Raw genomic sequence first — 287512 nt, forward strand, 5'->3', positions numbered from 1 at the left:
TCTTTATTTATTCTGGATTTCACGTTCGAACAACGGGTAGATTATATTGCTCAGCAATTGGCGACAACCAAGAAGCTGATTTTTGGCGCTTATAATGAAAAAGGGTAATAAACAAATTAATATTACGTTTCCCCCTACAATTGCATTTTCATACCTAATATATGTACTTGTTATTAATAATGATGATGTCTCTTGATGTAGGACTCATTGGGTGCTAGCAGCCATCATGCCGACAAGGAATAAAGTTTTCTGGTTGGACTCTTTACATCATCAACCAAGCGAGACTTTTAAGCACTTGATTAATATGTAAGTTTATAATACTGATTTATTTATAATAACATTTTCATTTTTTATTTATAGAAAAAAGCTCTTTCATATTTTTGCCCCTAAAAATATTAGTTTCTGCCTCCTTTTTTATTTTTTAAAAAAAGGGCCTTTAAGAAGAAAAGAGCAAACGAGCAGGATCAACCCACGGAAGATTCGATGTTGGCCCCTGAATTTATTACGATAACGAGGGTACGTGCTCAAATACAATAACATTAAGTGCAAAATCTGTGTTTAATACTAATTAATACAATACCTAAAGTTCAAGATTCTGATGTGAGCCTTCTCTCGTCTGTTTTTTTATGTAATAATAGGCCCCTCGCCAGCCAGATAGCATACAATGTGGATACTACGCTTGTCGGTTCATGTTGGAGATTATTAGGCGAAGATATCTCGTTATTCCAGAAAAGGTTAGTAATAATTTAAACATGTGTTTATTACTTTTTTTAAATTAGAGCTAATGTTGTCTTGCTTCTTTGCTATATATATATACCATGATGTTGCTAATGTTGTCTTGCTTGCTTCTATATATACCATAATGTCTTCTCTTTGTTTTTGCCGCAGATGCAATGCAATCAAATCCATCAACAGATTGAGCAAAGTACTCAAGTGTAGATATAGACGAGGTAAGAGACATGTGGGGCAACTACGTCTTAGAATATATTAGCTAGAAATGCATATACTCAGAGTTTAGATCAACTTATTAGTAAATTTTTTGTTGAAGTTAGGGAATGATTAGTTCATATGTAAATTCAACTCCTTGTAAGTATATATATATATATATGATGCAGCTGCTGTTGTGGTTGAATTCACAATCTATTGAGTTCTGATGAACCCAGCTGTGATTTATGCTGGTGCTGTTGACATATATGTGCAGGTTTTTGAATGATATGGCATGAAACAAATTTATTTTTTCAAAACATTAGGAGTTTGTAATAAAAACGGTTACTAAAAAAAAAACCGTTGTGAATACCTTTCACAACGGTTAATAAAAATAACACCGTTGTGAATGACATTCACAAATACCCGCGCATAATATTCAACAACAGGTTTTAATCGAAGAACCGTTGTTAAAAGTCTTCACAATTTTGGAGGTAAAATTACAACAACGGGTATTAAACAAAGAACCGTTGTTACTAAAAATTTCAACAACGGGTATGTACCATAAACCCGTTGTCAAAAGTCTTCACAATTTTGGAGGAAAAGTTACAACAACGGTTATACATACGACAACCGTAGTTATATGATTCCCTCCAAAATTTTGAAACACTTTCCACAACGGAGAACACCCAACAACAACGGCTTTTAACCGTGGTGAATACTTTAGACAACGGTTTCACTAAATAAGCAAACCGTTGTAAATACCTTCTACAACGGCCGCTTTAACAACGTCCGCTTTTTTATTTTACAACGGTTTTTACCCGTTGTTATAGGCTGTACTGTTTTTCTTAAGATCGTCTTGAGCAAGACCTACTGTTTGTTCAGATTAAGGCCAACACAAACAAACCTCACAACTGTATGCATGTTGATGTAGGAAGCATAAGGCTCAACGGACGCATTGCAGCCAAGAATCTGGGATGTTAAACTAGATGACACAGTGTATTTCTCACACCATTACGTGCTACCATTTCCCTAAGACCGTCCCAGTCCCATCTGTTCGAGGGAAGGACTCCCCACATATCTGGTTCAAGAATGCCCTGAAAAGCGTACGTAGAATCTAGGTGAACCCATTTCACAATTTGCATCAAATATGGCAGAGGGTAAATTCTAGAATTACGTACTTACCTTGCTTAAAGCGCTCCCCTCGTAGGTTTCATAAGGGTCATCTCTTTCAGCCAACTCACAAGACATCTTCAAAGCGTGATAGTAAATAGTCTCGAATATGTCTTTGTTCAGCTGATGAGCCTATAATAATTCAACCAAGAAAAATGATTTGACAAACACCACCTGTTTCCTTTAAATATATAAACAACTGGTTTAATTAATTACCTCTGGTGAATCAAAGGGCATTCCGAGTAAAATGAAAGTATCTGCCAGACCATGGACACCGATACCAATAGGGCGATGTCTCAAGTTTGAACATGCAACTTCAACAGGGTAGTTGTAGTTGTTGACATCAATTTTTTTGTTGAGGTTGTTGGCTACCACTCTAGTAACCTGTTCCAACACCGACAAGGCGCCAATATCATACCAAAACAATAATGCTGAGTTACTGTATGAAAAAGCAAATAGCAAATTAAAGGCACCTCACCTGAGCTAATTTGTCAAAGTCAAAGTACCGATTCTCTGAACCATAACTTCCTACAAGTTTACAAGGCTGCAACTCTGAGGGAACTCTCTGCGATGAAGCAGAAACGTTTTAGGTTAACAGCCCAATCCAAGATATTCACTTCCGACTTTTAATGTTTCATTTTAAGCATGGCACTTGGATATGCACCAGTCTCGGATACTTTACAAGGCGTTTAAGTAACATAGCTGCTACCTTCTTCTTAACGAATTTGGGAAGAGCTATAGAGGCCAAGTTGCCAGCAACAGTCTGAGTTGGACAAACACATTCAACGATCTCTGTACAAGGTTTTGGAAGTTTTAAAATATCAAACATCTGCTTGTAATTGTCCTGAAATTGAAACACAGTCGTACATGTAAAGGAATTTGTCAAGGGGACACAAAGCGAAAAGGCTGAGAATACATACAGCAGAGCAGATGATGAAGAGGAATTAATTGCCTTAAATAGGATGCAAAGAGCTCCTCCACTTTTAACTGCAGATTCGAGTATTTGAGACATCAACCTTTGTGCTAGCACAACTTTGGTTTTCCTCCCCTGATTTAAGGAAATTAAACCTCTTTCCGACAAATTCAGGAAAATAAAAGCTCGTAGAATTAATTACCTCTCTCTCGTATTCAGTATATAAGTTGTCAAATTCTTCTCCCCGACAATTAGCCAGACCTGGAGCATCATCAGGACGAAATAAGGACCATTGACTGTTGCTTTTGACTCTTTCCATGAACAAATCAGGTACCCAGAGAGCATAGAACCGATCCTGTGGCAATACCACCTTAATTATATCATATCTCGCGTCATGCATCTTCAATATCTACAAAACAACTAAGTTCATCCAAAAAAGTACATACCTGGCCATAATGTTTATTAGCCAAATCTAGGAAGTCATATACATCAGCATGCCAGGGTTCAAGGTACACAGCAGATGTGCCGCCTGTGTACAAAACGACACAATATTAGAATGTGCTCATTTGAATTGAACAAATTATGTAGCAGACCTGACCTTTGCTCTCTTCTCTTCGGTCATCAACAACGTGCTCATTTGAATTGAACAACTTCAATATAGGGGGAACAATTCCTGTTGATGATATCAATACTGATGGTTCTTTGGAAGTACTGCTTACAGCACGACGACAGTTATAAATAGATAGTCCAATGCCTCCGGCTGGCTTGATGGTGTCAAAGACTGCTTCACCAGCATTGTCGTCCTTGACACCAACCGGTAAGCAACTACTGTTCACTTGAGTAGTAGCAGCAGCAACATTGACTCGAAATACAGAAGCATGGGTAAAGAAGCCTTGGGACATAAGATGGTAAGTATGGACGACTGAGTCGATATCATACTTGTGGATGCCAACAGCCATCCTCATCAACATAAGTTGCGGCCTTTCCAAATATTTCTTTCCAACTCTTAAGAGACTCGTTAATTTAAAGATTTGGAAAACATTGTAGTCAACATAGTCGAAATCCCGATCATGCCTTATCTCGCTGTCCAGTCGATCAACATTCTAAACCAAAAACAATGATACCCATATTATGTATGTCAATTCACGAACAGTAAAAGATATCACCAGACACATCTAATGCGCTCAACTTAAATCTTATACTCCGAGACGTAGAGATGGAGTATAAGATTTAAGTTGAGCATTAAGGCATTAAATGTGTCGGGTGATATCTTTTGATGTCCTACGTCTCAATCATTTGTTACAAGGGTTTAAGTGTGTAGGCACGAAAAATTTATTAAGTGCCGAATAAATAAAATAAATAAATTATTTTTGAGTTAATACCAAATTTTAACTTAATTTAATTAATTTGTCCCGATTAAATGAAATGTGGGTCGATTCGGATTACAAAAGGAGTTATTCGGATTACTAAACCCAGAAAGAATCAAACTTGGGCCAAGGTTGCTAATAAACCCACAAATGGGCCTGTGACCACCAAAGTCCAACAAGGAGATTTGAAACTCTATAAATAGAGCTCTCCTCATTCATTCAAATGGTTGGAAATTCATAATTGCAAAGGAGCTAGAGAGAACAAGGTACAAATTCCTACAAATCCTCTCTGTCAAAATCATTGCAAGCAGTCAACAAGCACATCAAATCGTGCCACCTGCGTTGAAGATTCAATCACAAGTTCAAACCTTCAAGAGAGATTCAAGTCATCGCGACCCTCTCAAGAAATCAAATTTACATCGCGCGTAGAGCAATTAAATTTGTCTACACGCGCACCCCTCACGTGTACCCCGTACACGTACCCCTTACGGCATATTAGAATCAGAGGATACATTAGAGATTGTACACGTACTTTTGATATTTATTAATAAAAATATAATTGTTTCCTTGTTTTGTATTTCAGTTATCGCAATACAAAATTTGCTGTTACAAATTTTGGTGAACCCGACGTGAGAATCTCTACCTCTCATCTCTACTGCTGTTTTATTCAAGTCTACCAAAACAAGAAGATGTCTACTAAGCAAAGCATCTCCCCCAGTCCATCCAAGAAGACCTACGCAGATATCCTGCAGGGTACCCCCATTGCTGCTACCTCCCCTGCTACGCAGTCAGTTGGCATTTCCACAAGAGCAATGGCGAAGAAGGCTGCTGTCAATGCTGCTGCTGCCAGTCTACGCTCTGCACACGTCCCAACTAGGCCGCGCAAGTTCTCTGTCGCCTCCATAGCTGCTGCCGCTACAGCACTCTTGGCTGCCTCATCTTCTTCACGCGAGGAGGGTAGAAGTGTTAAGGCTGACAAAAAGGCTTCCCCCTGCAAATCCAAGGCGTCGCCAAAGAAGAAAGAAACATCAACTCCTAGCGTCGCTTCAGTCATGGTGATAAGTGGTGATACTCTTGAGGATCGAATGCAGAAAATGAATGAACTCCTTGAGAAGATGATGAAGGAGAATGAAGAAAAGAACAAAAAAATTGATGAGCTCCAAAAAGAGGTGGTGGCACTCCGTGACAGGAAGGCCGAGAGCGAGCATGGTGACACCGATAGGGATGATGATAGCGATAGAGAAGTTGGCGAGGATAGGGAAAAGCCAAAGAATGAGATCAGCAACTTCACTGAAGAGAAGCTGCAGGAGTTAATAGCCAAGACGATCAAGTGTCAGTTGGATGATAGCTCGACAAGTAGTGGACGCTACATCAAGCCTTACACTAAGAGGATTGACAGTCTGCGCATGCCATCTGTCTATCAGCCTCCAAAATTTCAATAGTTCGACGGGAAGGGGAACCCAAAGCAACACATCGCCCACTTCGTCGAGACATGCAACAATCTTTGGAACAGAAGGTGATCGTTTGGTGAAGCGATTCGTTCGTTCGCTCAAAGGGATCGCGTTCGACCGGTACACAGATCGGACTCGAGTCAATTGACAGTGGGGTCACATGGAAGATGAATTCCTCAACAGATTCTCAAAGACACCGGACGTGTCGTCGGCATGAGCGAATTGACAAAGACATCTCAATGGCAAGACGAGCCTGTCGTCGATTACATCAACAGGTGGCGTGCGCCTGAGTCCGGAATGCAAGGATCGCTTAAGTGAAGCGTCGGCGATTGAAATGTGCGTCAACGGGATGAAATGGGACATTCTTTACATCCCGAAAGGGATCATGCCAAAGAGCTTCCAAGACCGGCTACCCGCGCCCATGACATGGAGATCACAATCAAAGAACATGGTAGTGCTCGACCAAGTTCTTCTAAGGTGCCAAGTGAAAAGAAAGAGTTCAAGAAAAGCGATAAGAACTCCAAATCGTCGACAAAGGAAACAATGGTCGTCGAAACCAAAGAGTGCACTGTCAAAATCTCGTCAAAGCCTAAGTATGAAAAGAAGAAAGAGTCATTCTCTTACAACTACCAACGAGACAAGCCTACATTGAAAGAGTTGCAGGCTAAGAAATATCCATTCCCAGATTCTGACTTGTCCGGAATGCTTGATGACCTCTTGGAAAAAAAGATTATACAATTGCCAGAGTCCAAGCGCCCTGAGCAAGCAAACAAGACAAACGATCCCAATTACTGTCGTTATCATAGGCTGGTGAGTCATCCTATTGAAAAGTGTATAACACTCAAGGAGAAGATCATGCAGCTCTCCAAGGAAGGGAATATCATTCTTGACTTGGAGGACACAGTAACCACAAATCAAACTACTGTAGTCCTGGAGCAACTTGACGAGCCAATTATACGGCAAGGACAATGTGTGTATATGTTGCAGTTCGGAAGTTTTGAGCCTGTGGCATTACAGATCCAAGGGTCATTGCCGTCGCTACCTCCAATGTCATTGGAAGAAAAACTACCTCCTCAGAATAAGAATGAGGAAAAGAAGCATGAAGATGACGAGGAAGGCTGGACTTTGGTTACGCGCAAGAAGTCAAAGAAACAAACAAGACAGATAGCGCAACCTGTTCACCGTCGAAGAAAACAATCAAAGAAGACTAAACCTCGCAAGACGAAGGGAAAGAAAAAGCCCAAAACAGTGATCAAACCACATGTCTTGCCAATTGATTTCTTTGGAACAAGAACCACCAAGTCCCGTCACCTTAGAAGAATTCTTCCCGCGAGATTTCATGAACAAGGTTACTGCGTGCACCATCTCGGCTCTCGAAGGTGGCGACGATGAAAAGAAGAATGAGGAAAGGGGCCTAGATGATGCGGTATCACCACAACGGTCTCATTACGAAAAAAAGAGAACGAAATAGTGGCTGCTCTCGATGCCCTTCCTACAAACATGGGGTGGAAACAAATCTTTCATCTACCTAAAGATAAGCGTAAGGCGATAATTCAGGACTTGAGAAGCGAATTGTACGCAGGCAAGATGAAGGAAAAATGCGAGCCTCCCGAGCAATCAAGCTGGATGTGTCTCTGCAATGCGCTTTGAGTTTCTCGGATGAGGATTTACTTCTTGGATCCAAGCCTCACAAAGGCCACTTTATGTGTCGGGGTACATCCGGGGCAAAAGGTCAAGCGCATCTTAATAGATGGAGGCTCGGGAGTCAATCTTATGCCAAAATCCACCATGAATGAATTAGGGATCACAATGGATGAACTCTCGAGTAGTCGAACAATGATTCATGGTTTCAACTGGAATGGGGAGCGTGCGGTTGGCATGATCCGTGTGAACCTTACCATGGGTGATCTTTCTTCCGACACATTGTTCCATGTCATGGATGGCAAGACATCGTTCAAACTATTCTTTGGGACGACCTTGGAAGCACGAAAACGGAGTTGTCGCCTCAACCCTCTATCAATGCTTGAAATATTATCGTGGTGGCGAAAGGAAAATAGACGGAGACGCCAAACCTTTCTCTAAGGTCGACTCTTTCTTCGCTGATGCAAAATTCTTTGAAGAGAATGGTACTTCCAGTGAGTTCATGCCAACCACCATCTCTTCAACAGGAAAAGGAGGTAAGCGGGAAAAGAACATCATCAAAGAGGATGAAGCTGCAAGTCCTACTAAAGAAAATGATGTTAAGAAAGATGTAGACAAGGCCAGCAAAACAGATACTCCTGTTGCATCACCCAAGAAACAAGAGACGCCGCAGAAAACTACACCACCAGTATTACGATACATCCCAAAATCTCGCCGCAAAGATGGAGAGAGTCCTTTTGCAGAGTGTCTAACACCAAAGATAGAGCCTAAGGATAAAAAATCAAGTCTGGTGTTCAAGCAGGAATGGGTGGCCAAAGTCGTTACACCTCTACCAAGTTCATCTCAAATGAAGATTGTGAGACCTCCTCCGAATGGTTTCGTCTGTTCATCCAGTCAATCATCAAGTGAGGAAAATAAGGGGATATTTGATTCCAATGCTTACAAGCTACTTGCAAAGGCGGGATATGACTTTACAAATCCGACTCCTCTCGGCAAAGTTATAGAAGTTGAACCGTACGGTCTTAACAAAGCGCAACATGAAGTGTTCAAGCAAGATGGGAGCTTCATGGTGACCAGGGTCGGGCTCGGATATGAGTCTCCTGCGCCTGTGAAGATTGGTGCTCGTAGAAAAGGGTCTACTGCATCTTCTCAGCACATCACAGTAGAAGAGGTCGAAGAAAATGAAGAAGGAGAGGAAAAGATGCATCCATCTTCAGTCTTCGATCGAATAAGTCCACCTGCAGAGAAGTGTCGTCCTTCTATATTTACAAGGTTATGGAAACCAAATGCTTCAACCAAACACATTTCTGTCTTTGTTAGGCTTGGCAATCAAGGAGAAAGTAAGGTCAAAGTGTCAACACCTTCGTTGCGGATAAACAAGAAGGGCACAATACATGAACGCTTGGGTGGTCCATCAAAAACAGTCTTCAGTCGACTAGGGGCTCTCAAGAGGAATAGTGGTGAGGGTCGTCCTCTCTTAACTTTTGCAACACAAAATGAAGAAGAAGTAAGAGTAAGCGATGATTTGAGAAGCGCAATACCATCTCGCATGAAGCGTATGCAAGTAGTGGATATCATCCAGCATGAGCCACTCAAAGCAAGGAGGCGCGTACTAGTTCTCACAGGCCAGTCAAAAAATGTTGAGCCTATTCCTTCCTCTTCACGTCCCTCTGATGTAAAGAAGCCAAGAGATTTAGAAGTTACAACGTCGTCATATCATATCACAGTAGAAGAGATACCTGACGAGAATGAAGAAGTTGAGGCCGATGAGGCCCCTAAAACACTTGAAGACGGGGGCAATCGATCGTGGATGAACTCAAGGAACTCAATTTGGGAACTACGAAGATCCTCGCCCCATTTATGTCGGTGCTTTTTTCGACTAAGGAAGAAGAAGAGGAGTACTACAAGTTGTTGGTCGAGTACAAAGATGTCTTCGCTTGGAGCTATAAAGAGATGCCTGGACTAAGCCCAAAAATTGCAGTTCATCGTCTAGCAATCAAGAAAGGCACCAGTCCCAAAAAGCAACCTCAACGTCGTTTCAGGCCGGAGCTTGTACCTGAAATTGAAAGGGAAGTCAATAAACTCATTGAAGCGGGTTTCATTCGAGAAGTCAAATATTCTACCTGGATAGCAAACATAGTCCCAGTCAGAAAGAAGAATGGACAACTGCGCATATGTGTCGACTTCAGAGACCTTAATGATGCATGCCCGAAGGATGACTTCCCTTTGCCGATTCTGAGTTGATGATTGACGCAACCACCTTTGGTCATGAAGCCCTCTCATTCATGAATTGTACTGCTGGTTACAATCAAATACATATGGCACCCGAAGACCAAGAAGCAACAGGTTTTCGAACCCCAAAAGGAATCTTCTGCTACACAGTCATGCCGTTTGGATTAAAGAATGCCGGCGCTACGTATCAACGCGCAATGCAAAAGATTTTCGATGACATGCTGCATAAAACAATAGAGTGTTATGTTGATGACGTGGTGGTCAAATCAAAGAAAAGAGAAGACCATATCAAGGACCTTCGAACCGTCTTTGAAAGACTTAGAAAGTGTCAACTCAAGATGAATCCACTCAAGTGTGCATTTGGCGTCACATCTGGGAAGTTCTTGGGGTTTGTGGTCAGGCACAGAGGCATTGAAATTGACCAAACAAAAATCAAAGCTATCAACGAAATGCCGGAACCAAAGACATTGAAAGAGTTGCGTGGATTGCAAGGACGTTTGGCATACATCCGAAGGTTCATCTCTAACTTAGCCGGGCGTTGCCAGCCGTTCAGCCATCTCATGAAAAAGGATGCTCCATTTCAATGGGATGAAAAATGCAAAAATGCTTTTGATAGCATCAAGAAGTACTTGGCCAGCGCGCCAGTGCTGGGGGCACCAATTCCAGGAAGGCCACTTGTCCTCTACATTGCAGCACAAGAACGCTCACTGGGGGCAATGTGCGCTCAAGAAATTGAAGATCGCAAGGAGAGAGCACTCTACTACTTGAGTCGTACCTTGGTTGGAGCTGAGTTGAATTACGCGCCCATAGAGAAGATATGTCTTGCTTTGGTGTTCGCCATCCAGAAGTTGAGGCACTACATGCAGGCGCATACCATACATGTGGTCTCAAAAGCTGATCCAATCAAGTACATACTCTCAAGACCAGTCTTGTCTGGAAGACTTGCGAAATGGGCAATGTTGCTTAAGCAGTTTGACTTGGTGTTCGTGCCTCAAAAGGCTGTCAAAGGCCAAGCTATCGCCGACTTCTTTGCTGATCATCCAGTGCCAGCAGAGTGGGAAATTTCAGATGAACTCCCAGGAGAAGAAATTTTCTATGTGGACATCCTACCTCCATGGCAAATGTACTTTGACGGTCTTTTGCAAGGAAGGACGGAGTGGAGCCGGAGTTGTATTCGTAACTCCACAAAATCATCTCATGCCATACTCCTTTACGCTCACTCAGTTGTGCTCAAATAATATGGCAGAATACCAAGCTCTCATACTCGGCCTCCAAATGGCGATCGAAATAGGTGTTAGAGATATGGACATCTACGGCGACTCGAAGCTGGTGGTCAACCAAGTCCTTGGTGAATATGAAGTAAAAAAGGAAGACTTGATTCCCTACCATCAACGGGCATTACAATTTGTTGAATCAACTTGAGGACATCCATGTTGGTCATGTGCCAAGGAGTGCCAATAAGTTGGCTGACGCGCTTGCTAATCTTGCGGCCACTTTGGCACTGGGGCGAGAAGAGTCTATGCAAGTCCCGATCTGCAATCGTTGGGTAGTATCATTGCTTGAAGGAGAGGAAAATGTAGATACAACCAACATGATATGCGTCTACACAGTTGATGAAGATGATTGGCGTCAACCTATCATTGATTTTTTGGACCACCAAAAACTACCCGATGATCCCAGACACAAGGTAGCAATACGTCGACGTGCTCCAAAGTTCATTCACTATAAAGGGACACTCTCGGACGTTCTTTCTCGGGCCAATGGTTGAGGTGTCTAAGCAAGGACGAAGCTATCAAGCAATGCATGAAGCTCATTTCGGCATTCGTGGTGCTCATCAACGGGTCTAAACTTCATGATCGTGTAAAGAGAATGGGGTATTGCGGCCAACCATGGTGCAAGATTGTATGGACTTTGCAAAAAAATGTGAACCCCTGTCGTTCTACGCAAACTTCATACACCAACCGCCGGAGCCGTTGCATCCTACTGTTTCTTCATGGCCCTTTGAAGCTTGGGGACTTGATGTTGTGGGACCTCTTACTCCGAAGGCCTCAAATGGACACGAGTATATCCTCGCTGCCACTGACTACTTCTCAAAATGGGCAGAAGCCATCACACTACGGGAAGTGAAGAAAGAAAATATTGTGGACTTCATTAGAACCCAAATCATCTACAGATATGGTGTACCTCAACGTATCACAATCGACAATGGGAAACAATTTTTCAACCATCGATGACAAGTCCGGGAGAAAAATTCAAGTTCAAACAATACAAGTCATCCATGTACAATGCCTCTGCAAATGGTTTGGCTGAAGCCTTTAATAAAACTCTTTGCAATTTGTTGAGAAAAGTAGTAGCAAAGTCAAAGCGATATTGGCATGAAAGAATTGGTGAGGCGTTGTGGGCATATCGTACCACATACAAAACACCTACTCAGGCAACCCCGTACGCGTTGGTGTATGGAGTGGAGGCCGTGTTGCCTTTGGAGTTGCAGATCCCTTCCTTACGCATTGCTATTCAGGAGGGACTCACAGATGATGAGAATGACAAATTGCGATTAGCAGAGTTGGAAGCTCTCGATGAAAAGAGATTAGAGGCTCAACAAAAGCTCCAGTGCTATCAAGCAAGTTTGTCACGCGCATTCAACAAAAAGGTGCGCCCTCGTTCTTTCCAAGTAGGAGACCTCGTCCTGGGAGTACGAAGACCAATCATCACCTCTCACAAGCCAGTTGGCAAGTTCACCTCTAAGTGGGATGGTCCATACGTGGTACAGGAGGTCTATACAAATGGTGCTTACAAAATCGTGGATGAAGACGGCGTTCGAGTAGGCCCAATCAATGGGAAGTTTTTGAAGCGCTACTATTCTTAAATCCCAACAGTGAAGGCTCCTAAGCAAGAGCGTAAACTGCAAGTCCAAGCTCCTAAGCAAGAGGTTAAACTGTATACAAAAAAAAAAAAAACAAACAAACAAAAAAATATATATATATATACTCCTTTCTTCCTTTATGAACTACGTCGGCTTGATCTTGTGAAATACACTTTGTGCTTCACAAGTACGTAGGCAACTTGGGTGGACATGTAGCTCAAGTGCAGCCACACCTCCAAAAAAAAAAAAAAAAAAAAAAAAAAAAAAAAAAAATTAAATCCCTCTCTTGAACTACGTTGGCTTGATATTGCAAGTTGTCATCTTGGTAGCTTTGCAAGTACGTAGGCAGTTTGAGCAAACACTTTGTTCAAGTGCAGCCACACCAAAAAAAAATTTTACATCAAAATAATTACTCCTGGCCCGCAAGAGTTTAAACTGTGTACGGCTAAAATTACAGTCAAGCATCAAGCAAGGTTGTAAAAGTAAGGCCATGTTAATCGATGATGAGTTCCGCTTGAGCTGGGTCTTTACACTATTTGCTTCACGGTTAGCCTTGGATAGATCTTTAAAAAAGGAGGGTCACATCGCATACAGGTGATGAAATGATGTAGCAATCTGGCACATAAAGGCTTGGAACTTCCTTACAATCGACGAGCGAGTTCATTACATGGTAACTTCAAAGGGAACCCGAGATGACCCATCCAGGAGTGACTCGTACTCTCTCTTGGAGTCGACGAGTCAGGTCCATTGCGAGTTGCATCCCTGCGAAAAAAAAAAAAAAAAAAAAAAAAAAAAAAAAAGGAAAAATACAAGTAAGCATAGAGAATATGAGGAAGTCTTTTACAAGTAGGGCGGACATCAAATCAAGAATTGTATTCATCCGGCAGGTCTCCTAGGGAGAGGGTAAGTTGGAGGTGTGATGAAATAATAGTCTGATCTTCATAAAGAGGTTCATTGCATCAGTCTTCAAAACTGTGTCGCGATGACCCGAATGGGTTCACCCTAACACAACCTGTCGCGATGACCCAAAAATGGGTTCACCCTAACAGGCAATAAGTCTTCAAAACTGTGTCGCGATGACCCGAATGGGTTCACCCTGACACAACTTGTCGCGATGACCCAAATATGAGTTCACCCTGACAAGCAATAAGTCTTCACGTCGCGATGACCCAATACGGGTTCACCCTGACAAATAATAAATCTTCACTGATGAACAAATACGGTGGCCTTCCATGAAGTACGGACAATTTGAAGATGGCCGAAAAGACGGGAACATAAGCCCTGCAAAAAAAAAAAAAAAAAAAAAAAAAACGCAGCATACACAATTGGAAAAGGCATGTAATCTTGTGTGTCCCATCAAGAAGTAAACATCCCATAATATATTATGTGTGATACAAAGAGGAGATGGGCAATGAATTTGGAAAGATGTATATTACCTTAAAAGAAACCAAGATTTTGGGGTCAAATACGGATAAAGCCAAGCTGCATTCAAGCATACAAAAAAAAAAAAAAAAAAAAAAAAAAAAGATTAGAGTGCATACAAAAAGAAAGGAAAGAAAAAGATAACAGAGGCCCAAAAATGGAAAGGACAAACAAAAGCATAGGGTGCCATATTCACAAGTGCCCAGATTTGGAGCATAAAAGGAAGAACTTCAGAGCTGGAATTCAATGACTTTGTACTGATTAGAGTGCTGTTCATTTATAAGAAAAAGGGTACCAGTCCAGCAATACACCAAAAAAAAAAAAGGGTGATTGTTTCAGACGGTCTTTGCTGAGGTCGTTGGGAGATCAAACGATAACGAAAATCCGAGCTATTCGATGTTTCGGAATTGTGGGACTGCAAATTTTGTGAATATGGGAAGCTTTAGGATCAAAGATCATTCTCCATGATGTAAAATTGGTCGACAACAGGGGCTGTCCACGCACTCTGTTTTTTCATGAAAACAGGGGACGAAGTGTGAATCGCTCTTCTTCAAACTCGAACTTTACGGGTCAGTTATCTAAAGCAAGGTGTGTGTTTAATTGATCATTATGGTGATCTTCATCCCGTCAAAAAGTAACGTACAAGAATTCAACCACACAAAGTAGAACCAATTGAAAGGGGTAAGAGGAATTCAATATCAAGCCAAGACCAAACTACGACGTTGTTATATACACAAGGCGATCAACGGAAAGTCTAGGTACCGATCGATGCCGAGGTCAAGGCCGAAATCAATACTATGGTCGATCGGAACGTTCGACAAGGCATGAGTCCAGCCTCTCAAACATGGTAGAATTATGTCCGTGAATGACTAAGTTACAAATAAGCAAAATTCAAGTTTTCAATATTAATTCGAAGTGACAAGAACATGTTGCCGAATCGAAATATGAGAAGGATATACCTCAGTAATTCTACTTCGGATCGTCACAAAAGTCGAAAACTCAGAAGAAATAGCTACCTGCTTTAAGGAATCCGATTGAAAGTATCGTCAGTATGTTGCCAAATTAATTATGCACATACAAGAGGGTTAACTGAAGATACATGTTGCAAATAAAAAAAAAATAAAAAATAAAAGGTTACCTGTAAACAGCCTATGATGCAAGTAGAAAATATGGGTGAATTGTTTTTGGTTAACGCGCGGAATTATATATATAAGCATGGGTAATCTTGAACCCTACTTCTAAGAAAGACTTGGTGCCGAAGGAAAGTAGTGAGCAACAGAAATAAGGAAACTCACCTGACCGAATTGGTTTCCTAATAGACTAACACGGATAACATACACTTAATTGGTTTTCCAAAAGAAAGTGGGCCTATCACTGGACGAGTCAAGTTGAGACACGGGGTGTTATTAAAACATCGAGTTTCTTTTAGTTTCAATTAAGGATACTTTTGGACTTTCAAGTCAAACAAAAAATGCGTTATCCGCCAAGTCTAAAAAAAAATGACAGGGTGACGTCAAAAAAAAAAAATTCCGCAAGTTACTATCCTTACGACAAGTTCGGGTACGCTACTTGACTTCCAAGTCAAAGGAAAAAAAAAAGTCGCTCGCCAAATCAAATAATGATAGGGTGACATTACAAGAAAAATGGATTGTCTCAACGACAAGTTGAGGTGCCCTTGACTTCCAAGTCAATTTCACCCGCCAAGTTAGATAATGACAGGGTGACGGAAAAAAATGGATCATTTTTGTGACAAGTTAGGGTGCCATCATCGACTCCTAAGTCCAAGCAAAATGAATCGAGACCCCGCCACGTGAAGACACCAGGAGGTGCACGTGACAAGGTCCCGAGGGGGCAATTTGTAGGCACGGAAAATTTATTAAGTGCCGAATAAATAAAATAAATAAATTATTTTTGAGTTAATACCAAATTTTAACTTAATTTAATTAATTTGTCCCGATTAAATGAAATGTGGGTCGATTCGGATTACAAAAGGAGTTATTCGGATTACTAAACCCAGAAAGAATCAAACTTGGGCCAAGGTTGCTAATAAACCCACAAATGGGCCTGTGACCACCAAAGTCCAACAAGGAGATTTGAAACTCTATAAATAGAGCTCTCCTCATTCATTCAAATGGTTGGAAATTCATAATTGCAAAGGAGCTAGAGAGAACAAGGTACAAATTCCTACAAATCCTCTCTGTCAAAATCATTGCAAGCAGTCAACAAGCACATCAAATCAACAAGCACATCAAATCGTGCCACCTGCGTTGAAGATTCAATCACAAGTTCAAACCTTCAAGAGAGATTCAAGTCATCGCGACCCTCTCAAGAAATCAAATTTACATCGCGCGTAGAGCAATTAAATTTGTCTACACGCGCACCCCTCACGTGTACCCCGTACACGTACCCCTTACGGCATATTAGAATCAGAGGATACATTAGAGATTGTACACGTACTTTTGATATTTATTAATAAAAATATAATTGTTTCCTTGTTTTGTATTTCAGTTATCGCAATACAAAATTTGCTGTTACAAAGTGCAAGTACATGGATGATGATTTTATATACATAAGGAGGCATAAGTGCACAAAACACTTGAGCTCTGCATCAATACAAACGAAACCGTCTGTTATGTATTGCGAGTGAGTATTCTAAATATAATATAGCCGATAAACAATTGCAAACAAGAATATCCAAGGATGACTAACAACTCGGAAATCGATTCAGATTACTAACATTCCAGTGCCACATAATGATATTCCAGATACCCTTATTTGGGGATTGTCCGTAGATGGAAATTTCTCTACCAAAACAGCAACTTGGTTAGCGCAAGGTTTGTTCGATCAAGCTCTTGTCAAATGTGAATTTCAGTGGATTTGGAAATTGAATATTCCTCCAAAATTAAAATTTTTTCTTTGGAAAGCATGTGTTGACGGCCTTCCAACGAAAAGTAGACTTCTCAAGAGTCATATTGATGTCCCACCTCATTGTGTTCTGTGCAACAATCCTATTGAAAACAAAGATCATTTCTTTTACGAATATCCCTTGATTGGGTCTGTCATCCAAGACCTGAACATTATTAGTTTCAACGAGTTTTTATCAAATTATGATACTATTACAAGTCAAAGTTTTCTAACGAAACTTAATTATCTCAAGGATTTAATTCCAAAAGATGACTTTATAAAGATTATTTTTATTTGGTGGAATGGATGGTTCCATAGAAATGATATTATCTTTAATAATGTCAATTTAAGTATCAGTAAACTTATTACTTTATGTAATAATAGCATTAAGACATGGAATGTGACTAGATTTAAGGATCTCAACAATCCCGAGGTAGAAGAGTCAGCTAGAAACAATTCTAGTAAGGAAGAGATTTGGTGGGAAAAACCTACAAACGGTTTCCTAAAGCTAAATTTTGACGGATCGAGAATAGAAGGTAATAAAGCTGCTTTAGGATATTCTATAAGAGATCACAATGGTAAAGTCGTTTTGTTGGGAGCAAAAAAGTGCGGATCCAATAGTATCCTTGTTGCGGAAGCACTTGCTTTAAAAGAAGGTATTTTAGCAGCTAAATACTTAGGAATCTCAAAGTTAATTGTGGAGGGTGATAACTTATGTGTTATTAACTCGATTCGAGGTACTTGGCAAATTCCGTGGGAAATTTCTAGTATTATCAAGGATGTGAAATTAGACCTTCATTTTTTCGAGAAAGTGATATTTAAACATTGCTTTCGTGAAGCCAACAAGGTTGCTGACTTCATGGCTTCAATTGGACATTCATGTCCAACTCTTTCGAGGTGGTTTGATAGCCGGTGGCTTCAACTTACCTCCCTCATTCGAAAGGATGAGATAGGTTGGTCCTACCCTAGAGGATCAACCTAGTTTTCTTACCTAATCAAAAAAAAAAAAAAAAAAAAAAAAAAAAAAACTCGGAAATCGATTTGATGGTGGTCTTGTGAAGATTCGAAATAGCAACCTTTGTAGCCAACTAGTTAAACACAAATACAAAAGTTTGTGACGAGTCAAATATCACCCAATGGATAGATAAGACAAAAATCAGAATACCTAAGAGCGAGCATCCGCAAAGGTAAGGCTCCCCATATTTTCTCTTTCCTTTTCTTATTCGTCCACCTCATTTTCCACTAACTTTTCCATTTACCCTCCCCATTTCATAATTACATCTATGCAACAATGAGGTTCCCCAATTCACACACAAAAATTTGGGAACCTCTCCAAAAGTAACACAAATTGCCTTACTTTTCTTTTGGGGACCTTCCCTAATAACAGTGGAGCCCCAAATGTTGGGGAGGTTGGTGCAACAATGAGGAGCCCCATATGAGGAAAGAGAGTGTATATGGGGAACTTGATTTCCACCTTTGCGGATGCTCTAAGGAGTCACAAATGACTTATCTTTATCTATTTATGTGAGTTTTATTTGAGCTCTGACAAGCTTGTAACGGATATTATTCGTCACAAACAGAAATTTGTGAGCACCAAAAAGACCGAATTGGATCTGAAGATTGGAAAATTGGCGTAGGGTCCATAAACAAACCTTACCTGTTTTCAAATATCACGAGTCTTAGCCTCAATTCCCAACCCGAATAACAGAAATAACCCATTCGCATCTGGAGCATATCCAACTCTTGCACTGTTGCACACTACTTATATGTTTCAGTAACACGATATTATTGATCTCAAATTCTTATTTAAGACGTGTCAAATAGTACGGATAAGACAAAAGTAAAAATAGCTAGAGAAAAATAAAAGATTTGTCTTATATACTCAAATGGAATATACTAAACCCGTTTTAAATTTTTATAATATTAAGACGGATACCTACGTCTCAAACAGTCAAACAACACCGACTGATTGTTGATATGATAGTAGACTGAACTTATTATTGACAAAGCGTCTTGCTTGTGACGGGCTAATCCCGTCACAAGCTGAAGACCTCTCACAAAAAGGGAGAGGGGGACAAGGTGGGGCATCCCCCATGTGCTTCCCCACTTGCCTCTTATGGGTATTTTGTGAGAGGAAATGGTATCCGTCTTCAGCTTGTGACGGATATCGCCGTCTTCAATGAGATTTTGTGTATTATTGACCGTAGAAATAAAGTGGGTCCAAAAAAATCCAACGTTCAAAACCAAATCCTCCACCAAATCATTACTTTTGCAATCAAACAATGTCTCTCTCATTATGCATCACCTCCACAAAACATCCCTCACATACAAATCATCATCATTATCATCATCATCACCATGGTACCCAAAAACTCACATTTTCTAAACCAAAATTGCAATTTCATTCACAATTATCAAACCCAATTAAATGTAGCAATAATAATCTTCAAAATGTTAATAATAATGAAGAAACAAATGTACCAAGATGGCATAACATGTTGTCTACAGCAGCTAGTTTGTATCCATTATATGTTACAGTTGGAGGAGTTGTTGCATGTTATAATCCTTCTGCATTTGCATGGTTTGTGAATAGAGGTCCTTTTTCATATAGTTTGTCACTTGGCTTGATTATGTTGTCCATGGGTGTCACTCTTGAGTTCAAGGATTTGGTTAATTTGTTCAAGCAACGCCCCCTCTCTGTGAGTTCTCCTATTAGACATATTCGTCGACATTGAATTTGGTCTTTAGCTTAGTTGGTAAAGTCACGAGGTCAGTATTCATGAGCCATGAACTCATATTAATTTGGCTTGTGACTCTCTTTACACCCAAAAACAAAAAACTGTCCATTTTTGTCGGTCTTTAGCTTAGCTGGTAAAGTCACGAAGGTGGTATTCATGAGCAGTGATCTGGCTTCAAATTTCGTCAGCATTAAATTTGGCTTGTGACTCTCTTTACACCCAAAAACAAAAACTATCCATTTTTGTCGGTCTTTAGCTTAGCTGGTAAAGTTACGAAGGTGGTATTCACGAGCCATGATCTGGCTTCAAATTTCGTCAGCATTAAATTTGGCTTGTGACTCTCTTTACACTTAAAAACAAAAACTATCCATTTTTGTCGGTCTTTAGCTTAGCTGGTAAAGTCACGAAGGTGGTATTCATGAGCCATGATCTGACTTCAAATTTCGTCAGCATTAAATTTGCCTAGAGGACTCTCTTTACACCCAAAAAAAAACTTCTTAAATGTAAAGGGGACTATATGTAAGAAAAATTCATTTGAGACCGTCTTAGCCTTTAAGACGATATGTTACCATGCTAGATAGTTTACTTAATGATATACTTTGATGATGACTATGTTATAAGCTTAAGACGGTCAAGTAAGACTAGCTCTATAATTTGGTTTCATTTGGTTTTAGATACTGTTTGGGTGTGTGGCACAATACACCATTATGCCATTGCTGGGAACGCTGATTGCGAAACTGATGGGGCTTTCACCAGCACTATCAGTGGGGATGGTATTGTTAGCATGTTGTCCTGGAGGTACCGCCTCCAATGTGGTAAGACTCTTACTGCAAGTGTACTTTTCCCTTCATTTACACTGATTATGTCTGGCTGTTTTTCATCTGCTTCCGTCAAAGTCGAAAATCTCAGTAGGGATAGTGTCTTATATTGGTAAGCCTTATGGGTCGCCCGGCAAAGCTTGACCCTCAAACCAAGCTGAGCCATATCTCAGTAATTTATCTAGTGTATTTATTTTGTCAAAGAATTTACTCACTGCCATCATGTTCAAATAGTGTTACAGGTGACCTTGATCGCTCGTGGAGACGTGGCTTTATCGATAGTCATGACTATGTGCACCACACTTGCTTCAGTAATCGTTACTCCTATGCTGACCAAATATTTAGCAGGAACTCTAGTCCCTGTCGATGCTGTTCAGCTTTCTATAAGCACAATGCAGGTGAACTTGAATCTACTCTCCTCGTCTTAAATCTCAAAACCTCTTTGTGTCGCTTTTTTTTGCCTCGGCATTTCAAGTAATTGGAACGAGATATATTTCCAAGGCTCTTTCGACATTATTTTTAGTTTTCAGTTTTTGCAAACACAAAGTTACTTCAATTCGCTACTGAACGAAGGATAAAAAGAAATCGAAACATCAAACAGATTCAAACCGAGAATGACACTAAACAGTCATGATATCATTTACCAGGTAGTGGTTGCTCCTATTTTGCTTGGGCTATGCTTTCAGAATACAGTCCCAGCCGCTGTCAAAGCGGTCACTCCCTTTGCTCCGCTTTTTGCTGTATTAACTTCATCCTTACTAGCTTGCAGGTTTGTTTAACTTTGTTACTTTAAACTAGTGCGCGTTCTTTTGCTTGTGTTTTCTCACGTCAGCTCGTGTTATTGTTTGGCCAGTGTATTTTCTGAAAATGTTGTTCGGCTGAGAACTTCAGGGCTGAGTCTACAATTGACGTCTAATGTAGCTCTATGTGACCACCTCCAAGCAATTTTATCCTCTGAACTTGGAGTTACGATATTATCAGTACTGCTACTGCACTTCGCCGGTTTCTTTCTCGGGTAATATTTCCCAACTTTTTACAGTATCATTCTATGATCAAGTAGTAAAACGTGTGTTTAAATTAGACCTGTCAAAATTGACCTAACCCTCCGGAAACACATTTTGAGCCCGTAAAATTCAACCGAAGTGAACATAAACCATACCATTGCTACTACCTGTTCAAAATAAAACTCTACAAAAACGAATAAAATATCTCTTTGCCATATTTAATTAATATATAGTAACTCATTAATTTGACAACAGCTAGTCTTGCTATAGACGGATATATCCGTCTATAATTAGGAATGTGGTATTGTATTTGGCCCGTTTTTAGTTATAGACGAATATGTGCCGTCTATATTGAGATTTTGTGATTTGACAAATTCTAGTTCAAAGACATTTTCGACGACTCATTTGTTTGAGTATGAATATAACTGACGTGCCGACACTTATTATAGGTATGTAGCTTCAGCTATTTGTGGCTATGGCGAAACTCAGAGACGAGCTGTATCCATTGAGGTTTGCATTCCTTTGCTTGTTATTCTAAAAACACTAATACTCGTTCAAGGCGGTTTTACACAAGTATTAGTATAAAACCACAAGTTAATTTACTTAAATTTATCCCTAATGTAACTACTTATAAAACGGTTTTACGTGAGACTCTCTCCCTGGCCTTGACTAAAACTTTAAAGCATCAAAGAAGGGAAAGAAAATCACTGGACATTATTTTAGGCTTTTAGTTATGGTGCAAGAATTCTTCTGAATTCAACCTGATTTGACAAGGCCTTGGTTACAGGTCGGAATGCAGAATTCATCGTTAGGAGTGGTGTTAGCAGCTTCTCACTTCAGTTCACCACTGGTTGCGCTACCCCCGGCTCTTTCTGCTGTCTTAATGAACATCATGGGTAGCAGCCTCGGGTTCATATGGCGCAACATTGACCCCAAGGACGAACTCAAAGAGTAAAGTTGAGTACTTAGGCTAGCTGTGTAGGTCAAGCATTGTTAATAGGTGCTATCTTTTCGGCTATTCTTGTATTATGAGCTGGGAATCTGGGATATCCTTGAAAGAGAACAAAAAAGAGGAGCCAGTCGAGTTTGATTCTTGAATAATTCACACAAGTTCTGCTTCTATTGTAATAGAAGGTTCCCTTTTTATATGGAAACGGCCCGCATAAAAAATTATGATTTTACGTATAGACAACTCCTCGATATCTTGTTCATTCGTGACAAAATATTTGTATCGTGTGTCGGTAACAAACATGCTTTTTTTGGACAGCAATGCTACTATTTAACCAATCGAGTCATAGGGTATCCTATATTTAACTTATACGAGACGGTTTCAGATGGGAACTTGTTTAGTGTTAACCCTTCACATAATCTCCTCTTGCACCTATTACATTTGGTCTCACTTGTCCAACACTGTCAAGCTAAACAGTGTAGTAGAAACGACTGTAGAAGTTATCGCCCTATAGCCTTACAGGTATCTATTTGCGAGGAATTTCGTAGTGCAACACACCTGAAGTGATCACTAAATATACTAAAGTTTAAGTGAGCTACAGTAGATATTTTAAATAATTTGCCAAACACAATTTACTCATAATTAAGTACTTAATGAACATTACTCGGGCGGAAGAAATACACACATCATAACCAGTTTACTCGCAATCTGCTTACCAAGGTCAGAAATCTAATTAAAACCAAAAACATGTGCTGCATACAGTTATGTACATTGTGTTGCACTTAAGTTAAAGCCAATTTCATCAAATATACCCAGAATTACACACGCAACGAAAATGTCAATAAACATAACTACATCTATTCTCAGGGAACTGGTAAAATTGCCCAAAAGATCACTTACGGTGTATATATTACAACGTACATGAATTTAATCACGCACGGAGTATATATTACGTAAAAAGAATAAAAATGAAAATAAAAACAAAGTTTCATGTACCAGGGTTAGGAATTGATAGGCTGTTTTCAAGCATGAAGGATAGGTCATGCATCTCTGAGATTAAATTTTCGACAACAGGCGACTTCTGATCAGATCCCTCCTTGAAGGCAGTTCCACTTTGACCACTTATGCTATTAAGGTCACCAGCTTCAATATCCTGGAGCTCCGTCCTACAGCACATAAGAACAGATTTATTAGCTTTACATCTTTCACATTTCCAGTATATCATATTAGATTAACGTATAATAACATTGAATACGAACAACCATATAACCCTCTGAAGTTTCACTATGTTGGAATGCCTTAGACGACCAACAGTCTTAGACAATCAATAACACGTAAGAATAACTTCACATTTCCAATTTATCATAAAGTATTAGATTAACGTATGCACTCACCTGATCAAATTAGGCAATTCGGTTTGAGAACTTGCTATTTCTGGAGAACCATTTTGGTCAGTTAACATTCCCAGGAATGGATCTTGGTGCATGAAGCTGTTAGATCCTACATGTGAATCCACAGTCGTGCTGAACATGTTTATTGGAGATATATTGTCCACAGCAGTGACCCTACTAGATTCGTTATCAGAGGCGCTGTTAATTACATTCCATTCACCAAATGGATCATGGATAGTGGGTTCCTGGATAACATTGGTTTGTACATTGGTGCTATGCGAATTGCTTGGTAGCCCGTTACTTGAGCTTGTAAAATCGGTCCATGCATCAACCTCTTCATTATTTACGCTAGTAGACTTGTCATTTAATCCAGGAAACAAATCACTGTCTTCATAAGTCGATTTACTTTCAGATGGTTCTATTTCAACAGCATGTGACGGTTGTTCTAACACGGATGTTGACCAACCAATATTACTCCAAGAATTGTGCGAGCTCTTGTCCTCGACCAGCAATAGGTTGTCAACATCTTTACCGTTAGTAGATTCATCTTGCCTTGACCCTGTGAGATTTAATTCTGGAAAACTACTATCTGGTTGTTTCCACGAGCTCCCGAAATCACTCCAGGAACCAAAATCATCATTGTTCTCCCTATGATTTTCAGCAGATTTAGTTTCACCATTTTGGGGGAGATCTGCGTGAGTGATCATTATGCTTGGAAAATCACTCATTGCCGCAGTTGAAGAGTCATTATTAATTGGCTTGCTATTGACAGCGCCAGTTGACAGTGTAAAATCACTCCATACATCAAGTGAGTTATCCCCAATACCAGAGCTTTTGAAACCGTTCAATAAATCGAAAGAATCGCCAACTTCTTTAGTACCCGAAAGCCCAAGTGATTCACCTTGATCGCTGGTCTTACTCAGCGAGCTTTCCACATGGACATCTAGCTGTTCCATACCTCCATGACCTAATAAAGCAAATTCATCACCAACACCATATACTGGTTTATGCATATCCAAGTTGTTTTCAAGTTGGTCGTGTCCTGGTCCCACTGATCCGGTAAAATCATTCCATGAATCATCTATGTTAAATCCTCCACCACTCTCACTTCCAGTCAAAGTGGCACTTACTTGTTCTCCTCGATTATTTTCTGCACCTGAGAACATCCCAAATTCATCCCAGTTGGTAGAATCATCACCATCCAACTTGTCATTGTGAGGTGGATCTCCCTTGTCACTTATCCTCTGTATATCGGCTGCAGGAAACCAATCAATTGAGGCATCATTTGTTTCCAAAGTCTTCTGACCGTCATTCACTGGCATGTTCCTTTCAGATTGCTTAAAATCAAAAGGTTGCTCAGACTTTGATTCAGTACCACTACTGGAAAAAGCTTCAAACACGGCAATGTTTGCCGAGTCCTCTTGTTTAAGAGGCCAATCTGTTGAGTCTATTCGAAATCCAGTATCAACTTTGACATCTGCATTTGCAGATTGAAAATCAACTGCCCAATCAGACTCGTTATTTTCACCCTCCAGGGACCGTGTCTGTGTATTTTCAAACAAACTAAGACTGCTCTGTCCTGCAAACGTAGTACCCTCTTTAATTTCAACTTTTTTGCTTGCCGCTTCCTTCTCATTCAAACTATTAGCAACACTCTCACTATTTCCTTCCCTTTGAAAAAGCTCATCAAAACTCACACCAACCAAATTCGTAGATGGTTTACCATCTTCATTTTCTACGCCCAATCTGTTTGACTCATCGGGCCACTTAAGCTGCAGGTCAAGCAAAGCAGAAAGCGGGATTTCATTTGTCGCCGAATTTCGTCCTCTACCCGAATCACTTTCTCCTTCAATTGGCCGCTCTACACTCTCCTACAAATCCCATCCATCACACAAGGTTGTTTAGTCACGTCATGATGCAAATTAACAAGATAATAAAGAACAAGATAACAGGCATTATCAGAAATACCATAAAATAAACAAAAGCTGACAGCTTCTCATAACAACCTAGCAAACCAAAAAACTTTCCAAGACAAATGTTCATTTTTATAAACTACACAATGCATAAATACATATGTAAACTCACTAATCCCAGAAAACACTAGTGGAGCGCACTTTCTCCCCGTTCATTCAAATTTACAAAATAACTGGACTTGAACAGAAGTGAATGGAGGAGTATACTACCAATACCAGAATCTCGTGATCTACTCTGAATAACCTAATAACTAATAACTAATCATGCAATAGTATATCTATAGAAGAAACTATTGGATGATTCTTATTACATCAAGTGACGTCTTTTACCCTCCCCACTAGTCAATTCTCTTTCTCATTCATTTCCCACCATTTTTCTACACAATGGAGGCCGTAATTGCGAAAACCTAATAACTACACCACAAATGTAGAATCCCACAGTACTAATTGCATTATCAACTGAATTCAAAAGACTAGTCGAACATGCAGGAATGAGGAGAGCTACCCATGTTGCTGCCTACTTTCCTCTTGGGCAATGTAAAAGAAGAACTCTTAAGTTGAATACACATTTTATTTCGCAAGTGTTAGATTTCATTCTTCGCGGTATGGACTCTATTGCATTACTAATTTGGCTTTTCATTCTTCCTCAGAGGGGTATGAACCCTATATTGCATAATTTGCATTACTAATTCGGATTTTCATTCTTCTTCACAGAGGTATTGACTCGCTTCGTCCCAATCATCTGTTTACCTTTTATCAAAATACGTCTCACAAAGAATATAAAAGGTAAACAAATGATTGTGACCTAGAAAGTATTTTTTAATTGACTTTACTGCATCACTAATACGGACTTTCGATCCACGTTTTGTCCCCGAATTTCAAATCTTAGCTCCGCCACTACGACTACACTAACAATTACTACAAATCAATCAAATCAAAATCAACAAAATATAAAAACCAGCAACAACATTACTAAATCACACTCACTGATCCATCAAGCGAAAGAGAGCGTAAAAACCACTGATATCCGAAAGCCGAAGCGAAAGAAATCGGCTTTGGAGAAGCTCCACCATGAAAATTGCTTGGAAAACGACCACAAAACACGCAAATGGTAGAATCAAGCCCTAGGAGAAGCTCGCCATTACAGCCATCACAACGCGGAGCATCTTGCGCATTTGATCCGACGGCGACGATGGCGTCTTGAAGAATCGACGGTGACGATGATGGTGGGAGTTGATCGGAGGGATTGAATGAAGAAATGCCGGATTCTTTGCGAAGTGCGATCTGGAGTTTGTTAATGAGGTCGGGTGATACCTCGTACTTCGCCATTGATGAATGTTGATTGAAGATGATTGTAATTGATTTGGGGATTTAGGGTTGATGTTGGTGGAAATGGTGGTTGTTTTAATGGTGGCTAATTTTACTTAACGGCTTATACCGGTCTGTCGAGATGTGAACAATAATGAAAGGTTTTTCTTTTCTTTGTTTTTCAAAAAAGAAAAAGAAAATATTTTGTAAGAGGTGATAATCGGGTCACTCGAGTTATCGAGTGTAATGGGTCATGCCTCAGGGAGTCAGGGTGAGATCAATGAATTGTTTGAATCGGGTCAATAACGTATTCAAGTCGTTATAATTCGTGACGGATTGAGGGATTCTCGTGAGTCGGGTGAGAAGTTCTATATGGATCATTATCGTGTTACGTTCTCAAAATATATTTTACGTAAATCATCATGATTGGAGTAATAATTTTATGATAATGTTATTCATATAATCATATGTGCATTTTTTTTTCAAAGAAAATATGTGCATATATTTTAATTCTTTGGTAAAACAATTAGAAAAAATATCAATATCAATTTGATCTTGTTCAGATTATTATTTAGTTTATGAACTATACAATCAGTTATGATAAAGTTGGTTGTGTAGAATCCGAACTTTAGGTAACAAACTGGACAATGAACATGAACGAAAGCCAAGTTTTGACGTAAAATCCGAGCTTTATGTAACAAATTGGATGTAACATCATTGAATCATTCTCATGATCTCATCCACATCCATTCTTCTTCATCATCACCAAATAAGTGCCCACAATTAGAGTTGGCAATTCAGCTAGGGGAAGGCACGACATGGCACGAGTTTTTCGAGGCAGCACGGACCCGACACGGTCGTGCTTGAGGAGGGCTCCGACGCAATATGGTGATGATGAAGAAGAATGAATGTGGACGAGTGGGCCAGGCACGGCACGACACGACACGGCCAGCTCAATATCCGTGCTTTGACCGGGCTAATTTTAGAGGAAAATACGATGGGCAGGCACGCGGGCCGGCCCAACACGGCCCATTGCCAACCCTACCCACAATGCACGCAGCCACGCACGTTTCCTGTGTCCGTAACACGATGCATGCCTTTTTTTCTTACTTTTTTTTTTTTAAATAAATTTCTCGTATTTGCATTTATTTAGTTTACGTTTTTAGTACGTAGAAGTTGGTAATCTTCTCACAGAGTACAAGTTATATTCTTCACTTTATGTGTTTCTTAGAACATAACCACGTTTTCCTTGGTCTTTGTTTAAAAGCAAACGTAAAGAAATGATCAAGCTGAGGCGTATGACAAGCTTTCCACGCATAAAAACCAATGTTGAGAATATTTCAAATTTGGACCGGGAACTAATGAACTATCGTGGGCACTGATTTGAAATACCAGTAATGCAGATCATGTCATATTAGATCAGAACAAATAACAGTCAACTCCAGCATTCTAATACTTTCTAAATCAAGATGTCCGTCACAAGGAAGACTTGTTGAGTTACTAATATGAATTGCTAAGCGTATAAGGGGAAGTCGAATACCTTAAATTCTAAGCTTAGACCGATCAAAAATAGTGCCTAGCTTTTAAATTATCTCCTTATTCAGATTTGGTCCGGCCTGATCCTAGACGAACTACTGCTACCTTTAAGCCATAAGGGTATCTGTTACTAATCCCTCAAATCGGCTCCATAAAATCAATGCACAAGGCTATCTGTTCCTAATCCCTCAAATCGGCTCCATAAAAACAAACTTGAGCACACCAACAAGCAATGAAGTAACCTCACCTGAGAAAAGCTCATAGAGATTAGTTGATGTTATTTACTGGGAAATATTAAATTGGCTAAAACCAAAGTGAGTTCTTTTTAAGAAAGCACAGGGATGTTTACAGATGACTTCAATAAAAACCGACATCAAATGACTGTGCAAGTGCTTTCAAACTGGTACATAATTTGGAACAGACTGATTTCTCAACGGACGACTACTAACCTGATGATACAGAAAAGAGCGTGAGCGTGCTTTTACTATCAAGCAACGATTTCTCAAATGACTGTGCAAGTGCTTTCAAAGTGGTACATAATTTGGAACAGACTCGAGAACATGAAGTTAATCTATTGTCCTTATGGGTGAACTAGCCTGTTCAAAATCAGAAAATAAAACGATAACTGGAGCTGCTTAAGAGTTACTGAAATCATGTGATGATGGAAACGGTCAAAATCTTTTGCCTCTAATTTTATCAAATGTATTTATCAGCATACGAATTTCCTTTTCCAGTCACGGTCAAGGGACCTCACTAAAGCGATACTGGAAAATCAATGAAACGTTGACAGGAGAGCATCCACATTCACAGTCCTTAATTAGCTTGGCTACCTCCAAGTCACTAAGACGGCCAGACCCACCCACGTAGCATCCCCACAACTGCCACTACCCACGGCACCCTAAATCATTTAATAGACGGTTCTATAGTGTCCTAACTCCCAAGAAAGAAGCCTACATCAGATTTTTGATAAGGATTCAAAAGGAACATGAACTAAAACAATGCTAAATCTTGTAAGAAAGGTGAAGTAAAAAAGCCAATCTCAATCAAAATTTAAGTCATGTATGAAGATACAGCGGAACTACTCGTTTATACAACGGAACAGTCATGTAAAATGATGGAGGATGGATGGGAAATACCTGACAACCAGCAGCTCTGAATGAAGTGAAATTATGGTGTCCGGCAAGAATCGTGCACGCGTCCTAGATGAATGCACATATATAAGGAAACCTACCAACTCAGCAGAACTACAACCCAAACCTCTGAAAACCAACTTGCATTCAATTCTTCAGGAACATGCCATGCTCGGGATCTCTCAAATGTCGATAAGGAATCTGTGCCTGATAACAACCGATAATAATACCTACGTGAAGTGTATAGCTTTCCTATATTTTAGAGCCAACTGCATGGGTAATGTACGAAAAAGCCAGACAAGCGCTGTTGTTGCATGTTGCAGACGAAGAAAGGGGAAAAATAGAAGCAACACGAATGAAGCACAAAAAGAATGAGAATAGCTCATTAATAGGAAAAAGGGGCAAAATGAAATGTAGCATACAATCAGTAACCAATAAAAGTTGTTTTCTGGATAGCGAGGATACAGTACATAAATTGATCTTCAATATTTCTATCCCCGGCCTCAAGCCTAAACCTGAACTACATAACTCGTCTGTTTCATAGCCTCAATCTCTCAATGGTAACAAGACACCCGGTATTCAATCATTCTCGAGCTGCTGCGATACTTGGAGCTTGTGAATTGGTAACTAATCTAGAGGAGCAGCAGTTTAATCAACAGCAATGCCGAAATAAGAAAGAGGCCACCAGATGGATAGCTTTCCTGTCATCAAACCCGCATCCAAATATTAAATACTGAATAATAAAAGAACACAAATGTAATTTTACCCTGCAGACTATATTAAATATCTATAGCAGAAAAAGTCGGAACATACAAAAGAAACAGAATTAGACACTAACCCTAGCAAAGGAAATGGAGAGGTAACCAGTAGACGAAGGAGAAGTAGTAGAAGTAGGAGTAGGAGCGTCAGTGTCAGGAGTAGTATCGCCATCAGAAGAAGTATTGGCGACAGCTTGAATGGCAGGAAAACCGAGGGAATAAGCTGGAGAGCCATCAGGCTTGAACAAACCATAATTTCTCTCAGAAGTAGGGCCAGGTTTCATGTTCTCGTTAAAAAGCGCAAATATGAAAATGTTAAGATCACAATAAGGCCTCATTGGACTACCTTTTCCCTGTCTCTGCTTAATGAGTTTAATTATGTTAGCATTATACTTCTTGGCATTCTCAGGGGTTGCCCCAACCTCGTCGGGGTCCCCTTTCGAGGGCCACCCAGTCTCAGACACCTGAACTGATACCCTCTTGCTGAAACTAGCCCCCATGGCAGCATACACCGCGTCCACCTGGGCCAAAAGCATGTTATCATAGCGGAGGCCTGAACCTGGGTCAACCACTCCCCCCTGCCCCTGCCCCTGCCCCTGCCCGCCCTGACCGAGAACATAATCTAACGACACCTGTCCGGGACTGGCCTTATACGCAAAATACGGATAAGCATTGATAAGAAAAGGGGATCCCGTTTTGGCATTAAAGTTAAGGATCTGGGCCAGACAGCCACCCAGATCGGGCCGAAAAGCCCCAGCAGATGGAGGATATGATGTCTGGAGGATTGCCAAGTTATGTGCAGTAGTAACCCACACTCTACTGTCCAGCTGCAACGCAACCAGAGCAGCATGAATGTTCTGCATTGCAGGAATAACACTCGAGGTGAGGGTGGAATCATTCAAGGTCAGCACCTCGTTACCGATCAAGATACAAGTGATATTAGTATCAGGCAAATGACACTCCACATTCTTTTTAACCCAATCCAAAGCCGCCTTCCCGTCTTTCATCTGCGACATGTACTCGTTCCCGAGACTCACTGTGAATTGGATCCCTGTCTTTGCAAAAGCCTTTAGCACTTTAGGGTCGGCGTCGTACAACTTCACCTTACTTGCTCCTATACCCTTTACCAGCCCCACTACCTTGTCTGGTGTTGGCAGATTGTTCGCTATTTGTCCGTAGTTTATTCCTAGTGAATCCACTCCTACACCGCCTGTTTCCGTTCAATTCAATTCAGTTCAGCTCAGTTCAATTCAGTAATACTTAAAATAACAGTAAGAGCAAGTATTGGTAGTAATGTATTTATTTATTTATTTACCTGATATAAGTAGGACTAGGATTACTAGTTTCGGTAAGGCGAATGCCGGAAGAGTATGAGCATCAATCAATCTGAATGCCAAATTCATGGCTGCCGTGATGCTAATGCCTGATTTGAGCTGCGAATCTGCTATTTTTGAGCACAGTGGTGAGCTCTGAGGGTGCTTTTACTTTTTGCTTTATTCCCTCACTCACTTTACTCCACTCCACCCGCAACTAATACCTTATTAACTTTTGTTATTTGGATTTTCTGCCATGTGCTAATAACATAAATTCTTGTCTAAGACGGATCATATTCGTCTTTTCAAAAAGACGGGATTTTGTGACCAATTTTATTGTCAAATGTAATCAAAATGGTTCAGTTAGTTTTACAGCTTTATTTTCCAAAATTGGTTACATTTGGCTGTAAAATGATCTTAAAATCTTGTCTTTTTTAAAAAAAAAAAAATATGACCCGTCTTAAAGGAGAACTATACTAAGAGATGTGTATCTTCAAACTAACTGCCCGTGAGATTAGATTAATACTCCGTAGTAGCTAGACCTGACAAATGACTCATTCGAGCGGATTTGGCACTGATTACTTCGTATCGGGTCATTTTACTATTTTAGGTCGAGTTATTTGGGTAATTTTGGGTCATGATTTTGCCTTAATTAAGTCATTTTGGGTCACTCAAGTCGGGTCATTTTGGGTAGGGTCTATCGGGTCACTTTCGTGTCATATATTTCAGGTCATTTCCAGGTCTCGGGTCTGGTCATTCGGATTAGGTCAATTTTGTCAGATCTAGACTAATAGAGGTGATAATAATATTTTTTTTTTTTTTTGATTAGGTAAGAAAACTAGGTTGATCCTCTAGGGTAGGATCAACCTACTCATTCTTTCGAATAAGGGAGATAAGTTGAACCCAGCGGCTATCAAGTCAGCAACCTTCTTGACAAGGTGATAATAATAATTGACCCACTCAAAAATGTGACACCAACATAACACCAAGTACGGAAATTGAGTTTAGGACGATGTTAGTCTATATATGATATGCAATAGGTCTTGGTATAGACGGGTGGGGCGAACAGGCGGGTAAAGACCTCTAATAAAATGGGTGGGGGGACAAGGTGGGGCACCCCCCATGTGCTTCCCACTTTATGGCAAATGGGTATTTTGTGAGGGGAAGTGCTATCCGTCTATACGTATAGACGGATAGTGTCCGTCTATAATGAGAATTTGTGATATGGCAAAGGGTCTGGCCACTTTCATCCCTAGTTGAGCATGACATTATCTAATAAAATGAAAAAACATTAGTCTCATTTCACAATCTTTTTTTTTTAATATAAAAAGTACAAATGAAACATATTACTCTATATCGTCGAATTTTTTTTCATTTTTATTCAAAATGAAAAGAAAAAAGAAAAAAGACATTAGTTATAGTTCACTCGACTGATGTCACATAATTTACATTCTATGTCGAATTGTTTCACAAGGTCATCTGTCACACTTTCATAATACTAAACATTACGATCTTATTCTAGGAGTCTAAGACCTTTGTTCTTGTACAAAAACAGACCAAATTCGAAACCAAACCAAAACCGAGATTTGATACCATGACCAGCGTGACATCGAACTTTGATACTATTAAATTGACAGTCTTTTAAGAGGGCAAGCAGAAAGGGGAATAACAGGAATATTGTCACAATTGCATATCTCAACCATGTAACCATCAGGGTCATGGAAAAAAAGTTGATCAACCTTAATGCCATCTTCTTCGACTATTGCGGTCTCATATTCGATTCCCATGTCCTCTAATTTTTCAATCACAACGTTCATGTCCGAGCATTGGAATGATATATGATTGTCCTTTGGATTTATGATCTTCCTTGTAATTTGTTGGAGTTTATTGTCTGAGGCTAACAGATGGATGCCTATCCCATGGTTGAACAACCTGAAAAATAAATACTCCGTACATTAAAATTACTATTATTCGTAAAATATAGTTTGAAAAATTAGCGAGCGAATTAGCGACAAGGTAAAATAATCTAGAAAAAATATTGAAATATTATGTAGAAAAAATTCAAGTTTTTCATGCCAAAATTAGTTGTATTATTACTGTTATTATTTTGTAGAATCGTTGCATGTCGTACAACAACTTTATGTCTTTATGACATCAATACCTCATTCATTCAATGATAAAATTAAAAGTAAATAAGGTGAACAAGCATTACAAGTTACAACGTACACGGTCGTTGTACATCTGTACAACGGCCTTACAGAATAACTCGCAACCTGTAAACAAGTTTTATACGGAGTACAAATTTTCCTATCCAACATGAATACTCAATGCTAAGACAAATGAATGTAATCTTGTATTTTTTGTGACTCAATTATTTGCTGAAAGATACATAAATAATTAAGACGGAGGAAATAAAAGGGTAAAATGGGACATACCAAGCTCCGCCAAAGTCTAAAGAGGAAGGACGTTTGATAAGAACAAAACCCAAGACATCAACATAAAATCTGACAGAATCAGGCACAGATTTACACACATATGAAATGTGATTCAAACAAAGTAGAGGCAATGCTCTTGTTGATCTTGTTATAGGAATTTCATATACTAAACTTCCCATTTCGCTACAATTTCTTATACAGTATGTAGGCACGGGAAATTTATTAATGTGCCGAATACCTGCCAAATTTATGTGTTTTTTTTTTGTTTGGCCTGGTTTTTAGATCAATTCTTCCGATTCTTATATAGAACTCTCGACCTTATAAAATAAAATAAAATAAAATAAAACGGAGGTGACAGGTCAAAATAATAAGTGTGTATCTTGTCTGAAGGCAGATAGGAGGGCTCGTATGTATGTCCGTTGAGGAAAGGGTAAGGGTGTCAAATGATTTTAGCTAGGAATCGTCTTCGTCAAAGTTGGGAATCGAGTTCAGTCAAAATGATCTCAAGTCCGAGCTTGAGTTGAGCTTGAACAAATCCAATTCAAGCCCGAGCTCAACAAGGCAGATAGAAGTTATGATCATAGAGTAATATCTAAGATTTTACTATAACCTTTTCCGCGCAAAGTTAAAGTTTTAATTGTTATAGGCGTAATAAATTGCAAAATAAGCCCGGATTCCAATTTGAATTTCAAACCAATCTTTAGCATATCCAAGTTCGAGCTTGGAGCGACTCAATTACACAAGCGGTAAGGAGAAATCATAACAACTACGTAGAACATGCTGAATGGAGTTATAAAGTAAGAATCATCACCATATGAATCTGCTTCCTCTTCATTACCCAATTCATTTTGGTTAACAAGCCCTCCATTTTTTCCAAATAAATAAAGAGGATCTTCCAACGACGATTCTAATCTAATACGGAGTACTCCATATACCCGAGAGTCAAGTCATGACTCATTTCGAGCCTAAGAATATATTCTCCTCTCGATATATCATGAGTTGTCACAATAGTTAGCACAGACGTACAAATTAAAAACATGCACATTGCCATACAAATCAATATACGTGCTTCCACATCACAAAGAGACCGGTAAACCAACAATTATCCCATAGATTTGTTGAACCAGCCTTTCACCCCAAACACAGCCTGTCTACAATTCTAATGTACATCTATTGGGAATCATAGACGTGCCGACAGCCAATGGGGAAGCAAATCGACAAACGTCGGTTGAAATATTGATCTCAAAATCGGACAACAGAATGGTAATCTTTAGATCATAAATACGACCAATACCCACTTTGAAGAAGATTAGTATTGGGTTTGATTTAGAACATCCTCGTATTGAAATACCATCAGAACAAATAAACAGTCAACTCCAGCATTCTAATACTTTCTAAATTTTACTAATCTGATAGCTAATCGTATAATGGGTTCACCTTAAAATTCTAATCTTGAACCAATCAAAAACTAATGCCTGGCTTTAAATTTATCTCATTCAAATACTAGATTGACGGACTACAGCTACTTTTAAGGGGTTAAGGGTATCTGTTCCTAATCCCTCAAATCGGCTACATTTAATCAATGAATTTCCGTTTAGTCTACGAATTTTTATCTTAATCGTAGAAATTTCAAGAGAACAGCAGCATGACAATACCAACATCGAACATGTGAGCTTTAATAATGACCTTGTTTTAATGCCCGAAAACGGAGGTGACTGTGTCCATCAAAGATCATACTTGACGTGGCCCAAGTATAAGCCACAGGCAGGGGCCATGGGTCTTGCGGCCGCAACATCCTTTGCATTCAGGATTCTTTCAACTGCGAACCCAATCCATAAAAAAACTATAAAAAGAGGAAATAAAAATTGCAAGTAAGCTACAAGGTTAAGAAAAAAGGACTATAGGGAAAACGTACCATCGGCGACCGTTAAGTGTCCTGTGCCAACACACTTGAGCACACCAACAAGCAACCTCACCTGAGAAAAGCTCATAGAGATTACTTGATGTAAATGAATCGCAATATTTGTAAAAAGGAAAAAAAAAAGATTGTCCATAAGATTAGTTTGTATGCTATTTGCTCGGAAATATTAAATCGGCTAAACCAAAGTGAGTTCTTTTTAAGAAAGCACAGGCCTGTTTACAATGACTTAAATAAAAATTGATATTAAATGACTGTGTACGTGATTTCAAACTGGAACAAATTTGGAAGAGACCTATTTCTCAAAGGACAACTACTAACCTGATGATACAGAAAAGAACGTGCGCGTGCTTTTACTATCAAGCAACGATGTCCTCTTTTAACACCAAACTCTTGATCAGAACCGATGGAAAATTTTCCGTTGTCCTTGGAATCAATATTTTTTGCATCAGTCTCGGGATGATGATCTAAACACGTGGAAGAATCTTGTGCACCATCATCGCTTGCTTCTGGCACTGGGTTGGATGGAAAATATGGAAAGGATGTAGACTCGAGAACGTGAAATTCATCCAGTGTCCTTATGGATGAACTTGCCTGTTAAACATCAGAACAATAAAACAATAACTGGAGCTGCTTAAGGGTTACTGATTACTGAAATCGTGTGATGATGGGAAGGTCACACAACGTACAAAGCTTTTGCCTCTGATTTTATCACATGTATTTTATTAGCATACAAATTTCCTTTTCCAGTTAAGGTCAAGGGACCTCACTAAAGTGATACTGGAAGATCAATGAAACATTGACAGGAGAGCAGAAACTTTCGTTCATTGCGCCAATAGTCATGCCACCTCTTCAACCACAAAGTAACGATTACCCAATACCTCACTCACCAGCCTGCTCCCAAATTCCAGCACTAGCAACACTCACCAAGCCTACCCAAGTCCTCGATTAACTTGGCTCCAAGTCACTACCAGACCCACACACCTAGCATCCCCACAACTGCCACTACCCCACCCCCAAATCATTTAATAGACGGCTCTATAGCGTCCCAAGAAAGAAGCCTACATCAACAGATTTTTCATTTTTGGTAAGGATTCACAAGGATCATGAAATAAAACAAAGCTAAATCTTGTAAGAAAGGTAAAGTAAAAAAGGCAATCTAAATCAAAATTTAAGTCATGTATGGAGATACAACGGAACTACTAGTTTATACAACGGAACAGTCATGTAAAATGTATCCTCATGCTACTCATAGTAGGTCGCCTATACTGCACTTAACCCTAATGAATATGAGATTCCATTATTATTAGAACTTTATAATAAGAAATAAGTATAATCCATAGAAGACTACCATAATGAGGGGATCAAGTCAAAATTGTGTCACTACAGTGACTCCGACCGCACTAGAGACCCTCATTGTTTATGTAATTAAGCATACATTCAGTCGCAGCAACACAACGTTGTTCTCCAATTGGAATCACGTAAAGACAATTAACGTTTAGAAGATACGTGGGCATTGGAAGTTTAATTTAATACCAAAGCTGGATTTGCTTGAATGACCTAAAGTCTATTTTGTAGCATGTACTTGTTAATGATGGAGGATGGATGGGAAGTACCTGACAACCAGCAGCTCTGAATGAACTGAAATCATGGTGTCCAGCAAGAATCTTGCACGCGTCCTGAATGCACACACATAAGGAAACCTACCAACTCAGCATAACTTGCAACACAAACCTCTGAAAATCTACCTGCATTGCTCGAAGATCCAATTCCTCAGGAACATGCCATCCTCGGTCTTTCTCAAAGGTCGATAAGGGATCTGGGCCTGATAACAGACGATAGTAATACCTACATGGAGAGTATAATTGTCCTATATTTTAGAGCGCAATGCATGGCTAATGTCAGAAAAGCCAAAAAAACACTGTTCTTCAAACAAACTGATAATTTGAAAAAAATATTCATGTAAAGATGGGCAAAAGGACGAGCTTTGTAAATGAAAAAAAAAAAAAAAACATAATAGTTACAGTACATAATTGTGTGTCTCACAAGTTGCACTCAGTGTACAAGGCGCACCTAATGCCCCACAAGCGATTTGGTGAATGTCTCAGCGATGGTATAAGGCCTTCCTTTTCATACTAAGATGGGATAGTAAAAGTAATCAAGAAATATTTTTAAAAGATAAAGAAAGAGCCACCGGAGTACAAATATGACTGAATACATAGAAAATAAGGTATCTATGTTGTTTATATTTGAGACTCATTAATAGAGTACTATTAAGATGAAAGAAGTAGCAGTTCACTTATTGTAGAACACAACATTCGAAAAGATAAAAACAAATACCTACGTGCGCTCTTGGGCCCTATATCTAGCATGAAAATCAGATGGAACCTTACGAACATCAATGACTTTAACATCATCACCTTCTTTCTGCCACACAGAGAAATAAAAGACTATATTATTACAATTAAAAGATGTTATAGCTGAAGTGTTAAACAAAAGGTGCACGAAAAAATTCGCTAAAAAGCCAAATGTCTTGTTCGTGTGAAAAGGTATGATTCAAATTCTCCACCTGCTTTCAGGTCTTACTTTTAGGGGGGGGAAAAAACCTTTGGTGCACCTATCCATCTAGGTGCAATAAGGAATTAACCAAAATGCCAAAAGGCGCCTACAGCACCCCTTACATTATCTCATGTACCGTGTTCGACACTCGGACATGGACACTGCACTTCGAAACTTTATTACATACACAGGTCCTTTCAACTAAGTCCAAGTAACAAAGATGTTAACCCTCAACAACAACAAAAAAAGACATGGTTGCACAACAAATTATTAAGTTCATGATTGTTTACATAAGAAGCGTGCTCTTGCTAAAGCCCTTGTCGTCTTGGCCTGCCTCACATCTTTCAAAACTTACCAAAGAATAGCATTAACAGTGTCATCGTCCTCACTCTTAGATTAGTTCCTTAGATGATCTACTAGATTGCCACGAATCCTCAACCAACAACACACGCATGAACAATTTTAATGGTGTTAAACGAGCACCAAGCATACTCATATCTACTATGTTGGTTGGGTATTAACTTCCGAAATGTTTACAAATGAATTCATTTGTTTATTTGTTAACTGCTGGATTTGCTCGATGTCAAAAAATTTCCCTGAGAGAGAATTCTCTAATTTTCTAAGGAACCAGAGAGGCAGAGACTAAATATTTGATGGCTTTGAAATTGAATAAAGCAAACAAACTTTATGCCCTTCTTATATTGTAAAGTAGCAGCATACCGTCCTCAAAATGTGTCTCCTGAAATAGTATGTCTATGTTACCACAAGGACAATGTTGCATCCAAACTCCACCTTTGAGGCACTAAGGTTAAGTTGTTGTAAATTGAACAAATAGCCCTTGCAATGCAAGGAAATTCCTCACAAGTGCAAACCTGGGCTGCCACAAGCAGAGCACGGCCGAAAGATAGACCAAAGGTGAAACCTTTGTAAACAATTGATCACCAAAATCAAAGACACATATTTGTTTGACAAAAGTTTCTCATGGGCGGTAGATGCTTTTATCTAAACCTGTCCCGCAGTAAATATGGAGCCAAATTACTTTACCACATGAGCAACGCCAAGCACATAGCCTAGTTCAAAAACTGACCAGCTTTACCAAAAACAAATCGATACTACAATGGTCAAACCAGCAGAGTAATGCAGAAAAAATAGAACAAAGGTGAATCCTTTGTGAACATTTGATCACAAACATCAAAGATGTCACATAATTTGTCAAAAGTTTTGCATGGGCAGTAGATGCTTTTGTTTAAACCTGTCCCACAGCAAATCCATAGCCAGATTGCTTTACCACATGACAAAACAAACTACATAACCTACTTCAAAAGCTGGCCAGCTTTACCAAAAACAACTCGATGCTACAATTTTTAAACAAAGAAACACCTAGGAGATGGGTAGGGGGAAAGGCAAAATAAAAACAAATAAAGGTAAAATAAACGGGTCTTGTTCACAATTAAACTATCGACCCTATTCTCTAGAAACTGAACTGAACTACCTGAAGATAATGGTTCACGGCCTTTTGGACAGTTGCAGGTTCATGAGGTTCCAACTGCAAGACGAAACATAAAGATAAAAAAGGCATGATTACTCGAGGGCTTAACTATTGAAGTTTGTTCAAGTTGCATGAACTCTAGAGGAATCAAAAGCTACTCATTTTCTAATTTTCACTTTCAATGAAACTTAGATATTAGTGCCAAACTAAAGATTGTTGCCTTTTATTTATAGTGGCAGAACACTTTCACTCTCAAGGCTTAAACTACCCCACACTCCTTACTCAATCCCATGCCTACGGGTATAACACAATAAGTAATGTCGTTGTAATTGTTGTTTGTATAAATGAGAACAAATTTGAAAGGAACTATGAAAGGTATATACAAAAGTAAATAATGGTTGTTAGTCTAAAGAATTGGAAAAGTTAGCATAAAGAATGACACTGCTTGCTGGTGATTTTTCATATATATTTTCCCTGTCCACGTGACAAATTTGAGAATGGGTTGCATAGCAATAAAATAATGAATGTCTCTATGTACAAAGAGTATGAACCCAAAAAGTTCAAAAGATTTCAAGCAAGTGGAAATTAAAATTTCTAACAGATAACATACCACTTCACCTGGTCTCCTCTTACTAATCCGCTCTACATCTACATGACAAACATTTGACAAAGCATGAACTCCTGCATCCTGTATAATGAGGGAAAAAATTAATTATCTCCCCTTCTGATTAGCTTTCACCAACCTGTAACTGTGGAACAAGCAATAAACACAAACACTGAACAGTACATGGAAAGTGCTGCAAATTTACAATACAGGCGTCTACCATAAGAATCTGCATGAAACTATGCACCTGCAACATATCTAAATACATGGGGGGAAGTGTGTTATCACTTGCATCATAAAGATTATAGATGGTGTCGCTTGATGATTCTTTGTAGGAGTGAATACTCCAAAGAGTTGGCCTAACTAGACTAATTTACCCGCTGTCAAAAGGCAGAGAATCTCTCTCAAGCCATAGCTTACCATTTGCGGCTTTGCGCTACTTTCCCATAGCAAATAGAAAAAAAAACAGCAAGACGTCGTCGAAATATTATTCCCTTTACACATTCTTAAACAACCACCATAAAAGATATAGTAACTGTTGAAAAGTTCAGCCCAAAAAGATCATTCTTTCCACCACCTCAAATGACCTCAACTTACCAAATCACTTGCAAAAAAAATGTCATCAGAGATTAACATTTTGAACTCATAAACAAGTCAAAGATTATGATTGCACAAAACCTATTATCTGTACACAATTTCACTCCTCAGGTTAGGGATAAAGATTTACAGTCTCTGACATATTTCATAGCAGCCTGAAACAAATTTCTTACAGCCTCAAACCAACACTACCATAATTCCTCTACTAAGCTGTTTCATCACCCTACATGAGAAATGCCACGATAATTTGCGATTTCTAGAATTATAAGGAACGAATCAATAAAAAGACACATTTTCAGAGCTACGGCGAATGAGAAAAGGGTAGGGACATAAACATACCGTTCTACTAGAGCAGAATATAGAAACAGGTTGCCCAACAAATTTCTTGAAAGCCTCCTGCCAGATAAAAATTAACGCATACCAACACACCAATTATTGTCCATCAGCAACCAGTCATGCATAAATTACACAAACTTCAAAAAATTAATCTTCGCATTAAAGACGTGAATCAAACTTAAGACATGATGTTCCTACTACCTCATCTCTTTAGCTAAGTGCCTAAGGCTACATTCCCATAGCAACAACATCAGCATTGCAATAAGAACTTCATCAATGCAGTGTTACGAATCTCACCAATGCACATTTATGCAAACAAAGTATCCGTTTCTGAGTAAGACCCAAGTGCTCGATTGAACGTAGGACAAGGACACAATGTACTTCAGACCTCATTTCTTTAGCTAACTCCAATTTGGTAAAACAAGAAGTCAATAACAACATCCACAACTAGACCTTGCAAATGGGTCATTTCGGTATTGGGTCTTATCTTCGATCAATAGGATCATTTTGGGATGATTAGTCGTCAATCCAATTTGGATGTATTCCGGGTTGTTTAGTTCTACCAAAGCACGCGTCTTAGAAGGTCTAAATGTAGGCAACCTTACCCATCCTCTAGTTTCTAGTAAACAGAATCACAACTTCTGAGTAGCACTTAACAACACCAGTATATCTCCGACATCCCTCCGTCCTAATCATTTATTTACTGTTTTAACTAAAATAACCCAGTTATTTACCTAAAGTCCGGAACTTTCCACATTTCCACAATACGAACTAACCTTGTAACACTAACAAAAATGGGCAAAAGGGTACACAACCTTACCCTCCTCTAGTTTCTAGTAAACATAATCACAACTTCTGAGTATCACTCAACAACACCAGTATATCTACGACATTCCTCCATCCTAATCATTTGTTTACGTTTAATTAAAATAACCCACTTCCACATTTCAGCAATACCAACTAACCTTCAAACAATAACCAAAAATGGGCAAAAGGGTAACTCAAAAATCGCCGAAAATCAAACAAAACATCGCTCAAAAACCAGAAAACAGGTACCTGAAGAACGCCGACAACGGTACGATGAACAAGTTGTTGTTGGGAACCAGAAAAACGAGTACCAATATACTCAATTGCTACCAAATATCTCTGCATATTTCCTCCCCCCTTCACCATTGTTTCCTTCTTTTCTTCTTCGTCTTCTTCGGTTAGTTTTGCGATTTTCGACGGCCGTTCTTGTGATTCCGACGCTTGATCAAGTCGGTGTTTGGCGTCGGAAAATGGTTGATTTGCGGTTTCTTCGGTAATTGATTTCATTGAATCGCTAGTGTGCTAATGTTTGGGGACTGAGGTTAATTAGTATACCGGGGATGTAGCAAATTACCCATAACTTATACTCCCTCCCAGTCACTATAATGTTCCCTCTTTCCCAAAACGGATTATTCAAGTAATGTTCCCCTTTCTATTTTTAGAAATTTTTACTCTTATTTTATTCATTTCTCTCTCCTATCACCAAACCCCACACAACTCTTTTACTCCTATTTTATTACTTTCCTTTATGTTTTGGCCCCACAATTCTTTATTTAACAACTAATAATTCATCCCTCTCTCCTACTACCAACCCCACACAACTCTTTTACTAATATTTTAATACTTTTCCTTAAGTATCGTGCCCATATCAAAGGGGAATATTATAACGATTGGGAGGAAGTATGTAGTATGTGCAATTCAACCCCTTACGTTTCACTTGCAGCAAATTAATCACATAAGTTTTCAAAAATGTGCAATTAAGCCCAAATCAATTTTTTTACCATTTTTTTTTAACAAAAACCTATTATTTTCTATTATAAAAATCATTTTAAATATATCTACTAAAAATTAAATATAATATTTACATATTCAACAAAAAATGTGAACCAAATTTAAGATAAAAGAAAAATTGGGCATGTTACTTTTCATTGTAACTTGACTAAAAAAAAAATTCTATTCTTCAAAAAAAAAAAAAAATTCTCATATTATGAATATTTTTTCACCAAAATACAAAAAAAAAAAAATTGAACATGCTTTCTAATAATTAGGAATTTTAGGATTAATATTTGATCAATAATTTTGACTTTTAATAATAGTAAATATATTTAATTTAGTAAATTTCATTATTTTTTTTTTTTATTTTTTTTTTTGATGACGAGGAGGTTGGATCCTCCCCGGATACAGGACCCCACCCTGCTAGGCGCCTGTACCATGTGAGTTCTTTCCCGCGGGGATTATTCCCTCTCCGGGCGTCAGGTCCCCAGGAATTCAGGAAAGTGTTCATGGTTACCCTGGAATTCCACTAGACTCACACATCTTGGGTACCAATTATCACCCAAAACAATCCATAAATTTCATTATTAAAAATAAGATATATGGTGAATTGCACATTAAGAGAAACTTATGGGGCCTATTTGCTACATTTATAAGTTAAGGGGTTTAATTGTACATAATATCAAACTTATGGGGGTGGTTTTTTATATTTCCCATTAGTATACTCTGTACAAGTTTTGAACTAGGCCTCAAAACATGATATTTGGGTCGATCTGTCTGAGTTGGGTTATTTTGGATTTATTTTATAATTTGTGTTGCGTCGGGAAAATTTTAAGATATCGAGTTTGTGATATATTTTTTTTTTTTTGTCAATCGGAGCGTGTACTTAGTCGCATTATAATAGAGGGGAGGGGGGATTCGAACCTGGGACATATTATCCACAATATCTTCATCTTAACCACTAGACTAAGACATATTTGGTCAAGTTTGTGATATATGTGCACTTATTTATTGGGAAATTTTGAGTACAAATGTACAATTTATTTTGAGATAGGTTAATGGTTACAGACTTGCAGTGTTGTTAAATTGACCTTGACTAGGATCGTTATATATCTATGACTATAATAGATATGGGTATTAATTTTGTAGTATGCATTTTAGAAACGCAATATACTTTTGATCATTTTATTCTTTTCATTTCCTTTTATATATCCATTAGTTGAGTGGCTAGTGGCGTGGATGGTGATTGTTGGCAACCGGCGTAAGGGTGGATTAGAACATAGAAGTAGTGTTGTAGTGGTGGTGGTGGGGAGTTTGCTAGGAGGGGGGAAGGGAAGGGAAGAATGGTGCATACATAGATGATGGGTGAATATATAGGGTGGAGGAGTGAGCATGGCCGTCGGGTTGGTTAGAGGAGATAGTGGTAGAGTAGGGATAAATGGTAGTTATATGTTGGTCGTGAAGGCTATGTTGATACGATTAGGGGAAGAGGCTGATGGCATGACCACCCGTAGAATGGTGAGCATAGGGGTTGGGATATATCATGATGATATACTCGAACATGATAGTATATAAGGTTTGTTTGAAAAAAAGATTACGTATCTGAGGTAGTACCTCAGACCTTGTAGTTTTTGAGCATATACACATTTTTTCTGAGCATATTACCGTTTATAAATATAGTTTTTGTTTTAGTAAATGTGCTTAAAAACTTTATACTAAAGCAGAACTCAAAAACTTTAAAATAAAACTCAAAAAATAAACAATAAGAGGTACTATCTTAGATGTATAGTCTATGAACTGGGTTTGTTTGGCTGCCAATTAAAATCATGGGATTTTAAATTTTCTAGAAAGTGTAGTAAAACTATGATGTTGTTTGGTTGTTAAAATCATGGGAAGTAGAATTCCCACATGATTTTACTTCCTCCGTCATGTGGGAAGTCACTTACCATGCCCCTTGGTCATTGGAAGTTCCCACGTGAATTAACTTCCCACTACAAATCAAACACTTTTTGCAAATTCACATAAATTGGAAATTCATAAAGTTCCTAGGAACTTTAATTCCCTTGTGGCAACCAACACAAGCCCATAGTTGTTGCAATACACATTTTTCCTTTTTTTTTTTTTAACTAATAGAGGGTATAATTATCACTGCTAACCTGTGAGTAGAGTTCGACAACCGTGCGAGTTGGCCCCGTCCCGCCCAACCGGGCCTTCTAATTCCCAGCCCGCTGACCCGCTCTCATGGCCCGCTCAACCCGCTACCCAAGCCGGGTCGGGCCTAGGCCCAATCACCCCCATCCCACACCGCCCAAGCCTGCCTAACATGCCTCCTTTTCTGCCCATTTTACCTAACATGCCTGGTTCAGGGCCATCACTCCCCCAGTCCAGCCCATACCCCAACAACCCGCAGTATTGGCTCGGACTCCCCATCTACCAACCCACCCGGTGTTCTGCCCGGCCCGGCCATGTTGAACCGGGCCGAAGTCCAACTCTACCTGTGAGCATATGGAGCATATTAGTAAAAGATATAATTCTCACGTTGCTCATAGTCATCCCGGGTTAACAGTTTTAATTTTTATAAGTGAAATCTAAAAAATACGGTTCAAAAAATAGATATACTCAACTTATTTATATCATATTTTTACAAACCGAAATTAATTTTAATTTTAAGGCGTATATTAGATATATAGTTTCCCATAAAACTTGGAATATAGACTAGAAGTGGAACAACACACATAATCAAACACACTTTCCAAAACCTTCCAAACACATACGAGTACACCACAGTCCACAACTCCCAAGTTAACACCACACAACACAAGTTCACAACACACATGAAACATCTAATCTAATCTGACGGGTCAAACTACATAAACAAAAACCTCAAAATTCCCAAAAACCGTTGGATTAAAACTCTGAAGGGTTTTAGACTCCACTTTTATCTTCTTTACACATAAACGGTCACTGCCATCTTAACCGCCTTCATAAAAACTGCTCTTTTTTTCAGCAGTGTTCCAAATACAGATCTTCTGATAATTATTTACTGATTTATCAGAATTTATCCAGGTTTGTTCACTTTATTTGTATGTATATCCCTGTTTTCTTACTATTTTTGTTGAATTTAGGTTGCATATTGGGTAAAGACTAACTATTATACTTGACCCGTTTTAAGTTTTAGACGGATATTGTCGTTTTAAAGAAGAATTTGTGAAAACTCAATAAGCCAAGGTTGTTTTGCCAATGTTTTTGATACCCTTTTCTAGAATTTGGATTTCTCAATCTGGGTTTCAATCTTTTTCTAATTTTATTGAGAAAGTTTTGATATTTATCAGTTACTATTATTGTTGTTCTTGGTGTTTTATTAATGTGTTAATTAATTTTGATAGAGATTCTTGGTAATTTTTTTTTTTTTGGGATTGTCATTTGTTACTGTTTTGTTGTGTACTCAAGATTTGTAATTATCATAGTTGACTCGTTTTAAATTCAAGGCGGATATTGACGTCTTAAACAAGAATTTGTGAAACTTAATAAACCAAGGTTGTTATGTCAAAGTTTTTGATACCCTTTTCCAGGATTTGAATTTCTCAATCTGGGTTTCAATCTTTTTCTAATTTAGTTGACAAAGTTTTGATTTTTAGCAGTTGCAATTGTTTTTTCTAATGTTTAGTTAATGTAGAAATTAATTTTGATATAGAGATTCTTGGTATTTTTTTGTTTTGTTTTGGGGTTTGTGATTTATTACTGTATAGTTGTGTTGTCGTGTTCAAATTCATTGATAGTAAAGATTTGTAATTTCTGGGATTTTTTTTTCTAATTTTGTCATATTGTTTAATCAATTGTTATTTAAATTAATCTTTTTCTAATTTGGTTGACAAAGTTTTGATTTTTATTAGACACCATTGTTGTTCTTAATCTTTAATTAACGTAGTTACTCTAGATAAAGAGATTTTGGGTGATTTTTTTCTTATGTGTGTGTGATTTGTTACTGTTTTTCTGTGTTGTTCAAATTCATTGGTATGAAAGATTTGTTATTGCTGTTTTTTCGAGTCACATATATTGTTTAAGACGGCAATATCCGTCTTGAATGGTGCTGTGTAATGTCACCTTGTATAGCAATTGGTTATTAATTGGTATTCTTAAATTCTACGTACTATGAGTCTATGACTGTCAAAAGAAAGAATCTTTTACTTTCTTTGGCCAGTGATAGAATTTATCCCTCCTATTGCCCTTCCACTGTCTTCCCTTTTTAGCTGTACTGTTTTGAATGAATTTGATTTCGTAAACACAAATTATCGTGTGAGACCGTTGCATGGCTTTATAGTGCCTGTGCACTTCATTTAATGTTAACAATTTTTGTGTTAATGTGTTGGAAAGAGAGATTGAGTTTGAGTTAGTTGTAGGTTGTATGATTATTCAATTGCTTATTTTCTCAATAATTTTGCAAACTTTTGTGGATTTTAGGTGTTATTTGGAGGAAGCATGGTTTCCAGAAACCCCGCTGAGAAATGTATCCTTTAGAATGACGCTTTTTCCTTTAATGCTGACGATTGTTTGCTTCACCGTTAAAATTTCGTTGTAATATCCTATAGCTTCTTTTGCGTGGCCTTTGGCAATGTTTGTTCAAGTACACAGCTTCTTTAGTGTATGACAGAGTCTTTTCAAGGTTATGATGGTCAACTGGTGAAGGAAGGACGCAAGCAGAGTTCGTGGTTGTGGTAATTTGTTTTAAAAAGATGGTAAAGGTGGAGTAAAGAATGCAGAGTAAAGTGTGATAAAATGTTACAGATATAAATCAATTTAACTTGTAACGGGGTTGTTACAATCCGTGATTTTCTTGCCGTTGCCTTTTATTATAGAGATCTCAAATTTTGCATTAGATAACAATAGCAATTCCCATGAAAGTTCAATAGTGTCCAATAGTGTCGTTGAAATTGCATGTAAGGCTTTTATTTTCTTAAGATCACGACGCATGTGAAACATTGGTAAGTTAATTACCACCACTTATGCTCTTTACGAACATCATTTCTTTGATCTTGTTCTTTCTTTACTCTGACAACTTCAGCGAATGGAGTGGATTCTGGTTTGATCCTTCCTAATTCCGCAGAGCAGGCTGTGGTATGTCATTATCTCTCTATATGTTACTTCAAAGTCCACAAAAAGTGCAGCTTGTGTTTTTTTTTTTCTTTTGCAACATTAGTAGAGTCTATGAGGTTGCTCGACTTTTGGTATACAGATTGCTGAAATTATATGTACGGAGTAACATTTATTTGCGAATTAAGAGAACTGTTCTTGGAGTATTGGTTTGTTTTACAGACTAAACTAGAGCATAGAAACACAATTGACGAGTGATTGGTAAATTGCTGTAAAGAAAGGTTGTGCTTGTCAACTGTTTAGTGTATCATTTGTCATTAGCCTCAAACGTAAGGTCACGTGCAAGGATTTTTTTTGACCAAGTAGCGCATCTTATACTCCATATACTGAGAAATGTTGGTATCTGTTTTATGTGGATTTTTTTACGCCAGGGAAATGAATTAAATGTTTGAGCTGCTGTAGGGCTCGATTGAATACCTTTTGGGTATGAGATGCTTGGGTGAGGAAAGAATTAAATGACGAACTAACATTTTTCAATTAAATTTCGATTGGTAAGAAGATGCCGTTAGGTGAAAATAGTGCATTATAATCTGCTGAAATTGTTTTATTTTATAGACTGTTCCCGGAAATGGGGTTCATTTGGATGCCACATCGTCCCCTCAGAATGCTGCCTCCGGCATCATAAGGCAGATTGACCAAGAGTCTGCTTCAGCACACGATGCTCATAATCCAGCTGCTAACTATTACAATTATTATTACCCAGGTATACTTGGGCACTTCTTGCAATCATTTCATCACAATTTCCTTTGTATTTTTAATTTTTTATAATTTCATCTTCCATGATTACTTGCAAAAATGCAATGGTTATGACATTTGTCTTTGTCGATAAATTATGTGCTTGACATTGCTACATCGATATTAACAAGTTCTCTTGAGATGATTGTCTGGGACGAGCAGCTGATACTGCTAATTAGAGTTAAGGAAGTGATAAACCATACAATGAGTCATTCATAAAATTAATTTTTACAAACAATTTTTATTTCTTAAATTTCTATTCTATCCAGGCTTGTCAGATATAATTTCTGCATTACTTTTTTCATTCATTGTTACGTCTTTACATCTAATTTTTTCCTGACGTGCTTATCTTGATGTTCTGCTCGTTTATGTTGTCGTGGCTCCGGAATTCTTTTGACTATTTTTACCTCTTTACAGGTTACAATGCTTCATTTAGCCAATCCAATGACGGCAGAGATCATCAAAATATGGTATGCATAGGAACTGTATATGTTTAATTTATTCCATTAATTGATGCTCCAAGTTAATTTCTCATGACAATCTATGGTTTTAAGTTTTTAATAAATCTTTCTCTTGTGGTTCAGGGAGCACAAGCAGATCAAAACTCAGTAGCTTATTACTATAATCCTTATGCTGGCGGGAGCTACGTGGGTGCTGATGGTTCTGTAAGCCAGCCGTATTATACGTCAACAGGATATGTCCAAAATACTGTCACTTACGGGGCAGAAGCTACTCCTTGTTATTCATGGGATCAAAATTCTGTTGCAAATTCTTCAAATGGGTCAAATACTACCCAAGGGACTGTCAGGTCTAATCCTCCTCCTGCTCAAACAAGCAGGTCGAATGGCATAAAGCCGTCGCAATTGTATGGCTCTTTAAATACTAAACCGTCAGTGGTAACCTCGAATTCAAAGTCACGCCCTTCAGTTGCTCCTTCAAATTATTCAAATTATTCGAATTATTCGAATTATTCTCAGTCCAGGGTGAACAAGGTTTGCCCTTGCCTCTTTTCTTAATCATTTTCACTTGTTGACATACAAGGTTGTGTTGTGCTCGTTACTTCTATTTGAAAGTAGAAATCTTGTAGTTGGCTCATAAATTCACACACAATTGTTCTTCTAGAAAAAGAAGTATTGAATCCTTTGGGAAAAGAATGCATACGAATCTAAGGGAAAACCGTTGTTGACATATAATGTGAATACTGAATAGGTGAACTTAAAAGTTAAGAGACTATCTTGGAACTTACCAAGGCGTCGTGTGTGAGTTGTCTATGCATTAGCTACCACACTTGTGTCTGCTCAAGTGATGGGACTCGATATTCTTTTCAACTCTGAAGTGTTTTTTTGCATTCTTCGTTGGCGAGGGACGTGGCTTTTACATTTTCGTCTTGCACATGTTTGTTTCAGTTTGGTCCTAATTTGAAGTGTGTTGTTAGTGACCATATGACATATGCTAACAGGATCTCTGTATAATTAAATAATCCGTAATACCATTCAACAACAACAACAACATTACCCCAGTGCCTCAATGGCTCCCGCAAATTGCGGGGTAAGGGGGGGTCGGATGTACGCAGCCTTACCCTTGTGTTAGCAACACAAAGAGGCTGTTTCCGAATGACCCAAGATGAACATTGCGTCGAGAACTGCATCGAAGGACCGCTACTTCACAAAAGAAAGAAGAGCAGCCACTTTAGTGAGCCATTTTGATTTATTCCATTATAATCCATAACCAAAGAGTAATAAGTCTTTGGCTCCATTGGAAATATGGAAAAACATTATAATCCATAACCAAAGAGTAATAATCCGTAATACCATCTCCATCACAAATTTTTTTCCCCATTCACGGATGGAGAAAGTTCAAAATCATGATACTGTGGAGCATATGTTTCGATCAACGCGGTTGACTTTCATGTGTGTCCGGATTCTAGAATATTGTTTCTGCTAGTATTATGTTTACCATGCTCCAACTGAGGGATCTCCTTGTGACATTACTCAGGCAGGCTCATATTATCCAGCAAATTGCTATACAAATGCTTTCCATCAGGCAGGGAACTGCCAGCAATTATCTTACCAGAGACACAGCTCGTATGGAAATCATGGTGCAATGGGCTACAGCCCTAATGTCAGGACTTGGAGTGGTAATGATAAGCTGAGGTCGAACCGAAAAAGCGAGTTTGAAACATCCACTGAACTTACATGTGGTCCTCGGGTCAACAGCCGAAGTCTCTCTGACTCATCTGAAAAAGAATCTCAAACTCCTGCTGTTAATAAGATGAAAAAATACAACTCGGCTGATTTCCAGATTGAATATGAGGCTGCAAAGTGTTACATCATCAAATCATATAGTGAAGATGATGTTCACAAGTCCATTAAGTATGATGTATGGTCAAGTACTGCCAGTGGAAATAAGAAGCTCGATGCAGCGTTCCATGATGCCGAAGTGAAAGCCAATGAAACGGGCAAACAATGTCCAGTGTTTCTCTTCTTCTCGGTAAGTGACAATGACTCTTCTATGTATAAAACAAGATAATCCGTGGTTGGATGATCAATAAATGTCTTAGATTATTGCTGCAATGCATTATCTCACACGCGTTGAACTTCTGTTAATCAACTGAAGTATGCGCTTACTTGACCCATACACTAATGCCTTATTTAAATGGCTTCATTATCGTGAAACAGAGAAAATGTAGCGTGCCATTGTCTTACTTCTTTATATTCTAAAGACAATTTCTGAAGTGGACTTGCTACATTATCCTTTTTAAACGGCTATTGAATATCAATCTGTTTGTGTGAATTCCTTCTTGCAACTGACTGAGCGAGCTTGTGGTTGTAATTCCAGGTTAATGGAAGTGGCCAGTTTGTTGGTGTGGCGGAGATGGTAGGTAAAGTGGATTTCAACAAGACAATGGATTTCTGGCAGATGGACAAATGGTGTGGATTTTTCCCAGTGAAATGGCATATAGTGAAAGATGTCCCTAATAATCAGCTGAGGCACATCATCCTTGAAAACAACGACAATAGGCCCGTTACTTACACTAGGGATACTCAGGAGGTGATTAAGTTCTACCTCTCTCCTTCTCGGCATTCTTTGTTGCATTTTCCGCTAAACTCCATGCCTTGACTGTGTCTGCATTAAATGATACTTACGTAATCATCTATTCTGCAACATTAGTACTGTTTGACTTGCTAGTTTCTGAAACTATCAACAACTTCTTTCTTGACGAGTCTCTCTGGAATAACCTTCAGTTGAAATATGGTCCTGGGCACTCGGACCGTCTGATTTGCAGAATTATTTTTTAATATGAAATCTAGATTTTTTTTGCTGAGATAATTTGTATAATCAACAAACTATCAACCCGTATGATTTATAGTGTTAACTGGACCAAAAATGTAACCATGGTGTGGGACTATTTCCGTCACAAAATTTCAAACTTGGGATGATTTTCATACAACTTACAAGATGCGGTCCTCCTCAGAAGACGGCAAAAATGTTGAATCAGTTATCTTACTTTTTTTTGCTGGTTTATAGCATGCCGGACTGACAAGCCAATCTGGCTGGCATGTAAAAATGTAAAATCGTTATAGCTTTTTTTTTTGTGCGCTTTTAGTATTAATGCTGTAATTATCTTTCTTACAATCGTTTAGGTTGGGCTGAAGCAAGCATCAGAAATGCTGAAGATCTTCAAGAGTTATAAATCAAAGACATGTCTTCTTGATGACTTCGACTTCTATGAGAATCGAGAGAAAGCACTTAAAATGGGAAGAATTAACAAATCAAGTTCCCATCCTACAGATAGATATGGAAATAAAGACCTTCCTGTAAGTCTACGTGCTATCTCATTTAATCGCCTGTTAAATGTTTTCAATTTTCTCGCTGTTTGCTGTTAGTAATTTGATACAATGATACTCCTCCCATTTCAGTAGTTAGTTCACTTGTTTAATCCTCTCGTACGGGTCGCGGTTGTGTGATTTCAGACATCATTCTAAATCGATGCCCATGGAAGACAACATAAAGAGTGTTTTCAAATGACCGTGATGTCAGATGGGGTCGATAGGCTACTTTTTTTTTTTTTTTTTTTTTTTTTTTTTTTAGAAAGGAGTGGAATTACTTTAGTGAGTCAGATATCGTGAATTCTTGATATTACGCCTTTCGTTTCTAAATGATATGAATTGGAAATGACTTCACTATATCGTTGTTTATGTAATATCGTTAATAATATATGCGCCAATGATTGATTGCAGAAGGGAAGAGGGGGTGAAGAAGTGAGCTCAGTCTCGGCTCTTGTCAAACTTGCCAACAACTTATCCCTCAACGGTGACGACTCCAAAGTTATTTTGTAGTCACATCCTTTGTGCCATCATTTTTTTTTTTGCAGTTTATTTGAGTTTTAGTTTCTCATTTTTATTGCATTTGATTTGATTATTCCTTCAATTTTCGGCTTGTATTAGTATGCTCTTGTAGGTATAGGTTTGCCTTTTCTTCTTGAGGAATACTTGGCTTATTCAGATTGTTTACATTACCTATAAAAGACAATTTGTGAGGTTATTTTTAAGAAATTGTAGCTTATGTCGATATTGAATTGTTGAAAACGGTGTAGATTATAAAACTCTCGTAACTTTTTTAAAAAAATTAATCAACTTGAAAAAATAATGGTGATAAAAACGAAATAAAGGGAGTATTATAAGTATTACAGGTGAAGTAGCGTCATTTCAGTAAACACAAATTCTCATTTGTGACGGAAGCTATCCGTCACAAGCTGAAGACGGGTCGGGTTGATACCACATTATGAGAATATGGATAAAGTTGACCCACTTTGCTAGAAAATAAAATAATAATTGAGAGGACTGATTTGACAATGCAAAATAAACAATAATAAAAAATTTCCTCCTTCCCTATGCAAACAGACGGTTACATTACAATTTGAGATTTTTCATACCCTCTCTCTTCATTCTCTCTAAGAACCCTAATATTCATCCTCAAGATCTGCAAAATCATCTCCATCTTCCCTATCAATCGTAATCATCATCATCATAATCTTATTGCAAACTGGGAAAAAAAAGCCCTTAATTTATGTCTCTCTTCATTCTCTCCAAAAACCCTAATATACTCATCATCAATTCATCACAATGTTATTACAAACTGGAAAAAAAAATCATCTCTCCACATGTTCATCCTCCTCCTCCGCCTTCAATCTTCATCTCCATATTACATCTCCTTTGTACAATCTTCATCCTACAAAAAGGATAACCCCGAAAAAAATATGGAAGGTATTGTGTTTAACATGTTGATTTTATGGTGATATTTTTTATTTAGTTATTTATTGTAAAATATTGTTGGGGTATTTTGTTTAACAAATAATTTGTAAAAAATGGTCACATTTGTTTCATTAAGATTCGTTTTTTTGTCTAATTATTTTTGGAAGATTATCAAAATGTTTGTTTTGTTAACATAAAATCCAAAGAATAAACATGGTAGGAATCTTTTGTGTTTTGATTTATTGGATTTTTTTTTATTTATATTTGATGTGCAGATCTGAGTTATTATGTCAAAAAAATGAGGATTCTATCCAAATCATAGAGGTTTAGAGTTCTAATTTAGATGATGAATTTGCTTTAATTTGTCACTATTGCCCAGGTTGTGTTTTTTTTATTTTTATTTTATTTTGCAACTGAGTTGGTTTAATTCTCTATGCAATGGTAATATTGTACGTACTCTGAGATGCTACCATTTTATTTATGTTTGTTTGGATTTACCTCAAAGTCTCTTATAATGATTACATATATGAATAAATATGGTGACATATGAGGTTGTGTTAAGAATGTTATCACCTTAGTTGATAGATGTAATTATTATACGATTTGTTTGATTTTACCTTAAAGCCTTTAAAATGAAAACATATACGAGTAAAAATGGTGACTTTGGGGATTTTTTGTAGCAGTGTTATCACCTTAGATTGAAATGTAACCATTAAACAATATGTCTGTTTGGATTTGAATGAATTTTATAATGATAACATCTAAGAATAAATATGGTGACATATGGCTTGTGTTAAAAATGTAACCACTTTAGTCTCGAAATGTAATCATGTTTTAAATGTAGCAATATTAGTTAGAATGTTATAATGATAACATCTATGAATAAACATGGTGACATCTGATTTGTGTTAAAAATGTTACCCCCTTACTGTTTTAATTGAAGGTTTTAGTTGATTATGAATATTAACATAAAATAGCGAGCACAAATACGTCTATAAACCGACTTCTACACTAATTTAACGTTGCATAAAATGCGTTTTGAAAAGTTTAAACAGTCAGTCATATATGTTACCATTTTAGTGTACAGTGTGACCACCTTTATGAGTACAGTGTTACCATTTTAACCAAAGTTTTAAATTTGATTGCTCTTGTCATAGGTACTAATCTTTCGGGGTGTTTAGACTAAGATGATATCATTTCTTAATAAAACACCCTTGTTCGATTGTCACCATCGATTATACAATTATCACCATATCAACTTAGTCTAAACATGGTGACATATAAGTGATTGTTGAAAATGTGACCACCATAGCTGAGGAATGTGTCAATGTTATGTTTTAAATTATTCTTAACATGTTAACATAATGGACTAAACATAGTGACATATATGTGATTGTTCAAAATGTGACCACCTTATCAAAGATATGTACCAATAATATTATGTTTTTGGTGTTACAAATTATCCTTAGGATGTTAACATAATATAATGAACATGGTGACTTATATGTGATTGTTGAAAATGTGAGCATGTTTTTGCAAATATGTGACCATGTTTGAGGAAAGTACCAATATTATTAACTTGTTAACATAATTGACTAAACATGGTGACAGATATGTGAATGTGACCACTACCTTATCGGAGATATGTACCTATCTTAGTCGATTATACAATTGTCACCATATTAACATATTTATTAAACATGGTGAATTATATGTGATTGTTGAAAATGTGACCACCTTATCAAAGATATGTACTTATATTTTAGGAACGTACAAATATTATTAACTTGTTAACATAATTGACTAAACATGGTGACATGTATGTGAATGTGACCACCTTATCAGAAATATGTACCTATCTTTGTCTACTATACAATTGTCACCATAATGACTATATATGTGAATGTGATCAACTTCGCACATCTTTTGATTGTGGTGAAAATGTTATTACCTGAATATGCATACAAAGGAGAATGTGTCACAATATTACCATGTTAGTGTGTAAGAACATAAGCTAACATGGTTACATTTGACATATTGTCTTATGTCACTACATTCCTGCATAAATAATGCCACTAATTTGTTGACATTTTTAATACCAATTAAGCATTGTTATTATGGTTACATTTCAGTCTAAGATGATATAATTTTACTAAGGTGGTAACATTTATGGCACACATTCTGTAATGTGGCAAAACATACTTACTAAGATGGTAACAGTTTTAACACAAACTCACATGTCACCATGTTCATTCATATATGTTACCATTATAAGATTCATTTAAATCAAAGAAACTTATTGTACATGGTTACATTTATTGACTTAGATTATAAAATTTTACACAAACTTTCATGTCACCATCTCAATGCATATATGTGTTCATTATAATAAGTCTTTATTCAAATTCAATCACATCTTCTTTGTACAGTTAGATTTTAATGGTATAACTAAGATGGTAACATTCTACCCATTAACGGGTTACATTAAATGTTAATGTGTAAACATCTAAAGTTTATATGCTGATAATGTGTTCATATTTACCAGCAACGAGACATCGGATATGTTAGTGGCACATATGTGTCCCTTAATATGGACGAAGATCAACCAACTATAGAGTTGCGGGCGCCTGCTATTATTGACCTTATACGTTGTACGACAACGGGCGTAATCAACGTAAAAAAAAAAACAAGAACTTGGGAAAGAAGAAGGCTAAGAAAGGGACTGAGATGCGGGCAGCTAACAGTTTCGCGTACAATGTTCTTCCGTGTCTGATATAAAAGGCGCAGAAGGGCATTAGGGTATATGATAACAATCCGACCACATTTTGGGGAAAACGTTTTAGGTAGTACATGTTGTATAGTGATGTAAGGTTGTTATAACATTGTCAGCGTACGTTTCGTAAGCACAAGTGCTCAAATTGTTACCATTTCATTATAGTATATCACTATGTTTAACTAAATATGTTACAATTTCACTCCAGTATGTCACTAGTTTAGCTATGTATGCTATCATTTCGGAAATCATTTCAGAATACCAATATAATTTAATTGGTAACACTATACTCTCTGTGGTAACATTAGAAATTAAAAGAACGAAGTATGTAGTATTTTACTACTGATGTGGTCACGTATTAGTATCTTATATTAACATTATGTTATGTTACTATTTAAAATAAATCTGTTACCAACTAATTACAATTTTATATACATTCTCAAATGGTAACAATGTACTTTCTTATAGTAACATTAGAAATTAAACGAACAATTTTTTGTAGTATTTTAGAACTGAAGGTAATACTACTATAGTCTCGTAAATGATAACATTGTATTCTCTTATGGTCACATACTACTCTTTGAAGTATTTTATAATTTTAGTGATCATATATTCGACAAAAATTAAAACTTTTTTAGATGTTTATGATAACATAGTTACAATTGTTAAGAAAAAATGCACACATTTAAATAGATAATGATGACATTTTATAATTATTAAGGTGGTCACAAAATAAACATTTTATTAGATGTCTGACATCAAGAGGGACTAAAATTCTATTCCAAAATAACATTTCCCCAAACAAACCACCAAGTAATAAACATAAGTTTTATTACAAACTGGCAGTTAAACAGATAATAGTCCATGAATGGCCTGTGCCTTCTTCATTTTTTTCTTGGTAACAACCTTTGGAGGATCTCCAATTTCTTTGTTGTTTGCACCTCCAACTGCTTCGAGATTTGTCTAACGTCGGACTTTGTTTTGTCCACTTTTAAGTCTTCATAGATTTGCATACGAATTTGCGAAATGAGTATGAAACTTTACCATTACTTTACATTAAAAGTGTCCTTCAAACAAAATATATCGTAACATATTTCGACTAATATATGGTAACATTTAAAATATGGTTATATTTCGAGACTTAGGTGATATCGTTTTCATTTGTCGCCATGTTTATTCATAGATGTTACCATCATAACATCCATTCACACATTGTAACTAATACAACAACATTTCATACAAGATTACATTTCGAGACAAAGATGGTAACATTTTCATATGTCACCATGTTTATTTATAAATGTTGTCATTATAATATTCATTCACACATTCTAACTAACATGACAACATTACAAACAGGGTTACATTTCGAGACAAAGATGGTAACATTTTCATCATGTTTATTCATAGATGTTGTCATTATAATATTCGTTCACATATTCTAACTAACATGACAACATTCCAAACAGGGTTACATTTCGATATTAAGGTGGTAACATTTTTAACACAAATCATATGTCACCATGTTTATTCGTAGATGTTGTCGTTATAACATTCATACATATTCTAACTAATGTGACAACAATTAAAAACATGGCTACATTTCGAGTCTAAGATGGTCACATTTTTAACACAATCCATATGTCACGATGTTTATTCTTAGATGTTATCACTATAATATTCATTCAAATCCAAACAAACATATAGTGTAATGGTTACATGTGTTATCACTAGGTACATTTTTTTCAACTAAGGTGGTCACATGTCCAACACTAACATACATGTCACTATGTTTACTCATTTATGTTATCATGTTAAGATTCATTTTAAACTGAAACAAACATTTCTATAATGAGTAAGACACTCAAACATAGATACATTTATCAACTAAGGCGGTCACATTTTTAAAACTAACACATCTGTCACCATCTTGAGTCATTTATGTTAACATGTTAAGATTCATTTTAAACCCAAATAAACATACACATAAATAACAACACACTAAAACATAGGTACATTTCTCACTAAGTTGGTCACATATTCAACACTAACACATATGTCACCATGTTTACTCATTTATGTTGTCTTGTTAAGATTCATTTTAAACCCTAATAAATATTTATATAATGAGCAACATACTTAAACATAGGTACATTTTTCAGTTAAGGTGGTCACATTTTCAACACAAACACATATGTCACCATATTTAGTCATTTATGTTAACATGTTAAGATTCATTTTAAACTCAAATAAACATAAACATAAATTACAACACACACAAACATAGGTACATTTCTCAACTAAGGTTGTCACATATTCAACATTAACACATATGTCACCATGTTTACTCGTTTATGTTATCATGTTAGGATTCATTTTAAACCCAAATAAACATTTATATAATGAGCAACATACTTAAACATAGGTACATTTTTCGCTAAGCTGTTCACATTTTCAACACACGCATATGTCACCATGTTTAGTCATTTATGTTAACGTGTTAAGATTCATTTTAAACTCAAACAAACATAAATATAAATAACAATACACTCAAACGTAGGTACATTTCTCACAAATGTTATCACATTATCATCACTAAGGTGGTTACATTTTTCTCAGGTTATGGCAAAAATATATTCCAAATTACAGTCATACCTCTTCCGCGCATATCGGTCTCTTGCTCTTCTTTTTTGTGCCAGTAGCTAATGACGGCGTTAAGCGCTACTACATGACAAGAAAAATGCATTAGTAGTACGCCACAAATAAATCTATTATTAACCAACAAAAATTGCTAAAGAAAATTTCAAATAAAACTCAGATCTTGAAACTAAGAACTTTTTACAAATAAAACAAAAAATTAGTACACCAAAAAAATTAATAATTAAACCAATGTGAATTTTTTACAAATGATACTGTGAACTAAAATTATAACTCCAAACCTAAATCCACATTTTTTTTTATCAATAACCCAGATCTACAAATCAAAACACAAAAGATTCAAGCTTTTTTAACATAAATCAAACAAAAAACCAATAAAATTATCAACTTTGAGTAAAAATGACATAGATATTTAAACTTTTTGCATAATTAAAAAAAACTCAACACAATAATCAACATTTTACCTTCGATTGGTTTTTTCCAAGCTTCTTTAGATGTGTTTTTTTAGCCATTTTTTATCCATTGTCTTGAGGAATGTATGAGATGAAGATTATGATGGAAATGTTACCACCTTATTTGATGAAGACTTGATGGAGATGAAAATGGTGTTTTTAGAGAGAAAAATTAAATTGGGTTTTAAAAATGGAGATTAAAGTCTAGAGAGTAGAGAGGATGAATATGCTGATCAATAAAAAAATTGAGAGACTCATGAGAGAGGGTAAGGTATAGTGTAGTACCCTGCCACAGACGAAATATTGGGAGCTCCCCATTTTTTTTTTTTTTTTGTTGCTTTTACCAAGACCCCTATGTATATAATAATACCTACACATGCCCCACTAGTATCCATATTAGCTAATATGGTATTGATTTGGCCCGTCTTCACCTTGTGACGGATAGCGTCCGTCACAAGGGAGACTAATTGGTAAACACAAAACCTTGACCCATATTTCACATTAACATGTTCATTACTAGGTTCAAGAGCATTTCCTTTACAATAATTCTTGTATATAATCGTTTTACCAAGCTGTTACTCCCTCCTATTCATTTTAACTCTCCTCATTTTCTTTTTCATCTATTCATATAACTCTTCCCCTTTTCTTATTTAGTAAAGTTTTATACTTATTTTAATCACCTTACCCCACAATAATACCCCACAATACTTATACTTTATTTTATTTTAATCACTTTACCCCACAACAATACTTATTTTAATCATCTTATTCCACAATAATATCTTCCCTCTCTCCAATTACCTTACACCACCATAATACTTTACAATAAAATAACTCTCCCCTTAATTTACGTGCCCTTTTGAAAGGGGAGAGTTAAAATGAATAGGAGGGAGTATTATAAAACCACACAAAATCTCATTTGTGACGGTACGTATCCGTCACTTTGGAGTGACGGATACCATTTCCCCTCACAAATGACCCAAATAGAGGAGAGAGGGAAGCACATGGGGGTGCCCCCACCTTGTCCCCCCTATTCGTTTTGTGAGTGACATTATCCGTCACTTGCTCCGACCCATCTTCAGCAAGACTAATTGATAAAACCAATTGATATTTTATCTAAATACTCCCCATAAAATAACATTTCCAAGAGTTTTTCATGACGAGTATCAAAATGAGTATAAGATTTTTCACCGTTTGATTGTAAAACCATTTTACAGAGAATTACTCATTTACATTTTTTTTTCCTTTTTCTTTTTTATTGTTTGTGATAAGACCATCCCCAAGCAAGGTCAATTGCTTGGTCATGACCTTGCTTGGTTATGGTTAGTGAGTTAATTAAGGTAGTTAATTGGTGACCAAATGAGATAATTTGTGACCAAAGGTCAATTTGTGACCATACTTGAATAAAATTGACCACCTTTGTGACCTCCTATGTGTCCAAATTTGATTGGTGGAACAATTAATAAATAATAAAAATACTACATTTTCAATGCACTGTGTATTTCTGCGTGAAAGTGCTTACTCGATATTTATTAATTGGTTACTCAGAATTAGATGAGTTACTCGGTTTTTATTAATTGGTTACTCGGTATTAGATGAGTTACTTGTATTAATTGGATACTCGACTTGTATTAATTGGTTACTCGGATTTATTTATTAAAATAAGAAACTCGGTTTTAATAATTAGATGAGTTACTCGGTTGTAATTATATTTCAAAATAATTATATTGTCGCATTTGGATTTAAAATTTCAAAATAAAACCGTCAATTAATTATAACCGTTAGATCAAAGTATAGCCGTTGGAATAAAGATAAGCATTTGGATTTTAATTATAACCGTTAGATCAAAATATAACCATTAGATCAAAATATAGCATTTGGATTTTAATTGTTAATGAAATCGTCTAATCACTTTTCAAAATTATAACGTTATTTAATATTTTTTTCCGTAAAGTGTTAGGATAAATAATGTGCAAAATGATATTTACGATAATATATAAATAATATATTTATAAATAATAGATAAATAATATATTTATAAAATGTTAGGATAAATAATTGCAAAAGTAAGAGAGAGAAAAGTGGGGTAGAGAATGTGAAAAATGATTGGTAATGTTGTAAAGTGGATAATGATTGAGTTGATTACCTACGTCGTGACTTTCTGCGTGGGAGGGTGAAAATGGGTCGAGGTTAGTAAGGTGGAATTAAGAGTAAATCGGGTCGTGACCTAATTAGCGTGACCTTTGCTTAGGAATGGTCTAAGATGATTGAGTCAAAGGGAGTATTATAATGAATTAATGACACCGTTCTCTATGATGATGAAGGATCAAAGATTCTTCTCTTTTCATGGTAATAAAGAGGATTAACATATAAACCGAAAGGACATGCACGCATTTTGATGTGAATTAGAAACAATATGTGTTTTTGTTTGTTTTTTTTTTTTTTTTTTTTTTTTTTTTTGGTGCACAAGAGGGGCAGAGCCCCGATACAAGAACGAGATTAACTAGTAACTAGACGAGGTATAGCTACTCCTAAAATGTCTTCACGAAGAACCGAACGGAGGCCGTCCGGAGGATGATCGTAGTAGTTAACATTGGTGCTAGCCGTTACTCCCTCGTTAGCGAGCCAATCAGCTGCCCTATTAGCTTCTCGGAATACATGATCCACTTTAACCACCCAACCTTCTAGCTTGATAAGATTGATGCATTGTTGAACAATGGGACGTAAGCTATTACTCAAGAGCTGTTCTTCATGAATGAAACTAACACAGGTCTTGTTGTCCATATGAACCGAAAGTTTGCGAATTCCCAAGGCGCGAGCTCTTTCCAAACCCACCACTAGGGCGCGCATTTCCGCCCTCATGGAGGTACAAAATCCACCTGAAAAGTTGTACGCACTTAGAAAATCACCCGTCTCATCGCGTAAAATACCCCCGCAGCCGGCAGGACCAGGGTTTCCCTTTGATGCACCATCTGTATTCAACAAAACCCATCCGTGAGGAGGCGTACTCCAGCGAATAAATCGTTCCTCGTGCACAGTACCCGGTAAAGGTATAAAAATGGAGAATGGGTCGAAAGCTTTTCGTGTAATCTCGAATTGTTGTCTTAAGAATCGAATTGGTTCCAATGGATTATCATTAGACCTTCCGAAAGCCACATTATTTCTCCACCGCCATATCCACCAACAATTTATCGCAAATTTCATAGACCAATCATGAGAGGCTAAGGGGATGCTGTTACTAGCATTTTTGGAAATCCAAGTTTTAAAAGGTAGGGTAAAGAAGGAAGGGGAAACGGCACACTCACCCAATTGGTCCCAAAGTTCTCTGGAATAAGGACAGTGGCGAAGGAGATGATCGGTCGACTCGTCTTCTTCGAAGCATCGCGGGCAAATGGGGTCATCATGAATTCCTCTACGAACCCGGTTATAATTGGTCATGAGACGACCGTGTGCAGCTAGCCAAATAAACATACGGAGTCTTTGTTGGACCGGTAGTTTCCATATGACATGCCACGCTATAGGCTCCGTCTCTGGACTCATGTCGGCAGTTTTGATGAGAGTTAAGGCAGATTTGATTGAAAATTTTCCGTTAGATGAGGCGTTCCAGTAGAGCGAGTCCTCCAAATACGGTTCCGGCGATAGGTAATACGCTGCAATCTTGAGAAGGTCAATACGGGATAAATAATTAGAGAAATTTTCCCAAATCCAACCATAATTGTCGCTCCACATATCTGCCACGGTTGCTCCAAGAATAGACTCGGGTATAGGAGCTATTACACGGTCAGACAAACATCCCGCATCAACCCAAGAATGGTCCCAGAATAATGTTTTCCTTCCATTCCCGACTGCTACCGTGCTCCCATTATTTATGATCTTTGCTTGTGATGTGATACCGGCCCACACATTAGACATATTTGGCTTGGGTTGAAACATATCGACATCGCACCTCCCATTACAATATTTTGCGCGAATGACCCTAGCCCATAAAGCTCGAGGTTCAGTAAGTACCCTCCAACCTAATTTAGTAAGAAAAGCCGCATTTGATTGTCGAGATGACCGAATACCAAGCCCGCCCAAAGACTTAGGCCTCTGTACTGTATCCCATGATAGTAGATGGATCTTTCTATGCTCTTCGTTCCCTCCCCATAGAAACCTTCTTGTTTTTCGATCAAGAGAATCACAAATCGACCGCGGAAGTTTAGCTGTTTGCATATTGTAGTTAGCAAGGGTAGACAAGGTTGATTGGACAAGAGTGTTGCGACCCGCCAACGATAGGTATTTCGTCTGCCACCCTGCGAGTCTTTTATTGAACTTCTCTTCCAGATTTGCGAAGGTGGCTTTGGTTACCCGGCCGTTTATGGTTGGCATCCCCAAATAAGTGCCTAGGTCGGTTGTGTCTTCGAATCCGAGGATGCTCTTAACCGCATCCATGTCTGACATGTCTGTATTTGAGGAGAAAAAAATTTTTGATTTTGCGACACTTACTCTTTCTCCCGATGCTTGACAAAAATTGTCCAACACATATTTAATAACTCTTGCTTGATCAGCTCTTGCTTCCGCAAAAAGCACCATATCGTCTGCGAAGAAAAGGTTAGAAATACGAGGCCCATTCTTGCATATTGGTAATGGTTTCCAATCATTGCCTCGCACTTGAACGTCGATAGCCTGTTGTAACTTCTCAAGGCACATGACAAATAAATATGTGTTTTTGTTTGTAATGTGTTCTTTATGCATGAATCTGTTTAAACTCTTCTTTTAAAGCATTCAACAAAAAATAGCGTAATACTACGTAAAGCATTGGACAAGAACAACGTAAATCGTAATATGTCGCTTTTGCTTTTTCAGCCCTCTCTTTAGGACTATCCCATCTCCGAAAGACCAGTCTTCCTCTAATACAATAGTAACAGATATATCCGTTTTAAATTTAAATTGCGTAAAAAGATAGAGAAAACGAAAACAAGTCTGGAATTAACTTATGAGGGAGAATTTTACCGCTTTAGTAGCCTTATTTGAGTGTTCAGCTCGACTTCAAACTAAATCGGATGATATTAAAAAAAGGGGTTTACATAAAACTTTGGGCAATGATAACGCCACCGACAATTTTGTTAATGCCACGAAATATGATCTAGTGGAAATTGGTTGACTTGACATATTGCCTTACATAATTCGTGGCATTTGCGTTTAAGCCCTTGGAAGTATGAGCCCCCAAAACTTTTCGGTGGCCCTATAGCTGAGAACGGAAAGAATGTTAAGTGGAATTTTAAAGCAGCTTTACTATGGCAACATAGGCTAAATTATAGGTACATCATTTATTTATTTTTTTATGATGACGAGGGGGTTGAGTCATCCCGGGCTCATGCATTTCTGCACCACCACATGGACCATGTAAGTCACTCCCTTCGGGGACTGTAGTGGCCAAGTGATCATTGCCTCCAGCTGGTAGTCGAATCCGGGACCTCTCAACTCCTACATTTCTGCAAGTTTTAAGGTTTAACCCGGCTACCACTAGATTAACAGTTTAACACCACTTGGTTTAATTTATAGCTACATCATTGTACAAATATTTATTGGTAATTTTATTTCAAACAACACAAGCTTAATCCATACTTTGGTTTGAAAGGAGTCAAGCATACAGAGCATAAGCAGTTAAGCACCAAGGGCGAAAGATTCAAACCTGCGACCTATCATTTATTGTTACCTTACAAATCTAGTATTACAAAGTTTAATCCAATTCGAAGGAAGTCACAATAAAGGAGTCTTAATTATTTGACGTCACGACCTGTGTTACCCAGACTCATTTAGAAGTATCTGACACAAGTGTGTGTTTAATTGTTCAAGTGCCAAACTGGGCTATTTTTATAAATTCATGTATTTTGACTTAAAATGAGGTATTCAACTGTCATACCTATGTCGTATGAGTAACGTATTGTCATACTATGTTCTTTATACTGATTACTTTCATTTAGCAAATGCTTCATCCCAATACTCCATAAACCCTTACACCTCAATACAAACTTTCCAACATTCTTCTCTCTAACCTCAAAATACTTCCTAATGTTCATCATATAATGCAAATAAATATTTACTCTTCATATAATCCAACTAAATATTTGTTTTAATTATTATACTCAAAAATGGTCATTTTCTTACATAATCATTTCACTCTAATAACATTCTTCTTGTTTATACTATCTACAACTCCTGTTCTTTCGACACCCGACTTTGAAGCATTACTAAAGCTTAAACAAGGCTTTACACTCCCTAACCCGTCATTACGCGACTGGGATGTGTCGAATTCAACCTCATTTTGCTTATGGACAGGAGTTAAGTGTCTTCATGGGAGAGTAACTTCACTAGACTTAACAAACTTAAACCTAGGTGGGTCCATTTCCCCTGTTCTTACCACCCTAGACAACCTCATGTACCTTTCCTTAGCAGGAAACAACTTCACGGGTCGCTTTGAAATCGACAGCTTGAGCAATCTCCGTTTTCTCAACGTGTCAAATAACCTTTTCCACGACGGGTTAGAGTTGAATTACTCAACATTTCCAAATTTGGAAGTAGTTGATGTCTATAACAACAACTTTACTTCACTACTACCAGTTGGAGTGAACATGTTAGCGAAAATCAGGCATTTGGATTTCGGAGGAAATTATTTTCATGGCGAAATTCCTAGGAATTATGGAAATCTTAATTCTTTGGAGTATTTATCTCTTTTAGGAAATGACCTACAAGGGATAATTCCTAGAGAATTAGGTAATCTTACAAATTTAAAGGAACTTTATTTGGGATACTACAACAATTATAAAGGTAACATTCCTAAGGAATTTGGTGCATTAGTGAACCTAGTTCACTTAGATATCTCAAATTGTGGCCTAGTCGGTCCGATACCGACAGAGCTAGGGAATTTGATGATATTAGACACACTATACTTGGATAGAAACCATCTTTCAGGTGAAATTCCTCGGGAATTAGGCAATCTCACACGGTTAATCAATATCGATCTATCAATCAATCAACTCGAAGGCGAAATACCATCTGAATTCATCAATTTGGAAAAACTACAATTATTCAACCTTTTTAGTAATAAGTTACATGGGTCCATTCCTGATTATGTTGCTGATTTTCCAAACTTGTATAAATTACAACTTTGGAAAAACAACTTCACGGGTGAAATACCGCGAAAATTGGGCCGAAATGGTAACCTTCAAGAGCTAGATTTATCATCTAATAAGCTCACTGGTACTATCCCTCAAAACTTGTGTGTTTCCAACAAACTTAGGATTTTAATTTTGTTGAATAATTTTTTATTTGGTCCTATCCCTCAAAATTTAGGGTCATGTCTTAGTCTAATTAGGGTTAGATTATCCCAAAATTTCCTTAATGGTAGTATCCCAAATGGGTTAATTTATTTACCTAATCTCAATTTATTAGAGCTTCAAAATAATTATATTTCTAGTAATTTACCAGAAAATATTAACCCACGAACTGCAAAAATCAGTACCCTTTATTTAAATCCGACCAAATTAATCCAACTTGATCTTTCCAATAATCTTTTAACTGGCCCTTTACCAATTTCTATATCAAGTTTTAGTTCAATCCAATCTATTTACCTTCAAAATAACCGGTTTTCGGGTCCGATTCCGTCATCTATAGGCCAACTTAAGCAAGTGATGAAGCTTGATTTTAGTAATAATTTTTTATTTGATTTTATTCCTAAAGAAATTTGGAGTTGTTCTCATCTTACATATCTTGATCTCAGTAAAAATAATTTTACTGGGGTAATTTCTCCTGAAATTTCTAGTGTTAAGTTCATAAGTTACTTGAATTTGTCACATAATCAGTTAAATGGTAACTTACCCATGTCTTTAGGGTCCATGAAGAGTCTAACAAATGCTGATTTTTCTTTTAATGATTTTTCGGGTGAAGTTCCCGGGTCCGGTCAGTTTTCGGTCTTCAATGTGTCATCGTTCGTGGGTAACCCGTTACTTTGTGGACCGTCCTTAAATAACCCGTGTAAGCTCAACCCACCCGAAGGTCGTCCAACCCGAAAAATCATCAATGGGAGGTTCAAGTTAATTTTCGCCGTAATTTTTCTATTTTGTTCCCTAGTGTTCGCGGGTTTTGCAATAATCAAGGCGAAATCATTTAAAACGAGTTCCGACTCGTGGAAAATGACCACATTTCAAAAAGTGGAATTTACCGTCTCAGACGTATTGGAATTCATGAAAGACGGTAATGTCATAGGCAGAGGAGGTGCCGGGGTAGTTTACCATGGTAAAATGCCTTGTGGGTCCGAAATAGCAGTAAAAAAGTTACTAGGTTTCGGACCCACCAAGCATGTACATGAACATGATCACGGGTTTAGAGCCGAAATCGAGACTCTAGGGAATATTAGGCATCGTTACATAGTCAAGTTATTGGCATTTTGCTCAAATAAGCATACTAATCTTTTGGTGTACGAGTACATGCGTAACGGAAGTTTGGGCGAGGCGCTACACGGTAAAAAATTCGGAGGTTTGTTACGGTGGAATTTAAGGTATAAAATTGCAATTGAAGCGTCTAAGGGACTTTGTTACCTTCACCATGATTGTTCTCCTTTGATTGTTCACCGGGATATTAAGTCGAATAATATATTGTTGGACACGAATTTCGAGGCTCATGTGGCGGATTTTGGGCTTGCCAAGTTTCTGATGGGCGGTGCCTCGTCGGAGTCCATGTCAGCTGTTGCTGGCTCTTATGGGTATATTGCTCCAGGTATTACTACTTTGCAATTGTTATCATACATGTTTAAATGTTTTATTCCAATAATTGTAACCTCCTTTTATTTTCACTTTTATTTAATCGAATGTTAAAGTCGTAAAAATTAAGATGGTCTTAAACAAGAATTAGTATTCTTCCTAAATCACATAAATAATGTTGCTGACTTGGTTTCGTTGGGTCAAATATTATAATGAGTTTGATTAGGCCATTAGGGTCATTTTGGGTTATCGGGTTATCATTGGGTGGTAATTTTGATCGGGTTTGATTGGGATTATTATCAGGTAGATTTTCAACGTACACTTTATCCTATGTATTTAAGTTTTGATTGATAAGTTCATGTTAAAAACATTTTTTAGGAATATTTACGTTAGTTTTAAATCTGATTATGATAAAAGCGATTCGACCTTATTTTGACTATTATTTAGCTAACTTGTTATCGAGTTGAGTTGTATTAGGTCACTAGTCATCTTAGAACGAGCCGGTTCAAGTCGAATTGGGACAAATAAACTTGTTATCGGTTATTAGTTTTTCAGTTTTGCTCATTTCAGCCAATTTCAAGGTCGGTCAGCTCAGATTATAACCAATTTAAATCGAATCAACTTTTAGAAGTTCCAAGTCAAAAATACATAAGTGACATTATACTCTGAAAAATCAAAATTAAATTAAAATCAAAATCAAAATTAAAATTAAAATCCAAATCAAAAGAAAGTAAGGAAAAAAAAACATGATGATTAAAGTGATGATTAGGTCTAGTACTATGGTCCAAGCCCACGTACCCGAATCCCAAAAAAGAAGGTGCAGCCCTTGTATTGTACAGTGTACACACAGTATCCTACTGTACGTCTTTAGATGCTGTTGTTGCATGCTTTCTGTCAGAATCCAATATTTGCCCCCATTTTTATAGGGAATAGCTAAAGTCATCATCAAATAAAGAAACTAAAGCAAAAGGAAAAACATGCACCAATGTTATAACACAAATTCTCATCGAAGACGGGTACTATCCATTATAAACTGAAGACGGATAGTACCCCTTACAAGCTTGTACAAGCAAGACGCTTTGATTGTCTATAGCTGGTAAATGGGTTAATCGGGTTTGGTAAGGGTCAGGTCAGTTTGAGTCGGATTATTTCGGATTTCGGGTGACCAGGTTTTGGGTCATTTTACCAGGTCATTATCGAGTATGAGTCATTTTGAATCATGGCCTAGTCAGCATGGCCTAGGCAGCATGTGTTTAGCTTAGCTTCGTCCCCGTATATCACCAACCCATTTTCATATGGGTAATGAAATATGGGGATGTCTAGTTGAGCAAAAATACATGTATATAAGGCGGTTTTATACAAATTTATCATAAAGCCAGATCTTCTAATAACCATCTTTTACTCATAAATAAGGTTGTATTTAGATCCGTTTTATAACTATATTAATGTAAAAACCGTTTTACTAGATTTACTGAGTGATGATGAATATGGGGCCAGAGGGACCGTCATATATGGGCTGTCCTCATTTTGTCATGATAGTGAAACCACATGCATACTCACTACAACAATTTTGCAGAATATGCCTATACTTTAAAGGTGGACGAAAAGAGCGATGTCTACAGCTTCGGAGTGGTGCTACTAGAACTTATAACTGGACGACGACCTGTAGGCGATTTCGGAGAAGGGGTGGATATAGTTCAATGGACTAGACTACAAACTAGTTGCCGGAAGGAGAATGTTACAATCGTCCTGGATTCTCGATTACCGGCCGTGCCTCGAGACGAAGCCATGCATATGTTCTTCATTGCTATGCTTTGTACACAAGAAACTAGCATTGAACGTCCAACCATGAGAGAAGTTGTTCAAATGCTATCAGAGTACAAGAAATTTCGACCCCATTCACCTTCATTGCCTATTAAACAACAATTTCCCAATAAAAACAATGATAAATGTTCGATGAAAATTTCGGATGATTGAGATTTTTAGGGAATGTTTCTTTATAATTGTGGGTAGATTTGTAGTTTATTTGTTCATAATCTTGTTATAGTGGAAATTATAATTTTGTTTCTTAAGCTAAGCTAATGTTTAGTTAGGTTAACATCATATATATAGACTAGGTTTGATGTCGGGCTACGTCCGGGTTACCTTTATTTACCATTTAAATTTTATCTTTTTATGAAATATGATTCGCTAAATATGGTTAATACATACATTTCCAATTTATATCTTGGAAATTATGATGAGACACGTTCAACATTCTCGCTGTTAATATTATTACTTTCACTCCATACTCTGTTAATATTATGTCGTTCACTACTTCTTCGGTTATTGTTGTTTCTTTAACTGCTCCTGCTATTTTTACGGTTAACCTGTTAATTTTGGAGAAGGGATGGATATAGTTCAATGGACTAGACTACAAACTAACTGCCGGAAGGAGAATGTTGTTATGGTCGAAATTATATTTTCTTCCTTAAGCTAAGCTAGCTAATGTTTAGTTAGGTTAAGATCATATGTAGACTGGAATTTCTTGAAAGACAGTTTGATTTTCAATCCAAGTCACTTGCTTCTGTGGCAGTAATATGTTACGTAGTTCGACAGTTACTGCAGCCTGCTGGTTAGAGGAAGAAAGTCCTTGATTCAGTCCTTGGTTCATGGTGAGTTCTAAGCAGGGGCGAGGCCACTAAGGGCTTCGGTGTCGCAGCCGCACACCAAAGGCGAAAAATTCGGTTAGAATTTTGTGATTTGCTACACCAAAATTTACTACTTTCATGCTAATTATCTATACATTTTGCCTTGAGTATATATTTTGCTACACCGAAATCAAAATCCTGAACTCACCACTGGTTCTAAGGTTTCAAGTTATAAGGGCATTAGCAATAGACAAACCTTCAATAGGTTTGTTTTCATGCCACATAAGATAATATACAAACTTATTTACTCACAAACCTCATATCAATAATAGATAAACATCTTCAAGGTTCATAACATGGCTCACTATACTATTTCTTCTCTCACATTCTCTCTCTAAAAACCTGGATACTATTTTGTAACCCCTATCATCCATGAACCTCAACACCCATGTTCAACAATAGAAAGTTTGTTGACAAACCTCTAAAATAATGGACACATCATCTTACAAACCCTTTGACAAACCTCTATTACTAATGCCATAAATCTCGCGCAAAATCTTGAACCTTCACCTAGCTTTCACCGTTAACTATTACTGAATAATTCAATCCAAAACCTGATCTTCTATTCTTCTTTGGTAAATTTTCGAATCATTTGTAACGACATGTAATGTTATTCACGTATAAAAGTCCGGAAACTGTCATCAAAGTTAGGGTGAGCAAAACTGAATATCCGATACGGTTTTGGAAACCGTATCGGATCTCCGGTTTTTTAAATCTCTTGTTTTAGTATCCTTATCCGATACGGTTTTTCCGTATATCCGGTATCTGGTTTTCAGTCTCACTTATGTAATTTAATATATTTTTTTCTTATTTTGTGTGTGATTGTTGGTTTTTTTAGTAACTTAAAAGTGTATTAAAAAGTTATAAGAGTAAATAATTTATAAAGTTTAACCACCAACATATTGAATATTTTGTGATTTGTATCCGTATCGGATAACGTATATCCGGTTTCATATTTTGTCGATCCTTATCCGATATGGTTTTTAAAAAACCGTATTAGATATCTGGAAATTCATATCGGATAACTGGAAATCCATATAATTAAATCCGTATAGCGTATCGAATATGTATAATAAAACCGTATCGTATAATTTTGCTCAACCCTAATCAAAGCCACATTACCATAAGAAATTATTCAAGATGCAGTTTAGGGGGAAAAAAGACGCCTAGAATAGCGGTGAAGCAAATAAATTAGGGTAATGCTAAATACAACCCAGTGGGTTGTATTTAAGCATTAAATACCTTTTAATTTGGGTATTAATTTCGAAATTAAGAACTAAATTACACATTAAGCAATACAATTAATGCATATATCAAGAATTTATTTTCTCTTTTGTTTTCTTAAATACAACCCAGTATTACCCAATAAATTAACTAGAAACATAAACAAAATAAAATAAAATCCCGAATATGGATGAAGTCGAATATATAAGCAAAAAGATGATTGACAGTTGAGTTGTTGGGAAATCATTCTGTGAACATACCGCAGGCTGCACGTCTGTGCGAAGAAAGAGCCCTGGCAAACTGGCTTCTTCAGGTGCAATAAGACATGATCGGTGCCAAGAAGCTGTAATGACCCACGCAGTTGGTATGAATCGGTATCCAAGATCCCCCCGCTGTGTGATGTCTAATACTCTGCATATTAACTGTGGTTTTTCTGCTGCCTTGTTGAAGTTTCCTGAATGAGTCGACTTTGATACTGACAGAAAACTTAATAAGGCTCCAGTCATGACATCAAGCACACGGAAGAGAGCCTTAAGGTAAACGGCATGATAACGTTGAAATAAATAAACTGGTAGTATGTATATGTACCTAATGACTCGAGCTTGGATTCATTATTCTTTCGGCAAATATTAAATCATCTGGGGTTGTGATCTGCAACAGGGAAAACGGGCATATAAATTTGTTGAGCATCTCACTACCGTATTCTCCATATTCAGAAAATTCCTAGGAAGTAACAAAAACTATAATCTTCGAGCTGCATAACCAAGGAAATAAAAATAGCTATCCATACCTTAATGTTGGTATAAGAGCTCTCGGTGATGAATACTGGATGGTTAAGATGTTCCACAATCGACACATCATCTGTGACCTCCAATCCTTTCCTGAACATGGTCGAACAACTCTTAATTCTTTCCTTTTAAGTAGTTGCAAAATGATAGTACCTTAGTTTGAAGAGGCGCAAGGCGCACCGAGGCGATAAGGGGCTGAAGTGATGAGGCGCAAGGCGCAAGGCTAAGGCGCGCGCCTTATTTTTTTAGCTTTATTTTATTTCCGAATAAAATTTTGGGCAACAATACTCCTTTTTGGAGTTTTCAAGTTGACTAACATCTAAAGGAGTAAAGTTTAGGAATAATGGTAAAAAGAAAAGGCATATCTAAAGATTTAGACGTGCTAATGAACCTCGCTTAGTGAGCCTTGTCCAAAAGAAGCACCTAAAGTGCACCGAGGCGTTTCGGATAGTGCCTCAACCAAGGCGCGCCTTTTCAAACTAAGAATGCTACTCCCTCCAACCCATTTATACCGTCCCCAACTCCCCATTTCTTTGTCACCATTAGAGATGGAAACAATTAGTAGCGTAAGAGAACAGATATTTATCAAGATAATAAAAGTGTTGCACATAAGGGTTATCGAGGTACCTGTTCACAAGTTCGAAACCTTCTTTGAGCAACGCTGGTTTCATTACCTGAAAGTAAGTTCAAGACAAACATGGTACATTAAATATAATTTAAAAGATCAATGAGCTTTGAGCTTCTGAATAAGTCAACTCTATCCATTCGCCTAACACAGCAAGTACCTGAGGGGTCTGCATTTCCCAAAGAGTTTTCCTGTCTAGAGTTTTAACAACAAAGCGATCATTATTGGCCTGCAGAATATTCGAGAGTAGTAGTTAGCACTTAGCAGAAACCAGTTTTAAGTCAGTTTCCATAAACACTCCTGTATTTTTTCAAAAAAAAAAAAAAAAAAAAAAAGACGAACAATTTGATGGACCCGTTTTGATTTATTCCAATGACACTTCATTGGAAATGGAAATAAAGAAGTAAAATCCAACACCTGAAACATATTTCACGAAACCGCAGAAAATAGTTGTATGTTACCTCCTTGATCGTAGCTTTGGAAGGCACACCGAGTACAGCAGCTCCATGCAGCCAAGCATCTTTCAAAACCTAGAGATTATTAAGATGAATGTGAATCACTTGAGATTTCTTAGAACTCCTTTGCACTTACAGAACTCGCTGTAAGTGTTCTCTTGTCAAAAGAATAATTTCGAGATGAAAGACAATGGAGAAAAGTAAACGCAACAGCAATTGTAGATGAGGAGTTAAAAAAAAAATTATAAACTAGAGTATATCATAATGGTTCACAGTTCGCATCAGTGAAATGATAAGCCATAAAGTGAAGTTTGGTTTGTCTTTTTTTGGAATCCTAAATCAGTATGGTTTTACCCTAACCAAAGCAGTGTGCAGTAAAAAAAATGGCAACTCATAAACCCGATGAAACGCGTTTGACTCAACGGGCAGCACTAGGATTTAGATTCTATAGGCACACACATCCTCCAGAGACCAGATGTATCGTGGAATCTAATTATAAGAACACCTTTTTCGTTTGTTTGTTCATGACCAATCGCAGAGATACGGGAAGACAGGTAGGTCATATTACCGTACATCAAACATCGTAAACCATGACTCCACTATAATCCGCTTCACCACATGCCTCAACCTCATATCCAACACCCCCTCCACCATGTGCAACACTTATTGTGACTCCGCCGTGTATAATATTACTATCTATGTAAGAAACGAAGCTATAATTAGCAAATGGAAGATTTATTTGAGTGTCTTGCGAATAGTCTGACTTTGGATACAACTGAGTGAAGGGATATAATCTGGAGGGCAATTGTACATGAGTTGGTATTTTATTCATCCTTTTTTTTTACCCTCGCTCCTTTTATTTTTGTATGTAGTCTTTGTTTCTGATTCTTTTTCTTACTATCTCCCCTGAATCTGCATTTTTTGTTTTACTACAGTTCCCAATGAATGTTCATGTTAGTCAACCACAAATTCTATTGAGATCCCATCTACCAAAATAACACCCAAAATTACCTAAGAAAAAGCCTGAAAATACACAAAAGTCAAACCTTGCCTATATCTTGAGACGACACCAAAGGTCTCGCAGAATCATGGACGCAGACAAGTTCTGCATTGGAATCAATAGCCTGTAGAAGAAGGATTAGCATCAGTCTTAATTGGACAGCACCACCCCGTAACCAGCATAAGCAGCTTTTGACAAAACTAGTGGAATATCAACTATATACAACCAAATATGCTAGAATAGCTAGATTATACAGCAAAAGCCGTACCAAGCTTTTTTCAATACCGGTATTCTGCTTTGCATTACAACTTGTTTTTTTTTTTTTTCTTGTTACTTTTACAAGGCATCTTCAAACAATTTGAATCATTGAGTTTCCTTGAACTTTTATATGCATACTACAGCTATAGTACAAATAGTGAAAACTTTCATATAAACTCATCAGATACTCGTACAGTCTACTATTTAGCAACATATCAGTAAAAAATTTATCAGGAACTCCCTTCTTCATCATGTTAATATAATAATACATACACCAAATCTTTAGTCACAACTACTCACGAGACTTACAACTCGCAACAAAAGGTCTGACACAAACAGCGATGCTAATTCGAGGGACCAACTTTTTGGGGTGTAAAATTTGTTGAAGAGAAGCGAAAAAAAGGTCCTATATTTCCTCTCACAGAGCAAGTGTTATACAGTTATCCTTCAAGTGAACCCCTTGTATCTCCAAAGCTTAGGAGGATTTAAAGGTCTTTCGAGAAGAGGTTTGCCTCACCCCACTCAAATGACTTCATATACACTAAAAGACTAAAGTTATTGCCTTGCTGATTTTCATATTTCCCAGATCTTCCCCCTTGTAAACCAGACCTACCTTCTTCATAACCCACCCTCATTTTACTGTCATGAAATCACCACTATTATCCTCAATTTGTGAAGGCGTTATCAGCATCTCTTCCGCTGTCAAACCACTAACCCTAGCAATCTGACCTCCAATTACCACCGCTGCCACAGCCTGCATCCCACAACCTACTCTTTCACTACACCAGTCCGAACATCCCTGCCAACACAACTGTGGTTTCTCTGATTTATCGTCCACCATTCCTTTATCTACTGCCCTAATAAAAAGCCATGCTACTTGGGTCCTTCACTTCCCTGAAACAAAGGCCACCAGTGTCTTGCCTCTTGACGAGATCCCAATGACATCAAAATCACCATCTTCCTCTGATTTTCTATTTCATATTCACAAAACAGCCCGTCTATGGGGTCGATTGGCAGATCGGAGGTTTTACCTTCATTTTTGGGAAAAAATGAGTGATGATGGAGTTCAAGTGAGAAGGCAGGGTAGAAGGGAAAGAGAAAAGACAGACCATGAAAAAATTAACCTTTATAATAAAATGAAATCAAATGGCACAAATATGAACTACATGTAATGTCACTTAAATATAGTTTGGAATAGAAGCAGTACGGAACCTATAAATAAAAATATAGTATATATAAAATTGGGACCTGCAGTCCACTGTAGACAGAGTCTTGTCTTTCCTTCCCAGGCTCTGCAAATTTAAGGTCTACATGTATTTTCTCCTTGGCACCTGGAAAAATGAACAAAATGTTATTTGCTTATCAGCTACCCTGTTATAACTTATAAGTTATAACAACATAAGCGGGAATAAAAAGTAGTTAACAGACCTTCAAATATGTCCCTGTATGATGGATCACAAACAACAACAATTTCTTTCACTTCAACCATTTGAGAAAAGGTGTACAAGCTGCAATTGAGAAAAATGTAGTTAATACAAAGAGATGAAAGCACTAGCATACAAGAGCGACTAACACGAACAGAATAAACACTAGATTCACTTAAACAACGTTCAAGTATTTGCTCTAGTAAACTTCTCACAAGGAGACATAAGAGGGACTGACTTTGACCAATTTGTTCTCGTTTCATTCCATCTCTTAATGTCTTCCTCAATTTTGTGCATCTTAGACCAGCTTTACGTTGTACTGAACCAAGAATGACTATAATGGCTGACAATAACATATTGACTGAGCCAAATGCTTATACTCACATTATAATGATGGTATACCACTATTAATTTTCTACTTTATCCTTCTGTTCTATTATATAAGAGTTAATTCTGAAATGCGCAAAACCTTATACAAGATCATTTGACCACAAGGATATAGTCACAACTCAAACCAGTAATCTTTGAAGGTTTTCAAGCAAGTATAGAGAATACTGGTGTGATTTCTGAAGGAGACCATATACCATTTGAATTCTCGTCCTTAAAAGCTTAGCGAAAATTTAATTACGTGACTGTAACAGAATGTTATGGCCAGATAACCATATGGCAAGAATGTACGTTTTTATTTTTCAAGATGGAAAAAGTTTGCTGTACGCATTTGTACCCAAAAGCACAGAAAATCCCATGGGATGGACCAAGAGATAGACAGGATGCACAGATAAGAGTAAACACCTAACTCACGTACTGGTAGTCAACTTTGGCTCTAGATGTTTTCACTAGTTTTCTGCACGCACTATACACAGTGATATACATACTCTGAGGACTGAGATCGCTATAGTGCAATTGAGATTTGGAGAGGGTGTTGCAAAATACCTATACAATGCAATCGGTTGGTCTAGAAGGGGAAGATACTGCTTTGGCATGCTTGCCTGTTTGCATAAACATATTCAAGTCATTACCTAATTCTACAAGAATTGAGAACGGCAAAAGGTAAAGAAGCTAGGAATCCAAGTACAACGACAACAACAAAACCGCAGACCAACATGAACAGTTATATAAAGCAGTCACTTTGAATATGATAGAACAAATGGAACATAGGGACTATTTAATAGGGGAAATCTTATGAAGGAAACATAAGAGATAAAGAGGCGCAAAAAGGAAACATAAATGTGAAAATCTCAAACTGACAAAACCTTGTGAAAGAGAACTAAGAGTAGATGCAAAAGTGGTAAAAAAGTATGGAAAAAAAAAGCAAAAAGAAAATAAATGAAACCAAATCGTACAAAATACAAATTATAGTCAAACTCTGCTATCTCTCAAAAATCCTTTTTCTCTACTCGGTTATATGTAACGCCATTTCTTTACAAGACCAAGTAGAACCATTGTTCGAGACTTCGAGTTATATTAGGTTATCCTCTACCCTCACAATCTCATCATTTCGCCATCATTCCATCTCCATCTCACTGGATATACCACTTCGGTCACGTTATCCTCAATAAATGCAACTCACGGATTCTTCCTAGTGATCATTTTCTCCAATTAATCCTTAAAAAACACATCTCTGCAACATTCATCTTACGGAGTATAACTTTAATTAACTACTCTTCGTTTCCCTAAAAATAATTGTGCCTCATAATAGTGAAGGCATATACAATAAAAAAAAAAAAAAAAACAATTATACTCGCGGCGGAAAGCACGACTGCTAAGCCTATTCCGAGTGTTTTCCGAGTGTTTGCTACTCTATGGGATAGTGCCTAGGGGAAAGAAAGTGAAAGAAACTTTCACTTTGAAAGAAATTTTTCTCACCTAAATGGAGGTAAACTTTAACTAAAACTTCATAATAGTTCATGTAAAACTTCATCAAAAAGAATTTTTCTCACCCAAATGAAGTTAAACTTTCACTTCGAAAGAGAGAAACTTGGAAAAACGAAATTCCACAAGCCGAACCTCCATAAACTATAAATATAAACACTTCAACATGTGTTGTTGGCTCTGACTCCCTGACTACAACCGGAAGAGTTCGCTATAACTCTTCTAAACTAAGGAAATATTTTACAATCTGTGTACTCCAAAAAACACACCAACACCAGCCACCTAAATGATAAGTTATCAAAGCAAAACTAACACAACAATCCAAAATCATCTACAGCGTTAGCGTCTACTCAAATCAACTCAAAATGGCATACATTATACTAAGCACAAGAAAAAAAGTTTAGCTGTGCAGATAAAACATGGTAGTCAGTAGTCACCATCATCATAAGCAAGCACAACCTACCAAAATATCAGGGTTATGGGGTTGAACGTACAAAATCTTTCCCAAGCTGTTAACCAAAGAGATCCTAATTACAGACAAGAGACTAATTACTGCAGTAAGCATCCCTTTCCCATCAACGAAAATGGTCATCAAGCAACATTTGCACATAAATTCATTACAATTCCCTCAATTTTTCAACGTGTACTGATAGCATTACAGAGAAGTAGTGTCCAAACGACCCAAAAATGAAAATTGTATCGAGAACTGCATTCAAATACCATCATTTAACATAATTCAAAACTACATTGACAAATTTCAGGAAAGGGGCAACGCCGAAAAGCGGAAAATAAACTAATAAAACAAGAGAAAACATACACCCATTCTTTTTCCTTTGCCACCAGCAAGAAGAATAACAGAAACACTCTTCTCCTTGACAATCACATTACCCTGCACAATCAATCATTCACACAAACAACAAATTCAATCAAAACCCAATTCAAACTAAACAAAAATCAAACGATTAATACCCAAAATACTGAATTACAGACAGAATTAAACCTCAGTGAATTGCACAGAATTTGAAGAACAGTAGATTTTTGAAGCAACCCATCTTTGTTTTCTGATCTCAAGTTTTGAGAATTTGGGAGATTGAAAATGGAGATTGTGAGGAGAAAATGAGTGATGATTAATGGCGGGAAGTTTGAAGGAAGAAGATGGGAATTGAAGATGACATAGCGGAAAGTGCTTTACTCCCAACAACTCCATTTTTTTGCAGCTGATGTCAACACTGTGAGACTGGCTGTCACTGTGTCTATTCTGTGCTCTGTCTGGTGGGCCAAGTGGGTAAAAGTTTATGATGGTTTATATACTCCCCCTTGGATTCGGTTATTTGGATCGGGTATGGATACGGTTATTATGGATTGAGAATCGTTTTGGATTACAAATTCTTGTTTAGGGTGTATTTGTTTTAAGTATGTCTTGAAAATTGTTAAAAGTAGGGATGTTAGTGGGGCGGGTATAAGTGGGTACCGCTCCGCACCCGCCCCAGTTGGGGCGGAGATGGGTAGAGCTTTGGTGGGTGGTGGGGCGGGTATGAAAAGTGTACCCGCCATGGGTAATGGGGCGGGGATGGATTTTGCATCTTACCCGCCTCAAACCCGCCTACCCGCCAATTGCTAAAAAAATTAGTGCGCTTACTAGTTTTACACCCGTGCAAAAAAAATGCACGGGTCGTAACAACAGATGTTAAGTGTTCAATATCGTAATAATATAAATTTCCATAGAGACGGTATTGAATTTAATCGGGCTTCTTATTTATTATTGTAACCACATATAATGAATTGAGCTTCTTTATTCAAATGTTAAATTCAAATGACGGTATTAAAATTGTAAATATGATATTGTTGATACCTGATTACTAAATAAATGTTTTTGTCTCATAATAATGCTTTGTAAGACTTGTGGTTTTTTTAAGATAAGAAAATTAGTGTTGATACTTTTTTATAATCATTAAAATCTTTACCATGTGTATTTTTTTTAACATTATAATTATATGAATATTCTTCATATTTTGCTAAATTTTGTATATTTCTTAACATTATGAATTATAATTATATGGATGTGCTTTAATTCTTATCGAGACTTGCATTTTTTTTTGTATAGGAATATTATTTGGGTAGCTATCAATAAGAAAACCAGTACAAATAATTTGTAATTTTATTCATTTTGTAATTTTTTTAATTGTTTTCATTCAGATGTATTTCTAACATTTTAGGAAAATATATATGTATAATATGTAATATGTAATTATAAAAAAAGTTAAAACTAAAATTAAAATATCGTAAACTCGGAAGTTTGAAAAGGAGAAAAAGAAAAGTAAATCAAGTGAAATATAGGAGAGAGGGTAATTAAATCTGTAGGATGAACATGGAGGTCCTACCTTAATTTTTTTTCTTTTTAAACCTTAAAAACCATAGACCAATAGGAGAGCTTTATTGACTTCGGCTTTTATTGATAAAGGATGACAATTTTTTAAATCTTATTTAGTTATAATTAAGATATAATGTAAATAATAGCTATTTTATAAAGTTGTTTACTATCTTCTTTGGTGAAAAACTAAATTTATAAAGAAAAATTCAAAAAAAATGAAAATTAATAATGATTAAATCATAAAACCATGGTAGGAAAATTTTACTGCCGTATGGTCATAACTCAAATTTGGATTAAACCATGCGGTACACACCAAAAGAGAGTGATAGATTCCAAAAGTTATATAAAGAGTAAAAATAGAAGTTCAAAAGTTTGTGACACTGTCAAAAAATTTCATGATTATGGTCGGTAATACTAGACTCGAAAATGATCCAATTCGAGAAATACATGATCTAAAAATAACCCAATTCGAAATCATTTGACACAAACTAAATCCGACCTAAATGACCCATTTGCCTGATTTTTTTAATTCCAAGGTTAAGTCCACAAGTTTATATAGTTGGCAATTTGATCACCTACAAATAAGATCACAATCATGAAAATAGTAGTAGGAAAATGTAGGTAGGTGTAAGAAATGAGAATAGTGCTTTAGGTTATCCACAAAAAATCAGCCACAAAAAGGTTGTGACATTTAACATAATCTTTCATGATTCATTTTTATAGGAGTAATCACCTTGTAATGATTTGTGTATGTGTGTATATATTCATGTAATTTGGGAGTTATAGACCATAAATGTCAAAATCAAGAATGGAGTTTGGTGGAGCTAAGTCCAACAATGAATTAAGGTAATTGCCATACATACAATCTTTGTAAGAATCCTTCATTTTTAGCAAATGGGTCAAAGGGTGTCAAATGTTGTTATCAATTCAATTGTAGAGTCAGGATTTGTAATTAGGAGGCGGAAAAATTTGAACATTAAGTAATACGGTAAGGTGAACTAAAAACTTTCGAGAAATTTAACTAAGATGTTCAAAAGTTTCATTCTTTAGGGAGAGGAGCGCAAATTTGAACGTGAAATAATACAGTTAGGTGAACTAGAACATTTCAAAAAAAAATTAACTAAGATGTTAAAAAAAATTCATTGTTTAGGGAGGGGAGCATTTAGGCTATCGATCCGGTTTCAAATTTTCCCTCTTCATTTTCTTTTGGCAGTTCAAGTTCAAATCTTTGAGCGATCTAACGGTCTAAATTTAAGTATTAGAAAATGAACTGGAGGTAAATATAAATATGAATCTATTAGAAAACGGATAAAAAACGTAGAGGATCCGCACTATTAGGTACTATTGATTGAGATTGAGGTGTAGGGCTAACTGGGGCTAAGAAAACATCAGGTTTTCTTTCATTATATCTTTATTTATTTATTTTTTTTTATTTTTTTTTGGACAACGGAAGGAGAATAACTTACAATGTTCAACTAGCAACTATGTAACACACACTTGATTTCGATTTAGATTGAAGGGTAAGGTGGCCATTGTAACTGGTGCTGCAAGAGGCATCGGAGCTGCTATAGCCAAGTTATTTGCCTCAAATGGAGCCCATGTAGTAGTAGCTGATGTACTCGATGAACTTGGAGTCGGTCTTGCAAACTCCATTGGAGGTTGCTTTGTACATTGCAACGTCTCAAAGGAAGCCGATTTGGAGAACACAGTGAAGGTTGCTATGGCCTGGAAGGGCCGTCTTGATATTATCGTCAATAATGCAGGTCCGTATTCAAAATACCAAAAATATGATCTTATACAAGAGTTAAATGATAAGACGGGTCGTCTTCCACATTTTACGCAGGTACTTCAGGTGCAGACGGGAGCATTGTCAACGTCAACATGGACAGAGTGCGGGAGATTGTTGGAGTCAATCTGTTTGGAGTAGTACACGGGATCAAACACGCTGCCCGAGCCATGATCGAAGGAAAACAAGGTGGATCCATCATATGCACCTCAAGTTCTGCGGCTATCATGGGTGGGTTAGCGTCACACGCTTACACCATGTCAAAAGGAGCAATCCTCAGCGTGATGAAAAGTGCGGCTTGTGAGCTCGGGGAGCATGGAATTCGAGTGAACTGCATATCTCCTCATGCAGTTCCCACAGAAATGCTCATCAGTGGTTACCGGAGGTTTGTTGGCGACATTGGGGATGAAGAGATCGCCAAAATGTGTGCCGCTAAGGCAAGCTTATTGCATGGAAAGGGAGGAAGTGTAGAGGATATTGCAGCCGGTGCCCTTTTTCTTGCCAGTGATGATGCCGGGTTTATAACTGGACATAACTTGGTCGTGGATGGCGGCTACACGGCAGCTAACATCACCATGGCCCACATGTACAGAGACTAGAAGGGAGTATTCTATCCTTCACTAGGTTTTCTTCCTAAATTCAACTGTGACTCGGATTATCGATATGATTCTCAAGTACCATATGCAACAACATTAATATCAGACATGATTTTTTTTTCAATAGTTAGTTTACTCGGGCATAAACGCCAAGGCACTAAAAATACCTAGAAATACCGACCAGAGGAAACTACTCAGGACGCAGTATAAGAAAAAACAGGCACCCAGATCATCCCAAAGCAAAGAAATGCATAGAAGAAAAAAAAAAAAAAAAAAAAAAAAAAAAAAAAAAAAACAAAACAGAGAAAACAAAATATTCGAGTAGTGGCAAATCCTGCCTCATATCACTGAATTAGTCCAAAATCCATACAGAGAAATACGTGACTAACAATCCCGCCAAGGGCGATCCTCATCTCAGAATGTGTCACACATAGAGCTATAAAACCTTCTTAAAGTGAGTGGGCAGACATCTTATATCGAATGAATGAGCAACCGATTCATGGAACAATCGCTAATTATACTGTCATGACTGATGAATAAGATTTCAGAAAATGGGTGATAATCAGTTTCAGAAAATAACCGCATCAGATGAAAACTATAAAGAAATGTGGTATCAGATTGACAAGAATGTCTTTCTTGCAGAAAATCAAGTCACTTTCTCGACATGTTGGAAAATCATTATAAAACTGTGAACCAGAAATATGTACATTGGCATCTCGATTATGTTTACAAGTTAGCAATTTGGCGTAATCCTGGAAAATAATCTTAGCACTGTTAAAATTACAACCAAGAAAGTGAATGAGTAGATGTACTCAGACGGCACCAATGATTGGCAATGTTGTAAACTGACCTTCAAAAGAGCCGTATCCTCACCTTGGTAAGAGTTTGCCTGCAGTCACACAGTGATTCCATAAGATTGTAAATTAGAGAAAATCAGTTCTACAAAACCAAATAGTTTGGTGAAAATAATGCACACCACAAATTATTTCAGATCATTGTAAGCTACATGTAACTTTGAATGCTATGCACCGGGAATGTCAAATATCTTCAAGAATAAAATGTCTAAATTGCTTAATGAAATTGATTTAGTTCATTTAATCATTTTCAATGGAGCCAATGATCCCACTATTCTTTCGCTTTGAATTATGATGGAATAAACCAAACGGTTCACTCAACTGGTTGCGCTTCTTTGTATTGTGAACTAACTGTCATTTGATGTGATTCTCCACGAAATTTTCATTATGGATCATTGGGTCATCCGGAAACTTTCCCTCTGTGTTGTTAACAGCTGGATTGGGTAGGATAACATATGAGGTTGGCATATGTTATATCAAAATCACCAGGCAGGGAAAGTGCTAGATGATGAAGTGAAGAAATAAAAGCCATATTCTAAGCTCAAAATCTTTGATCCCCTTAGGGTGTGTTTGGATAGCGAAAGTGGAGAGAAAGGGAGGGGAGGGGGAAGGAGGGAAGGGAAAGGGAGAGAAGGGAAGGAGAGGGGGAAGGAGGGAAGGGAAAGGGAGAGAAGGGAAGGGGAGGGGGAATGGAGTGTGGTTGTTTGGATACAATTTCCCTCCAAATCTTGCCTATTGTGGAGAGATTTTGATTAGGCTTGGAGGAGGGAAATTGGATCCCTCCAAATCACTCCCCCTCCATTTCCCTCCACCCTCATTTGCTATCCAAACAAGGGATTTTAAATCCCCTACTCTCCCTCCCTTTCTTTTCCCTTCAAATCACTCAATCCAAACAGACCCTAAGTCCGGACTCCGGGGGCACACTACTTGACGAGTTATGAGTCCTTGTGACTCATGAAGTTACTGGCACATGACATGTGTGGTATATATGTAAACTACAGAACAACAACCAGAGAAGATTAGTCTCCTAAAAGTCTTTTTTCATACCTTGTAGTAGCACATTTAGGGGAGGGGCACACGGTTACAACTACACCCCATCTTAGAGAACCGTGTATGCAAACAGAAGAGAGAAAAAACAAAAGAAACTAAATCCTCATAAGCACTCTACAGAATCTTCCCTCTCCTCTCAAGCTCCTCCCTACAATCGACCTCCTATGACATCTCAATGGCTCAACTTCTCACTCCGGTCGATACCACAAGGATCAGTGGCAGTTGGGCAGGGGGCAACACAGATTCACATTTAGGCCATGGGGGTGCTCACAGCTCACCTTATCATTAGCAGTAAGCATATGTCATCAAATGAACACATTTAGGTTAACTCCTGCGGTTTTTGTATGTTTTGGAAATCCAATCTGCATAAACTACTGTGTTGTCGTATCCAATATGTGATATCTAGTGTTATGCTCGTGTGAGGAGCGAGAACCCATAAATAGCATCAGGATAAAAACTACAGCACCACAGAAAATTAATTCCTGACTAGAGGTTAGTACTCAATTGCAATGACAAGAGATCACCAACGAACCTGTATTCTGAAAGATATGAAGTGTTCATTCTCTCAAACCCAGTTCCACCTCCAGCTCATCATCCTCTTCAAACAATTTTAGAAGACGGGCATATTGTTCTTCTCGCTTCTTTTTCTGCCATAGCTTAAAAAGGAAAAAGCAAAAAAGGACTACTGCAGTAACAGAAAGGCATATGATGGCTACTGTGGTCTTAGTACCACCACTGTGAGTCGTCGTTGAGCTACCCTTGTCGTCATTTTTGGAGCCCGGTGTGTCACTTGCCAAACCTGACAAAAATGACAAACATTCAAATATCAAAGTACAGTTTGGCTTGAAAGGTAGCAGCAACAAATGCCCAAGTTCAATTAAAACCCGGAAAACATTCACCTTGGCAAGATTTCTAATACATACATAAATCTCAGATACACGAGCCACCAATGACACGACACCAAAAAAATCGGAACCTTCAATGGTGACCATTGTAGAACCACCAATGATCAACTTAACAAGAGATCCTTTTAATCTATAATCAGTGATCATTTAACCATTGTACACGACTCTTTTAACCTTAATCGCGATATAGTTTCCCCGTAAATTTTAATAAAACTGTTTCAGAAAAGACTAACCCCTTCAAAGGCGTACTTTACAAACCGAAAAACCAACATCTCTATTACCCTCTTCTAATCAATAATAAAAACTACTCCCTCTGTCCCGGTCATTTGTTGTCCTATTCCATTTTGGAGTGTCACGGTCAATTATTATCCTTTCTATTTTAGGATTACATTTGATGAGCAATTTGATCATTCACACACAATTTGGTCCACTTGTCGTTTAGTAATTGGCCGCCTCCTCTTCCCTTGGTCTTTGTGCCAAAACCAAAGGACAACAATTAACCGGGACGGAGAGAGTATCTCAATGTTATATCAAGCTACTAAACTCATTAGGGTTCTAAAACGCCTAACACATCTAATTTTCCCTTTCTTCTGAAATTCTCTATCCTAATAAGTAATTTTTCCGTTTCAATCAATTGTTTACCTCTGGTTTCTTATCGCGACATAATTTAAACAAAGGTAAATAGTACATAACTATCTACCATGACTACCAACACCTATTTTTTACTTGTCTCGTTTCACACTATTTTAACCGGTTCTGAGACATCATAAGCTTGTGACGCGTAACAAATGAGATTTTACCATCTACCCAGATACCCACAAACTAGAAGCTACATAATCCAAACTACAATTCATCAAATTAACATATAATAATAGTATAATACTATGAATCAATAAGAATAAACCACAAGATCAAGGAAATTTAACAAAATTTGTACAAAAAAAAAGAGATATTAAAAAAAACCTGGAGAAAAGAGAAGGAATAAAAGGGAAAATAGAAAGGATGAAGATGAAGAAGGAAGATTAGGCATGGCGAAATCAGGAATTTGATGTATTTATTTGTGATGAATTGAACACAAATACGTCAATATATTTATGGAAGGAGGGAGGGGTTTGGGTCAACGGTCGTCTTTCGCGTACTCTTCCTTTATTTTCAGACAATAACTACTTGCGTTAGTAGTTAGTACCAATTTTGATGACATTTTTAGACGTTACTTCTAATCTACCCTTATACGTACTTTTAATACTACTATATTAATATTAATTAATTGAGTAGGGAGGTTAAATTCGCACTCGGTTGATATATATTCATCATATTTGGATAAAAAAAAAATTAAATTAGGTAAATCTGTGATATATATTCATCTGATTTGGATAAAAAAAATTAAATTAGGTAGATCTCTGGATGTCGAATGCTGGTTGAAATGAAAGGATGAAATTTAGAATACTTGGTAAAAATATCTACAGCATCGACTATTGATGAAATGATTCACACACTTCAAAGATTATGTTAAGGTGTCATCAAATTTGCTAAATGTTGAATAATATCTAATTTCTTAGAATTATCAACACAAAAAAATCATATTGATTTTTCATATTCTAACCATACAAATGTACAATGAACAAAAGAAAACAAGGATGATCTACTTGAATGATACAATCAATTTTTTTAATATTGATTTTTAAGAAAATTTCCTAGGATACTGCTTTCTTTAACTTACATCTTTTTCCGATTTCAGGTTCATAATTTCACCAACTATGTGTTAACTAAAGTAAATGTGTGCTCTATAGTGTACTCCCTCCGTAATTATATAATGGTTCCATTTGACTGTTTAAGGTCAAAGTTTGCAAACTTTGATCATAAATATTTAACACTATGAAAAATTAGAATAAGATACTATAAAGCTATTTGCTTTTGCTTTTGCTAAAAAAATTTGTTTCATAAAAAAAAAAAACATTCTGCAAAAAATAATATAAAAAGGCAAAGAAACGTGGTCAAATTGTCACATAAAAAACCGGAAAATGTCAAACAGGAACATCATATAACTAGTTTTTGAACCCGTGCACTGCACGGGTGAAAACGGAAAGTATTATTAAAAGTAACAACTTACGTATTATTTGAATTTAGTAAATTATTAAATTTTAGAAAATTTCACTTTGTCTAATACCCATACACTTTAGATACTACGAAGTATGATTTTTTTTATTCGAAATACTTTGATTTTTTTCTCGACTTTTGATAAGTTATTGGCAAGTAGTAGAAGTAGGCGGTTAGGTAACTTAGACTTGTAAAAATTGAGTTGATACGAATAACCCTACCCAACACCCAAATTCAGGACGAAAGAAAGCTTGATCTGAACCCGAATTGTGTAAAACAATGGATAAGTAACTCCTTATATGAAACTCCCTTTGTCCCACTCATTTGTTTGCTTATTCCATTTTGAGTTATCTCAATCAATTGTATTGTGTACCTTTATATTTTTAGGAAAGCCTTTGATAAGCAATTTGGTACTCTACGCTTAATTTGATTCACTTGTTATTTAATAATTGACCCTCTCCTCCTTTCTTGACATTTGTGTCCAAACCAAAAGCAAACGAATGATCGGGACGAAAAGACTCAAGGGAGTATAAAACTTCATATCTTATTTACCCAATTGTTATTACACAAATCGGAACTATTACAATGCGACACATGTTATTTTCCTACCCCGTTGACGTATCAATGTTTACGTTCTTATACACATTTAAGTAAAGATGTATAAAATGTTTTTCTTACCCCGTTGGCATATCAATGTTTACGCTGTAAAATCTAATACCTCGTCTTAAACTTAAAACGAATCAAATAAAATACATAGGGCAAAAGCATAATACCTAGGAATTAATAATAAGCTTGTTCGATCCATCCAAGTACGGTGTTATTTAACCCCATCTTAAGTATTAACAACTATGCATTTATAATGTGAAGTATCAAAATGGTGGTAAATACAACCATAACCGTTGTGAATTTCTACGTCATATGGTAGATATATATTTTTAAATCAACCTTAATTAGATAACTGCAAGTTAAAAAAAGTATTGTGAAGAGTAGATTAGAGCACAATAAAAGATAAATCTAATTTTTGTTAGTTACATTTCTTGAAAGATACTCTCTTTGTCCAATTCATTTATTTTCGAAAATCTCAACCGTCGGAAGGGAGGGGGAGGGCCCTGCTAACCCCCTAGCTCCACCACTGCTCCGTACATAGATAAATGTAATTACATATCCCTTAGCTTTAGGTATTTGACATTTACGTGACGGTCATATTATCGTAAGATATCACTTGTTGGTACTCCACAAAATAAGGAGTTAAGAATGACATTTGCATCCCAATATTACTTCCAAGACATTAAAAACATTATTATGTTTCCTTCATCATATAATCATATAAGTATTAAATAAATTTCAAATGGTATATTGAATTATTGATATGGATGAAGATTTAAACACCAACGCCTCACCGCCCTTGCAATTTCTCACTCTTCTAGCTCAACTTCAGTAAATGGATTATACATCTGATACTACATCAGATAATATAGTTTTTTAATATTAATAAAAAAAATGAGTTTTGTTTTAAAAATTATGAGTTTTATTAGAAAGTTTTTGAGTTCATTCTTTTCAACATAAAACTAAAAAAATTACAATATAACTCAAAAACATTACATATAAACTCAGAAAAATTTAAGTTTTGACGTCGGAAAATTAACACGTAACTTTTAAACTTTATAAAACTCGAAAAAAATATACAAAAACTCAAATGTATATGGAGTCTGATGTAATAAATCCGATGTATAATCTTTTTTTCTCAGCTCAACTTCGCAAACCTCGGACATTGTCATATCTAGAGTTGACATTAGTGTCCCTAATGCAAGACGAACTATTAGGGAAAAAATTATATCACGATAAGATAATTTTGTTGCAAACATTTTAGATAAAAATTGTAAGACGAAATTGTATAAATGGGAAAAAAATTATTATAAATGAAATCAATTGTGCTGATGATGGGGAGAATTATCGTAATTGTGACCTTATATTCTCATTAGAATTCAAAATCACCATAGCTATATGCTACAAAATTATCTTCTCGTGATACAATATTTATTTATATGGTTTTCATAATTAGCAGATTCGATATTAATAAGGTAAATAACCACAATTAATATATGAGTTTCTTTTAAAGTCAAACAGATTGATTACGCAATCAATATTGCCGTGATGTCTATTTTGTATTGAAATTAAAATATTTATTGTTAAAATATATGTTAAAACTTTCCTAGTATTGTAAGGATAAATAGTTCATATTGAGGGGTTTGAAAAGGAAAGTATATTAACTTACAATAAAAGAATACACGACAATTAAAGGTTGTGAAAATAAGATTCCAAAATTTAGTGCAAATAATTTTCATTGATCATCTATTTCATTTAATTCCTTTTGTTTTTTTTATTTTTGAATATGTGATGTAGAGATGACACGTGGCAAATGAATGGAGCTGATGACATGTGACACCCGGTTACAACTTTAATATAATATATGATGATTTGGGAGGGAGTATATTACTACGATTCCAAAGGGCCTCCAAACCCATACAAAACCTTTTTCCTCCTCATTTTCAATTCTCCTCTTCTCTCCCATTTACGTAATTTTAACATAAAACTACACAAACCACCTAGCTAAAAAATACTACCAGGTATCGATCGATTAAAATTAATAATACAATTCTCTCTCTAGTTTTCTCTCCCCCTTCTCTCTAAAAAACAAAACCCTAAATCCCCCCCCCTTTGCTGCCCCCGTTCTCCTCCTTCCTCCCACCGCCACCCATCAACCCCCTACCATGTCGCCGGGGATGGGGTCTCTCAAGACCTTTCTCCGGCGACCCGTCTCCTCTCTTCCGATTAACCCTCCTCCCCTTTCTTACCCACACCCGGTTCTGGATCGTACGGGTCTGCCCGTTCCTCTCGGTCTGCGTGGTGTATGTGGGCTGTTCGGGTCTTATCGAACGAGTTTGTTGAGGTGGTGTGGCAGGGTGGTGCTTGGATCTGGCGGTGTTGTGGGTTGGTAGGGAGGCGGTGGCTTTCGTTGTTTTTCCAGTGTTCCGCTTTGTTTCCTTTATGTTTTTGTTTAATTTCCGCTTTCGTTTTTGTTTCGTCTCTCTTTCTGAGGGCTCTGTCCCCGTCTATCGGTGGTGTCCTTCTTTCAGTTTGAGAGCTTTCGTTTTCTGGTTCGTTTGCAGTTTTCTAATAAGTTACCAGAAGATCAGCGTTGTTATAGATCGTTATATGGTTTTACATATTTTGTCCGATTCATGGCTACAATCAATCACGTCAGAAGAAATGGATACTCGTCAAGGAAGATTCGGAGACCCTCTTATGGATGAAAGTCTTTTGCGGCGAATCGGTGATAGAGACTCTGTTGCAGTGTTTCATTCTTTGAACAAGAATTTATTTCCTATGGTTGTAATCGATTTGTATCCGATTGAGCTTGACATATGTTGTAGATGTCGTATGACTTTTTATTAATGATAATGATCTTTTCTCAAAAAAAAAAAAATACTACCAGGTCAATACTACTGACGGAACCTCGCCTTCTCGGCAACTTACTCTCCTGATCTCCTCAACAACTGCAGCAACACTATACGACTCACCAGCAAGTCAACAACCCACCACACACAGGATCGTCACATATATTTTTATTCCAAGTTAGTTCTTGCTATAATTATCACTCTCAGATTGAAAAGAAGAGTTATGACGGACATAGCCAATTAGGAACCATCACTGTCCACTCAAAGTTAAAAAAAAAAAAAGGAAATCAGAAGTTACGAAAGATCAATAACTAACCAAAGCCATTTCGAATGGTTCACCACAATCCGTAATGGTTCAGTTCAGGTGTACATTCCAAAATGCCAAAAACATATGACAAGTTCATCACTGGCTCGACCAGTACAAACTAAATTCCTTGTCGAAATTATGATGAGCAGTGATAGACATACTCAAATATCCAGCCACGATACAACAATAACTAAACCATCATGTGGGCTAGTGCCTCCTGGCTAAGTGGAACTGAAAGGGACAAATGCAGTAGAATTACTCGTGCTTGGAAACACGGAGACGGTAAATATCAGCCAAGTGCTGCTTTACAAAGAAAGTCACAGAGTTCAATAAGTCATTTTGCTTTGATACCCCAAAATTCTGTCCAATAACAATGTACCAAAAAAATCAAAATATTACACACCGCGATACCTCTATGAATAGTGAAAAAAATGTGACGTGAGGCTAAAGTGAACAAATGTATCTCTACAAACACAACAACATGCAGATGTTGCAGGTACAATTTGATTCAAACAAGGACAACTTTACCCTCAAAAATCCGTGAAGAAGAATTAATCATGAAGAATGTACACAAGCATGGCCTCTCTCCAAAACTGGTTAAAGAAGCCCAAAATCAAAATGTCACAGTGTATATATAACAGATCGCAAAAGTATACCCTACGCCAAGGTTTCATTCACTTCAAGGCCCCGAGGTACTAATGAGGTCCACTGTTGCACCTTGGCACAGCGTTGTTGCTTTGCATAAAATTGCAACCACGAAGAATGACCTTTTGGTGCATAAAGAATCAAACCTCTCAAAACATATGGGATTCATAAGAGATCGATCAACAGCTATGAAAGCACAAGCAAGCGCCCAATCTCACGAATATCGGCTATATTTTCGTTCAATGCTGATAATGAATCACTATATCTGATATTTCAACAGCTTATCCTTTACGGGTGCCTCCAAAGACAAAATCAATTGCTCCCATGGTCCAACTCCAAGCATCTAAAAGAAAACAGAAGTAAAATGCAACATTATAGCACAAGATTATCCCTCATTCATTTGAACACACTACATTTCAATATGACACAAGTTTCAAGGGGCAAGTGGAAACGGATTTATATGTTAAAAGCAGACGAAAGTGAATGCAAAAGCAAGTGTATGAACAACGGATCCCACATACTCGGACAAGTTTTATTGTCATATTACTTGCAAAATTTAAGTTCCATTTTCAATGCAAGCAGAGACTCATTAAGCTGTGGTTCAGGACTAGACTAAATTAGTTGCGTTTCTCCTTATTGTGTAGTAACAGTACCAACATAGGTTAAATAAATTTGAACCCTAATAACCAGACGTCTTAATCCCTTGAGGCACTACGACATTGTTATCTATCACTGAAATTTGTGGTGTAGTAGTGTATTGGTTTTCATGATACGCAAAAGAAAATGCAGTGAAACCAAATGATTGGAGGAAGCAGTAACTATCAAACATTCACAGTAATAAAATTGCTAACTAAATTTGTCGTGTTGTAGTGTATTGGTTTACATTCTCCACATAGGTTAAATACAGCCTGAAGTTCAGAATAGATATTATGTAGGTTTGAATTTACAGACGAAGGCTTTGTTGTGGCAGTACCATTTCAATATGATGCGCCATTTGTCCCCAACTAACAGTTCACATTTCAAAATTGGTTAATCAAAGGAATGTGATCACAAGCTACATCCACCCTCCAGCCTCACCACTTCCAACCTCCAGCTTAACCATCCCTACAATCACTCCAACACTGCTAACTCCACAAGCCTTAACCGCTATCGATCCCAGCTGACCATCTCCTAACTCCACTGTGGTGATCTCAACCCAACCAATCATCTCGCATACATATGGACCCTAGTGTAGTACACTTAGCCACGGTACTTCCACTCTAAGGGGGCTGGGATGTTACACTTAGCCACCCAAACCCAAGTCAACCACAGACCACATTCCAACCTCAACTACCATCGTCATCCCAACTAAATTCTAGCCACCGCAGTTGACCATGACCTAGGAACGAAAGAGAAATCTGTGAAGGGAAGAGGAGAAAGAAAGGTGCAAGGAGAGAGATAAATATCAAGAGGAGAATGAGAAGAAGGTTTACAGCAGCGATTAAAGGTGGAGGTTATAGCATCAAAGGATGGTGTTGGTTAGAGGAGGGATAGAAACTGAGAGAGTGGCAGGGGAGCCGTCAGTGGGCTTAGGTCATATGGTTGATTGATTTCGAGAGTGAGGTTAAATTAAAGCAACTTTTTACCCCACTTGTCTTGCAATACCTAAATGACCAATGCAAAAGCAAAAATAAACTTCAAAGTTCCATCGGAAGGAAGTATTGCACAACACCAAGTAGCAGCTATTCACACAATTTTATCCCACCACTACTCAGCACTTGTAGTTTGAAGGACATGACAGTTCACACTAAAAAAAAGGAAATTATAATTAGAGAATTCATGACTTCGGTAATCTAGCATGCGAACCTGTTTGTAACCATGTAACACCTGGTACACTTCATTGTTCAGATCTGGACTTCTTATTTCCTGAGATAAATATTAGCAATTAAGTTACTCAACAAACTTTCCTACTTCTACTACGGACAAGGAAGAACTCTTCTTACATGCCAGCTAGCTATTGCTTTCACCAAGTAAGGAAGTGAGCTTATAGCCGCAGAAGGATTCATTTTAACCTGGTTTAAGATGAAGTTTATAAGTGATTAGTGCGCTGAAGCCACAAAATTTTCACAAGTATCACCACCACAAAATAACTAAGAAAAAAAACTGACCATCGCGCATAAACCCCGAAATGCGTCTTCTTTCTCGATGTCATCACGGATCCTGTCATAAGTCAAGTAGATCAGTAGAATGCCAACATTCCTATCACACCTACAGAACAGATGCAGGCTTATAAAAGAACAAGCACACTCCAATGGCTATGACGTGTCAATCCCCTAACCGTTACTTTGAATATCATAACATTAACAGCTTCATGACTTTCTCTAAACTCTGAAGCATGAATTGGCAGAAAATATTCATCAAGATTGCTGGAGTTCTAACAATCTCGTTCCACAAGAATCTGAAGATTACATTATTTAGTCTGTATTGCGTCCTACCTTGATTACATAGAAGGCTGACGCATTGGGAACAAAGATGGATATAAGAAAATGTTGATTTCAAAGCTTCTCCCATTTCAGCTTTGCACATTACCGACTCGAAGCAGATCTTGCTGGCACCGTTAACGGGTTTGTGGTTTGCCCACATCTCCAAATTGGCCTTGACAGACCCATTTAGGAGGGATCAATGAGTTGTGTCTTGCCCATCCGAAAATTTGCCAAAAAAATTAATTTAAAAAAATATAATCGTGGAGTTAGCGACACAGTACGTATTTTTCATTTTTTTTATTATAGAATTATATGAAATGGAAGATACCTTCAACATGACAAACCACCCTAAACTTCTATTCCCCTTAACTTTTGCGTATCATTGCACCCAAACATTATTGATTGAATTCTAGCAGATACCTGAATCTGTCTACGTCTCGAAGTTTAATGTTTGAAGGCAATGAAACTTTAATAGGAAGGCAACTAAATACACCTACCTTTACATACAGTCCCTAATCGTAGGATGTTAAAAATACTAAATAAAACAAAGCCCTTGCTGTAATAGAAAAGTAGCTGTGCTCTACATTGTGCATAGGAGGAACGCAATTCAGAAAATCACGTTCTTTGGATTATGTTTGGCATGAATTTGTTTTTTCTAGATTCTCTAAGCTAAGACCACAGGTATAATTAAAAGGATACCAAATAGCTGTCTGCAGCAGAGTAGGACCCACTTGCAAATTTGCAAAAACACGGACTCCTTAAACATTTCACAAATTATTATTCAAGAGTCTACTGCATCTATCATCCGACTCCTTGAGTAATTCAAAAGTTAGAAAACCTACTTCAAAACACAACCTAAATTAATGGATGAACGCGGTCTAAACACAGCAACTAAACAAATACCACATTTCCCACCCCCACTTAAGTCGAAAAAGTAAACACAACATGCACAATTGTTCGAAAAGGGCAGCCATCAGATCATTTCGATCTAGTAGTTGAAAGTCATGAAGTGAGAGTATCAAGGTCGTCAACCCAGTGACTCAAAACCTCAAAGAAGGCTTGTGGCTAGGGTAACGAAAGCAGGTCTAACGTATGGAGACCGCAATCTTGTCCGTGTTAATTGAAAATATAGAGATGGTTCTAAATGACTATTGATTGAAAAATGTGTCAGAAATTGCATCAGGAAATTGCATCGACAGACAGCTACTTTACAATGTAAGAAGTGCTTCCAGTTTCGCAGGCCATTTTACATTACACTATTATATATCAAGGCCAAAGAACCTCCACTAAAGATGGAAATCTTTGCTAGGGGACATAAACAACAACAAAAGAACTGAGTAAAATGGTATGACAAAGAAACTCACATAGACAAAGCATTACACCATGGTTGCATAAAATGCTCCATATGTGGTGACACAAGATCAGGGCAGGCCCAGGCAAATCTTCCAAGGGTTATGGCAGCGTTCTCTACAAGTGACTTATTGAGTTCCTGGTGATAGTAAAAGCCAATGTCATTCCCGTAACAACTCTATGACACATCCTCAGACCTCAATAACAGACCAGTCAAGAGAGTCACCTCTGCATGTTGAAGTATTAGAACTAGTGAGGATACAACGGTCATGACAACCGGAGAAATCTCCTGTCGGACCTACAAATGTAGAAGATGAGCTGTGAATATTTTTTTAAGAATTGACAGCCAATAAATATGGCTAACAAGTCAATCCACAGAAAAAGCAATGTCAGTGCAAAAAGCTAAACTCATGTATTCTCTCCACTAGAAAAATCAATCAACCAATAATACATTACGGCAACAACTTGTATGCAATCAATATAAAACAAAAAAAAACAAAAAATGCTTTCATGAGTCGCAAGAGTAGTAATGTAGTACAGCTGAACTGCACAGAAGTTCACAACATGAAGCAGATTGTCAAAAATTGGTAAACAAAGAAAATACTAGCCAGAAGAGAGTATCTACTTTTCCATACCAAAAGCTATCATATTCTACCGTGTAAAACTAGAATATTATTGATCAATAGTTTGATTCATCCTAATAAACAATCCCTCCTTGGGTCGTACCAACAAATATATCCGGTCCACAGATAACCAAACAATAATCAGGAAGTGGCAGGCAAGATTCGGTCTTAGCCAACAATAACCACACCTAGATACGAGCTATGTTTAATCAACCATACATTCATACTCGAAAAATTAACTTATGTATAAATTCCTACATTCCCACATTGACTTTCCATCTTTGATTGTATATTTGCTTTATTTAAACGGTGTTTTCTATCCTTTTTCTCTTTTCCTTACTTTTTTTAACGGTTTCAGCATATTCGCCATCTGAAAAATAATTTTGGAGTGAAGGCTTTGTTGTTGTGCCGCCGCTGCCGCACAACAGAAGCAAACACCCATCTAAAAAATGGCAAATACAATAAGCTGCATCCACTAAATAATAAACAAAAGTGTCCCGTATCTATAGCATCAAATGTTTCCCATATTGTCAATGTCCTACCATGAGGGGAACATACCTTCACTGCTAATTCACCAATAGCCCAACAAGCATTATTTGCTACCGAAATAGTTTCCTTCAACTTGGACGTCTCCTGATAATACACATGCACCAACAGTGAGATTTTTATTCTTCGATTTAAAGCAAATAAGCAAATTAATTTGACCTACCAATTGCTTTGCTGTAACATCGAGAAATTGTGACAAACTAGGATGGAGGTGTATGGGACAAACCTGCCAAAGAGCAAAAGCAACATTAGAAAACAAGCTAAAAAGAAGTCAACTGTCGAGAAAAAATCAATCATCAATTTACCCTTGCAAGGTCACCAAGAAGAGCAAAAGCACTCTGTCGAACATCAGAAGAATCATCCATGCAGCATTGCAAAAGCAAATCCCTTAAAATACTTTGTGAAACCTATTGAAAGAATTGTAATACAAGAATTAGTGATAAACATAAAACTCCAAAACTAAAAGGAGGTGATTTCAAATGGTATGTTTGCACATTCTGAGCACATGCTTAAAAATCGATTTAGAGGTAACCTCTTTCGGAACATTTGGAATTACAGTTTTCTTGCTTAGAACAAAAATCTAGTAGTCTACTCGCTCACTGGACAAACGAATTTTGAATGAAACCTCGCATATACCTATGTACTTGGGCAGTTGGGCGTGTAAAATTGTATCAAATTTTTCAAAACAATTGCAGAATATTTTGGTTTAAAAGTGCACATTTTTCTTGTCCTGAACATACAGGCATATATACATATAAGACGCAAGAGGTATAAAATACAGGCATAGAAACATGGGCAGGACGCTATTATTTTCCTCCAGATTTCTCAGGATACTAATCAAGCAGATCTTCACCTTTGTAGCAACTTATAAAACGAGGTAAGCAAGATAGTGCATATAAATCACCTCCACAAGTTCTGAGACTTGTGAGTTGTGACTTACGATGGCGTTGCTTTTTTAGTTTTCCAAGAAACATTCAGTGATAGACTAAACAGTCAAAGAACAAAACTAACCATTGCAAATGGAATAAAAAAACCTTGTAAATAAGTAGCAGTAAATAACAAGAAGAAAAACAATTACCAAACTCTCCACGCCACTGCCAAGGCCCTCCACTAGTCCAGACAGCAGATCGAGAGAGCAAACAACAAACTCTCTATCATACGGAACACCAGCAGAAGATGGATTTGCCTGAGGTGGAACTAATATTAGAAACTACTTCAGATCAAGACTCCGGGATCCAATTATGCACTATCTCTGACAAGTAAAACGCGTTCCACATGCATACAAATTTCTTTGCCTCAGCTACTATATCTTGGCCTAGTAGGACAATCCAATAATCTTTATTTCTAGAATTTAAAAGAATCGAGGTAGACCGAGACGACGAGGCACAAGGCATAAAGCGAAGGCATACGCCTCTGGACAAACATCATATTTTCAAGCCGAATTATTATACCAACATAAAAAAAACAATTGTGCATCAACGTGTTTCTCTGGATTTTAAGAGGGGCTAACATGTAAGATACGCATCATAGAGTAAAGGGCAGGGAAGAACAAAAGAATTAAATGGTAAAGATATGGAATTTGCATAGCAGTGTGCTGGGCCTTGTGCACAAGGCACACCAAAGACACCCAGAGGAATTTTGACTAGTGTCTCACGGAGATTGAGCTTAAGCCTCCCCTGGGCACATTTTTTAAACTAAGCCTTATTCTTTAGATTTAAGTAGCAAAAACATGACTAAAAGCGCTCAAAGCAAATAGTCTTCAGCTAATCTGAAAGACAGTACTATAGAAGAAAACAGCAGTTAACAATTTTAAATAATTGTCAACACCAAATTGCACAACCTTCGCCATTTGTTGCGTCTGGATAATAAGTATGCACCTCTGGAACACAGGTTCGGCAAATTGAGAGAAACCTGGACCCAGTGCCTGGGAAATAAGAAACATCAGTTTTCCAATCTCTAAATATGCCCAGTACAGATCCTACAGGCTATTAGATAAATAAATAGACTGGATTCATAAACCACACTAACATAATAGTATAATACAAGGCTAATACATTCTAAGCCATACATTATATGAACATACATGCTAAGTGATATATAGCAGTATGGTACCTCAGCAAACAAACTGTTAGTTTCTTATTTCCAATTAAATTGCTTAAAAAATTTAACATTCCTGGTCGACCAGCATCAATAACGTATGAGCAAAGGAAGATGGTGGGATGAACTTGCCAAGCCTTTAAATTACTCCTTACAGTCCAAACAAATCACCCATGTTACGAATCCCCTCACATATTATTATTTATGAAATAGGGTTTGATTGGGGGATAAAAGGCAATACTCCACCCCAAACATCTGAAGAGAGACATCCCTTGCAGTTAGCTTAGCTGCTATGTTACTCGGACTCTCCTGATTCCCCCACGTACCAGTGTCCGACACTAGAAGGGTATGACACTTGGACACCTCATCTTAGGCCAAAATATGCATATATGTTTCATAAAAATGGCCGAGTCCGACACTTGGACATGCACCCGTGTTTGATACTTCTAAACGAATCTGAGCAACATAACTTAGCTGCCATTTCAACAGACTATATGCCTCAAATCCGTTTAAAATCATCATTAGTTACCGTCTCTTTGTAGTCAAAATATTTTTCACTAAATTCCCCAAATAAATGCAGAACATTGAGATATGGTCCAGGAACTTCTTTGAACAAGTAGATAACTTCGAAAATGCTGCCTTAGTGACTTCATGACATATGAAACAACAAGTAAAGAGAAACAGGAGTAAATCGGAAAAATATAAAGTTTATTAGCTACACAACATAACAAGGGATGTACCTGTGCGATTGATGTAAAGCACTCAAGCAGCGGGAAAATATCTTTATCAAAATTTGAAAGCTGCTGCCACTTCGCAATAAGTGGGGGCATCAAGATTTCTAGACACCTAGGCTGAAAGAATTCAAATATTTAATCAAATTGCCAACAGAAACCACACAGAAAACAAAAGACAGCAAAATAAATAATGAAAACTATTGCCCCATTTGCCTCAACGGCTTACGCTTATTGGCTTAAGGTGGTGCATGGGGTCAAATTTCAAAGCCTTAAATCTATGTTTTCAATGCAAAAAGGTGGGGCCTGTAACGAAATTCAGTGTCAAGAATTGACGTGGCCTGACTAAAACAGTGCTTCATCACAATTATACAAATGACAAACAATTTACTATACTGCTTGGTTTACTCCCATCTCTCCATATTTCTAATGGAGCCAAAGACTCATTACTCTTTGGTTCTGGATTATGATGGAGTAAAGCAAAATGGCTTACTAAAGTGGCTGCGCTTCTTTCTCTTGTGAAGTAGCAGTCCTTCGATGCAGTTCTCGACGCAATTTTCATCTTGGGTCATTCGGAAACAGCCTCTTTGTGTTTCTAACACACAAGGGTAAGGCTGCGTACATCCGACCCCCCCTTCCCAAGCAATTTGCGGGAGCCATTGAGGCACTGGGGTAATGTTTTTGTTGTAATGTTGTTGTTGCTTGCTTTACTCCCATCATATTCCAAAACCAAAGATCTATTGGAAATGGAAAAAACATCTCATTGCTTCATGATACACTTATTATTAGGTTCTTTTTTTATGCTGTCATCCACAAATGCTACAGCATTCCTAGGCCAACATTAACTCTCTGTGTGCAAGAACTATGAAATAAAATTCTGCACATTAATAATACTGTAATGGTGACATTTGTGATGATAGATACTATGACAGTTTAGTGATACATAATGAGGCATAGTGGCATACTGATACTCAAAAGCAGGAACCAAGAACTGGATTAGTGAATAAGCTACCTGATTTAACTCCCCTCCGACCGCATCAGCCAAAGTCCCAATGGCATCATACAGAATCCTCAAATTTTTCTTCTGCAAAAGTCCATAGAAACAAAACATGCAAAGGTTACCATCTACCTGAGAAGCCTAAGGCGGTGAATTAATAATTGCAACATTAAAAAATTGACAACCTGGTATTTCCCAAATGCAGACATTAAATGCTGCAATATAGTCTCTAACCGTGGTGCCAACTCTTCAGCAGCTTCCTGGTGGAGGACAGCCTTAGTAAGACTAAAAATCATTGAAAAGTTCAGAAACAGGCATACCATTCAAAAGCACAAACCTCTTCCAATGTTGCAAACGCTGAACAGGCTGCTTCCTGTACACGCTTGTTGGTGTCAAGTACTCTTCCCAGAATACCCATCAATACCTTCTCAAACTGCTCATTGCCCTTCGGATGGCCAATGCCCTAGAATAGTCAATTGCAAAATCAAACAAACTATACAGCTATCTTCATACAATATACTGTTGCTCTCTTTCCCGAAAGTAGACTAAGCAAAGTACTACAACTTTTGATGACACCATGACAGTAAAAGTAGGATATCATCAAAACCATCGACCCATTCATTATTTGGCCAAATCTAATTTTGCTGCTTTATGTTGAAAATAAAGATAATCATACCTGGACGATGAATCTGCTGAAACGAGAAAGGGTCCAGCATGAAATGCTCCTTATAAGAGGAAATTTATCATCTAATAGAGGAATGAGAAAACTGACAATCTGCAAACAGCAATGACAATAACAGAATGTATTAGCATGTAATATGCCACACTTCAAAACTTAAAATTTGTCAATTATGTAGGACTACCTTTTATATGCCACACTTCAAAACTTTAAAAAAAAAAAGGTTTAAAATTACTACTGCCTCCACAATGCAATGTTCTTCGCACTTCTTTCAGGATCACATCATCCTATATCTTTTCTTTCCATAATTGGCAATTATTTTAACCAGATTGTCCTGATGACTAATGCACAATTACAAAACAAGTTATTATAACCTAACTTTCAATCTCATTACTTTAGTTTATTAACTAATAAACATAACCACATTATAGGATAAAACCTAATTAAATACACTACTCTTTCTCTCCTCCAACACACAGTGCCCTTGCCATCCTCTCGCTTCTCTAACACCACCATATCCCAGCCACCCTCCTCTCCAACACACCAAAACCCTCTCAGTTCTCTCCAGCAGATCACTCTCCACCGTCTAGATGCCTAACGCCCTAACCTGTCTCCCCTCATATCTCCCTCACTCTTCCCTAGATCCCCTCCAAAACAGACAATACATCTCTACATCACAATGTTACCATTCTGGATCTCTTCCACCCACAAAGCCCTAGATTTACACCACCCTCAATATCCTCCCCCATCATTGACCGTAATGTGACCATCCCCTATTCCCTCACTCCAAACCACGGCGTCTCTCATCTCCTTCTCTCCACGACATGAACAAGACCTTCTACAGTCATACCCAAGCTCCCACCACTCTGTCCTCTACCCACTCTTAGTTGCTTTGTTGGTAAAAATGGCGGCAGTCCAGTATAGCTTTGGCGATGTGATGGGGTGGAAACTATAATAGAGACTATGGGATAGCTTGTGGGAGGGTGGGGGTATCTTTTAGGCCAAAGTGATTTAGTTGCTTATGTTATCCCACTTGCCCTTTGTTTTATAATATACTAATATCCTATCTAAAACTTTTTGCCATAAAGAACCGGATAGAACTCTAAAACAAAGAGAGAGGACTTTTTAGGGGTTTCTAGAGAAAAAATTACCAAGTCATTTTTCGGCAAATAGTTAATGAACTGACTGAATCTAACAAGACTAAATTATTACAGATATAAAAATAAAAAATATCCTGGACATTACACAGACAAAATCAAATCAAAAAGATCAAATAGCGAGGACAACACTTCTACATATCAGAACCAAAAAAAAAGACATAATTGACAATAATTGTAGGATGTAATGAAGACACAAGAAAAAATCACATAATCACAATCCACGTGACTCGCTTAGTCAAATACTAGAAGTATAATGAAAAGTAGATCACCTCTGGAAGAAGTTGGTATAAACCATTGAGGCAACCCTCCGCCACAGCACCGATAGCTAAAACCGCAGCTTCTCTCTGTTTCCAGGACTGATCATCATTATTTGATAAGTTGGCCTACAAACATTTACGGAACAAATCATTCTCATAGAATTTATTAGAGGCTAACCATCTATGAGTAAAAACAATCAACAAAATTTAACGCACAAAACATGGTCAAGGAGACTTTTTGGTAGAGCAAAGCAAAATAAAAAAAATGTTCAAAAATAGCAGAAATGTTTACAAAATTTAGCAAGTGAACCAAAGACACCAATCATCGAAGGCCACCATGCATACAGAAATCTTGGCACAAAATATATCAATGATTTTCCATTGTATTGATTACTAGCATGTTGAAAAAGATTGGTTTGGAACATCCAGCATACAATGCCGAGTTCAATAGCATAAATCAGTAGGTACTATAGAAGAATCACGAACATGTAACTCCAGATTGTGATTTTCAAAGAGAACTTCACTACTGACATCCAATATTCAATAGCATAAATCAGTCGAAAACCAATGGAAAATAACATGCTGAACATGTTGTCACAAAAATTATAAGAGCCTTCTTACGCACAACACACATACAAATTCAAAGCTCAATATAGGTTAAAACCCACTTTAAACACTAACATACAATACAATAGCAGGGTAAGGGGGGTCGGATGTATGCAGTCTTACCGTTGTGTTGGCATTTAGCAACACAAAGAGACTGTTTCTGAATGACCCAAGATGGAAATAACATACAATAAACTAGTAAAATTCAAACAAAACATGGAAATCCTGAAGTCCCATGGATTCTGATTCAATGGTAGAAAGAATCATGTGTCCCAATTTGTAATTCAGATACTCTAGAGGGCATATCCAGCTACAGTGTGAAACACTGTGTTCTGAAATAACCAAGGGTAAGAAATAAAATGAAATAAAGGAGCAATGTCAGTCTTATCTACCTGAATTAAAGGCATTAGTGTAGGAAGAATTTCATCCCCAAACATATTAGAGAGAATGTCTAAAGCAGCTGCACTGCATTTACGTAGATTCCACACATTGACGACATCATCCTACAAGGTCCACATCAAGGAAAGATGAGTAAGAAGAGAAGGTGAACTATATAAACTCTCGTGCAGCAACAAGAACTAAAATGACAAATCTATCATGAAATTCAAAAAATAAATAATAATGAAAAACTCAGAAGCACACAGAGTAACATCAGCTAGAAACATACATCATCCTCGACTTCGTCGGATCCATGCAATCGTGACGAGTGGAACCGAGGCTTCAAATCCTGTGACATAAATGTTGACAAAAGTTCCAAATGTCAAAGCACAGAACTCAATATTACAGATATTTGGTTATAATACTAAAAATAACCTGTTCACGATCAGGTACAGACTCGTCCTCCTGCAATCACACATTCAGATATCCCAGGTTAACTTGATGGCACGTAACTTATGTCTCAGTCTCTAAACAACAATACCAGAAACTCACCTCAGTTTCATCTAATGACTCGTCATCATCAGCGTAAACCATATTTGATAGCAAAACCTATCAGAACAATAAATCAGTTCACAACAGCACCGAAAAGTGAATGACTTTGAAACCATAAAATTGGTAAATGACAAGTGCTCCTATCATATGACAACTCTACTTAAAAACGTGAGTGTCATATAATGAATTAATGACCTCTCCTAATGCGACCTTAAACAAGTAATTATCTATTCAAACGGGGAACAAATCATGAAAAGCTTAGTTTTAAAAAGTGCGCCTCAGGCGCGCCTAGGCATGAGGTGCACCAAATCGCCTAAAGGTATCTGGAGCGCATGGATCCAAGGCACGTGAAGCGCAGCCAAGGTGCTTTACTATTAAATATTATATTTTTTTTTCAAATTCTTCTATTTTACCCTTCTCTTCTCCACCTACTGCTTGTCTGCTTGAGTCCACTTACAAATTCATGTTGCCCTCTTTAAACAAAAAGGGGACTATTGTTGGAAAAAAAGTTATTTGAAAATATAAATGTTCATTTGATAATCAATGTGCCTCGTGTTCATAAGGCACACGCCTTCGCATCGCTCTTCGTCGCCTAGGGACCCCATCGCCTCAGTGCACCTTGCGCCTTCTCAAACTAAGATGGAAAGTTAAGGTAGATGAAAGCTTACAGGAATAAGGTGTGGCAAAAACTCATGCAATTTCTCAGCCGGCAACTGCGCATCACAGTATGCAGACCTGCACCAAAATAAGTATAATGGAATAAGAAAATTGTGAATCCCTGCAGTGTGGTCCAAAGTGAAAATTAAAGCACATATTGTGGAAATGCAGACGCAGCCAACTCCAAGAAGCATACATTGAAGGAGGAATGAGAGCAGGCATAAATATGAATTACTAGATAGTAGATACTTCTCACATAATGGTGCCTATCACCTAACCAAACTGACGTTTATCAAAACTTTGGAAAATGAATTACAGCGACTTAATAACACAAGCCAGCACTAAGAAATCAGGGAGTTACACCGATAAGATTAGTCTGATTCAAACAGACGTGTTTTAAGATATATAATAGTATATTCACCATGGATTGCTAGAAATCAGGGCCTTACACTAGCTAGCAAAACCGCCTTTATAAAGAAATTATACAGAACAAGACATGTTAAACGGGAGGTGGGAAATGCTCACAAGCCACTATGGATAGCTTACCAAAACTCACAAGCTTCAAGTGCCACTTCTTCATCAGCATCCTTGTTGACTTGCAGCATGTACTCTATGAGGTTCCTCAAATGAGGCTGCAAATATAACATGGCAACACAGTGACCACATAGTTTGCAGTAAAGTGTCCGTGGAAGCACTAAATCCCTAATAAAGAAAGGTAGTGGAGAACTAAAGAGTTTCCAATGGGAATTCGTAGAAGCGGAATAATAACCTCAAGGACTGCGGGCTTCACTTCAACAAGCTGAACAAAAGCTGAACAGACCTGTCAATGAATAAGCAAAAGAACTTTTTTCAGAGTACGTACTACATCCATATAACATTAAGTGTAATAATCTTGGCAAGAATGGCTATATAAATGAAATAAAACCAAAGAAAAAAAAGAACAAAAAAGGGTATTATTTAAGATGCCAATAAAGTCATGGTACCCAATTTTGAAGGTCTAAAACAACAATCAAGAGTACAAAACTGCAGTTAGGCCAACTTTCCACTGACTAACTAACAACAATTTTATCACACATCACAAACCATGAAAACAATCTAACTAGCCAATGCCTTAATCAAGATATTTCTTGCTTGTTTGAGTTTGGATTAGGCATAAGTTGTTGAGAGAATCAAACCCCGGATCCCTAGCATAGTACCTAATGCTCTTGTCAGCAGTTGGTTGTACATGGCCTTTGCTAGATGATTGTCACATAAAGTCTACAACCTTGCTTAGCCTCTAACCAATACCCGACCAGATTTGAGAATTGAGGTGCTAGAGAGTCATAATTTTATTTCTTTTGGGCATCTCAAAATAATAATAGAAGGAAGACTTGTCAACTCTAGGCGCTTATTCAATTTTTCTCAATGTTACAGATGCTACTAACAGGTGATGAGGTAATTAGGAAGATCAACACAAATGGAATTCAGCAGCGCCATGTGTGCATTGTGTCGCCCGAACACCAAACCTGATGTGTGGTTGCTCATCTTAAATGGATACGCCTTTCAGTTGTATATAGGAGTAATGTGTCAAGCATAGGCTGAGAAAACCACAAGAGTTATTATGCAGGCCTGAGGGGGTTATGGAAAAGACAATTCTGTAGAAGGGTGTTTCATAGCAATGTTTTAGTAACTATGGTTTGTAAGGGACTCTCATGTGCTAGGGGAAATATCTCGCTCTGTTGATTGCCTACGGGGACAAGCTTTTTAACATAGTCTCTCTTTGGACCAAGGCTCTTACAGTATGAAAATCATGGTTTAGAATTTATCTGAGTTAACATGTAGTTCATTCTTACTTGGAGCGATTCCTCCATTACAGTGGCATTTTTCTAATCAATGAAATAATTCAGAAATTTTCAACAATCAAACTTTTTTCCATCCAAGCTTGGAAGATACAATAGAAGTTATCCTTGGTTGTTATTGGTTCTTGTGAAGTGTGATAAAATTCAAAAACTGCAGTTATGTCAACCTGCCTAGAATATGGTGTTTGAAAACTTAATAATCAACTAATGCTCAGCAAAAAAAAAAAACTTACCGATTTTCGCACCTCCGGAGCAGGGTCATTAGCAAGAAGAAACAAGCCGTGGAGATATTTATCCATAGAATTGCACAAATACTGAAAACACAATAGCAGAGAAGTGAAGGCTAGGTAGAGCTTAATCAGTGGACAACATAACAATTTCCAAACACTTACCGCTGGCATCAACATGATATACTGATTGACAGAATTCAATGCAAGCTTCCTCAGTAAAACTTGAGTTGATTGAAAAAACTGCAAATGAATGATAAGAGAGAAAATGAGAAATTGACAGTTGAGTTCAGCAGCATTATGATTCTTAAACATACTCCGTGGAATGGAATGGACATCTAGACAAAGGTAAATAGTGATAGTACCTCAAACAACTTTGGAAGGAAAACGTTGATGGGGCGTTCAGACATTCCCGGAACATCTGAATCAAGCACTTGAGGTACATCCTCGCAAATCTAATGCAAAGAAAAACGCGTCAATTTAAAATCTTATTAACAAGATGAAAATCTAATATTTCAACGACAAGCTGGAGGTGAACTGCAATAATACACCATAACTTTAAATAAAAATTTTCTTTAGAGCAAAATGACTGACAGCTCTAAAGCGCTTCCAATTTCCCTTAAAAAACAACTACCACTTGTTTTAATGATGATGGTAACAAGGTTAATTAATTGAAAAACGAGTATCAATATGAGAGTTGTCAGTTGAAAGTTGAAACTAACACTCAGTTAGAAAACTGAAACACATTGAACTCCTTCACAACATATCATTGGGAAACAACATGGGAACCATACAAAAAAAATTACATACACATCGCAGTTTTATATTTAATTGACAACCAATAAACAGGTGCAAATTATCATCTTAAGAACATTTTAATTAAATTTAATTAAAATCTTCATTGTATTAAATGATACATTCGCTTGATTATCAGCCCAGGTAGTTTTGTTTCTTTATACGCCACGATTAAACAAATTCAGAGACGCAAGCTTAGGGATCGAATGTCAGAAAAGAATCAAACAGATCTGAAATTCAAATGTAATACTGTTGATAAGTGTACTGGCATTGTTCAGAACAAACTGCTAGGGTGATTTAAAAGTGACATTAGAACCCACCCCCGCATAATGTCAAACGACTAGTTAAGTGGTACATGTGAAAATACAGGCAACCTTAGAGTACTAAGATCATCCATATTTCTACGTCTTAGACCTCCAAATAGCTCTGTGTACATATTCTGAGTCCATCCACCTCCTCTCTTTGTTTAAAAACCAAACCGACCTATTAGATGGTATCAAGTCCCTTTTAATATCCTCTTTTTCCACCTATCGGATCTAGGGAGGCAAAGGAGGAGATTGATAGCTTAATGCAAAATAATTCAATTGTAGGACTGCACTCACAAATTTGGCTCTAATGAAAAAACCTACGGAGGACCGCCTAAGACAGTTAGGTTGACGAGATAATAATTAAATAATGCGTGAACATGAGGCAATACCTAGATATCAAGTTTGATATTTAATACTCCAAAGAGGAACTCATAAGAAGATGATTTAGCAACATAAACTAAATGCTACTAATTGTAATATTTACATACAATAAAGGGTACTCGGTCATACCTTGGATAGAGCATCCATTGCACCTTCAACATGATTAATATCACCACTATCTAGAAAAGTCATAAGCGTACGTAGAAGTTCAGGCCAGCCAATAACTCCCACGAGTTGGACAATTGCACTTATGATGGTGCCCCCAGTGGTACGGATGTGCCTATCAGGAGATCCTAAACAAGGTAACAACACAGTCTTTATGTATTGTTGACTAGCAGGGGCCATAGATTTGAAAGCATTTCTAAGATTGTTCTTCAAAAGCAAGCCAGCAGCTTGCCGGACCTCCACTGGTTTCACCTGAAATGAGAAGACAAATAAATTAAAGAAGAAAGAGAGAATTCCTCTTGAAGGTAAAATGCCTTCAGATTTCAGAATAAATTACAAATATGTCATTTCTACAAAACAGGCTTAACTAGAAAAGGCAAAATGTAAGATTCATTTTTACAGTATGAAAAAAAAAAAAAAAAAAAAAAAAAGATAAAAGCAACAGCATCAATGGCTCCCGTAAATTGCAGGTTAAGGAGGATTATGCAGCCTACCTATAAAAAATTCAAATACTACTAAATTATTAAAGGGCATGGTTAACAACAACAGAATTTAAATAGTAAACCTAGGAAGAAACTAAAGTTCTCGTGAATTCAAATTGACCTTTACTTGACAAGTCATATATATACAACCTCCAGCTTAGTGAACATTAACAAAGTAAAAATTAACTCCGCAGCATAACACCCTACGAGGGCTACGACCATTGCTTCACAACATTACAAACATTGAAAAGAACAAATAAACATTTTAAATAATAAAGAAGCAAGGACCAGAAAGCCTTAATCCAAAGTGATTTGGGGTTGGCTGACATGAATCATAATGCAATGCCATCTATGACAATATATGAAGAAACAACGAATCAATGATCAACGAAAATACAATAATAAAGCAGCTAAGGTAGGGTAAATACTTCAGCATGGCTCAAAATGAAGGCAAGGTAGTTATTGAAATCCGGAAACTGAGAGTAATGCTGCAACTGCTGCCAAATCTGGGATTTCTCAGACGTCGAAACAGGAGATATTTGCTGCTCCAACAATCCACAAATTTCCTTAATCCCTTGCTCTTGTGGCTGCCATGAGGGACTACTTGCTGCCATCGCCGTCGTTCTCCACTAAACAAAACACACAAACAAACGAAACCCGGAAACAATCAATCCTCAAAACAACTCAATCAAATAGCGTAATCATTACTCCTTCTAACACAATCTTGTCAATCACATTTCAAGTACTACTAATTCAACAAAAGGTCAATCGCATTTAACTCTACACAGTACAAAACTCTGGCGAACTAACCCTAATTTAATAATCAACGGCGAAATTGGGAAAATCGTATAGCTACAGCAGAATCCAAAAAAATACTTCAAATTGAACAATTAACACTCAATTAAAGAGGGGAAATTACGTGAATTCGAACTAGAAGTAAGAAAGAGATCAGTTAATTTACCAGGTATTGATTGATATGATGTTTATCGACGATCTTCGAATTTCTAGGGTTTTGGAGGTATATGTGCTGCGACTTTTGTTTTGGGGGAAGACAGTAAGGATATCGGACTATCGGAGTACGGTTCCAGGTGAAGAATATAAAAAATGTTCTGTAAAAATAAAATTGTTTTCACTATCACTCGATAGGCTTTACGTTTGCTTAAACACAAATTCCACTCGAAAAATTACTCAGTAATACTCAGTATATAAAGAGCCTAATTTCTCTCCATTTCCTAAAAAGAAATGAAGGCAAGTTCATATTAATGGTCCGGATTGCATCTTGACAACATCTAACGGTTTTCAATTTACCCATAAAAATAAAGGAAAAATAGGAGTGTAAGGGATAATTATTTTTAAAATTGAGAGAAAGGAAATGGAGAGGATTCAAATCCGTATATAAATGGATATAAAATGGATTTAATGATTTATGGATTTTAAATAGCCGATCACGTTCGTTATGGGGCAAAGAAATTTCATACTCTCGGATTGTAGGAATGTCTTCCTCTCATTCGCGAATATGTTCAATATTTCCTTCGTTTTTTTTCCTAGTTCACTTTTTTACATTTACTCTCACGTCAATTTTTATTTTTTAAATTACACCCAAATTAATAGCTCAGTTTATATTTTGCACCCAAAATCTATTTCAGGCCATATTTCCGTCAAGATTCAATTTTTTTGGGTTAAAACAAGAATTTTGTCACGATTTTGCCCTTCCTCATTTTATGAAACATATAGGTCTGATTGTTCTTTCTCCTCATTCATTCTCTTCGTTATCCTTCTCTCTCATCTTCTCTAATTTGATTTCATTCATTGTGCTCCTCATCCTAACTATATCCCCATTTGGGGGAACTTACATAAGTCGGGTTTCTTTCTTGTTGATGTAAGATTTTGAGTGATTTTTTTTTTACTGTTTTCGAGATATACTCCAAAAAAGGCTGAAGCTTTTCATTTGTAAAATTGACGCATTTTTCAACCCTGAATGTTCCATTTGCATTCTTGATTCTTCTATCGGAAAATACTTGTACCTGTGCAGAGCGAAAAGTGCTCATTTTCCTTCTTGATTTAGCTAAGCTTCTAACCTGTGCTCAAGACAAGCTTTGACCGGATCTACTCTAATCGATTAGCTCTCTACTCCATGATGAACAATCTTTCAAATATATAAGCTCAATAATTCAAGTTACGAATATGACGGAGATTTGGGGGAATTTTTAGGAGGGAATGTTTTAGGAAAATATTTGGGGAAAATTAGGTTGAAAGGATGAAATAGGAGAAGTAAGTGAACAATCGCAAAAACTAAAGTAATAGATGCGGGGGCAAAATCGTCACTTCATAATTTTTTTCGCCTGAAAATGGTGTTGGGTGCAAAATATAAACTGAGCTATTAATTTGGGTCTAATTAAAAAAAAAATAACGTGAGAGAAAATGTAAAAAATGTGGATTAAGCATGTGTGTAATTGATAATTTACTTCTACAAAAAAAAATATTTGTCTAAAAGTTTTTGGGTAAATTGATATAACGCTACTTTTCAAATTTTACTAGTGTAACACCCGTGAAAATTCACGGGATTGTTACCAACTTTTATAAATGAATTTATTTGTAAAATAAATGCTACTATTCAATTAATATTATTATTACTTTATTTATTGTCGCGGATAATATTGTTAATTTTACTACTAATTATGTTATTACTATCATTTTAACTACTCTTAGTACAACTATTATTAATTTCACTATTCACGTTTCTTTTACTGTTATTTTTGCTACTCTCGCTTGTATTATTGCTATTTTCACTACTCGGTTGCTTAGTATAATTAATCTCATTAATGCATGTTAAATAATGAACTAATTCCAAATTGTATAGCAGTATAGATCTTGAACTTGAAAATAGAGCGTAAATGTGTTAACAATGAACATCAAACATATAAAAAGAAAAGCTCGAATCTTATAAGTTTGATTCAGAAAAGCTTGGATCTTATAAGTTTAGATCCTATTAATTTCATAAGTTTAGACCCTGTAATTTCCGTTCAGAAAAGTTCAGCAAAATTAAGTCCAAAAGAACATGGCCTTATAGTATATGAATTGAACTTAAACTGATGAGTGAGTTAAAATATATTTTGGAAAATATCCAAAAATACGGTCAAAGACTCGGGAGAAAGGAACATACATAAGACGTAGTACCTCATTGAACTGGTGATATTACGTGAAATGTATAATCCACTTACTAAGTTCTGTCATAGAGACAAAAAAAATCATTGGAAAGGAAAAAAAACACAAATCCTTATTTAATACGAATGAGAAGTCTCTTTTTTAAGAGAGATTAACTGGAAAAAACAAATTACAGAAAGTATTGGCTACTCCATCCGGTTTTGTAACTCATATTCACATTTTTCAACATTGACTTGATCATCATACGCCTAGTTTCCATTCTCTTTGTTTTGCTCATCATATCAAATCCCCTAACACTAAATTTCTTTCATGTTGACTACAAAACTCGTTTATTATCGAATATTGTCTGCGTATTTCCTTAATTTGGATTTTTTTCTGAGATTATTATTACTTTGTTAATGTTAATTTGTTTTAATTAATGTTTGTTTTAATTAATAATTTGGTGATGGAAATTTGGTACTTCGTACTTGAAGTTTTACCATGATGATTAGCAAAACTGTGACTGGACTTATGAAGTTCTAAAGAACATTGATAATTTATGCTTTCATAATTTTTTTAGAAAGAATTTTATTGTTCACTCAAAAATTTCCGTCCTTGATTTTCTCCCATATTATTATCTCCATCTTTCATCATCAACTTTCTTTTGATTTTATCTAAATCTATTGGTATAGTCTAGATATTGAATGTATGAATCGTATGATTATAGAGATGGTTGAGACTTTGATGTTAAACAAAACACAAAATAATTTACATATATGTATGCATCACTGTAATTATGGAGGATATAGTTAATAGTTGATGTTGTATTCAAGTACACTTTTCATTGGTCTTCTGCTTTGGAGATTGAGCGTTCTTTGGCAAGATTTGTTTGTTTTCCAAGGTTCATAGAAAAACGTCATTTCGGTAGATGGAGAGACTATTTTTGTTTCACTCTTTATTGATGAAAGCCAATTGAATATTTTGCCCCCATTTTTGTAATGAATAATTAATCTGAATGAATTTTTGGACCAATTTGTCCAATTAAGGAGAAAGCTCCAAAATGGATTTTCTTGAACCTCATTGTGCCACATCAGCAGGAAAAGACTTTTCTTTAAGTAATATAATGATATAATGATACCCAACATAATTTTTTTTAAAACTTATACCACAAATACCCAAATTTTATAAACTTAATACCAACTGGCAACTTCGGTGATAAAAACAAACGGATTACGGCAAAATTCGAATTTTACCCACTAATTGTAATATTCCTTGCGTAAGGTTTTGCGGTGATATGGCTTTAGCCTTGTCAGTAATATATTTATATAAATATATAAGTTTCTTAAAATTATATGTCTAAATAGTAAAAGTAATTCCGTTAGTAGTAAAAAGATTTGTAGTAATCACTCTTTTGAATAGTTAAAGTAACAATATTAGCAACGAGCGGGGACAGTAGAAGTAATAGAAGTAACAACGGGGTAGTGAAATTATCAATATTAATGCGGCAGTAGTGAAAGTTACAATAATTACAGCAGGAGTAGTGAAAGTAACAATAGTAATAAGGAATGTAATAAAATTAATCATACTAACAACAAAAGAAAGTATATATGAACAATTAGCTAACCAATAGATATAAGTAAAATATTAATCTCAGGAGTAGTGAATTTGTCTCATAAATTATTCGTAATTTTAAGATATGTCATAGAAAAGTATATTAATGATAAATTTATGAATTATGCAATTTTAATGTAATGTTATCTAATTGAAAATAAATTTTAATGTTAAATAGAGGTAGTCCGGGCAGGACCGGGCACCAATACTATTAGCTAATTAAAGGTGCAATTATGTTGTTGAAAGTTATATGATCGGTCGACTCAAATATGCCCTTTAGATCTAAACTTAACATGCGGTCGCTATAATTAAGTTAGTCTATTCAATTGTCGCAGCCTATATTAGTCTTAACCCGGTCAGCGATAATCTTAATTTTTAAGACTAATTAACTAATCTTGCCACAAATTAATCAATTAGATTCGGGACAACAATCGAACAACTAAAACCAATTTAACTATTAATTCATTAATTAAACCCCCTAACAACCTAGATCACCTTTCACCCTAGATAAAGAATTTAGCTACTCATATTAACTATAATTGAAAACATGTGAAAGATGAACAAGAAAACAATAATGAAATTGAATACTTGAATTAATAATAACTAAAGAAAGAATAACAATTATCGTAAGTAAATAGCGTAGATCCGAAAGCAATGCGTAGTAAAACTAGATCTAAAATTTTTGTAAGAGTTTAGATGTAAATAAAACGTAAAATAATAATAATAGGGCACGAACTTCCTATTTATACAATTATACTAAACATAAACCGATTTTAGAAAGTTTTGCGGAAAGTGCAAAAAGCGTTGGACACTCGATCTAGTGTTGTAACACTCGATCGAGTGTTTTATCAGGACTCAATCTATAGTTGTAACACTCGATCGAGTGTCTTCCGTTTCGAGCTTATTCTTCTTCATGCTTTCTCTTCTTTTGTTCTTCATTCTTCTTGATTCTCGTGTCATTCTTTCTTCCTATTTCTATCTTGCTGACTCCGTGGTACTCTATATCAATCATTTGTCCCTTGAATACATCCAATCTACATTAAAACACCAAAAGGCGGAAGTATCGACATTCTAAAGTAAACGACATATAAACAACGTACTATAGCACAAAACCGTCTCAAATGCAACTAAGGGGAGGCATAAATGTATAAATAACTGTGACTCATCATCTGCTTCCCTGCTTGGATAAAGAATCATTCCCGTCTGCGTGCCTGGGATCTAAGGGTCGGTCCACACACAAGTACTCATCCCATCACCCACACGCCTTCTTGTCCCCAAACGAATCACCTCTATCTCTTCTCAAATACCCCTCCATGTGTAGCTCGGATTATTACCCAAATCTGGTCGTAAAAAATTCTCATACGGGCAATATTTGCCACCACGAAACCGAACCATAAGACTCGATCGATCTGTTAAGAATCTTCATGCTTGGTTTCACAGTAATGCCATATTGAAGTGGTGGAAATCCCTGAAGCCCAACCATCTGAAACACTTCGGTTTACACAATTCTGACCATGCAGTCCATGGTATCTTACCCCCTCCAAATGCGGTACTAAATCCTGCTTTTTCTTAAAATTTAAAATAAAGGGCCTCTGAGAACGATTGTACTTTGTTAAATAGGGTACAACCTGACTGGAATGACCACCCTCGGTCTGTGGTTTAAGTAGACTCATTAATTCATATTCCATTGCAGGAGAGGAATGAAATATTAGACCTTAAGGGAGAACGAACAAGCTTGGATACGAGGGGCGAAGCGAATGACTTGACACAAGGAGAGGATGGTTCGCCCAAGCACAGCAAGTGGCCGACATTTCAGATCAAAAGTCAAATGACTCACTCCTGTCTGCAACTCCTATAATGCTAATTCAGTCATAAGCATAAGCACAAGAGCAGGCCCCTGCCTCTGAAGTTGGGACATAATAGATCGCAATTCGTCACAAAAATATGTCGTAAGTTTGAAGACACTCATAGCATAAGTCGAAATTGATTGGGCTACCGCCTTTATCAATAACTCTCGTCCTGCCTTCGAAAATAATTTTCCGCCAACCTTGTAACTTCTTAAAAGCTTATCCCGTATAACTGTTGCCACAACCTTCCTCGAATGACCCACAATAGTAGGCGGGCCCAAATATTTCTCATGCTCCTCGACAACCCGCACCCCTAGGCAACCAACCACCACATCTCTATCCGACATCCGCGTCCCACGGCTGACACTGACCGTGGTCGTATCATAATTCACTAGTTGCCCTGGCGCATAAGCATACTCCCCCAAAATGGCCTTGACACGCTCGGCCTCCTCCCTCCTTGCTTTAACAAAGAAGATACTATCATCAGTAAATAGCAAATGTGAAACCGTAGGAGCATTATTAGCAATTTTAATGTTGCGTGCCCCTCTCAACAGCCAGTATCAACAAACATGATAGCACTTCCGTACAAAGAATGAACAAGGAGATAACGGATCTCCATGTCGTAGCCCTTTACATATACAAAACTCTTTCGAAGGTTTCCCATTAACAAGCACCGAAAAAGTGACTAGCGACACGCATAACATCACCCTCTCAACCCATCTCCGCTCAAAGCCATCTTCAGCAAAACCCTTTTCGAGAAAAAACCATTCTACCCTATCATATGCTTTCGACATATCTATTTAAGCGCTATATGACCATTTTTATTCTTGGAATTCTTCATAAAATGGAAAAGCTTAAACGCAGCAAGAATAATATTACCAGTAATTAGTCCCCCAGGTGTAAAAGCACTTTGATTACACGACACAATTTCCCCCAGAAAAAGCTTAATCCGATTAGCTAAGACTTTCAACACCAACTTAGGACATTACATAGACTAATTGGTCAAAAATAAACACATTTTATTAGCTGCTTTCTTCTTTGGTATTAAAAAAATATGGGTTTTTATTCATACCTGCCGAAAACAGCGCCCCGCGTAAGATATTAAGAACAATACGTACCACTAATTTTCCAACGATATGCCAATAGGTTTGATAAAAAAGACCATTCATATAATTGCGGAGTGGAGCTTTCAACAGATGCATCTGATTTAGCGTTGTCACCACTTCTTCATCGCTGTACTCACACCGCAACATATCATTCATTTTTTCTCCACACCATCAAGTAACTCCCCAAAATTCATTGGCTGACCTGAAGTAAAGAGCTCCTCGAAGTATCCTTTCGCAACTCCAGTAATCGCCTCAACTCCTACATGCTCTCGGCCCTCCTTATCAACTAACATAGCTATATGGTTTCTTTTCTTGTGTTGTCCTACATTTCAGTGAAAATATTTAGTATTACGATCTCCCTCCTTACGTCACAGTGCCCAAGACTGTTGTCTCCAAACAACTTCCTCCTGACTCAGCAACTTTGCAATATCTTTCACCACCTGAGCTTATGGCATTAAAAAGAGGTCTAATGATTGCCATTAAAAGAAAGATCCCGAGACTGCTAACGGGCTCCTTGTTGGTTGCTAATGTAATGTAGATGGATTTGTCTTACCCGTCGGCTCACTCGCATTTGATTCAAATTTGTAGGGCATTCAATGCGGACACTCAATGACAAGTGAGGATCAATCATGTATACCGTGAGGCTAAGAAATGCGTTGATTGGATGGCGAACCTTGGAGTATAATTTCCGCACAAGCTATGCCGAGTGGATCACACTAACATGCCGTTTGAACTATTTCAGCTAATTCAACAAGATATGGGAGTAGTGGCTTGGCCTCGTTTCGTTCCGATATTTCCTTTTTGATGTTGTGCATTTTTTCGCTTTTTGTAATTTGGATTAATTCCGGTTCAATTTACCAAAAAAATGGGTTTATATACGTGGTACCCTCGAGTTCTTTCGAATTTTACGCGGTACCCCTAAACTTAGTAAAATGTTTTTAAAATACTCAAATTACTAAAAATCAAGTTTATAAACAGTTAAATTTTGTGAAAAAAATGTGTGTATAATTAAGTAGACGATATTTATATTAATGGAATGATAAACTAAAGCGAAAAAACAATCAAAAATATATAAACTAAATATTTAAAAGTGGCGGATTAAAACATGTTGGGTATTGTAAGATAGATTCATGAAGTTTAGGGACAAGGAGTATCATGTAAAATTGAAGAACTACAAGGGTAGCTTAGAAAAACCTTACAAAAATAAACTACCTATAAAAGCAGTCTGCTTCTCTTCCACGCTACCAATTCTCCACCCTACCACTCTCCAGATGAATTTCCTCCTCCGCCAAACTCTACAGCGCGCCAATCGATTCACCATCTTGATAATGTTTGTGATTCTGTGATAAAAAGTTTCCGATTCTTTCAATTGGAGTTATATTTCGTTTCGTAATGTTTAGGAAGATTATTAGGATCGATTTGAGTTCAGTTAAATCTCGCATTTGGAGTAATTATATTGTCAGAATTGTCGTTTCGTTTTTGTTTCGTGTTTTCGAAATCGAATTCAGTTGAAACTGTAGTGATGAATAGCATTTTAGTCACTTTTTACCCCGCATTTATATCTTATTCCGACTCGATTTTGTGTTCTTAATTGTCTAATAAGCTCATTTATTTACTAATTTATAATAATTAGTCGTATTAGTTATATTTAATAATTAGTCGGTTTTATATAATATTAGTATTATTAACATTATTTTATTATTATATTAATTTAATGTGTAGGGAAGGCGGAATAATAAAGAGGGATTCGAGTCAAGCGCAATTTGAGACGGAAATTAAGGAACAAATTGGATCGAGACGGAAACAAGACGGGTCAAGGTAGAGTCAAAGGAAGGTGATGGAAAGAACCACATAAGCAAAGTCAACTCCTGACTTTAGGAACAGAGCAACAACCTTTCGTCCCTGCACTCCATCACCATTAACAACCCATCACCATTAACAACCCAACACCATTTCGTTTTTCTCGCTATTCACCATCACCTTCATCATTCATTAACATCATTCTTCTTCATCATCAATTCATCACCTCGCATTAAACCATCATCAAACCACCATTTCAGCAGCCGCAATTCGCCATCTCCATTAAAACACCTTCACCACCATTATTCAACACCTCCTCCATAAGCTCACCTACATTCCTTCATCCTCCTTCTTCATTAATTCGCATTCCATCAACCACCATGGACATTGTCTCCGTGTTCAGATTCGAACTCGGGATCGAAACCGAGCTTTTATGAAGCTTCGTGCTCCATGTCGGTGCCCGCGATCGACTCCATCAACCGGCAGAACACACCCAATTTGTTCTCCTTTTTGTGATGGCCTCGCTACGCAGTATAGGGACCCCAAAGCCGTCTAGCCTAAGCAAAACGCACCAAATCAACATTCTCGCATCAAATTGTGCTCTATGCGGCCCCCGGCTGCCCGACAGGCCGCATAACGCACACCCATCCTTTTTCTCGCTCTTTCTTCAATGGCCTCGCCGCCGCATCAAGCCCGCCGCACGGTGGACGGCAAAGCACCTCTGCTGCGTTTTACTCGTGTTTCCCTTCCCCTTTTTCCTTTTTTTCTTTTGTTTTTGAATTGATTTGTCTGGGATGTAATTTGTGTCGATGAGTTTGGTAGTTAGGATTAGAGTCATTATTATTATTATTATTATTATTATTATTATTAGTGTCATAATTATTAGTAGTAATTAGTATAAAAAGACTACCCCTTTACTTACATTAGCTACCACATGATTACTACCCTTAGAAATTAGAATAGAAATTAGATTAGTTCATCCTTCTCTCTCAATATTGTAGAACCCTAATATTTACTCTCTCCTTTTCATTCAATAAAATTTGCAATCTTTCTTTAATTATTAGTTTAATTCTTCCTTTGTTTATGCAAGTTCTTCATCCCTCATTAGTATACAATTAGTATTTTGGGTTGTATTTGAAGATTAGAAGAAATTCATTCTTCCATTATTATCCAAGATTGTTACTTTCCTCTTTGTTGGTACAATTCTCATCTTTTGTTTACATTATTTTCATTTGTTTACATTTCATATGTTGTTTAATTGTTATTCATCAAAAGTATTAGTCTTTATCATGTTTGCAATGTTTACTTGTATTTTGTTGGAATTTGTTGGTAATTTCTCACCCATGAACATGAGTGAGTAGTCTTATCTAAGGTCATAGGGGGAATTTGGGTAATTAAGGGGATGAATTTGGGTTGTTAACCTTTTGAATTGGGTGATTATGTGGTTTCTACTCTTAATGCATTTGAAGTGTTTGTGGAAATGCCTCAATGAAAATTGGACATTTCATTAACATGTTTGGCTTACCTTGGTGCATTGTGCTATTAGATAGTTTTAGAAGTGCTTATAGATGAGTTTTAATGAAAGTTAGAACCTCTCTTTGATGCATTCGATCCGTCTTGGTGCTCATGCTATTGGGTAGTCTCTATGCTTAATTTGTATTTAGTTCATCTCGATCAAGTGACAACTTATTGAGGAGCTTAAGGTGACTAAGAAATTAGTCTTAAACCCTTGACCACTATTATTACCCTTCTCTTGTTAGACCTTGTTTCTCCCCCTAATTGCCCTTTGTGAACCCAAAGACCTTAGCCTTCCATCAATTGAATACAATTCCATTTAGTTTAATTTAACTTGTTTGCATCTTAGTTTTAGATAAATCAACATCTTATTTTTATTTGGCTAAACTAAAGACTTAAACAAACCTAGTATCTAACCCCCGCCATCTTCGTGTTCGACACCCGAATAAATACTACTTTTATTTGGTTTTATAAATTGTTTTTGATTGGGAAGTGACGGCAAATCCCTACATCAAAATGGCGCCGTTGCCGGGGATGGCGTTAGGTTATGCTTAGTTAGTTAGAGTCTTAGACTTAGTCTTTACTTGTTGTTTGCTTGTTTGTGTAGCTTGTGTGCTTCTTGTAGAGTGTGTGTGATTTTTGCCTTACCCTAGTGTGTAAAAGCACTAGGAGTCTTACGGTTTGTCAAGTTGTATGCCTAGGAGGAACCACCAAGCTTTGCTATTTGACTCCGATCCCGAAAGGCTTTTTAGAGCCTTAAGGAATAGGACCATTGCAAGGGTTATAACCTCTTCTCAAGCAACCATAAACCAAGCAAATCCACCCATCCCACCTCTCATTGAAAACACAACTCAACAACAACCAAACATTACAATTGAGCCTTCAATAGAAAATCCATTTCACAACTTCCAACTTCCAAATAATCCACCTCAAACACCACCTTCTCATATACCAAATCCACCACCACCACCAATGGCTTTACGTGACCATAACCGTCCTAACCACAATGATGCTTGTGACCCTATCAATTTTGGCACCTTGGCCCCAAACAACTTTGAAATGCATCCCGCCCAAGTCGGGTTAATTGAGAAGGACTTGTTCGGGGGTCATATTGAAGAGGATGCCCATGCTCATCTCCGGAAGTTTAAGAGGAAAGTTTCAATGATGAAGAAGAATGGGGTGTCCGAAGACACCTTGAGAATGATGTTGTTCCCGTTTTCATTGACGGGCAAAGCGGACCGATGGTTGAACGTCCACCCACCGGATACTTTCACTACTTGGGATGCTTTGGCTAAAGCATTCATGGCCAAGTATTACCCTTCCTCCAAGACCGCGATGCTCCGTAATGAGATCCATACGTTCCAACAAGAGGATGGGGAGTCCTTGGGTGAAGCTTGGGACCGTTATCAAGACTTGATAGCAAGTTGCCCCCACCATGGAATACCGGAATGGTACATCACTCAAACATTCTTCCAAACTTTGTTACCGAGGACTAAGGAGATGGTAAATGCCTCCGCGGGGGGAGGATTTGATCACTTGAGTGATGAAGAGGGCACGACATTGATCAAGAAAATGGTAGATTCGGAAGCAAACTATGGTTCTAGAGGAAACATGCTAAGAAGGAATGGGAAGTTTCCTAAGGAAAACTCCTCCAACTCCGAGACAAATGTCAAGCTCGACTTACTCACAAAACAATTTGAGAAGTTTCAAAGAAATCAAGTGCACCAAGCCGCAACCTCACATGGGGCACCCATGGAGGAAGTGGCTCAAGTCTCAAGTTGTGAACTTTGTGGAGGAAGTGGTCACACATATGATTTGTGTGCCAACAATTACAACAACTTTGATGGGAACAATGTGCAAGAGGTGAATGCTTTCCAAGCATTTAACAATTTTTCCAACCGTCCACCTAGACCCTCATTCAACAACCACCAAGGATCCAACCAAAACTTTGCCAACCAATATCAAGCATATCAAGATTATAAGGGTAACCAAGGGAACCAAGGTAATCAAAACTTCTACCAAGGAAACCAAGGAAACCAAGCTAACCAAGGGTTTGGCCAAGGATTCAATCAATGGAACAACAACAATGGGTTCAATCAAGGATACAACAATAATCAAAGGTACAACCAAGGGCAAAATCAAGGGTTCAATCAAGGGTACCAAGGGAACAACCAAAATTCCAACTTTAAAGATCAAGGATATGGTTTTTCTCTTCCAATTTCCAACCAACCTTTCAACCAAGAGCCACCACCCCAAGCAAGCAATACCATGGGAGATGATAAATATGAAAACTTGGTGAAGTTGATAGGGGATTTGGCAAGTAATACCCAACAACAAATCAAGAGTCTTGAAGCTAAAATGGCTTCCCAAGCTCTCATGAGTTCTCAAAAACCACCGGGTGTATTTCTAAGACAAGGGCAAAATCCAAGGGACCCTATGAAGTCTAAGGAAGTTAATGCTATCATGGTTGGAGTTGAAGAGGAAAGAGAAGAGTCATTTGATTTGCCGAGTCAAGAGGAGTTATCTTACACTACTCCCCTTTCCATGGCTATGGAAACATTCCAAGAAGTTGACCGTGAGCCCGAAAAAGAGAGCATAGAAGACTATGTGCTTGAGCAAATAATGACAATTCATGGTACAAGCTTGGATGTTGAAGTTGACCCGGGTAAGGGAGAGATGATTATGACTTCACCAACCACTATGAGTGAAGAATTTGTGCTTGAAGAAATTGTGAAATCACCAAATGTGATGGTAGAAGTTGAGAAGAGCCCGGAAGAAGAAGAGATGGTCATGGTAGAAGAACACTCTTTGGCCAAGCAAGAAGAAGTCATTTCTAGAAGAGTGGACATTAGTAGACATGAGCTTGATGCCTCAAGTGAAGAGTGCAATGTGGTCAAGTCTAAAGTAATTCCCGTCAAACTTGATGACCCCGGGAGTTTCTCAATTCCATGTACCGTTGGTGACCAAAAGGTGGATAGTGCTTTATGTGACTTAGGGGCAAGCGTGAGTGTCATACCACTTGCCCTTGTGAAGAGGTTGAATATTTCAAGCTTAGCCCGCACTTCCATTACAATCAAACTTGCCGATGGAACAATCAAATCTCCAAATGGGATTCTCAAGGATATCATGGTTCAAATTGGTAAGCTTTCAATTCCTACCGATTTTGTTGTATTGGACATCCCTATGGGAAGACGCTCTCGTGTCATTCTTGGTAGGCCATTCTTGGCCACGGGAGGAGCCGTCATAGATGTCAAAGAGGGACAATTGTCATTCAAACTTGGGAAGGAAAAAGTTGAATTCAAGCTACCACATGCTTCAAAGAAAACCGTGGTTCAAACCATGTTTGCCGTGGAAACATTAGAACTCCATGAGAATGAAGATGAGAACATGGAGCTTTTAATTTCTTGTGAGCCGAAAGTTGATGATGAGCCACCGGATAAGTTCCTTGAAAAAGAAGTGAATGCTAAAGATAAGTGTGGGGAAATGGGCAAGACTTGGGAAACCGAGTTCAATTCTAGCACCAATGCCCCTCCAAAATCAAAACCGGGAATTGAAAAGAAGAAGCCAAAAAGATGGAGAAAGAGATCAAAAGGTAAAAGGGTATGTGACCCTAATTTTGACAAAGAGACTAAGGTAAAGCTTGAAGAAGAAATGAACCGAAAATGGCAAGAGATTCAAGATGCCATGAGTAAGTTGCATGACTTGATGATGAAGACCAAGGGGTCGTGTGTTATTGACTCTTGTGTTGAAGGTGGAAGGTTGATGGGATCTCGGGATATTGATCCCGGTTGAATGAAGACTTTTGAATGAAGAGGTTTGGTGGAGTTACTTAAGAACCACCACAATGTATATATTCTTCTCCTCTTTAATTAAGTCTTTACCGCATTTTGCATTTAGTAACATGATTAGAAAAGGAGCTAATCCAAATTAGCTCTCTTTGCATTCATATAGTATAGTTGCATCATATTTCAATTCCGCATATAGAATAGATCATGCATTGCATACCTTTTTGAAAACCACTAAAAATTTGAAAAATCAAAAATCACCAAAAACATGTATTTCATTTCCGAATTTCCTCCACACATTGATTTCCATTGAGAATATGTAAATAAATAAGTGTGGGGAGCAAATTCCATCATTTTAAAAATCCAAAAACATGTTATTTACTTTCAAATATAAAAAAAAAAAAAAAATTCCAAAAACATGTTCCTTAATTTCGAAAAATTCAAAAACCACCAAAAATATGTTGTTTATTTTTCCTATTCTCTCCCTATATTTTGTTCCATTGAGGACAATGTAAATTTCAAGTGTGGGGAGGGAAATATCCACTTTGTGAATATTTGTTTATATCTGTATATACCTTTAAATGTGATAAAAATACAAAAATGCCTAAAAATTGAAAAATTTCAAAAATTTCAAAAATATTGCATTGTTTATATTATATATATTGCATTTGTCCTAACCATTTTGATAGGCAACACATGAATCATCGGAGAAGACGCTTGGTAAAATTCTTCCAATTCTTTTCTCCTTTATCCTTCCTTTTCTTTTTGTATATATAAGCATGGAGGAGGACGGGATATGTGATGTGGGTGTTCCTTTTGGGAACCGTTTTGGATATGCGTGTGTTGTTGATGTGTTGTTAGGACTAGAACTTGTATGCATTTAGATTAGACATGAATATATGTGTTCACTCTTGCATTCACGTAGTTTGTTCATATGTTTAGTTGCATTTCATACACGTTGCATCTCGTATGTAAATAGTTGCATAAGGAGTCTAAATGTGGAGGGTATATGTCGTCAATGATGATAATTGTTTTGCCCGTGTCATTTCCCTCTTGATAGCTCGTGCCTTTTGATGACACATGTTAGGGTTTTTGCTTGCAAAAACCCGGAAGTCTAGCTTAACAACCAAGTAACGACCACCTTGTGAGACCGTATTAGGCCCGAGACTTGACCTAGGTCCGATATAGCTACTAAAATGTGAGGATAGAGCCTCCATATGGCCGGTCCATCAAACCGGTCCCGTTTAGGTCATGAGAGTAGTTCTCCTTACGTGGTATGTCATGTCAAAACGCATAAGTATGGAGCTCGTTCCTTACCGTAGAAGTGTAGATGTGCATATTGAGACAATTTTGTTCAATAAAGTAACCTCACAATAGCCAAATAAGCTTTTGTTATGCCCTTGAGTCAATCATTTCCTTTTGTTAACCCATTTTGAGCCTAAGCCTTATCGTTTCTATTGCCAACAAATTAACTACATCCCATAAACAACTCACCTTGGTTGAGTAGTTCGTCATTGTGGTTCTTTCGTGGAGTATATTTGGGTTGAAATTTTGACTTATTTTGAGGTGTATGATCTTAATGCCACATGAGTGAAGTGCAACTTTGGCTACTTTTGTCTAATAAGAGGTGAACAAGTCGTGAAAAAAAAAAAAAAAAAAAAAAAAAAATGCAAGAAAGAAAATCAAAGAAAAAAAAATGCAAGAAAGAAAATCAAATAGAAAAAGAAAAAAATGAAGAAGAAAATCAAATAGAAAAGGAGAAAAATGAAATGAAAAAGCAAAAAGAAAAGAATGTATATTTTTGTCTCAAATAAAGAGTTGGTAATTTGCAAATTTGAGTTTGTTTTGAAGAAGAATTGAATGCTTTTTGAAAATGGCAATCTTGCCATATTTTGTGAAGGAATTCATTTGCATTGGTACAGTTTAGTGAATTGGTTAGATGTGGCGACTACTCGATCCGATAGCCTCACATGTCATAAAACGGTGCTTGCACCAACCCCTTTTCACCGAACCCAAGCCCCATTACAACCCGGTTGTCTCTCTTGTATGTGCATCATTTGACATTTCTCTTGCGGATATTGGATATAGTACCATATTAGATTGCGGGCATGCTTCGCAAGTCGAGTTAGGAGAGTGACTTTGGTTACTTTTTGTCACAAAAATCACCCCGTTCTTTCATTTGAGTGACTAGTGAAACCCGTGAGAGTCGGTCTTTGGTCTCCTTTTGGTCAACGGTTTGATATGGAGTCGAATCTTGCGTGTGTCGTGTCATTCTTGGAAGTATAGCGAAGTACTTCCCCTTTCCCGCCTAGAATTTGTTTCTTTGGCATCCCGTGTTGTCAATTTTGGTTACTTGAGCTAGAATTAGGGAGTCGGCACCTTGGTAAGACCCAGAGACGACATCCTCCACTAATGACTCTCTTTGTTCGGTTTTTGAAAACCAAAACGGCCGCTCAGATGAGGAAAGCGGTTTGATTTTTGTGATGCATCATATATGTTGACTTGTGCTTAATTGAATGATTGCATCAAAATTTTCCGCAAGCCCCCACTTGCCTTGCATCGGGATGCATACCTCATTGTGTTTCGTTGTGAGTTGAAGGGACGGAGAAGGCCCGTTAATTGCCTTTCATCGGATATTAGTAGTCTAGATAATACTTTTATATTACGGGTCTTAGTTTATTTAATGAGCTTACTCGAGGACGAGTAAGGTTTAAGTGTGGGGAGGTTTGATGAATAGCATTTTAGTCACTTTTTACCCCGCATTTATATCTTATTCCGACTCGATTTTGTGTTCTTAATTGTCTAATAAGCTCATTTATTTACTAATTTATAATAATTAGTCGTATTAGTTATATTTAATAATTAGTCGGTTTTATATAATATTAGTATTATTAACATTATTTTATTATTATATTAATTTAATGTGTAGGGAAGGCGGAATAATAAAGAGGGATTCGAGTCAAGCGCAATTTGAGACGGAAATTAAGGAACAAATTGGATCGAGACGGAAACAAGACGGGTCAAGGTAGAGTCAAAGGAAGGTGATGGAAAGAACCACATAAGCAAAGTCAACTCCTGACTTTAGGAACAGAGCAACAACCTTTCGTCCCTGCACTCCATCACCATTAACAACCCATCACCATTAACAACCCAACACCATTTCGTTTTCTGCTATTCACCATCACCTTCATCATTCATTAACATCATTCTTCTTCATCATCAATTCATCACCTCGCATTAAACCATCATCAAACCACCATTTCAGCAGCCGCAATTCGCCATCTCCATTAAAACACCTTCACCACCATTATTCAACACCTCCTCCATAAGCTCACCTCCATTCCTTCATCCTCCTTCTTCATTAATTCGCATTCCATCAACCACCATGGACATTGTCTCCGTGTTCAGATTCGAACTCGGGATCGAAACCGAGCTTTTATGAAGCTTCGTGCTCCATGCCGGTGCCCCGGCAGTCGACTCCATCAACCGGCAGAACACACCCAATTTGTTCTCCTTTTTTGTGATGGCCTCGCTACCGGTATAGGGACCGGCAGCCGTCTAGCCGGCAAAACGCACCAAATCAACATTCTCGCATCAAATTGTGCTCTATGCGGTGCCCCGGCTTGCCGACAATGCCGCATAACGCACACCCATCCTTTTTCTGCTCTTTCTTCAATGGCCTCGCTGCCGGCATCAAGCCCGGCCGCCGGTGGACCGGCAAAGCACCTCTGCTGCGTTTTACTCGTGTTTCCCTTCCCCTTTTTCCTTTTTTTCTTTTGTTTTTGAATTGATTTGTCTGGGATGTAATTTGTGTCGATGAGTTTGGTAGTTAGGATTAGAGTCATTATTATTATTATTATTATTATTATTATTATTATTATTAGTGTCATAATTATTAGTAGTAATTAGTATAAAAAGACTACCCCTTTACTTACATTAGCTACCACATGATTACTACCCTTAGAAATTAGAATAGAAATTAGATTAGTTCATCCTTCTCTCTCAATATTGTAGAACCCTAATATTTACTCTCTCCTTTTCATTCAATAAAATTTGCAATCTTTCTTTAATTATTAGTTTAATTCTTCCTTTGTTTATGCAAGTTCTTCATCCCTCATTAGTATACAATTAGTATTTTGGGTTGTATTTGAAGATTAGAAGAAATTCATTCTTCCATTATTATCCAAGATTGTTACTTTCCTCTTTGTTGGTACAATTCTCATCTTTTGTTTACATTATTTTCATTTGTTTACATTTCATATGTTGTTTAATTGTTATTCATCAAAAGTATTAGTCTTTATCATGTTTGCAATGTTTACTTGTATTTTGTTGGAATTTGTTGGTAATTTCTCACCCATGAACATGAGTGAGTAGTCTTATCTAAGGTCATAGGGGGAATTTGGGTAATTAAGGGGATGAATTTGGGTTGTTAACCTTTTGAATTGGGTGATTATGTGGTTTCTACTCTTAATGCATTTGAAGTGTTTGTGGAAATGCCTCAATGAAAATTGGACATTTCATTAACATGTTTGGCTTACCTTGGTGCATTGTGCTATTAGATAGTTTTAGAAGTGCTTATAGATGAGTTTTAATGAAAGTTAGAACCTCTCTTTGATGCATTCGATCCGTCTTGGTGCTCATGCTATTGGGTAGTCTCTATGCTTAATTTGTATTTAGTTCATCTCGATCAAGTGACAACTTATTGAGGAGCTTAAGGTGACTAAGAAATTAGTCTTAAACCCTTGACCACTATTATTACCCTTCTCTTGTTAGACCTTGTTTCTCCCCCTAATTGCCCTTTGTGAACCCAAAGACCTTAGCCTTCCATCAATTGAATACAATTCCATTTAGTTTAATTTAACTTGTTTGCATCTTAGTTTTAGATAAATCAACATCTTATTTTTATTTGGCTAAACTAAAGACTTAAACAAACCTAGTATCTAACCCCCGCCATCTTCGTGTTCGACACCCGAATAAATACTACTTTTATTTGGTTTTATAAATTGTTTTTGATTGGGAAGTGACGGCAAATCCCTACATCATGTAGTCATCCATGGTTTACATGTAGTATAAGTGAAAAAAATAAGTGAATATAAAATTAGGAGATCCGGATCTGATCCTACACCGCCGCTCAATACCTTAGTGAATTAAGGATAAGGATAAGCGGAGCGAAAAGAGTTTTCCATGAGATGGGAAATGAAACCTATTAGCCCCACTTGAAATAATTCTCAAATAACTATTTTACGTCTTGTATCACAATTTCAATTCAAACATGGGTTTGATTTACAGGCCACGCCCCGCTTTGATTTGTGTACTAATAAACGCGTGTCAGAGATTTGGCAAGCATTGACGTTATAATGCGTTGTGATGAAATATGGAGCTCAAATTTTGTGTTTGTGCCTTATTGTGCTGTTATTAGGGTTTGCATTACTAGAATTCTATGAGAATGATTTGTTCTGGAAATTTGGTTATACTGAGTAGTTAATAAACTAACTAGTTTTATTACCCGTGAAATTCACGGGTCTAGCAATGTTGGGACGTTAGATTATTAATGTGTTATGCAAGCCCATATTTGCGATCGCACTGAAAACTGAGGACAAAAAAGTCTTGTAAGAAAAAAAAAATCTATTAATCAATACATATATTTGTATAAAGCCACAAATATTGTTAAGTTTATTAGTATTTTGCCACGATTATTGTTATTATTCTTGTTGTCTTTGATTTTTTTTAAGTCTTTTTTTTATTATAGTCCCTCCATTCCAGTCATTTGTTTTATTTTATTATTTTTTCATTAAAAACATTTGAGTTACGTAATTAATTCAACCAATTTTTTTTTTTTTAAATAGAAATTTTTATATTTTTATTTGCGAACTATAATTTAATGTAGATTAGTCGATTAACATTGTATTGAAAGAATATGGTTCAAGGACGGATATCAAGTTTTTGTTCAACTAAAATCTTCTCTTGCCTACACATTTCCCATGTAGTTTTTTTTTAACACACTATGTTAATATAATGAGAAGACAAATGAACCATCACCTACAAAAATAGAATAAGAAACAAACATATATTTAACGATAATTCAATTAATCTTGTAAGAGGATTTACATAAAGATAATATAAAATAATTCTACCACAAAGCGATATTAGTGGATAAATTTTAAAAAACTGTGCCTTTTACAATAAGATTATATAAATTACACAAACAAAACTCGTAGAACATACCTTATTTATAACGTAATTAACTGCAAAATCCAACTTTGCAATAATAAGAAAATTATACCATTCCCTCTCCAAAAATAAATCAAGGTGATAAATACAAATTGACATAAATAAAAGTTATTTAAACAATACCAAATAAAACACAAATCTTATGTATGATATAAATTTATTTATTTTCACAAATGCAAATGATTAATAAAAATTATATGCACTAGAAAGTTTCAATAACATATGAATATGCCAAAAGGTTAAAAAAGAGGGTAAAAATAAAAGTGCTTATTTTAAAGACTCTATTTATATTAACTTAGCATCAAATAAGGGGTTAGATTTTAGGAGGAGAAATGAATCATCAAAAAGGAAAAGGAAAAGGAAAAGGAAGAGCTAAAGAGAAAATGAAGAGTTAGTGATAAATGCATAATTTACATACTTTTATCCCTCATTTTAGCTCGGTTTTTATTGTTCATCATACTTTAATTAGTATATATTTGAGCTAATATTGTGTTCTAGGTGTATTGTTGTGTTTGTTACGTTTTTATAGGAACATAAGCATTTAGAGGCTTTTTCCTATAATTTTATACACCATGTTCACTAAGCTAATCAAGACCAGGTGTTGGACTAAGCATGAACCATTGGAATGGGTTTTGCATGGAGAAATTGATGGATCAAATATGTGTAATGTAAATGTTGCCAACAATCAAAGTCAAAGCCTAATGTTCAAGTCCAAGTCAAGGTGGAAAGCATAAGATTCCAACATGCTTAGGATACTTTTTGGAAGCTCTAAAGATGATAGATGAAGCATTTGCCCGAGTGCATTAAGGATCATTTATCACAAACATTATTGGATTCCCTGGAGCATTAAACCAGAATTGTTTACGTTTTCTCTTCCTCTCCTATAAATAGGAGAGGTATTCCAAGGCTTAGGGCATCTAATTTTCACGTCTCATTTTACTTTACAATAGCTTTAAGCATTATATTTCTCTCATTAGTTTTCTCATTAGTTTTCAATATTGTTAAGCATTTAGTTCTCAAACATTTGGTTATTTATACATTCAAGCTTTTGGTTCTACTTTGTTCTTCCTTGCAAGTTCTATTTCCATTCGGTAATTCTAATTCTAGCTTGTTTAATTTACGTTTCTATTGTAGTTATCATATAGTTTTCATCATTAGTCCTTTTATACCACATAGTTTAATTTTATATTATATGTCTTACCATTTAGTTTACATCATTTTCATTATCATGTTTATCATTTCTCTTAATATAGTTTACAATTTACACCCTAACATGAGTAGCTAAATCTCTTAGTCTAAGGGCTAGAGGAGCCATGCATAAAATAAATATGTAACATGATAAAATAGGTTAATAATAATATTGTTCAAATTGCTTCTATCGCATGCTTGTGCCACAACGTTTAATCTTTGTTTAAGGCCTTATTCAATCGATTAAGTTTGTTCATTCGTTCTATAAGTCGAGAGGCACGGAATTGAATTAGACTAAACATGTATAGTAAGACGACCTAGTCATGGACGAGAGTTTTTCTAGGACTCAGTCTATGGTTGACACTAATATCGTAAGGTGGGTGTCTCTAAGCCTAAGCAATTGACAATGTTATTAGTACCGAATTTATCATAATCATATGTTTACCTTTGCATGTGTGACCCGAACCCATTAGACTCCATTTTATTATATAATTTACATTACAACCTTTGTTAATCATTAAACAACCAAACTAAAAACGAAATCGACCTTGATAAGAATCTCTCCATAGCATTTCACAACGTAATTCCCGTTTTCTTGTGGTTCGACCCATATTACTACATTTATTTGTGTTTAGGAAATTTATCTTTGCATAGGTACACGACAAGCCTATCTGTTAGAGATGAATAAGGAGTCATAAACGTGATAATAAGTATTCTATCTTAATTATATGAATGAATATTATTAATTAGTCACATATTATCAAATGAAAGTTTCTTAGTGATTCTACATTGTCGCATGTCTTATACATATGGTCAAGGTAGCTTTTTTATATTAGTGTATAGATATGACATGTAGATTATGATAGGTAATTTAGCGTGCCTTTAAGTTAGATATATAGATTTTGTATTTAGATTATAGAGTTATTGATTTTACATACACAAAAATGGAGCAAGGATAAATGTAATGTAAAAGGTTTGCATGAGAGTGGTTTATAAATTATCTTATGAAATTAAAATAAGACATATAGTTGATGGTTAATAGTTTGGCTTACTTTTTAATTATATTTATAGATTATTATTATTATTATTATTATTATTATTATTATTATTAAATCCACTTTGCATGAGAGTGATTTAAAAATTATCCTATGAAATTAAAATTATCTAAATTTAGTTTTTTTACCATTAATTACGAGAGTAACTTTTAAATGTGGAATTGGTAATTTTTTTTTCTCATGTGTACTATTATGCTAGTATTTCCACGTTGACTATATTTTACCACGTCACAATAAATTGTTGCCATGTCACATTTGTCTACGTGGCGTTTAATGTCTAGCCTTTTAATAATATTTATAGAAGTGATGAGATTGTAAATTAGGTTATAATAGCTTGTTTTATAATTGTGCGTTAGTCATCAGGACAATCTGGTAAAAATAATTGTCAATTATGGTAAGAAAAGATATAGAATAAACAAATTAGTTCATCCTGAAAGAAATGGGAAGTTCATTGCATTATGAAGGCAGTAGTAATTTTAAACCTTCTTTTGAAGTGTGGCATATTATATGCTAATACATTTTGTTATTATCATTGTTGCTTACAGATTTTCAGTTTTCTCATTCTTCCTTTAGATGATAAATGTCCTCTTATAAGGAGCATCTCATGCTGGACCATTCTTCGTTTCAGCAGATTCATTAAAAGTCCAGATTTGAACAATGTTGTTTACTTGCATTACAAACAGGTTCGCAATTATAATTTCCTTTTAGTGTGAATTGTCATGTCTACAGTGTTGAGTATTGAAGTGGAAATTCTGTTCATTATAGGCTATAGGTTGTTGAGCATACTCGACAGTTGCTTCTGCATCAGAGTCCGAAGAAGACTCTGACGAAGAAGCTAACCCCTTCACTAATGAAACTGAGGTGAGTTTCTGGTATTGGTTTTTAGAGACTGAGACTTGAGTTACTTGCCATCAAGTTAACCTGGATATCTGAATGTGTGATTGCAGGATGATTTTTTGTCAACATTTATGTCGCAGGATTTGAAGCCTCGGTTCCACTCTTCATAATTGCATGGATCGGACGAAGTTGAGGATGATGTATGTTTCCAGCTGATGTTACTCTGTGTGCTTCTGAATTTTTATTTGTTTTTTGAATTTCATGATAGATTTGTCATTTTAGTACTTGTTGTTTCACTAGAGTTTTATATAGTTCACCTTCACTTCTTACATACTCATCATTCCTTGATGTGGAACTTGCAGGATGACATCGTTAGTGTGTGAAATCTACGTATATACAGTGCATCTGCTTTAGATGTTCTCTCTAATATGTTTGGGGATGAAATTCTTCCTACACTAATGCCTTTAATTCAGGCAGGGCCGCCCCAGAGCTATCGGGGGCCCTGTGCGAGCTTCCAAGTTGGGCCCCCAAATATTACAATAAGAAAATATAACATGTTACATACAAAAATTGTTTCTAGTGGTTCACCATTATAGAAGTTCACTTCAAAAAAAGTGTTTCCAATAGTTCATACAAAATATCTTAATAATAAAGTCAATTCACCATTACAAAACTTCACTTAAAAATTAAGGCTCTTTTTGTACTCGATGAAGCAAAGTCATCAATTATTTCTTCGTAACTAAATTTTTCCAAAAGATTATTCTCGATAGTTATCATCGTTAATCCATTGAGTCGATCTTGAGACATTGTAGATCGCAAATACGATTTCAGCAACTTGAGCTTTGAAAAGCTTCGTTCAGCAGATGCGACGGTGACCGGAATCGTCAACAAAATCCTGTAAGCTGTCATTGCATTAGGAAAAACAGTCACCAACTTTTTTCATCAATTTAATTATCTCAAGAGGACCCATCTTTTCCTTAGGAATGAACTCTTTAAAAAATTTCAGATCCAAATACAATGAATGACCATCAACATCAGATTCATCTTTACTTTTAAGTGCATTCTCAAGGTTAATGCAACAAGACTCTAACATTGAATCATCGACAGAGCACAACTTGTCAGTGGAGAACATAAACCCGAATATATTTTCATATTATTTGTATTGTTCAAACCTTTTTTTTGAGTGAAGATATTGCTTGATCAATAAGATAAAAAAAATAATTAATCCTAAACGATTCTTCCTCGGATATTCGCGATGAATCATCTGAGCTCTCATCAAACTGTTTTTTCCTTCGGATTTCACGTCTTTTAGGAAAGCAAGGATCAATATTCATATCATTAGCTATTTGTTTGGCAGTGTCGAGAGCTTTAGAAAACCCATTTTCTCTATACTTCTCAAAAGTTGAAATTAATGCCTTCACTTGTAAAATAGCAATATCAATGAGCATATCTTTTCTTTACAAATGTTTACTAACCTCATTAACAAAGTATAATATTTCATACCAAATAACTATTGACACAATAAACTTAAAATTACCATTTTTTTTTTATAATAGCAAAACATGTTGGATTGGGCCCTAAATTTTTGGGGGCCCTGTGCGGCTGTCCAGGTTGCACACCCACAGAGCCGACCCTGAATTCAGGTAGATTAGACTGATATTGCTCCTTTATTTCATTTTATTTCTTGCCCTTAGTCCTTTTAGGACATACCGTTTTACGCTGTAGCTAGATATGCACTCTAGAGTATCTGAATTACAAATTGGGACACGTGATTCTTTCTACTATTGAATCATAATCCATGGGACTTCAGGATTTCCATGTTTTGTCTGAATTTTAATAGTTTATTGTATGTTATTTCCATCGTGGGTCATTCAAAAATAGTGAATGCACGCAGTCATCCTATCTCAGACTTCTGTATAGTTCCCCGTCATTCTATTATTATTTGGGATGCCTATATGAAATAGAATTATGACTTTACAGCACCTGAGTTCTCAAACTGGTCTGGTAGTGGTTAGAGGTTAAGCAAGGTTGGAGACTTTATGTGACATTCATCTAGCAAAGACCATGTACAACCAACTGCTGACAAGAGCATTAGGTACTACACCAGGGATCCAGGGTTTGATTTTCTTAACAACTTGATTAAGTGGCATTTGCTAGTTAGACTATTTTAATGGTTTGTGATGTGTGATAAAAATTTTGTTAGTTAGTCAGTGGAAGGTTGGCCTAACTGAAATGTTGTGCTCCTGATTAATGTTTTAGACCTTCAAAATTGGGTACCATGACATTATTGATTTATTGGCATCTTAAATGATACCCTTTTCTGGTCTTTTTTTTTCTTTTCTTTTTTTCCATTTTTTTGGTTTTACTTTTATCCCATTATTGTAGCCATTTTGGCTAAGACTATTACACTTAATGTTATATGGATGTTGTGCCTACTCTTTTTTTTTTTGGTTCAACGAAGCGCGCACTTAGTCGCATTACAATAGGGGGAGGAGGAATCGAACCTGAGACCTATTGTCCAGGATACCTCCTTGTTAACCACTAGACTAAGACATCTTCGGTATGTTGTGCCTACTCTGAAACAAGTTTTTTGCTTCTTACTGACAGGTCTGTTCAGCTTGTTGAAGTGAAGCCCGCAATCCTTGAGGTTATTATTCCACTTTTATGAATTCCCAATAAACACTCTTTAGTTCTCCATTATCTTTGTTTATTAGGGATTTAGTGCTGGAATAGTTTGATACTATATTCTCTTCCATGGACAATTTAATACAAAGTGTATGATCACTGTGTTGCCATGTTATATTTGCAGTCTCATTTGAGGAACCTCATAGAGTACATGCTGCAAGTCAACAAGGATGCTGATGAAGAAATGACACTTGAAGCTTGTGAGTTTTGGTAAGCTACCGTTAGTGGCTTGTGAGCGTTTCCCACCTCCCGATTAACATGTCTTTTCATGTATAATTTTTTCATAAAGGCGGTTTTGCTAGCTGGTGTAAGGCCCTAATGAGAGTTGGCTTGTGTTATTAAGTCGCTGTATTTCATTTTTTAAAGTTTTGATAAATGTCATTTTGTTGAGGTGATATGCACCATCATGTGAGAAGTATCTAGTAATTAATATTTATGCCCGTTCGTAATTCTCCTCTAATGTATGCTACTTAGAGTTGGATGCGTCTGCATTAATTACCAGTTTACCACAATATGTGCTTTAATTTTCTCTTTGAACCACACTACAGGGATTCACATTTTTCTTATTCTATTAAACTTATTTTGGTGCAGGTCTGCATACTGTGATGCGCATGCAGTTGCCGCCTGAGAAATTGCATGAGTTTTTGCCACACCTTATTCCTGTAAGCCTTCATCCACCTTAACTTTCCATATTAGTTTGAGAAGGTGCAAGGTGACGAGGTGCAAAGACGATACGAACGCACGTGCCTCATGGGCATGAGCCGCATTGATTATCAAAGGAACATTTATATTTTCAAATAACTTCTTTTGCAACAATACTCTCGATTTTGTTTTTAAACAGGGCTCACATGAATTTATAAGAGGAACTCAAGCATTAGGAGGACAAGAGAAGGGTACAATAGAAGAATTTGAAAAAAATAAAATATTTAATAGTAATGTGCCTTGGCTGCGCTTCACGTGCCTTGGCTATTAGCAGATTGTTAGTTTTCTCATTCCTCCATTAGATGATAAATGTCCTCTTATAAGGAGCATTTTATGCTGGACCCTTATTCGTTTCAGCAGATTCATCGAAAGTCCAGATTTGAACAATGTTGTTAACTTGCATTACAAACAGGTTCGCAATTATAATTTTCTTTTAGTGTGAACTATAATGTCTACAAGTGTTAAGTATTGAAGTGGAAATTCTGTTTATTGTAGGCTCTAGACTGCCGAGCCTACTCGACAATTGCTTGTGCATCAGAGTCCGAAAAAGACTATTGACGGAGAAGCTAACACCTTCACAATGGATATTGAGAAGCCAAAAACGTATCCTGAGGTACCCCTCGCACCTGTGTATTATTTCAAAGTTGTCAAATTTATAGCTTATTTTTGCTTTCACCTATTCTTTCAATGAATGTAAAACATTATTTTTGTTATAGTGGATAGATCTTGTGGAGGTAAGAAAGGGCATTCCAGTTGCCGCAAGGAGGAGGGTGATAATTTATTCTAACGCTAGCCGAGAGCGGTTTTGGGAGAACATTTATCAGATTTGCATGGGACATGTGGCGAGGGATGTAGTGACCCAAGAGGTGCTATGGTACGCCACTGATGTCTTCCGTCGCTTTCTGATAGAGGATATCAATGAGGGCGAGATGGTGGGCGAGCTGTTTAGCCGCTACATGGCCAGGTACTTTGGTGTGAAGAAGTTTATTATTTTGAATGATAATCAAACTGCCGTTGACGTCTTGAATATGCGCAACAAAACTGAAGTTTTAGCAAGTGGGTGAATATCTATGAGCGCTTTTGGTAGTTCAAAGATGGTGAGAAAAAAAAAAGATATTAAGGTGGTTTGCATATTTAGAAAGGATAACAAAGCTGTTGAATTATTATCTAAAGCTAATCGAGATGAGGGTGTTAATTGGAAGAGCAATGTTATGAAGTTTCTGATTCGAGTGGAAAAAGATAAGCGTAGAAGGAGGAAGAGTAATCAGAACTTGAAGATTGATATATGTTTCAACAGAAAGAAGGACTGCTGCTTATTCTTCCTTCCACCTTTTTTGTTGCAACTTGTTTCAAGTTCTGATTCCTCTTCTTCTTCCCACAAAAGTTATTGAGTTGCTGCTTATTCTTCCTTCCACCCTTTGTGTTGCAATTGGATTAGGTAGTTCATTTTTCAAGTTCTCATTCCTCTTTTTTCTTCTCACAAAAGCTCTTGGGCTGCTGCTTCACCTGAAGCTTGTTTCTTTGATTATTCCACCGTTTCAAAAAAAAAAAACGTGGCAATTTAAGAGGGAATTGTGGCAAAATATAGTACAATTATGACAAATTACGAAAAATTTGTGGTAAAATAATTATATTTGTAGAAGATGAATAATTATATATCTTTAGTGAGTATGCGGATACCTTAAGCTTGGATAATTTTGTTGTGATTAAGAATAATGATGAGATACTTTTAGGGGAGTCAGTCAGTTGTGAGAAATTGTAGAAAGGTGTGACTATTTTAATTGAGAAAGTTTTATTTTCTATGGATTTGACTGAATATTCTTTGGGTGTTTTAAAAATGATTTTGGGATGGATTGGTTGGGAAAGAATAGATGATTTATTGACTGCTATTAAAAGAAAATGTCTTTGAAGGGAATTAAGGGAATAAATGTGTTTTATAAGGGAATTGTGGTGAGACTTAAAGTGAAGACTTATAACAATAATTAGCTTGAAATCTTGTTTGAGTAGGGGTTATAAGATGTGAGGGATTTCTTTAATAATTTTTATGGATCATGTAAGAAAAATATATAGTCTGAGGTGATTGAGAAACATGGGAGTATAAAGACAGTGAGATTGATGCGTTGTGCGATAAAAAGGTAAGTCATGTGATGTAATGAGTGATATTGACATGAAATTTAAGGATGTATTAGCATAATATTTGGTCAGTTAGTAAGGTGAATACAGTGAATGTAATGGTGAGGAATTTAAAAGAACAAAATGTTTGTGAGTGAGATACGTTATAATATAATGGAAGAGAATAGTACCTAATGAACTTAAATTGTCTTATTGCCGAAGTATGGAGTTGAAGATAGTTGTCGTATGCTTAGAAATTTGGGTTATTATGAGGCAACTTTATGGCGTATCTTAATGATGAGGTTTGATAACTAAAGATGATATGTCGATAGTTATTTGGATTTTATGGTGGTAAAAGAGGATTAGATAGTACATGAATTTAAAATTGAATGATAAGTTCGATAAGCGAGAAAATAATTAAAGTATGTTTTAGGGAAAAACTATTACTCCGTATTATGAATTGTTGGGAATTAGTTAATGAGCAAAGAGAAAATAGTTGAGCCTTAAGGATTAAATAGTAAGAGTAATGATATGGGTTGATAGGTGGTTTAATACGAGTAAGGTGAATATAAGGGTTAATGTGACCATAAGGATTTTGACATTGATTGTTGTTTATGCATATGGTGTATTGAGATTAAAAAGGATAAAAATATTATTATTTGAAAGATTGACATTAATTGTATAAGAAAGTGTCATGAATATCTGAAATTGAGGAAAAGGGAGTATGAATGGAACTTAGTGCAAATGATGGTATGGACTATGTAGTAGAAATATAAGGAAGTACTAGATTGGTATATGAGTAGGAAGTCATTTAAGATTTGCGAGGTGGAATTAGAATAAAATTTTGGGGAGTTAAAGGATTTAGTATGAGACAATTAGGTAACCTACTTGAGGGTAGTGTGTACTTATTATGAAAGGTGAGGATTGTAATGAAATTTGAAGTGTTCGACTGGGGTTAATTTGTTGATTAGGGACCTACTTATGACATTTTACGATGTTTTGAGGGAATGGGGGACTTTAATAATGAGTTACATGGTGATTTGTGTGAGGAGATTTATGGGTTGTTGATGTATTTAGTAGTTGAGTGAGCCAATATAATGATTATTTTTGAAAAGTGATAGTGGATTAATATATCGATTATGTGAATAAAATATTTTGTAGAGGATGTTGATTTGGTCTGGTTCCGAGGGTTATTCTTGATGATTGAGTGTGAATGAGAGAACTATTCTATTATAAACATGTGGATCAGTGTTATGATATTATTATGGTTGTTCACTTTAAGCTTTTGGATTGTATGTGAGAGAGTCAGTATATCACAGGTGTAAGACATAAAGTATTGTAAACATGAGGGATTTGTTGGATTTTGCTATGGACTAGGTGTGTAGTTGGGGTAAGGAATAAGGGTATGGTATTAGTTGGGGTGGTGTAGTTTGCAAATGTTGTCGTATAGGATGTGTCGTACGGTTTGAGGAGTGCAAATTATGTTATATTCTTTTGTGTGTCGGCAGGCGGATACATGGAGTATTTAGGGAGAATATTTGGTTAAGGTATAAGCGAGTTGGTAGAGTCATGGGAAGAAGTCCGGAGGATCTTGGTGAGTGTTGTGTAGTCGTTGAGGTTACGCGGACATAACCATAATTTAAGAGGGAAGGATATCATAGTGCAAAAGTAGCATTACATTTTAGTTGTTATTCGGTTGTCTTAGTAAGTGTTGGTAAACATGATTAATTATATTGTAACATTAAGTGGACGGACTTAAGAATTTAGTTGTTGTAAGTGTTGGTGGTGCACCACGTAGATGTAGCCTATGTATATATTGGATGACCATGTAGCCTATGAGTATTTGAGATAGTATTGGATAAGAGATGGTAGAAGTAAGAACCTAATTTTGTGATGGGTTGGGAACTTCGGGACGAAACTCTTTTAAGGGAGATTGAATGTACTACTACCGAAATTAATGGTATAGTTGAGTAATATATGTAAGTAAGGTCATCATATGAGTTAGTGACAATAACATTTTGAACGGTGTGCATGATGTTAATTTTGACTGGTTGGTAGTATGCGCGAACTTCGAGGACGAAGTTCATTTTAAGGAGGGAAGACTGTAATACCCCTCATATTCTAAGGTTATGGGACCCTTGGTGTGTGTCTTACTATGAAAGACTAATAGAGAGCTTGCACAAATGTGTCATACTTGGGAATATGATCACTCGTTTTAGGGGCATTTTCAAACGGTCATATTTAGAGTTGTAGAGCTTATATGAAGGTGATTCAACTTGGAGGTGAAATTTTATTGTCTTAGCTTTCCAACGCATGGTCATAAGCTTGATTCTGTTAAGTAACCAAAAAATAGCAGTTGTTTGAAAATCAGTGCTCAAAGCTGAACTCGCTGAATGATGTTACACGCTAATGTATTTCTTAATTTCGCACCTTCTATAATAGTTCCTAATATCATAATATTATATTATTCCTATCGCAACTTATTATTAGTATTATTATTATTATCATCATCATCATCAATTTATTATTAATTAATCATCCTCATTATTGTTATTATTATGAGTATTATGGTTATTAAAATCGATAATATTCATATTAATATAATTAATACTATTACTGATATTATTATTAATATAAATATGAATATTAATTATTAATAATATTATTCACAACATTGTTAATTTTAATATTATTATTATTAATACCTAGTTATTTTTTTATATACGAACTTTACTCTTTCACATACACTTTTTCATAACGTTCTATTTTGTACCCTTTTCACCTAAAACTGAACCAACTGAACTCTTAAATCAATATTTTCCCTAAAATTTAATTTAATTGCTTAAATGACTTAAAACTTACAAGATGGATTCCAATTTATCAAATAATAGATTAATTTGCTTGTAATCAATTATTAATATTATTTGTTGAGTTTTAATTTAATTAATCAACCAAATTTTATTTATTTGTTAAAGATGAAATTAGGGTCTGTTAATTTTTATTTACCTAATTAATTAAATTAGGATTGTTAGTGCTTCGTGGTGGCTACCTAATCAGTCAAATTAGGATGATAGACGGCTAGATGTTGAATATCAATCTAACAAATCGGTGCTCCATTATTTCACCTAATTAGATTGATGGTGAACCGTGGTTCATGGTGGCTAACTGGCTACCTAGTTAATCACTCAAATTAGTATAATTACTAGTATTAATATTGTTAATATTATTATTATTATTAATGTTCTTCTTCTTCTTCTTCTTCTTATGCCTAATAATAATAATAATAATAATATTATTATTATTATTATTATTATTATTATTATTATTATTATTATTATTATTATTATTATTATTATTATTATTATTATTATTATTATTATTATTATTATTATTATTATTATTATTATTATTATTATTATTATTATTATTATTATTATTATTATTATTATTATTATTATTTCAGTTCAATTCAATTCAATTCCAATCATCTTAGTTCAGTTAAACTCTATTCAGTTCAACTCATCTCCATTTAGTTGATTGGCTCATCTCCATTGATTTCGTTCATTTCAGCTCTATTCGATTCAACTCGGCTCGGTTCACTTCATTCGATTCGGCTCGATTCGGTTTAGCTCTAAAAAGCCAGAAAGAACACGGCCTTAGCTACACTATTATATTAGTCGATGTTGTTTTCCATAGGTTGTTCATAAGTTCTTAAGATACATTATTTTTTTCCATTTTTTTCTTTATCATTTGCAGAGTAATTTTGCCTGTATTTGTTTACAATAAGCACTTTATTAATTTAGTATAAGTATATTTATTTTTATTTTTGCATAATTTTTTTCCAATAATTTCTCCTTCTATAAACTAACGTCATTCATATTATTAAATTATATATTTATCTAGTATACATAATAACATATAGTATAGCTTACTTAAATGATGTCAATAAATCTAACAATAAAACCATTTTGCTTAAAGATAAAAGTCATGACAATGAATATTATACAACTACCGTTCATGTTTATGGTCGCTTTGCAACACATATCTAAATACAGCAAACGATGTTCATAAATTAAGGACAACCATTAATTTATGAATTTCTCTTTCTCATTTTAACCTCATGCATCATTCATTTTTGAGTTTTCCTCCTCGTTTAATTTTATTTTGTGAATTACTGGGAAAAAAGTGTCTACATAAGAAGGTAGTTTCCGATTATCATGTCTGATATATCGGAAACTGCATTCTCAAATATCATAACTTGCATTTTACTTGCACAAACTTAATATTAACCCATAGAACAGGCAAGTTTATGCAATAAAGGTTAATTATGATTCTATTGCAAAATCAAATCCGTGTTGTTGGTTTTCATTTTTCGTTGGAGTCTACTTATAATTTGTTTATTATAAAAAAGTCAAATGCAAAACAATCACACATGTTTCCAATACTTTTACATGAGGAATACAAAACATAGGATTTTCGCATTTGTGTCGTCGGCCTATTATATTAACCCGATTTAGAATTGAACTCTCACATTTATTTGAGTGAATTTTCAATCACAAGAAAAAGAAATATGACCTCTGGTTTTCTACCATGTGAATGGGGAAAGGGAAAATTGATTGGTTCAGGATCTTTTGGTCAAGTTTATATAGCAATCAACAAAAATAATGGACAACTTTTTGTTGTGAAATCTTCTCATTGTGAAGTTGGAATGAAATCCTTGGAAAAGGAAGTACTTATCCTATCAAAACTAAAAAACTCACCTTATATTGTCCAATTCATTGGAAAGGAAATTACATATGCACCACCAAATAATGAACGCATACTCAACGTATTCATGGAGTATATGGGAGGAGGAACCTTATTCGATGTGATTGATAAATTCGGAGGAAATTTATTTGAAGGGGTTATTCGTTCTTATACAAGACAACTTCTTTTAGGTTTGGATTATCTTCACAAAAATGGAATTGTTCATTGTGATATAAAGTGCAAAAACATACTTTTGGATTCACAAGGGAATGTGAAACTTGCCGATTTCGGTTGTGCCACTTTCGGAAATGATTTTTTAGATAAAAGCACGAGTTCAAAAGTCTTACAACAAAATCAATATGTAGGGGGTACCCCTTTATGGATGGCGCCTGAAGTTTTAAAAGGCGAAAGTCCAAATAAGGGATCAGATATTTGGTCATTAGGATGCACCATTATTGAAATGGCCACTGGAAAACCTCCAAATTGGGGAGAGAACAAGTCAAATCCCATGGCTACAATATTAAAGATTGTAACAAGTAACGAAAACCCTATTTTTCCAAATGAACTATCACGTGAAGGCTTGAATTTTCTAGAGATATGTTTTCAAAGGGATTCGGAAAAAAGATTAATCGCAGAGGAGTTGCTTCAACATCCTTTTATAGTGACCGATAGTACTATAAACAAAAAATTGTTGAATGCTCGTGATGTTCCTTCACCATCCAGTGTTCTTGATGTAAGAAACTTTGATATGAATTTTAGTGACAATGAAGAAGAAGACGAAGAAACACAACATAAAGGTGTACACAACGTTATTCCATCAAACATAGGTTTGATTTCGAAAACACGTAAAGTTATGATAAATAATTTTCAAGCTAACTCCTTAAAGCCACATATCGACTTGGAAGTATCAGAAAAGTGGGTTACTGTTAGATCAATCGATTAGGTATGACTTGCAGTATCAACGCTATAATGTAGGTAGATGATTGTAAATTTCGTTTAAATTGCTTTTTGTAGTCATCATAAAAAATGGTGAGAAAATTAGTGAAAAAGATAACTTTAGGGTTAAATTTGGTAGCAAAACTCTAAATGATGAAACTATAACGTTTTTAACTAAAACAAATAAATTTGAGCTTAAATCTTAAATTTCAAGCTCGATGGCTAATAATTATGGGGAAGTGATTATTATCTTTCTATTTCAAATGACCACTTCTTTATCGTTATATTGATCTCGTAAATATGATATTCACATACATGATAAATACCGAGGTAGACCAACCCTTATAAAATTCAGTAACTTTCATGAGAAACGGCTTCTTATTAAACTTATTGGAAGACCAATTATCCCGAGGAAAAATGGTACAAAAAGTAGTAAAAGAGGTACATATACTATCAAATGGGGTACTAACAAAAAGGATTACAATACATAACAAAATAGGTACGATTGTTATGAAAATATATACCAAATAAAATAGACATTTTGAGTCGCAATCAATAATAAAAAGGGTACGACAAAATGGTCTATCATAGTTAAGTGAGAGAACTGAGAACGTTTCTCCAAAGTTTTTGGGTATATCCTTATCACAAAATCACAAGTTATGGACTTTTGGAAAGTATCGTGGACAATCCATGTACTTTTTACTCCGTATGAGATAAGAGGATAATAAAAGGTATGTCGATAAAATGTTTATTTTTAAAAGTTTTGATTTATCTAAAGGCTTATTATGTTATGGGATAAAAACGAGAGTTGAATCCCTTAATATCACAAGATTTATAGTAGCATCTCTAGCCTCCTCTTACAAAGATGTAAATCAATGAAATATTAGTCTAGGATGTTATATTCATTGGCATTAATCACGTCGTAAAAAATTCAATAACTATCAAAGTTGGCTGATGTGAGTGGTAAGGGCTGTTACCTCTTAAACAAGTGGTCAGAGGGATTCGATTCATATTTTTGCTAGTGAAAAGGCCAAACTTGGGGGGGGGGGGGGGGGGTTCAATCCATTAAGCTGCCTTCAGTACCCCCGAAGGAGATTGCCCCATTTGTCGGCATGAGATACTCTTGGTTAACACCAAAAAAAATCAATAACTAGTTTAAGAACAAATTTAGTGGACATCAATCAAATCCTTTCGCATCAATAATCACCTTAGAACACTCTAAAAAGATTCAACTACGTACAAAAGTACTCTACCGACCGATCACAAAGAAGTTTAATATAAACTAGTCTTATACTCTTATGAGATTACCTATACCAATTATTAGGTTAATTTCTGAAACAAATTATTCATCGGTGTAAGAATTTGATTAGGTTTTAGAGCGATTCCATTAATTAGAGATAATCATATCCAATAAACCCCTATAATTAATGTATTAGAATAAAATCAATAACAACAATGTAATTCATGTAAATATAAGACATAACTAAATGAAGTAAAGAACAATATCAATTGAAACGATAAATCAACAAACGAGTGAAATCCAAAGAAAAATTCACAAAAATGTTTTTTTTTTACAATAATTCACAAAATTAATTTTGATTTAGGGTTATAATAAAAAAGCGTAGTCATCTTGGTTACAAAAGTCCCTGTACATTCTAGATGGAAAAATCTGGAAAAGCGAATAAAAAGTGGTTGTTGCAATTAGGGACAAGAGTCATCTCCAGTCGTGAACCGTGATTAAAGTCGTCCATTCCCAAACCATGAGCATCCTTAACTTAGACCAAGGAACCTCTAATTCTTCACATTCTACTTTATTTTATACGGAAAGGAGGAATATATAAGGATAAAATTTGTCCCTAAAGAGTAAAGACCAACACCAAATCTTCTTCGGGCTTCTACTCTGTGCATAGTACGAACATAATTCATCTCTAAACCACTCCATAGCGTCCAAAAAACTTTCATAACAACCTTTTGCTCATGTTATCACTCGCCAACGTCCGTGTGGGCCATGATAACGGAAATTGCGTCCACTCATTTTCCTACAAAATCATACACTACAAAACACCATAGAACTAGAAGGGAAGAGCAATTCTCGTCTTCTCAAAACCACTTAATCGGTTATAAATATAGAAATGAGGGTTAAATTTGTAACACTACGGATTTTCTTTGGTGACTACTCGACCGAGTAGAGCCTACTCGGCCGAGTAGTGTTGTTGTTATGAGTTGTTTTGGTTCTGCCGATGAATACTCGGCCGAGTATAGTGAATACTCGACCGAGTAGAGGATACTCTGCCGAGTATAACTTTACTCGACCGAGTATTCGCTCTGGCGAGTATTATTTTGACGGTTTGATTAGGGAGCGTTTAAGATTTATTTTATATCGCGCGTCAGTTTTCAAAACATCATTTCTGCTGCATCATTTTACGTTAACCCTAATCCCTCCCTAATCACTCCCTAATCATCCCATTGCCTTGTTGTTTGCGAAACCTTCGGAGTCCTTACGTATAATTCCTCATCCTACTGTTGGTAAGTTTTATTCTATGTTGTTTGTATTCGTTAGGGTTACTGTATATTTACGGAATTGGGAATATGGGGGTTGTACAATGTGTAATTGTGTGATATGATTATGGTATAGGAGAAGACTTCGTAGAGGAGCCTTTCTGAGTGTGCAAGTTCATTCCCACTGTTGATTTCTAAGGTAGGGTTTCCTACTCAGTTTACTGTTATTGTAAGACATGTTGTTGTGATTATTGTTATCTGTTGATCATCGGAGTATGGAGATTGTTGTGATAATGTTGGTGTAAGGGTGTTGAGATGGCTGTGATATCTTGTGATTGTGATTGTGGTGGAGTCACTTGCGGGAGTGGCTTCACACCCTAATTCGCCCTCCGTGGAACCCGCCACGGGAGGGGATGTGCACATTAAGGGACAGGGATTGTTTGTCGCTCATTGAAGAGCTGGACTAGGTGGGATCGGATGCGGTCACCCACTGGCGGCGAGAATTACCTGTTGCGATGGGTAATCTGGCAGGGCTACACACTTTGGTGTGTAGTCGGTTACAGTATGAGAACAAAGATTAGAATTGGAAGATGATCAGTTGATTGTATCGTTTGTCTGTCTTATACTGTTTGAGTAATACTGACCCCGTTGTTGTTTGTGGAATCTGCGGTGATCCATTCGGGGATGGTGAGCAGGCTTGACAGGTATTGCTAGTGTGAGCTTGGGGACTGTCTTAGGAGGAGTGTCATCACGGGTCATAGCATCACCGTCTGAGTCTTAGTTGGATTTCTTTTATTGTCAGACTTTGAAGTTGTATTTTGTTAAAACAGTATTTGAGTTTGGTTGATGTAAACTTTACACTTTACAGTACTTTAATAAATGTGCTCAGTTCAGACGCTTTTTGATATATACTAACCTCGGGCAACCGAGATGGTAACACACTTTCATGGTAGGGTGGTCCTGGTAAGGCACCTTGGTATGAGGGGGTGTTACAAAGTGGTATCAGAGCCGAAGATTCCGGCACCTAAACAAATGGATATAATGAACCTAGGGAGTCTAAATAAAATGAACCCGGGGAGAGTTGTTTGGAGCTACCGCAAAGACTTGGGAGACGTCCCGGAGTCGCAAATTGGCCCTCACTAACTCGAGCCGGTAACATGGGGAAGTGTGATGAGAGCTAGGTTTTGTATGTACATGTATGTGAAGATGCATGTTGGTAAAAGTTGATAGTTGAAAGTATGTGTGTTGAAGTTCGTAAATGTTGTGATGGGAGGAATGGTGGATGTGACGGGTTGTGAATGTTGGTCATGTTGGATTTAGCATATGTATGAATTGTATGCTGATATGATTCTAATGTGGCATTAAAGTTCTTGATATATGAATTGTATCTTCGATGTGATTATAACATGGCATTTAAACTCGTAATATTATGCGTTCTTTGCGGGGAATAGTGAACATGATAGGGGAACTTTATATCGTATACCCGTCTATTTTGTGACTCGGCCCGAGCGGGGGTGTACTCGGCGAGTAGGAGCACTCGGCCGAGTAACCAAGAGCTCGACCGAGTATTGATTTGCGGTGAGTAGCAGTAGCTACTGTATGTGACAACTCGACCGAGTAAGAGGTATACTCGACCGAGTGTTGTTTTACTCGACCGAGTGTTGTTTTTGGAGTTTTTGAATTTCGCTTCTAGAGTCGAAATACTCGACCGAGTATCTAGGATACTCGACCGAGTAGTCGTTACTCGACCGAGTATGTTTGTATACTCGGCCGAGTGTTCTTTTGGCGGAGGTTACTACGTTTTGAGTTGTAGGCTTTTGTGTTTACGTTTCCGTGTTTCTTGTCAGTTCAGTATGCCGCCCAAAAGAACTCCCGCGCAGATCCAAGCTTCGGAGATGACTCTTGATGAGGTTGCTCGTATGATTGAGCAACAAGAGGCTCTCCTTGAAGCTCTAAAAAATGTGGGAAAGGGGAACGAGAAGTCGATGGATGCAACTCAGCTTAGCATCATCATTGCTCGCTTCAACCCTCCCACATATGACGGGGTAGGTGAACCAAAGCTACTCGAGAAATGGCACCGTGAGATTGAAGCTCTCATGGAAATGGTTAAGTGCCCCGAAGACATGATTGTTGAGCAGGTAGTGTACTACCTAAGAGGTGAGGCTGCAGTTTGGTGGCAAAATGTCAAGGAAGATGCTAGAGCTTTTTACCAGGCGGAAGGAGCTATTCCTTGGTCTGGGTTGAAGAGTGCTATGAGAGAGCGATTTATTTATGCGGAGCATATCCGACACAAGATGAGATCCAACTTTGATTCCTTCACCATGTCTGAGGAGATGACGGTCACTGACTACTATCATCGGTTTTTGGAGTTATCTCGTTATGTGGAAGACATGCAGCTAGGACAGAAAGGTTTTACTCTCCGTTTTGAGAGGGGTTTATCTGCTAAGATAGTGAGTCGTATGCCAGCTGGGGTTGCTACTGACCTCAAGGAAGTGTACCTGAGAGCGGGTCAAGCTGAGAGAATGGTAGATCTCTCAAGAGAGATTGATGAGAGGACTGCTGCAGAAAAGAGGAAGGCTGATGGTGGAAACAACAGTCAGCCGACCAACAAGAAAGAGAATTTCAACCATGCTAAGGCTTTTTCTGGTGGAGCTGGTTTTTCGGGAGGATCTCGTGGCTGGGGAAAGAATGGGGGTCGGGCTGTGAGTGACAAAACCAACCTTACTTGCTTCAACTGTGGTGGGATAGGCCACAAAAGACGGGAATGCACGAGCTACAAGCCCAAGACCGGTTCGGGAGCACGGTCGGGGAATTTTTCTCGGGGGCCGACTCGAGTTTTGCTAGTAACCGACCGGGGTTCATGGGGCAACAGAGGTGGGCGGGGCAACTGGGCGGATTCAACCGCGGTGGTGGTGGATCTTATCGCGAACAACAACAACACCACTCGATTCGGCGAGCCAAGCCAAGTACCTCCAATGCTTGATTCGGGGTGGAGGACAGAAAAACAAAGTGGAAAGCTCTTCATGATGGACAAGCAGGAAGCACAGGATGATGCTCATGTAGTTACCGGTACCTTTCTTGTTCATAATGTACCGTCTTTTGTTTTGTTTGATTCCGGGGCTACACATTCTTTTGTGTCTAAGAGTCATGCTGTGTCTATGGGTTTGGGAAAGTTTGAGGTTGTAAAAGATGATGTATTCATACCTACATGGGAGTCTGTATCGTGTCTCAAGCTGTATAAGGGAGTATCCATGGTAGTTGGAGGGGTAGATTTACCAGTAGACCTGTTAGAGTTTCCTATGGATGGGTTTGAGGTGATTGTCGGGATGGATTGGCTGGGTAAGTATGATGCCAGGATAGATTGTCGGCAAAAGAGGGTGTCCTTAAAGGGTCCCAAGGGTGTTAAAGTGTCCTATAGAGGGTTTGTGGTAAAGCCTAAGTGTAGGTTCATAGCTGTGATGACTTTAAAGTCATGTTTGAGGAAGAAGTGTCCCTTGATTCTTTGTCATGTGAGAGATCACCGAGTAGAGCCACCGACAGCTTCTGAGATATCTGTGGTGAGAGAGTTCGAAGATGTCTTTCCTGAGGAGATACCGAGTTTGCCTCCCAAGAGGGATGTCGATTTCAGCGTGGAGCTTAAGCCGGAAACGGGTCCTATATCTAAAGCACCTTACCGTATGGCACCTAAAGAGTTGGTAGAGTTGAAATAACAGATACATGAGTTGCTAGGCAAGGGTTACATCAGGCCTAGTGTGTCACCGTGGGGAGCTCTAGTTCTGTTTGTAAAGAAGAAAGATGGGAGTATGAGGCTGTGCATTGATTACAGAGAGCTCAATTGGGTCACAGTGAAGAACAAGTATCCGTTGCCAAGGATTGATGACTTGTTTGATCAGCTAAGTGGAGCAGGTGTGTTTTCCAAGATTGATCTGAGGTCGGGGTATCACCAGCTGAGGATAGCAGATGAGGATATTCCTAAAACAGCGTTCCGATCTCGATATGGTCACTACGAGTACGTGGTGATGCCTTTTGGGTTGACCAATGCGCCAGCAGCTTTTATGGATTTGATGAATCGGATCTTTACACCATTTTTGGATAGGTTTGTGGTTGTTTTCATCGACGATATCTTAGTCTATTCTAAGACTAAGGAAGAGCACGATGAGCATTTGAGGATAGTTTTGCAGACTTTGAGAGATAATCAGCTTTATGCCAAGCTATCCAAGTGTGAGTTCTGGTTAGAGGAAGTGGCTTTTCTGGGCCATGTAATATCTAAGAAGGGGGTATCTGTGGATCCTAGTAAGATTGAGGCCGTTACCAAGTGGGAATCGCCGAAGAATGTTGCTGAGATTCGGAGTTTCTTAGGTCTTGCCGGCTACTACCGGAGATTTGTGAAAGATTTTTCTACCATAGCGCGGCCTATGACATCCTTGATGAGGAAGGAAGTCAGATTTGTTTGGGATGAGAATTGTGAGACGGCGTTTCAGACCTTAAAGGAACGCTTGACCACAGCTCCTATCCTAGCCTTGCCAGAGGGTTGTGATAACTTTGAGGTATATACCGACGCTTCAAAGAATGGTCTTGGTTGTGTTTTGATGCAGGGAGGGAAAGTCATAGCCTATGTTTCAAGGCAGCTGAAGCAATATGAGGAGAACTACCCTACTCATGATCTGGAGCTGGGTGCAGTTGTGTTCGCTCTTAAGATTTGGAGACACTACCTTTATGGAGCAACTTTTAAGGTGTTCTCTGATCATAAGAGTCTAAAGTATATCTACACTCAGAAGGAGCTTAACATGCGACAGAGACGGTGGATGGAGCTGATTGGAGATTATGATATGGAGATTATCTATCACGAGGGTAAGGCTAATGTTGTTGCAGATGCATTGAGTAGGAAGAGCGTTCATTCGCTATGTACAGCTATGTCCTTGCTGAAGTTGAGGGATGAGATGTCTAGTTTGGGAATCTTTATGATTCGAGAGGGGGATACCATCGGGGATTTGACGATCGAGCCAGAGTTGTATGCGAACATCAAGAGTAAGCAGGAGCTTGATCCGAAGATTCAGGAGTGGAAGTCAAAGGTAGAGAGTGGTTCGGTTACATGGTATACCTAAAGATATCGTTTCTGATCGTGATGCGAGGTTCATATCCAAGTGTTGGCAAGAGCTGCAAGAGGTGATGGGTACAACTTTAAAGATGAGTACAACCTTTCATCCGGCAACCGATGGTCAGACAGAACGGACCATCAAGACCTTAGAAGACATGCTGAGGGCATGTGTTATTGACTTTGGGGGCAGTTGGGAAGACAGGCTTGATTTGATCGAGTTTTCATACAATAACAGTTATCATACAAGCATTGGGATGTCACCTTTTGAAGCTTTGTATGGCCAGAAATGCCGAAGTCCAGTTTGTTGGGATGACAGTTCTGAGACGGTGGTTTTAGGGCCACAGCTGGTTCAAGATATGGTTGAGCAAATCCAGTTGATTCGGCAAAAGATGAGAGCAGCTCAAGATCGTCAGAAGAGCTACGCCGACTTGCACCGCAAGGACATTGAGTTTATGGTAGGTGACAAAGTTCTTTTAAAAGTGTCACCTATGCGAGGTGTTATGAGGTTTGAGAAAAAGGGCAAGCTAAGCCAAAAGTTTATAGGTCCTTATGAGATTTTGGACCGTGTTGGCGAGGTGGCCTACAGGTTAGCGTTACCACCAGCTTTGGATAGAGTACACAATGTTTTTCATGTATCTCAACTTCGGAAGTATGTGAGCGATCCGTCACATATCCTTGAGATGGAGAACATCGAGCTTGATGAATCCTTGTCCTACGCTGAGATTCCTAAGGAGATTCTTGATCGCAAGGTTGGTAAGACCCGGATTGGTGAGACGGTCTTACTCAAGGTCCTTTGGTCTAATCATAATGTGGAGGAAGCCACATGGGAACCCGAGGAAGCTATGCGAGAACGTTTTCCTAACATTTTAGATCAGGTATGTTTGGTTACGGGGACGTAACCGTTGTCTTTTTAGGGGGGTAGGAGATGGTCGCGGTCGTGTTTTGTTTGTTTGTTGTTTTGCTTTGAGTCGGGGTAATGACTTTTGTGGTGATTTGTATAGTTACTTGGTGTTGTTATATGTGGTTAGTATAGACTTGTGGTGTAGTGTTGTGCTTTGTTTTATAGTACAGTGTGAACTTCGGGACGAAGTTCTTTTTAAGGGGGGAAGATTGTAACACTACGGATTTTCTTTGGTGACTACTCGACCGAGTAGAGCCTACTCGGTAGAGTAGTCTTTGTTGTTATGAGTTGTTTTGGTTCTGTCGATGAATACTCGGCCGAGTATAGTGAATACTCGACCGAGTAGAGGATACTCGGCCGAGTATAACTTTACTCGACCGAGTATTCGGTCTGGCGAGTATTATTTTGACGGTTTGATTAGGGAGGTTTAAGATTTAATTTATATCCCGCGTCAGTTTTCAAAACATCATTTCTACTGCATCATTTTACGTTAACCCTAATCCCTCCCTAATCATCCCATTGCCTTGTTGTTTGCGAAACCTTCGGAGTCCTTACGTATAATTCCTCATCCTACTGTTGGTAAGTTTTATTCTATGTTGTTTGTATTCGTTGGGGTTACTGTATATTTACGGAATTGGGAATATGGGGGTTGTACAATGTGTAATTGTGTGATATGATTATGGTATAGGAGAAGACTTCGTAGAGGAGCCTTTCTGAGTGTGCAAGTTCATTCCCACTGTTGATTTCTAAGGTAGGGTTTCCTACTCAGTTTACTGTTATTGTAAGACATGTTGTTGTGATTATTGTTATCTGTTGATCATCGGAGTATGGAGATTGTTGTGATAATGTTGGTGTAAGGGTGTTGAGATGGTTGTGATATCTTGTGATTGTGATTGTGGTGGAGTCACTTGCGGGAGTGACTTCACACCCTAGTTCGCCCTCCGTGGAACCCGCCACGGGAGGGGATGTGCACATTAAGGGACAGGGATTGTTTGTCGCTCATTGAGGAGCTGGACTAGGTGGGATCGGATGCGGTCACCCACTGACGGCGAGGATTACCTGTTGCGATGGGTAATCTGGTAGGGCTACACACTTTGGTGTGTAGTCGGTTACAGTATGGGAACAAAGATTAGAATTGGAAGATGATCAGTTGATTGTATCGTTTGTCTGTCTTATCTTTGTTTGAGTATCGACCCCGTTGTTGTTTGTGGAATCTGCGGTGATCTATTCGGGGATGGTGAGCAGGCTTGACAGGTATTGCTAGTGTGAGCTTGGGGACTGTCTTGGGAGGATTGCCATCACGGGTCATAGCATCACCGTCTGAGTCTTAGTTGGATTTCTTTTATTGTCAGACTTTGAAGTTGAATTTTGTTAAAACAGTATTTGAGTTTGGTTGATGTAAACTTTACACTTTACAATACTTTAATAAATGTGCTCAGTTCAGACGCTTTTTGATATATACTAATCTTGGGCAACCGAGATGGTAACACACTTTCATGGTAGGGTGGTCCTGGTAAGGCACCTTGGTATGAGGGGGTGTTACAAAATTAGTTAACATCTGCCTCCATGTGGTAGCGGTTAGCCCTGTACTCCCTCAATTCAACTCCACTTTACATGTTACTTTATCACGTTTGCCAACGCGACTTTTACGCGGTAAATATATTTAGCTACGTATTTGCAAAAATTATAAAAGTTAGATATTTTTAATGTACTCTTAAAAACGAATCAAATAAGTTCTCACATGAATATATTTTAACTTATGTATCGAGAGAAAATTAAAGTTAAATGTCCGCTTATAAATAGTGTGCAAAAGAAAAACATGTAAAATATCCGCTTGTCTATATCACCCCATTTATCCATCTATTACTCGTTATTTTATTTTTTGATAGTTATTACTCGTTACCGGTTAAATTAGCTAACATCAACATATTTCTCATTATTATTATTTAATCTTCACGCTTAACAAAGTAAGTGGGAGTAACCAAAAAACCCACTTAAGTCCCTTCACCACTTTTACGTGACCGCTACCGCCGCAGCATCCCGGCGTTATCATCGCCATTAACGCCGCCGCAACAACCACCAATCTAACGGCGGATTACATCACATGTCTACGACTTTAACGCCATGAACGCACACGAACAACCTTCGACAATGGCGTCGGAACTCGACACCTTACCGACAAAAACCGTCGCCGATCGTTACCTTAAACGCGAGGTCCTCGGTGAAGGTACTTACGGTATCGTCTACAAAGCAATCGATATCCAGGTACTTTAATTTAATTTTACTTGAATTATTGTTTATCGACAAATTATAGAATAAGACGGTCTTACGGTGTGAGACGGTGTCAAACACTCATTTATTACGATCAACGAAGAAGTGGTTTTGTATATACAAGGACCGTCTCATACTGTATTATTATTTCTGTTAGGGTTTTGTGTTGAAATTGGGGGATTTGAATTTTGATTTAATTTTACGGAATTATTACTAAGACGTCTTACAATGTGAGACAGCATCAACGAATTAGTGTTTTTGTATGTAAAAGGACCGTCTCAACGTCTCTGTATGTAATCATTATTGCTGTTTATGTTAGGGTTTTGTGTTGAAATTGGGGTATTTGGAATTTTGGATTGAGTTAGGGTTTTTGATTTGTGCAGACGAATCAAACGGTGGCGATAAAGAAGATTAGGTTAGGGAAACAGAAGGAAGGTGTGAATTTCACTGCATTGAGGGAAATTAAGCTGTTGAAGGAGCTTAAGGATCCTAATGTGATTGAGTTGATTGACGCGTTTCCTCATAAGGAGAATTTGCATCTTGTGTTTGAGTATATGGAGAGTGATCTTGAGGCCGTAATTCGAGACCGGAATATTGTGTTATCTCCTGCTGATACTAAGTCTTACTTACAAATGACACTTAAAGCGCTTGCATTTTGTCACAAGAAGTGGGTGTTGCATAGGTAGATAGCTTGGCTCGTTGTTGTTACAAATTCTTGTTCAAGACCGTTGTATGGGTCTCATTGTGAAATGAGTGCATCGGGGTGTGTTGTTTAAAATAACGACTCACACAATGGTCTTAACAAACTGCTTTGTTTTTTCCGATTCTTGTTTTGATATGGTTGTATAGAATGGTTGTTGATGGGATTGTGTTTGTAGGGATATGAAGCCAAACAATTTGCTATTAGCGGCTGATGGACAGCTTAAGTTGGGCGATTTTGGTTTGGCTCGTATCTTTGGTAGTCCAGATCGCAGATTTACTCATCAAGTAAGCAATCAGTAACAGTGTGTTTAATTGTAACCTTTTATACGTAGCCGTGTAATGTGTGTCTGTTGCAGGCTGTGTATTGAGTTTAGATACATTATATGTTCTAGTAAAGAGGTTAACGGTCAGGTTATTGTTCTTTGCTTATATAGGTCTTTGCTAGATGGTATAGAGCACCTGAGTTGCTATTTGGATCTAAGCAATACGGCCCTGCAGTGGACATCTGGGGTGCTGCTTGTGTATTTGCAGAACTTCTTCTAAGAAGACCGTTCTTACAGGTTAATAATTGTGACGCTATGAACTGATTTCTGTTACTCGTTGTTCAACTAGTGTTTCTACAACGTGAAGATTATTCCGAAAATTCTTGTGGCAGTTATCTTTTGTTGTTTTCCAATATCTGATAATTATTTGAACTTGGGAATTAATTGTTTGCGGAAGGATGAATGAAAAGCTTACCTCAAGTCTTTTCTGGTATGATGCGCTGTCCAGTCTCCATATATCTTTTACATAATCATTTCAAGACATTCTCTTTCATTTAGAACAATTTGACATGAATGGTAAGAGAACAAGTTAGCTCTTGGTCTTGATGCATGGTAGACATTAGTGATTGGGTACATGAAAAAAGCTAGTTCAAGGCATTAGTTATGTTCCAAATTAGACAGGTTGACCCCGAGGCCTTGTTTAGATCGATGGATTTGATAAAAAAAGGAGAGGAGGGAGATGGAGAGATACACAATTTCTTGTTTGGATAGCAAAGAGGATAGGAGGGGGAGGAAAGGGAGTGAGAAAATAGAGGGATCCCTTTTCCCACATATCTAACCATGGTGTGCCTTATTCCTGTAAATTGAGAATCACATCACTTTTAGACTAGCTTTGACCCTACTTTTAAAAGGCGTAAGGCACACATAGAGGCGACCAAGGCCCGTGGAGATGAGGCGTAAAACGTGAGAAGGCAAAGGCGCGTATCTCGTAGACACGAGGCGTAAAACTAGAAGAAAAAATTCTGAATGTTGAATAGTAGAATGCCTCTCCTTAGTTTAAAAAAGTGCGCCTAAGGCGCGCCTTGGATGAGGCATTAGCCAAAAAACCTTGGTGCATTTTAAGTGCGCCTTTTAGGAGAGGCTCACTTAACAATGCTCGCTAGTACGCACTTTCCGTATCTTTTTCATCTAGATCTATGATTATGCCATTTCTTTTCCCCATTTTCCCTTATGGTTACTCCTTTACATGTTGGCCAACATATATAAAAGGTATTGTTGCCCAAACTTTTATCTGAAAAATACAAACTTGTTACTAAATATAGGATGCCTCGCGTCCAAAAGGCGTGCGCCTTCGCCTTGCGCCTCGTGGCCTTTTAGCGCCTCGGTGCGCCTCTTCAATCTAAGCGCCTCGCCAGCTGCACCTTATCTACGAGGGCAATTAATGTGCTGCGATGCGTTTCAGCTAGTGCCTCACTGAGCCTTAAGCATAAGCGGGCCCAGAGAGACCTTTTTAAGCTAAAGCTTTTGCCTATGTTCTGGGTGTTAGATGTTTTGCTGATTTTGATTGATTATCATTGGTGTTTGTTAGGGTTCAAGCGACATTGACCAACTAGGAAAAATCTTTGCTGCCTTTGGGACTGCAAAGCCTGAACAGTGGCCTGATATGATATACCTGCCTGATTATGTGGAATACCAACATGTAACAGCACCTCCATTGCGTTCATTGTTCCCAATGGCTAGTGATGATGCTTTGGATTTACTGTCAAAGATGTTTGCATACGATCCAAAAGCTAGGATTACAGCACAACAAGCGTTGGAGCACAGGTATGTCTAAATGCTACATGTTTTTTTTTTTTTTTTTTCCTTTTCTTTAGGTGCATGGGGGTATTAACTTGATGCCTACGTGTCGTGCCACCTGTCTTGCTTCATAACTCCTTTTGTCTTTATTCTTTGTATAAATATAAAATATGTATTGTTCTTTTTTTACAGATATTTCACATCACCCCCAGCAGCAACAAATCCAGCTTCGCTGCCACGTCCTCCAAAGAAGGGTGATAGTAACTCAAAGGTTCCTGATTTTGCTACAAATGAAGGTCCAACTGTGCTATCACCCCCAAGAAAACAGAGAAGAATTATGCCTAATCGTGGTGATGGGAATGAAGAAAATGTTCACAATGCTGAAAAGTTCGATAATCATGTCAGTGAGAGCAGGCCGGCGGTTGGTCCTAGTTCGAGTAGGACTGACTCTGTACCAATGTCGATAGATTTCTCCGTCTTTGGTAGAAGACCTGCTCCAAGACCAACAATTAACAGGTAATTGACATGATGCTCAGTTCTAAAAGCGATAAATGTACACTTCTCTAATCTTTCAGATAGACGCATGGTCTGGTCATATTTATCTGCATCTTATTGTTCATTAGAAATAAGTGTCACTTGTTTTGCATTTATTGCTCGTTTACAATAAAATTAATTGCTAATTTATATTATGAAGTATTTAACTGCTCACATAATTGCATAAGAAGGCAGAATGTTTTAACCCCCCCCCCCCCCCCCACATCTCCCAGGGTTTATGAGGAGTTGGCTAATGTTGTGAATCTTGTGGTGCGTAACTTTTGTCTCTGGACAAGTCATGAGAGAACGGAATCAATATTTGTTTTAGGTTCTAGGGCGGGTGCAAGAGAGGTAGGTCAAGCTGCAAGCTGATAGCTTTTAAGTAGAGAAATTAGATGATGCCTCAAGTGCGGCTGTTTTTAGATTTTGTGCAGGTGAGAGCACAAGCCTTGTGGGTTTCTGTAACGGAATACCAATTAAATGTAGCCTGTAGATTCCCTTTTACTTATTTAGCACATGTTTGATCGCCTGTCCTTTCACGCTTCTTAATGGTCTGTCTGGCTTTTTTTTATTATTATTTTTAACTTTTTGATTCTACTTAACCTGGAGACAAGCAAGCATTGGGTAGTGTAAGCTCTACTGCATGAAGTTAGCCAGGATAAAACTAGTGTAAACCTCTCTCTGAGAGTCTAGTACCGACTTCTATAGTTAGGATTGTTTCTAAGAGGGGGTATCTAAATATTTGATGGCTATTCGCACTCCTCACTATTTTTCAATTAATGATTTGTTGTGTGTGATTATATCATGCGCTTTGGATGTTTCAGTTAAAAACTTCTTTGTCGAATGGTGATTATTTTATTACTCCCTCCATTCAATATTTATCACCCCATTTCTCCATTATACATGACTAACATAAGAGGTATTATATTAAAATGCGGCGATAAATGTTGAATGGAGGGATTATGTGAGAAGCGGCAAGTTCATCTTTTTGGTATCTTCTATTTGAGGTACTGCTCGTTGTCCGAAAAAGTTAATTGTGGAGTTTCACCACTGTAATAAAGCTGGTCACCTTAAACAAGTTTTTTCTGAAAGTCAAAAATCAATTTAATAAGTCATCTGAGTGTGTGTTGTATCTTCATTGCTTCTTTTTTTGGACCTAGTCTGGTGACTTTCGGAGTTTCGGTAGCTCTTCCATGCCTCCCTCTTTTTCGACTTGTCTCCATCACTCTTCCTTTTTATTCTACTGTGCAGTTTGTTTGCCCTATCATCTGCCCTTAAACATCTTTGAAATAGAAAGAATACGAAGGATTATTATTATTTATCATGCTTCTATTACGACATATGTTGCTCAGACTCGTTTAGAAGGATCCGACACGGACGGGTGCGTGTCTGAGTGTCGGTCTCGGCCATTTTTATGAAAATTATGCATATTTTGGCTTAAAATGAGGTGTCGAAGTGTCATACCCTAGTCCGAGTGTCGGACACGGGTACATGAGGGAATTAGAAGAGTCGGAGTAACATAGATTGCGACATAGGAATGGGCCAACTACAAAAATAAAATGCGGTCAATTCCAAAGAATTCGAAGGATTATTATTTTATCATGCTTCTAACCGCTCTGAGTTCTAATGTGGGTTTTTGTCTCTGGCAGCGCTGACAGAACACACCTAAAACGAAAACTAGATCTCGAATTCCTGATGCCAGAGTAAAGCTTATTTATATCATGTGAAATAACTTCGCATCTGCTCTGTGACCGTTGGCGATCCTACACCTGGTATAGTTTTGCAGTCTCCCAAGTTTACCTAATCGTTTCAGTTTTACATTCACTGTTGTAATGTTGTCTAAAGCTTTTTTATGTACCTATTTGAAATCATTTGCAGGAAGGACATGTGATCTAAATATGTCGTCTCGAGTATTAGAGTTGTTTGTAGGGGTGTGGCCATTTGGGACAATTTGGTCGCCTGAGGTGAAAAGGAGAAAAACCCTCCCTTTTTTTACCTTTTATTGACGTAATTTTTTTTTGCTATTTATCAAGTGCAGTGTTAATTTTTGACGGCTTGTTTGTAATATTCTGAGGAATAGGAAGTTGCAAATTATTGTTTTGAGGTTATACTTCTATTACTGTAACACTTGAGCTATTCGGACTGGTTTGAAACAAAAAAGCAGATTAATGAGTGATAATTTTTCAAAATATTACCGTGTTTTTGTTGTTGCTACAGTTATGTTATACTGCTGCGAATGTCTGGGAAGACGGTTCTAAATTTGGTGTGGTTCACTTTCTTCGATGAACATGCACAAAAAATTTGGCCATAACAATTTCACAACAATAAAAGAAATAGGATCATCTGAATTGACCTTTAATACGTTTAAATAGCGGATGATTATGTTCAAAAATTTCAGATCACTAAAATACGTAATGATTTAAAATTTGTTGAAGGATAAATTTTAGAGAAAATTGTTGATTACGGCTTTTAAAAACCACCTTTTGAAAATAACAGTCTTTTTTTCCAAAATTGCGCCAAGTTGAGGATTCCGGCAAATTTTTTAAAAATTTGACCGATATACTCTTGTCTTGTTTTTTAAGAGTGATAATGAAGAACACTATTACTATTTCTAAGATAAAATGGAAATAATAAAATCCAATTAAATTGATTATGGTAGAATTTGAAGAAAATGGAAGAATTGAATTATGTGAGAATGTTGAAAAATGGAGAATTAGAGAGTTGATGGAGTTGTGAAATATGATGAACATCACAAATTCTCCCTTATGACGGAGATATCCGTCGCAAACTTGCGACGGGTACCATTTTGTCTCACACAAAACCCATGGGAGTGAGAGAGAGAGCACATGGGGTGGGTGCCCACCTTGTCCCCTCTACCCATTTCCACTCACATAATACTCGTCGCAATATCCGACCCGTCGCAAGGGAGACCTACTGGATGAACATAAGGGATGGACATAAAGTGATTATAAAAGATGAAGGTAGGGACATTTTTGTCAAAAAAGAACTTAAGTAACAAAAACTCAAATTTACATCAATTTTCCACCAGAGTAAATATTTTGGCTGTAATTTCTCATCAGAAGTGATATTCTGGATCTAATTTACAAAAAAAATTATATAAGGGTGTAATTTTCAAAAAATGATTTTTAAAAGGTGTAATCAACAATTTTCTCTAAATTTTATTTCAAGTGGATATGTTTATAGATTACTTGTAACATCCCGGGATTTATAAGGATAATATTGGTGAAAGATTTACTATCTATCTATAACCTCTCAAAATGTATGAAATCCTTTAATTCCCTTCCCCCTTAGCAATAGTTCTAGACTATTCAAAAGCATGCAAGGCACAAAATCAAAATTGAGGATGTCTTACGCATCACAAAACTCTCTCTAAAATTCTCTCTAAAAAAAACTCTCTCTAAAAAACCCTAGCCTCCATCAAATTATACAAGGGGCTCCATCGATTATCAATCGATCGATGGTAAGCCCTAAAATTGTTTCAAATTTTAATCAATAGTATGCATACCTATTTTCTATTCATTAAGTGTCTCTCTTTTGGTGAGAATCGTTTTTCCATCCCTTATTTCAAGGGTTTTCCATTTATTCGTGGTTTTAGTTTCATCAGTAATATAGTCAGGAGTAGTTCGTTGGCGGTTTGCAGCGTGTTCTTTCAAAGGGTAAAAGTGATTTGTCAACGATCTTTGGAACCAGTCAGAGGTAAATTTTATCTCATAAATCAAACGAAGGATCCCCTCAAAAGCTACATGAAGATAGCGATAATAGAACGAGCCGAATTGTCATATGCTGTTTTGAGATCCCTAGTTTATAAGAAAATTATTTTTCTTTGGTTTCCATTAGATTTGTTTTCGATTATAGTTATTCTTTGTAAGTGCCGTATGGCGTTCTATTAATGAATTGCTCTTTTCTCAAAAAAAAAAAAAAGCATGCAAGGCACATGCCTCCTACAATTTCCCTCATAAGATAACTCTCCCTTCTTGCTTGTGCAGACTAAACACACCACACGTGTGAACTTTAGATTTCTCTGAGATTGATACTATATACTAGGTGCATATGGAATCTTCTCTGTGAGTTACTAAACTTATAATATGGTTAGGTTTCTGGTAGATATACAATTTGCTACACGATCTAAATAATAATCATGCTAAATTGTCAGAGAGATAGATAGAGGTTATTGTTGGTTGAGTGGCTGATACAGCGGATTTGGTGCTTCCTGTTGCCACAAGTATTATCTTGAGACTGTCTCATACTCTCATGTTACAATCTGTGCATGTCTAATATTAACTCTTAGATTGTCAATACTAACATCAAGTGTAGAAGAAATGTCTAATTTAACTCCCTATTCCAATATGAATTTGGTTACATCCTATGTAGTTTCGAGGTTGCACAAGAAGGCAATCTTCTGTCACAAATTTAGACAGCACAAATGGTACTTACATCAATGAAAAACGGGTACTACTTGGAACAACTGCTATTGTATTGCCCGGGAGCTTGCTCGCATTTGGTAACTATTATTCCTTCCGTAGTTCAATTACAAGTTTCAATGTTAATTGACTTCACGAAGGGAGTAACAAATGAGTCATCTAAGCATGGTATGGTTCAACTGTACAAGCAATTAAGTCGAGAGATTTTGGATATGTTTGCATGTGATTGGGGTTGGGTCAAGTTATGTTCAGGTATGTGTTATTATCGAGTCGGTAAGGGGTAATATATGGAGATAATTTCAAATTTGATTCGAGGTACATCTTGCTCGCCTGGTTTTCTAACAATTCCCTCTTCGAGTCTTTGGACGTGTATGTCAGACTTGTGTACATTTAAACCTTAGGCTAAGAATGGGTTTCTTAATTTTGCATAGTTCAGTAGTAAATCTCTTGTTCAGTAGTAGTTTATCATCAGAAGCGGACTCCAATTAATTTAAGAATTAGAAACCTATGAAAGTTAACCCTTTTCATATGATGCCTTTGTTCATTATTTGCTTAAAGAGTTGACCTTGTGTGGATGTGGTAAATCGGTATATCCACAGGATGCTTTGAAAAAGGAGTCGCCACCAAATTAAAGAAATTTGGAAACCATTTTGAAAAGAGATTTGAGTTCGATGTGAAAGTACGTGGTGGGAAGTTCGTTAATAAAACACCCACCCCCGCCCGTTGTAAACAACGGCCTCTATTAATGGACTATGATGGCTAATCGGACAAGACTATGATCGTTGTATAAAAGTGCACACACCCTTTTTGATCCTAGCTTGTGAGTTTAGTTCTAATCGTTTAATGCAATTTAAACTACTTTGTCCAAGTTGTTTTAGCATGCGAGATTGATATTATGATAAACACGCAAACAAAGAGAGAAATAGAAATTCTTACGCTTAGCATAGGATAGATGAACAAACGTTAGAGGTTAGTATACAAATGACGTGCTAAATTGATACAAATTACACATTAAGCATTTTCGAGAAAACAGTAGCAACATGGCAACTTTAAGACGAGTTTTGAAGCTGCAAACGAAGTCGAATATGGGTGTTCTTGGACTCGTTAGAATTGTGGAAGTGCACAGTTAGCAAATATGGTCATAGGGATGGTCAATTGTTGCTTTAAGGGTGGTATAATGGGTGCTAAACAGGTGCTGGTCACGGACTGGACTGCACTTTTCTGGGCAGTTTGGTTACGGACAGGGCCTGTTTCGATGGTTTTTTTAAGGGGTTATAAAGCTCCTCTATGTCTAAAACTTGGTATAGTCCTAGTTAGTAGTGTAAGGATGGCAGTGGTTGTGTTGTACGTGGTCGAGAGTGGCACGAAAGCGGTTTTTTGAGGGGTTGTACAGGGTCTGGTCGCGAGTGCATTCAACTATGTTATAGAATTGTTAATCGATTTTATATGCGACGTCGAAGTACCCTATTACAAACAAGGTTTGGCATAAATTTATTAAGATTTGTTGAAATTTCATAATTTGATGGATTAATTATTTGGTGCGTTGATAAATCTCTTGAAATTGAATGGAAATCATTTGGTTTGTTTGTAAATTCATCATTTGGGTACATGTTTATTTTAGTTATTTGAAACAATTTTCGATGAAATTACGAAAATGTTACAAGAGATTAAAAATTAAAAAGGAGGAGATGAAATATTAGTATGGAGGATATGATTTATAGACCAACTTATTAAATGTATGTCAACATCAAGAAGTTCAACTAAACTTGCTATAAGGAAAAAAGAGGGTAGAAAATGAAGATAACAAAAAAAAAAAAAATACTTCCGTTTATTTGTTTACCTTATTCTTTTTTAAGTGTCTCATTCATTTATTTACCCTGAATAAAATAAAAGTTCACAAGGATGCACATATAGCTGAAGAAATACTCCACAAGGTTTGATACTCATGTTTTATACACTTGAAATTCATACGTATAAGTCATGCTAATTAGTTGTCTTTAGTATCCTAGTTCAAATATCGACAGAGGATACTCATGGTCAAAAAAACAATTATCAAGTAGCACTTAATTCAACAATTGCAACAACCACACAGTACCTCTATAACTACTGAAAATAATGTGATAAGGGTCAAATGTACTTAGTTTTAGAAACACATTGATTTCGGATTTTTGATATAAAATATTAAATGAAAGAGCTGCTAAGTAATAATAAAACAAAGCGCAAGTGCGCAACTTATTTAGCAAGTCATTTTACTTTGTTTCTCTTGTGATTGCAGATTGATGTGGTGAAGCACGATGTAGAGATTGTGGAAGAGATGATAGAGCCTATTATTGAAACAATTGAACATAATGACAAGTCTAATGAAGGAATTAAAAGTTAACATTTGAAAGCCTAACTAATTGCATCATATTTACATACAATTGTATTTGCAATTTGTAAATGTGTAATACTCCATATTAATTTATATCCTATTGTACTCTATCTAATTGCAAAGATTACCTAACTACTCTGAACAATTGTTATGTGAATGTCAATTTTTTTGAGGTTTCTATGATTTAGTTTCTTGCCCATGCCAAACCTTGTTTGTAATAGTTTGATATGCTAGACGAACTATGTTATATAATTAGGTTATTTAATCAATTTAACGTCATCGAATTAAATTATAAGTCAACAATCAGAGGTCGAGTTAATATCCAAACGGTCATATGGTTGGTCGAATTGAGCAAAACGCAAGAGAGGCCAAAACGCGTGAAACAATGTCATTGTTTGATTTATTAATGCCCTCCCTTGAACACGGGGATATGTAAACGAGCGAGGACAATTGCCAATGGCGAGTTAGACCTTTTAAACTCGAGTCAATGAGGGTGTTCATGGTGGTACTTTAACTCATACTCGGACTAAATTAGTTTCGATGTTAATAAGTTAGACGATAAACAATAATAAACAATATACAAAACAAACTAAATAAACAACATAAAAAAAACGAAATAAGAAGGGAAAGATAGAGTATTTGATGCACCCTCAACCTACATGTATCGTTGACACCAGGGGCGGATCCAGGATTTAGAAGTAGGTTGGGCTAGCTAGGTTAACATCCACGGTGATTAGACTTGTGAAACCGGCAAACCGTATAATCGGAGTCGCACATAGTGTATAGCATAAATAGGCAAAGCTATTGGGGAGAATTACAATATACGGAATAAATATTATCTTGTAAAAATATATGATTAAATATTGCAAATTTTATACTTGTTTACAAATTATTTTCAAAGTTCCGTTAAATTTAACAACCATCATGAAAAAAACGAAGATGTCCTATTATCTCCGTCTTTTTTAAATATGATATTTTTGTATTCTCGAATAGGCGGGTGTGTACAAATTTTTTTAAAATTAATTTTAACAACGATCAAATTATTATGTGCACTGTATTAACAATTTATCATAAACATTATTAAGATTTTCGCACAAAAAAAAATAAAAAAAAAACATTACTAAGATTTATGATGAAATGTCAACCAACAAAAGCCACCTCCACCCCGACGAATACACCCCTCTTCCCCCCTCCCAAACCAACCCTCACCCTAGAAAACCTTTCTCCCTTAAATAACGGCATCTAAAAGACCATTATTTTTTAAAAACGAGTTACAAGGGAGTTATAATATTAGCCTTTTTTAGATATACCATCTTAGATACCCATTAAAAATCTTTAATTAACAAATACATAGGTGAATGAAAATATAAATGTTACTCATGATTAAATTGAAATTTCACTATTTTTAATCACTATCTAGAACAAAGACAATAATTTCGAAATGGTCAAACAACAAAAAAACGAACATAAAATTAAGATCAATTAGTCTCACTTTAGACAATAAAGTGTAGACGGGTCTGTCACCACTTATATAATAAGACAAAGTGATGACATCTCACTTGCTATTTGTCTTATTATGAAAATGGTGTGATACTTGACCCGTCTATATTTTTAGACGGATAGTGTTCGTCTAAAGTGAGAATTTGTGAATTAAGATAGAGAAACAATATATAACGGTCTTCTAGTTTAGACGGATAGTAACGTCTAAACACTCAAATTTTATTCTAGTTTAATGCAATTTTAAAATATTCGTGTTTTTTTTTACTTAAAATTTTAGTCTTTTACATATGTATTTTTTTTATTTATTTAATATAGGCAAACCCGGAAAAAAAAAATACGGTTTTATTAGTGAAAGTGGTAAAGAAAAGGTGGAAAACATTGTTCATCGTAGTAAAACTACTAACTGACTACTCCACCGTTAACCTCCGTGCTCGCCACCGTCCATAAACATTGATCATGCAACCTTCATGTAATTATTCATTCCTTTCTCTCGTTTAATTAATTTTTCAAATTTATAATATTTGATTTCTTACTCATTATATTATTTACTTAATTGTTCATGAAATTAATTTGGTTATTAGGCAGGATTTTTGATTAGTTAGTTGTTCTTATTGTTTGAATTAAGCTTGATTAATACCCAGTACTCCGTTTGTTAATTAGGGTTTGATAATTAATTATTTAATTCAAATCTTTACATTTGGTTTTAAGTCAATATTCTTAGGAATTGCCCCATTTGTTTAAAATAATCCTCGCAAATCTTAAAAAGTCGGGCAATTTCAAAGAATCGGAAGCAGTAACATTCTTATTGTTATGATCATGAATTCAGATTAGAAAACCCGATTCGTCGTTACGATCTATGCAAGATTTTACTTGTGTAGTTGTGTTACCTTGCTGTTTTTAACTATTGTATTTATCTTGCTACACCATAGAAAAAATTGTGGATTCGTCGCTGTTGGTGCCTTCAATACCAATCCTTGGCGCTACAACCATTAACTAAGTCACCTGCATAAGTTTGGGCTTCTTCGCTATTTGACGGTCTTCAATCTCTGGTAAAGCAATGGGAAATGCGCGTTGTGAGGCTTCATTACTTGGTGCAGTATGGTTACATGGGTTGTCAGGTTTGGGCTTAGCATCCGCCTTTCAGGTGGCACATCATTTCTTCGACATTAACCTCATCTCCAACCCTGAGTCCACTCTGCTTCTTCTTTGGGTACTTCAATCAATCCGCCATCACAATTTACTTGCCTATTTTAGTTGTTATTTTTTTTTTACTGTGAAGTTTGGGTTAATGCAGGTTATACAGTGTCCACTTGTAATCTTGCTCTACAGTGTATACCGTAAAAATGCAGCAAGTTGCTCGGTAAATTTACTTTCATAGTCTTTTTGTTGGAATGCAGGGTCTTTGTATTGTTTTCTGTGTTGTTTAATAGATCCGTTATATTTTTTCAGTATTTGAAGGCGGTAGGGCGGGGCTTACTCGGGCTTGTTGTGGGTACGTCTTTCTCCCTCTAACCCGTCTCCCAGTTCCTATGATAATTGATCAAGTTTGTAGAAATTGTACCCCAAAAGTGGCACAAAGATTGTAATGCAACCACTTGATGATAAAGTTTTAGTTATTTAGTGTGTGTGTGGTTTTAAGGCAACCTTGCTGTTGTAAAGACAGGTACATCACATTAACAAGTGTAACATCTGAGTTCTGACTATGCTTTATTGAAAGACGTGGTATTCAATCATATTCTTTTTGCTTGCTTTTCGTCTTAGGCCCGCTTTCGTCCTAATTGATGACATTTGTGTCATGATTTGATGCTGTTCGTATCTTCTGCAGCTCTTACTGGAGCATCATTAGAATTTCATTTCGGAAAATAGCCTACTTTTTGCTAGTTGTTTCCTCATAAAAATATTAGATTATGGTCTGGGCTAAGCGGGCATCTTGTTCAAGTAGCGTGTGTTGTTTCAACATAGTCTTTGAGGTTTCAACCATTGCCATGGTGGTACCCTGATTGCCCCTTCTTTCCGCCGCGGGCATCAATATAGTTTGTCTTGAATGTTACAAATGAATGACAACAACTATGCTGTAATAGTTTTTTTGTTGCTATTCCGGCTTTGTAGTGAAACTTAAATGCAGCCTAGGATTATAGTCTTGCCTGTCAAGCCTGAATATCTACTTCTGTCATCGACACTTATTTATAGGTTGAAATGAGATTACTGATGCTTGTGAATTCTTCATTGCAGGGGCGCTACTAGTAACAACTGTAGCAATTAGCTTGGGTGCTCCAGTTGGGATCAAGTATGTAGTGTCTTTGTTTTTGTTGTCATTTAGATTGTGGAAGTTAGAGGCATGACTGGAATTGACCTCAACAAATCAAAACAACTTCATCTACTCTATTTAAAAGAATCTGACAGATTAAAATTTGAAATTTGAAATTTCAATTTGAGAGAGTAGAGACATAGGAGTATTTGTTTGTTTTTAAAAGATAATCGAAGGTTTTGCTTGTGAAAGAATCACGAACCCAATTAGTTACCCACAAAAGTAACTGCGTTCCTTTTCGGGGCTCTTATCAGCCGTAAGTTTATATGCAAAAAATGATATTGAAAGAATCTGACAGAATAAGAATTGAAAATTTTAAATTTCAATTTGAGAGAGGAGACATGTTTGTTTGTTTTTTAAAAGATGATTCGAAGCTTTTGTTTGTGAATGAATTACGAACCCAGTTACCCATAAAATTAAATGCAATCCCTTCGGGGGTCAAATGATATAACAATTTCTTTGATGCATCTCTTTAGTTCAAGTGCACGTGTAGGGTGAATTGTTGGTGCGTAATCTATCTTCCTTTTTGGAACAGGTATATGAAGAGGACAATTTACTGGTCCCTTCTGATGTCATTGCTTACAGTTAAGTGTATGATGTATTTTTTTTTCCTGCATTAGTATGTGTAAACAGATTTTTGTTCTGTTCTGCCATCCATTCCTGTGTCTTTTTTTTATCTGCCTAACTAAGTGTATTCCAACAGCTTGCACCTGTTGCCGCAATTTTTGGTTCATCTTGGGAAGACTGGCAGTGTATATTTGCCAATACCAGGCAAGTTTTATATTTGTCATATGGGACTACTATAAATGTTCAAATTCGAGAAACATTTTCACGTCTCACTAGTAAAAGTGTTACCGCATGTTCAGGCCTGCTTGAAAGCAACAGTCAATACTGAAATAGTGAAACATTCGAGAAACCTGCTTGAATATGTATATTGTTGAAAGCTGCAACTTTGGCATGAATTCATAGCTGAGGTTTAGTTCATGTTTTTTGCACTTAACAATAACACCTGATGAAAAATTGATCATTTTATTTTTTCTGTGAATTATTTTGGCACTATTTTTTTTCCTTAAAAGGAAATCGCGTTTTATTGTTTACAACTTGCAACAGTCAATACTGAAATAGTGTATAAAGGAGTAATACTGTAAACAACTGGGTCAATTACATGCTTCATTTTCCAAGCGCCTAAATATCTTTCGTTCTTCCTTAGATTCTCTACTTTGGAGTCTTGGACTCTGATTTGACAAAAGCTCATGATGTTGCTACTTGTGTTAGCTTTCACCCTTATTGATTCTATGTCAAACTTCTCACTTTCAGGCCTGCTGGATCTGTTGATTTCATGGTTTGCCTTCCTGCTCACGGTGCTATTCTTGGGTCTTGGTTTGGCGCTTGGCCAATGCCACTTGATTGGGAGAGGCCTTGGCAGGTACATTTTGTGTTTTTCACATTCACATAATTTTAGTTTACTTTTATCACGGCGGACATAAAAGAGTGCGCCTCCATTTAACTGTTACCAAATTTTATCATGTCTGGCGTAAAAGAGTATCCAACAAGACTGAAAGTATTCTGTGTTACCCTAACAAGTAGTCCGTAACACGACATGATCTTTCTTACCTTCCACACTACAATATTTTATTCCACGTAAGAGGAGTTGTAAGGAAAAAACCCTTAAATACATTATGGTTAGTTTATTACAGTACAGCAAATACCTTAGCAAGAAAATTATTCTGAAACAAGAGGTTTGTAACTATGCTCGAAGTTATAAAGACATCCATGAGGACCATGATATACTGTGTGATGAAGTGCTAGGTGAGGACATTACTATGTGATGAAATGCTAGATGAGGACATGTATTTACGTTGAGAATGAGGAGTTCTTGGTTGATGAGTATAATTAAATTTCCATGTTGCTTAGTCCCTAGATTGCAATTTCTACGTGTTGCCGTCTGATGTTTTAGCCAGAAGGGTGTTTCATATCTGCTTAGCAAAAAGGCATAGGAATTGTTTGTCAGAGAAGATATCACTTAACTCATCGTCTTTGGATAAACTCAATTTAAATGACTAGTTTCTTCATATAACTAATTTATGATGAGTGAGTTAATTGGTGAAAGGGGAGTAATATTGAGCATTTCTATGTGAAGATGATACACTTGCGAAAGTGGTGAATGATCCTTTAATTTGGTGGTTTAGATATTGTCGAAGTTGAGCAGTTTCTAAACCTGGAAGTCTTTACTAGCCAATGTATTTCAGAGAGAACATTTCTGCCAATGCGCTCACTCTTGATTGAAAAAGGGTGTTTCAGGTGCACCTAGGGGCAAGGCTATTGAGACAGCTGGCTAAAATGCCTTGGAAGTTGGGACACACTTGTCCATAAGTCGCGGATAGGGAAGCGCTCTACTATGCCGATGCCATATTCGTTTCTACTAGTTTGTTTACAATGCCCTTCCCTTCCCCCTATTAACCCAAGTTTCTACTAACATAGCACTATAATAACCCAAAAAGGTATTGCTGCACAGAATGATTTTGAAAATAAAATGTGTTCTAAAATATTGTCTTGCTTGCATAATGCGTAGGCCTTTGCCTTGTCGCCTCAGTGTGCTCGCACCTTTTAAAACTAAGGAACGCAGATTCTGTTTGTACTCACGTGATTAATCGTTAACTGCAGGAGTGGCCCATATGTGTGACCTATGGAGCATTGGTGGGATATACAGTAGGCATGATAGCTTCTGTTATCTTTGTTTTTGCCAGTAACCGGAAACAGTCCATCAAGAAAGAGTAGAATTAGAGCTAAATCGTAGATGTGCCAAACTCCCAAGAGTCCAAGCAAGGCAGTGCAGTTAAATCAGAGATGCTGAAAAGTTTTACCGAGAAGAGAAGGGTTGTTTAACTTCGAGCTGTACCATTCAGTTTGATTTCAAGCATGGCAGTCTTCATTTCAAAATCACTTGTATAACTACTTCCTAGAGAAGCTATGAAGGCCATAATTGCGGTTGACTCGTGTTTATAGGCGATAAAGAAAAAATAACAGTGCATACGTGTTGGTTTAAACATCTGTAGAAGAATTTCTCGTGAGATTGTCAGCGTTGTAGACGATACAGTAGCATTTACTTCGCTATAAAAGTCAGGATGAAACATTTGTGCACAAATTTTATTTGCAATTCAAAAATATAATCATAGAACAGTATACATTATGTGCGTCAGGCGCACACCATGAGACATAGGGGCAGCACATGAACAGAATTCCAATCTAATACTCCTTATCAACCTAATTTGAAGCCGGAATCTAAAAAATACCTTGTAAAACAAACCACCCCGAACATTTTTTCAGACACTTCCATCAATCAAGTATTTAGACTGTAAAGAGTAAACTCGGCTCGAATAGCAGGAAGGGCCAGGAACAATAAAATAATAATTACAGAAATGCCACAAAAATGCCATTATCAAGTTAATTTCTATCCACAGAAGGGTGGGAGGAATAATCAATGGGTGTACATGGAGCCAGACAATCTACAGCAATCAAAACTGCTCTGTCCAAAAAATGGCAGGGAATATACTAACCGCAGCGGCTCCTAATCCAACACCACCACAATACTAAAAAAAATACCCTAGTCCCTAGTGCCTCGAAGACTTATGCCTACGGCACCTATGACAGGAACATAAGGATCCAATATACACAACCTTATCATGTGTTGGAACGACACCACACAAGCTATTTCTGCATCACTAAATTATGTCGATAATTACATCAACAAGCCCTTCCAGTTGGGTGAGTCATTTTTCTTTATTTAATCATATTCTTAAACTAAAGAATATCGAATCTCTGGCTTGAGGAGGCTAAATGCTCAGCTTCTTATGAGATTCACTAAAAACCCATTACCTTTGAGCTTAAGTCGAGTAAGGGTTCCAAAGCACTTGGATCAAACTTACGAGCAAAAAGATAACACAAGGTTGTTCTTTCCGAGTTATACAAACACTCAGTCCCATTGTTCCTAATCTTCTGTATAAAACTTTCCGTAATGTTCTCTCTCCCAAAATTTGCCGGATGAGGTCCTCCTAATGACCAATCTACATAAGTCACGGTGCGGTTAGAATTGAGGGGACCAAGGAACATGTTGATGTAAGTAGAAATGTAGTGCTCATCAGGGTAACAAGATGGATGGCAGTATTTCCTAAAAAGATCATAGTACTTGTAATCTGATATGATCTCGACAGCTATGGTTCGGCTCATCTCAAACCACTGGGACCCTTTTCTCCACTGATAGAGCTTAATATCGGGCAGCATTCGTCTGTTGTAGCGCCCTCGGCCGTAACGGGTGGGATCATCGTATGACTCCACAAAGCTGTGGACAGATTCGGTGAGGTACTTGTAAACCGTTTTGAAATTGTAAATTGGGATGCAGCTCTCGGAAATAAGCACAAAACGTTCATTGGAGAAGTCGAGGAGAGCGTTAGCCAAAAGCCTCTTTTCTGCATCTGCCATGGTTACATCGCCCCAATAAACTCTCTGCATAGATGAACAATATTGCTTGTATCTTATACTCCGGTTCCAAAAGATTAAATCTAAGAATAAATGACCAAAAAATAAAAAATAAATGGTGAAAAACCAAGGGGGGAAATGCCAAAAAGAAAAACAAGGAAGAAACAAAGACAAAGTAACACATATTTTGGCCATTTTACACCTGCTTAAATAACTTTCTGACCGAATGACCGATAAAAAAAATCTACTATGCATGAGCATAAGCCTATGTTAATGGTCCTCATAGGTGCCTTCTTATAATATTACGCACCATGCAAGTATGCAACATTTGGCAGAGCACAGAATATGCTAAATTGCCAAGGGGTCAAACCTATGACTGCACAGAAAGAACAATGAGCAAGGTCTGAACGAACTTATTTGAAAGACAAGCACACGACCCCAAGTGCTTCAAGAGCTTCTGCAAATATCAAGGTAAGGGGGCGTCAGATATACGACGCATTGCCCTTGAGCTAACAAGGCAAAGCGACTGATCTCGGTTTGCAGCAAATTGCGTCAGAAGACTGCTACTTTACAATATAAAGAAGCACAATTTGCTTAATTTCATCATGATAAAGAACCAAAGAATAAGCACAACTGCACAAGACTAGCAAAAGAACTAAATTTACGTGCAAGTACTACTCAGATTGAACACATATTAACTTTTATCTCAACACTAATTCCTGCAATATTGTTTAGGTTTAACCTAGTATGTCAGTCCTCAAGAAGACTTTTCCAGTTTATAAATGACCATGTGGTACGAAACTCAGTTATCAATCTAGCTACCTAATCTATATTGCGATAAGAACATCCCGCACACTTCAAAGGAAGCAGCCACTAAATTCATATTCCAAGACTAAAACATTCCTCCATCATCTAACGTGTAGGCAATAAGAACTAACCCAGAAGTTTTAAGGAAGTAGCCACTACATGCTATTTCCAATACAAACGCTCCTAATGGTTCCTTGATTGCTTCCTTGTCTTCCTAATTCATAGAAAAGGTCATTTGGTTTGAAGTGGAGAAAGAAACAGAGAAAGGGAAGCAAATGTGAAGGGGAAGATGGGAGAGAAAACTAGGGACCAATCTCCCTATTGTTTACCCCTCTTCCTTCCTAAAGCATGGTTGACTCACTTGACTGTGTCATCCGCGTATTTTACACCCCTCTTCCTTCTTAAAGCATGGTTTACCCCTCCAAATCCCTTCCCTCCCTTTCCTTTCTAATAACCTTATCCAAACAAGGCCTAAGGGACACCAAGGGATGCCGCCCATATACACAAAGAAATGCCTTTTAGCATAGTATTGATATAGATAGCTGAATAAATTATAGCCAAAAACAACTTCTTAATATATGATTGGTCTCAAGAACAAATCTAATAGCTTTGCATGAATCCTGCATACTAGACTCATCAGCTCACCAACCAACAATGATTGCCACGATTCCTTCAAATCAAACATGATAACAATATAGTATCATAATTTTATCCTTTCTCCAAACCAACCTCTTCTAAAGGGCCCCCTTCGACCTCCAGCACCAGATCTCAATTATACATACCCACACATTTTCGCAAGTTTAATCGTATAAGTCAAAGATGTCCTCTACAGCTTTGTAGCCATCCCCTCGAGTTACGGTCTAAAGATAAGACACTTTCTACTGGAAACCATAGAATTTTTTCAATTTTGCTCCTATGTTGATATATTGACTAGTAAGGCTAGCAACTGCAACTCGAAAACCAAACTACTCAACGGACATATCACCCTAGCTCTCTAATCATGCCACTTCAAAAACTTATAATCTTAACTAGATCAGTCCTAGCATTCCCCATAATGATACGAATCATACAGCTCACAATTCAACCTGCCTAAGCTTAAAAGTTAAAAGTGTTTACACATTTAGGTGCAAGTATTACTCAGATTGAACATATATTAACTTTTGTTTCAACACTAATTCCTGCAATATCGTCTGATTTCAACCTAGCAAGTCAGATCTCAAGAAGATTTTTCCAGTTTATAGATACAATTTGCGGTTGCCATTGAGGCACTGGGGTAATGTTGTTGTTGTTGTATAGATAACCATGTGGTACTCAGCTCAGTTATAAATCTAGCAACTGAGGTCAAATACCTAACCTATAGTGCCATAAGAACTATCCACAACCTTCAAAGGGCGCAACCACCAAATTCATATTTCAAAACTATAACATTCCTCAATTATCTAACCGATAAGGCAATAAGAACTATCCCAGAAGCTTTAAGGAAGTAGCCACCGCATGCATTTTCCAAGACAAACGCTCCTCATGATTCCTGGATTGTTTCCTTGACCTCCAAATCCTCATAAAAGGGGTCATTTGGTTCGAGGTGGGTAAAGAAACAGGTAAAGGAAAGGAAATGAGAAGGGAAAGAGTGGAGAGAAAACAAAGCACCAATCCCCCTTTGGCTTGATTGAGTAAAAAGACGTAAGCACCCCCTCTTCTTTCCTAAAACATGGTTGACCTTGTCATTTGCCTTTTTTACACCCCCCTTCCTTCTTAAAGCCTGGTTTACCCCTAGCTGCTGTCGTTACACACTGACCAACATTCACCATCTCATTTTGACCATTTGGTGACCACTGAGTTAATGGATCCAGAATTTGGAGAAAAGGGTCAAAACAGTGCATGCATTGATGAAAATAATGAATCTTAGTATTTTTTCCTTTCACTCATACTCTATCTTTTTTCTTCGGTAGCCTTTAATGGTAGAATCCTGTATGCAAGACTCATAAACTCACCAACGAAAAATGATTTCCACGATTCCATCAATCCAACTTGATAACAAAATACCATAATTCTATCCTCTTTCAAAACAGACCTCTTCTAAAAGGCTTTGACTTCCAGCTCCATATCTCAACTATTACATGAACACTATCACAAACCACGCATTTTCATCCATCGATAAGTTTAATCATATGATTCAAAGATGTCATCTGGAGCTTTGTAGCAATCCCCTTGAGTTATGGTCTAAAGATCAGAAAAATTCTACTGATAACCACATGATTATTCTTTCACCGGTAAATTCAATGGTAACAAATGGTAGTCAGTGGGAGAGGAACTGCAATTGCGATGTGTGACGATCCGCACACTTGAACCCTTAGATTTATTTATGCTTATGTAATTTCATTTCCCTTGTACATTTGTAGTAAGTATTTTCTTAGTAGTTTTAGAATAGGTTTCCATAAATAGGTATATCGCTATTCTACACTAAACTTGTAAATTCAATGTCTCCTGCTACCAGGATGTAATAATCAAATTTCCCTTTTTAGGGAGTACTAGTGAATGAAAATCTGCTTCCTACCTTGTGGCTTCGTATTGCTTGTTGTTGCTTTGTTGTGAACGACTCTTAGCCTTCACTTTACTAACAAGCCGTGTTTGTGGGATCGACACTAGGATCCCGACTCACACCCCGAGACCGATTACGAGTGCCTAGTGCTTGACAAACACTAGTGCCTGACGCTCTCGTTGCAATCCTGTCGAGTGTTGCCGAGACCCGAGTATCGTGCTAGTGAGTGATCCTTCACTAGTCCGAAGAGCCTTGTCGCTTGCATCTTGCCTTGAGACGGGCAAGGGTGCGCGCCACGATCCGGCAAAAGTACCGGACCGTGACATTTGGTATCAGAGCCCGGTCTTCGGACGGGCGTCTGCAAGCCGCATTTGTTCATCGAGATCGAGAAAATGGGCGAAACAATCGAGGACCGAGTGGATGCCTTAGAGGACACAATCGACGTCAAGCTTCCCCAACTCGAGGGCATCGTTATGCGGATGGCTGCGAGCCTCGAGGAGTTGCAAAAGACGGTTTGTGAACTCGAGACGAAGGTGGACGGGATGAACACCCGCATCCAAACGATCAGTGCTGCGATCCCCGATGATCGGGAGGAAGAGATCAATCATCTGCACCGAAAGGTCGAGATGTTAGAGAACACTTGCGCCACGCTCGTGAAAGCGGTGGCCAATGACGGGAAAACTTTGGGGGGCCATAAGGTGAAGGCACCTCCACCTCGTGCTTACGATGGGGCGAGGGATTCGAAAGCGGTGGATAACTTTATCTTCGATATGGAGCAATACTTCCGAGTAAGTGGGCTCGACGAAGACGCGAAAGTTGTCACAGCAAGCATGTATCTAGTCGACGATGCCAAGATGTAGTGGAGGGCTAGGTACAAGGAAATCGATGCGGGCACGATTACGGTGACATCGTGGGCCGACTTCAAAGAGGATCTTGAAGGAGCACTTCTACCCCGAGAACACGGAGTTTGTTGCTCGGAAGAAGTTGAAGGAAATCAAGCACACCAAATTAATCCGGGAATATGTGAGGGAATTCTCAGCGTGCATGCTCGAGATTACCGAAATGTCTGAGACCGATAGGACATTTGAATTCATTGATGGGTTGAAGAGGTGGGCAAAACAGGAGGTCATGAGGCAGAATCCCAAAACTCTGTCTGCCATATCTGCCGCGGAGCGCCTGCTCGACTTTCACGGGGAGCGAGAGGCACCAAGAGTTGTGGCACCAACGGGGAATAATGGTGCGCCACAGAATGGGTACAATGGACAAAGGCCACAAAACAGCGCCATTTCAGTTGGCAACAGTCGGTTCCGCCCGCAAGCAAGTCAAGCCTAATCGGCGAGCACTACAAACTCGCTCTCAAGCACGTCTTCGAAGGCGGGAACCTCTACTGCCTCCACAACGAAGAGACCGTTCGCGTGTTTTGTGTGCAAGGGTCCTCACAAGATGGTTGACTGTCCGAACAAAGCGGAGTTCAATGCCATGTTCAAGAAGATGCCGAAAGGGGCTCAAGAACGTCTTGATGGGGCGTTGGCCGACTATCACCAAGAGTGTAACGAAGACTCGAGTGATGGTGAAGACCAACCACGAATGGGCTCACTTCAAAGGATCAGCGCGATGGGGAAGTACGAAGATTCCTCCGCCAAGAAATTCAACGGGCTCATGTACGTGGACTTGATGGTGAATGGGAAGCAAGCACGAGCCTTGATCGACTCGGGCGCCTCCCACAACTTTGTTACGAAAGAGGAAGCTGATCGGTTGGGGCTAGTTCTGCGGGATGCTAACTTGTTTGCACTGAAGCGGTCAATGGGAAATTGAGACGCGTCCAAGGAGTGGCTAAGAAGGTCGCGGTCCAAGTGGGTGAGTGGGCAGGAGAGCTCGACTTCACCACCGTTCATTTGGATGACTTCAAGTTAGTACTCGGGATGCGTTCTTTCGAAAGCATTGGTAGTATTGAAACCGAGTGACGGATCGATGCTACTAATGGGGTCTATCGATCTTGAACACGGTGAGACGGCGACGAAGACAAGGGGCGATCGAATTTCGGCTATGAGGGTGATACCGACGCCGAAACAAGGGGTGCGACCTTGGAGAATGCCTAAAGGTTCGGTGGAGCCGAGGGCGAACAAGACCCAGGCTAACTACGATGCTAAGTGGCCTGGGGGACGAAAGAAGAGTCTACCCCCTCACCGAGGAGTGGACAATGAGGGCCGAGATGCCCAAAGAAGTAGGCCTCGTACCATCAGGGGGCCGCGCCGAAATGCTGATTCGGCGTCCTGGAGATCTCACATTCCCTTGAATGCAGTCTTTCAAGTAACGAGAGACAAGATGAAAGTCCGTTGGGGCGAACTTGAAGGAATCCCGAGAGAGGTCTTTTCAAGCGGCGGCAAAGTGGACTTTCCCAAGAGAGAAGCAAAGACGTGGTGGACTTGGAGAACATGATGTTCGGCGGCTTCTATGTCAAGGACCTCCGGCCTATCCTTGAAGAGACGAAGAGGCGGTCATTGTTTGGGACGAAGCGCACATTCAAGCCGAGTTGTGCAAGACAATCCCCAACACCGCATGGACGATCGAGCTCACCGAGGATGTCTCACTGAAGCACCGTTCAAGATTTTTGTGTTGCCGAGGGCGGCAACAGATTAGGTGGGGGAGAGTGTGACGATCCGCACACTTGAACCCTTAAATTTATTTATGCTTATGTAATTTCATTTCCCTTGTACATTTGTAGTAAGTATTTTCTTAGTAGTTTTAGAATAGGTTTCCATAAATAGGTATATCGCTATTCTACACTAAACTTGTAAATTCAATGTCTCCTGCTACCAGGATGTAATAATCAAATTTCCCTCTTTAGGGAGTACTAGTGAATGAAAATCTGCTTCCTACCTTGTGCCTTCGTATTGCTTGTTGTTGCTTTGTTGTGAACGACTCTTAGCCTTCACTTTACTAACAAGCCGTGTTTGTGGGATCGACACTAGGATCCCGACTCACACCCCGAGACCGATTACGAGTGCCTAGTGCTTGACAAACACTAGTGCCTGACGCTCTCGTTGCAATCCTGTCGAGTGTTGCCGAGACCCGAGTATCGTGCTAGTGAGTGATCCTTCACTAGTCCGAAGAGCCTTGTCGCTTGCATCTTGCCTTGAGACGGGCAAGGGTGCGCGCCACGATCCGGCAAAAGTACCGGACCGTGACACGATGCATACAAAACACATTTGAGCGCCTATGTTGATATATTGATTAGTAAGGCTAGCAACTGCAAATCAAAAACCAAACTACTAAATGGACATACCACCCTACCTCTCTAATCATACCGCTTCTAGAACTGATAATCTTAACTAGATCAGTTCACGCATTCCCCCAAAACAATATGAGTCGTACAACTCAATTATTCCTTTGGATCATAACTCAAGCTTCAATGACCCTTAAAATTCAACCTGCCTAAGCTTAAAAATGTTTAATCACATTTCAAAATCCAGATACGGCCAATGAGCGACAAAGTTAATCAACAAATCCAACTTAATTGCTTTCGCTCAAGAGTTCAAGTGCAATCAATCCAGTTAAACACTAAAATCAAAACACAACACTCTTGCTCCCAATCCAAACTCACTGAATTGCCTTTGCTCATAGTTCAAACAATCAATCTAAGACAAGGCAACAACATAAAAGCTCTTCCTTTCTCGCAATTCAACCCACCGAATTGCCTTTGCTCATAGTTCAAACAATCAATCTAACAACACTTCACCAACATAAAGTGATAAAACATCCACATTCAATAATTCAAGACCCAAAAACAATGCTGCAACCGTCTCAGTCAATTATTTACATTTGATTAAAATACCTTAACAAATAATTAAAAAAGTACTCCGTAAATAAACAAATGATTGGGACGGGGAGAGTACGAAAACCGATAAAACAATCAAAAACCGTCATACCTTACTAGGAATCTGCCTGGCAAAGAAAACGGAATCGGGCGAAACATTAAGAATAAACCCAGGAGGAGTATGAACATAAATCGAAAACAATGCATCATACCCACCAAAAAACCTCTCCCAAAGCGGTAAAAACGGTAAAGCACCTCTAGTTAAAAACATAAAAGCAACCTTTTTTACCCTATTAAACGGAAACCCATTAATCCTAGGCACCATAGATGCTCTCCAAAACAATTCATCATCCGACATCGAATGAATCAACTCTTTAGGATGTATCATATCGTCGAAACTCGGATTATTAAGATTAAAATCAAGATTAAGATTATGGGTAGTGTGATTAGGGTTGGTACTGTGATTAACGATGGCGTAGGAGTTGTAGAACGAGGAAGAGAGAGAAGAAGGAGAGTGGTTGGGAGTTAGAGTGATGTGAGAGCTTGAGATTAAACCGATAACGATGCCGGAAATGAAGAGTACTAAAGAAAGGAGAAGACGCCATATTTTAATGGAGGTTTCTTTAATGGTGTTTGTGGTGGTTGTTTTTTTATCTGGGGTTTCGGGGTCTAGTCGATTTCTCACCATTGTTGTGTGATTAGAAGAAGGTGGTGGTGGTCATTAATGGTGGATCTTTGTGTGGAGAGAGTAAAGTGGAGTTTGTGTGTTTTTAATGGAGTATATAGGAATGGAGGTGGCATTTAATATGGTAGATTTGGTAGGGATGGTGGGGTTGGATACTTGGGATGGTGTTTTGTGTCTATGAGGATTGAGGAGACTCTCATGCCTCATTGAGTCAACCATTCATTAGTTTATGTGTTGTTTATGGTAGAACTGTTGATGGGTTGTTACTAGAATTCTTAAGAGTAATTTGAGATTGGTTTGGTTAAAGCTTGGTCAAAGCTTGACTCGTGTTACGAAAAGAAGATATCAAACAATAAAAGTTAGTGCTACGAAAAGAAGATAGCAATTCGCCAATTCAGGATATATTGGATATTTGGATGCACAGTATGTTCGATATGCATGTGTAGCAAATTCCCAAGAAAGGCACATCGACATGCAGGCTCGGGAGCATGTGAGGGCACTCACTTGACTAGGCGGTGACATGTGGTGGAAGACATGGTTCGTGATAGCATGGTGTGTCGGTTAAGGGTAGATTATCAAGACTTGTGATGTTTCGGGTGTCTAGAAGTTGGGGTTGTAGGTGTGGGAAATTCTCCATAAAGGTCAAAGCCGGAGTGATGGTTTTTGGTTTGAGGGGAGAATTGTTAGGGTGCAAACTTATGTCCCACATCGGTAGAATAAAGATGGAAGATCATCTTTATAAGTGTCTACAAAATATAATAGTACGAGGTCTTTTGGAAAGGAGCCCAAAAGTAAATCCGTGAGGGTTTGGCCCAAAGCGGACAATATCGTACTATTATAACTCAGGATATAGGACATATGTTGTTGGAGAATGGTGGGTCAGTCACGAGAATCTTCCTTCAAAACATCAGCAAAGTCGCATGTACCCATAGCTCATAGACCCTCAAAATAACTCGGCGATCATATGAGAAGAACAAGACGTCCTTACGCCATAAGAACGTAAAAATTATCTTCACCACCCGACAACGAACATTATTCATACTAAGACCATTGTTAAGCAACCATGATGTGGCTAAAGTCGTATTACCAAATCAAAGTAAAACTATCTCAGGACTAACAAGAATAGCTAGTGATAAGACAGGAGCTAGTGATAAGACAGGTATCGAATCCTCAGGGAGGCGGTGAAAGCTAAGTCTAAGAGTATTTAAATTGTCTAGAAGTAACCAATTTCGGGGGTTTTGTTTTGAGTTGATTCTAACAAACTAATTGCAATGTAATTAAATGATGAATAACAATTGTTTTGACCGGATTTTACGCAGCCTGGAATCCGGCCAGGCATTATAGGATATTCCGGCCAGGGTAGATTATGGTGAGGTTAACTAGTATCATCCTATTATGATGGTATTGTGGTTGTACCTTTGCAGGGTTGATTATAAAGTAAAAAGAGATAAATTAAAAGTAAAGAATAATAAAAAGAGACATGACACAATGATTTATACGTGGAAAAACCCTTGAATGGGAAAAAACACGGGCACCAAGCCAGGAGAGGATTTCACTATGTATTTTGCGTAATATAAGAACAATGTTGTAATTGCTAAATAATTGTAGTATTTGCTTAAGGTAGAGTAGATGAGAGTGGGATGAGATATGTCTTTGTTGCTTCGTATTTATAGTAAAATAGGTAGAAGGAGTAGTTGCTTGTAAGTAGGAAGTAACTCCATTTTTCTAGGGTTGTTTCCTTGATTGTAGTTGACTTGTTCTTCTCTTGACCGTTCCTTGCTAATTGTTCTTTGCCTCCTTCTTAGTTTTGCTAGGGTTTAAGATGTTTACTTCATATAGTAAAAGATGTGGACTTAGTCTTCCACCAAAATAGGAACAACTTGAAGACTAGTCTTTTTGACATGTGCTCAATTGCTTAGCATCCAATGCTTGGTAAATATCTTCTCCATATTGTATGTTGGTCGTCCACTTTATCCCTGTATACCTTTCCTTGACAATGTCGTTGTCTTGTCTTTGACTTATAATAACGCCCGACCGAGTTGTACCCGATCGTATTTTCGTATGATGCCCCTGTCACTTTGATATGGTCTTCTAGCCTTTGTCTCCTTGCACGGACCGCTATGTTGAACTTGCACGAACGGTATTGCTAAGGTGAATTCTAGCCTGACGGTAGTGTAAAATATCAGGCTCAACAATTGCCCCTTATCTCCTTATTTATTTGTGGTTCAAGCCAATAATGAGGAGATAACTTCATTCCAATCATAGACAAAGCTTGATCATGCAGTTGTACATATTCGACTTAATGTTTCTTCTTTGTCTTTGGGTCGGGCCATATATGAAAAAATATCCGCTTTCTTACGTGTCTAAGGATTCTTTCTAACTCGCATACTGATTGGTAGGGCTTGTTTTTGCCCCACTTATATGATAGATAAAATTAGAGTAAAGTGCAGATCGACAATGTTAGTAACTTGATCAAGTGTATGAATTAATATCCCTGCAATATTTTTTGTATTAGCATTTAGATAATCGTAAACAAAATTAGATTAGTCATGCGCTCTGTGTCCTGCACGTGAATGATATCTCCTGATAGGTGGAAAATATAAAGAAAAACAGGAGAGTGAAATATGAAATATAGGAAAGAGTAAACCTGGTGGCAATAATCAAGCAATCGCTGATATATTGTTTTTTGTATGTGTATTGGAATCACTCATGAAGCTTTTGCCAAGTCAGGAAAGATATAGCTTTGATGATATATACCTCAACTTTCATTAGAAGCCTGACGATAAAGTTGAGGTGAAGTTTCCTCCTTAAGGACATGATGATGAGTATAAGACAACCTTTGAACAATATGTTATGTAGGATGCCCCAATCTTTGATGAAGATAAATAATGTTATAACTTTTCAGGACACCTTTTAAGTAAAGGCATTAGTTGGAACATTCCGGGATCGTAAGGTGATGGAGGTTGATGTCCTTCATGACAAAAGAAGAATTATGGTGCTCGGTCAGGCGAGAAACAACTTCTGACTGGTGATAGTATTTGATCCTGTTTTGTTTGTTTTTCGATAGTTGTACTTTTGAAAGGATATTTGCCTGTCTGGAGGGCTTATGATCCTCAGCCTGACCGGAGGGCTTTAATTATGCCTGTCTGGAGGGTTTTGTACGAGTTGTCAGGATCTTTCACCTTCGTCCCCGTATAAAAGGATTTTTGCCTGGCTGGAGGGCTTATTATCCTTAGCCTGACTGGAGGGCTTTGATTATGCCTGTCTGAAGGCTCGTGAATATAACTTTTCGTCTGGATCTGACCATTTTGGATGTGTCTTGGATATGGCCGATTATTCGCCTGGATCGGGCGACTTGTTTGCCGGATCTCGCCGATTCTTTGTATCTTGGATCTCGCCGATTATTCGCCTGGGATCGGGCAGCTTTTGCACCGATCTCGCCGATTCTTTGTGTATCTTGGATCTCGCCGATTATTCGCCTGGATCGGGCGACTTTTTTGCATCGGATCGCCGATTCTTTGTATCTTGGATCGCCGATTATTCGCCTGGATCGGGCGACTTTTTTGCATCGGATCTGGCGATTCTTTGTGTTATGGGTGGGGTTATTGCCATGCCTGGAGGGCTTATATCCCTTGCCATGCCTGGAGGGCTTATGACCCATCTATGTTATACAAGCCAGGAAAAGGTTTTCCAGGTTTGTATATTAAATTGAGCTCAATATTTTAAGGCTGCATTTTTTGCAATCGAAAGTTGGATATCGATTGGATATCAGTGGGGTGGCCCCAATCTTTAAAATTTGTTTTAAGTAAAGTACAGTATGTAAAACAAATATTGAAGATTCTACTCGGTAAAGGGAAATACGAGAATATTGACAAGTACTTGGGCACATAATGGAAGAAATCATATAAGGCATTTATTCATATAATGGCAAGTATCATGTATTTAGTTTCATATCAGGTTAGGCAGGAAATGGTAAGATGAAGATTATACCTGGACTAGGAGATATACTTTATATGTGAAATAGTTTTAAGTGTGCAATATTCCAAGCTCTTGGGGTCATTTCGCCGTTTAGGGTTTGTAGTCTATAAGCTCCATGGCCGACTATTGAGTCAATCAGGTAGGGACCTTCCCAGGTTGGGGCCAATTTGCTAGCATTCTTCTCTTTTGTGGACTGAAAAACCTTTTTGCAACTCTTTCTTTGATATCTGCCATTCTAATCTTTGCATCTCTTAGCTCTTCCGTCAAGTCAGGTTGTCCTCCGTTAGAGGTATATTGCTCGTTATTGTATTCAGCCGCATCTGGGTGATGGAATGTCGACCTCTGGGATTCGCTTCACATCCATAGACCAAGGAGTAGGGGTTTGGCTGTGGATGTTTTAGGCGTGGTTCGGTCGGCCCAAAGGACCAAGGAAGTTCTTCACCCCAACTTCCTTTCTTTCTTTCTAGCTTCTTCTTTAGGCAAATCGATTATTACTTTGTTGCTAGATTCGCCTAGCATTTTGTTTTTGGATAGCCCGACATCCTGGCTGATAGGGAAAAAAGGAGACAAGTAATCGTGTTAGATTATTGGAGCATGTTTGTGTCAAGCTTCACATTTTGTGTTGTAGTCAGGCAATTGGCCCTCGGTGTTAGCCAATAATAGTTAGCCTAGAGCACTTTGATGGCCAGGCTTCTTCCTCTTTGTGGTTGACACAACATCCATCATGTCCGTCCGGAGATCTTGGTTAGTTTTGTGTGGTTCAAGACATCTCAAGTATGGTTCATGCCCGAGCCTTGCTATGAGAGTTTTGTATCGAGCAACATATTGACAATTTTGAATAAAAAGCTTACAACATGTGCTATTATGTCCCCTTGTGGCGATTTTAGTACTAAACCTAATCATGTCCCCTGCATGTTGGTTGCCCCATATGTAAACATGGTTCATCCCGACCAGGAGGTCTAGGTGTCTAATTGGTTTAAAGTTTGATTCTAGGTTAGGACTGAAATCAGCCACAAAGTTTGCTAGGGCATGATATTTGATTATTATCATGGGTTAAAGGTGATATCATATGTGCTTAGTGGATGAGACTACTTGGTCATCTTCTTTTGCTGACAGTGCGGGCTTCCTCACGACAGGTTTAATGGGGAGGTTAGTTCGACTATAATAGGGCGACATTCATAGTAGGGACGAAGTTTAGTACATGAAATAATTATATCTAAAACATATTTGTCAAGAAAGTCATACCTCATGTCCGCATCTAGTAGACTTTTACTTACTTGAATAGGTTTGGGTGTTCTTGATCATTATCTTTCCGACCAGGACTCTCGACGGTTGTTTGTTTGATCACAAGAATGTGTAAACCGATAGTGGTTGCCTTTTGCCTGGCCAGGCCGAATGAGAGGAGTAGAAAGATAGTTTATGATGTCATCTCATGAATAGGAGTCCACACGAATAATTGTGTTTTCCTTTCAGGGAGGTTATAGAAAGCTTTGTATGTTTCCGAGGGCCTCGATAAGAATTTGTCAGGGTCAGTAACTTTTCTGCAAAGGCGAGAGCTTTTTGATGCCCCCGATCGACTTTGGTGATTGGAGCTCCAGTTTGTTTTAATGCATTCAGGACAGGCTTCTATGCCTCTTTTGGTTTCCTTGTAACTTATAAACTTATCACATGGCACACAATGTTTTGTATTTGATAGGACTGAAATTATATCATATCTTCCAAAATAGTCACAAGTAGTTTCTCAATGATTCACATAAATTATTCAATTACAACCATGTTGACTAGCTGGTCAGGATAGATTGTGTCTTTAATTGTCCTGGCATTATCAACCATTGAAGGTAACAATTCTATTGGTTCAAAGTTTTTAGTTTTATGCTACACAAGTTTGAAACATAATAAGGAAAAGTTAATGAGTAATAATGTGAGAATTCATTAAGGTAGTGTGATGATAGATCTAAGCATATCGGGACTGACTGGTCAGGCCAGGCCAATTTATCTTTCCAAAACAGTCAGGCCAGGGTGATTTTCTCTTCAAAACAGTCAGGCCAGGGTGATTTTCTGTCCGAAAACAATCAGGTCAGGCTAATTTTTCCTTCCAAAAACAGTCAGGTCAGGCTGATTTCAAAAACAGTCAGGTCAGGCTGATTTTCTCTCCAAAAACAGTCAGGTCAGGCTGATTTCAAAAACAGTCAGGTCAGGCTTGACTAACACTAGTGTATCAGGACTGACTAAGAATATTATATGTAAGATGATTATTATTATTTATTTATTTTTTTTTAAAAAAAAATATTTGATCCATAGTTGTTTTTGTATTTGTACTGCGATGACATATATATTTAAATTTTATTGAAAGGATAAGGACTTATCTGTGCAGGAATACTTGAACACCCTTACTAGGCCAGGATGAAAATCTTATCCTGACCAGGCTTTGTGCAGTTTGGAAATATTGGTAGGGGCATTCTAGCCAGGCTAGCGAGATGACGACCAGGCATCGGCCCAAGAGAGGGAATGAATGACAGGCATATCATGATAGATTAATAGCCTTGCATAATAATTCCTGGTAGAAATTTCTCCCCGGCGTGAAATTCTTATAAGACTGGACTGTCCTGCACCGAATCTTGTTCGGGTGACTTTTAAGCTGTTTGGTCGGGCTAAGTTGTCGGCCAGGACTTGTATTTTGATGTTCAAGGCTTTAAATTTCCTAAGAACATAAAATTATTAGAATTAACAAAATCTAAAATTTAAATGTAGAAGTAAGATCAAAGTACCAAAATTTTAAGATATATTGTTTAGAGTTTGCGAAACTTGTATTGGATATGAGAAAGACTTATCTTTGAATTTCTTTAGAAAGAAATTTTCACTTGAACTCCGCATTCTCCTAAGCAATGTTATACTTGTTGTTATTGGAAGGGCTTCTAGCTTGTCTTGACAATATTTCTCTTGGATTCAACGTTTTTAGTGTAGAGATGGAAATTTTTGTATCGATCTTTCTTAAAGCTCTCAAAACTTGTTGTGGAGAAGAAAAGATATTGCGAATAATTTGTAGGAATGATAAACTAGATGCCCCACGGTGGGCGCCAATTGTTTTGACCGGATTTTACGCGACTGGAATCCGGCCAGGCATTATAGGATATTAGGCGGGGTAGATTATGGTGAGGTTAACTAGTATCATCCTATTATGATGGTATTGTGGTTGTACCTTTGCAGGGTTGATTATAAAGTAAAAAGAGATAAATTAAAAGTAAAGAATAATAAAAAGAGACATGACACAATGATTTATACGTGGAAAAACCCTTGAATGGGAAAAAACACGGGCACCAAGCCAGGAGAGGATTTCACTATGTATTTTGCGTAATATAAGAACAATGTTGTAATTGCTAAATAATTGTAGTATTTGCTTAAGGTAGAGTAGATGAGAGTGGGATGAGATATGTCTTTGTTGCTTCGTATTTATAGTAAAATAGGTAGAAGGAGTAGTTGCTTGTAAGTAGGAAGTAACTCCATTTTTCTAGGGTTGTTTCCTTGATTGTAGTTGACTTGTTCTTCTCTTGACCGTTCCTTGCTAATTGTTGCTGCCTCCTTCTTAGTTTTGCTAGGGTTTAAGATGTTTACTTCATATAGTAAAAGATGTGGACTTAGTCTTCCACCAAAATAGGAACAACTTGAAGACTAGTCTTTTTGACATGTGCTCAATTGCTTAGCATCCAATGCTTGGTAAATATCTTCTCCATATTGTATGTTGGTCGTCCACTTTATCCCTGTATACCTTTCCTTGACAATGTCTGTTGTACTGTGCTGACTTATAATAACGCCTGACCTGAGTTGTACCCTGATCAGTATTTTCAGTATGATGCCCTGTCCGCCTGATATGGTCTTCTAGCCTGTCTCCTTGCCTGGACCGCTATGTTGAACTTGCCTGAACGGTATTGCTAAGGCTGAATTCTAGCCTGACGGTAGTGTAAAATATCAGGCTCAACAACAATAATATTAAAAGTCTAGGAATTAGGTTCACTAGGTCAATCAGTCGGGGATTATCAATCAATTACTAATTCTATCAAGTTGTTTAAGGTCATAAGATCGGTCGACTCCATTATGCCCTTTAGATCGATTCTAATATGCGGTCGCTATGATTAGATACTCTCTATTTGATTGTCGCAGCCTATATCAATTCTAACCCGGTCGGCGATAGGATCGATTCGCTACACTAATTAATAACTCAGGCCTCAAGCGATTAACTAGAAGAATTACAACAATCAAACAACAACTTTAGCGATACCATTAGCAATTAATTGACTTTCCCTTTTAATTAACCTAGATCCCCTTCATCCTAGATGAGGGGATTAGCTACTCATGATTATAATAACAACAACAAACATGATTGAAGATGAAAACATAATTGCAAGATGAAAACAATAATTGAAGAACATAAAACAATGATTTAATTAAAGAGGAAAGATTAGTACCATACAAAAGGAAGATTAGGGTTCTTAAGAGAGTTTTCCAGCAATACTTAGCAAAATATAACGTAAGTTTTCAATCAAACCCGAGTCTTTAATTTATAACAAAAGATTAACGTTTTAGGAAATTAGGAAATAAATCCGTCGAGAAAGGATCCTCGATCGAGTCGAGGTGACTCGATCGAGTCGAGGTGCTCGATCGAGTCGTGGTGACTCGATCGAGGAACTAGCTCACAGGTTCCTTCTTCTCTTCTTTGACTTCCAGTCTTCATGATTCCTCGTTTCCCGTGCCATGCTTCGTGTATTCTTCTATGCCGTCTCCGCCATGCTAATCTTAGCTTGATCATACTCATAACGAGTCATTTCTGCATCAAAACACAAAATAGCGGCAGTATCGACAATTCATTGAAATAAAGCATATAAATGATATAATAGGCACAAAACGGTATGAAATATGATGTAAAGGGAGCTATAAAAGTATATATGAAAGTGATACATCAAACTCCCCCAAACCAAACCTTTGCTTGTCCTCAAGCAAAGCAGTCAGACCAAACAAAGAACAACAAACATATGGTGAATGAATAACTCAGAGCAAATGTCTAGGCACATACAAGACTCAGCTGTCCATATCTATAACAAAGTAATGACCGAAGTTGTGCTAATAAAACAAATTCAAAAGCACGGGTAATAGACTCACGCAGCTCTTACTCAAGATGTGACATGATACCGAGACTCAACCAAATACCTTTTAACCTTGCAAGACCATTTTGTCGGATTCTCGCGGTTTCACTCATGCACTCATAATGGGTGAAATAAATGTAAGATAGAAAGAAGTAAGACTCTCACTCAACTTATGAGATATGCATGCAATCTAATGTGATAAGAGATTCTCCAACTAATACGCATTCACGAAGCAGGACCAAGTACATGCATCAAGGACAGAATGGTGGTAAAGTGGCATGGGTATAGAAGTGGCTTGTGCAAAAGCACGTATGGATATGTGGGGCTCAGACGGTAGTCGCAGCTCTAGGCCATTAGCCAAAACTAATAAGTAATAAATCAGACATCCAACTGGAGAAATAATCTCAACTTTGACAACATATGAGAGAAATGTAAAGGCTCTCCAAAAGTGCATTAGACTCCAGTAATTACCACACACGACCTCCTAACAAGACTGAATGAAGCATACATTATTCATCTTTCCTTCTTTTTTTTCTTTCTTTCTTTTTTTCGAAGCTTTTTTGTTTTTTTTTCTTTTTTTTTTCTTCTGAACTCCTTTTTTTTCGAAGCCTCTTTTTTCTTTTTTCTTTTTTTTTTCCGCTTCATATTACTTCTTTTTCAACATAAGAGGTCACACAATTGTTACAAAAAGATAGCTACTACCCACATGACAAATAAAGTCCCAACCCAACCAAAGTAGCTATAACAATAAGGCTCAAACAACTGCGACTGTCCCGAAAAAGGTAGGCAAATTCTAGAATGTAGCTAAGAAATAGGATATAAAATGGCTACACGGTTCAAACGGGCTAACAAAACTGGGTGATGTAAGGCTTATTTGAACGATAAGAATCGCCTATCCACATGTACTTAATCAAATGAACGCGCAAAAGCTAAGAAACTAATGTCACACTTATGCAGTTTGATATTACATATACCACAAGGAGACCACACTCATTAGCCTAAATAACAATGAGACCGGTTTATTAATGTTCCCGGCCTAGGAAGCTCTAAAGACCTCAGAAATTTAAGTGGTTTACCAACAAAATAAAGTCAAGTCTACTCGGCATAAGGTATATTGTGACGGTCAAGACTTGAGTAAAGAGCTTTGGTCATCATAGCTAACAGGTCAAAACAATGTACATGAATAGCTAAATGAGACTCAAATGCAAAGAACAAGCAAATTATCATCATTGCTATACAATTCACCAAGACTCGACTCAAAATAAACAAAAATGAATAAAAGACATGTTTTTGGATTTTATAATTTTTCAATTTTTTTTTTTTTGAATTTTTGATTTTTTTTCACACAACAATAAATAAAAGCACACAACAGAAATAAACACACTCCCCCAAACCTAAATGTCACAGTGTCCTCATTGTGACGCCTACAGCATAGCAGTCACACAAAAATCCAACAACTTATGGGACACAACTAACAAAGGGAAGAGGGTAAAAAGGAAATACAATAAAAACAAAAAGAAAGATAATACCAGCTGTAATGTAGTAGCCTCCCCCAAACCAGCTGGAAAGAGAGGGATGTAGTGACCAGCTGTCACTACTGGGCTTCAGAAGCATCATCAAAACCATCAATATCAGCATATAAAGTCATAAGCTCAGGATCAGGAACGGCACTGCGGCCTCGGCCTCTACCACGAGTGGGTCTCCGAACACGGCCTCGACCACGAGTGCCTCCAGAAGCAGCAGCGGTGGAAGTAGAAGCAGCAAACTGGCCGAATGGGCCTCTCTGGGAACAAGGGATGCCGGTGTCCTCCCGAAAAAGTAGGGTGAGAGGTGGGTGGGTGGAGTGTAGAAAGGACGGCCTAATGCACCAAACTCGGTGCTAAAGCGCCTAAACTCCGTAGGAGTCACTCCGTAAAGATGAAACACACTATTTTGTCGTCACCGGGAGTAGTGTAGTAAGAAGGTGACGCACCGCCATACATCGTCCCCGAAGCTAAAGTCATAGCCTCCATCTGTTCCCACATCCTCCGCTCTGTCAAAGCGGTGTTGATGCCGTATGCATCCTCACTTCCCGTTCAACGACGGGATCAAAATGGTAACCTGGAGCATAGCCTGAAGTGGGATAGTGAAGAAGGAGGTGGAGGAGGAGCGGGCTGGTAGGAACTGGCAAATGGGTAGTAGGTGCACGACGTCTCGGCGCCCGGTGGTGGTGGTAGTACTAGACCCGGAAAGGTAATCAAAAGATCCTCGGGAATCAGATAAGTAACGGGTGGTGGTCGCACCACAGCCGTACTCTCCTCGAGGGGGTCAACAGCAGGCAAACGGGCGCAAGGAAGAAGCATGTATGACTCACCGCGGACCCTCCAGTAATGGTCCGTCCCGTTCTTAATATCAATATAAGAAATATCATAGCGAAGGTGGTCATCATCAACAAGTGGCTCATAGTCAGCCATGGGCTCATATGGGTCATCACCCTCAAAGTCACAAATGACCCTAGCAATTTTGGTGACAAGAGCACCACGATCAAGGTTCCGTCCGCCCAATCGCCCTATCAAATGCCGAGCGGAGACAAGAGCGGGGGAGAGAATTGAAATGTCTCCTCCCGATAAGGATTCAAGTAACTAGCAAGTATTAAGACCTCAATAGTGGAGGTCTTGCTCTTATCAGTCCGACCAAACAGCAAATAACTCAGATACCTCAAAAACAGACGAAGGCAAACGTGTTGGACATCTAACAAAGCCATGGCACTAACGTCCGCATCCATATAACCAGTAAACAATGGAAAATAACGAACGGCAGACAACCCACCAACACCATATAAGTCCCCTTCAGAATGCTTATACAATCCCAGGATTTCAGAAATACGGCCAAAAGTTAAAGACCGTTCAACATTAAGCAAACGAAATCTGATTAGGTGATCGGGGAAATAAGTGAAAGAACTCGAAATTCAAGAGTAGGGCGGGGTAAGATAACTCGTGGAGCGTGAAAAGACCCTGCAACCCGATTTCATTAAACATGCCAAACATAATGTCGTCTATCTTCAAAGTGCGCAAAATTTCCCTATCAACACAACGAGTGGCACTCATAGACTTGGATAACAGATACACAAACCTGTCCTTCTGCACTTTGTCACGAAATTCGATAAATGGATAATCGTCTAAGGGAGACAACTCATCCTCCGAAGACACAATCTCCTCCGGAATGACTTCGGGTTGTTGAACCGGTGCATTCCTTTGTCTAGTCCGCTTATTTCCTTGCCGGGAAGTCGACATTATCTACATAAGAACAAGTGGAAAATTAAACTCCAACAATGTCACAAAAACAGTCCCGGTTTTGGCACTTATGGGTCCGAAAAATCAATTTTTAAGACTCCAAATGACAATGAAAGCATCCAAAAACTTAGGGGAACATGAGTATATATCAATTATTGAAGATTCCAAGCAATAGAATACAATTCTAACCAATTTAATGCAAAATTTCTACCCGGATTTTGAAGAACCCTAATTCCCAAATTAGCAAATTAGGCATGAATTTCAATAAGTAAGGGGCTAGAAAGCAAGGAAATAGCAATTGTATACTAGCAAGGGAAGATTCAATGCAATAAACTCAAGATTTAAGCATGAAAACTCAGAATTTTCGAGACAAAGAAAGACCAAAACGTGACTTACCTGAGCAATTTAAGCAATAGAATGGAGAAAATAAGCACAAGAGAATGATTCAATCAAGTAATAAGCAAGTAAGCACAAGTTATATGTGAGTTTTGATGATGATTGTTGATGAATAAGGGGAGAATGAGTAGAAAAGGAGGTAGAATGCAGGAATGACACACGAAATGAAGAAGGAAGTTGAAAGAAATAAGAGTAACAAAAGCATAAAACCGGTGAAAATCAAACGCGGAACCCGGTCTGTTTTGGATCTTCGATCGAGTCGCATGTGACTCGGTCGAGGAACCAATTTCAAAAATACCCAACTCTCGTTTTAAACTTTTCTAAATTCAGCACAGGTTCCTCGATCGAGTCGCAAGTGACTCGATCGAGTCGATAGGTTCCTCGATCGAGTCGCCATTGACTCGATCGAGGAAGTAAGCTCGGGCTCCTTTCTTCGCCATTTGTTACTCATAGCTTCAAATCCCGTCAAATTTCCTGCAAAAGACACTTGAAAGCACATCAAGTACCCTCTCCTCATCTCTCCAAGTTCAAAGAAACATAAAAAACAAAAGCAATACGTGAATTTAAATTCTAATTACAAACTAATGATTTACAAAATCCGAGCTGCCTCTCGGTAGCGCTGGTTTTTGCGGTCCCGCACGACCGTAATTCTTCATCAGTGAGAAGAATCAATGGGGAAGAGGTCAAGAGCCTCTATGATCCCCACGTAAGCACCTTCATAGTACGTCTTCAAGCGTTGCCCATTCACTTTGAAGGTCTTTCCTGTGTCAGAATGCGGTGTAAGCGACCCAAATTTGTTCACATCAAGAATGATGAACGGTCCCGGACCATCTACTCTTCAATTTACCACGGAAACAAGCGCAACGAGAGTTAAACAAGAGAACTTTCTCACCAACATGAAATTCTCTTTGCAATATATGCTTGTCATGCCACTTCTTCGTTCGCTCCTTGTAAACTTGAGCACTATCATAGGCATGCAGTCGAAATTCATCTAGTTCATTCAACTGCATCAGTCGTTTCTCACCCGCCAGTGAGGGATCCATATTCAGCTCCTTAATGGCCCACATAGCCCGATACTCAAGCTCCACAGGTAAATGACAGGACTTGCCATAGACAAGTCGGTAAGGTGAGGTTCCAATCGGCGTTTTGAAAGCAGTACGGTAGGCCCACAAAGTATCATCGAGCTTCCGACTCCAATCCTTTCTATTCTTGCTTACCACCTTTTCCAAGATCTGTTTCAGCTCTCTGTTGGAAACTTCTACTTGTCCCTTTGGTTTGAGGATGATAGGCCAGTCCTCTTCGGTGTGTAACGCCATATTTCTTCATGAGAGAGTTGAGATGACGCTCATTGAAATGCGTGCCTCCATCACTAATCACTGCGCGAGGCACTCCAAACCGTGGAAAGATAGTCTTACAAATGACTTAACAACGATTTAGCATCACAGTGGGGGTGGCAATTGCCTCCACCCATTTAGAAACATAATCTACTGCTACTAATATGTATTGGTTCCCAAAAGATGTAGGGAACGGCCCTTGGTAATCAATGCCCCAAACATCAAAAATCTCTACTTCGGAGATTCCAGTTTGAGGCATCTCATGCCTTTGCGAGATATTGCCAGTTCTTTGACAAGCATCACAAGAACAGACAAAGTTAGTAGCATCCTTAAGGATAGTAGGCCAATAAAAACCCGATTGCATTACCTTAGCAAATGTCCTAGAAGGACCATGATGACCACCATATGAAGAAGAGTGGCAATGAGAAAGGATGGCACGTACCTCACCCTCTGGGATACATCGTCTGTATATACCATCGGCACACTCTCGGAATAGATAGGGATCGTCCCAGAAGTACCTCTTCACATCATGCATGAACCTCTTCTTCTGCTGATAAGATAAGTCAAGAGGAGGTGTACCCCCTACCAAATAATTGGCATAATCTGCAAACCATGGGGTATTTGCGCTACGGACTAGAAGATGGTCAATGCTGGAAAAGAATCATCGATGGGCAAAATCTCTCTTCCTGAGAATCTCAATCTGGACAAATGATCTGCAACAACATTTTCAGCACCAGACTTATCACGGATTTCCAAATCAAATTCTTGCAATAATAAAATCCATCTAATAAGTCTAGGTTTAGCCTCTTGTTTGGTTAAAAGATATTTTAAAGCTGCATGGTCAGTGTGAACAATAACTTTAGAACCAACAAGATAAGCTCTAAATTTGTCTAAAGAATAGACAACTGCAAGAAGCTCCTTCTCTGTAGTAGCATAGTTGATTTGTGCATCATCGAGAGTCTTGCTTGCATAGTAAATGGCATGTAACACCTTGTCCTTTCATTTGTCCTAAAACAGCTCCAACCGCATAGTCACGGCATCGCACATAATCTCAAAAGGAAGGCTCCAATCCGGAGAACGGATAATAGGAGCTGAGATAAGTGCTTGTTTGATCCTGTCAAAGGCTTGAACACACTTGTCAATAAACACAAAAGGAGCATCTTTATGAAGAAGCCGAGTTAGAGGTTGAGCAATTTTAGAAAAATCCTTTATAAAGCGGCGATAGAACCTGCGCATGACCAAGAAAACTACGCACACTTTTGACATTAACCGGTGCACGGGAGTTGCTCAATTACCTCAACCTTAGCTCTATCCACTTGAATGCCCTTACCGGACACCAAATGACCGAGTACCACCCCTTCAGTAACCATGAAGTGGCACTTTTCCCGATTGAGAACAAGGTTGCTCTCCTCACAGTGACTGCAAAACTTTAGTCAAGTTTCTCAAGCAAATATCAAAATCGGTACCATATACACTGAAATCATCCATAAAGACCTCCATGATAGACTCTATGTAATCAGAAAATATGGCCATCATACAACGCTGAAAGGTAGCGGGAGCATTACATAAACCAAAGGGCATTCTCCTATAAGCAAATACACCATACGGACAAGTGAAAGTGGTCTTTTCCTGATCCTCGGGGTGAATGGGTATCTGAAAGAAACCGGAGTAGCCATCTAGGTAAAAGAAATAACTATGACATGCTAATCTCTCTAACATTTGGTCAATGTAAGGAAGTGGGAAATGGTCCTTTTTAGTGGCCGTGTTCAACTTCCTATAGTCAATGCACATCCTCCATCCTGTGACAAGTCTAGTAGCAATCAATTCATTTTTATCATTCTTTACTACTGTAGTACCTCCTTTTTTAGGTACAACTTGGACAGGATCGACCCATTTAGAATCGAGAAATAGAGAAAATAATACCAAAGATCAAGTAATTTTGTACCTCTTTTCTTACCACCTCTGCATTGGAGGATTTAGTAAATCTCGACCTTGTGCACTAGGCTTGTGGCCTTCTTCCAAATGAATTCTATGCATACAAAAGTCAGGACTAATACCTTTGAGATCGTCAATGCTATACCCAATTGCCTTTTTATGAGTTCTTAAAACAATCAACAAAGCGAGATAGTTGACCTTGATTAGGTTAGCATTGACAATCACTGGGTTCATTTCACAGTCATCAAGAAATTCATATTTGAGATGAGAGGGAAGAGGTTTTAATTCAGGTTTCTTTACCTCAGTTACCTTAGGTGTGACACCCAAACTATATACCTTCTGATGGGGGCATTCCTCTCCAGTTAGAAGCTTCTCAATTCGATGAACTTCTGGACTCCATGAACCCGTCTGATCAGCTGGATCAGAAACCAGGGCAATCTCCAGAGGATCCCTGTCAAAACACATAGGAAGACACTCATCAATAGTAAAATCAACAATATCTATACTATGACAAGTCTCTTCTATCATGGGGTTTTTCAATGCTTTTTCTAAGTTGAAAATAATCGTATCATCCCCCACAGCTAAGGTCAATCTCCCTTGCCTAACATCTATAACCGCCCCCGTAGTATGTAAGAACGGTCTGCCCAAGATGATAGGGATTTGGTTGTCTTCAGCCATGTCCATGACGACAAAATCAACGGGGATATAAAATTTCCCAATTCGAACGGGAACATCCTCTAACACCTCCAGTGGGTGCTTAACAGTTCTATCGGCCATCTGCAATGTCATATTAGTAACTGTCAACGGACCCATATTTAATTTCTTACAAACAGAATACGGCATAACGCTGACGCTAGCTCCTAAATCGCAAAGAGCTTTACTAATAAATAAATGACCAATGTGACAAGGGATAGAAAAACTTCTTGGATCCTTCAATTTAGGTGGTGAGTTAATTGGCAACATGGCACTGCACTTTTGAGTGTAAGCAATAGTTTCCACCGCGTCAAAGGATCTCTTCCTTGTCAAAATCTCCTTCATGAACTTTGCATAAGCCGGCACTTGAGTAATCAATTCAGTAAAAGGAACACTTACCTGTAGATTCTTCACGACCTCCATAAACTTACCGAACTGCTTGTCCAGCTTGGATTTTTGTTGTCGGTGAGGAAAAGGTAGAGAAATAGTTATGGGCTCGGCTTGCTTCTCCTTAGGAACAACTTTTGAAACACCGTTGGCTGGCAATACTGGATCCTCGATCGAGTCAGGGGTGACTCGATCGAGCTTGGTGGATCCTCGATCGAGTCGCCTGTGACTCGGTCGAGGAACCTTGGCAGGTTCAGCTTTTTCGTCTTTTTTACTTTTATCGTCAGCTCGTGTTTCAACTTCGTCAGGCTCTTTCTCATCATCACTAAGCTCCAAATTAGCCAATCCCTTGGGATGCATATAAGGGGCCTCATCAACAGTAATGGGCACTTCATTCTCAAGACTTTGCAGGTCGGGATTCGTATAAGAAGTACCACTCCTCAATTTGAATAACATTAGCTTGCTCATGAGCTTGCTTACCTTGAGGAGGAAGACCTCCGGCCTGTTTTGATGGGTTTTGAAGTGCCATCGAGCCACCCGATTATCTAGCATCTTGTTATGGGCAATTAGCTCGAGAAATTTGAGCCGTCTTCGCTCACGCATCGTCAAAGTTTGTTGCAAAAGGTTTTGCAACTCGGCCATATCATTATTTGGAGCTTGTTGAGGAACTTGTTGAGGAGTTTCTTTGAGGAGGTGTTGATATTGATTGTTAAACCGCTGGCCTCCTTGATTTTGCCTTTGATATCCCCCTTGTTGTTGATTACCGCGATTGTTGGGAGGGATATAAGGATTCTTTTGCGGTTGTGATGCTGCGCGGATTTTGCACATTCTCGGCTAGACCATTGAAGGAAAGGGTGTTCCTTCGTTCTTTCATTGTAAAAATTAGAGAAAGGTGTACCTTGTGCACCTTGTCCGTAAGCTTTGAAAGCGCAAGAACTGCTCAAATGTGCTCATACAATCACCGCACCGTGACCATCCAAACCGCATCTAGCACAAGTCTCCTCTACTTGCTGACTCATAGCATTAACTCTCTCTTTGCTACCCAATGATTGGGTAGTCTTTATCTCAAAGCAATCTAATTTGAAATAGTCTCATTTGTGCCGCGAGGGCACTATCAACTCCGTACCTCGCGTGCTTCCCCGGGATTTCCATACCTGGCGGTATGGGTAGCAATCGATCAATCAACTTCCACGCGTCACCATCATTGGTGTTATCTTGAAACCTCCCATTTGCAGATGAGTCCAAAAGAGCACGATGATCGTCAAACAACCCGTTGTAAAACTGGTTGCAAAGGAACCACTTTTGGAAACCGTGATGGGAAGGCGATCGAACTAAACGCTGCAAGCGAGTCCAAGCTTCATTCAAATCTTGATGAGGTCCTTGCTTGAAACTAGTAATTTGATTCCTCAAGGCATTAGTCTTCTGAGGCGGGAAGTACCTCTTGTAGAAAGCAAGGGCCAAGGAATTCCAGTCCGTGACTCCTTCAAGTATCCATATCCATATCTCTCAACCACTCGGCTCCATCTTTGGAGAGAAAGGAAAAAGAACTTGCTTCACTGATCTTGTGTCACTCCATTTGTTAATGGGATAAACAATGATAAGTGACAAATTTCTCCATGTGAGTTGCAGGGTCCTCAGCAGCTGTCCCTCCAAACATGTTTCGTTCCACCAAATTGATGTATGATGGCCGAATCTCGAATGTTCCATTGGTAGTAGTGGGCAGCTTGAATCCTTGTTGAATAGAAGCCAAGGTTGGCTCAGAGTGACTGGCTAAGGTAGGCATGATGGGGGCTTTAGGACTTTCAGTGATAACTGGAATTTCAGGAATAGGAATATCAGGAATAGGAATTTCTTCCTCCTCCTCTTCGTAAGATCGACCGGCTGACTCTGTGGAGCTCGCCGTTTCGACGTCAAGTATACTCAAGTCTTCTACTTGACCCACTTCTTGATTAAATTTCCGTCTGTAGCGAAAAGTACGTTCAGGCTCAGGATTAAAAGGGATAATCTCGGACCTGTTAGACCTGGGCATAAACGGAACTAACAAGAGAGTGTAAGAACGGTCTCAAGGAACTGGGTTCCCTGAGACAAAAAGACAAAATAAACACAAAAAGACTTAAACAATTGTTGCCTCCCCGGCAACGGCGCCAAATTTGATGTGGCTAAAGTCGTATTACCAAATCAAAGTAAAACTATCTCAGGACTAACAAGAATAGCTAGTGATAAGACAGGTATCGAATCCTCAGGGAGGCGGTGAAAGCTAAGTCTAAGAGTATTTAAATTGTCTAGAAGTAACCAATTTCGGGGGTTTTGTTTTGAGTTGATTCTAACAAACTAATTGCAATGTAATTAAATGATGAATAACAATAATATTAAAAGTCTAGGAATTAGGTTCACTAGGTCAATCAGTCGGGGATTATCAATCAATTACTAATTCTATCAAGTTGTTTAAGGTCATAAGATCGGTCGACTCCATTATGCCCTTTAGATCGATTCTAATATGCGGTCGCTATGATTAGATACTCTCTATTTGATTGTCGCAGCCTATATCAATTCTAACCCGGTCGGCGATAGGATCGATTCGCTACACTAATTAATAACTCAGGCCTCAAGCGATTAACTAGAAGAATTACAACAATCAAACAACAACTTTAGCGATACCATTAGCAATTAATTGACTTTCCCTTTTAATTAACCTAGATCCCCTTCATCCTAGATGAGGGGATTAGCTACTCATGATTATAATAACAACAACAAACATGATTGAAGATGAAAACATAATTGCAAGATGAAAACAATAATTGAAGAACATAAAACAATGATTTAATTAAAGAGGAAAGATTAGTACCATACAAAAGGAAGATTAGGGTTCTTAAGAGAGTTTTCCAGCAATACTTAGCAAAATATAACGTAAGTTTTCAATCAAACCCGAGTCTTTAATTTATAACAAAAGATTAACGTTTTAGGAAATTCCGGAAATAAATCCGTCAGAAAGGATCCTCGATCGAGTCAGAGGTGACTCGATCGAGTCAGAGGTGCTCGATCGAGTCAGCAGTGACTCGATCGAGGAACTAGCTCACAGGTTCCTTCTTCTCTTCTTTGACTTCCAGTCTTCATGATTCCTCGTTTCCCGTGCCATGCTTCGTGTATTCTTCTATGCCGTCTCCGCCATGCTAATCTTAGCTTGATCATACTCATAACGAGTCATTTCTTCATCAAAACACAAAATAGCGGCAGTATCGACAATTCATTGAAATAAAGCATATAAATGATATAATAGGCACGAAACGGTATGAAATATGATGTAAAGGGAGCTATAAAAGTATATATGAAAGTGATACATCAAACCAACAACACATAAAAAACTCAATAACTTCAAGACTATTCTTAACACCATAAATCCCAAAGGGCACTAAGCGAGTTTTTTTTAGATGACTCGTAAAACATTAAATAATAAAAAAGTGTTGAAATTAATAATAACACATGTTAAAGCAATAATAATATACAGATAACCACCACCACACAAAACCACACCAAGCACCAAACTCGCTTCGCCACTTCACCAAGAACCCTGATTCGAATTGAAAGAACCTCAAACCAAACACATGGTGGCCAAGAAGTAGCTATAAATTCACGAAAACAATCTGAGATGTCACCATCCTATATAATCGGAGGGTAGGGGACGAGGGGGAGAGGGAACACCAATCCAATAACATGCAAGAAAAAACAAAGCGGTTAGTATTTAAGATAATGTACAAAAACGACACGACAACACATTTAATGATGTAATGACAGGGTTGACAGAGAACGATGGTGATAAGTGCGTAATTTACATACTTTTACCCTTAGATTAGCTCCATTTTATATGTATTATGCACTACCTTTAGTGTTATGCGCTAATATTTGCTTTTTAGTTCTCTATTTGTATGTTTTCTCATGTTTTGTAGGAAAATGAGCTAAAATGAGCCCAATTCTACTCAAGTACAAATACTAGAAGCATGAGTTAAGCTAAAGAAGAGATGATGAACCAACATGGAAGATGTTCATGGACTTGCATGGATAAAATGATGGATTAATTTGAAGAATTACAAATGCAAAGTCAAGCCCATAATTTACAAGTCAACAAATGCCTAGGATACTAAAGTCACATAGAGATCCTTTCTAAGATGTTAAACATTGCATTCAACCGGGTGATTAAAGGAGCATTAAGGATTTACTTAGGATTCATTGAGCATTAAACCAAGAATTGAAGAGAAAATTAAGAGTGTGCTTAGAATACCATTTTGGATTCCTCTACAAATTTTAATCTCTTATTTCCTATATAAGGGGTGCTAATCACATACCTTTATACACCATCTTTTTACACACTTTTACATAGAAATTCTCTCTAAATTTAGTAGTTAGTTTAGGTTAGCTCTTAGTTTAGTTTAGATTTACTTTATATTATTTACATTTCCTATTTACATTTCAAGTTATAAAACAATTTACATTTACATGTTATTTCCATTACAAGCATTGTTCTTCCATTTCTAGTTCATTTCCATATTGCAAGGTAATTTCTATTTACATTTCCATTATGTTTATCATTTTAATTATCATTAGTCCAGTTTACATTTTTCATCATGTTTGAGTAGTTACATTTGTCTAAGGAGTCAGGGAAACCATGCATGATTAAGTAAAGTGTAAATGTTAAAATAAGGCTAAGTTAATTGTTTCTATCATATGTTTGCATCGTCACGTTTAATCTATGTTTAAAGGCCTTGTTCATTGATTAAGTTTGTTCATTCATTCTAAAAGTCGAGAGGCACGGAATTGAATTAGACTAAATATGTGTAGTAGGACGACCTAGTCATGGACGAGAGTTTCTCTAGGATCCGGTCTATGGTTGACACTAATATCGCAAGGTAGGTGTCTTTAAGCCTAAACATTTATCGTAAAATCAACTTCCTAACTTGACATGAGCATTTACATAATTAGCATGTGTGACCCGAACTCCCTAGACATTTTCTTTATTATTGTTTTATCATCACATCAAATCAAACCAATCAATCAACCGTTAACCTACCGAGATAAAAGTTCAATCCATAGCAACTAATTAACAACTACCGTCTCTCTGTGGTTCGACCCCTACATACTACATTCATTTGTTTTGTTAGGGTATAAATATTATCTTTTCATAGGTATGCGATAGCCTATCAAATTTTGGCGTCGTTACCGGGGAAACGGTTTTGTTTGCTAATTAGTTGTTGAATTTTATCTTATTTTATTTTGTCTCGAGGAACACTTGTTCCTTGAGATTAATCTCACCTTTTTCTTGTAGTTTTAGTGCCTATTTTTGTAGGTGATAAAGCTATTGGTCTTTCATAATGAATGACGAATTCGTTCCACAAACCAATGATGAGCCTTTCCATGACTATTATTCTCGATTTTACTACTACCGCAACACTAGACTCATCCCCCTCATTTCCCTTGGGTATGTCCTTGATACGGATTACTTGGGTCGTCTCGTGCTTGGTGACATGAATCTTGAGACCCGTGAAAAGGCTCTTAGTTTGAGTAATGGGAGTGTCTACTGCATGGTTGGGCCGAAGCTTTGGAATTTCTTTGAGTTCATGACTTGTGAAAGTCGGGAGGTAGCTCGCCAGGAAGAATTGAGGCGTGCAATGCTTCTTCCAGATCATTTGGAGCAACAAGCGTCCGAGGCTCGTATCATAAAAATACTCGAAGACATGCTCACAAAAATGCGAGAAGGAAATGAGCGATTTATCAAAGCTTCTACTCTTCCACCTTCCCAATGTGAGTCTTTTATTTGCAACTAATAATTTAAAATTATTGGAAGATGATGATGATGGTCCTAATTTTTCTTTTAAAATTCCCCATAACATCACTCCGATTGACCATTTAGAGACTCATGACATTGACCTTGTAGTAGATGACACCCATGTCGTCGACGATGTTGGGCCCGTTTTTAATGAAAAGGACGAGGTTTTACACGAGACCTTAGAACCCTTTACAAATCTTTCCATGGAGGATATAGTGGACCCATTAAAAGTAGATGGTGGATTATGTGGCATTGAGGTAAATAGGGATGAAACCCCCAATTCCCCAAAGTCCTACCATTTAGAGTTTTCATACCACCCAATTGAGACCGTTTATGATGATATGTTACGTACTAACAATTTGTTTCATGGTCTTAAGCTTTATGCTCCATCTCTTACTGATGAGTAGAGTGATACGGTGGTTCTCTTTGAAATCTCGGATGCGCATTTTGATAAGATTTATCCTACTTTATCTTTGATCTTTCAAGCTAATATCTTATCAATTGCGTATATATGCTTTTGTATTGCCTATGCGCAGGTATATGATTTACTTCTAATGGTATTGACGTGCTTTTTAGAGGACGATGGAGGATTCATTAGGAAAAAAAAAACTAATTTGTTCTTATTTTTAATTTTCCCCAATTTATTGTTTCTCGTAGAATTAGGAATAAAATACTAGACTTGACGGTGTTTGTTTTGTGATTTATAGGTGAACAATGAAGAAAATGAGGCTTAAAGAAGAAAATTCACGCTTCCTCATGCATGCAACCCCGTTCGGGGTCATGACTTTCAACAAACGGAGCAGCTGAAAGAAATGCGGAAAAAGTCAAAATATGGGTAGATATGGTCAACCCCGATCGGGGACGCAACTTTTTCCGGGATTTTTTTTTTTTGGTTTTTTTTTTTTTAAAAAAAAATTGTCTAATCACTTGCAAACATCATTTCATCATCAAATTTTCAATTTTTGACCTTTTTCTTGAATTATTGATGAATGGAAGACACCGCCTTATACGTTCTAGCTTGGGAGGAGGCTAGCTAGTCAAGTAAGTTTTCTTTGCTTTGCATTTTAATTTATTTTCTCGCAACCCATTAAATATGACCTCTTGTCCTTCTTGTTTATGTGTTTTGCGCCATTTTTATGGTTTAGTTGGGTAATTTGATTGTTGGCACATTGAGGACAATGTTAGGTTTAGCTTGGGGGGAGATTGCATTCGCATATTAGTTAGTTTGCATTTAGTTAGTATAGATTTAGTGAGAATTTTTGAAAATTTTGTGTGAATTTTTGCTTCTAATTCTTTGCTTGTCCTACTTATGCCCTCTTGCATATCCTAATGATTTCTTAAACTAATGATTTATTCTTATATGATGGGATAATTGCTACATGGGAATGTCTTGACATAGTAGGTGGGAGATGGAAAATGAACCAACTAGGTTTGATCTTGACTGTTGGCAAGATACAAATTGGTAAGGTATAACCTCTTTAGACCGATGCATCCATATCCGGTCTCTATTAGGTGAGTGTAGGTGTCTCCTTATGATGTGTGTTTCATCAAAACGCACAAGTATGATTCTCATGTCATCTTTTTGTAAACATGCATTCACTTGTTATTGCATTTTGGAGCCATTCACATAAATATAATTGCCTTCTTGACCCCTTCACAAACAATTTTCCCTAGCTACATTATAACTTGCCTACCTTGTTGAGCTAGTAGCTTGTTTGGTCTTGTTTTGGTGCTCAATTGGGATTTATTTCAAAGTTTGAATATCATGTGAGCTTGGTCTTAATGCTCTTGAAGAAGAAATGAGAAAACGAGGAAAAAATGAAAGAAAAAAAGTGAAAAAGAAAAATGATGAAAAAAATGAGAATGAAAAGAAAGAAGAAAGAAAAAACAAATGAAAAAGCATGGAAATGAAAAAAAGAGAAGAAGGAGAATATGTGAGAAATTCTCATGCATTATTCATATTATTTTGGAGAGTTTTCTTATGATTTGAATTGCAAATTGGGTTAGAATTGGGATTGAGCATCCTTGCATTTGATTGTTGCTAGCTTGACATTAGCTCCACAATCCATAATTCATTTGTTCCCCCTTCTTACCCACTACATATTGCTTTCTTCCTACCCATTTGGCTTCTTTATCATGCTTGCATTTGATTGTTTTGGCTTACTAATTTTGATTGTTTACCATATTAGATTGCGGGCACATTATTATAAGTCGAGGATAGTTGAGTCTTCATTCACAAAATTGTCCTTTCACATATAAAAGAGTTTGAGTGCCCCGTGAGAGTCCATAAGTCAAAAGATCATGCAAGAGCTTAAAGGTTCATTCAAAGTCTTCTATGCTACACCGTCATGTAAATCTCATCCATGTTTTGCTTTGTCCCTTGCCCATGTTGATTCGGGTTTTTAAATCATTATGCTTAACTTGTTTTAAGGTATTGCATTTGATGGGATATAGTTTATTGCTCGAGGAAAAGCAAGGGTTTAGCTTGGGGGAGTTTGATAAGTGCATAATTTACATACTTTTACCCCTTATATTAGCTCAATTTTATATGTATTATGCACTACCTTTAGTGTTATGAGCTAATATTTGCTTTCTAGTTCCATTTGTATGTTTTCTCATGTTTTGTAGGAAAATGAGCTAAAATGAGCCAAATTCTACTCAAGTACAAATACTATAAGCATGAGTTAAGATAAAGAAGAGATGATGGACCAACATGGAAGATTTTATGGACTTGCATGGATAAAATGATGGATTAATTTGAAGAATTACAAATGCAAAGTCAAATAATTTCTATTTACATTTCCATTATGTTTATCATTTTAATTATCATTAGTGTAGTTTACATTTTTCATCATGTTTGAGTAGTTACATTTGTCTAAGGAGTAAGGGAAACCATGCATGACTAAGTAAATTGTAAATGTTAAAATAATGAGGCTAAGTTAAATTGATAAATTGTTTCTATCACATGTTTGCATCGTCACGTTTAATCTATGTTTAAAGGCCTTATTCATTAATTAAGTTTGTTCATTCATTCTAAAAGTCAAGAGGCACAGAATTGAATTAGACTAAGCATGTGTAGTAGGACGACCTAGTCATGGACGAGAGTTTCTCTAGGACCCGGTTTATGGTTGACACTAATATCGTAAGGTGTGTGTCTTTAAGCCTAAACATTTATCGTAAAATCAACTTCCTAACTTGACATGAGCATTTACATAATTAGCATGTGTGACTCGACCTCCCTAGACATTTTCTTTATTATTGTTTTATCATCACGTCAAACCAAACCAATCAATCAACCGTTAACCTACCGAGATAAAAGTCCAATCCATAGCAACTAATTAACAACTTCCGTCTCTCTACGGTTCGACCCATACGTACTACATTCATTTGTTTTGCTAGGATATAAATATTATCTTTGCATAGGTGTGCGATAGCCTATCAGATGGCGAGGGTATGAGAACGTCATCCTCAAGGTCAAGACAGACAGATTTGGGGAAAAACAAACAAACGAACCAGAATAATGAGATCCCACCACCGATGATGGTGGAGGGCAAGAGCGAGGAGTAGGACTGAGCAAAAAAGTCTGAACCGTATTTTTAAACCGAAACCGAATTATGGAGTCCGAATATTTATTTTTTTTTTTTCTGGTGCGGTAACCGAACCAGATTTTTTACTATAAAACGGAGCGGGTTTGGTTGCAGAAAATTCAAAACCGGGGACCTGTTTTTAAACCGGTTTCTTTTTAAGAAACTAAAAAGTCAAAATTAACGTAAATTCAAAACCGGAGACCGATTTTTAAACCGCTTTTTAAACCGATAACCCATTTTTTCTAGTTTCTATGCATTTGATTGTGCATCTTTCTTGAAGCCGATTATCAAAACCGGAGTGGATAAACCGTTTTTCGGATCCGGTTTTTAAATTCAAAAAAAACCGGTTAACCGGATTAATCCGGAGCGGATTCAGTTTAGGGAAAAAGCCAAATTTTAAAACCGGTTATCGAATCGGTTTGCAAAACCAGAACGGATAACCGGTTTTGCTTAGCCCTAACGAGGAGGGTCATGGCGGCCGATAGCTAGGTAGAGAATAAAGTAGTTATATTTTTAGTTTGGGATTTTTCATATATTAACGTTATTAGGATGAATACTTCATACATAACTTCATTAGATACTCCATGTATAAGACGGGTAATGTCAAACAATTAGATTTTAGCGTATGACATCATTCATTATAGTCAAAGTTTGAAATTAGTGAAAAATAATTTATACTTTAAAAAAAAAAACTAAATGATAAGACTAGTTGTATGTTTTTTTTTCCTATGTTAAATTGTGAAAACATTTTTTATTTTTAAACCAATAAATTTGGCTTTCAAAAGTTCAAAGGGAAGTTCCACACTTTTTGAAAACTTCTCAAACCTTACCTTAGCCTCATTTACAAGAACAGATCCCCTTCCTCTTTCCCTCTTTGAAAATCAAAATCCCAATTTTGTTTCCAATTTAGGGTTTTCTCTCTCCTCCATTTTTGCCGATCTCCCCTCTGCCACCGTCGATCCTTCCTCGACCGCCCTTCGCTTTCGCCGATTCGATTCAATTCGAAAAAAGGTTCCAACAATCCGCCATTAATGGAGGCGATCGAAGAATTATCGCAACTTTCCGATGCGATGCGACAAGCTTCTGCTGTACTCGCTGATGATGATGTTGACGATACTTCCGTTTCTTCTTCTCGCCGTAACTCTACTTTTCTTAACGCTGTTGCTCTCGGCAATGTCGTACGTAACCTTTCTACTTTCTCTTACTTTTACTTTAAACTTTTTTACTGCTGTAATCGGATGTAGATCTGCCTGATTATCGCTGCCTTTTCGGCTTTCATATCGATTAAATGTCGAAACCGTTAGTGTCATTGTTGTTTTATGGTGGGGACTTTGGTTTTTGATGAGATTAGTATGTTTGAATCGATGCGTGTGGTTCGTGCTTTTGTTCACATTGTTCTTGCAGTTGCATTGTAATGTGTGATTATTATGTTAGCGCCAACACTAGCTCGTAGCTCCAGTGATTCTGTAACTAGAATTGATTTATGATTTGTTAGATACTTTGAACCCCGACAACGAGTGGAAAACTTTGTGAATATCATTGTCGAGCTTATAACAACGTTATGTTTGAGTGAACGAATTAGCTAGCTACAAGTGGAAGTTAATGGTATTAGTTGTGAACAATCATTTTGGGGACGATAAGTGATAATAGGATGCGAGATGTTGACGATGTTTCTTAAGAACTATGTTACTCTATTCTGACTCTTCTTATTCACTTTCATACCCCGTGTTCGACACTCGTCACTAGACACGCGTATGGCCCTTTGACACCTCATTTTAAGCCAAAATACGCAGATGTTTCAACCAAATAGCCGAGCCCGATACTTTTAAACAAGCCTGAGTAACATATAGCTTCAGAATAGCAGTGTGTGATTTCTGAATTTTGCTGATGGGATTTCTTTCTCTGTTTTCTGGAAAATGACTATTCCCCTGTCATTTAGGATTATGCAGTGCCTTGATCATATTGTCTGTCCGAATATTTAAAAAATGAATAAGTTCTAATAAAAGGCACAACAACATGTTATCTAGTTTTTCTCATTGGGACTTGTAAAATATTTCTGGTGTAGCAAGTATGAATGATGCACCTGCCTGGCCGTTTCAGAATTAAGGTAGGAAATGTCGTAATAACGAAGATAAAGACTAAAAAGTTGAACGAGTTTAGATTACTGAAAAGCCAGCAACATTTGACAGTTGAACTTTTAAGCATTTGGGATGGTTGACATTAGGATGAAGTATATAAGAGGGCTGGTGAAATGGGGACATTGTTTTCGACTGTGTCTTAGATTTGTCATATCGATACATGATGATATAAGTGAGGAAAATCAAACAATGCCATGTCGACTATTTCCATTTGTAATTGAGCTGATGGCTTCTAGCTTACTAAATTTGCAAGTCTTCTTTTTCAGAGGCATAGCCGTATTGACTTGGCACCGTGAAAGTGCAAGTGGCTGATTTTTATTATTGTTTATGGGGCCCATTGCTCCTCATACGGACTTCCTTGAGTCTAGCTTCCCCTGTCATTTAGGATTATGCAGTGCCTTCATCATACGGACTTCCTCGGAATTCCACCTATTTAAGAAGTGGCACATTGACTATGACTCTCTGAGTTTGTTACTTTTTTTTTTCTAACGTTCCCTTAGTGAACTTTGCCTAAGTTGCTGATGATTTTGAATGGAGATGAATTGTAGTGGGGCAGGGCATATGTGTATAAATTCTGAAAAGCCAGCCAACACTGGACAGTTCAACTTGTGTTTAAGGACCGGTGTAATGGGGACTTGGTTTACCGCGGTAGCTCAAACCCCAGAAAAATGCAAATCAGTTCAAGCGTATTAATTTTTGTATGACACTATTACGTTCATGTGTCAGATGTGGCTGTCGCTGTGGCGTATTCTACCTTGATGAGTCAAATACTCTTTTGTTCGGTGTATCTGCCTATGTAAAACTACTTTTCTGGTGCCATAATTAGCCTTTAAGCTTATCTTAGCTTTTATTTTGCCTACCTTGAGTAACTGGAATGGTATGTTGCTTTGCTGGTTACAAAGTGTATACATATTCGCTTGTGAGGGTATCTGGTTCATTTGTATTCTTATCTAGGGTGGTGCTCATTCATGGACGGGTTTTACTTTTTCATGGACGTAAATGACCAATTTACCCTTCTCACTTCAACACACACATTCAATTTCAACTTCCTCCCTCCATCCCCAAGTCCCTAACCACCCCTGCCGCCACCAGCCCACAAACCCGATCCATGCGCGACCACCATGATTGACCCACCACCGTCAACCATCACTGCACGACCCGTGTCTGTCCCCTGCAACTATCGTCCCCTCGCCACGACCTATCTCTCAACCACTCATGATTGAAAAACACCAGAATTGGGGGGAAAAACCCTAATTGAAAAACAACTTAATTGATAATAGACGCAATAATTCATGTAATTTGTTCAACAAAATCGAATATTGACTTATTTGATGAGTGGATTAAGATTCTTCATTGGAGAATTTATGATCAATTTGATTATTAAGTATGAAAGGAGAAAAGAAAAACGAGAGGATTCTTAGTGTTCCGTTTTTATGAAAAGGTTAATGAATGGAAAAAATATGGAAAAATGTCCATGATTGAGTAAAACCCGTTCATGAAAGAGCAACCACGCTTATCTATATCAATCGAAACTTGACTTTTCCTATTTATTATGTTAGATAATACTTTGTGACGTCCTATTTACTAATATGTCTCTCGAGTTTGTTGCTGCATGCTCTGTTGTGAACAACTTGACTATTAGTTCAATAGTCCTATTCTAAATGAATAGCTGAATAGCTTCAAGGTTGTTCAAGAATGTTATGATATTCTTTGCCTAGTTATGGATCAATTATATTTGGAGCGACTCGCTCTAGATTCCTACATTTAAAAAAAACATTTGAGATGTCTCTATTGGTTATCTATAGTATACGATGTTAACTTAACAGAGTACAATTCTGATGAGATATCGTTTGATTTAGCCTATTGTGCTTTGGTTATACTACTTTGGTATCCCTTGTATTTATGTCGTGGTTTGTGTTGGTCTTACATAACAGTTAAGATATAATACACATTCTTAGGATCAACAGTTCACCGTTTTGGTGCTCAATTAATTTGATATCTCTTTGGGTGTAATACGCATTCTTAGGATCGACAGTTAACCATTTTGCTGCTCAATTAATTTGATATCTCTTTGGGTGTAATTATACAGGGTGCAGGTAAATCGGCAGTACTTAACAGTCTGATTGGGCATCCTGTTTTGGTAAGGTCTTAAAGAAAGCGCATTATTTTTCCACTATCGTGCAGCGGTTGTTGCTCTTTCTTGAACTTTGAATAATTTACTTCTCTCCTACGGACGAACAGCCAACGGGTGAAAACGGAGCAACACGGGCTCCAATAAGCATTGATTTGAACAGAGATAGCTCTTTAAGTAGCAAATCCATTGTGCTTCAAATTGACAACAAAACCCAGCAGGTTTCTGCAAGTAAGGCTATAACTCTTATCAATCTATGTTTTTTTTTTTGGTTTTTAGGATTTAAGTTGGTGGTGTAAAGAAATGTCTGCCTTTTGATTTCTGTGAACTTTATCGTATCAATTTATCATTGACCCTTTTTTTTCTTTATGCTTGATAATAGGTGCTTTAAGACATTCATTACAGGATCGACTCAGCAAGGTTTTATCTGGAAAGAGTCGTGACGAGATATACTTGAAGCTTTGCACTAGTACAGGTTGGTGCTATGGTCTTCTTTTGGCCAGTACAATATGTGTACTGTACACCAAGGCTTTGCCCATGCTCCTCTTATAATATTTTTACTTTATATGTGACATCTTAGAGTTAACTTGTGCCTGAGGGTATTGATCTTTGCTGTTTCCACTTTCCAGCATAAAGTTTCCCAGTTTCGAAAAGTTGTTTTTTCAACATGTTGTTGGGCGCAAAGAATTTGATCTTGTACTATTTTGTGTGTGTCATTCGTTTATTATTTGCTTTAAAATCAGATTGGATACCATAGATGGTTGGTGCATAACAAACAGTATACATCACTTTATCTTTCCGCGTTTTGATCATTTCTGTGTTTTCTGTGTTCAGCTCCAGCGTTGAAATTAGTTGATCTGCCTGGGTTAGATCAGCGTATCATAGATGAATCCGTGGTGAGTTTTATATTTTTAAAGGATGTGGCACGCTCTTCACTACATGCTTGTAATATTTAGGCGCTGTAAAGTCTGACTATTAATAATATATAATTTTTCTTATTGTAGATAAATGAGTATGTGGCACGCAACGATGCTATTTTGTTGGTGATAATTCCTGCTGCTCAGGCACCAGAAGTTTCTTCATCAAAAGCTCTCAGACTTGCTAAGGAGCATGATGCGGAAGGTAATGTTAGAAAATGCTATGTACTGTGTGTTTAATTTTATATCCGGAGCACTATGCAGGTCATATGTCTGATTTACTTGCTCGTTGTTCTTCGCAGTCTACCATGAGTGTCTTAAGTGTTTTTTTTTCTTCTTTTTATGGGTAGGAACCAGAACAATTGGTGTTATCAGCAAAATAGACCAAGCTGCTACAGAATCTAAAGCACTTGCTGCAGTCCAGGCTTTGCTGATGGGGCAAGGGCCTAGAAGTGCAGCTGACATTCCATGGGTTGCTTTAATAGGTCAGTCTGTTGCAATAGCCACTGCTCAATCTGGAAGTGCTGGATCTGAGAACTCCCTAGAAGCTGCGTGGAGAGCTGAAAGCGAGAGTCTCAAGTCCATTTTAACTAGCGCCCCTCAAAACAAACTTGGTAGAATAGCTTTAGTTGAAACGCTGGCTGCACAAATACGCAATCGGATGACAGTCAGGCTCCCCAATCTCCTTTCTGGGTACTTTCATTTCCCATTGCGAAAAATTCATATGCTTAGGAAAAAACTGTTAATTTTGTCAGCTAAATACCATACTGTTAATGTATTTACATTGGTTAAGCGGCTTTAAAAAGTCAATAACAAGTGACAAAATTACATTAGCAGCTTTAATGTATTGTACAGTACTATTTATTATCTTTAATGGGCTCTAAAACTGTGATTTAGTTTCGAAAAAGTGAGTTTGATGCTATATATTGATTTTTATATAAAAAAATACTTCCCGCCTCGCATAAAACAAATGGAGCTAATTGAGTGAAATAGCGGGAGTAGTTAATTGATGATGCATTTTACTTTAAATAGCACATGATGATTCATATTATCCCAACTCAAATCATTTTTGAAGTTGGGACTAGGTTTTGTTGTATTTAATAAATGAAGACATATGATTGTGCTGTCAGGGAGTAGACTCGTGGTGTGAAGTTTAGACTTCGGATTGATAGGAGTGCAACAGCTCAACTGTTTTAGGATATCATAGAAACTTCATTTTGCGTGTCAGATTTTTCACATGTTTTTTTGATCGTTTCTTTTTTTTGCAGGCTTCATGGAAAATCCCAAATCATTCAGGATGAATTAGTAAAACTTGGTGAGTCCATGGTTTCCAGTATTGAAGGTACAAGAGCCCTAGCCTTAGAGCTTTGTCGTGAATTTGAGGAGAAATTTTTGAGACATATCACTGGTGGTGAGGTAATGGATATCTTCAAGTTGCTAGTGTAACGTTTTTTCTGCGATTTAATGCGACTCTTTAATTGGTCTTCTATATGCGATCTCACTTATGTTGGCATATGATATGCAAATACTAGCATTTTTCACCTTAATGGCGATCATTGTCTCATTGACTGCTTTACTGAGAGTATGTTTTTATTTTAGGGTAATGGGTACAAAATCGTCGCCAGTTTTGAAGGAAATTTTCCCAATAGAATAAAGCAGCTTCCCTTGGATAGACACTTCGATATCAACAATGTCAAAAGGGTACTTTGTCTTTCTTACTTTCTTTACCTTTTTTTTCTGTTGTTTTCACTTCCTCAAGTCCTTCAATTGTTCGTTTTTAGTTGCAACTTATTTGTGGTCTATTTCTCTTTCTGGGTGCTTCAGATTGTTCTAGAAGCAGATGGTTACCAGCCATACCTTATATCTCCGGAAAAAGGTTTAAGATCCTTGATTAAAATTGTCCTCGAGATGGCAAAAGAACCCTCAAAGCTTTGTGTTGATGAGGTGATCATTACTTATAAGTACCTTTGGTTTTTAAATGTTGGATGTCTGGAACTCTGGATTCTCAATCTTATACGTTTTCCATTTAATTAACGCTGTCTTCAAAACTTCTTATAATAGGTGCACCATGTACTGGTTGATATAGTGTCTCAAGCTGCAAACGCAACACCTGGCCTTGGAAGATACCCACCTTTTAAGAGGGAGGTAAACATATCTTCATCATTAAGTGGTTACTAGTTTAGAATTTTCATGCTTCTTATGTCTTTGATTAGAAATTGGAATCTGCATTAGAAGTAAAGGGATAAACTTGAATACCCAGAATTCTGAATCTGACATGTAAAAAATTAAAACAGGTTGTTGCATTAGCTACTGGTGCACTTGATGTATTTAAAACTAAAGCAAAGCAAATGGTAGTTGATTTGGTAGATATGGAGCGGGCGTTTGTTCCACCACAACACTTCATACGTTTGGTGCAGAGACGGTATGTTTGTGGTTTATAGTTTCGTTTGAAGATATTTATTTGTGTAGAAAATATTAGTTGTACTTATAATTTATGGTGACAAAATCTTCGATGGTTCTGATGAACTGCCAGGATGGAGAGACAGCGACGTGAAGATGAATTGAAGAATCGGTCCTCTTCTAAGAAAGCTGTAGATGCAGAGCAATCAATATTGAATAGGGTAGAGTATTATTTGTTTCTGTTTTATTTATGATTTCATCGTAATAATAACTCCGATGTCATTCTAGATGTGCCATTTCACATTACAGTTTCTAAAGAATAATTTTTATTTTTACAGGCAACAAGTCCACAGACAAGCGGCCAACAAAGTAGCGGGAGCCTAAAGTCAATGAAGGATAAGCCTGGACAGTCGGATAAAGAAAAAGAGAAAGACAAAGACGGACAAGAAGGACCTAGTGTCAAGGTAGCTGGGCCCGATGGAGAGTTAACTGCTGGTCGGTTATAAATTTCTCTTACTAAAAGTTTATTTTTCAAGATTCTTTCTATTTGGTATCTAAGTTAAGAACGGATAGGAACATAAACGGATTTAAAACCGGTAGTGTAGTAACCTAAACTCCTTAAATCACGTTATTATACAACCTCATTAGCTTTGTTTTTTCTAGTTAGTTACTCAACGTTGAGTTGCTTTAAGCTGTTACCTAGCTTTGCCGTGTGGTAACTTGTTAAAGTATCATTATCTACTTCGTGGAGAGGCGGAACGCCCATCAAAAGATTTTCTCCCTTTTTAAAATTGCAGGATTCTTGTTAAAGAAGAGTGCAAAAACTAATAGTTGGAGCAGGCGATGGTTTGTTCTAAATGAAAAGACTGGAAAGGTTAGTAGTGGCTTATCTGTTACTCTAATATGGAGAGATATTTACTTTTGGAATATTCTTGCTAATTGACTGTCTTTTGAATATTTAACAATATTTACTGTCTAATTTCACCTATCTCAAACTTTGCGTGCTTCTCTTGCAGCTTGGGTACACCAAGAAACAGGAAGAAAAACATTTTCGTGGTGTCATCACTTTGGAGGTATGTCGCATAGATTATAAAAGCTATTAGTTATACATGATCATTGGTTTGTATCATTGTTGTGCTTTTGTAGTGCCACAGCTTCTCCACTCACCAAATTATTTCTGTATGATTTCACAGGATTGTGTGATTGAAGAAATTAGTGATGAGGAGGATGCCCCTCCTAAAAGTTCAAAGGACAAAAAGTCAAATGGGCCTGATAAAGGTCCCAGCCTCGTGTTGAAAATGACATCCAAAGTACCATACAAGAGCGTTCTCAAAGGTTTGACCAAGTATTACATGGACCATTGTGTAGTTTGCTCCTTTGATATTTTCTGTACTGATTTGACTGATTTGATCTCCTGATATGCAGCTCACAGTGCTGTTCTGTTGAAAGCTGAGAGTATGGCAGACAAGGTTGAGTGGTTAAATAAATTGACAAAAATTGCAACACTGAAAGCTGGCCAAGGTCTAGGTGAACCTGGAGTTTCAATGCGTCAAAGTTTTTCTGATGGGTCTCTTGTAAGTTGTTTTGTTCACAATTCTCTCTCACTTTTCTTTTTCTTTGGAGTGGGGTGTATAGAAGGGCCTGGAAGGAATGATGCACCTATGTAACCATATAGCTTGTTCAGTTTATTTTTGCTGTACACAGTGAGTCCTTATATCTTACTGCCTATTTACAAAGATAAAAGGTGCTTATATCTGACCACTATTGGTGTTTATCTGCGACCATCTTGTTCTTAACTTTCCGCTTGATACTTCCATGATGGCAAAATATAAAAAAAGGAGTTCAATGGAGAGACTGCCCAAGACATTTTTAACTTCTACAAGCAATAGGGAAATTAGGATTGAATAGATCTTTCAGAGTCACAAGGATAGTCATAAAATGGCTATATAAGTATCTAGAGTTTAAAACTTTAAACACAAATTTATTATGATTTTTACTCCGTTATGGCGTTATGTTTTTAGTCCATATCTTAGACATGAATCTGCATATTTTGGCTAATTCCACGACATTCCAGGATACAATGGCCAGGAGGCCTGCAGATCCAGAGGAGGAGCTTCGCTGGATGTCTCAAGAAGTGCGTGGATATGTTGAAGCGGTCTTAAATAGCCTTGCTGCAAATGTGCCAAAAGTCAGTAGTAACTTTTATTTTGTTATTTTGCTCTTTCACCATTGCATGAATTTTTTTCTGACTTCTCTTGCAACTTTTTGTGATCAGGCAGTTGTGCTTTGCCAAGTTGAGAAGGCGAAGGAAGACATGCTTAATCAACTTTACAGCTCTGTTAGGTTGGTGCATTTTCTTTTTTTTTTCTTCTTTTTTTTTTTTTAATGTCAATCATTCACTTGGTCTAATCATCCATGCAACTACAAGCATCACAAAGTAGTACTTTGACACTTAAAAGAATGGGAGATAGCTTGGTAAACATAAATGTTGATATACATGACCCTTTTTAAGTTTATCTAGTGTCCTCCAGAAATTGTATACTTATGCGGGCTAAACCAAGGACTTAAACTGGCTGCCTTCCGTTGATGTGGCTGGTAGGATTGTTTTAATATTTTTATGGTATTGCTCCTGTCTGAGTGGGAAACTAGTTGAAGCCTAGAAAATGAGTTAGTGGGTGCTTCATGCTGTCAGGCTCTTCTGATTAGCAAGGCATTGCAAATTTATTTACGAATATTTAGTTCTTCATATTAGCCTATTTTTAATTCTCTAGCTCCCTCATTTACATCAAGTCTTTTAGCTCCTCTTTGTTTTAATAAAGAAGTTGGTTGCAGTCTTTTAGCTTGTCTGTATTGATGCCAGCCATTGACTGACAGCTTCTATTCAGTGTAACGGTTAATTTTTGGTTTTATTTTGATATTTCATATTTAACACTCTGCAGTTCCCAGAGCTCAGCAAAGATTGAGGAACTCCTTCAAGAAGACCAGAACGTGAAACGTAGAAGAGATCGCTACACAAAGCAGTCCACTATTCTATCAAAACTTGTGAGGCAACTAAGTGTCCATGATAACCGAGCAGCTGCAGCTTCAGGCTTGTCTGATGGCAACATTGGTGCAGGTAATTATGGTTAATGATGTCTACCTAGTGTTCTATTTTCATTTTTCGCTTGAGGATTCAGTTTTAACATAACATCTTATCCAGCTTTGAATGGGACTAAGAAGTAGTTTGTACCAACTCTATTTGTGCTTTGAACGGGACTTACAATTAGTTTATACCAACTCTATTTGTTAGTCAGATAGGAGGTAGGAACAAACAAACCATATTCATTTGTATAATACATAATCCGAACCGAATTAGGCAATCCCGGAGCTGACCATGGGATTGTCTAGGATAAGACCTGTCTTATTGTTTATTATGGTCAGGACCTTATCTTTCAAAGCTCTAAAATAGTCCCTCGACCGTTTTCTTTGATCTTGTATTTCATGTGAATTCGAAAAAGTTGTTTGGTTGCATATAGATATAGGAACTGGATTCATCCTTGTAAGTTACTTCCGTCATTTTGGTGGATTTTGAATTCCATTTTTAGGAAGTTGCAGGCCATGTCATTCGTGTAAACCAACCAAATTTGTCATTGCCATGAAATAGAATTCTTCTGTTATTTCGTGACCAACCAAACCACCACCTAGTCTCTGAAAACACACTTTTTTTTATGGAGCAGAAAGCAGCCCTAGAACCGGGGGCTCGGGGGATGATTGGAGAACTGCATTTGATGCTGCAGCAAATGGGCCGACTGATTTTTCAAGGACCCACAGCAGGCGAAACAGTGATCCTTCACAGAATGGCGATGTCGGTGGGTCTGGCTCCAGCTCGAGCAGCCGCCGCACAACGCCTGCACGGCTTCCACCGGCCCCACCACCTTCTGGTAGATATTAGATGCACGTTGAGGTGAAAAATGATAAACAATGACGAAGAAGATGACGAATTTGTTATTGATGCATTCTTGTTGGAGTGGGCATTTTGAACTTGCTCTTTTATGCAGAGCTTTTCTTCAGCTCTTATATGTTCTCATAGTTTTGTAGATGAAAAAAAAAACAAAAGTAGGTGATTCTTGTAGATAAATATTGGCAAGGTGAACTTTTATCCACTTTTTTATACTGGATTTTTGATGTATGTATGAAAATTTTCAAGCTTCTCCCCTTTTGCGAAGTGGATTTTTTTTTTTTTGAATCGTATTCAAAAGCGGGTGTTATTTCAGGAATGGTGAGCATTATTTATTGATGTTGGTCGTTGGAATTTCTTTGTGATGTAAAATTTTTAAGCTTTGAGGAGGTGTTGATGATAGCCTCGGGTCGTAGTAGTTTAGCAATTCCTACAGTTATCTAGTTTATGCGAACAACTTGTATGATTAAGCTTAACTAACAAAAAATATTTTTAATTAAAATTATAATTGGCCATTATATACGTTGTTAAAAGAATGTACTCTCGTAGAAGTATATATTAGCGAGAGTACCATTTTTTCTCATTGTAAAACTATTCTCCCTTCATTTTTCTATTTCCTTTCAATTTGCGTTTCTAGTGTCAAAGTTACAAAGAATTTAGGGTTATTTAATATAAATACTCCGAACTATGGGTGGTCTTTTCGCAATACTACAAACTACATTTTAACTTAAAATAAACTCAACTTTGAGTACCTTCTTCTTAAAATAGAATCACTCAATTTTTGACCTGTTATAAGAGGTAAAGATTGACTTGGCGGCCACGTGTACAGAAGTGGCACTGACGTGGTTTTTCACTATATTTTAGGCACAAAAAGTTCTTGTACTCCGTCTTTTACAACAAAAAATTATCATCCCCTCAGTGATTACCTCTTTTCATTACATTCTAAATTAGTTCACTCCATCCTCACACCTTACCCCCCACCATCACCATCACCATTACTAACCACCTTCAAATCCCGCTCCATTAACGTCTTCTCTAACCTACCTTCAAATCCCAGTTCACCACCACGACCTTCACACCTCACCACCACCACTTGCCAATCCTCCCAAACTCTAATTTTCTCCGCCCTCACTTCCCACAGTCCCCGCCTCAATCAACCATGCCCAAATCCGCCACCTGCTGTAAGACGGAAATTGCAGTAACAATGAAAAAAGATCAGAGATAACCTAGTGACGTATGAGAGCCACTGCCTTGAAAATATTTTTCCGTACGACCGTGGTGGCGATCAGCAAATGACCGGTAGTTCCACAAGGCTTTACACTACTGTACTCAGGCACGCCCAAGCATTGGAACGACTGAAATCTTTACCCAAAAATATTATAAGAGAGAAGGAGAGAATAGAGAATAGATGGTTGTTGTTATGTTTCTGAAGTGAAGAGAAGTGTTGCTTATATAGGAAAAACGACAGGAGTTAAAGAGCCAAAACCGTCCCTATAATCACGCAGTCAAGGCTAGAAATGGAGAAAGAAACGCTCACAACTCCAACTCAAAAAGATAGGCACAGCCCGCCGCAGGCGATTGCCAAATCCCGAATCCGGATCTGTGCTCGGACACGGGCACGGCGCGCGCGCGTGTGCGAGCTGAATTAAGCACCTCGCAAAGCCTCTACAAAAGGCTCCCTTTACCCACTAATGATATGGCAAGCAAGAGTTGGATATTTAAACCCCAAAAACCAACACTATTCTACCAATATGGGACAATTGGAAAAAACCAACATGGCTCAAGGAGCCCCTATTTCCAACAATCCGCCACTAGGGGCGCCAGAGACAAAGAAGAAAGAATTATGGGTAAAGGAAGGATTGGATACTTAGGTATCAATATCTTTCGATTTGAATTGACACTTTAGTGAAATGAGGAAACAACTTACTTACAGCGAGAGGATATCTTGCGATTTAAATTCCTAATTGAGCTTCGGTTGATACCCCCACAACACATATCACACCTTCAAAATATGATCGTTCCGCGATTTCTAGTGCAACGCGCTCTTTATAGCCATGTGTTTACCTCGGTCTTATAGATGTGTTCACAAGACTTCTCATAGTCTTTATGATCATCACACCTACGTAGGTGGTTCAAGTGTTTCTCAATAGCACTTCTTGAGTGAGCCATTAAGGACATAAGTCCAACCTTGTGCATGATTCATCAAGTGCATCTCAAAAGCACCGCCATTTAAGGCTATGAATCATATAACGCCATAGGAATAGAAACCTTAGGCCTAGTCACTCTTGACTTAAGGACTTAAGTCCCATTCCCCTCGACGTTTCAACGACAAGTCTCCTAGTCAACCCCTTAGTAAGAGGATCTGCTAGATTACTTTCGGACTTCACATAGTCCAAGACGATCACTCCATTATCAATGAGTTGTTTAACTGCAGCGTGCCTGATTCAAATATGTCGTTTCTTTGCATTATAGACACTATTCTTAGCAACACTAATAGCTGCTTTTGAGTCACAATGTAAGGAGACCAGAGTTTTCCGTCCTCCCCACACTGGTACATCTGTTAGTAGGTTTTTCAACCAATCAACCTCTTTGTCCTGCCAACTCAAGAGCTATGAACTCCAACTCCATGGTAGAGCGTGCAATACAAGTCTGTTTAGAGGATTTCCACGATATAGCACCTCCACCCATGGTGAAGACATAACCACTAGTAGAACAGATCTCATCGTTACCTGAAACCAAATTTGCATCACAATATCCTTCTAACACAGCAGAAAATTTACTATAATGCAAACATAAATCTGATGTTCCTTTTAGGTATTTTAGTAAACGACAAAGAGCATTCCAGTGTTCACTACTAGGGTTATGTGTATAACGACTCAGTCTACTAACTGCAATATCTGGTCGAGTACAGTTCATAAGAAACATCACGCTACCTAGGGTTTTAGCATACTCTTCTTGGGATACACTTTTATCCAAGTTTTTACATAAAGGTATACTAGCGTCGTAGGGTGTTCTAGCATGCACTTCATCAAAGCAGTTAAACTTTATCAACACTTTTTCTACATAATGAGATTGACTTAAAGAAATTCCATTAGAGTTTCGAATAACCTTAACTCCTAGGATTATAATATCAAATTGTAATGAACAAAACATCCTTGGTTTTAATTATTACATCCAAATTATTACCAAGTATTAACACGTCATCAACATAAAGGCATATAATCACACAATCAAATTCTATCACTTTTGAATAAGCACATGAATTAGAATTGTTAACCATATAGCCATTACTTACCAGAGTGTTGTTAAATTTCTTATACCACTGTTTAGGTACTTGTTTTAGACCATATAGTGATTTGTTCAGTTTACACACCTTATTCTCTTGACCCATTACCACAAACCCTTCAGGTTGCGACATATAAATCTCTTCCCTTAGCTCACCATTCAAAAAGGTAGTTTTGACATCCATCTGATGTATAAAAAGGTTATGAATAGCAGCTAAGATGACAAGAGTTCTAATTGTCGAAATTTTGGTCACAGGTGAATAAGTATCAAAATAGTCAATATCTTTCTTTTGTGTAAAACTTCTAACCACAAGTCTAGCTTTGAACCTTTCTATTGTACCGTCAGGTCTCATTTTCCTTTTAAAGATCCATTTACTCGTAATGGGTTTACTACCTTTAGGAAAATCAGTCAACTCCCAAGTCTGATTAGATACAATAAAATCAAGGTCACTTTTAATAACATCTTTCCAAAAATTAGCATCAATAGATTTCATTGCTTCATTATACATTTTTGGATCATCTTCTATTAAAATAGCTGAAACAAACTCATCACTAGCACAAACAGTGTATCCATGTTCAGACAGCAAAGTTGAAACAAAATCAGCTCCAAAGTTCTTTGGACATCTAGGTCTCGTAGTCCTTCTAGGCTCAACAATATGATCAATAGAAGTGTTACTACTAGCATGTGAAGAGATATCATTATATGTAACAGGTAAACTAGGAGATGAATCAAAATTCTTCTGTAATGGAAAAACATGCTAAAAAAACACAGCATCTCTAGCTTCAGATATAGAACGATCACTCAAAGACATGAATTGATAAGCAGAGCTATTTTGAGCATAACCAATAAAAACACAATCATAGGTTTTCGGTCCAACTGTAGGTCTCCTAAAGTCAGGTAAACCCACTTTAGCCAAACACCCCCATACCTTAAGGAAGCTCAGGTTAGGAGGATAGCCCTTCCAAATCTCGTAGGGTGTCTTATCAATTTTCTTATGAGGTACACGGTTAAGAATATGACAAGTTGATATCGTCCTATTTAAGGACGATTTAGCCCCGTATTATTCTCTTAATTTAACTCGATTTTGTGCGTTTCATTGTTTATAGCTCATTTAAATTAGTAATTTACAATAATTAAGTGTCTTAGTCATATTTAATATTTAATCGTATTTTTATTATAATATTCGCATTGCTATTAATTTACTAGTTTATAATTATTAGTCGTGTTAGTTACATTTAATAATTACTCGGGTTTTTATAATATTAGTATTAATATTATATTATTGTTTATAATTTGTAGGCGAGGCATTATAATAAAGTGGAGATTCAAGCGAGAGTAAAATGAGGCGGAATAACGAGACGGATTTGAGGAGCAAGTCGCGCTGAGACGAGTCAATGCAAACAATAAAAGAAGGTCAAAGGTCAACCTTGACCCTTTAACAACCTCAACCTTCACCACCATCATACCTCCCCTGCATCTCACACCCGCACCACCAGCAGCAACAACCCAACATTACCACCACCGGCCACGACTCCATTGCCGCTCACCTCCATCGATGAACCATCATTAAAGCAACGACAACAATTCCCCTGCATTTCGCCATTGTCAAAGCTCAACCATCACCACCACAAACCCGCACCAATTCAGCCACATTCGAGCACCATCAACCCCATGCCCAGATCACGACTCCTCCTCCTTCCATCATCATCTCCATTAATCAACGACAACAATTCCCCTGCGTTTTCAATTGTTTTTGGTGTGGGTAATGTGTCAATTAGGTTTATTAATATTATTAATAGTATTATTAGATTATTATCAATACTATATATTAAATCCAGAAACCAAGGGACTTCAATGTAATTAAAGAAAGTTCTACAAATTAATTATACTATATAGTTTTAAATCACTAGTACCGTGTGATGGACCCGATTAAGGGATTTCAATGCAAATATTATATAGTTTGGGTTAAAATTAAATTATATAGAAGCTTGATAATTTTCCTAAATATTTGTAAGAGACTAAAACATGGTCAATTTCCTTAAAATAAAATAATTAATTAAGATGGTCAATTTCTTTAAAATAAAATAATTAATTAAGATGTCAATTCCAAGGAGACTAAAAGAAAGAAAATGCTTGCTAATTTTTCTAAATATTTATAGAAGACTAGAAGATGGTCGATTTCCTTAAAATAAAATAATTAATTTGTATAAACATGCACACTTATGGTATTAATTATTATCATCATAAAATTATATATTAAATTTAAAATCTATGCAATTTTATTAAACTTTATAGTTTATTAGATGTATAGAGATGTTAATTATTTAACATACAAAAATATAATATAAGTAGGTTATAAATAATTCAAGTTAGATTCCATAATATATAATATTGCATAATTCTTTCGATTTGATTTAATACATATATGTAATATATTTATATAAATATATAATCCTCTTAAAATTGCATGTCTAAGTAGTAAAAGTAATTTCGTCAGTAAAGAAAAGAATTGTAGTAATATTGGATATAGTTATATGATAGTAATCACTCATTTGAATAGTAAAAATAACAATATTATTAGCGAGGTTAGTGAGAGTGGTAGAAACAACAACGGGAGTAGTGAAATAATCAATATTAATGCGGCAATAGTGAAAGTAACAATAATTACGACGGGAGTAGTGAAATTATCAATATTAATGCGGCAGTAGTGACAGTAACAATAATTACGGCGGCAGTAGTGACAGTAACAATAATTGCGGCGGCAGTAGTGAAAGTAACAATGATTACGGGCAAGTAGTGAAATGTTATTACTATTGTTTCATTAATCAGAGTAAAATATTAATAGCGGGAATAGTGAATTTGTCTCAAAATTTATTTCATTGTAATTTTAGGATATGTCATAGAAAACTATATTAATGATAAATTTATGAGATATGCAACTTTAAGTAATTTTATTTAATGAAAAAAAAAATTAATGGTAAGTAGAGGTAGCCCGGGCGAAGCCGGGCACCAATACTAGTTATTATTATTATTAGATTATTAATATTAATATTAATTTTATTGGGAGGATTATTATTAGATTAGTATCAAAAGACACCTCTCATTAGATTACCATTATCATGATACTGGATACACATTACACCACTACATTACCTTAGAATTAGACTACCCATTAGATTAGAAATTAGTCTTTTCTAGTCTCTCATTATTGTTGTAATTAGAACCCTAAAATATCTCTCCCTTCAATTTCATTAATCAAAGTTGTAATCTTTGTTCATCATTAATTTAATTCCTCTTTAATTTACTCAATTCCTCTATTTCTCATTAGTTTACATTTAGATTATTGGATTGTAATTAGAAGGAAGAAGAGATTCATTCCTCATTATTTTCATCCAAGTTTTCTCCTTTAATTATTATTGGTATAATTCTCATCTTTTTTTTTTTGCTAAAATGTGAGGGTAATTCTCATCTTAATCTCTCTCATTTTCAATTGTTTACATTTTTATTGCTAGCCCAATTAGTATAGTTATAACATGCTTTATTGTGCTCATCTTATGTTAAAGTTTGCTTCTTTGATTGTTGTTATGGCTCATTCATTTACATGTTGATCTTGTCTAGTTTACTTGCTCTTATTTACAAGTTATTGTTGCTTAACTAATTGTCTTCTCATTATGTTTATTCTTGTTATCTACTTGCTAAAGTTTCCATCTTTTATTTCCATTTTCGTTAGCATGTGTGAGTAGTGTTCTACTAGGGTGAAGGGGGACCTATGGTGGACTCTTGGGGCCAATTGTTGGCTTGAATTAGTGGAAACCATTGAGTAGTTGGTTTAGAGTAGTTGTGCACACCAAGTGTTTGTGAAATTGCTAGAATGAGGATTCTAGCCTTTCTCTATTTGTTGACTTGTTAAGGCGAGAGCCTTGACTTGTGGAAGTATGCACAATTACTCGGTCTAGGTTAATCTAAGCGAGGGCTTGACTTTCCTTGGCCTAGGAACCGACTCACACCGAGAGGTGGAGCCTTCCCCGACCCTACTTCTTGGTGACCATTAATTTAGGCTCACTAGTTGACCCTTGTCTACACTAGCAAACCCAACACCCTAGTTTCTTAGTTTCTTGAGTTAATTCGTCTCATTTATTTTCTTGCTAGTTAACTCTCTTATCTTAATTCATAGTTTAGCATTAGTTTAATAATCATTCAACATTTGCTAGAACTAAACTAGGAAACAAACAAGCAATTTAAGAACCATAATCCCGTCTCTGTGGATCGACCTCCTTACCCTACTACATTCATTAGTTTGGTATTGAGCTTTACAAATATTGTCTGTATACCGAGGAGCACGACAAACTCGGTATCACAAGCCGATAGAATTGCTTCCCCCCACATATCGTCAGATAGGCCAGAACTTAAAAGTATAGCATTCATCATTTCTTTTAATGTTCTATTTTTCCGTCCAGCTACTCAATTAGACTAAGGTAAGTAAGGTGAACTAGTCTCATGTATTAGACCGTTTTTCTCACAAAACTCGGCTAAATAGTTTGATTTATACTCGCCTCCTCTGTCAGACCTTACCCTTTTGATTTTTCTGTCAAGTTGGTTTTCGACTTCATTTTTAAAACTTATAAACGAATGTTCTGCTTTATCTTTAGTCTTAAGCAAATAAACATGGGTGTACCTTGAACAGTCGTCTATAAAAGTGACATAATAATTTTTACCACCTCTACTTGCAACATTTTTGAAGTCAGCTAGGTCGGTGTTAATTAGCTCAAGAAGACTCGTATTCCTAGTTGTTACTGGTTTACTAGGTTTCTTTGTGAATTTAACCTCAACACAGCTAGCACGTTTAGAGAATTCTTGACTCGACAAACTTGGAATTAGACTCATAGTTCTAAGCTTTTTAATGTAGTCAACATTCACATGACCTAATCTACCGTGCCAACCATCAATAGACTCAGCGATATAAGCAGAAGTGGATGCAATATTATTAGAAACTGAATCAGTGTTCAATACAAAAAGATCCCCAGACAGATAACCCTTGCCCACAAATTCCCCATTACGCGACATTACCACCTTGTCAGCCTCAAAAACAAGTTTCAAACCAGCATTGTTTAATAAGGCACCGGACACTAGGTTTCGACGTAACGAGGGTACATACAAAACATTATTTAGAGCAAGTGTTTTCCCCGAGGTGAGTTTGAAAAAGATCTTGCCTTTGCCTTTGATCATTGCGGATGAAGAGTTACCCATGAAAACGCATTCCCCATCAGCTAGCTCCTCGAACTTAGCAAATAACCCCTTATCAGCACAGAGGTGTTTAGAAGCGCCAGTGTCCAAGATTCATTCAGCAACATTATCAACCAGATTAGCTTCCATAACCACAGCAACAATGACATCATCAGTCACAACATTGGCTTCAACAGATTTCTTTTCAGAGCATTGGTAGGCTTTGTGACCAGCTTTTCCACAGACATAGCAAACAATTGGCCCCTTAGTTTTCTGGATCTTAGCAACCGGTTTAGTGTGCTTCGCTGGATCATTCTTCTTAGCTTGACCCTGTCCCTTAGTCAGACCAACCTTAGCCTTACCCTTACCCTTGGACTTTTCAGCATAAGACGGACCACCAGACTCAACCAGATTAGCTTTAACAAAAGCATTAAGAGCATTTACAAACACATTAATGGTTTTGTCTTTGAGACGATTTGCCTCATCGGTCCTCATGTGACCCACTAGTTCTTGAAGTGAAAGGTTTTTTTTCTTATGCTTAAGATGGTTCTTATAGTCAGACCAGGAAGGAGGGATTTTTTCGAGTAACACATTTGCTAGAAAAATCTCATCTAGTTTCATCCCCTCATTAACGACATCAGCGCAAAAATTCGCATAGACGTGAACTTGTTCCATAATTGGTTTGTCATCTACCATCTGAAACCCAAGCCACTTCTCAACGACATATTTCTTTTTACCCACATCATCAGCCCCATATTTTTTTCCTAGCAATTCCCATATGGTCTTAGCAGATTTATGAACCATAAATAAGTCAAAAAGCGTATTAGTCATATGATTAAGGAGGTGACACTTAGCCGTTTTATTATCCTTGTCATGTTTCTTAATAGCCTCTGCATTTGACTTAACCACAGAAATAACAGGTGGGGTGGTCTCAATAGACGTAGCATCAGGTTCGGTTACAGCAGCAGGAGGGTCAGAGAACAAGACATAATCAATTTCTAACTGCTAAAAAAACATTAGTAATTTCTGAAACCATCTCTTATAATTGTGACCATCAAAGGGTTCTAATTTTGACAGATGAGGTAGATTTTTTGACAGAATCGACATTGTCACAGCAACAATTAAATAGTTTTCAAATTGTAAGTCGTAAAATGCAGTAGCAACAAAAGAAGATCAGAGATAACCCGATTCGTAGTGACGTGGTATGAGAGCCACTGCCTTGAAAACTATTTTCCGGTACGACCGTGGTGGCGATCAGCAAATGACCGGTAGTTCCCCAAGGATTTACACTACTGCACTCAGGCACCCCCACTCGACTGAGAGGATTGGAATGACTGAAATCTTTACCCAGAAATATTATAAGAGAGAAGGAGAAAAGAGATGGTTGTTGTTATGTTTCTGAAGTAAAGAGAAGTGCTGCCTATATAGGGAAAATGGGAGGAGTTAAAGAGCCAAAACCGTCTCTATAATCACGCAGTCAAGGCTGGAAATGGGGAGAGAAACGCTCACCCACTAACAGTCTCTTTTGACTATGCACCTGGACAATTCAGTCCAAAACACACAACTCCGGCCCAAAAAGATAGGCCTTTGCCGCGCAGGCGATTGCAAAATCCCGAATCCCGAAACCGGATCCGGGCCGGGTCGGGCACAGGGACAACACGCGTGTGTGAGCTGAATTAAGCACCTCGCAAAGCCTCTACAAAATGCTCCATTTACCCACTAGTGATATGGTATGGAAAAGTTGGATATATAAATCCCAAAAACCAATACTACTCTACCAATGTGGGACAATTGGAAAAAAACCAACATGCAGGAGCCCCTATTTCCGACACCTGCACCTTACCCTCAAATCTGAATCCTTCCTCAAAACTTGTCGTCGCTACCTTGATGGGATTCATGCCAGTGGTGTCATCGACTCCCTTAGACGCGTCATTGTCAAAGTTAAAGTCTCTCTCAAACCAGTTAGCTTAGTAATCGACTCCGTCCGCCTTTCTGATATCATTTTCCATTCCTTCGATCCGTATGGGTTTATGGGATAAATGGTGGTTTTTTTTTTGTGGTGGTCGCCTTAGCGGAAGCTTTATGGTTGATGGTCGTTAACAGTGGTCGTGCTGAGATTTATGCTGGTGGTGGTCACTCCTAAAGGTGGGGCTTAATCGGTGATTTGGTGGTGGTGGTGATGGGGGGTTTGTTAAGGCTGGTGGGGTGAGGTTGGATTAATATAAGGCTTGGTACTAATATGATCATGATTAATAATAATAAATAAATTTCCTAGTACAGAGTATATTTTTTTTTTAAAATTGAGATGACAAATTGACAATGACCTCTTGATCAGGTAGTCGGTCATCTTAGTATATTTTGAGAAGAAGGTACTCAAAGTTGGGTTTATTTTAAGTTAAAATGTAATTTGGAGCATTGCGAGAAGGCCACCCATAGTTCAAAGTATTTATATTAAATACCGAAGAATTTATTACTTAGTATTACAACAACATCAGGGCCTTAATCCCAAAATGATTTGGGGTCGGCTTACATGAATCATCCTTTAAAACCGTCCATCCTTGAACGCACACCTCAAAATGCGAAACGGGAAAAAAAATCGAAAATGGAAAAATGAAAAGCAAAAGGGAGAGCGAAACGTAATACAAAGTCAAGGTAAAACTTATAAGTTTTAAAAACGAATTCTGGATTTATTTTATAAAAACTTAAAATTCAAATGAGAATAAAGATTAAAACGATTTTGAAAACCGACGTAGAATTTAACGGTCCGGAATACCTTAAAAGTAAACCAAGTAAAATATACAAGAAGGTGGTTGGTAAAAAATGTGTAATAAAGGAGAAAAGAACAAATAATTTTTTAAAAAATAAATAAAAATCTTAAATAAGTCAAATAAATTCAAATACTAAAAATCCACATGTATCATTTCCCTCCAATGTGCGCTCTCCGTCACCATATTCTCCTCAAGCCCCAGAAATCTCATATGATGCTCTATCACTCTCAACCATGTCTGTCTCGGTCTCCCTTTACCCCTAGGAACTTTTTCTGTTCTCCAAGTCTTCAAGCTCCTAACTGGTGCGTCCATAGGTCTCATTTTCACATGGCCAAACCATCTTAGTCGATTTTCCATCATCTTGTCCTCTATCGGCGCCACTTTTACCTTTTTCCGGATCGCCTCATTTCTTAATCGATCTTTACTTGTATGGCCGCACATCATCTCAACATACGCATCTCCGCCACACTCATCTTTTAAATGTGACAATGTTTCACGGCCCAACACTCGGAACCGTAAAATAAGTCAGGCCTAATTGTCGTTCGATAAAATTTTCTCTTTAATCTTTGGGACATATCTTTATCGCATAAAACCCTGAACCACTCTTCCATTTCAACCATCCCGCTTTAATTCTGTGAGCCACATCTCCGTCTAACTCCCCATGTCTGAAGAAATCTGACCCTTCAACATCCCCATCGAAAATAATACTCCCCGCCTATGTCGATCTCGACCCCGCCACGTTAGTGAACCGACACCTCAAATACTCGGTCTTACTCCTGCTCAGCCTAAACCCACGCGTCTCTAAAGTATGCCTCCAGAATTCCAACTTTCTCTCAACCCCCTCTTTCGTCTCATCAATCAACACAATATCATCAGCAAACATCATACACCAAGGGATGTCGTCCTGAATATCCCTTGACAACCCATTCATAACTATAGCAAAGAGAAAATAACTAAGTGCGGGAACTGTTGGAGCTTGTGTCCTCCACAAATTAGTGTGATAACATTTATAAATCTCTTATAGGTTCACAAGGGTATACTTCGTATTTTATCAGTTGATTAACGATTACCTAATAACGGTTGGCTTGCTAGAAAGTTTGACGTTATTATCATACTGATGGCGGTGATCAACTGGTCCCTAAAAGTCACACCTAAAGGATGTGTTTGAGAGATGTGGTTATGGAAATGTAATCACATTGATGTCTTATATGACTAAACAGTTAGTCACCGTGTTGATGAGACGATTATTTAATGCCGATTAAATAATATTAGCTGAGACGAATTAACTGTCAATTCGTAAAATTGAATATAATACGTTATATTTAATTAATGTATATAATGTTAGCTTGTACGAATTAATATGTTAATTCGTAATTAAATGTAATCGGTTATAGTTAATCAGCGAATGATAATTATACGATATTGTCATAATAAATTATTGTTGACCCATATTAATAAATCTACCGCAAGCTGTTGTGTGTAAACTTGTTAATACGGAATAATATAAATGACAATTTATATTTAATACATTTTTATACATTTTGCATACTACCAAAATAAGTAGATTTAATCTCATTATTTTTGGGTAGGTAGAAAAACCGAAATAAAGAGAAAATAATCTCTTCTTATTTCGGTATTTGGGCCGAAAATTTGGAGAGAAAATATCTCTCTTACTCACTCTTATTTTCGGTGACAATAAGAGGTGAGGGGAGATCATTTTTCTACCCTAATTTTCTAACCTAATTCTTGTCTCTCATCTCAACACAAAAAAACCGAAAACCCTAATTAATTTTACAGAAAATTTGGGGATCGATTCTAGCAAGAAGCAAAGGGCATATCTCATATCGTCTTGGGTGTAACTGATAGGTGAATATCATTGCGATATTGTTCTTAGGCCGATTTTGCTAGGACCGAAGGTTGTTTCTTCATTCTCTACCTTTTGTTTATGTAATTTTATTTTATGACATGTATTCATCATGATAAAGTCGTTATAGTCCTTAATAATAAGGAAAGTATACAGATAATTCCCACAGGAAAATAATTGAGAATTCTTCCGTTCTCTCTACGATAGTTGGCATTGTGAAAAATAAATAACCAAACCCTCCCTTAAAACCATCAAACAACCCTTAAACCCTTGTGGTTGATCAACTCCCAACCTTTTCATATTCTCATAACCAAACCCTAGCACATCCACTCAAGATTCCTTTATCCCACTCTCTATCATCTTCAAGTATCCATCAATCTCCATTTTGACGATTAATTTTTCCCAAGTTAAAAAATGATTAAAAAAATAGTACACTTTTTTTCCCCCCAAACGTTACGACGTACATCAACCACCGCACGCGCCTCCTCTATCCATTCCCCATGTCCTCAAATTGTCAAGGGGAAACTTATATCGTTGTTCTTTAGCGTTGCCGATGTTGCTAAGGCTCATGGTACGCCTGACTCTTGTTTGCCGATGTTGTCAAGGCTCATGATATCGGATAGCGAGACTGGGTTGATGATTCGGGCTATCGCTCAGGATTTAGTTTTCGATTATCGTTTTCGGTTTGTTCTGATTTAGGGTTTATACTGTTTTAGGGTTTTTAGATCCGGATAGTTGTGATCTTTTGTTTAGTGGAAGCTCTTAGTGTTGAATTTTATGGGTTCGATTCTGAGCTTGAGTCGGAGTTGAATTATGGCGAATTAATGGTAGTGTCCGTCTAATTAGGGTGTCGTTTCTGTTGATCATAAATTTTGTAATTTGTCAAAGTGATATTTGTTTCTTGTTTCTCGTCACAGGCCGACAATGCTCTTGTCTACGGACAAATGAATGCGCTCCCAGCAGGCCCGGTCCTGAGGTTTGTGGGAGCCCTGGACAAAATTGTAGATTAGGGCCCCTTTTAAAAAATAATGTATGATCATTTTCTTTAAAGCGCTAGTTCTATTACCCGTAAAATTCACGGGACTATTTATGTTTTTACGTTGATGGTGTTTTGTAAACCTGAATTCGCGATCGCATTGGGCCTTTAGGAAAAAAAAAAAAAAAAGACTCGTAAGAAAAAAAACTTTTTATTAATCAATAGGTATATTGCCATAATATATCGCCAAACATATGTTATGTTTATGACCACAATTTACTAAACTTTATCACAAATTATTAATATTGATGGGGCATATTCTGCACCCGCTGACCGAGTCAACATATTGAGCAAGGTCAAAGATATCCACAGCAAGTCAACGACTTGGACAGCCTAGCCGATGCAGCCCGTCAGCCTGTCACCTGGGTCCCGGTCAGGCAACCAGCCAGCCGGGGCACATATCCGCGTACTCATATCCAAGACCCCTCGGTCGGCCTGCCATAGGTCCATCGGCCGAGGGTAGAACGGTCTTTCCGCCTGCTAGCCACTTGGCCACTACGTGACAAAAGGTGAAAGTCTATAAATACTCCTCAACCCTCATTGAGGAGAGGATCCACAATTTAACCTAAGAATCACTATTCATCTGGTAATATCTTCCTTATCTCTCTACAATATATACTTAGCCAAGTAACACATAACTTATCTCTTTAAGTTCATTGACTTGGGCGTCGGAGTGAGTACGCTCGGCCAAAGCCGAGCCCTCAGTTTGTTCATCGTTTCAGGAGAGGCCAAAGGGAGATTCAACCAAAGACGTCATTCTACAAGCACGGGTGGTGACAAATAACTGCTCTAAAATTACACTCGGAACAATTGGCGCCGTCTGTGGGGAAAGATACTAGAAGTTAGTCACATCCATTCCCAAAAAAAAAAAAAAAAAAAAAAAAAAAAAAAAAAAAAAAACTCAAAACAAAAACCCACCCAAAAAGCTAAGAAGATGTCGAAACAACAAGAGGTATTCGTGACTGACGAAACCGAGTTCTGCCAAGATGATACCGTCCACAATTCTGGAGTTGCGCAGCCCTCCACCGGCCGAGTAATCCAACCGGAGTATGGGATGCCAATAATACCAGATACGCCGCTGCCCGCCGACCAGGTCACCATCATGGGACATGTGGTTGATGCAGCTAAGCTGAAGCTACTCCTGGACCTAATTGGTAGTACGCCGGCTCACACTGTCACACCGACAAGAGCGGCGGAACCCGTCCAGGAGACCAGAGCCCAAAACGTGACTCCGAGAAACTTGAACGAAGCCTTGGAGGAAGCTGACAAAGTCAAGACGCCGGGGGAGCCCAGAGTGGTCGTGGTAGACCTCAGTCCTTCCCGCACTCATGGGAGGAGAGCGTCGCCGCGGCACCAACGAGGCCTACCCCAAAGAAGCCAGAGGAGTCCGACTCAGCAGAGCCGAAGAAGAAGCCCGAGTCGGAGAAGGAGTCCTTCCCGCTACGAGAAGAGGAGCCGGACTAGGAATGCGAGGAGCCGATCGCCGCGTGTCGTTCGACACGTGGTCAGACAGCCCCTCAGTGCCTATGTCCTTGAAACCGCCGTGCCAACCAAGCTGAAGTTGTCGGCGCTCACATACAAAGGGGATAGCGACCCCACCGACCACGCCGAAGCTTTTGAGTCGTACATGTCGGTGTGGGAACAACCCGACGAAGTCTGGTGCCGAGTCTTCCCAACGACCTTGCATGGGATGGCTCAAAGTTGGTACAAGGGGCTCCCCGACGGCTCGGTATACTGTTACGCCGACCTATGGGACGCCTTTTTAGCCCAGTACTCTTGCAATAAGAGGAGGGCCGTGGAGACATCGGATCTCCTGACTATCAGACAGAAGGGGGGCGAGTCTCTACGAAGCTATGTGAAGAGGTTCGACGCCAAGGTTCAGCAGATTCGAGAGATTAATCCCGAGCTGGCGGCCTTCGCGCTAATGAAAGGCCTCCCAAGGGGAGACTTAAAAAACGAGCTCATCAAGTACGGTGGCCTGGGCTTAGATGCCGTCAGGAAGATGGCCGACCAAGCCATCAAGGTAGAGGACTATCACAAGACCTGGGTAGGCCCGCCGAGGTGGGCACTCGAGAAGAAGAGCCACCGGGAGGACAACCCGGATGAAAGACGCCGTGACAATAATAGGTCACGGTCTGACAAGTCTGCCAGGAAACAGAACTCGGCGGGCGCCGGGGGGAGTTCGGGACTGTACTACCAAAAGCGGTACAATGATCACACCCCCCTGGTCGTATCGGCCGCCGAGGTCTTCGCCCTGAGCAAAAACGAGGGCCAGGAGTGGGAAAGGCCCCCTAAGCCGAGGAGTGACGGTGACACGAGCCAGTACTGTGAGTACCACGACCACACCGGCCACTTAACTAACGACTGCCGGCATCTGAAAAATGCCATTGAAGAGCTGATCCGGAAGGGGAGCCTCGGCAAATACGTTGCCGGAGGCCAAAAAACAAATGTCGGCGGGTCAAATAAGAAATCCGTCTTTGAACGGATAGGAGTAATCCATGTTGTCATCGGGGGCAACGAGAACGGTGGGTCCGCTCATGGGCACAAACGACACCTGAATGAGCTATATCAGGCCATCAACTTTGTGCCCAACACAGCAACCCCCGCTTCCAACATCCCCGATATAACCATTGGGAAGAAGGACTATGAGGGAGTCATCACTCCGCACAGCGACCCACTTGTAGTCCACCTGGACATAGCCAACCACTTGGTGAAGAGATGCTTGATTGACACAGGCGCCTACACAAACATTATGTACAGAGAATGCTTTCTCAGCCTCGGTCTGAAGGTCGAAGACTTGAGCCCCTGCACCAACCCGTTGTACAGCTTTTCTGGGGCCGGCCTGGTACCCCTGGGGTCAATCAGGCTGCCGGTGATGTTCGGCGAGGGAAGTGCGGCCAAGAACGTTATGTCGGAGTTCGTGGTCATTGACGGTTCGTCTGCCTACAACGTTCTCATAGGCCGGGTCACTTTGAGTGAGGCCGACGCAGTAATGTCCATCCGGGCCCTGACATTGATGTATGTCTCGGACCGGGGGGAAGCGCATAAGCTCGTCTCAAAGTACGAGAAGAATGAGGTAGTCAATGTCCAAGTATCTGCCAGAGGGTGCAACATGCAATCCTTCAAAGTGGCGAAGAAATCAGAGAAGGGGAAGAGCCCATCCTTGCAACAGGAGGGCGAACGCATGGACACCTCCGTCGGCATGGTCGAAGGAGCCGAGACTGAAGAGGTGGAAATTGACCCAGGGCGCACCGTAACTATCGGTGTCAACCTGGAACCAAATTTCAGGGCCGCTCTCCTAGACCTGCTAAGGGAGAACAAAGACGTCTTCGCCTACTCAGCGGCCGAGATGCCAGGCGTGAGCCGGGAGGTAATTACTCACAAGCTGAACGTACTCCCCACCGCTCGCCCTGTCAAGCAAAGGATGAGGAACTCCTCAGCCGAGAAGGACGAAGCCATCAAAGCCGAAGTAGACAAATTACTAGCGGCGGGCTTTATCATGCCTTGTACCTATCCTGAGTGGCTAGCTAATGTTGTAATGGTGAGGAAATCATCGGGGGCATGGAGAATGTGTGTAGACTTTACCAATCTTAATAAAGCATGCCCCAAAGATTGTTATCCTTTGCCTCGGATAGATAGTTTAATTGACGCCACGGCAGGCTACACTATGCTGAGCCTGCTGGACGCCTTCTCGGGGTATCACCAGGTATTCATGGCCGAGGAAGACATGCCTAAATGCGCATTCATCACCGCTAACGGCACATACATGTACAAAATGATGCCGTTTGGTTTGAAGAACGCCGGTGCAACGTACACAAGACTGGTGGACAAAGTGTTCCAAAATAAAAAAGGGCGAAACATTGAGGCTTACGTCGACGATGCTATTGTAAAAAGCAAGTCTGACAGCGAGCACTTGGCCGATTTACACAAGACATTTTGTTCACTAAGGAAATACAAGATGAAGCTCAACCCAATGAAATGCAACTTCGGTGTCCGGGCAGGTAAGTTCCTCGGCGTACTTGTCAGCGCCAGGGGAATCGATGCCAATCCAGACAAAGTCCGAGCAATCCTAGACCTGCCGGAGCCAAGGAATCGAAAAGAGGTTATGATGCTGACCGGGAGGATGGCGGCTCTAGCCCGTTTCATCTCTCGGTCAGCCGACAAGAGCACCCCATTCTTCAAAGTGTTGAAGGGGAATAAAGACTTCAGCTGGGGGGAGGAACAGAGCACAGCTTTCAAGCAACTGAAAGCTCATCTTCAGACTCTCCCAACCTTGTCCAGGCCGATGCTGGGGGAGACGTTGTACCTATACATAGCAGTTACCTCGGCCACGGTCAGTGCCGTGATCATCAGGGAAGAAGACAAACAGCAACACCCAATCTACTTTGTCAGCCACACGTTGTTACCCGTCGAGAGAAATTACCCGCTGATTGAAAAAGCAGCCTTTGTTGTCGTCATCGCCGCAAGAAAACTAAAACCCTACTTCGATGCACATCCCGTGACGGTCTTAACCGACCAGCCATTGGAGAAAGCATTGGAAAAATTTGAGCAATCCGGCAGGCTCATCAAATGGGCAGTAAAGCTATCCGGCTTCGGCATTCAATACAAGCCGAGGCCCTCGATAAAGGGGCAGGCACTTGCAGACTTCCTTGCCCAGTGCACTTACCAAGAAGAATCACACCCCGGGGTATGGGAAGTATACACCGACGGGTCCTCCACGGCGAACAGCTCAGGAGACGGCATCCTTATCATCAGCCCAAACGGGGACGAGTTTGAGTATGCCTTGAAATTTACCTTCTCGGCCTCGAACAACGAATCCGAATACGAGGCGGTGATAACCGGAGTCGAGCTAGCTAGGGCTGCCGGGGCGGAGCACATCATTTTGAAAACAGATTCACTTTTGGTGGCCAATCAAATCAGAGGAGAGTACGAGACTCGGGACGACGGGATGGTAAGATACCTGGAAAGGGTAAAAGCTGACACTTCTAAGTTGAAATCTTTTCAGATACAATGCATTCCCAGGTCTGAGAACAACCGAGCCGACGCTCTCTCAAAGCTTGCCAGCTCGACCATCAAGAATGTCAGCCGAACCGTGCTGGTGGACATCAGGAATGCCAAGAGCATCACTGAGGCCGTCGGCATGGTGGGAAACATAGAGACCGAGACAACGTGGATGATTCCGATAATGAAATACAAATTGACAAATGAATTACCGGAGGACCGCAGCCTCTCGCAGAAGATAAAGAGGATCGCAGCAAGGTACTTGGTATTTGAAGGAGAATTATACAGGAGGTCCGTAATAAGGCCACTCTTGAAATGTGTCGGCCCAGCCGACGCGAAGCTAATTCTGACAGAAATTCACGAAGGCATCTGCGGCCATCACATGGGGGCAAGAACACTAGCCCACAAAGCTCTCCGAGCCGGCTACTTCTGGCCCACCATGCTTGCGGATTCCAGAGCCAAAACCAAGAAGTGCAACAACTGTCAAATGCATGCTCCGGTGATACATGCACCTTCCGAGACCGCAGCCGGTACTTAGTCCGTTCCTTTTGCACAATGGGGGATGGATCTACTAGGGCCATTTCCAACGGCATCCGGAGGAAGAAAGTACTTGATTGTCGCCGTTGACTACTTCACCAAGTGGGTTGAAGCCGTAGCAAGACCAGCCGAAGACGACAAGCAGTAAGTAAGAAAGGTAACTGGGAAAATGTCATAACTCGTTTTGGGTTACCCCAAGTCATGGTATTTGACCACGGCCGAGAATTTTGGAGTGACACAATAATGATCTGGTTGGAAGAACTTGGTATCAAATTTGCATACTCCTCCGTCTGCCACCCACGAGAGCAACGGACAAAGCGGAGGCGCCAATAAAACAATCCTCAACGGTTTGAAGAAGACAGTTGAAGACCTAAAGGGAAGATGGGCCGATGAACTACCCGGCGTCCTGTGGTCCCTGCGAACCACGGAGAAAGAAGCAACGGGATACAGTCCATTCCACTTAGTCTACGGGTCCGAAGCGGTCCTGCCAATTGAAGCAACGGTGCCAACATTCAGAACGGCTACCTTTAACCCAGTTGAAAATGAGGAAGGCCTGAAAGCCTCCCTAGACCTGGTCGAAGAAAGCCGAGATACAACACGCCTCAACTTGGCAGTATACCAAAACCGGATGAGAAGAGCCTACAACCGAAGAGTCCACAAAAGGGACTTAAAAGTAGGAGATCTAGTCCTAAGAAAGTCGGCCGCCACCAACAAAGGAAATATTCATGGTAAATTGACGGCCAACTGGGAGGGTCTCTACAAAGTGGTTGAAGAGATGAGGTCGGGCACATACCGGCTGACAGACATGGAGGGTGTGCCTCTGATGAGCCATTGGAACACCGACAACCTAAGAAAGTACTTTGTAGAGCGGCGGAGGTGTCCAAACCCATTGTGGGCACCCCAACGCATGATCATATCAAATGAAGAATCACTCGAGTTTTCCATCAAAGTGCTTGTCCCCTCCATAGTTGTTTCGAGCTAGACGCCGACGGTTGCCACCGGGCAGTCACCCCAAGAAGAAGAAACGTATACTCAGCACAGTTGAGACGCAAATCTAGCCGCCTCGGCCAACCAAAGGCTCGGCAGAGGAAGCGATCAATATGTCTACAGATACGAACGCTGTCGAGCCGTAACCCCGATTGCCTCGGCCAAAGCCAGGAGTGACAGGGACACAACGACCGATACGCTAGAAGAAACGTATACTCAGTACAGTTGAGACGCAAATCTAGCCGCCTCGGCCAACCAAAGGCCCGGCAGAGGAAGCGATCAATATGTCTACAGATACGAACGCTGTCGAGCCGTAACCCCGATTGCCTCGGCCAAAGCCGGGAGTGACGGGGACACAACGACCGATACGCTAGAAGAAACGTATACTCAGTACAGTTGAGACGCAAATCTAGCCGCCTCGGCCAACCAAAGCCCCGGCAGAGGAAGCGATCAATATGTCTACAGATACGAACGCTGTCGAGCCGTAACCCCGATTGCCTCGGCCAAAGCCGGGAGTGACGGGGACACAACGACCGATACGCTAGAAGAAACGTATACTCAGTACAGTTGAGACGCAATTCTAGCCGCCTCGGCCAACCGAAGGCCTGGCAGAGGAAGCGATCAATATGTCTACAGATACGCTAACATGTTCACAGCGGCGGTTGGGAAGCGCAAATTGGACGCCTCGGCTTGACCGAGAGTGAAAGAGGAAGCGACCAACATGCCAACATGTTTAAAACACGTTAAACACAGTTGAGATATGCATTCTAACTGCCTCGGCAAGGCCGAAGGTAAAAACGAAGGCACTCAATTAATAACGCAAGAAGACAAGTGAAGAACTGTGATCAAAATCCCGGCCACGCCGAGGGCAAATAAGGCAAACTCTTATTAAAAATGATAACAGGTTACAAATGAGAAGAATACAGACGACGGCCGTCCCCATAGGGATAAGCCAAAACACAACCTACCAAAGTTTACAAAAAACAAGGAAAAGAAGAGCAAAAGGTTACAGACATATCATTTAAGCGCCAAAAGATGGCAGGGAGGAAGGCATAATAATTGGCCCCCGAACAGCTAAAGCTATCCGAGATGCCGGGTGAGTCTGGTGATGACCGCCCGTCTCCCTATGCCTGTTGCTGCTCGCCAGCGGCGACATCAGCAGCATCATTTTTGGTGGGTGGCCCAGAAGGTGACTCGGCAGCTTCAGTTTCAGCTGCCTTTAGCCTCTCAGCCTCATCTTTGGCCTCCTTCACCTTTGCATCATAGGCCGCCTTGGCCTCAGCTATCTGAGCCGCCTTCGCCGCCTCCGCCTTCCCCGCAGCCGCTGTTTCCGCAGCATCGGCCATCTCATCCAGAAGCTGGTCAAATTTATCCCACGGGAAGGAGCCTTCAGGAACGAGCTTCTTGATTGCCTCCCTGGTCGCTTCCTCGGCCTGGTCCCGGAATTGGGCGCACATTTTAGGGATAAGCTCAGTTTGAAACATCTCAATATCCTTCTCCTTTTGAGCAAGGATAGCCCTTGTGCCCCTGTGCGCCTCCGACTGGGCATGGTACAGATCCTTCCACTCTTCCCTTTTGGCAACCACGGCGTCATGAGCGCCCTTATACCTGTCCCGCTCCTCCATCAACTTGGCGGTGGCGGCATCAGCAGCCTCAACTTTGGCCCTCTCGGCCAATAGCAGCTTCTCAGCTTCCTCCTCACGCTTTCGGGAAGCAAGGAGGTCCAGCTTAGCCTTCCCGGCTTCCCCCTTTGCAGCGGAAAGATCAAGCTTAAGCCATTCGATCAATGGCCCAGTTTGGGCCATGGCCTTTTCTTGCCCCATAATGTGGGAGCCGGCTAGTTGAGTCCACTTCGCCAGCCTCTTGTAGATTCTCGTACCCTCTGCCACAAGCTCGGTGGGGGGAATCTTCTGAAGCGAGGAGTCAGCGGTGGCACTTCTATCACCCGCCTTCTCAGGCTGCTTCTCTAATTGCCGCTCAGTGAGAACGGCGACTGCCGACGGCGGATCTACAAAAAATTTACACAGAGCATCCACGTCAACATGCATTGACACGTCAGAGAGTCTGTCATCGGGAATGTCCAACGAACCAGCTAAGTCTGAACCGCAAGTTAGATCCGTACCAGTCTGGACCCTCTTAAATGGAGGGCTGACTGAGTCATTCTTCTCCCCGGCAACGGTGGAAGCAGACGGTGGCTCTTTTCTCTTATTTGGAGGAGGAGGGCCCTTCGCAACGGTCACCATCTCCTCAGTGATATCGACGACCTCCACATGCTCCTTCTGGACCGCTGGGGTTGAAGAGGGAGTTGGAATTGACGCCGTCGCCGACCTGGACGCTGCCTTTGGTTTTCTCTTCGGCATGCCTCCGAGAACCCGTGCTTGAGCCACCGCCGGATCCAGTGCCTTCAGTTGCTGATCCATGAGGTCAGTGGGAGCCGGTCTGCGATCACGAGTCTGGGCCGTAGGGTGCAAATTGACAACGTTCTTGTCCTTATCAAGCCCTATTCTCCCAAGGATATCCTCAGACAGATCCGGGCCAAAATGATTTGCAAAGGAAACGAAGCAACAGTTAAGTAGAAGAAACAAATCAAAGTTCAAAAAGACAGATTCACTAAAAGCAGAAGATAGGCCTCACACCGACCCCACTCACCCTGTTCCAGGGCCGGTATGAGGCCGACATGGCAGAGCAGCTCATCATGAAGAATGATCTGCGTCGGGGGCATCCATCCCCTCGGCGTCCCGTTATTCTCAGCCTCAAACAGCGTCATCGCCCGTTTCTCATCCGCACTGAGATAGACATTGGCGGCGTCCATTTTAAGGCATTTCTGGGAGACCCATTTCTCACGCTCCTCATCGCTCTCACACCGTAAATTGACACGGTGTTGGAAGGACCGGGGCAGCGGATAATCCGCCGGCACTTCGACATACACCCACCGTCCCTTCCAGTCCTTGCAGGAAGAAAGCTTATCAACGGAGACGTAACCAGACTCCGTCTACACGATGTACCACCCCACTCGCCCAGCGGCTGACGGTTTAAGGTGATGAATCCGACGGAATAAGTTAACCGTAGAGGCCACCCCTTTGAAGAGACAGAGCCACACGAACCCAACTATAGTCCTCATGGCCAACGGATGTAGTTGGGCCACAGCGACGTTCATGGCTTTGATTATGGCCATAACGTATTCGTTCAAAGGAAACCGGAGCCCATACTCCAAGTGTCTGATGTATACGCCTATATGGCCCTTGGGAGGGCAACAGACCGCCTGACCCTCCCCAGGAATAACAATTTTGTACCCCTCACCGAAGTCAAAGTGGCCCTGGAAAAAAGTTTCCCCGGAACAGCTGGCGAACTTGTTGGTCCAACCACGATCAGGCCCGATCTTACAGGCGTCGCCGTGATCCAAGACATACGGGCTCCCCACATTGGGACGAGTCCTTTCGAAATCGTCACCGTCATCATCAGCATCATCATCCTCATCCTCCCATTCCTCCAAAATTTGTGGATCAACTGCGGGAGAGGGAGATTTAGGACCCCCGGACCTTAACGGGATGGCGTCCAGTATCTCCTCCTCATCAAGACGCGACGGGGAACCCCCCGGCGCAGAAGTGCTAGTACCGGCGTCAGCAGCAGACATGGTAGCAACAATTACTTAACAAAATAAGAGTGAGAAAAATTTGTTCGTTTACCTTGAAAAAAAGCACTAGCCGAAGTAACGACTCTGAAGATTAGAAGAGAAAGAAGCCCTTGAAAGTTTAGAGAGAAGAAAATTTTGGAGAAAATGAAATTGGTGGCCAATTTCAGGGGCTAACTGCCCTATTTATAGGGGAAAGCCCATGAAGAAGGACCAATCAGGGCACAGCCCAAGAAATGTCAGCCAATCAGCGAACAGACACGTGTCAGACATGCAACCACGGAATGTCAATCGTTGCAACAGTTAAACGTCAATCAACGCAACAGTGACCAAGCGTCCTCAACACACCCATTCATATCTCCCTGCCTATTCATCTTCCTCAGCAAATTCCTAAGTATTTGTTCTCCGCCGGCCACATGATCAACCAAGCTAGGTAGCACCGGCCGGGGGCAATCAAAAACAACCGGCACTCTCAACCCTGGTCTCGGCCAGCGTCACTTTCTTTTCCACATCGGATGCCCTTTACACATCCATGTGGAGGGGGGATATGGTACGGCCTAAGCAGAACTAAGCCGAGGTATAAGAAGCCGGGAAAGAAAATTTTTTTACTTACGCAGAATATACGCTCAACATACATCGGAGCCCATACCACGGCATAGACTACGCTGGGGGCAAATTGATGGGGCATATTCTGCACCCGCTGACCGAGTCAACATATTGAGTAAGGTCAAAGATATCCACAACAAGTCAACGACTTGGACAGCCTAGCCGATGCAGCCCGTCGGCCTGTCACCTGGGTCCCGGTCAGGCAACCAGCCAGCCGGAACACATATCCGCGTACTCATATCCAAGACCCCTCGGTCGGCCTGACATAGGTCCATCGGCCGAGGGTAGAACGGTCTTTCCGCCTGCTAGCCACTTGGCCACTTGGCCACTACGTGACAAAAGGTGAAAGTCTATAAATACTCCTCAACCCTCATTGAGGAGAGGATCCACAATTTAACCTAAGAATCAATATTCATCTGGTAATATCTTCTTATCTCTCTACAATATATACTTAGCCAAGTAACACATAACTTATCTCTTTAAGTTCATTGACTTGGGCGTCGGAGTGAGTACGCTCGGCCAAAGCCGAGCCCTCAGTTTGTTCATCGTTTCAGGAGAGGCCAAAGGGAGATTCAACCAAAGACGTCATTCTACAAGCACGGGTGGTGACAAATAACTGCTCTGGAATTACACTCGGAACAAATATTTTGCTATGAATATTGTTACGTTTATTAGTCTTTTGCCACGATTTTTGTCATTATTGTTGTTTTTCTTCAATATTTTGTCTTTGTTTATTATACTCCTTCCGTTTCGGTCATTTGTTTATCTGTTACTAAATTTAAACCCGTGTAAAAAATACACGGATCTACTCATTCATTTTATTTGTAAAATCTAAATAATGAATGAAGATTTTTACAAAAAATGCACAAAGTTCTGACTCAATAATGTTTTATCAAGATTTATTGATAAAAAAAGTATACAATCTCTATACGAAAGCTTTGTCTATATTTATGTTATATTCTAAAAATTAGAAAAAAAAAATTCACAGATTACTCGTATATTTTATGTTATCTTCGATACAATCATATAAACATAAAAGCTCAATATCCTCGCTCTTAATAAAATTAAATGCCCGAAAATTAATACCAACAAGTAGTATTTAATAATAAATATTTTTACTTTTTTGTTAATTATCTCCTTTTAAAGTTGATTATTAAATAAAATTAACCGCCCGACAATTAATACCGACAAGTAATTTATAATAGTTAGTTATCTCCTTTTAAAGTTAATTATCTTAAAAATAAATTTTTAAAATAAAGTTATAAATGTTTTTACTTTTTGTTCAACAATTTTAAATTACAATTGTAATATTTGAGTTCTAAAGTCATATTTAAGTTTTTTGTTTTGTTTTGAGTTACAATTTTTATTTGCAATTAAAGTAAATAATGCATTTGGGTCAATTGGCTAGGTAGTTATTACAGTATGATATATTTTCTTGATAGTTAAATTTGAGTCAATACTGTGGACGCGGGTCCACGGGAGAAAAGCGAGCAAGATTTTGCATTTGTGGAGTCGCCACCAATTTATTATGGAAAATTGGAAACCGTTCGAATATCTCGTGTCATGTCAAGACACAAAGTAGTGACATGAACACCAAGAACTCGTTACCCTTAGCATTCTATGTCTAGAATGACTCTCGTGGATGTCAATGAACACGGATGTTCACAGAGATCTGGAGTAAGGGGGGAGCCGGGGAGGGTACGTATTACTTTTCGAGTTTGATTAATCGGGTTACAATGTTACATGTCAAGATATACGGGTCTTGATCTGGTACAAAACAGGTTGAGTTGGGTCAAATGTACATATGTGAGGTTAAATTGTGACAGGTCTGCTCCATAGTATTATATCCAATCCCACATATTACATGACTATACGTCTATACCTAAATCAAAACAGAATTTAAATTAAACTGTTCCTAATATAATACGGATTACTAGTCTTATAATATACTCCCTCTCATTCACAATAAACCTCCCATTTCATTTTGGCACAAAAATTAAGGAAACACACTACCCCACCATATAATTAAATTTGGACCACACAAATACACTACCCCACCTTCGTACACTATTCACAATTGGGTATTTAATTTCGATTTTCTCTCGATACGTAAATGGAAATATATTCATGTGGGATCTTGTTTGATTCGTCTTTACGAGTACATTAAAAATATCTAACTTTTATAATTTTTACAAATACGTATCTAACGATATTTAGCGCGTAAAATACGCATTGACAAACGTGAAAAAGGAAAGTGGTAGAGTGGAGTTGAATGGAGGAAGTATTAAAATATCATATCTTATATATATATATATATAACTGGGTTAGGAGAATTGTGGATTGACACGTGTCATTGAAAAAAAAAAAAAAAAGTTGAAGTTACTAAACGAGGTTGACAACGCAATTACTCCGTACATACCTAATATATTAATGATCGTAGGTTTTCTATAAAGTCAAGTCTAATGAAATCAAGTCTAATACAAATTAAAGTGGCACATACATGCACATGCAAAAAAAAAAAAAAAATTGGCACATACATGAATATGCAAACCAAAAAAATATCGCACATATTCAACGGATGATCATAAATAACATATGACTAATAATACTCCGTATTTGGCACACAAGTTTTCTCTCTAAGGGCTGATTATAAATACTCATAAGACATTTTTCGTTCTCATCAAAAATGCTTAGTCTTTTCTCTATGGCATTCTTTTGATATTTTCATCACTGACAAGCATGAGAACTCTATGGGAGAAGATTAGTTCTTTCATATTCGTTTTCAATCGGGCAACAATACACAACGGTTTTATAGATCCTACGAGTGTTCATCTTTGTTCATAGCATTTACGGAATACATGTATGTCGAAGTTAGAAACCGACAAACCGTAACATGCTCACCGTTGTAGGATGAGTTTTAAACTTTTATTTGGGATATGTATTTTGATAGTGTATTTGTATATATGTAAGGCTATAATTTTATTATGGTCTTTTGAATTTATTTCAAGGTCAGTACTCATTAGTATGCTCTATTTGTTTTCTTACTTATTGGCTTTTTGAGGTTTTGTATTTTTTAGTTCTGTACAAATAAATAAACTGGGTTGAGAATTCTGAAATTCTTTAATTTTTTTCTGCCTACCTAATTAACGCCTTTATTAGATATTATTACAGAAAATTATCTTTGTTTGTAACATTGTTGGGGTACATATAAACTATAGCTTTTTGCATTGAACAATCCAAAGGTGGTAACAAATAACCAACAATAATATTATGAGTAGTGAGTTTGAGAAAGTGGCATGCAAAATCCCAAAATCTTTCTCGAATTTATTAAAGATTGTGTTTGATGAACTTTTTTTTTTTAAAGATGGTGTTAAAAAAAGTTTTTATAAGGTTGTGTTTGACATTAAAAAAAACATTAAATAAATTATAATGCATTTACATTTAAGATTATAGAATCTTATATAAGTTCCAATCAATTGAATATGGTAAGTATTTATAACATTATAACCATGAAAATGAAGATTCAAGAGCCATTATATATGCTAATAAAGTAGCTTACCACTTTGAAAATTCTATGAAATTCTTATTTTATCGACAATTACTAAGGCCGATTATTGGCATGAATGGGAAAATGTAAAGTCAATAAAGAAACGTTACCACAAGAAAAACACAAATAATAGTCAAATTTAGATAGTGTAAAATAAACAACGGAAGAAAGTTATAAATTGTTTAAAGACATAGTTCAGTTAAATGAACTAAATATACACACTGACCGTTCAGATGCGCCACGTGGCGTTCTAACCTTGATTATAATCATTAACTACAACTAATCATTAAATATGGGCACAGTAAATAACGCATAAATCTCAGCAAAATATTAATTATAATTTAACAAATATTACGGTATTTACTAAATTACATTAAATAACCTCTGGTATTTGAATTTAATTTTATTATAAGAATATTTTGATAAAAGTTCTAAAATGTAAATAATTTCGTTTATTGCAAAAACTACTTTCAATTGAGTATAATTTCCGTTATAATAGACATTTTGTAAGAAAATACGTGAGAAAGAGAGAAAATACGCTTTTTTTTTTTATTATTATCCTTAAAAAATTATTGTATACTTATTTATAAAACATTGATCATGCATAACTAACTAAGGCCTATCACTTATGACACATATGTATTTTATTTGAAAGCTTTGAAGTTAAACCTAAAAAACAAATATTTGAAAAAAATTAATCTATTTCTATTTATAATGAAAATTATTAAAAGTCATATATCAATTATAATATTTTTCTTCAATTATAACAATAAAATAATATTTTACTTCAATTATAATAATAAAATATTCAAACAGGCCGCGCGAAACGCGGGATACTACCTAGTTTAATATAATAGTGTATAACATGATCATACAAAGTACACAAATTGTTTAATAAGACGGTCTTATGCTATAAGACCGGCCCATTAACAAAGAGCCCAAAAAAATCAAATACGAAGTAGTTTCTAAAGGGAAAAAAGGAAGCCCAATTGAATGATAATAAATTAAGGGTGTTGCTCTTTCATGTACATGATTTACTAAATCATGTACATGAGTTACCATTTTACCCCTCTCATTTCAACAACAATTTTTTTTCACATTTCAATTCTCCCTTTCAATTTTCTACCTCCATATCTCAACACCACCCCTGCCGCCACCATCCAACCACCACCCCTACTCCGGTCGACCCCCTCTTGCGTGGTTGCAGTCCATACCCGCCCAAACCTGCTATTAATTTAGGATGGCAAAATATCTACCAAAAGTATTCGGGTATTTGACGAACTACAAATCTACAATGCATTTTTCCAATTTTAGCTTGTAATTTTCACCTTCCAGGCATTGGAATTTGCTTGTACATCCTTTAGATAATTAGTTTATTGTTTAATTGGATAGTATCATGAATATTGACGCATGTCACTCAGTGTTCTTAAATTTTTTGTTTGTTCCTAAGTTTCCAGCCCATCTGGAAAAAATGGTGTCTTTGTATTGAATTAAATGATGATGATGATTTCTCAAACTCTAATTTGTGCAATAACTTAAATACAGGTGGGTTCAATCCTTATTTTCATAAACCCTAATTTAATCAATGGTAATTTAATTTACACCACCTTAATTTAATAAGAAATATTGATGCATAAGCAATGAAATTACTTGATCAACATGAGAATTAAGATTCATAGTAAGTAATTTGATGAGGGTTTGATTGATCTTGAGAGAAAGAGAAAAAGAGAGACTTGTTTTTAAAGGAGGGCGTGATATGGAAAAATTATGAAAAAAAGTACATGAAAGAGTAAAACTTGTACATGAATGAGCAACTACGTAAATTAATAACGGTTATACTTTCTCAGCCAAGCCTTCATGCCAACAACCACTACCTCCATTCCTCAGATGCCGATACACAACCCGACTCTACGCCTCTACACATTATTAATACAAACCCATAAATTTTTAATTTACAATATAAAGTTTTCAAACTAATTTTTTTTTTTTTTTTTTGAGGAGAAAACCCGAAGGCCTTACTGCATTAATCGAGAATCAAAACAAACAACATTGTTCGCAGCCGGTGGTAAAGTATCCGACCACACAAATCTATCAACTACTCTAGGCAAAAGATGAGCTAAAGAGTGCGCTACACTATTGTTTACACGACTCGTATGCGACCAAATAACAGAAGAAAACGAAATGCATAAAAGTAAAATATCCTGTAACACAAGTAGTTATTAATCTAAAATCTTAAAGACAAAAAAAAAAAAATTGAAAGAATCAAGTCTTCATCTAATGTATGAAGTTTTCAAATTAAAAGTATGAGTTTTGAAGATAAACTTCAACTTTACCCATAATTTTTTAATTTATAATATAAAGTTTTCAAACTAAAATTAATAGTTATTAAACTAAAACCAAAATTAAAAAAATTATGAAGTTTTTAAAGCCTGAAGTCTTCATCTAATTATATGAAGTTTTCAAATTAAAAATATGAAGTTTTCAATTAAAATGTTTATGGGAAAGCTAAAAAAACTCAATTAAGCATAAATCACAATCCATAATCTTCAACTTTAAATACAAATTTATCCATTTAAAAACACAAATATTCAACTTTATAAGCTTGAACTTGAAGATCAAATACAAAACCTAGTTGTCAGGTTGTTGTCGACAATGATTATCGGGATCAGGGGCGGTATTGTTCTATTCGGTTATCAGAACATGGGCCCAAACCACTTGAAGCTCCAAATATATACATTTAAAACAACTGATGAATTCAGGTTGAACGATGGACGTAGTATTTTGTCATCTAAATGGAATAACGGTGTTAAAAACGACAATCTCGAAGTTGGTGAGGATGTGGGTTAGAGAGACGATGGAGTAGCTGACGGTGGTTGGAGAGGCGGCAGAGTAGGTGGCGGTCGGTGACGACATGGACTGCGGAGGGGGTGGAGGAGGTGGCGATGTTGAGGCCGTTATTGTGGCCGAGGGTTTTGAACTGACAGTGGAGAAGATAGGGAATGGTTATGGAGCAATACTTTTACGGTTGTTTTCTTTTATAACCTCTGTTTATTGGGTTGTTCTCTACTATTGGGTCCGTCCTATAACATAGGACGGTCCTATAGGAGAGTTACTGTACAAAGTAATACTCATAGATTGTAAAGACTAATTAAGTCACTATTACTTTAGGGTGTTGATTTTCGCAGTACGCATTTTACTCATTACAGTACACTTTTGACCATTTTACCCTTCCCATTTGTTTCCCTCCTTGTACTACATTGAAGAAAAAGAAAGAAAAAAATCTATCATTACGTACTATCACCACCCTCTTCCAACACCACCACCACCACCACCCTACCCTTGTCATGTCCACCGCCAGCCACCGGCCACAGGCAACCTAACCTATCGCCGGTGACCAACCATAACCTTGCTCGCTCTCCCGCCCCTTACCTTCTTATGCGTCTCCCTCTCGTCCTCTTCTCCTTCTCAACCTCTCTCTCCACTGCTGGCCAACGACCGCCCTCCCTCTCGCCGGCCTCCGGCATCCCTCTGACTCCCGCTACACTCTCCGGCGACGTCCCAGGCAGCCATCCCCTTCTCTCTACCACCAAGTAATACAAACCCCCAAATGAATTTTAAAACAAACCCTAAATTAATTTTCAAACTTAAAATTCAAAGAAAGTCTTTAAATTGATCAATATAATGAAATTAACAAATTTATTACTTGTTCTACACTCAAATTATCATTCATAATTGAAAATTTTATTTATTTTAAAATGAATGTATGGTTAGCAATAGAGAGAAAAAGTTTGATGTTTTTTGTAAGAGGGATAGTAAATGAAAAACAAGTGTAAAAATGTATTGTAATGAGTAAAAAATGTACTGCGAAAATAAATTGCGTTACTTTATAATGAAAAAAGGGTTATTTTATGGAATAATCCAAGGTATACCTCGTCTTCTCACATTAATCCAAACTATACTTTAACTCGGAATAATGTGAACTATACACTCATTTTTCTCACAATGAACCGGGTAACCGGCTACTTGTTTGTCAGGTCAAAAAATTCCAGATGACAAGCATAGTTTCGAAACATCAATTCATTAAACTTTAGAAACTAAAATTAACCACAAACCCAGATGCCAATATCATATCATCATCAACACTAAAAAGAACACCCAAAATCTCAGTCACCAACGAAAACACATTTCCCTCAAATCCTATCAACACACTAATTCAAGAGCCCAGTAAACAAAGACTGAAATCTACCCAATTGAAGATGGTGTTGGGCATAGTGAAAACGATGGTTCATGGGTTAATTTAGGTAATGTTGATGCTGATTGGTTTGGTAATTCTCAGAAGAAATAAGGGATTGGAGACTAAATTTAAGGTTTTAGGATCAATAATAAACCCAGATCTTCAATAATAAACTCAGGTCTTGATGAACCCGATTTCTGGTACTTGATCGGAGATGAGGATTAAAAAAAAATAAAAAAAAATGGGGTCACCGGTTGGCTTACTTGATTTTCTAGGTAAAAAATGAGCTGGGTGCAATAAGAGTAAAGGAGGACAATAATATGGATTATTTTGAGTTAAATTGAAGTTTGAATTACTATGAGAATATGCCTAATAGTTTGGATTATTCCCATAAAATAACCCATGAAAAAATTATATTTTTTAGGGTTATTTTATAGGAATAATCCAAACTATTAGTCGTCTTCTCCTAATAATCCGAACTTTAATTTAACTTAGAATACACCATACTATCACCCTCCTTTGCTCATATTGCACTTAAGTCATTTTTGACCTGTAAAAAAGGTAAACCATCCGGTAGGTCAATTTTTTTCATTTTATTAAGTCTCCTTCCTCCTCCTCCTTCATTAAGACCCTCATCACCATTCACCAACCACCATCCACCACCACACCATAACAGCCACAACGACCTTCACCCTTAATCACCCATTTAGACCACTGTTCACCCACAATCCGCCCACGCCTGTTTATCTTTCTCTTTCTCTCCTTAACAACTCTGGCTTTTGAAGAAGAAGAATAGAAACCCAGAAAATAATATGAGCAAAGAATAAATCCAGAAAATTAAGTGTGATAATGAGAAAAAAAATAATCAAGAAAGGGTGTTTGAATTAGAAGGAGGAGAAAGATGAGATCCCAGGAGGGAATAGAAGAAAACAATTGAGTTGAGAGAAAAGAACGAATTTCAAAACCTTCTTCATTATTTGCCAAATTTGAGTTGATTATATGAGTAGTTTGTTCATTTGAGAATCAAACACTTGAACACCTGGGTCTACTTCAGATGCTTGTAAATATGAACTTAGTTCACCATTGAACAAGTATACGGAGAATAATTGGATTTCGGATTATTTTGATAAATTAATGATGGATTGCCGGAATTATAGGCGGCATCAGGGGCAGTACAATGTCAATTGATGGATGCATACATTTGCAAGTTCTGATAATTTCTGCATCAATTATTCTCCGTATACTTGTTCTTTGGTAGTTCTTCACTTATCCAGTCCAATTATAAATGCTTGTTAGTTAGCCGAAATCCAATCATGTCTAACCGAAAATGGTGGGAGTAGTTATGGAGTAGTTTTGGTATGGTGGTGGTGGTGGCGGTAGTTTGATGTTGGCGGTTGCGGTGTTGACAACGGTTGAATATGGTGGTTATGGTGCTTGTGATATGGTCACTGGTAAGGAATTAGAGTTTGATAGGTGGGAGTTTTTGGCCTTTTGGGTAATATGGTAAAGGAATTAGGAAAGGTAACTCGCTATATAGGTAGCCGGTTACCAGGTTTGATACAAGATAACATAGGCAATAGTATGGTGTATTCTGAGATAAATTGAAGTTTGAATTATTACGAGAAGGTGACTAATAGTTTGGATTATTCTTATAAATTAATCCTATTTTTTACATGTTTGAACTTGCATTTTTTAAAAGCTCAACTAAAAACAAAATAAATTTATAATTACCCGTGCGTACATGTAATCTAATTAACTCTATTTCACCGTTTTAAAAACTTCATCACCATCGAAAACACCACGAACCTCTTCTGCATCAAAACCATGGCGACGGAAGGAGACATCGAGCTCGAGCAGGACAAAAGCAATGACAACGCCATATCCATGGCGGAAAATATGACGACGATGAGCAGGAAGGAGAAGAGGAAGTTCCTGAAGAAGATGAGAAGGAAACAGTTGAGGCGAGATACTGCGATTCGCGAGAGAGAAATCGCCGAAACAATGGCGAACGATCCTGAGATTGTGGCGAAGTTGCGGCGGTTGGAGGAAGAAGAGGCGGAGAGAATGGAGAGAGATCGCCGCGAGTTTGAGGAGAGAGAGCGGCGATTTGTTGAGAGTTTGGAGGTCAAGAAGAGGCAACTGGAAGAGGAGGAGGAGAGGCGGAAGCGCGACGAGGAATCGAAGCGTGATTTGGTGAGCGTTGTTTTGATGTTTGTTGATTGTGTTTTTATCGTATTTGTTTTAGTCTAGTGGTTGAGACGGAGGTTATCTAGAAGTTATGCCTCCTCTTTTGTCAAAAAATTAATTGCATTTGTGTATCAGCTGTTAATTAATTGCATTTTTATCGAAGAAGTCTTAGCGTAGTGGTTGAGACTTGAGACGGAGGTTATTTGTAGCATAGGTAGCATGTTTCGAGTTTACCGGTCTCCTTTGTGTTGTATTGGACGTATGTCTCCCCTCCCACGGAAAAATCAATTGCATTTGTGTTATTAGCTGGTAGTTTATTGCATTTCACTGAAGCAGTCTTAGCATAGTGATTAAGACGGAGTTTATACGGAGAGTAGGTACTAGGTAGGTAGCATGTGGGAATTTCTGTTTTGTTAACGTTGTTCGGACTTAAACCTCCTCTAACGCCAAAACATTAAGTGCATTTGTGTTATCGGCTACTATTAATTCATTGCATTTTTACTGGAGCAGTCTTATTGTGGCTGTTGCTCCATATTTCCAATGGAGCCAAAGACTTACTCTTTGATTCTGGATTATGATGGAATAAAGCAAAATGACTCACTAAAGTGTCTGCCCTTCGTTCTCTTGTGAAGTAGCAGTCCTTTGATGCAGTTCTCGACGTAATTTTCATCTTGGGTCATTCGGAAACAGTCTCTTTGTGTTTCTAACACAAGGGTAAGGCTGCGTACATCCGACCCCCCTTACCCCGCAATTTGCGGGAGCCATTGAGGCGCTGGGGTAATGTTGTTGTTGTTGTAGTCTTATTGTGGCTGTTGAGACAGAGGTTATCAGAAGGATAGGTAGCATGTTCGACATTCCCGTTCCCTTTATTTCTACTGGACTTATGCCTCCTCTTATGCCAAGAAAATTAATCACGTTTGTGTTATCAGATGTTAATTATTGGCATTTTTATTGAAGAAGTCTTAATGTAGTGGTTCAGAGAGGAGGTTATCTGGAGGATCGGTAGCATATTAGAATGCCTGGTTACTAGAATAAGAATAAAGTGCGAGAGGGTGTGATACATTTTCTATGTTGATAAAGGATGAACAGTTGAAAATTGTGGGTTAACGTATAAGTATGTAATTCATAAAATGTATCTCGTCCTGGCTTTTACTTTGATCCTGTTTTGTTTAGTCTTTTATGTGTACAATTACTAATTCTTATTTGAGACGGTTGTAAGCGCAAAACGAATATAAAACAACCCGTATACCCAATTAATATTGAATATTAATTAGTGCTAGAAGGCTTTTTTCTAAAAGGCCATATAGTTTCTTTGTGTTATTTTATTTTGCTCCATTGTAATATGCATTGTTTGATGCTAGGTTAACGACGGGGATGAACATGAAGGGAATGAAGGAGAGGATTGGGAGTATGTGGAGGAAGGGCCAGCAGAGATCATATGGAAAGGAAATGAGATCATTGTTAAGAAGAAAAAAGTGAAAGTGCCTAAGAAAGCTCCTAATCTAGAGAAAGAAAAACAGGTGACGCGATGTGGATTTTAAATTTGCATTTTTAGTTTGAAACATGAGTGTCAATTTACTGATATCTGATTACATTCCAGGAAAGTGAAGGACCCATATCAAACCCGCTTGCTCCTCAATCTGAAGTGTTCGAAGATTACAAGAGCGCTCAAGAAGTTCTAGATAGTGTTGCACAACAAGTTCCAAACTTTGGGACTGAACAGGTTCTGCATTTTTGTATTTTTCCTCGTGTTATCAGCTTTTCATGTCAGATCCATAGCATTGACTATGTGAAAGCAAAAATTTCTTGTTTCCTCCCATGAAAGCGATGAGATCCTAATACATGTTTATGTTGTTTCATGTTTTTGTGATACCAGGATAAAGCACATTGCCCTTTCCATCTTAAGACTGGTGTTTGCCGGTTTGGGGCGCGTTGTAGCAGAGTTCATTTCTATCCTGACAAATCCTGTACAATACTTATTAAAAATATGTACAGTGGACCTGGCCTTGCTTGGGAGCAGGATGAGGGGCTTGAGGTCTGTTATTGAAGCCCTTGGGTGGCTCTTGTATCCTGATGTTCAGTCATTTTCATGTTCTCTTGCGTGATTTACATGTGTTTGTTTGCTTACTTGGACATTGTGATTTATGATTTGCGTAAATTATGTTTTAAGAAAATTCTGGTTGGCAGTGCTACTAGAGTCAAACAATTATAACATATATTTATTACGAGTATAATCCTATGATTTATTTCTATTTTCAAATTTGATAGTTTGAAATTTCACCCATTGTTCATGTCACACAAAAGTTTAATGTGGGTTAGGATTGGTTAACATGAGAGCTTGTATTTTATCTTCTGGCTTTACATGAACCCGAACCATGATGCAATGCATTAATTTAATTCATTATACATTATCTTAGATATAGTGAGTCTTGTGTGAGACCGTTGTATCCCTACAACCAAGCCTTTAATCCCTATCATCATACCTGAATACAACGATAATAGCATAGTTGTATGATACAACCATCTCTTGTAAGTCTTTTAAAGGTACTTAATGACCTCTTAATTCAATGTAAAATTTGTTTCTTATGTTCATTCAAGTGAGTGATACTTTTCTTAACAGTCGATAGTATATTTGGGCCTCTATGTACGGAAGATGGAAAACTGAAGCTTCAGCTCACTACTCTGATGAATGGTTCTTTTACATACTTGTAGTATCATACTGATCATCATATTGACTGTCACTTGCTGTGAGGATTTGACTCCTATCATGTCTACCCTGGGCCAAATAATAAATGGGCGCTTTCATCACTAGGTATAGTCAATTTTAAAGAACTCAGTATACGGCTGATTGATATGCCACGAATGCTTTGAATCAGCCATATATTCCGCTTACTCAAGATCTTGTATATTGTGACTTATGTGTGAAAATAAATTTAGGAGGAAAGAAAACGAACTTAGGAGTGTGGAAGGTATGTCGGTATCTTATGATTGACTGTAACTGTCTCATCTCACTCCATGCTGTACCATGACCCTGCCCTTTTAACATAATAAGCAACTGCAGGCATGTTGAACTCAGTTGAAGTATCAATCCCCCTTTTGCAACAGTACATCTTAATATAAATCCCTGCTATATTTTCCTATGGAAGATGATCTTATGTGCACGTCATTTTGAACTTTCCGAGGAGTATATATACTGTCAAGCGTATGTACAAGCTATGTAACTGAAATTTGGATGAAATCAATAGTGTGTGGCTGTGAGTGTTTTGTTCTCTTAGGTACTGTCAGTAGTGTATTGTGTACTAGGCGTCTATGTCTACTAGCCAATGCGCTCAGGTTAAAGTTATATATTGGAGCATTGACAGTGATTAGATTACTATGTACCAACTGTACATTACTTTCGTCTCCTTTGGGATATATTTTGTTAATATGGAACTCAGGAAGTCAGGATCACCCCTATATCTGTGTGTTTTAGGGTTATGGAAGGTCAAAGAGTGGATTGACTACCTCGGTGTCATTCAAACTTGAAACATCTACCGAATATTTACTAAATTTTTGATTTAAGTTTGTCCCTTCTATGGTAAGATGTCTTCAAATGTTCTTTTAAATTCTTTTTAAAAAAAACATGTATTAACTGGTCGTGGGCAAACTTATGTGTCAAATAGATCAATCATTGGGAATTTTCTCATATTAGAACTTCCGTAAAAAACCAACTGTTTGATATTGATGTTTATGATTGGCAGAATTGAAAACTTTGTTTCTTCTGCTCAATGGCGTTTGAAAATCAGATAATGGGGTTTTTGCCCATCTATCTTTCAAATTGTGGCGAGGATTATAAATCTTTACTTTTGACCTTATGGAAACCCAATGTTGTATGTTGTTTTATTCAGCCACTTTCTGCTTTTTTCCTTCGATTTCTATTCCCTTTCTCTTCTGCTTATTATATCTTGTTTTTCCTCTCTTTTCCTTTTTTTTTTTTTTTTTTTTTTTTTTTTTTTTTTTTTTTCTTTCCAAAATGGTTAATTGACCTCAAATTCTTATGGTCTAAGGCTCTTTTTTGTTGTTGTTGTTGAACACAATGTAGTAAGCAATCATACCCTGTGAGTGTGCTCTGATCATTATCTAAATAACCTGAATGGGGAGTTTCCTACTGTGTTAGATCTACGTGGGCAGAGTTCTAGAGATAGAGTGAATAATAAGTTGTGGTGCCCTTTGCGTGCTTCTTTTATATTCATTTTTGCAGGTCTCCGTATTTGATAGTTACAGTTCAAAAAATTTCAGAGGTTGAGGATAGTTAACACGAAATTACTGAAAGTATATGCTTTATTACACAGTAGTTAAGCATTATCATATTTGCGGACCATGCTTATGAATGCTGCTAGAAGTGTTATTAGTACAGACACTTTAACACATGAGAAAAAAATATATGAATTTCTTGTTTGATCCGTCCTCCATGGTCTTATTTCTGATTTCTTGCTCTGCCGTAGTGTATTACTTGTTTAGGAATAGTGTTAAAAGCATGTTTTCTTCCTTTATCAGCATACAGATGAAGAGGTCGAGCGGTCTTTTGAAGAATTCTACGAGGATGTACATACTGAATTTCTGAAGTTTGGAGAAATTGTGAATTTTAAGGTAGTCTTACTCTTATTGCCTACAAATATTTGTTTGTTTTCCTTCCAATGAATGGTTATGGCCTTTTTTTTTTTGTGGGAGAAGCAATTTGTGGACTTTATTTTCTCTAATCATCATGGTCTGTTTTCTTTTTTCTTTCGGGGGATAGAAGGTGAGAGGCTGAGAGTAGCCTGATAGACCCAAAATGGTTCATGATTTTGAGAAATTCTTGATCATGTTGCAACTCGTGAGGATAATTGGTGAGCCTTGAGCCCTTGATTCACCAATTTATTTGATGGTACAATTGTAGGCTTTAATCACTTCTCCACTTCATATGTTTTGTGTAACCCTTACCTGCTTATCTTCAAAGGTCTAGTATCTAAGATAGTTCAGTTTTTATTTTTGTTTAGCATCAATAGTTTCATCGTAGATGTGGAATCTGACCAATATATATTCTTCACTATCAGATTTGAGAGATACGAAGCATATCATTATGTAGTACTAGAAATCATCGTAACCATACTTTTCCCTCCTCTATGAGCATCAATATAGCAGCGTCCCTCTTGCAGGTGTGCAAAAATGCTTCTTCCCATTTGCGGGGTAATGTGTATGTGCATTACAAGTTGTTGGAGGCAGCTGTGCTTGCTTATCAATCAATGAATGGTCGTTATTTTGCTGGGAAACAGGTTAGAAAATTTCACATCAGGTGATAAAAGAGATTCTTAGATCAATTTTTTGTCATGGAAATTGTAAATGTGAGCCCTATTATAGAGTAAACTGTAAGACTCAATTAGCATATATGTATATAATGTTGTTGGCATTTAGGTTTGATAAATATTTTTGGCTTTGTTCTTCATCATAAATGACTTGTGTGGATTGTTCTTTATAGTTGAGCTGCGAATTTGTCAATTTGACGAGATGGAAGGTTGCAATATGTGGGGAATATATGAAGTCAAGACTCAAGGTATAAATCTGGTCTACAGGCTTATACTCTCTCTACTCCGCTTGGGTTTCTACTGAGTATTTTTTTCATAGAAGAGTTAAATTAAAATGTATGTAAAGTTTGGGAGGACCAGATGGTCTCTCGGTTAGGAGATTACTAATTTTTGAACTGGAGAAAAGCAATATGGATTCCCTTACACTGGGTCCCATCAGCTTAAGTAATTATATTTATATTTATTTTAGTTTTAAATCGAGGAAGCAAAACTAACGATAGTGTTTCACCATGTCTACCAGAGAAATTTGGAATTTTTTTATGTTTGTTTTAAGTTTATTGTCTTTTGCCTTTTTTTTCCTTACTCTAGCAAGTAGCACACAAGCAAGCAACTCTAGACACTTCTTAGTTCTTATATGATCTTTTTTGGTTTACATGACTTGGGGGCTGGGGCTGATAGAGAAGCTATAAAAACTATGCTTGTCAATCGAGCAAGTGATTTTTTGTAGATAAGATTACACATAATAGTTTCAGACTTTCAGAGCATAATTGTCCACCTTTCATTATGTATATGGGGCATCAGACTTGGCGTTTCTTTTCGTATATGGCTCTAACCCCCAACATGTCTTTGTATGGATGTGTCCCACCTCTATGAAATCTTTTGTACATGTGTAGCGCCCCCCTGGCGTCCCTTAATTAATATTATATCTTACTAACGAAAAAAGGTTAGGTGATTTCGGATTAACGGCTGCCTTAGCAGTTAGCACCAAGTGAAGCTAATAACAAACCTTCTCAAACATAATCCCAAAAATGACTACTTTCTCAAAAAGGAAAAAGGAAATAATGATTGTTCTACCCATATACACCAGGATACAGCGACTTAACATATTCTAATGGTTGGTTAGTTATCGGAAGAAGTATTTGGAAACATGCGTATTTGCAAAATCTTGAACCTATTTTTGAGAATATTAAGAGATAGGTTGCAGACATCACACATGAAACTATGTTTTGAACTATGGAAAAGTGAAGATTTGGCGCATTTGGTTTGAGGGGCTGGAGGAGATATTTAGTGAGTAAGGCAGTGGTAGGGAACAAGAATGATCAGGTTTGGGGGGAAAAGTTGGATACGCACTTACTCAATCTTCCAACTTATCTTGCTTTGTCTAAAATTTTGATACAAAACTCTACATAAAGGACTCTTAGGAAGGTGGGTGTATTTCTCATTTCTTATTTTATCGGAGCTTACCCTTTTAGAGTTTTTATGATCAACACTCTTGTCAGTTCTGGTTTTTGATGTGTAACTTCAGTTTACATTGTTTTGACAGACTTGTTCTCGCGGATCAGCTTGCAATTTTATCCACTGTTTTCGGAATCCTGGTGGAGACTATGAATGGGCTGACTGGGAGAAACCTGCTCCTAGGTATTGGCTGAAAGAGATGGCTGCATTGTTTGGATACAGTAATGACAGATTCAGAGATGAAAATCTGAGGTATGTGAGTTATCACCTGAACCTAGTACGTGCTACCATATGTCAATTATTTATTTCCATCGTTACTCTGAAATTTGAGCAGCCTTTCTTCCCAAACAGTAACTCGTGCATCAACTACATTTTGACTATATCATCTTTCACTACTTGAGATTTTGTGTATATGTATTTTTTTTTTTGCTTGCTTGCGTGCGTGCGTGAATAATAATGCTGTTTCACTGGACGTTAAGCCACGGGCTAAGGGCATAACAATCTGTTCGTTTGCCTTTAAAACCTAATGCAGAATGGTCTGACTCTCATGGTTCGGAGATAACCTTCCAATTGAAGTATAGAAGAAGATAACTTTCCACTTCTTTCCCTTACGTTTTCTACATTGTCCATGTGTGACATACCACATTTATAAAAATTCCCTTTCATTATATTTTGTAATCCAATAATCATGTGACACATGGGATAAATGAACAAAAATTAAAGAAGCAGGACTCCACACTTCAAATTTGGGTAGAAGTATATCAAAAAAAAATATGGGTTGGCAGTTTAAAAAGATATATATATACTCGCCTAGTCTCCTTTATTATAATACTAGTATAAAACATATATTTTTTTTCCATTTTTAACACATCGAAAATATAAATCAACCCATATAATTATCGGCCGGAAATGATTTTTTCTTTAAAAAATTATTCGAAATATCATTTGTAAAAATAAAAAAGTTAAATGAATTAGATGGTAGCGAAGGTGAACTGATTTCATAATAGTGAACAGAGTGTTGATGGGAAGAGTTCATGCATTGTGATGATAGAGTGATGTGTTTACTCTACAAGCAAGTGAGAGTGTGTTGGAGAGCAAATCTTCACTAGAAAATATCTAAGAGAGACTCTGTTAGAGAGCAAATCTTCATTAGAGGATATCTTCAGATGCTGTGGGCAGTAATTTGAGGATATCTACTAGTGAAGGGTGTATCAGTGTCACCATATATTCTGTTTCAAATCATAATAAAACTCACAATCCTTTTGTTGTCCTTCTAATGTACGGAGTAAGATTTTTCTATTAACATCTTTTGTGTCCCATTGTTTCAATATTTGGGGCTCAATATGATGGAATAAAGCAAAATGACACGCTAATTTCGTGTGATTCTATTTACTATGAAGTAGCATTGGGTCAACACAAACCGCGGCGCAATTATCATTGTGGGTTATTTAGAAATAGCATGAGTGTCAAATCACAAGGGTAAGATTGCATACATCCGACCCCTTCTTATCTCGCTATGGACGGGAGCCTTTGTGGCATCGCGTGATGCAGTGTCTCCTTGCCACCCTCCTTGTGTATAATTTTTGACGTGCTGTCAGTCAGGATTCTGATCTTCTTTATAAATAGGATTTGGTTCTCACTATTGGTGCATGCTATCATGTTGCTAACTTTTTTTTCCCCTTTTGAAGCTATCATCGAAAGAGATCAAGGTCCAGGGGCCCTGATAGCCCTCACAAGAAAAGCCCTTCTGATGAGGATGGTTTAAGCAGGAGCAAATATCTGCAAAGGCACAAAGGTGATCGTGAAGAAAAAATAAGCACTACTGAGAATGGCCACGTCAAACGTAGGAAAACTGATAAACGTGAACATGAAAGCTCTTTGAGGAAAAAGAAAGAGGCATATTCTTCATACATTGATTCTAGTGGGGACAGTCTGCTGAGAGAAAAACACACACACGATAGCCGTAAAAGGTCAAAGATGAAGGATGAGGTGGATTTGTCAGACAGTTCTAGCGGAAGTAGGTCTGGAAGGGATGGAAGTTCTCGAAAGAGAATAAGAAGTATTTCAAAGTCAAAGAACAAGTCAGACTATAGAGAGTATAAGAGAAAGAGTGATAGTTTGGAGAGAGATGAAGATAGGTCCCATAACCATGGCAGAAAGAGCTCAAAATTGATGAGCGTGATTGATGAGAGTAGAATCGAAAGGGATAAGAATAAGCATCAGAGGAACAGGACACAAAGTCAAGGTTCGGGCAAACAGTCAGACTTCACGGACAGTGAGAGTGAAATACACCGGTATAGAACTGATGGTAAACGCCGTAGAAGTACAAAGTGCTCTAGAAAGGGGAAACATGATGCAGAATCATCTGACAATGCCTCTGAAGGGAGTATGTCTCTTAGAAGTGAGAAAAGGCCGAAAAAGGGGAGAAGAAGATCAAGGTCAAAGAATGATTTTGACTTCTTAGATGATGAAAGCAATGTGAAAGGGCGGAATAGGAAAGAGAGACATGGTGGGACTGTAAAGACTAACGATATCGTACGCAATGAAAAGTCTGGATTTCTAAAAATTGATTTTGATGCAGACAAGTGTCCTGCCGACTTGGAGAAACTAAAGGAAAAGGAGAAGAATGATGCCAGCCTCTACGGACCTGGTAACAGTATTTTTGATGCTAATGTGGACAGTAATCTCTCCGAGAAAGGTAAGATAGTTGATGGACCTTATCCAAGAAATCTTGAATTTCAAGACCCGAGTTTAAGTAGACGTAGTGCTGAATCTCATGATTCATGTTTTGAAGGTCTTACACCTACGAGGGGTCCACAAAGTGATGAAATGGAACACATATCACCAGTAAACGAAAACGATGAAACGACTTCCTCTCAAACAGCAGAGGCTGAGCTCGAACAGGCGTACCGTATGGCTGCTTTGAAGAAGTTGCAAGAGATGAGGAAGTCTAAAGATGCGGATATTCACAGCCACGAAAACATAGTTGTTGAAGATGCAAAGCATATGAGAGAAACGCGAGGTGCTGATTCTCGGAGAAGAAGGATTTAAAGTTGGGGTTTAAACCTAACTATAAGGTCTGTTTTTTTTTTTTTTTTTTTTGTTCAGTTAATTTTCTTGTTTTTATATCTCCTTCGACTCCTTGTATGATTTTATTATTTAATCATGGGTAATTTGATAACTTATACCTTGAATAAGTCACTTTTTCAAATCTTATACCTAAGATAACTTTCTTTAAAATCTTATACCTAAAATAACATTTTCTTCCAAACTTGATACCAAATATGAAAAAAAGCCTTGAATTGACAATCTTACCCTTACTAATTAAACATTGTCATCATTTGTCTCACCTATTTATACACACATCCACCATTACCACCACTAAAAACCATCAAATTAGTAAAGGCAAAATCGTTAATTTAGGGATTTTTTTAAGATTTGGTATCAAGTTTGGAAGAAATTGTTATTTTAGGTATAAGATTTTAAAGAAAGTTATCTTAGGTATAAGATTTGAAAAAGTGACTTATTCAAGGTATAAGTTATCAAATTACCCTTTAATCATACATGTATCTTATCTTTAATTGTATAGACGTTTGGATGTGGTCCTGATGGAGCGTTAAGCATAGTCTATATCATTAGATCATCATCCTCTTGAGCTGAAAAAGAACTCTACATTTCTAAAAAAATCATGATAAAATAATCATTTACTCTTTTCAATTATACTGATTAAAGCCCTCATGTAAACCTTAACAAAATAACAACTATAGCAAAAATAAACTTGAGGGGACCTAACCATTTTAGACCTCTCTCTCTCGTTGTTCAGACTAGCTATTTTGGGACGTATTATATGTGAAAGTGCTAGTTTAACTATTTCTATCTCTATACTTGTCTAGTTGTCTCTTCTGGGTTTTAGTGAAATTTTTTTTCTTTGGTTGTGCGCGCGCGATATCGTGTGAGGGACCAAAATGATGGTTTATCAAATTATCAACTGTTTAGCTTATATATTTGACAAGGTTGCCAAATTCGTCACCGGTATGCTGTTAGAGTTTATGCTGTATGAGTTTAAGTAAACGCTATGATAGAATACACTCGTTGCGATTTGATGGGGTTGAGTGAATCCAGTTCCCCAGCAGGGGCGGATCACGATTTAGCTTGAAATGTCGTATACGAAGTACTTTATAATGAAAACTTTATAAGCTTTCATGTCGGTTTAAGAGCGGAATTTTCAGTCCTGTTTTGGCATATCAGAATAGTTCAGCTAATGATGGCTTGACAGAATACTTAAGCTAATGCCTAATGATGGCTTTAACTGTGAAATAGGTAGGTGGGAGTAGATTTGGAGACTTGTGTAAAGTCGGTGCAATATAACGGAAGCAATTTACGCACGGGCAAAGGGAAGCAGGTTCCATGAGTTGATGGAAATAATGCATGAATCTGAGGGAAGTTTTGAATACGGCAAACAGGAGACTGAAAGAAGTCCGTCGGCAGCTTATTCAAACAGCTAAATCCGTTGGACAGTCTGAGCGGCCGTTCAGTTAAAGGCAAGGCCAGAACGATTTTTGACAGGAACTACATTTTCTCGAGTTAGGTTGTTCGATAATGTGGTAGCTTGAAAGGTCTGCACCTGAAAAATCGTCTCTGTCGTTCAAAAGAGACGATTGTTTGTATTGGTGTGTGTATATTTATACTGTATTCCCTCTAGCTAAGTATGATCTTACCTTTGTTTTTGGTCGGGAAACAATGTATATAATTGAATATAGAGGCGTTATTGAGCTGAGCCAATACCTAGCCCAACGAAGCTGGAATCGACTCATATACTAAAAATCAAACTGGAGCTCTTGAAACCAATGCATAATCTTGCCTTGTATAAATCTTTCTTGAATTCGAGCCCGAACTCAAGCTTTTGTTAAGCAATTTTTTCTTTGAACATGTTTAGGAATATACTAACCAGGCAGATCTAAGTTCAAACTTTGCTAAACTTGAGATAGACTCAGTTTTGTTCCGAACTCGGGGCTCGATTCCCGAGAGCTTGTCGAGCAAGTTCAACTCATTTACACCCCTAAATTATTATTATTATTATTATTATTATTATTATTATTGGCATCTCCCCTAAATTATTATATGCGTCTCTTTTTTTGTCAAAGCTCCAATCCTTGATTTTGATCAAAATTCATGTCTGGAACGAGATTCCAATCCGTTTTCAGTATTCGGAACCAAATCAAGTAATTTCGAGGTTCAAATTTGAATTTTCCTTCATCACCAAAATAACAACAAAACTTGGTAATTTCTCATTTGGTTCAAATTCAATCTACAGTTCCCTATTTTTCTGTGTAGACACTCTACACCCCTCCTTAAATTAAATGTATCAAGAACGAACGAACACAAATGTACTAATACGCGAATCTGAGCAAAATAATAGGCATACAAATCGCAAATTGAATCGCAATTTATAGGTTACTTCAGTGAATCGAATAACTTGGACAGTACTACTAACAAGAAAAAAGGAATTCACAAGCACATGAATGGGGAGTTCCATGTTTCCAAGAAAGAAATGCATAAGACATTTTGCAACTACGATAGATAGGATTATTTAATTGTTTTATTTACAAAAAGAGAGGTGGCAAATAAGGCGGAAATCCACGACAACATCAAGCCTAACGACAGCGCTCTTAGTTTCCAAAAGACACAAAAGGTAGCCAACCAACTAGACCAACCAAACTATTTCATTTCCTGGGACATTAAACAGACACATGCGACAACGAAACAAGACGAAGACGAACTACTAGCGACATAACAGGAAACATTAGAGACTAAGAAATGACTTGTTGATTGTCATATTATATTGGTTTTGCCCTCTCCCGAAGTTGACTCCTCTTTCTTTACTGCAATTCCATCACTTTTATTCCATTAAATAGATTTCAGACCGAGATGTGCGACTAGGAAAGCTGAATTCAGCAACTGGGGCCCACAGCAGACGACTGCTCCTCAGATGCAACTGTCATTTCGATATCCATATTTCCCGGTTTGGTATCCTGGGCAACTGAGATTTTGTTCTTTGGTGAAAGACGCTTGACTTCTTCAGCTGTGTAGACGAAGATTTTCTTGACCATGCTGCAAAATTCACTGTACACAGGAAGATTTAGAGCGTAAGCAGAATAATTTGGCATGGTGTTTCAGAAGAACACCTGGGTGATATATGATTAGGGATAACTTCAGCGATAAGAAATGGGTCGCTATCAGGATTCAGGACTGATTTATACAGATTTGAAGGCTACATTTTGGGACGAGGCTAATGGTTCCGAAGTCAAGTCTAAAACCAAGATTTTCTACCATTGTCCCTATTGGCTGACTCGAAAATGATTAAATATCAACATTTAACGACAGAAGAAAGATTGAGTTTAATTTGATCTGGTGAGTGGCCAAGGACGAAACAAGAGGACCGCATACGATTGAAAATTTAAAGTATTTTATCTGATCTGTTATTTTAACATCTGGTTGTAAAACTTCCCCAGGTAGGTATGTCTACATGATAGAAAACCATAAAAAGTTTAAGAGAATGGCCAACGAGTGCGGAGAGAAACTTACTGCCATGGATCATCCCCAACCATCATCATGTCATCCTCATCATCTGTGTAGACAACCTGCCATTTCCCGGAAGAACCATATAGCTCTCCCTTAATATCAAACATCTGCTCCAGTTTTTTGAGGAGGTCCTCGTAACAATTGAAACGCGTCAAATCTACAGCCCTCCCGACAGCCATGCCATGCATATGAACCTGGTAATTAAGTGGGGGCCCTATTAGATATAGTTCAAGGTATACAACAAACAATTTGATCCAACACTGTTAGCATATCGTGCAGAGGGAACTAGAACATTCTTTCATATGAAAAGCAAATAGGACATAAAACAGGAAGAGGGTATATAATACAGTGAATAAGAACAAGACGTGCATCACATCAACATTATCTAAATGCAACAATGGCGATTGGCGAGGCAAAGCGTGGTCAAAATGTACAACCTTGCCTCCATTACCTCTATCTTAGCAACATAAAGAAACTGCTTCCGAATGACCCATAATTTAAATTGCGCTGAGAATAGCGTGGTCAAAATGATTTTTACTTGACAAGGATTAAGAAAAGCGCAACCAGTTTAAAACAGGTTGAAGCAAAAATGACCCAAGTACACTTACCTTTGTGCAGGTCCGACTTTGCTTGCTCTGGGATTCCTGTAGAGATCTCTGGGAAGATTTGTCAGGATCACCGCTCAGTGAAGGAACGTTAAGTTGATTTATATTTGAACGATCAGATTCAGCCTCCAGAGATAGGACGGGGTGCTCTTCAATAATTTTTTCAGAAAATGCAGCGCCACCACAGGTTTCATTCAAATTAGAATGATCAATGAGCTGAATTCCAAATAGACGACAACCACCTCCACTATTCCTTTTTTTCTCACTGGCTTCTTTACTGTTAGCTGAACCGAAAGACTTTGACATGTTCTCAGTTTTGTTAGACCAATAGATCGACTGGGTAGATGCTGAAGGAAGGGGATTGTTTGCTGGGAAGCCAAGAGCACCAGCTCTTGTCAGAGATGAGAATTGATCACGAGCACGCTCAGCTTCTGAACATTCAATTGAGGGAGATTCTGCTGGTGACTTCCAAATGCCTGGTTTAACGAAAAACAGTATTTCAAAAAATGTAATTAACGCTAAATCAAAATCAAAAGGCAATTGGTTTCCTTGAAGTCGGACTCATAAGTCATATCAATATAATGTGAGACCAACCCAACTCAACTACACGTCTAGAATCTGCATCCATATATTGATTAACCCACTTAACTACTACTCATAATACGGGTCAGTTTCTTGGTAATCTTATCATAAAACAATCATTTAATGAGAATTCGTGACCATGAGATAGCAGATAATATACCCAGTGAGGACACATCTGGGGCTGTGGATGGCATTACAGCATGACGAGGTCGCTTATTTCTCAAAGCTGGCTGGGGGGCTTCAGAATTAGTTGCCGTAAGTGGTTCTATTTCCCAAGGTGAAACCCTCTCAGGTCGCAGAATTGAGGAAGGTTCATCCCATTGAACCTGCAACAGTAGAAATTTAAACCATTAGCAGGGTGTCGTAATCCTCTAAACAAGCTTCCATGTAAAGAAAATCAGTGACAACATCAAATATTGAGCCTTTGGTTCGATATTCAATCTTATAATTCCAAATAAGGTCAATAAATTATTAGTCAAGAATCTTAACCTTCAAAGATTTCCATTCAGAGTCTGCCCAACTCGAAGATGAAGCATCATTGACGCCTACAATTGTGCCGCTAAACCTGTCGTGAGTTAAAAGCAAACAAATGAGCACAAATTCAAGGTACATATAACATGTAGACAACGTAGCTTACTATGACATATACCTTCTTTCAGGAACTTCATCCCCTTCAAACCTCATTTTGAATCTCATCCCCACAGAAAGCTTGTGACTTCTAGCCTCAAGATACTTGTTCACGCTAACAAGGAACTCCGATCTACTTGTCCTGTCAAGCACAAGAGTTAACAGATTAACCACTTGACAGATTTATTCAGCATGAGGCGGACACAATGCAAGTGAGCTAAAAGTAAGAGTCCAATAACAGAAAGGTCAGAAACTGAGAAAAATATAGTTCTCATTAGAGACCAAACTCCAAATGAAACCATCTAATAAGGAAGTAAAAAATTGAAAAACTGGAAAACATAAGCTCTATCGCAAGATCAGCCTCCATCAATTCATTTCCCTAGAACTAGTCCTCACATGAAGTATCATAAGAAGTATCATAGAAGCTGTCACAACTCTCAATCACCATGACAACATAGTTTTCCATGTAATAGAGGTTCTTTCTGAATGACATAATAAAAATGACACAATAAAAATAGCGTCAAGAATTTATTGAATGAAGACTATTTCCAAGTAAAATAAGCGCAGCCAATTCAGTGAAATGTATTAGCTATTGTACAACAGTTTTCACAGGGAAAGACAACAGAGCACGAACCTTGGCTTGTAAAAAACGGAAAATAAGGTTCCCGTTTGAAGTGCATGAGCGGCAGTGGCAAGAACACCAAGGTGCATACTGTGACTCGAGATAACAGAAGATGGCATATTATTCAACTGCCGCATCACCCTCCTCACTCCGACACGCAGTTCCCCGTTTTCACCCCTGTCCACGTCATCAGCAATGAGAAGTAAAATTAGCGTGAATAAACAAGAAAATGGTAGTGGAAGCACAAAAGGAATAGGGCAAATTAAGAGGGTAATCCCACTTAAAGTAAAAACTTGCCTCAAAAAAATAAACGCATCACCAGCCACAAGCTTCTTGGAACTGACAAAGACACTCCAACCGGTTGTCAGTAGATGGCGCCTTGGTTGCCCTGAATTACGTCTTATTAGGTTAAACAATTTATCCATAACCTAATCAAAATCCCCAATTGTCGAATTAACAAAACAATAATCCCGAAGAATCCTAATAAACATGCCATTGACATGAATTACAGGATATATCTTATATGCAGTCAATTAACATCTCGATTTCAAACCTAATCTCTGGATTAGTCATAATGTACAGATCTATTTCAATGGGTGTCACAGTGTCAGTCTGTCATTCCCTTGTGTCCTTTATACATGTACCAATATCTGAATATAAAAGCAGTCTTACGATGCTTAGTGAATCCCATTTTCAAGGACAAGGAAACCACTTACAGAGCACTAGAGCGCTTATCTTAAGCTAAAAATCATATACACAAAAATCTTCTACAAGAACAACTGATCCAAGTTTCAATTTTCCAGGCACTCACCTCGAAAAATGTGACGGAAATGCCACTCATTACTGTGCAGATCAGTCGCAATAAGCTCTTGCCAAGGTGGCTGTTGAGACATATCCTGCAGAGTCAGACAATTCAGCATGAAAAAAAAAAAAAAAGAGAAAAGAGAACCATAATAAACAAGGAAAATCATACCCTACAGTTCATATATATTGACAGCATAATTCAAGTCAAACAAAAGACCAAAAGATCTTTAATGGAAACTTGGTTTAGCAGAAAATCTTACCAGCTGTGGTAAGCATTCATCTGCATGCCTCCGGAGAACAGAAAATCCACCATGCGTGCTAGTATCAGAAGCAGTTAATGTTTTGCAAAATGAATGCACATTGCATCTTGGAGGTTCAGGGACAGGAGAATCAGGCTTTGTCAATTCGCTTTGCTGAACAGCAGGAAAGGAACAAAATCAACATATGTTTTACAAATCATTGAGCTTCTGAGAAGATAGAAAAAATGTTCAGGAAAGTACATAACTAGGATATAGTGATATATTGAGTACAACTTTATTTCATTCAACAATGATATTTTTCATTACCAAAGGAGCCCACTTATCATGATGGAGAATAGCAAAACAACTCCATAAAATAAACTTCTTGTGGCTCTTTTTATAGGAAGTAGCATTCATTCAATGCAATTTCCCAATGAAATTTTGATTATGGGACATGGGTTATCCAATTTCTCGTTGTTAACACGGGTAAGGCTAGCTGGCCGAGTACTTAACAGCCACTGATGTATAGGGATTTGGGGAAGTGAAATTAGACTTACATCTCCTTCAGGAACAAGGGTTATCTGAGCGTAGACTTCATCTGTCTCAGGCTCCGCCTACAATAAGACAATCACAAATACAGTATTATTTAAAGTCATAGTTCAGTTCAACAGAAGTCATATAAAGGGGATAAGAATAACCATCCATCACAAACATGACAGGCTTACCCGTAGTTCAATATTAGCAACTTTGCAAAGAATTTTTGATGGCAAATTGAACGAAGGCATCTGCTGTTCTAACCCCTCATGCGTTGATGCTTCAAGCTGCAAACAGTAAAGGATTAAGCCAGGGTATGAAGAAATTGATAATTGAAATGACAAGAAAACCTAAAGAAATAGAGATATCATTTACACCCAAAGACTGAACATTGATATGATGTGTACTCATGCCTTGGCTAAACTCGTCAGCGCAAAAAAAAAAAAAAAAAATTCTTATGAATCACTTTAAAAGAACCAAAAGGTTGTGCTCAACATGATACCCAAAAAAAAACTTTGGGAATGAAATTCACACGGAACAAAACAAAAAAAGCGCTCTTTAAGGGCCAACCTGAAATTTTCATTAAATAATTCCCTCAAAATACAATAGAATGCTACTTCAAGGCAATAGCGAAGATCAAATGGTGTGAAGACATAAACAAAAACACAATCAGACATCACTGCCAGGCTAATATGATGACCACTTATATATCTAAAGAAGGATTAAACAAAGGAGTCATCACCTCGCAGACTAATAGATCAGGAAGACAGTCACACCGAAGTTCAACAGAAATAACAAAAACGCCACTGACAATGGAAAGGAATTTTAAATAGGAACAAATGATCTATTAAGAATAAAGAAGGAAAGTGAATTCAGATACCTGCTCCATGTGACCTTGAGGGAAATAGTAAACACGCTCCCCTTCACGTGGAACGTTAACAAGAGGACCAGCACAAGAGTACCATAGCTCCTTGTATAAAGCATCTACAGACATCGCAAATAAATCAGAGCCATATAAAATGCACAAAAAGAAAAAAAAAAGAATTATAAGTCTAACAACCAAAAAACAGACAAAAATGTTTCGCAGCATTAGGAAGAAAAAAGGGTTTGTCCAATTGAAAGATCCACGGTGAATACTAATGTATACGACATATAATGCAGATAAATTGTGTAGTCACACATAAGAACCAAATCAACCCTAGTTTAATCCAATTCAGGCTTCAGGCAATGCATGGCCAAAATGGGCAAGTTTTCTAGTAACAATCTTGAACAAAATTGCCAGTTTTATATTTTGAATTTGGATCTAGGTTTTATTTATAGAAGCACTACAAAAAATTTGATTATAACACCTCAGTATTATTTATCCTTCACAGTATTTGGGTTAATAGGTACACAACTCCACCTCAACTTACAGTCCTCACTTCAATCCTAGCGTCGTGTAAACTCAAAACTTGATCAATGCCCACACGCATACAAACTAAGGAGACAGAATATCAAAATAGGGGAGTTGTCTTTCACAAAGAATAATAATATTGGGACTACATGATATCTCAAAGCCAACAAATACAAGTTACCAACACAACAAAATTATACAAACTGAAGACAGATGTTCTTGTTGTAGACTTGAAAATCAAACAAACTCAAATGAAGCCCAAAGCATCACGATAAATTTCATGGCGAGGTACAAAGTTGATTGCTTAATAAAAAATTAATAAAATCTCATCTAAAAATCAACAACAAAACTATATTTTACGGAAAAAAATTGCCAAATTGCATTTAATAGTTATGCTCGTGTAGATTGGACCAAATAATTCTTTTGAAGACTACCAGAATAGGTATTTCCGCAGACATAAATCTCATTTATGAAAGCAAGATGAAAAAAGGGAAATAATTTTATTCTAAAATCTAACATCAAGCTCTGAATCTAACACTTTGAAAGCATGAGCCACTAGAGGAATGCAGCAACCATATCAGGAGCATGGAATGAAGTCATGAACAGGTAAATTTAAACAGAACTGTTTTTTTTTTTTTTCTCAAAGCCAAAATGATCAGCATTTAAGAAGTATACATGTTGAAATATTCACTCTATTAAAGTATACTACATTACTACTACAAGAACACATCCTAAGAATAAAGACCTGAACAGTGAAAACGATTAAGATTACTAGTACAACACATCATAAAAAAAACAAATTAAAAGTGAGAATGATTTTAGACCTTGCTGCTGTTGAGCACCGGATCGATGAGTGCGTTCAAGAGCCATGAGAAGCTACTACTATACCCACAATAGCACCACAGCTCTCTATTTATAGGCAATTCTAGTCCCCTGTATTTTGAAACGTAAAAATATTTACTGTGAAACGTGCAAAGGACCTCTAAGAAACGTGTAACAGGTCACTTGGCGTGTTTGGCAGACCAACTCTGAAATGCATCAAATTTGACCATCGTATTAAATCTCGGATCAAGACTTGGCTTTGGAATCAGTAGTTGCGGCCTAATCTGGTTCAACACACCATAAAAGCGTCAGATATCGCCTCAAAATGTGGTTGCGGTAACCTTCTAAACCTTTATAAATCAGTCTCTATTCCGTGTCATGGCCCAGATTTAATACCTTGGATTTAACAGATTCTCTCTGGCCACACAACCTACGATATAAACACGCAATCCATGATTAGCCACAGTAAATATATACCATAATTTGAAGATAAAAGCACGACAAAAATGATAAATAATGCTTAGTACACATCAAGAGATAATTAATTATTCACACTTTCCATCCGGCTAAATCAAAAGGTAAAGCACAATTGGCCACATACATCAGCACGCAGAAGCAACCCCAAGTTTAACTTTTAGCATTAATGAGCGTTACCGGACAATCCGCATAATAACACTTTTATCATGAGCTTTGCATTTTCACCCTTACTTTAATCCAAAACTGCCACCTAGTTTTCTGTGGGCAGGTATTACCCCAAGAAATGAATAACTAACACCACCCATTAACTAAGGGAAGTAGCTAATCTTTAGAAGAATTTAGCAGCTGTACACAATCTTAAGGATGTCATTCAAATAATACAAGCAGTACACCCAAAAACATTTCAGATTTGTTCAATAAGAGGCCCTAAAAATAGAGATATAATGATGCATTTTGATTTTTGAGTACAAGATTAGTATTCTTGTTGAAAGGTTCCATCCAAATACTCCCAGTTATGCTCCAATCATGTTATTCCCATTGCCAACTATGAGAAGTCTATAGTGACGGAATTTCAGGTCTATTTTTGTGACGTTATTTACCGTCAAATAATGCTCTATAAAAGAAATCTTTCAACCAAGAACCATCTGATCAAATATCACCTATACTTGATCATATTTTCATGATCTAATCTATAATACTCGTTACATTTTCAGAAAAGGATGGGATTGATTAGAGTAGTTGGAAATGGTGCATGTATTTGTCGAAAATAGGAGTCATAAAGAAGAAAACCAACACTGTTAACATAGAAAATTTACCCGAATTCCAAATTTTGAGAAAAAATGAACTTATACATCTCGTAAGTGTTTTTCAAATTATGGCCGAATCAAAGGAACCCGTTATATTACCTCCTCCACATCTCGATATAGTGAATTCTCAAATGTTTAACATTTTTGTACCGTTTACGTGTCATTAATAGAGCAAGACTCGTTATTCTTTGGTTCTGGAGTGTGAGGGAGCAAAATTGTGCATTAACTGCCTGCATTTCATTTTATTGTAAATTACCAGTCATTCGATTCAATTCTGGACATAGTTTACATTTTGGATCATCTGTAAACAGCCTCTTTGTGTTGCTAACACAGAGGTAAGGCTGCGTACATCCGGTCTCCTTTAACTCGCAATATGTGGGAGCCCTTGAGACACTGAGGTAATGTTGTCGTTGTTGTTATAGGATCACTAAGCTATATGCGCATCTTAAGTAATGACTTATTAGTGGTGAATGCAATACTTAATATAACTTTCAACCTCTCTATACTTCCAAATATAGATAAAATTAACCCCCTGCCCTGCCATTGTCACAAGCCTTTGAGGGATTGGGGTACCATTGTCGACGTTGTGATTATTGTTACCATCTACGACTACGAGAGTAGCCATGAGCAGATGAGCTACCAAGAAAATAAATGAACAAGCTGCATGTCTCATGATAGAAATCTATTACCATGAACATCTACTAGAGACATTCCAAATAAAATTACACACAGATCTAATCATCAGCCCTTCCAATTATCACAAATTCTTGCCTAAGACCGTCTTAACTTAAGACGTACTCACAACCGATTTAAATAAGGATAAATGCAACAAGGGCTATGAGAGGTTTTAACTTAAGACGGTCTTAAGTAAGACTTACTATCCAATTATTGATTAAACTTAGAGGTGATCATGGGCCGGGCCAGTGTGGGCTTGGGCCGGGCCTTTCTAACAAAAACGGCCCATTTGTGTGGACCGGGCCAGGCCGGGCCAAATGTGTGGGCTTATTTGGCAAGCCCAAACCCGGCCCTTATGGGCTACTTTGGGCTTTTGGGCCGAAATGGGCTTTTCGGGCCCTAAAATTTACGACTTACACTAGAAAGTAATTAGCATAATACCTTCCATTACTACTTTAAAAACATACGTAGTTGATAAAATTGTACAAAATATGATGAAGTGCTTATGAATTGCTCTCAAAATAAAATAAAGACAAACACCCCCACTTTAGAATGCTTAATCATGCATCCGTGATATGATTTATGTTATATACACATTGTTTCATAAATCTAAACAAAATATACTTGAGTTTTTAAAAAGTTGTTTATAACTTAAACGCTATTTTAATAGGTTTTGTAAAAAAAAATATTCATTTATTAATAAATATGGGCCGGGCTGGGCCAAAATTTGGGCCGAATGCTTGGCCCAAACCCAACCCAAAAATACGTTGGGCCTTTTTGGGCCAGCCCATGGGCTTTTTTGGGCCAAAACGAAAGGCCCAGACCCTTCTAAAAAGCGGGCCGGGCCGGGTAGGGCCAATGGGCTTGGGCCATTTGATCAGCTCTAATTAAACTGTAACACACAAGCAGTAAAACAAACAAAAACATAACTGCATAAAATTTACCCTATTTCTTATGAATTTTCCAACAGAACTACACAGAACAATCTACTAAAACAACAATATGAACAATTACTAACTAAATTCCTAATTTTCAAACAAATTTCTCATAACTCAGCATATCCACAAATATATTACAAAAAAATGAAAATATAAACAAAATTACAAATTCACAAAATACCAGCACAGTAAAATTACCTAATTAACTAATTATAAGAGAATTTAGTACCTTAATAGTACTTTTATGGATGATCTGAGCTAAAATTGGATCATAATCATAATGACCCATAAACGAAAACAACAAAAAGATCAAATTTTGAGCACTACCCAGTTGCTAAATTAACCCCAAAGTACAAATTATTGAATATTCAGTTGAAAAAGGTAAAGAAAAGGAAATTAATTTATGAGAAAAATTAGGGTTCTTGAAGAAAAAAGAGGGGGTTGGGAAATTGGGGGTAAAATGTTGGAAGTTGAGGGAAAAGATGTGGATTTGGATCGTCTTTGCCTGGTCGAAGCCGACAGCTCCTTTTCTTACCTTCAATTATTATTTTAATTTATTATTTTTAATATTTTAATTTAATGTTTTAATATATTGGAGTAGTGATAATTCAATGTACACAAAGGTTTTTAAAATATTTTCACTCTCCCACTACACTATTTTGTGGGGCCCAGTATAATTGTTGGTTAAAATATTGAATATTCATAAATTCTCGTATAAACCGTTACTATCCGTCTTAAGTTTACGTCTGAAGTTTAAGAGGAGGGATCAGATATCATATCACTTATTTAATAAGGCAAATGTATTACCTTTTTGTTTTCTTTGAATTCTTATTTGACTCGTTTTAAACTTAAGACGAATAATACCGTCTCAGATATATTGTTGAATATTTGGATTGTTAATTTTGTGATGTTTAGTCAAAGAACAAGAAGAGTTATGACATGTGAAGATTTTAGGTTTTTTTGTAAAATGGAATAGTTTAATGTTTGTTTTTGTTGTGTATCCTATGATCTTACCTTGTTTTGGTAGTTTGGTGTGAGTGTGTGACTTGAGACTTGAGAGGCTAGTCAAGTGGACTCAGATAAATTGTAATGCCACCAACCACCATGCAATTAGCCAATTATGAACTTATACGTTACATTGTCCTTATCGATCATTAGTCTTTTATAAAACGGTTTTATATAAAAATAGTGCAAATACTTTTGTCATGTCACATTTTCTTAATTCCAATGCTATTGCTCTTATGTCTTGAAATCAATTTGATTTGGCTAAAACTTTTACATTCTCATTAAAAGTTTTCATGCACATCATTTATGCAATAGGGTATAAATTTCCCATGCCCTCTTATTTATTTCAGCAATTCTCCCTTGTGACGGTTACAATTTGCGACGGGCAAATGTGACCACTTTTTGATAAAATGTAACCACTCAAGTACTGTTCATAAAATGTCACTTATAAAAAAATGGTCACATTTTCTCAAAAATTGGTCACATTTGGCCCGTCGCAAATGTGAATAGTGTTTGTGACGGAGTAGTACCCGTCACAAGGGAGAATTTGCGTATTTTCAAAGTAAATGAACAAGGCTTAATCATTGTAAATTCTTGGATTCAAGAAAATGAGAGACGGATTCGTGTTATTTTCAGCGGAGTTGTAGTTTTTAGAAGTCTAGCCACTAATATGTATTGGTAAATGATTCTATAAATATACTCTCTCTATTCTAATTATTTTCTATACATTCCCAACAATATGTTTTACTACTACGGGCTATTTTATAAAGCAATTGCAAATTTGCAATCTATGTCATATTATGACTATTATCATCTCTTCGTAAACTGAAACTGGATAATCATGGTTGCGTCTAACCTTAAGGTGATGGTTGAGGCTCAACTATTATAGTTATTTCTATTACGCTCCCTCACTCAAATGCCCGTTGGGTTTGAAGAGTGGTTGGTTGTCTGTGCCGGCTCCCCGCACCGTGTCTTTGGGTTTCCACTTCGAGTTTTTTGAGGGGTTTTGAGGTTGCCAGGATTTGAACTCGTGACCTTCGATCACACTGGCTCTGATACCATGATAGATGAACCAACTCAACCAAAACCTTAAGGTGATGGTTGAGGCCCAACTATTATAGTTATTTCTATTACGCTCCCTCACTTGACGTGAATTTTATTTGGTCCGGTCACTATTATATCGTCAACGTACGTAAATTAAAACAAATAAGGTTGTGTGAATGGTGTTGAGGATAAAAAGTGACGGGTCGGATAGAGAATTTCGAAAACCTGGAGCAATAAGGTAGGTCTTTAACTCAGTGTACCAGGCGCGTGGTGCTTGTTTGAGACCGTAAATAGCCTTGTTAAGTCTGCAAACATAAGAAGGGTTAGTAGGATCAACAAAGCCAGCTGGTTGACTCATAAAGACGGACTCGGTGAGGCGACCCTGCAAGAAGGCATTGTTAATATCAATTTGGTGTAAATGCCACTTTTTCGTGACAGCAAGGGTTAGAATTAGTCGAATTGTAGTCGGTTTGATAACTGGACTAAACGTTTCCGAATAGTCAATTCTGGGACGTTGATGAAAACCTTTAGCAACGAGGCGAACCTTGTGTTGCTTGAGACTACCATCGGGGTTGTATTTAATGCGATATACCCATTTACAACCAACAACATTAGGTGCTTGGTGAGGTGGGACGAGAGTCCAGGTTTGATTTCGGGTGAGAGCTTCAAACTCGGTGGTCATGGCTTGGCGCCATTGAGGGTGAAGGAGAGCTTGTTTGGTTGTAGTGGGTGTAGTGTGGGTAAGGGAGAGAGTGGCAGTTTGGGCATGTTTATTGGTGGTGAAGTATTTGGGATTGGGCATGATGATATTATTGGAGAGGCGGGTTTGATGAATGGGTGGTGGAGGTGGAGGAGGTGGAGGCGTGGGGGATATGGCAGGGGTCGATACATGAGGTGGCGAGGTATTAGACGGCGAGGCAGAGGGTGGCGAAGTAGGGGGGTTGTGGCAGGGGTTGTGGTAGTTGGGGAGTCGGGTGGAGAGGGTTCAAGGGTATGGGCAGGCGGTTCTAGTGGTGGTAGGAGAGGAACAGTAAGGGTGCACCATTGACTTGGGGTGTGTAATGGCGCAAGAGTGGAGTTCGATAGCTTGAGGTACGGAAATTCCAACTCGACAAAACGGACATGTTTCGAGGTGTATAGTTTATTGGTTGTGGGATTAAGACAAAGATAGGCACTTTGAGTGGTGGAATAGCCAACGAAAACACAAGGAGCCGATTTGGGTTCGAGTTTGTGACTAGTGTAAGGTTTTAACCATGGGTAGCAAAGACATCCGAAGGGACGTAATTTGTGGTAGTTGGGGTGTTGGCCGAAGAGGAGTTTGTAAGGTGATTGGTTGATGAGTGTTGTAGAAGGAAGACGATTTATGAGGTAGGCGGCAGTGGAGAACGCATAGGGCCAATATTTGGTTGGCATTTGGGCTTGAGTGAGTAAGGCTAGGCCGGTTTCAACAATGTGACGGTGACGTCGCTCCGCGAATCCATTGTGCTCGGGAGTGTGCGGTGGTGATGTGAGGTGGGTGATGCCATTGTCGAGTAGGTTGGGGTTGAATTTAATGTATTCGCCTCCATTATCCGAATAAAATTGTCGGATGGGACGATTAAAGTATTTTTCAATAATAGCTTTGAATCGATGAAAGGTGATGGCGGTGTCGGATTTATTTTTTAGTGGGTATAACCAAAAATAGTGGGTGAAATGGTCGACGAATATAACATAATATTTGTATGAATCATCGGATACGATTGGTGACGTCCATACATCGGAGTATATTACATCGAATGGTGCGTGGGACTTGAGAGTAGAAACTGAAAAGGGCAGCTTGTGGCTTTTGTTGATTAAGCAAGAGTTACAGTGCGATAAATCGGAAATATCGAAATTAAAAATAGAATTTAATATCGTAAAGTTGAATTGGAAGGGTGTCCTAAACGAGTATGCCACAAAATACTCGAGGATTTATTTGCTGCTAGGGCTTGAGGCGGCTTGGTGGAGGGGTTCTATTGGTACGATCCATCAACGAATGGTCCTTCAAGCAGAGTTTCCCCCGTCTTGATTTCCTTAAAACAAAAAGAGGTAGCAGAAAATAAGGCATAAGCATGGTTATCGGTGCAAAATTGCGAGACATAAATTAATGGTCTAGAGATTTTAGGAACGAAAAGAACATTGGTAAAACTTAAAACATGAGTAGGGGTAGGGATAGAAAAAGAACCAAGGTGCGAGATGGACAAAGACGAGCCGTCACCGATCACGAGGTCGTCTGGGCCATCATATGGGGTATGAAAAGCGAGGGTGTTGAGATCATTGGTGATATGATTAGAGGCCCCACTATCAATAAGATATGAGGTGGAGGGACCAGCGGAGGTGGTGGCGGTATGGGCAGTGGGTCGTGGTTGTCGAGTAGGGGGTGGAGGGAACACAACATTCGGGTAGTCCTTTTTGAAGTCAGGACAGTAACTAATGACGTGACCGTTGGCGCGACAGTATTGACAACGGCCTCGAAACGGGTTGGGGTTCGAATTATTGGTGGGTTGGCCACGATTTTGGTAATTATTTTGGTAGGTATTTTGTTGTTGATGGTTGTAACGTGGCTGATTGTTGTTGTTTGAGGATGAATGGCGTGAGTTGTTGTTGTGGGTGTTGTGATAAGGCCGGGTGTAGGCTGCGTGAGCCGAGGGGTTAAATACGGTGTTAGTGGTAGTAGGCGGCTGATTTTTGATGGTAAGTTCATGTTGAATTAATTTTTCATGGAATAGTTCAAAGGAAATGGGTGAGTCACGTGCACGAACTGCATCGATGACGGGTTTATATAGGTTATAGTCGAGGCTGAAGGAAATGTAGATTCATATACATACTAACATACTCATATATGTCGAAAATAATTTGTCATAAAATTAAATACGGATTTTATGCATGCAAACAATAATAATATAGAGGAGAAATCATGTTCTTACTTTGATGATTTCGGTTTAGAGGGCACAAGAGAGATCACCTTTCTCTTCTTGTTCTTGAGCTATTCCAATGGAAGAATGAAGATCTAAGTGTAAGATCTCTCCCTAAGCTTTATACCCAAGGCTTTCACTTAATCTAATTAATATTATAAGTACTAGTATAATATTAATCTTAGTAGAAAATTGAACCAAAACTTTTATAAAACACTTATTTGTTTCGGTTTTTATGAGAGAGGAAGAGAGGATTTTATTTCTCTAGAAATCTCTATATTTGATGATGGAATTAGAATGAATAATTAATCTACAACATTTTGTATATTATGGGTAAAATTATAAGAAAAACAATGATGAATTGTTTTTCTCCAAAACCGTGTAAGAGAGGACATAAAGGGAGCCAATGCATGAAGAAATTGTTCTTCACAAGGAACAATAGGTATGCAAGGCTAGGGTTGCCTTTAATCATTGTGTTTTCCCACTAATTATAAACAACATATAATTAGCTTAAGTCCCTCTATTTTTCGGCCCATTTGGTAATATGGAATCCATATTATTTTTGTCAATTGTCTATATGTTACATGTCATATGTCACATATATTTGTTATGTATTTTTAACATGTTAAAAATCAACGTATTAATAAAAATACGTCACATACAAAAATTGACTTAGTAATTTCATAATTACTTGTGCCAAAAATATTTTACCATTTATAAATCACAACAGATTGTATTTATAACAATTCATTCAAATTTAATTGTTACATTAAACAATTTATTTCATCCGAGTAATGATACAATTCAATTACTCAGACCGTATCTTATTTAATCACATTTCAATATGATACGTAAATTTTACTTCCAAAATCGTCCGTCAATTTTCAAGTAATTTAATTAACTCGTAACATTATACGATTAATTAAATAATCAATTAAGAGTATTGCCCTTTAGGTATGACCTAGGGGGTCAATCGATCACCACGGTCACACGACAAGTAATGTCAAACTCTAGTCACCAATCATTACCGATATATGTTGACCGGTTGACAAGTAACAATATTACTTCCCAATTGTATTCATTTTAATGAGACTTAAACATGTGATCATCATGATCAACGGTCGTGATCGCATTATTGTCGGAGGACACATATTCCAACAATCTCCCACTTGTCCTCGACAAGTGTGCGTCACCAATTCTCTTGTCCTATTACTATCTCCCACTCAATGCAAGGTGTCTTTCGGTCGTACTTGCAAGTGATCATATCGAGAGTGGTTTCCTCGATCCGGAGAATAATCGATTGACCGGATTTATCCACTCGGATACCTTCCGAGCGTGGCCACGCATTTCGATTCATTACTCCTCGAGTGGCCCCGAGATATTGTTATAACCCTGACAAGGGGATGGACAATTCCTATCGCACTCATTCCCTTCGACTAGCCACAGCCATCATAACCCAAAATATGCCCATTTGACCCCATTTACGAAGGTCGTAGTAACACAAATCAAAGTTAATCTGAAACTGAGCCATCTTAGGTGAATAGTCTTTAGTCAAAAGAATCGACTCATTTGAATACTATAGCAGCTCTCGCCACGACCAGGCTATATAAATTTGCCAGAACTCTATAAGCGGTCATTAGGCCCGACAAAATGTTCCTAACAATCTGCCTATGTGATCGACTAGTCATCTCACATGACTGTATGGCACTTGAACTTGCCATCAATCGCATCACACTCTAGTCACTTCGAGACGTCACCTCATATAAGTGACTATGGGCGAATACAATGCTAATCCGTGTTCACTTTAACGGGGTTCAATTGTCTCCACAACCCGTTTGGATGTAACAAAGTATAATAAAAGAGTTTTAAAGTAAAACTCGAACGACAAATGCGATTATCACATATGAATAGTCAATGCCTGATTACTATTTCATGTTCTATAATCTAATTTGATCTTGTACGTAGTTGTTCATTTCAATTCAATTGAAATGACATGACTCATCATGTTTAGCCTTTAAGAAGGCTTTGGTTAGTAGGTTTTATCAATTTCTTGTACCTTACTCAACCTCACCACATACTCGTTTTCCTTTGTAATGTATACATTTGCATTACAAAACTTTCTGAGTACGTGTCGAGATCCAATCAAGACATAGGCCCTCTTAGCCTAAGAATAGCTCCCACTGTTTTCACAGTGTGCGGGACTCATCCTCTTGCACATCTCATGATTGCAAGTGTACTCAATTTCCGTTATAAATATCTCTCATTGTTCTTCATTGCCTAGAACGATTCTAGAAAATCTACTTCTTAATTATCATAGCAACAATGGCATCTTAACCATCCTAATGTGTTTTGATTATGGTTTTGTCGGAAACCATGCGCAACCTCAATTGTCAATTGTCACTTGTGTAACACCCTTACACAAAATTGCATCATAAACACTTTGCTTTACTTCCTTAATGCTTCTGCATGCACTTAAGGGTAATCTTTATATACTAGGTAAAGATTACTTAAATTCGATTTTGAAAACAGGTCATCATACTCGAAGTATATGAAGTGTTATACATCATTACCTATTTAATTGATCCGGCAGCGGAAGCAAATGAAATCAATCAAATATGTTCAATTTAATTGAACTAGTCATGAATCTTATCAACATAAGACTTCTTACTGACGCTAATATCATGTGGATTTATCTTCATAAATCTGGATATCAAAGATGTATTATAATACTCCAAAAGTCTTAAATCATTCTTGATGATCAATATGTCATCCACATATCGGACTAATTAAAATTTCCGTAACTCCCACTAAACTCCATGTATAAACACAACTTCTCGACTTATCGAGAAATGTTTTATCACATGATCAAAATGTTGATTCTAACTCATTGATGTCCTACTTAAGACCCTCTCTTAAGTTTCACATTATCTTAGGATTGCAAGAATCTTCAAAACTCAAGACATGTATTGAATACATTCCTTCTAATTGAAGAAGTGGGTTTTAGATTCACTCGCTATGTATTTCATAATAATGAAACACAATCCCTAAGCAGATCCAAATAGACTTAAGCATTTCAATTAGTGCAAAACCCTTTGCAACCAATCTTGCTATAAAATATCTCTTTATTAGTGCAAAACCCTTTGTCACTAATCAAGCCTTTTATTTCGGATTCTCATGGCTCTAAGCCTTGTATTGAGTTGTGACTTAAACACTCTTATGTAAGTCATATGTTCATTACTTTCCAGAAGTAATCAACTTGAATCGAACGATTTCTTTTGTAAGTTATAAGCTCTTTACTTTCTTAAAAGTAGCATGAATTCATCATTTTCAACAATTTGATGAATTTAACCTCCTAGGTTTTGAAGAAACAATGTCTTACACAAAACGTCTCATGTGGCCAAGAAAGACCAGTTTCTTGCGACAACGTTTTACACAAAATATCTCACGTAGCCAAGAAAGACCAGTTTCTTGCGACATAACATCTTTGTGGCTCTTTGAATAATTTCTCCCACTCTGTCTTCTAAAAATAAACTTGTATTTTAGAAAGACAGCTTGATGAGCCGCAAACCCGTCGTACTCGTGATAATTGAAAAGGGAATAATGAGCATTTGTTTCTTTGTTAAAACTTACAACCATGGTACCCTTACCATTTCATATCTCATATGATTCGATTTAGTGGAAAAATAATTTAGACAAAAATGATAAAATCCCCAAAAGGATCAAGTAACTCAAAGTAACTTGATTGAAATCCAAACCATATC

At 37.8% G+C, this 287512-nt stretch overlaps 19 protein-coding genes, 2 long non-coding RNA genes and 1 other non-coding gene across 33 annotated transcripts; 10 read left to right on the forward strand and 12 right to left on the reverse strand.

Annotated features, from left to right (window-relative positions):
• Nucleotides 1-19122: 19122 nt before the first annotated feature.
• LOC141599057 (putative sodium/metabolite cotransporter BASS2, chloroplastic) lies at nt 19123-22632 on the forward strand. Its single transcript, XM_074418943.1, has 7 exons — nt 19123-19589; nt 20303-20443; nt 20689-20844; nt 21094-21215; nt 21300-21461; nt 21900-21960; nt 22238-22632. The coding sequence occupies exons 1-7, from the start codon at nt 19173-19175 to the stop codon at nt 22403-22405; spliced, it is 1227 nt and encodes a 408-aa protein (XP_074275044.1). The 5' UTR covers nt 19123-19172; the 3' UTR covers nt 22406-22632.
• A 476-nt stretch (nt 22633-23108) lies between these two features.
• Nucleotides 23109-27623, reverse strand: LOC141599058 (uncharacterized). Its single transcript, XM_074418944.1, has 3 exons — nt 26751-27623; nt 23794-25661; nt 23109-23565 (listed from the first exon to the last, which is right to left on the reverse strand). Exons 1-3 carry the CDS (start codon nt 27090-27092, stop codon nt 23388-23390), a joined length of 2388 nt encoding a protein of 795 aa, XP_074275045.1. The 5' UTR covers nt 27093-27623; the 3' UTR covers nt 23109-23387.
• Nucleotides 27624-30093: 2470 nt separating this feature from the next.
• Nucleotides 30094-32045, reverse strand: LOC141599059 (glucan endo-1,3-beta-glucosidase 11-like). The gene is made up of 3 exons (XM_074418945.1): nt 31811-32045; nt 30576-31705; nt 30094-30438 (listed from the first exon to the last, which is right to left on the reverse strand). Exons 1-3 carry the CDS (start codon nt 31896-31898, stop codon nt 30370-30372), a joined length of 1287 nt encoding a protein of 428 aa, XP_074275046.1. The 5' UTR covers nt 31899-32045; the 3' UTR covers nt 30094-30369.
• Nucleotides 32046-33433: 1388 nt separating this feature from the next.
• Nucleotides 33434-34422, reverse strand: LOC141600569 (glyoxylase I 4-like). Its single transcript, XM_074420811.1, has 2 exons — nt 34244-34422; nt 33434-33740 (listed from the first exon to the last, which is right to left on the reverse strand). Exons 1-2 carry the CDS (start codon nt 34420-34422, stop codon nt 33434-33436), a joined length of 486 nt encoding a protein of 161 aa, XP_074276912.1.
• Nucleotides 34423-35523: 1101 nt separating this feature from the next.
• On the reverse strand, nt 35524-43114 carry LOC141599060 (uncharacterized). The gene is made up of 10 exons (XM_074418946.1): nt 42803-43114; nt 41750-41806; nt 40820-40897; nt 40213-40266; nt 38506-38588; nt 37910-38009; nt 37778-37840; nt 36483-36755; nt 36159-36219; nt 35524-36062 (listed from the first exon to the last, which is right to left on the reverse strand). Exons 1-10 carry the CDS (start codon nt 43058-43060, stop codon nt 35968-35970), a joined length of 1122 nt encoding a protein of 373 aa, XP_074275047.1. The 5' UTR covers nt 43061-43114; the 3' UTR covers nt 35524-35967.
• A 3155-nt stretch (nt 43115-46269) lies between these two features.
• On the forward strand, nt 46270-53988 carry LOC141599061 (uncharacterized). 2 transcript variants are annotated; one of them, XM_074418947.1, is made up of 10 exons: nt 46270-46612; nt 48008-48053; nt 48609-48661; nt 49253-49400; nt 49850-49902; nt 50017-50424; nt 51428-51922; nt 52271-52483; nt 53077-53250; nt 53674-53988. In XM_074418947.1, the coding sequence occupies exons 2-10, from the start codon at nt 48026-48028 to the stop codon at nt 53770-53772; spliced, it is 1671 nt and encodes a 556-aa protein (XP_074275048.1). In that variant the 5' UTR covers nt 46270-46612; nt 48008-48025; the 3' UTR covers nt 53773-53988. The 2 variants fall into 2 exon arrangements, with proteins under 2 accessions (XP_074275048.1, XP_074275049.1); XM_074418948.1 differs by having other exon boundaries at nt 46419-46612; nt 50017-50415.
• Nucleotides 53989-54286: 298 nt separating this feature from the next.
• Nucleotides 54287-57725, forward strand: LOC141602414 (uncharacterized). The gene is made up of 2 exons (XR_012524435.1): nt 54287-54699; nt 57233-57725. It is a non-coding gene; the product is annotated as an uncharacterized LOC141602414 (long non-coding RNA).
• An 8790-nt stretch (nt 57726-66515) lies between these two features.
• Nucleotides 66516-71530, forward strand: LOC141599063 (uncharacterized). Its single transcript, XM_074418949.1, has 2 exons — nt 66516-69327; nt 70888-71530. The coding sequence occupies exons 1-2, from the start codon at nt 66705-66707 to the stop codon at nt 71286-71288; spliced, it is 3024 nt and encodes a 1007-aa protein (XP_074275050.1). The 5' UTR covers nt 66516-66704; the 3' UTR covers nt 71289-71530.
• Nucleotides 71531-73262: 1732 nt separating this feature from the next.
• Nucleotides 73263-81064, reverse strand: LOC141599064 (2-C-methyl-D-erythritol 4-phosphate cytidylyltransferase, chloroplastic-like). 3 transcript variants are annotated; one of them, XM_074418950.1, is made up of 12 exons: nt 80648-81064; nt 80465-80536; nt 78709-78764; nt 77780-77859; nt 77600-77682; nt 76140-76217; nt 75100-75168; nt 74799-74867; nt 74641-74687; nt 74016-74106; nt 73814-73876; nt 73263-73700 (listed from the first exon to the last, which is right to left on the reverse strand). In XM_074418950.1, exons 1-11 carry the CDS (start codon nt 80852-80854, stop codon nt 73814-73816), a joined length of 915 nt encoding a protein of 304 aa, XP_074275051.1. In that variant the 5' UTR covers nt 80855-81064; the 3' UTR covers nt 73263-73700. The 3 variants fall into 3 exon arrangements, with proteins under 3 accessions (XP_074275051.1, XP_074275053.1, XP_074275054.1); XM_074418952.1 differs by having other exon boundaries at nt 73263-73711; nt 80648-80938; XM_074418953.1 differs by having other exon boundaries at nt 73582-73692; nt 80648-80938.
• A 1539-nt stretch (nt 81065-82603) lies between these two features.
• LOC141599065 (short-chain dehydrogenase reductase ATA1) lies at nt 82604-84524 on the forward strand. Its single transcript, XM_074418954.1, has 3 exons — nt 82604-82864; nt 83531-83781; nt 83862-84524. Exons 1-3 carry the CDS (start codon nt 82812-82814, stop codon nt 84401-84403), a joined length of 846 nt encoding a protein of 281 aa, XP_074275055.1. The 5' UTR covers nt 82604-82811; the 3' UTR covers nt 84404-84524.
• A 490-nt stretch (nt 84525-85014) lies between these two features.
• LOC141599066 (uncharacterized) lies at nt 85015-88383 on the reverse strand. The gene is made up of 3 exons (XR_012523706.1): nt 88173-88383; nt 86837-87103; nt 85015-85289 (listed from the first exon to the last, which is right to left on the reverse strand). It is a non-coding gene; the product is annotated as an uncharacterized LOC141599066 (long non-coding RNA).
• Nucleotides 88384-93396: 5013 nt separating this feature from the next.
• LOC141599067 (transportin-1) lies at nt 93397-112257 on the reverse strand. 4 transcript variants are annotated; one of them, XM_074418957.1, is made up of 30 exons: nt 111969-112257; nt 111436-111636; nt 110490-110777; nt 109242-109331; nt 109042-109119; nt 108883-108963; nt 107581-107631; nt 107358-107443; nt 106823-106889; nt 106155-106211; nt 106038-106067; nt 105892-105951; nt 105617-105727; nt 104631-104744; nt 103199-103297; nt 102860-102985; nt 102708-102782; nt 102538-102609; nt 101535-101645; nt 100538-100621; nt 99776-99883; nt 99003-99104; nt 98861-98923; nt 98710-98784; nt 97755-97826; nt 97543-97667; nt 95864-95915; nt 95699-95767; nt 95562-95621; nt 93397-94059 (listed from the first exon to the last, which is right to left on the reverse strand). In XM_074418957.1, exons 2-30 carry the CDS (start codon nt 111619-111621, stop codon nt 93976-93978), a joined length of 2676 nt encoding a protein of 891 aa, XP_074275058.1. In that variant the 5' UTR covers nt 111622-111636; nt 111969-112257; the 3' UTR covers nt 93397-93975. The 4 variants fall into 4 exon arrangements, with proteins under 4 accessions (XP_074275058.1, XP_074275059.1, XP_074275056.1 ...); XM_074418958.1 differs by having other exon boundaries at nt 111436-111631; nt 111969-112060; XM_074418955.1 differs by having other exon boundaries at nt 108883-109119; nt 111969-112126.
• A 5357-nt stretch (nt 112258-117614) lies between these two features.
• LOC141600570 (uncharacterized) lies at nt 117615-119008 on the reverse strand. Its single transcript, XM_074420812.1, has 2 exons — nt 118918-119008; nt 117615-118069 (listed from the first exon to the last, which is right to left on the reverse strand). Exons 1-2 carry the CDS (start codon nt 119006-119008, stop codon nt 117615-117617), a joined length of 546 nt encoding a protein of 181 aa, XP_074276913.1.
• A 4357-nt stretch (nt 119009-123365) lies between these two features.
• On the reverse strand, nt 123366-123472 carry LOC141603376 (small nucleolar RNA R71). Its single transcript, XR_012525256.1, has one exon. It is a non-coding gene; the product is annotated as a small nucleolar RNA R71 (small nucleolar RNA).
• Nucleotides 123473-144770: 21298 nt separating this feature from the next.
• LOC141599068 (mitogen-activated protein kinase kinase kinase 17-like) lies at nt 144771-146438 on the forward strand. The gene has a single exon (XM_074418959.1). The coding sequence runs from the start codon at nt 145196-145198 to the stop codon at nt 146312-146314; it is 1119 nt and encodes a 372-aa protein (XP_074275060.1). The 5' UTR covers nt 144771-145195; the 3' UTR covers nt 146315-146438.
• A 10283-nt stretch (nt 146439-156721) lies between these two features.
• LOC141599070 (cyclin-dependent kinase D-1-like) lies at nt 156722-162561 on the forward strand. The gene is made up of 8 exons (XM_074418960.1): nt 156722-157070; nt 157460-157758; nt 157955-158063; nt 158213-158338; nt 159630-159865; nt 160031-160354; nt 162022-162144; nt 162251-162561. The coding sequence occupies exons 1-7, from the start codon at nt 156930-156932 to the stop codon at nt 162077-162079; spliced, it is 1293 nt and encodes a 430-aa protein (XP_074275061.1). The 5' UTR covers nt 156722-156929; the 3' UTR covers nt 162080-162144; nt 162251-162561.
• A 6435-nt stretch (nt 162562-168996) lies between these two features.
• LOC141599072 (PIGF/3-ketodihydrosphingosine reductase fusion protein) lies at nt 168997-174176 on the forward strand. 3 transcript variants are annotated; one of them, XM_074418965.1, is made up of 9 exons: nt 168997-169154; nt 169615-169895; nt 169980-170045; nt 170135-170177; nt 170918-170972; nt 171529-171577; nt 171697-171764; nt 172311-172419; nt 173285-174176. In XM_074418965.1, exons 2-9 carry the CDS (start codon nt 169743-169745, stop codon nt 173330-173332), a joined length of 591 nt encoding a protein of 196 aa, XP_074275066.1. In that variant the 5' UTR covers nt 168997-169154; nt 169615-169742; the 3' UTR covers nt 173333-174176. The 3 variants fall into 3 exon arrangements, with proteins under 3 accessions (XP_074275066.1, XP_074275063.1, XP_074275065.1); XM_074418962.1 differs by having other exon boundaries at nt 173658-174176; XM_074418964.1 differs by having other exon boundaries at nt 173295-173464.
• Nucleotides 174120-183462, reverse strand: LOC141599071 (glycosyltransferase BC10). Its single transcript, XM_074418961.1, has 2 exons — nt 182745-183462; nt 174120-175496 (listed from the first exon to the last, which is right to left on the reverse strand). Exons 1-2 carry the CDS (start codon nt 183318-183320, stop codon nt 174855-174857), a joined length of 1218 nt encoding a protein of 405 aa, XP_074275062.1. The 5' UTR covers nt 183321-183462; the 3' UTR covers nt 174120-174854.
• A 27131-nt stretch (nt 183463-210593) lies between these two features.
• Nucleotides 210594-221659, forward strand: LOC141599073 (dynamin-2A-like). The gene is made up of 22 exons (XM_074418966.1): nt 210594-211033; nt 214083-214133; nt 214235-214355; nt 214507-214599; nt 214959-215020; nt 215129-215246; nt 215392-215734; nt 216310-216457; nt 216641-216742; nt 216866-216985; nt 217103-217186; nt 217336-217463; nt 217575-217662; nt 217780-217936; nt 218239-218315; nt 218458-218514; nt 218635-218776; nt 218867-219015; nt 219516-219629; nt 219717-219784; nt 220381-220556; nt 221158-221659. Exons 1-22 carry the CDS (start codon nt 210887-210889, stop codon nt 221370-221372), a joined length of 2760 nt encoding a protein of 919 aa, XP_074275067.1. The 5' UTR covers nt 210594-210886; the 3' UTR covers nt 221373-221659.
• Nucleotides 221660-230000: 8341 nt separating this feature from the next.
• Nucleotides 230001-231784, reverse strand: LOC141600571 (uncharacterized). The gene is made up of 2 exons (XM_074420813.1): nt 231725-231784; nt 230001-230888 (listed from the first exon to the last, which is right to left on the reverse strand). The coding sequence occupies exons 1-2, from the start codon at nt 231782-231784 to the stop codon at nt 230001-230003; spliced, it is 948 nt and encodes a 315-aa protein (XP_074276914.1).
• Nucleotides 231785-255821: 24037 nt separating this feature from the next.
• Nucleotides 255822-267934, forward strand: LOC141599074 (uncharacterized). The gene is made up of 11 exons (XM_074418967.1): nt 255822-256290; nt 257646-257804; nt 257885-258007; nt 258161-258319; nt 260821-260913; nt 261462-261578; nt 261782-261856; nt 263152-263315; nt 264752-265761; nt 265858-266140; nt 267384-267934. Exons 1-10 carry the CDS (start codon nt 255922-255924, stop codon nt 266112-266114), a joined length of 2526 nt encoding a protein of 841 aa, XP_074275068.1. The 5' UTR covers nt 255822-255921; the 3' UTR covers nt 266115-266140; nt 267384-267934.
• A 677-nt stretch (nt 267935-268611) lies between these two features.
• On the reverse strand, nt 268612-279371 carry LOC141599075 (auxin response factor 1-like). Of its 4 annotated transcripts, none has more exons than XM_074418968.1 (16): nt 278999-279371; nt 276270-276303; nt 275876-276157; nt 274539-274642; nt 273850-273945; nt 273682-273738; nt 273146-273298; nt 272893-272977; nt 272379-272469; nt 272094-272258; nt 271482-271601; nt 271322-271397; nt 270993-271158; nt 270254-270726; nt 269649-269839; nt 268612-269186 (listed from the first exon to the last, which is right to left on the reverse strand). In XM_074418968.1, the coding sequence occupies exons 3-16, from the start codon at nt 275919-275921 to the stop codon at nt 269015-269017; spliced, it is 1995 nt and encodes a 664-aa protein (XP_074275069.1). In that variant the 5' UTR covers nt 275922-276157; nt 276270-276303; nt 278999-279371; the 3' UTR covers nt 268612-269014. The 4 variants fall into 4 exon arrangements, with proteins under 4 accessions (XP_074275069.1, XP_074275072.1, XP_074275071.1 ...); XM_074418971.1 differs by having other exon boundaries at nt 275876-276152; nt 278999-279332; XM_074418970.1 differs by lacking the exon at nt 278999-279371 and adding an exon at nt 276475-276608.
• Between the last annotated feature and the right edge of the window lie 8141 nt (nt 279372-287512).

Source organism: Silene latifolia, chromosome 9 (assembly GCF_048544455.1).
Source record: "Silene latifolia isolate original U9 population chromosome 9, ASM4854445v1, whole genome shotgun sequence".
NCBI lineage: Eukaryota > Viridiplantae > Streptophyta > Magnoliopsida > Caryophyllales > Caryophyllaceae > Silene > Silene latifolia.

What these genes read in the sequence shown, in the direction of transcription:
- LOC141599057 (XM_074418943.1), top strand. Translation starts at nt 19,173, where the DNA reads ATGTCTCTCTCATTATGCATCACCTCCACAAAACATCCCTCACATACA. An exon ending in TCATCCTTACTAGCTTGCAG is followed by an intron (nt 21,216 to 21,299) that starts GTTTGTTTAACT and finishes TTGTTTGGCCAG; the next exon opens with TGTATTTTCTGAAAATGTTG. An exon ending in TTCGCCGGTTTCTTTCTCGG is followed by an intron (nt 21,462 to 21,899) that starts GTAATATTTCCC and finishes CACTTATTATAG; the next exon opens with GTATGTAGCTTCAGCTATTT.
- LOC141599058 (XM_074418944.1), bottom strand. Translation starts at nt 27,092, where the DNA reads ATGGCGAAGTACGAGGTATCACCCGACCTCATTAACAAACTCCAGATC. An exon ending in CTCTTTCGCTTGATGGATCA is followed by an intron (nt 25,662 to 26,750) that starts GTGAGTGTGATT and finishes TGGGATTTGTAG; the next exon opens with GAGAGTGTAGAGCGGCCAAT. An exon ending in GAATTGCCTAATTTGATCAG is followed by an intron (nt 23,566 to 23,793) that starts GTGAGTGCATAC and finishes TATGTGCTGTAG; the next exon opens with GACGGAGCTCCAGGATATTG.
- LOC141599059 (XM_074418945.1), bottom strand. Translation starts at nt 31,898, where the DNA reads ATGAATTTGGCATTCAGATTGATTGATGCTCATACTCTTCCGGCATTC. An exon ending in CCTAGTCCTACTTATATCAG is followed by an intron (nt 31,706 to 31,810) that starts GTAAATAAATAA and finishes GAACGGAAACAG; the next exon opens with GCGGTGTAGGAGTGGATTCA. An exon ending in TCTCCATTTCCTTTGCTAGG is followed by an intron (nt 30,439 to 30,575) that starts GTTAGTGTCTAA and finishes GTTTGATGACAG; the next exon opens with GAAAGCTATCCATCTGGTGG.
- LOC141600569 (XM_074420811.1), bottom strand. Translation starts at nt 34,422, where the DNA reads ATGGGAAGTTTAGTATATGAAATTCCTATAACAAGATCAACAAGAGCA. An exon ending in TTAGACTTTGGCGGAGCTTG is followed by an intron (nt 33,741 to 34,243) that starts GTATGTCCCATT and finishes TTTATTTTTCAG; the next exon opens with GTTGTTCAACCATGGGATAG.
- LOC141599060 (XM_074418946.1), bottom strand. Translation starts at nt 43,060, where the DNA reads ATGAAATCAATTACCGAAGAAACCGCAAATCAACCATTTTCCGACGCC. An exon ending in TCAGAGCTGCTGGTTGTCAG is followed by an intron (nt 36,756 to 37,777) that starts GTACTTCCCATC and finishes GATGTTTAACAG; the next exon opens with GCAAGTTCATCCATAAGGAC. An exon ending in ACACTTAACGGTCGCCGATG is followed by an intron (nt 36,063 to 36,158) that starts GTACGTTTTCCC and finishes TTGGGTTCGCAG; the next exon opens with TTGAAAGAATCCTGAATGCA.
- LOC141599061 (XM_074418947.1), top strand. Translation starts at nt 48,026, where the DNA reads ATGGTTTCCAGAAACCCCGCTGAGAAAT. An exon ending in TTACAATTATTATTACCCAG is followed by an intron (nt 49,401 to 49,849) that starts GTATACTTGGGC and finishes ACCTCTTTACAG; the next exon opens with GTTACAATGCTTCATTTAGC. An exon ending in GCAGAGATCATCAAAATATG is followed by an intron (nt 49,903 to 50,016) that starts GTATGCATAGGA and finishes CTTGTGGTTCAG; the next exon opens with GGAGCACAAGCAGATCAAAA.
- LOC141599063 (XM_074418949.1), top strand. Translation starts at nt 66,705, where the DNA reads ATGGTCATTTTCTTACATAATCATTTCACTCTAATAACATTCTTCTTG. An exon ending in TTATGGGTATATTGCTCCAG is followed by an intron (nt 69,328 to 70,887) that starts GTATTACTACTT and finishes ACAATTTTGCAG; the next exon opens with AATATGCCTATACTTTAAAG.
- LOC141599064 (XM_074418950.1), bottom strand. Translation starts at nt 80,854, where the DNA reads ATGGAGTTGTTGGGAGTAAAGCACTTTCCGCTATGTCATCTTCAATTC. An exon ending in GGTTTCGAACTTGTGAACAG is followed by an intron (nt 74,107 to 74,640) that starts GTACCTCGATAA and finishes GACCATGTTCAG; the next exon opens with GAAAGGATTGGAGGTCACAG. An exon ending in GCTCTTATACCAACATTAAG is followed by an intron (nt 73,877 to 74,015) that starts GTATGGATAGCT and finishes TCCCTGTTGCAG; the next exon opens with ATCACAACCCCAGATGATTT.
- LOC141599065 (XM_074418954.1), top strand. Translation starts at nt 82,812, where the DNA reads ATGTCAAAATCAAGAATGGAGTTTGGTGGAGCTAAGTCCAACAATGAA. An exon ending in AAGTCCAACAATGAATTAAG is followed by an intron (nt 82,865 to 83,530) that starts GTAATTGCCATA and finishes ATTTCGATTTAG; the next exon opens with ATTGAAGGGTAAGGTGGCCA. An exon ending in TATTATCGTCAATAATGCAG is followed by an intron (nt 83,782 to 83,861) that starts GTCCGTATTCAA and finishes CATTTTACGCAG; the next exon opens with GTACTTCAGGTGCAGACGGG.
- LOC141599067 (XM_074418955.1), bottom strand. Translation starts at nt 111,621, where the DNA reads ATGGCAGCAAGTAGTCCCTCATGGCAGCCACAAGAGCAAGGGATTAAG. An exon ending in TCGGAGGGGAGTTAAATCAG is followed by an intron (nt 101,646 to 102,537) that starts GTAGCTTATTCA and finishes GAATTCTTTCAG; the next exon opens with CCTAGGTGTCTAGAAATCTT. An exon ending in TAATACTTCAACATGCAGAG is followed by an intron (nt 97,668 to 97,754) that starts GTGACTCTCTTG and finishes TACTATCACCAG; the next exon opens with GAACTCAATAAGTCACTTGT.
- LOC141600570 (XM_074420812.1), bottom strand. Translation starts at nt 119,008, where the DNA reads ATGTTAGTTGATAAGGAGGGCCGAGAGCATGTAGGAGTTGAGGCGATT. An exon ending in CGAGGAGCTCTTTACTTCAG is followed by an intron (nt 118,070 to 118,917) that starts GTCAGCCAATGA and finishes TCTTTGTTAAAG; the next exon opens with CAAGGAGGGAGGAGGCCGAG.
- LOC141599068 (XM_074418959.1), top strand. Translation starts at nt 145,196, where the DNA reads ATGACCTCTGGTTTTCTACCATGTGAATGGGGAAAGGGAAAATTGATT.
- LOC141599070 (XM_074418960.1), top strand. Translation starts at nt 156,930, where the DNA reads ATGAACGCACACGAACAACCTTCGACAATGGCGTCGGAACTCGACACC. An exon ending in ACAAAGCAATCGATATCCAG is followed by an intron (nt 157,071 to 157,459) that starts GTACTTTAATTT and finishes TGATTTGTGCAG; the next exon opens with ACGAATCAAACGGTGGCGAT. An exon ending in AAGAAGTGGGTGTTGCATAG is followed by an intron (nt 157,759 to 157,954) that starts GTAGATAGCTTG and finishes TTGTGTTTGTAG; the next exon opens with GGATATGAAGCCAAACAATT.
- LOC141599072 (XM_074418962.1), top strand. Translation starts at nt 169,743, where the DNA reads ATGGGAAATGCGCGTTGTGAGGCTTCATTACTTGGTGCAGTATGGTTA. An exon ending in GGTGCTCCAGTTGGGATCAA is followed by an intron (nt 170,973 to 171,528) that starts GTATGTAGTGTC and finishes TTTTTGGAACAG; the next exon opens with GTATATGAAGAGGACAATTT. An exon ending in ATTGGGAGAGGCCTTGGCAG is followed by an intron (nt 172,420 to 173,657) that starts GTACATTTTGTG and finishes CGTTAACTGCAG; the next exon opens with GAGTGGCCCATATGTGTGAC.
- LOC141599071 (XM_074418961.1), bottom strand. Translation starts at nt 183,320, where the DNA reads ATGGTGAGAAATCGACTAGACCCCGAAACCCCAGATAAAAAAACAACC. An exon ending in CCAGGCAGATTCCTAGTAAG is followed by an intron (nt 175,497 to 182,744) that starts GTATGACGGTTT and finishes TCATCTATGCAG; the next exon opens with AGAGTTTATTGGGGCGATGT.
- LOC141599073 (XM_074418966.1), top strand. Translation starts at nt 210,887, where the DNA reads ATGGAGGCGATCGAAGAATTATCGCAACTTTCCGATGCGATGCGACAA. An exon ending in TGATTGGGCATCCTGTTTTG is followed by an intron (nt 214,134 to 214,234) that starts GTAAGGTCTTAA and finishes ACGGACGAACAG; the next exon opens with CCAACGGGTGAAAACGGAGC. An exon ending in GTTTTTCTGATGGGTCTCTT is followed by an intron (nt 219,016 to 219,515) that starts GTAAGTTGTTTT and finishes ACGACATTCCAG; the next exon opens with GATACAATGGCCAGGAGGCC.
- LOC141600571 (XM_074420813.1), bottom strand. Translation starts at nt 231,784, where the DNA reads ATGAATCCCATCAAGGTAGCGACGACAAGTTTTGAGGAAGGATTCAGA. An exon ending in GATTCAGATTTGAGGGTAAG is followed by an intron (nt 230,889 to 231,724) that starts GTGCAGGTGTCG and finishes TTTTTTTAGCAG; the next exon opens with TTAGAAATTGATTATGTCTT.
- LOC141599074 (XM_074418967.1), top strand. Translation starts at nt 255,922, where the DNA reads ATGGCGACGGAAGGAGACATCGAGCTCGAGCAGGACAAAAGCAATGAC. An exon ending in ATCTAGAGAAAGAAAAACAG is followed by an intron (nt 257,805 to 257,884) that starts GTGACGCGATGT and finishes ATTACATTCCAG; the next exon opens with GAAAGTGAAGGACCCATATC. An exon ending in ATATGAAGTCAAGACTCAAG is followed by an intron (nt 261,857 to 263,151) that starts GTATAAATCTGG and finishes TTGTTTTGACAG; the next exon opens with ACTTGTTCTCGCGGATCAGC.
- LOC141599075 (XM_074418968.1), bottom strand. Translation starts at nt 275,921, where the DNA reads ATGGCTCTTGAACGCACTCATCGATCCGGTGCTCAACAGCAGCAAG. An exon ending in GATGCGTTTATTTTTTTGAG is followed by an intron (nt 272,259 to 272,378) that starts GCAAGTTTTTAC and finishes TGACGTGGACAG; the next exon opens with GGGTGAAAACGGGGAACTGC. An exon ending in CTGAATGGAAATCTTTGAAG is followed by an intron (nt 271,159 to 271,321) that starts GTTAAGATTCTT and finishes CTACTGTTGCAG; the next exon opens with GTTCAATGGGATGAACCTTC.